General features: G+C 42.3%; 6 protein-coding genes and 1 pseudogene across 17 annotated transcripts; 2 read left to right on the forward strand and 5 right to left on the reverse strand.

The window, feature by feature from the left end:
- Positions 1-5,083: 5,083 nt before the first annotated feature.
- Positions 5,084-17,199, forward strand: anxa5a (annexin A5a). The gene is made up of 13 exons (XM_072663184.1): positions 5,084-5,157; positions 5,365-5,404; positions 8,238-8,379; positions 8,955-9,049; positions 10,357-10,470; positions 10,793-10,883; positions 11,807-11,886; positions 12,967-13,017; positions 14,932-15,025; positions 15,361-15,456; positions 15,643-15,701; positions 15,868-15,990; positions 17,140-17,199. The coding sequence occupies exons 1-13, from the start codon at positions 5,084-5,086 to the stop codon at positions 17,197-17,199; spliced, it is 1,119 nt and encodes a 372-aa protein (XP_072519285.1).
- Positions 17,200-26,484: 9,285 nt separating this feature from the next.
- Positions 26,485-28,684, reverse strand: LOC140541133 (fibroblast growth factor-binding protein 1-like). Its single transcript, XM_072663668.1, has one exon. The coding sequence runs from the start codon at positions 28,449-28,451 to the stop codon at positions 27,792-27,794; it is 660 nt and encodes a 219-aa protein (XP_072519769.1). The 5' UTR covers positions 28,452-28,684; the 3' UTR covers positions 26,485-27,791.
- Positions 28,685-32,009: 3,325 nt separating this feature from the next.
- fgfbp2a (fibroblast growth factor binding protein 2a) lies at positions 32,010-32,819 on the reverse strand. The gene has a single exon (XM_072664057.1). The coding sequence runs from the start codon at positions 32,817-32,819 to the stop codon at positions 32,010-32,012; it is 810 nt and encodes a 269-aa protein (XP_072520158.1).
- A 2,089-nt stretch (positions 32,820-34,908) lies between these two features.
- Positions 34,909-114,681, reverse strand: prom1a (prominin 1a). 8 transcript variants are annotated; one of them, XM_072664184.1, is made up of 28 exons: positions 114,138-114,681; positions 75,870-75,928; positions 73,674-73,700; positions 70,355-70,560; positions 58,206-58,326; positions 57,180-57,243; positions 56,962-57,051; positions 55,065-55,288; positions 54,512-54,586; positions 54,026-54,089; positions 53,752-53,911; positions 52,879-53,031; positions 52,657-52,780; positions 52,244-52,347; positions 51,894-51,978; positions 49,252-49,398; positions 48,634-48,705; positions 48,249-48,341; positions 47,487-47,504; positions 45,801-45,854; positions 45,622-45,702; positions 45,454-45,522; positions 45,146-45,235; positions 43,497-43,612; positions 42,344-42,367; positions 39,400-39,512; positions 38,734-38,768; positions 34,909-37,329 (listed from the first exon to the last, which is right to left on the reverse strand). In XM_072664184.1, exons 1-26 carry the CDS (start codon positions 114,337-114,339, stop codon positions 39,443-39,445), a joined length of 2,592 nt encoding a protein of 863 aa, XP_072520285.1. In that variant the 5' UTR covers positions 114,340-114,681; the 3' UTR covers positions 34,909-37,329; positions 38,734-38,768; positions 39,400-39,442. The 8 variants fall into 8 exon arrangements, with proteins under 8 accessions (XP_072520285.1, XP_072520288.1, XP_072520286.1 ...); XM_072664187.1 differs by lacking the exon at positions 73,674-73,700; XM_072664185.1 differs by lacking the exon at positions 47,487-47,504.
- Positions 114,682-120,040: 5,359 nt separating this feature from the next.
- Positions 120,041-146,300, reverse strand: tapt1a (transmembrane anterior posterior transformation 1a). 4 transcript variants are annotated; one of them, XM_072663527.1, is made up of 15 exons: positions 146,102-146,300; positions 139,862-140,010; positions 137,344-137,462; positions 135,744-135,776; positions 130,331-130,493; positions 128,362-128,497; positions 128,173-128,270; positions 127,215-127,284; positions 126,430-126,510; positions 125,652-125,761; positions 125,345-125,404; positions 124,908-124,976; positions 124,485-124,561; positions 123,881-124,044; positions 120,041-123,010 (listed from the first exon to the last, which is right to left on the reverse strand). In XM_072663527.1, the coding sequence occupies exons 1-15, from the start codon at positions 146,283-146,285 to the stop codon at positions 122,763-122,765; spliced, it is 1,761 nt and encodes a 586-aa protein (XP_072519628.1). In that variant the 5' UTR covers positions 146,286-146,300; the 3' UTR covers positions 120,041-122,762. The 4 variants fall into 4 exon arrangements, with proteins under 4 accessions (XP_072519628.1, XP_072519627.1, XP_072519630.1 ...); XM_072663526.1 differs by having other exon boundaries at positions 120,041-123,034; XM_072663529.1 differs by lacking the exon at positions 135,744-135,776.
- Positions 146,301-147,922: 1,622 nt separating this feature from the next.
- Positions 147,923-238,538, reverse strand: ldb2a (LIM domain binding 2a). 2 transcript variants are annotated; one of them, XM_072663002.1, is made up of 9 exons: positions 238,303-238,538; positions 214,430-214,532; positions 182,129-182,301; positions 176,602-176,724; positions 172,166-172,249; positions 167,510-167,633; positions 162,780-162,833; positions 161,893-162,026; positions 147,923-151,811 (listed from the first exon to the last, which is right to left on the reverse strand). In XM_072663002.1, the coding sequence occupies exons 1-9, from the start codon at positions 238,432-238,434 to the stop codon at positions 151,581-151,583; spliced, it is 1,158 nt and encodes a 385-aa protein (XP_072519103.1). In that variant the 5' UTR covers positions 238,435-238,538; the 3' UTR covers positions 147,923-151,580. The 2 variants fall into 2 exon arrangements, with proteins under 2 accessions (XP_072519103.1, XP_072519102.1); XM_072663001.1 differs by having other exon boundaries at positions 161,887-162,026.
- LOC140541506 (uncharacterized) lies at positions 203,226-210,026 on the forward strand (annotated as a pseudogene).
- Positions 238,539-247,967: the final 9,429 nt, after the last annotated feature.

The following is a 247,967-nucleotide window of genomic DNA, read 5'->3' on the forward strand; positions in this document are numbered from 1 at the left end:
TCTCACTTATTAATTAGTTGCATTCATTATTCATAATTTCATCAAAAACGAGCGCCAAAGGCCTTTATGTTGAATGTTTTTTCATAACAGGCAGTGGGGCGGAGCTCTTTTATGTGTGTGTATTGTATTTGTGTGTGTTTTCGGGGGGCTGAGGTGAGAAAGAGAGAGTGAATGTGTCCAAACGCCGCACTGTGAATTGGCTGCAACAGTTTAGATAACAAATCTGTGTGTGCGTGAAAGAGTGTGATTGATCAATTTAACAACCAGAACCAAACTGGAAATTCAGAATCACCACGCAGTGACCACAGTTCTGTTTAAATACAACACAGGAGTCGGGCCTTAATGCAAAAAAGGTAAATCAGTTCACGGCTTTACAAAATATTGGCTTATGTCTTCAGTTTTAATTTAATGTAATTTAATGTAATTTAATTTAATTTAATTTAATGTAATTTAATTTAATTTAATTTAATTTAATGTTTAATTAAAACAACATATATACATATTTAGTATATGTAATATAAAGAATATATTAGTAATAAATATGTACTTTAAATACTTTTTAGGGCATTTTATAAGCAAATATATATATATATATATATATATATATATATATATATATATATATATATATATATATATATATATATATATGTGTGTGTGTGTGTGTGTGTGTATCTGTGCGTGTGTATGTGTATGTATAGAAAGACCAAATATCCTCCAGTCATTATTTAAAGTGAAAACATATTCTGTTATAACTAATACTTTAATGTTTCAGAAATATACATAATCTATTTTTAGTAATAATTAGAATAATATAACAACAAATGCAGAGATAAATACAGAGAGCACATTAATATGCAAAGATCTGAATAAACAAAAAAAAATACAGTATTTTTTTCTCTTTCAAAACAAATAAAGGTGCCAAAAGGGGGGTTTTGAGTGAAAGGAGTTTATTGGAGCACTTTATTGGACCCTATTTAGCTGAGGGTTTTTACAGCGTTACTCCAGCAAACCTTTGCACCCTTGTACCCTTCATTTACCATATACCACTACCATCATACCCCATGAGCCTGCTCTCATCAAACTGTAGAACTCAAATACATCCAGCTCACTTTATTTTTCACTCCTCTCCTGTGTCTTATTTGATTATATTTGAGCTCTAATTAGAAGCAATAGTTCAACAATACATGCTGTTGTTGCTCATGATGAAGGGAAGCAAGTATTCAACAGTGTGACTGATGCCATGTGAATGATACTGAGATCATTCACTTTCATTCACTGTTAGCAACATTAGCATTATTGAGTAAAGCATTCCTCAAATTGATTCGAGGTTTATCTCAGTGCTCTGTGCTTACTTAGATCAGTACCATCAGCGCTTTATAGTCCTCATCTCAATCAGTGGACCCATTAAACAAGCTTCACTGTATATATTTGTTTAATATTACTGTATTATGCTTTTAGAAAGGTGTGTATTGTAGAGTTATATGCATGTCAGTGTCCCCATAACTTAATGGGACATGTATTTTGCTGCTGTATAAGCCTTAAATGTTGTATAAACCTCAGATTCTCTATAAAAGCCCCTCAGCATCACAAAACACCCACTATACAACCAACCCTCAGTGTGAGGACTTTCATGCAGCCAAACCTAATCTTAACAATCAAGCTTAGTCTGCCTCCACTGGCGTACCCATCACTCCTGATGAGGTTCTTCTATTGTATTTATTATAATGGTTCCCAAAGGAGAGGTCCAGAAATGTGCTGGGAGGGGCCCAGCAAATGAATTGTGACTATTAATCACAAGCTGCTGAATGAGAGGCATGGCTGAGTGTTATTTCAGCCCTGGCTGATAGAGGCTTGATGAATAACAGAGCAGATATTGATGAGTGGTCAGTGCTGTAGAGGAAGAAAAATGCTGACCAGCATCAAACCTGATGTCCTGAAGTTTACACTGAGCCTGAAGTTTGATCGCAGGAAAGTTCCAAAGAGCTCCCTCCTGGCTTAATCTGACACTAGAGGGGGCCTATGTAGCCTTTGGGCCATTGGGTTAATCATACTTCACTGTACCTTTACATTAGTACCACAGATTTTAATACCTTTAACTCTGGTCATCATCCTCCCCAATCACACAGGCACACAGTAGAAGTGTCTAGTGTCTAGACAGCCACCCAAACCCATTTAATATAAATAACAGAAATATGGCATTGATTTAAAAATGTAATCAAACCATCTGTTTACCTAAAATTAAAGGAAGTTTCTGTGTGATTGACTTAATAACTTTCTGTATTTAACATGTTTAACATTTTTAGCCATTTGACTCCATTCTCTCCCAATACTGAGGACTCTTGTGCGCCCTCTAGTGGTTTGCAGTCATGTTTTTGTTTTTTTCAGAGCTAGCCTCCACATGGAGACAATGAATATAGCTAAATATTATATAAATTATACTTTTTTTTTTTTTTAATTTTATACTTTATTGTTTAATTTACTTTTATTTTAGAGAGTAGAAGAATGCATTATATTTCAAAAATCATGGACACCTACCAGCATCTTACTGTGTTTCTACAGCAAACAGGTTTTGGACTAGGGAGGGTCTCTACTAGCATTACTGCTGTTAATAGTAATACTACACAGCATCAGATTCATATAAAATATATACATACAACAATGTGCACAACACAGAAATATTATATGTACATATGGTTAATAATGCTCGTCTTTCTGAACACAGAATGGCAGAAACACTGGTGCCATAGACTGTAATGCCCCTTAACATTAATATATCCATGTTTATATCCATATATAACCATCCTTAATTAAACAGTCAGCACTTAGCAGACGTGTCTAGTGTCTAGACAGCCACCCAAAACTCATTTAATATAAGATAATAGAAATACAGCAAGTTTACATTGATTTAAAAATGTCATGAAAGCATCTATGTTCCTAAAATTAAGTCTCTTGTGCGCCCTCTAGTGTTTTGCAGCCTTGTTTGTCATTTAATAAGAGGTAGCTTAATGGAGCAAATGGAGCAAAATATTAATATATATATATATTTTTACATATATATAAATATTTACATTCAATTTTTTTACATTTTAATTTTGGGAGGTAGAAGAATATGTATATGTATTCTATATATATATATATGTATATATTTATATTTATATAATATATAATGTATATATTTATATTTCTACAGCAAACAGGTTGTAGACTAGGGAAGGTCTCTTTTTCTTTAGTGCACAACATCATGTATATAACAGTGTACTAAATACAGAAATATTGCTAGGGATATATTTATATATATATATATATATATATATAAAAACAAAAAAATAAGATGGCTGTATTAATTCAATATAATGTTCCATCTCTTTTTCAAAGGCAACAAAAACTGATATTTTGCCTAATATATATATTGAATACATAGCATAAGCAACAGATTTATCATATATAGCATTGCTCCGACTGTTTGGCTTGTGAGCCGATGATCTCATAAGCTGGACAAGTACACCACATTACACTAATGAGAGTCCTTGGGCGAAACTCCCAGCACTATATTTGCCCATCTGTGTAACATGATTAAGCCAAATGCTGTAAATGTAAAATAGCCATGTTTTTTCCCATTAAAATAATTTTAATAGATAATAGATCTCCATTCGTTTTAGACTATCCACACCAGAGATTCTCTGAAAGAAACAGGCCTCCATTAACACTGGCTCTAAAGGAAACATGCTTTGTCCCTTTCTGCTGTGTTGAGAATGAATGGGGTCTAACTGAATGCTATCTGAGGCCGAAGCCTCGTAAACTCAGCTTACACACAGCGTCCAAACCTAAGTGATGATAACATCTCTGTTTGGACTTATAGAAGAGACACCCGTTGACTAAATTAAGACACCAGTGATTTAATCCCTATTCCCTATTCCACCATTAGCAGATACGGCCTTGCGTTTCAGAGCCGAGTTAGAGTCAGCTGGATGAAGCTGAAGTGCCACAGTATTAGCAGCGACAGCACAGCAGCTCTGCATTCAAAGACACTCTAGTCTAAGAGGTGTGTGTTAATACTCACTCAGGCCGTTGTGTCCACAGCCATCTGCAATTCAATCTCCCTGGGTCACACATGCTTAACCACAACATCTTCACAGATACCCTATTATGTGTTCCTTATCTTGCTTATTGGCCCTGCAGGCACCATGCTGGCCTGCCCACTGCAGAACTGGGCTCAAATGAAGCTGGTGGAGGAATCTGATGACAGTCTTCTGCCTTCGCTCCCATTTCCTCAACAGTGCTCTGCTCGGCTTTGTGTTTTTGCACCAAGCTGTACCATTGAAGCCCACTTATGTTTTATTTATTTATGTCATTGCAAGAAAATCGCTAGTCTATGTACCATAGATGTGCTTAAAGGAACAGTTTATTAGCTAAAAACCTTATGTAATAAATGTCCAAATGTTTGTGGACACCCCTATAAATGAATGCATTCAGCGCTTTAAGTTGCACCCATTGATGACATAGAGGTGCGAATACACACACAGCCTGTCTAGTCCCTGTAGAGAACCTTTGGCAATGGAATAAGCAAATAAAGGGCAGATAAACATCATGAACCTATTGGCACCATGCCACCTAATGCCAGGCGTGGGGGTATAAAGCCCCCCAGCATTGAGCTGTGGAAGCAGATATGGAGCAGTGGAAGAACTGTGTTCTCTGGAATGATGGATGGTGCTCCATCCAATACTTTTGGGATGAGCTGGGGACGAGGTGGGGTGGTGATGATCATCCAGCATCCTGACCTCACTAACGCTCTTGAATGCAATCAAATCCTCACAGCAATGCTCTTACAAAATCCAGTAGAAATCCTTCATCCCTGGACATTAAATCCAACCAAAGCTGGATAAACTCACTTTTAATACCCTTCATTTTGGAAGAAGCAGTTAATAAGCAGGTGTCCCTATACTTTTGTCAATATAGCTTTTTCTCCTCTGGGAAGGATTTGCACTAGATGTTGGAACATTGCTGTGAGGAAAGGGTTCAGACATCACTGCAGCTCATCACACAGTCTTCAGTCTTAATGAGACGCTTGACGTCATCCCAAATGGGCGTGGCTCCGAGTAGCGAGGAAAAGCCCTGTGGTGCTCGGCTCTCGCGCACAGGTGAGGGCACTGACAAGTGAGCCAGCGCACCGACAGGTATCTGTGTGTTTGAGGGGCAGGTGGGAAACTCGTAGCGTGACTTACTTTAAGTGAAACCAGATAAATGACGTTTATGGATTAATAAGTTGACGCTGCACGGGCCGCTGATTAATTGGAAGGTGTCGTGTGATTGATGTGCTAATGCACGCGACTAACACTGCTGTTTCTCATTGTTTTACTGTAGCACGCGGACCGGAGCTGAGAGCAGCCTTACAGCGACTATGGTAAGATCAGCTTCTACACACTAGCACGAGAGACAGCACCCAATAAACCATCTAACATACAGTACTGATGTTTAAACTTCTAGACAGACAGACAGACAGACAGATAGACAGACAGACAGACAGACAGACAGACAGATAGATAGATAGATAGATAGATAGACAGACAGACAGACAGACAGACAGATAGACAGATAGATAGATAGATAGACAGACAGGTAGATAAATACACACATAGGTATACAGACAGACAGACAGATAGATACTGTAATTTGAAGTTTTAGATAGATGGTAGAAGTAGATAAACAGACAGACAGGCAGACATATAGATGGATAGACAGACAGATAGATAGATAGATAGATAGATAGATAGATAGATAGATAGACAGACAGATAGATAAATATATTAATATATATATAGATAAACAGACAGACAGACAGGCAGATATATAGATATATAGATAGACAGACAGACAGACAGGCAGACAGATAGATAGATAGACAGACAGACAGACAGGCAGATATATAGATAGATAGATAGATAGATAGACAGATAGACAGAAAGACAGACAGATAGACAGAAAGACAGACAGATAAATGGATAGATAGACAGACAGATGGATAGATGGATAGACAGATAAATGGATAGATAGACAGACAGATGGATAGATAAGTAAATAGATGTTTGAATAGATAGATATACATGTAGACAGTGTGTTCATATTAGATCATATTAGATACATCAAATACGAATACTGTCTAATAACTAAAAATCTGACATTTGAGATTTGATCTCTATGTTTGAAAAATTATCTGTACTAAATATACATTTTATTATAGGTTGTTAAGCTATAACAGTACAGCTAATGAGTCATATTTTGTTTTGCACAGATCTAAAACTACATATTTGTAATATTTGTATTGACAGTTATCTAGTGTTCCAGTGAAGCTGTGACTTTGTGCAGGACTCATTTCTACATGTTTATATATACTTTAATGATTTGATGTTGTTGAGAACATTGAACCCACACTTTTTAACAGTAGACAGATAGAAAATGAGAGATAATCAGAGAGGCAGAGAGAGAAGCCGAGACATGAAATTAGTTTAGAGGGGTTTAAATCTGAACTCAAGTAAATTAGATTTAGATCACTGAAACAGTGCAAACAGTCTCCAGTTTCACCATGATTTGCATATAGTTCACTTACTATCTAATTATTCAAAGTTCATTTTTAAAAGTAGACTACACTGAACACAAAATATGAAAAGGAACCTTTTATTGATGTATGCAAAAGTTTGGGCACCCCTGGCCAAATGACACATTTAATATTTTTATTGAGTAGCAAAAAAAATCTAAATAATCAGTGTGATTAGATAGAATTATAGACAGTAAAACAAAAGTATCTTTTATTGTTACATTTTAAAAGAACCAGAAAATGTTATGTAAATTTTATTAACATTTTTTTAAATTTTATGTAAAAAACATTATATATGTTATTTAGCATTGTTTCACCATCTTGCTGAGTCATGATTTATTACACCTCTACTATTCTGCTTCTCAAAAATACAGAGAAAAGCACAAGGTGAACAAAAGTATTCGGACATCTGCTCATTCATTGTTTCTTACAAAATCAAAGGTTTAAAAAATGAGTTTATTCTGCTTCTGTTGGAGTAACTGTCTCCACTGTCCAGTGATGAAGGCTTTCTACTAGATTTTGGAGGAGCATTTTTGTGGGGATTTGGTTGGATTCAGTGACAAGAGCCTTACTGATGTCAGGATGTTGAGTGGTCACCACTCCACCTTATCCCCAACTCCCAGCTCATCCCAAAAGTACTGGATGGAGAACCATCCATCATTCCAGAGAACACAGATTCACTGCTTCACAGCTCAATGCTAGGGGGCTTTATACCCCTCTAACCCATGTCTGGCAATAGGCAGCATGGTGCCAATAGGTTTAATCCATTTTATTTGCAGTGCTTCTCTACAGGAACTGCAACACTTTTTTATTTTCAGCATTTTGTGCAACTGGATACTTACTCATCTGATACTTTTCCAGCTCACTTGTCCTTCTTTATGTGGTGATTGCAGCAGCATTAGTGTATTTAATGTGAATTAATAAAGGTGTCTTATTTAAATAGAGATGGTGCCGTTAGATAGTTTGCGATTTCTCTGATGTAGCTCAGTCTTGCTCGCTGGAGGTAACAGATCTGTGCTGGCCTGGAAAAAGCTGTCATGGAGTTTCAGGTTGATGGTTGATTGGATTACAGTAGATCGGATGCGGAGTGGTCAGACCGTGGTACAGCACAGATCAAGTCAGCAGCTTGGCGTCAGCCTCACTGAGATAAAGAAACACACCTATCATTTAATCTCTGCATCTACAAGGATTAGCCATGCTCGGCCTGTCACATCAGTTACGTTGGGCCTTTAACTGGCCTGTAGGCTCGGATACACCGAGCAGTCGGTAGGGTGGCAGGCTTACGAAATGTGAAGCCGTTCTTATTTACATGTAGTGAGGTTCTATGAGAACGCAGACTGAGGGGCTACCGAGTGTCACAGAGGTCAAGGCAATGATCCCTGGTGATGCCACAGCCATCCGCCATGTGATTGGAGAGCACTAAACCATTCAGAGAGGAAAAAAGTCTAAATCACTGATTTCCGGCCTTCCTTCTGAAGATCTCTTTACAGTCCTCACCTCCAACTCAAATCTAAGCATCAAGCACTTCTCAAGGCTCAGAGAGCTCAGATGAGCAGGCAAGGTTGAATAGGGTTTAGGCTAAAGTCTGCAAGAGAAGAGTAAATCTCCAAGAACAGGGTTGGCAACTCTTGTACTGTTACAGATTACAGTGACTCATTCATTCCTTACTTCTTTGTCCCATGTATGTTCTGTCCTACAGGCGAGCAGAGGCAGTGTGAAACCCTTCGTGAAATTCAACGCTAAGCAGGATGCCGACCTCTTACGCAAAGCCATGAAAGGGATCGGTCAGTAAGCACCAGTTGTTCTAGTCAAACAAACAATATGACCTGTAACTGTTTTCTAGTTTGTTGCAAATACATCCACAGTTTCAATAAGAAGTGAATGCATTGGAAACCCCCGGATTTCTCCATTGATTACCTGGATTTCTGTTTTACTAAAATTAGGTCTGATGATTATGGTAGTCAAACACAAACACAATCTGAAAACTGAACTAAAAAACACAATCATTTCTACTGTTAATTTCTTTTATTTAGCACATTGCATAAACATCCACAGTGCAGGCTAGAAAAAGTAAGTGAACTCTTGAATTGAATAACTTGTAGATTCCAACTGGATACTAACTGGATAGATCACCTGTACAGTGCATCCAGACATGCATAGGTTGTTATCAACAGTATTTTGGGGCTTGCCTGCAGTTCTCTACAGATCTCGACCCTTGGCTGAAATTTTGAATTTTGAAAATTTCACTCACACTTATGATGACCAAAACGATTAATTTTCCCAAGGAAATCTGCTCTCAGTGTGTCTTGAATTGGTCCAGGCCTTCTTTAAGCTCTGTGTATGTGGTTTCTCATTGCAGGCACTGATGAAGATGCCATCCTCATGCTCTTAACTTCTCGCAGCAATGACCAAAGACAAGAGATCAAAGCTGCCTATAAGAAAGCTCACGGCAAGGTGAGACACAGTCACATCCCAGCTTGAGTGTCAGGACAAATGCAGTCCTTTCATTTATGCAATGCTAAACTTAATGGGCCCTATTTTAGCTATCTTTTGGTGAGCCATCAGCCACGCACTGCAGCTTGATTAGGGGGGTCAGTATGTCTTACCTAGCGTAACCACAGGAAAAGTTTGACTTGCGCAGCTTGAAACACGTAAAAGGCATGCGCTAAGTCGCTTAATTAATCATGGGTGTGTTTTGGGAATGGGTGTGTTCACTTTATTCACTTTAACATGAATTAATTTCTTCTAATCCTAAACCAAATCTTAACCCTAACTCTACCTTAAATCTCAACCCAAAGCCAAAAACTAACCCGTACCCCTCCCAATCCTCCCAAACCTCCTCCCTTTCCCCCCTTTCCCCCCTTTCCTCCTACCGAAACCCTTACCTTACCCTCCCTCCTCATTTACCCAACCCTAAGTTCCGTTTCCATTCATTTTTGTTTATGGGATCACTTAAAAGACTCCATAAGACATTACTCACCTGTTGGGTCCACCTTCAGGGTCCCATCTAGGCCCCATGTGTAGTGTACTTGATGGGGCCCCTGCTTAACCCCTCCTGGTCCCATCACTGACCCTGGTGGGCATCCATAAGTGGGGCCAACATGGAACCTGAGGACAACACCTTCTGGTTCCCAGTTGGACCAACCATACCCCACATAGACCCCACATGGACAAGTTAGCTGGGTCATTCTAAACCTAACCCTACACTCTTAAAAATAAAGATACTAGAAAGGGCTATATGTGTGAAGAACCTTACCAATTTGAAGGGTCTTCATTCTCACAGCTTTAAAAATGTTTCCTAATGAACCAAAAGGGGTTCTTCTATGGCATAGATCAAAGACCCATTTGTAGCACCTTTTGTTTTTAGAGAGAACATTATTGATTAATACTGTTAATCGCTGTTAATCAACTGAGCTTCTCCAGAGAGTTTGTTAACAATCTGACAGGCTATTGCATTTGTGTTAATGATTTGTTCTCATTGGAATCAAGTAAATTCGCTGCATCCCCCCTTTTCAGTGTACGAGCTTCTATATGTCTACACACACTCTGTGTATTTAAAATAGCTCCGATTGCCAAAGAACATGATGAATGGCAAATGAAGTCAATTTCAGGCCTCTTGCTCTGTCCATGTTAGTGACTGATGGTGTAGATGAAATTTCCATTATCGCAGCTGTCGGCCAAGAACCAATTCCCTAATCAGTCAATAATTTTAAATAATCCAGAAGCTCTACATCTCTTTCTCTCCTTCTCTTTCTCTGTAGGACCTAGTGAAGGATCTAAAGTCGGAGCTGGGAGGGAAGCTGGAGGATCTGATCGTGGCTCTAATGTCTCCTCCTCGTGTTTATGATGCATATGAAATTCACAAGGCCATCAAGGTACCATCAAACACCTTCATCTACGCAAAATAAAGGAGCCATAAAGGGTTCTTTGGAGTGATTCCATAGAGGAGCCACTAAAGAATGGGCCTTTAAATGGACTCGCTGTTGTAAATGAGATGTGCAGGAACCAGTACAGCATGTTTAAAGCCCATAAAATAGAATAAAATGGTTGAAAATATTCTGCATGATGCCTGATATCACTCGAAATGACCCTGTTTACATCTCAGTAATGGCAATACTGCGAAATTTAGGACTGTTGGTGGGATTCCCCAGCACATCCCCCTTTTATGTCTCTGTAAATGTATCTCCTGTAACACAGGGAGCAGGCACCAATGATAAGATTCTGATTGAAATCCTGGCCTCCAGGACTCCCGAGCAGATGAAGGAGATCGTCAAGGCATACAAGAAAGGTAATCATTACTCGGCCAGTGGAAAATAAGCCAGGCTGATCCTGTTACTAACCCAGCTCCAGTTTCTTTTAAATGAGCTTGAGCTATGGTAAAAGCTTTGAGCTATCATTTGATGGACTGTAATGTCACATTTTGCTCAAGTGTACATCAATATCAAATGAAGGTCTAGCGTCATAAACTGGAAGCTGTTCACACCATGACCGATGCCTGCACCACTACTTAAAAAGAACCAGTAGAATCCATAGGTACTGGCCATTTCCAACATACACTGTATGTTCAAATGTTTGTGGACACCCCTTCTAACGAATGCATTCATCTACCAGTACTGACACAGATGGACACACACTCACACATACAGCTTGTCTAGTCCCTGTAGAGAAGTATTGCCAATAGAATAGGACTCCACGCCTAATGCCAGATGTGGGCTATAGAGGGGTATAAAGCCCCCCAGCATTGAGCTGTGGAGCAGTGGAGGAGCTGTTCTCTGGAATGATGGACGGTGCTTCATCTAATAATTTGGGGATAAGTTGGGGAGTTGAGCATGAGGTGGGGTGGTGATCATCATCCAACATTCTGACCTTACTAATGCCCTTGTCACTAAATGCTATCAAATCCTCACAGCAATGCTCCTCCTAAATCTAGCCTTTTTTTCCTGGACAGTAGAGACAGTTACTCCAACAAAAGCAGGATGAACTTGTTTTGATAGCCTTGATTTTGGAAAAATGAGCAGGTGTCCCAATATTTTTGTCCTTATATTGTAGATCGTGCTTGTTTGTTATCTTTGTCAGATACTGAAAAAGGAGAAGCTCTGAAAACAATGGAATATATGTCAGGGAACGCATGCTCTTAAGCCGTAGTCTACAGACCATTGTGTGATCTAAGTGTCAGTAGTCATCTTTCCTCGTCTCATGTTTCTTACCTAGAGCATGGAGGCAAGCTGGAGAAAGACATCATGGGAGACACCTCTGGACATTACCAGAGGATGCTGATTATCCTTCTGCAGGTAAAGGGTGGGGATCACAGTGAGTTGCAGTACACTCTTCTATATACTACTGAACAGGGTTCTTTGATTTGTAAGCAATAATAGAACCCTTTTCATTGCAATAGAGAACCATTTTGAAGGATTATGCATTTTATTGGTGCATTAACTTACCATGGTTCTCTTAAGACCTTTTACCTTTGCTAAAGATCCATTTAGTGGATTAATATGATGCAAATAATTTACTACACAGTAATGAATTCTAGTTAACTATTCACTGATAGGCAGTCTTATTTGCTCATAGATCACAGATAGACCACTGGTAGACCACCCCACCTCCTAATTACTATGTTTTTTCTGCAATTGGTAAATAAATAATACATTGCTAATGCTATATAATATAATAAAAAGCTATATAATGAATTAGTTAGTACAGCTCATGGAAAGAGGCTACTTCGCTCAGTGGCGTGGAGAGAAAAGCAATATAGGGGGGCAATGTAGATGTTTCACCACTCTTTTAATTGTATCATGGTCAAAAATAAAGTGTAGCACTGAATTGCATAATAAATAAATAAATAAATAAATAAATATCTACCAAAACAGTATTAATTTTGCTACACAGGCAGTTGGCGAACTTGTCTGTGATCCAAGAGGTCAAGAGTCTGACCCCAACTCTTGACCACAGTATTTATCCCAAAGTTGTGTAACACTTTGATGTAGGCCAAAAGGACAGACAGAAATATAGAAAGGACTTCTGCAAAACGAACCAGTACGTGAGACCAGAAGGTCACATCTGAAGGTGACTGTATCCAGATATAGTCCGAATGGAAAGTTGGGGGACGATAGCTGAAGCCACGGAAACAGCGAGAGATGTTTTCTCTGGGTCTTGATAACATGAGCAGCCATGATGTCACCCCTAAGTGATTAAAACTACTCTTAAGGTGGTGGTAGAGTGAGGATTAAATGCACCAGAGTCATACGCTAGGGTAACTCGAGATCAGAGGTTGCCAGGTTGGGGAAAACTCATCAGGCCTGTCTCAGGAAATAGTAGGCTCTGCTGATGATGTGTTGTCCTTGATTATGTACTTCTGTTTCTCCATGCAGGGAGAGAGGGAGGAGGGAGTGGATGAAAGCAGAGTGGAGAAAGACGCCAAGGTAAACTGACCAGGCCACAGGTTCATTTCTGTTCGTGTCTCATAGTGAGTGTAATGAGTACGATCACAAGGGTAAGGAGAGCTAAATCTAGCCAAGCGCTGTTACTTTGGGAAATACTGAATAAATGTGGTACCCGGGGCTTTTACTTTGGTAAACAGTAGATTCAGTTGGTAACCAACGCATTTGCTTTTGTAAACAGTTTGATAAATATAAATAATAAATATGTAATAAATATGATAACCCTCACCACTGTTTAATCCAGCAAGTTGCTTTTACCCAAATAAATAAATTCTGATATCCTTAAAACTGGACAAATCCCAGATATTACTCAGCTATTTGGAATTAGGGGACTATTTGTGAGAATTTTTCAGATATTTCAGTTAAAGCAACTTTTAAAAGTCTTTTAGTTTTTTGACATTTGATAATAGATAGTGATTGGCATACTTTAAATTATTTTTTAAATTAATCTGTGCTGGTTCAGTATTATACAGTGGGTTTGTGTGTTCAATACAACCTGAGTAAAACTCGCACCTTTACTACTGGCCCTTTACTAACCCCCCTCACTCACTATCAGTGTGTAGTCGTCCCCCCCGAGCTACATTCTCTTAGATACGCAGTTATATTTTATACAAAGGTTGGCTGCCTGGCCTCAGTGTTGAGTGTGACGCTGTCTGAATACTGCTGTGCTCACTCTTGCATTACCACAAGATTATGCTATCAGTGCTTAATCTTAAAAATATGAAACCCTTGACTCTTACTTTTGCCAATATTTGTATAGATATAATCATTACTTGTGTAAACAGTTGGATAAATGTGTGACCGGAGGTTTACCTTAGTAAATAGACAAATTTGACATTAGATAAATATAATAGAAATGCCTTTACTTTTGAAAGTAGTTGCATTAATAAGATACTCTAACCCATGCTTTGGTAAACAGTTGGATTAGTATTATACCTAATGAATACATTACCAGTGTCACTACTTTAGTAAGTAGTTAGATAAATATGTCTCTTACTTTTGCCAATATTTGGATAGATATAATAACATGTAGTTATACACATAGTTGGATAAACATGGGACCAGAGGTTTTCCTTAGTTAATAAACAAATTTGACATTCATGACCCTCTGACATTTGTAAATATTTGGATAATTTGGGAAAATGTTGGTAAACAGTTGGATAAATGTGCTACCAGTGTCCTTATGTTTGTAAACAGTTAGATAAATATAATAGAAATGCCTTTACTTTTCCAAATAGTTGCATTAATATGGTACCCTGAACCCATGCTTTGGTAAACAGATGGATAAGTATTATACTCAATACCAGTGTCTTTACTTCAGTAAGTGGTTAGATAAATATGACACACTTGACTCTTACTTTGTGAATATTTGGGTAATTGGATAAATGTGGTATCATTGTTTTTGCTTTTGTTCACTGTTGGATGAATATGATACCAGTGCCTTTACTTTAGTAAATAGCTGCATAAATATGATTCCCTGAACCCATATTTTGGTAAACAGTTAGATAATTGTTAAACCCATCATTAATTGGTCATTAATCTAATAAACAAGTTGATAAAAGTATCATCAGCACTTTTTTATACATTATACAATACATTTTAGCTACATTTTTAGCAGTTACACCTAACATAGGTGCATCATCCATCACTTGAAGAAGACCACTACAGACCACCAACGTTCACTGTATTTGTATTATATGTATTATTTGAATGTGGGTCACATGTGATGGTGAGAAACAGTGGCACTGGGTTTGTCTCAGTCTCATTATTTCTTTATCCTGTGGTAGAACAAAGAGGTGCCAAGTTTAGGGTGAACTCACAGGAGTAATGTGAGACCCGGGTGTAAGTTTCAGTCTTAAGACACTTTTATGTGTTTGTTTGTCGATCGTGTTTCAGGAGTTGTTTACTGCCGGTGCAGAGAAGTTCGGCACAGATGAAGACAAGTTCGTCAACATCCTCGGCAACAGGAGCGCCGAGCATCTGAGGAAAGGTACTCAGATACAGTAGAATGGAGCTGCTTTGCTTCTGCGAGACCTGGTATACTTGTCATAATTGATAAAACCATGACTTGTCTTGACTGGTCTCAAGCAGAAAACCGTGAGGGAGAATGGCATTGTGTGTTTACTGGTGTTGACTTTTCTTTTATTGAAATTAATTGGATGTAAAACATTTAAATGTGACAAATTTGCAAAATAGAAGACAATCCGAAGGGGCAAATACTTTGTCACAGCACTGTACATAGAGAGCATGATATTGAAACATGTGGGGGAGCCTAGGCCCAATGTTACAATATTTATATCATATTTTTATTTAATTTCTCTCTAGTTTTTGAGGCGTATAAGAAGCTGGCTGGCTGTGACATCGAAGAAAGCATTGAGGGGGAGTGCACTGGCAACCTGGAGGAAGTGCTGTTAGCAGTGGGTAAGAAAAGGAAAGACGGGAGGATATAATTAAATCTCTCGACAAACACAGAAGATACGTTTATTAGCGTAGCAGTAACAGATCACAGAGGCAAACATTTACCTATTCTGTCTCAGCGCCTCAGATGAATCACTTTACTCTGTACTGAAATGAACTGTGGGTAATGGGTGCTTTGTCTCTCCTCAGTGAAATGTGCGAAAAGCGTTCCGGGCTATTTTGCTGAAAGTCTGCGCGAGTCTATGAGGGTATGAATAACCAATGTTAATGAGATCCCATTTTAGTGAGTGGCAATAAACTGGAACTGCACTGAACACTGTAGATTGTTGTAGATTGTTATTTAAACCACTCCTGGATCGCCAATAAAATGACAAGTTATTTTATGTCTCTGTTTGTTTGTTTGTGTTTGCCCAGCGTGCCGGCACTGACGACGAGACGCTGATCAGGATCATGGTGTCCAGGAGTGAGGAGGACATGCTGGACATCAGAGCCAAATACAAGAAGATGTATGGAGAATCCCTGTACCGCACCATTCAGGCAGGTGTAACACAAACACACACTCACACACAAGTCCAGTAATCCACTGACTGACTAGCACCCCAAATGTTGTCAATCAACCAAAACATGTTTGCTTATTTAGTTTTACACTGAAGCTACGGAGCTAATATAGCTAACAAGCATATTAACACTGTGCTAATTGCAGGCCCTGTCATATATTGTCCGCAAACCATACTGAATTAATGCTCCTTTGAGTGACAGTTCTGTATCTCTCAGCTTGTCCAGAAATGCATGCAAGTATGTCCTTCTTGAGTGGTGGCTTAAAGCGTGAATTCCATTTCCTGACTGTAGGGGGAGCCAGAAAAGCAGCATTATGCAATTATTGTTTAATGCTGCTTTAATTTATCTCAAACAGACTTGCTTATGTGGTATCAGAAAACCATGTGACGCACCGTTATATACAATTGCAAACTGTAGAGCTAAGCTGCCTCAGTGGGATTCTAGTAAAGTGTTTGCACTAAGCTAACAACATAACATTTTAGATGTAGATTAAATAATAAAATAATAGAATTGGCAGTTAGTGGTCTCCTCCAAGCGTGTTTATTTGACCAAGGACGTCGCATTACCAGCAGTTCGAACAGAAGTGATTGGCTGGTTTCCTGTTCTTTAGAGAAAGACCATGCTAGTCTGTAGACTTCCAGCACTGGTAGCACTGTGATGGGAGAATCCTAGCTAATGGATGGGAATTGGAAAGGACTACAGTTTGGTAAAGGGGACAAAACTTGTAGAATGCTCAATGCTCTAACCAATGGGAGAGCTTGTTTGCCTGGGTTTACCTACCTACAATATCACAGAAAATATAACTGGATTATTTCCCTTTATATATTCCCTATTTTGTTTCCAAGTAAAACTTAGCAATGAAATAAAACTCAGCTGAAAATCATAGATGCAGATTTGTAGATACATAGACAAAGTCTATGAAGTCTTTATAAACCATATGTTCACACAACAGCCATTGGGATTCCCATTGGTTCTCTATAGAAATGGACAAATTGTATGTCACATAGTCGCATGCTTCCTAAAGTAATTTTATAGATTATAAAAGCAGTATTTCATGACAGTTAGAGCTGTGTGTGTGTGTGTGTGTGGTGTATATATCTGAGTATATATTTTTCTCTTCATCTTTAGGACGACACTGATGGAGATTATGGAAAGGCCCTGCTCTACCTCTGTGGCGGAGATGATTAATTGTTACCTTTATTTATTCTCTGATTGGTTTGTCTTTTCCAGCTTATGATTGATATTATTATACCCTACCCTGATACATACTGCATTCCTGCTCCCAGGAAAGTTATTTTATATGTTTTATACTAGTGTCTATGTAGTATACTACTGTCTGTTTATACTAGTATACTAGTGTCACTTGTGTACCATCATACATGTAGTTTACAGCCAGAGCAAGCTAAGCATTCAAACTACTTAAACACACCTGCCTTTTATTTACATCTCACACAGTCAGTAGGAGAGGTGGGTAGTGTAGTCTGGGCCCATACTTAGTAATGAGGTATTGGTAGTATTGTTATCAATGAAATATTGAATAAAGTAGAAGTATGTCTTAGAAAATGTAATTAATTAGATGTGCAAGAATCTGGGAATCCCAAGTGGAGCAACTGTCTAAGCACCGCCACTATGATTAGGAGACGCCAGGTTTGGTGACGCCACATGCTGGGAGTCCCAGAGCATAATTGGCCTCATTGCTAACCTGTGCAAACGTTGCATTAACAGCAGTTCGAACAGAAGCGAAGAAGTTCCTCAGAGGAAGGACATGCTAGCCTGTAGTCTTTCAGCACTGGTAGCATTGTGTGATAGTAGTAGATACCCCAGGGAGTAATGATTCTGATTGGATTATTTTACAATGGGAATTTTAAAAAAACTTGTGTTTTAAAAAAAGAGTGTGATAAGACTAGTACTGAAATACTTACAAAGTCTGAACACACTGAATAAAACGGAGCTAAAAAATCATAGAAGCAGAATTGTAGACCCTTGTGTTTATGTATGTTGTCTTTAAAAATCATTTGTTCACACAAGAGCCTTAAAGATCCCCATTGGTTGTCTATAAAATTGGATCTGTATCACCCAGAATGCTTCAGTGTGTGGTGTGATGTTATATTTATTGCCTTGGAATTAAAATTTTTTTCACTCATTGTGTTTTTGATTTTTTGTTGACATTCTGTTTTCAGAAGACACCATGCACTGGTAATGGCACTGGCTTACCAGTAGGTGGCATAGTTGAATTGACAGGTCCTGTTTGGGGACATGATAAAAGCTCACTTTCGTCACTTACTTACACACCATTTCCACCAGTACTTTATAAAACGTCTCCAACATTTATCTCACTTAAAAGTACCACAGATGAAATGCTCTTTTTACGCTCTTAGAAATAACGGTGCTTCAAAAGAAGGTTCTTCAAGCAATGCCTTAAAAGAACCACTGGTGGTTCCATAAAGAATGAAATGTGGAGGGTCTGAGCTCAGACTACACTAAACACACACTCAAATAATGTAGGAATTTTACCTTATATTGGGATAATTCACCCTGTAATATAAATACATATTGTGTATTTATGCAAAGGTGCACAACAACACACACAAGACATGACTATGGGGTAAATTAAGGTAAAGGTAATTAATTAAAGGTAAAGGTGTAAGTATCTGTCACTGTATCTGTGGTAGTAAACACACACATACACACTAGTGAACTGGGGGCAGTGATCACACACACTCAGAGCAGTGGGCAGCCAACTCCAGCACCCGGGGAGCAGAGAGGGTGAAGGGCCTTGCTCAAGGGCCCAACAGTGTCAGCTTACCGAGCCCCGGGTATCGAACCCACAACCCTGTCAGGAGCTCTAACTGCTGAGCCACCACTGCCCCCATATATAATTACATCATAATTACATCAGAATTATGTAATGTGGCTGATGCTGTTATCCAGAGTGGCGTACATGTGTTGAGCAGGTTGCAGAATGGAGTGTTGGAAGCCTTGTTCGTGTACTCCTATTGGTGTAGCGTGGTGCACTTGCCTGGCTGAGGAATTTAACCCTAGTCTGCTGCGGGAAAAGCCCTGTTACTACTTACTACTTTAAAAACCAGATGAACCATGAGAACAAATCATGTCTTCAACAAAAATTTAGATAAAGATAAAGGTAAACTAGTGAACTAGGGGCAGTGAGCAGCCAACTCCAGCGCCCGGGGAGAAGAGAGGGTGAAGGGCCTTGTTCAAGGGCCCAACGGTGGCAGCTTGTTGAGCCCGGGTATCAAACCTGCAACCCTGTCATCAATAGCCCGGAGCTCCAACCGCTGAGCCACTACTGCCCCTGGATTAGGAGGAGGCATCCTGAGTAGACCTGGGAGAAGATTTTCATAATTTGAGAGCATCAACACTAAATCAACGACCACTCATAGAGGTCATATTAAACCTGGGAACATGGAGATGGACTGGATTAGTTGATGGAATGGTACTGTAAGAGGTGTACAGAGGAGCCACTGCCAGGTTATTAGGAACCAGACTGTATGTAGAGAACTTTATAGTTTGAAGAAGAGCCTTGTAATGAACACCTTCAATCAGCTTCTCAGTATGGCCTGGTTTCTAACTGTACAGTTGTTCAGTACAAAGGTCGCTCCATTGTTCTTCTCCAGTTTCTCTATATGGCCCGAATCCTAATTGTGCAGTCGTTTAATGCAAGGTTCTTATTCAAAAAGTGTCTTCCATATGGACTCTTAAGCATGGTGGCAATATGGTTGGTTTTCTTGGAGCAGGTGAGGATCCTAGCAGCACCATTCTGTGCACACTGTACTCTGCCGAGGGTTTTTCTTTTGACAAGGAGGTCAGACTAAAGAACATTACAATAGTCTAACCTGGATTTTACTGGAGTTTCTACATCTGATAGGACTGGTGATTTTTTTTGTTGTTCTGCTGAAGTAAATATGCATTTGGGCAGGTGTTGAACTGAAGGTGTGTGTATTTCTCAAAGCCTAAATCCTAAACCCTAAACCCTTACAATAGCATTCTTTTCACAAAATCCTCTCTAGAGAACCTCACGGTTCTATTTTTTTCCTCAAAAATAGGGCCAGTTCCTCAGCCAATCAGAACGCAGCAGAGCAGGGTAGGACATCAGGCCACCTCAGTCCACTCGGAAACAATACGGCAATCTCCACCCACCTGGAACCACCAGGAAGTGAAGAATTCCTAGAGCTCAACATGTGAGAGCGATGGGAGAGGGAGGTGGGGGTTGTGGGTTGAATCAGCCCAGATTAGATATGAGGTTTTGACTTGTGTAGAGCATCCAAGGATGGTCAAACTCAAAATCTAAAGCACCAGATCAGCTAATATGCCTTTGATTTGCCACTTTGTCACCTTGGGGGCACGTTATGAACACTGCTACTTGCTTTTCTTTGGAGTTAAAAAAAACAATGGAGTCTTACTATCAGGACACCCAACGGGTGATATGCTGTATTCCCAACTGACTGAACATGCTCAGTTGTTTCATTGAGCAGGGAGGAGTGCCTGCTGCTGTCTGACCCGTAAAACACTGCCAAAGGCCTTTGAAACTAGACTGGGCTTTACCTGTGATGAAAGAAATGTGGGATGGTGTTTTGATAGGAAATAGGGGTGTGTGGCCCATGAATGAACACACTAGCAGTACAACCAGTGAAAGAAGGGTTAGTTGTTTATAACAAAGCATGTGAGTGACGTGTGGCCTTAATGCTGCCTTGATATCACTGGCAGTTGAATAATGACTTTATTTCAGTCTTATCCCAGCAGTTATGCAGCCTTGGGCACACACATTTACCACGCTGGCATTCATCACTCCCGTTCTCTCCCAGCCAATCACACTGCACTTCAGTATTTCAGTTCATAACACACCCTACTGTACTGTGTGTGTGTGTGTGTGTGTGAAATGAGCAGCTCCCTTCGAAAGCCTTGAGAGTGGGCTACAAAGCAAGACCGCCTTGGAGACCAGTCTGGGTAGAAGTCTATGCAGTAACCGGTGGTTCAGAGTTTCATACTGGAAATGTAGAGATGCTGGTGCAAATCCAAGATTATTAGGAGATTTAAACTGCTGGTGTTTATTTTTCTCTGCTATTTAATACATTATAATATATTTTTATTATGTTAATACTGTTATTATGAGCTCCACTACTTGGACACATTATTATGCTACTTTTAGATTGCTGCTACTTCCTTTTTACTCCTCTGCTTTTTCCATTTTTCCTATTTAGGTCTACCCTCTTTTATTCTATATTTTTTATTATTATTATTTTATTTATTTAATAATTGCTCTTTGGGCGTAACCAACCCATGTACCACATGTGATGCGAATGACAATAAAGTCTCCTTGAATCCTTGAATCCCTACTAAGACCTGAGTAGACTGATAAATCACTGTGCTGATCAGTTATTTATCTCATTGTTACTGAGCTCTACTAAAGTCTGAGTAGACTGATAAATCACTGTGCTGATCAGTTATTCATCTCAGTGTTACTGAGCTCTACTAAAGCCTGAGTAGACTGATAAATCAATGTGCTGATCAGTTATTTATCTCAGTGTTACTGAGCTCTACTAAAGCCTGAGTAGACTGATAAATCACTGTGCTGATCAGTTATTCATCTCAGTGTTACTGAGCTCTACTAAAGCCTGAGTAGACTGATAAATCACTGTGCTGATCAGTTATTCATCTCAGTGTTACTGAGCTCTACTAAAGCCTGAGTAGACTGATAAATCAATGTGCTGATCAGTTATTTATCTCAGTGTTACTGAGCTCTACTAAAGCCTGAGTAGACTGATAAATCACTGTGCTGATCAGTTATTCATCTCAGTGTTACTGAGCTCTACTAAAGCCTGAGTAGACTGATAAATCACTGTGCTGATCAGTTATTTATCTCATTGTTACTGAGCTCTACTAAAGCCTGAGTAGACTGATAAATCAATGTGCTGATCAGTTATTTATCTCAGTGTTACTGAGCTCTACTAAAGCCTGAGTAGACTGATAAATCACTGTGCTGATCAGTTATTTATCTCAGTGTTACTGAGCTCTACTAAAGCCTGAGTAGACTGATAAATCACTGTGCTGATCAGTTATTTATCTTAGTGTTACTGAGCTCTACTAAAGTCTGAGTAGACTGATAAATCACTGTGCTGAGCAGTTATTTATCTCAGTGTTACTGAGCTCTACTAAAGTCTGAGTAGACTGATAAATCACTGTGCTGATCAGTTATTTATCTCAGTGTTACTGAGCTCTACTAAAGTCTGAGTAGACTGATAAATCAATGTGCTGATCAGTTATTTATCTCAGTGTTACTGAGCTCTACTAAAGCCTGAGTAGACTGATAAATCACTGTGCTGATCAGTTATTTATTTATTTATTTAGTGTTAATCTCAGCTCTACTAAAGCTCCACATATTCTGCCCTACTGTATGTAAATATCATAAATTTAATATGAGCTGCTTTTAGTGTTCATAATTAGACAAAAGCTGGGATGGGATGCCAAAATAAAATCCATAAGCACATACATTCTGGTTTTATATCTGGTTTTAACAGGTTGGGTCCTACACATAGTGGATAGTTATGTGCCTATGGGAAAACGCCTCTTTTTTCCACTATGAACTACATTCCTAACATTATGTTTTTTATCCTCCAGTCCTTGTATAACAGCTATGGGGCCAATGAGCCTTCACAGCCTGTTAGCATGCCTTCGAATGATTCCTCAGTATTATATAAGGTAGCGTCATAGTTCACAAACAACTGACCAGATCTGGAAAGTGTTGACCGATTGTTTTTCTCAGAAAGGAGCAGCTACAACATGTGTGTCTGTATGTGTGTGTGTGTGTGTGTGCTTTCATTTCATAATCACAGGCTGTTTTTACATGTATAGTCCTCCTTAAAAACCCACAAGTGGCTATTTGTCATACTAGAGTGAAACTTATTTCCCCATGTTCAAAACAATTCTTACTGCACTGAGAGGACATATAAAACCCTCTGTGTGGTTCCCTGTGTTTTGGTCAGTGGACTGAAATAAAAACTAGAGGAAAAACACATTCCTTCTGGACAAAAGCAAATATGTGACGGCCATTAGAATGGGCCAGGGAAGACTAGATCTTCAGATAATTTGTAGTTTCTGTTATCTCAATAATTTAATCCCAGATAATTTGGTTTCTGTAGACTGCAAATTCTGATATATTTTTAATTTTAATATATTTCTGATTTTGATTAAAAGAAATGTTATAAAATTAACCTGGGTCAATCTCACAAATTCACAGCCGTCAACAATAGTAGGACGTTTTCTCTCTCTCTCTCTCTCTCTCTCTCTATATATATATATATATATATATATATATATATATATATATATATATATATATATACAAACATATTTGTTCATTCATTCCAAGTTATACATTTTTCAGCTTCAGGAAGAAGTGTCTTTGGTTGGGGTGAAAAATGTTCAGACGCAGATTTAGACGCCCATAAAACCCAGTTATTTTGCCTCAGAATGAAACATGCTGCTGGGCCTGTTTTACTAGCTGGATTACAGCTCTGTGACGGCCCACAGCTGCATAGCCTAGCCTAGCCTAGCAAGAATTACAAAACAGTGTAATGTTTTTTTTGTAATTATTACAGAATAATATTGCTGCGCTTTCTGCAGTGAGAGATAAAGATCTGTCCCAGCCAGTTTCGGCAGTGACGTCAGAATTATAAGGACTCTGCCTCTGGTTTAGCGTTTAGCCGATACTCGCTGCACTTTCGCTGAGAAGAGCTTTCCACAGCTGGGCTTCTCTGAATGCTGCTTTCCCCAAAACAGCACTTTCAATAAGTAGCACTTGCAAATGCAACACTTTCCTGGAAGGGTTCCTCTGCAAACTAAGGTTAGCTTCTAGCCTAGCAACTGCTAGATTCTCTGGCTTTAGCTGCTTAGCCTGAATTTGAGGTTTTGCTCTGTGAACCGTCGCACAGGCAAAGCGTCTGATAGTGATGTGCATCCCGAGGACAGACTGTCTCAGAAAACTGTCTGCAAGGATAAGAACCCAGTTTCTATGTTCATCTCTCTCATATCCATATTCATACACACATTATTACACACACACTCACACACATACACACAAATGTATGACCTGTTCTTAGTCCTCTTTTATGCCTGAGGCAAACTGAGGCTTACTTCTGTTCCTGAAAATTGCCCCAAAACAGGCCATAGCTCATGTTGTTTCTTTAGCTGAGAAGAAGGGTAATGTACTGGAAGATAAAAGTACATAAATACCACATTAGAGTAAATTCCCGCTGCTACTGAGCTGTGGTTTCTTCTTCAGCTCACCCACTCCAGTTCTTTGCCTTTTAATCTCTCTTGATCCTCGTATATTGTAGTAGGAGTGCCCTGCGGCATGAGGAGTTTTACTCCACCATTAAAGACATTAGTAATGTGATTTAAGAGCTTCAGAACAAACGCAATACTGTGGGTGTATTAAAAAGGGCTGTACCCCGCAGTGTAAGCGTACTAAAGCAAATGTGCTAGAAATGAGCAACAACAGCAGTTTAGTCGAAAATGAAATAAATAAGGAAAACCTTGTGTAAGAGAGAAATCACGAAATCATTCCTTATGGAGAGCAAGAAGTCAAGAGGTCAAGAGGTCAAAATGAGGCCCAGTCTGACTTAGGGCTGCACAATATATCATTGTGCAACAATGTCTTAAGCAATGTTAAATTATTATTTTTTAAATGTTTTTGCTGCTTAATTCAATTCAATTGTATTGTCATTATACTACTACAGGCTTGTGCAGTTCAATGAAAACACCAGCAAAGACAATAAATACAATAAATACACATGTGTGCATGAGGTCTGGGTGAATGCAAAAGGACAATTCACACGGATCTAATTTCCATGACAGATCTACCAGAGGCAGATTAAATCTGTATAGTGTCATTTACTTTACTCCAATATTGGACTTACAAGGTGCATTATTAATATCATGATATTCCAGGTCATTGACTTTACCAGTGAAATCTGGTAAATTTACTATCACAATATTGCAGAAACACAAAAATACTGCCATGTCAGTTTTTCCTGTACCATGCAGCCCTAATCTGACTTGAAATGTGGTAGGTGTGTGCAGTTGACCTCTGAAGTAACTGGATGAATTAAAATAGAATAATAAGATTCTGAAAAATATTACCTTGTGGCAGCATACCCTTGCTGAGCACTTTATTAGGAACACTGTACTCACACTGGGTAGAAGCCTCAATTCTTAATGACATGGATTCCACAAGAGACGTTGGAAACATTCCTTTGAGATTCTGGATCATGTTGACATGATTGCATCACACTTCCATGCTGAGAATTTCTCATCCTACCACATCCCAGAGGATTCAGGTCGGGTGACTGGAAAGGCAGAACACTGAGGAACAGTGAACCCATTTGGGAGGTTATGAAACCAGTTTGAGAAGACTTTGTGACATGGTGCATCATCATGCTGGAAGTCTGCATTAGAAGATTAGAAGTAAGCTGTGAATGAAGGGATGCACATGGCCAGCAACTATGTAGTAGGCTAGTAGGCTGCGGGATGTAAGCGATGATTGATTGGTATTAAGAAACCATTCCGTGCACCATTACACCACCACCTCCACCAGCCTGGTCTGTTGGCTCAAGGCAGGTTGCATCCATGGATTCAAGATGTTGGCACCAAAGCAAAAAACCAGGCCAAGTTTCTCCAGTCTTCAACTGTTCATCTTTGGTGAGCCTGTGCCCACAGAAGCGGGCTAAACTGTTGCCATGGAGGGATTCATATGGTCAGCAGCAATACTCAAGTCAAGCTGCCTTAGAATTTAATAAGCCGAAAAACAGGAAGAAACGTAATGGTTTAAAGACAAGTTTCAGGAACAGCTGTGATGAATGTGAGATGTGAGATGTGCAAATCTTTACCTCTGATTCTACACTCACCATGCACTTTATTAGGAACACCTCCTCATTCAAGTTGTGGTGTAATGGTGTGGGAATGTTTTCTTGGCACACTTTGGGCCTGTTGAACCTGCTCTATAGTAATTACATAGAAATATGGCTGCAGTAATCTTAGTGTGGTGTTTACAGAGATTAATAGTATCAGCACTCTTTCTGATGAATGAGTGAGGAATGTAATAAACCTCTCAAGCACATGTCTGACTGTTTATACTGTTCTCTTCAACAAAAGAGAGGAGGAAGCTGCAAGGTTTGTACTAGTAGTCTGGAGAGCTGAATAAACAGGGCTACATGAAGACCTAAATCCTGAGGTTTTTTGTACATTAATCAGTGCCGTTTTACAGAGTCCATCCTGTATGACAACGGTAATCTAACTTCAGACTCGATACTCTTATTTAAAGTCAAAAAATCTTCTGAGGACTGTTTCTTCATTGTTTTGTGCAAAAAAAGATAGAAGTAGAGATTATTATTAGTATTATTACTTTAATTTCATACATATTTCATACAATTGATTAAAACATCAGCAAAATATAAAACACAAACGTTCCCTTGCAAAAAAACAAAACAAAACAAAAAAACAGTCGGCCATAGATCACTAACTGTTCATTCAGACAGTGATCTTTAAAAAGTATGTGGACACTTTAACCATTTAACCTGTAGAAAAGTTCCATGAGGTTCTTTAGGGCACTTCACAAAATGGCTCATAAAATGTGTTGAAAAAACTTCCAGTGTACAAAAGCTACTATAAAGAACAGGGGTGGGACATTCTGGACGTCAGGAGCTGAACTTGTATTCATTGATGGGATCATGAACTCAAACTGCAAACTGGCTCTTATATCTAACCTAAACGCATAAACAAAGGCAAAGGCACCCATATTCACCATTAATGTTGGACACAGATGAAATTATTATTTAACCCATTAGTTCAGTGAACACACACATACACACTAGTGATCAAACACATACAGTGGACAGTGAGCACATGTGGCCGGAGCGGTGGGCAGCCATCACTGCAGCACCTGCAGCAACAACCCAGCCCACAATGGTATCTCAGGGGTTAGAGCATCCAGCAAACCTCAGGCATAGCATTGATGGGTTCCCACTTGGAATCCAGCCATCAACATGCCGATGTTTTCCCACGTTTGGTGACTGTGGTTTTAAACCAACTCTGTAATCAAGCCCTGCTTTCACAGGCAATGTGCATCATTAAGCACAGCATCATCCTGCTCTACAGTTTCTGCAGAATGTGAGTGAGCTGAGCTGCGCTAGTTTACAGCATAGGCTACAATGGTAGAAGGAGAGCAAATTTAAAAAGTGTGATTTTTTAACCAATGCCCCCGAGGCATCTACTCCTGTAAAAGTGCTGTAAAAGGTAACACTCAGGTGGGCTATAGTAGGGTCTCTAGGACTTAATTCTACTGGCCCAAATAGGCTGTTACCAGGTGCCACCTACAAACTGCCATGATGGTTTAACCCCTTAAAAAGCCTAGGGAATACCCCCAACAAGATTGTACAGAAGTCCATATAGTTAGAGTAATACGTTTTAGTGTGTGAAGGTCTTTCTGTGTTAAGGTGTCAAAGCTGTTTAAGCGTAATTCATTGATAATAACAAACTAATAGCATATATTTTGTTAGATGTCGATATTTTGAGCGAGACAGATGGGGCGGTGCCTCTGGGTACTGAAATATCTAATAAAAAAGTAACAATGTATACATACAGGATATATTAGACACTCATGTATTCCTAAATATGAACAGAATATTTTGTAATATCATCATTTCCAACACATTTGAGGTGAGTTAGATCTTTAAGAATTATAAAACGGCTTACAATAGTCACACTCAGCAGTCCTCATTCTCAAACATAGCAAAGAAGAAGGTGCAGACTGAAGACCATGAGCTACTGCAGTGCTCCTTGGCCAGTTTGTGTCGATCAGAGAGTCCGTTGCACTCCTTCTTTTCGGGCTGGGGTGGAAGCTGGGCCCTGGCTGGATGCTGGGCCTTGGCTGGGGTCTTAAGGCTGAAATGCGCCTCCTTGCTTGCGGTTTTGCACACAGCGGCCTTGAGCAGCACTTTGGGGTCCCGGCACAGTTTCTTCTGCTTCTTCATGGAGCGAGCGATCTGCTTCCAGAACAAGCCAGAGCTGGACTCATACTGAGGACACACTCCTGGATTTCCTATGTACTCACAGTGGAAGCTCTCGTTTCCCTTGGTGCAGTTGATGCTAAGAACAAGTGCGCTGTCCCCCGTGGCCACCCAAGTGCACTGCATCTTGTCTTTAGTGGAAAACCGGCCTTTTGGTACAGCATGTCCACTGGAGCCTTTGGACTTCTTCTCATGTCCACGGTGGCTGTGTACGGTTGGTTTTGGAGAGACGGCGTCCTGCTTCGCTCGTCCTCGTCCCTTCCTCTCCTGCTGTCCCTTTCTGCCCTCAGCCTGCAGAAAGTTCTGCACCGCGCAGGCCAAGAGGAGCATCAGGCACGTGGCTTTTAAGCAGAGCATTCCTTAGGAATGGTTTCAGAAAGCCTTCAAAGAAGAGCTGAGATCCTGAGAAGGTATGGTCAGCTTTTCATCAGCTCAAATGGAAGAAGTCTTGTTGTGCTGTACTCCTTCTGTAGTTGAAATCCAACCAAAATATGACTCGGATAAGCAGCCTTAAGTAAGCATTCCTAGCCTGCAGCATGGAGCTGGAATGTGGGCTGCGAGTTCCTAACACCTGAGGTCCTCGTGCATGGTCTTTATAGTGCTCCTTCCGGGCACACACCTTTATTTGAGCCTTATGACTCACACACACGTACACCGCCTACATGCACACACAAAAAAACTTGTAATCCTACCTTTGTGGGGTGTTTCCATTATTGCTGCTGTGCTACAACTGACCCAACCCTAAGCCTAACCTCAGGAACCCTATTTTGTAACATCAGTGTCTCCACAATTTAGAAAATGTCATGTTTTACAAGCACCTTTCATCTTGATAAGATCTAGTCTCCAGAAAGAGCTATATACATGGTCATACTCGCACACAAAATCACCCACCCACCTACACAGACCAAACCATTGGATAATCTCTTAAAGGAATGCTGATTTCAGAGGCAGGAAACTTGATTTGGCTTGTCTGCAGAGATTATTAACAGCAATTTTGTGTATGTGGGCCCACTCCAACTACACAGTGGTTCAGTAGAGTGACACGTTTATTCTTTGTGTTGTGCCTCAGAAATAGTAGATCCCTGATCTTCAAAAAGATGACATGAGGAACTTGACTGCCAAGTGTATTTTGGAGTTTTTACGGGCCTACATTTCAGCTTTTACTGCTTGGGCAATTAGTGCCACTCACACTGTTCTTTCATACTGTTCTTCTGCTTCCAGAGTAGAAGTAGAAGTAGAAGTAGTCCAAAAGTATTTACATTTAAACAAATCATCAATACCTTTTATTTATGCTAAGGCCATGTCCCATATAAATATCAGTGAATATGGGATGGGATGGAACAGAGGGATAGGCAAATAAACTGGGAAACGACATGGACTTATGTGTTTGGGGTGTCACATAATCCTAGTTACCCATACATTCATCTTAAATTCGACCATATAGCTTATCTGACACCCAGGGTAAGTCCATTAATGGGGTTAAACTGTACATTCTGTACATTCTGTCCACATGGGACTTTGGGGACCTTTATGCAATTAAACTGCCCAAAAAGCCAATGCCTTTTGTGAGGAGGTAGTTTGGATGGATCTCCTGCATAAAATTAGAATTAGGTGCACCACATCAGCTGCAGATGATTAGAACATCATTAGAGAGGATTGTGGAGGAGCCTTTTTTATTTAAACCTCGTTATGACCATGGCCAGATCCAAAGAGCTCTCTGAGGCCTTCAGAAAGAAGGTTGTAGATGCAGAAGAAATTCTGGGAAGGAATTTAAAAAGATGTCAGAATAATTAGAAACCAGTCGTTACACTGTCCACTAAATCATTTACAAGTGGAACAACTGTCAACATGGACACGTAATATCCTCTAATTACACTCCGGTGGGGTTTTTACGAATTATTACGACTTTTGTTACAAATTGATACAAATAGTTGATTCATGGAAAATGAAAATTATATTGATATGAGTTTGATTACTCCAGGGGTGCTGGCAAGGATTTTGGGCCCCATGAAAATGTATTGCACTGGGCCCCAATCGCATATATATATTCTGTATATTCTATATTCTACCAAAATACACGGTTAATATATTTTTAGGGCCCTGAGTATTTTTGGAAGAATTGTTAGCGATGTGGGGCCGCATGTAATATCTTTTTTATTGGGCCCCCCTGCCTGTCATTCACAGGCCCTTAAAATTGCCCCTACTTTCCCCCCATAAGGTGCCCAATGTGACTCTAACTCTCTCAAGAAAAAAATAGTAAAAGTAAAAGGACAAAAAATCCCTCAAAATCAGCAGTAATAAAGTACAGTACTGAAGTATTTCACACAGTGTCTTATAGTGGGTATGTCACACACTCACTCTCTCTCTAATTTAAACACACCAGCACCCTCTGCTGTACAGTCTACTCCAAAAATAGAGGCAAAGCTATGGACAATATATATAAACAAACATTTATTCATCATATATTTAGACATTCATACACTACATACAGTTACACAGTTATCAGCTTATCAGTTAACAGTTAACAGCTGAGTATTCTCTAATCTAGTACATGAAGTACATGATTGCTATCTGTTCCAAGAGTCCATTCATTCACCTATTCCCAGAATCCCCTGGATAGGTGTATGTAGCTGTACATCCATAAATTCAGAGATGTATTTAGGTCTCCTTATACAATGCCCATATACTGTTTAGTACAAGTGAAGCTGATGAAGCTCCTGTTCTTACTCTACATGTAAACCTTTTATTTGATGCTCTCCAATAGGTGGAGATGGAAAATTCAGGTCCAGAAAGTAAAAATCCACCCCAGGAATTTGTTCCAACTGCCTGGGCAGTTTAGCTGGACCTGAATTTTCCATCTCTACCTTAAGGTGGACGACATACCATGTGAAATCATGCTCAGTCCATTTATGATCTGTAATTTTATATAACTGACATTACTGACAGTACAGTAAAGGAGGATATTCACCACTAAACACTTTTCAATACCCCTCCACTCTCCCATTCAGACATCTTCCACTTAATGTCAGATCCTTCCATTACACATAACAAGACCAGGCAGCCTCTTTGGGGTTTTACGCCTCATTTATCCAGCAGGACTGATCTGCAGAAGACAAAACAAAAATGAAGAAATGATTCAGAATAGTGAAAAGTGAAGGTTCAGAGCCTCTTAAAGACATTCCTCTCAGAAGGTCATCTCAATATTTAGCAATGATTGCATATACACTATATAGACAAAAGTATTGGGACACCTACAGGTACTTTTGTGACATCCCATTACTATGAAGTTGGTCCTCCTTTACAGCTCTTACAGCAGCAGGTCTGGAGCTCTGCAGTTACTGAGTCCGCAGCAGAGCGTTGGAGACTTTTCTGCACTCTGCTCTGAGCTCAGCACTTGGCCCTGACCTCTCTCTGTAACTTTACGTGGTCTGCTGTGAGTGGCTGTGGTTCCTAAATGCTCCCACTGTTCAATAATACCACTCACAGTTGATGGTGGAAGATCTAGGAAAGAAGAAATTTCTCCAGCTGACTTGCTGCAAAACTGCTAAGCTGGGCTCTTTCGAACCACCCATTCTTTCACTACTGTGTGGAAAGGCAGACTGCATTACTAAGGTGCTTGACTTTATACACCTGTGGCAATTGGACAGAATAAAACACTTCAATTCAGTGAATAAGAGGTGTGTCCCAATACTTTTGTCCATAAGCATGTGGGTTTGTTGCTGATTTTGGACAGTAATTAAAATGGTGATATTTCTTTTGGAGACATTGTGACCTGAGCTCTGAAACCTGAGTTGTAATATTTCCCACAACGCACCACTTGCACTATACCATTCTGAGCCATTCTAACATTTAAAGAAATTTAATATCAACATCAATGTAATCAAGAAAGTGAATCATGTCAGAGTATACCTTTCCTCAGTATGTAAACCAGCCAATTACATAGGCACAGGCGGACTGTAGGGAGGGCCAGCAGTGCTGCTGCGCCAGCCTCTTCGCTTTGCTTATGGGAGCTGGTGCTGGTCCTGTCGCTGTTGTTGGTGGTGCCGTTGTTGTTGGTGTACTCATCTTCCGCCTCACCACCTTCACTGGCCTTCTTGGTCTGTTCCCTGGTTTGGAAGATCCCGCGTTTCTCTGGTCTGTTCTGGCTTGCCCTGACCTCCCTGGCTGAGCTCTGGACGGTTTGGATGGTCTTACCTGTTCCGGCCTGGCTTGATCAGACGTTGGGTAGTCAGGCCTAACCTCCCAAGGGTTGGTCTCCTGCCTGGTTGTTGGTGTTTCCATCGCGTCTGACTGGACTGGTCCATCACTAGGCACATCATAGGATGTGGAAGAAGTGGCGAAGACCATTTGAGCCTCATCAGAAGCTTTCCTGCACATGAAGGACTTGAGCACACTCTTCCCCTGGCAGGCGTTCCTCAGCTTGCGCAGGTCCCACATGATCTGCGTGAAGAAGTGGCGTGGGTTGTTGTTGTAGGCACGGCAAATGTGCGGCCTGCCCTGGTACTCGCACCAGTAGGACCTGCCCTGGGACTGGCAGGAGATGCGCAGCTTGGTCAGCTCGCCCTGTCCCGTAACCATCATAGAGCACTGATCCTTGGCTTTGGTGGCAAACTGGATGGGCTCTTCCCACATGCTTCTTCTCTGTTCTTCTTCTTCTTCATAGCTCTCAACCAGGGATGCCCAGAAGCAGCAGGACAGCATGAGTGCACTGGCCAGGGTTCGCATGTTGAAAGCTGTGCAGCTGAAGGCTGAGAATGAGTGCGGCAAGAGCACTTCCTCTGCTATTTATGGTCCCTGCTAACAAAGCAGGCTTTTTGGGTAAAAAAAAAAGTGCCTACCCTGTTGGCATGGTCATCTGGGGACTGTCAGTAAGAAACAGGCACACATATGATACCAATTGAGAGCATCGTGCATGGACGCCTGGCCAAACATTAAGCGCACACCAATGCAAGCCTGGAACTTGTGGTACTCGTGACACAACTAGCAGGGGAACACCGCAGCTATATATGTGCTTTCTGTCCTGATTCAGAGAACCGTAACTTATTCAGAATGAATTCTATAACAGTTCAGATGAATGGAATCTCTTTACGAGCGACCTGATTTCAAAAATACGTTGTTGACAATATGCCTGGAGCACAGGGCCCCATTTTTATAAGGCCCGACCGCCAAACACTATGCGTTTAAGACTTCGGTTGTGCAGCCTGAAGTTCAGCAACTCTCTTCAGTGTTTAAGAGCTGAAGAAATGTCAACAATAACAGGAGTCACTTCGGACAGAAACAGGCGCTGATGTTGATTGTGAGAGTTCATGTGTACAGAAATGGTGTGTTTGTGTGTAAATGGGACTAGGGTCTGGTAAGGAAAGCACTTGTGGGCCCTTAGCTCTCTACGGCCACTCAAAGGAGTCCTACTTTGGGCCCTAGACCAAGCCAGGGGCCAAAGGTTTCTGTTAGCACAATCACAGGAACCTAGAATCCCTGGATTACTGTTTAGAGTATTTTGAATATCAGTAGTGAGCAGCGATTGTTCGTATTACCATAAGTAATAAGCTATTCTTCTACCAAATGTACAACATAGTCCATTATACAAACACAGATAAGCCATAACATTAAAACCTCTAAAATGAGATTGCCTCCCACTTTTATGCCCAAACGGCAAGGGCTGCAGACAGCAGCTTGTGTGGATGTGAGCAGCGTGTGAAAACAGCTTAATTCTACTGTAACTGACCGTAGTTTGGCTTTGGGTCACATCACCCAACCCCAGAGGTGTCAGGTAACTAAGTACAAACACTTTGTTACCTTACTTATGTAAAACTTTGGTTATTTATACTTTACTGGAGTAATTATTTACTTCTACTTCTTACATTTTCACAGTTATCTGAACTTTCTACTCCTAAAATTAGCCTTGTTACTCCTATTTAATTTCCATTTGTTTTTTTATTTTGGCTCATCATCAAACAAACAAACAGACAAACAAACAAACAAACAAAAAAAACCCTGTCCAGATACATCTCTCCATCCGGAAAGTGTAAACTTGATTGTGGTTGGATGAGAAGTATAAACAGACACCATTCTGACTCCCTATTGGTTTATAAGAGATCCATCACACCTGCACACGTCCCGTCACTCTCCAGCGAGCTCACAGCAGACGTCTGTAGTCTAGTATGAAGACTGTGTCCGTGGCAGAGACTCAAGAGACCTGCAGTGAAACGTCCCGACTAAGCCCCACATTTACATTCCAATAAAGCTTATTGATCACACGCCTCTGAAGTCTGACTTTCTGCAGCTTTACAAAACTTCTAGACAACGACTCCTCATATTCTCCTCCATGAAGCTCATGTTAATGCTCAGTAGAGCACAGAGACGCTCCTTTAATAGAGCTGATATTACTGAAATGCTTCATTTTCAATGGGCAGATCTGCAGCTGAAACAGGAGCCTAGTGCAGCCCAACATTTTTAACATCAACATTTTAATAGATCATTCTCCTCATTATGGCTTTTAGAGAAATGGGTTTCTGGGGAGGGAGGGGGGGGGGGGTAGTGCTATAGACCCCTGTGGCATGGCCTAAGCTTTCGGCCTTTGTTTTCCTTCCATTACTTTTACTTTTCTACTTTAAGTCGTTCTGAAACCAGTACTTTTACACTTTTACTGGAGTAAAAAGCTTAAGTTAAAACTTCAACTTCCATAGAAATCTTTTTAAACCCTAGTATCTCCACTCACTTCTACTTGAGTAATGACTGTAAATACTTTTGACACCATTGTGCAAACCCTGATGCAGTGTGATGGACAAAACTAAAAACACAAACACAGGAGAAATGAACTCAGTTCAATTTTATTCACAATATTTTACTGTTCAGCCAGCCTAACCACTTAGACTTCAAAAACCAGCCCCCACGACTGCTAAATGCCACGGACCATCAGCCGAATGTCTTTGAGCAAACTTAACGGTACCACCAGGCGCACTACTGCTGCAGCTGGTGGGGAGGAACAGCGCATGATACACCAAGACCACAGGCAACAGCAGAATGGAAACAGAGTGCCTCAGGGAACCGAACTGAAGAAGAGTAAAAATCAGGTAGACCATTTTATCCTGCATAACACTGTCATATAGTCGTCAAGTGATGATTTAACACATGATGAGGCTTGATGATAAAAACACCTAGCACCTGATATTATTATTAACAACAGACTGAAATATTATCAAAGGTCTAGCAATGAACTACAGATATTTGGTGATGTAACTGATGAGAATATGCCATGACAGTATTACGTAGGCGTGGTTATAGTCTTCAAGTAAAAAAAAGGTTTACGATCTTTTGTAAATTTGCTCCTGGCTTCTCATTTATTCCAATAACCATACAAATATATATATATATATATATTTAAAGACATATTACATTCACCTGTTTGATAGTTTGTCAGTGAAAGTAATTTTAAATATCTAATGACAATATTTGTAATCTGCAAACAAAAAAAGAAAAAAAAAACCCACTAAGACCTGAGACCTACATCAAAAAATAGATTTTGGCGTCAAAGAGCAGGTTCTTCTTGGGAGAGTTACAGTATACGACTACGCCTACAGTGATCCAAACTCTCAAGCTGACGAAGTTGATGAGTTTGCTGTTAGTATTATAAGAAGGGTAGCGTAAAAAATGGCTAAATGTAAACTAAATTACACCACAACTGCCGACAAGCCTATTCGCCCAATCCGTTAAAGAGGTTCCTGCTTAAAAGTTCAAATCGTGTCTCCTCTCGCTAGCTTTACCTGGAATATCCTCCTTCATTTTCACAGGTACCATAGACTGAAGAGAAACATGGGATCCCACCTTATATCATATAAGAATAAAGTGTGTGTAATGACTGTGTAGTAACACATTAACAACCAGTGTAATAACAGTGTACCTACTGGTGATGTATTCACTGCTACGGATGCATTACAGTGGTACAATTGTGATTACACAATTACACACGTGCATCTTTGTAACAGGAAAAGCAGCTATTACTATAAATAGAACTAGCCCTTATCTTATTATACATGCACAAATCATATACACTTTTGGACAAAAGTATTGGGACACTGCTTTATACTGGGACTGCTTATACAGTCTTCCTTCCAAAATCAAGGGTGTTAAAGAGAGCTGATCCTGCTTTTGTTGGAGTAACTGTCTGTACTGTCCAGGGAAGAAGGCTTTCTAGTAGAATTTGGAGGAGCACTGCTGTAAGAATTTGATTGCATTCAGTGAGAGTGTTAACAAGATCAGGATGTTGGATGATCACCACTACACCTCATGCCCAACGTATTCATCCATTATCCCAGAGATTTATACCCCTCTAGCCCATGCCTAGCATAAAGTACAGCACCAATAGGTTCATAATTATTTGCTCCAGAGGGTAATAATCTATATGTACTACTGTAATCCATATGTAACAGTGAATACATTTCCCCTACTTACACAGTTGGATTATTCATGTGTAACTACACAGTAGTAAATACACAGTAAATACAAAGTGGGACCAAAAACTGTAAAGGCAAAAACTCATTTAGCCTCAGAGTGGCTTAATGAACCCACGTTGCATTATCATCATAGTACTAGCGCATGTGCAAGCACTTGTAGCGTATATTCATAGACAATACAGCGGATGTTGCATTCAATGTTGGTGGCTCACAGGCCATGGGCCTTCGATGGCATGGTCTTTTAAAAATGTGGTCTGCAGATTCACGTTTACTGCCTCACACACTTGTAAAAACTCCCCCGTCTCTCAGACAGGCCCCAAACGAAAACGCTCAAATTCCAGACAGTGTACTTTCAAAATAAAAATAAGAAAGCAGACTAAAAAAATGGAGACAAGAAGAAAAGAAAGTGTTTTGAGAGAAATGCAGCAGTTGAAATGTTATGTCTGCCCCAAAGTGACCTCTCAATGACTGTAAACAAAGACACATACAGTAGCTAAACGTTGAGGCCTCCCTGACTCAGTGACTGATAAAACAGTGCTGTGACAATGCAGCAATCTCTTGACGTGAAAAGTGAAAAGGCCTCAGAGAAAAACGTCCATGAGGCAAGGGTCATTGTAGCGAGACAACGTGACGAAAAGAGTGTAATAGTTCAGTCAATAGGTGAATATACAGTGTAACGTGAAGATGGACTCCATTTCTTGGCCCTGTAGCTAGCTAGGCATCCTCTTCTGATGCCCTTCCCCCTCTGAACTGGGCCTGCTGTTCGTCCGGTGGGCAGTAGTCTGAAATAAAGGAGAATATCAGAGTAAATGCATTATAAAGCTTAAAATCTTGAATAAAATCAAGGCTAAAAGTGATTCCAGATAAACGCACAATGAAAAAAGTGAAGCACTGAATTTACATAATCATTTCCATATGAAGTTTTGCGCATTATGAATTATTCTTCATCCAGTGCCAAACAGTTTTATTGTATGCAGGAATGCCACAATAGGCTGGAATCATAAAACTATGTCATACAACTATAAAACATAATAAGCGGCACAGTATTCAAGTCCTATTCATGAAGTTATGCCTGCGGTTTTTAGCGTGCTACTCTCTTTTCATTGCCAAAGCATTTCTACACGTTTCCTCTGCATAAGCCAATCAAAATCAACATGTTAATGGGCTATTGCATGTCAATGAAAACCTTGCCTCTTTTTATTTATTTATTTTTATTTATAAATGTTTATTGACCTTTACCCCATATTTCAATTTGGTATCGCCAATTAACGCACCCATTCATAACTCCCCCTCGCACACGTCTCCTCCAACACATGCAAAATCAGCCACCTTTTCGAACCGTCACCAGTGCAGCATTGCCAGGCAGCTGACATTCTAATAGGAAAGCGGCAGGTCCCCATCTCTACCGCACCAGCTAACAGATGCCTGTGCCAGCCAACATTGCTTTTAGAGTGATGAGGGGAGCAGCTGGAGACCAAGAGAGAGCACAACTGGTGTAGATCTCTCAGGGGTGGGATGATGGCACTTCCTCCCTACAGCAGAGTACAAAGCTGGGGAGCTGCACTTTCCTCAGAGTGGCTTCACAAGTTGTCACCCTCCTAGTGTATTGCTGGTGATCAGGGGCGTTGGGAAATTAGTCCCACAGAGAATTTCCCCACTGTGGGACTAATAAAGGATCATCTTATCTTAAACTAGGGGTAAGGCCAATTTTGCAGATTAAAAAAAGGGTAAAGCGAAAAATAAAGGATATAAATTAAAAAAAAAAAAGTTACTAATAAACACATTATTTTACTTTCTTAATTAATTAATTAATTAATGAAAATTCTGAAGTTTTAAAAGTTTGATGGACCACATGGAAAAAAATAAAGCTGGAGGGCTGATTAGTGTTGCTAAGATATTCATAATTATTCAAATATATCAAACATATTACATATTCATTAAATTAAATTTAAATTGGATGAAAATAATTTTTTTTTATAAATTAAATTAAAAAAGTTAAAAGATCTTTATTTAGTTGAATAAATTTGGTTGAATGGATGAACCACTTTTTACAGTGTACACACTGACCAGTGGGACACCTATTACACAGTCTAAGAGAGATGCTGCAGTTCACTTAAAACAGGTCTGCGAGTTTACACTGGTACCAGTACATTTTGCTTTTCACAGCCAAAATAAGAAGCACTTACAGTCCAGAGAGTTTCAGTTCCATATCCCAATAGAGCTGGAGGGAAAACAGGGGAACACAGAGGAGGAATGAGTGACATGACTTGAAGGAGGTGCAATAAAAGGTCAAGCAGTGAGTGTGCTGAGAAACGAACATGAGCTGGTTAGAAAAGGTGAAGCAACAAAACAAACTGGAAGCTGTTAAACATGTTTGAGGTCAAACATCGGCAGGTGATGACCAACTGGTCAGAAATGCACACAGTACAAACCTTCATTTAGACAGACAGGCAATAAAATGTAGAGATGGCAAACGCTAAACATGGCACCAGACAAGAAGCTCTGAACCCAACTGATCTACACGTACAGAATTTCCATATAAATAAGATACATTCATGCGATGCCAAAATTAATTCATTATAATGTCATATATTTCATTTGAACTTTACATTACGTTCACATTTGAATCCACAACATTCAGTGCATTCCCTTTTCCCAGTGAGACAACAAAGTCAACAGTCAAGCAATCAAACATCACGTCTACAGACAATCAAACGTTAAACAGCAGGACGGTCAGTGACTATTTACACAAAGCGTGCTGCATCAGTGACCATAATTAACAGGGGAGGTCAGGTCAGCTGGCAAGACGGAAAGACAGTGGCCTTCTCCTTTCATCCAGTGACCGTCAGTACCTTTCTGGAGTATTGAGAAAAACCCAAAAGCTCCTCCTTGGTGTCACCAGTCGGCATGGCGTGGGGGCGCAGAGGCCCGTGGGAAGCGAGTCATAGTGTCATAGGTTGGGATGCTTGGGGCACAAAGGAAGAGATGGTCAGCACCAGGCCAGCATGTGTTCAACTCCCTTTCCCCACTCCTTTCTCCAACTGACCTTTCTCCCACTCTCATATCCCCCATACCCCAGTGTGCTAAAGGGGCAGGACGCGGGCTTTCCAATGCCACAAAGGGCGTGCCAACAATGCTTGTGTTCAGACTTTAGAGGTTCACATGCTGCCTGCAACTAGATTTGTTTAAAAAGAAAGGTTAAAACTTTTTTTTACTGCATCTAAAACCCTGTAAAACTGTTTTCTGTAAATTAAAAACCCAACTGTTATTTTAAGTATTATGCTAACAACAATGAATTACATTTATTTCTTATTTTTTTGCAGAAAATATTCTTTATAAAATTTCTGCAATATTTGTCTGCTTTCTTAATTTATGGTCGCATTTATGTAAAATTACAAGTTAAAGTTTTTCTTTGTAATTTTAGGGTCAATTTTATTTACTTTATATTCATGTGTACACTGCAAAAATAGTTAAATGACTGGCAGCAAGGTCTGATAAACAAAAACAATAGTTCAGTGGAAAAAAAAGACATTTTCAGAAAAATAATCTAATCTATCCAGATTTGTTTTACTGCTGTCACTTTATTTAAAGTGTTTGATTCTAATAATTTAGGACAACTCCATAAGAAACTGTAAATGTATCGTTTTTCTACTGAATTTGACTAATTTTGCATTTTTGTCACATGTTGGGATAAGAAGGTGGATAACAACATTCATTCTGACTGTGATGAATGAATGTTGTTATCCACCTTCTTATCCCGACATGTTTATCTAAACTGCAAAAAAAGGTAAAAATGACAAAAATGCAAAATTAGTCAAATTCACTTCTGTTCATTTATTTTTTTTGTAAGAAAATTTTAAGAATATTAAATCCTGAACCCAGTATCATTAATTCAGTCAAATCTTGGACTGAGTGTATCGCTACGCCCCTAAAACATGTGAACACTAAATAAACTTTGGGTCACTGCCATCATAGCTTAATGAATTAATGATGAAGGCTAAGGCCAGAATTACGCTAGCACACTGACCCCCTGAATGCTGACCCATAGCCAGATTAGTAGAAGGCCTCTTTCATTCTGATCTCTGTGTCACTTTGGCAACGCGTCCTGCCCTCAATTACACAACCACATTTGAAGATGTCCTGAACAGGGGAGACTCTGACGGGCATGCAGTTAGTTAGTGACGAAGACCTGGCCGGTGAGATACCACCACTAACAACAGTGGAGTTAGTCTGGTCAGAGTCACATGCAAAGAAACATGCAATGCACAACAAAACAGACAAAAAATAAATGAACAAATTGTTATGATTAGGGGTGTAAAGCTACGTGTATCTGTACCCAAGAATCACGGTACGGACATCGCGGTTCGGTGCATGCAGTCGTACACAGTACACATAGCCTACAGCTCTCTGTGAATACTGAAGAATGTAAGGCGGAAACAAATTTCACAAGCATGAGTTTCACCTGGAAAACGCCAAAGCACCCCTAGAGCCGTTTTTTTTATGGAGAGCCTGGTCACGTCCCATTTCCCCCGGTTTATCAAAAAACAACAGTGTTTTAACACAAAACGTGAGCTAGTCCTCAATGAATGAGGTGAATGGAGCAAAACGGCTAAAAACGCAATGTTAAAAAAGTCGAACAATGATAAAGGTCAAGTAAAGTGACGTATTTTACTAAAAAAGGCCCCAATTTTTATGTGTTTATTTATCCATAGCAAAGCAGGGTTTTGGGCAATACAGACGGTAATAAGTGGGTCTTAGCATGAAGACATTGGGAACCATTGCTCTGTAGCTGTAAGCCGTTAGCAAGATAGCAACATCAACAAGCTTAGGTGGAGCTGACCGGGGTCTGAAATGAGGATAAAAATATAAGAAATTACAGAAACTTACAAAATACCGAACTTGTGCCGAACCGCGAGAATTAAACTGTAGTGTGAACCGAACCGTGATTTCTGTGTACACCCCTACTTATGACTGCAGTGAGTCTGCGGTCATAATTTTTTTTTTTTTTTTTTGGCACATGCAGTGTTAGTACGAGGTCAACAGCTTTCGGCAGCGGTGTGCACTGCTGTCGATCTAGCTGTTATGACCAAAAATTGGAAAAAGTGGGCGACTCCCACATGTCTGTTCAATGAAAGGGCAAGTTTTCCCTCAAGCATGCATTGCACCTCCTACAGTATCTCATTAAAACTTAAACCACCCCGAACCTTGCATGCAGGTCATTAGAATTGGATGCACTCAGTGCAAGGGGGTTTGGTTCTTTTTACCTGGCCATTACAGGGTTTTGGATACCTTGTAAATGTTCATTATAATAACCATTATTACCAATTTCCATACTGAAACAAAACATTAAATACAAACAAATCATAAACAAAACATGGCATGAGACAAATGGCATGCGATTGGGCAACTGGGGTTTTGGGCTTAGTCTCGTTAGCATAAACGTTAGCATGTTCACTTTAAGTATAAAATTTTTTAAGTACAAAGCGTGATAGTTGCTCACAAAATGTAACAAATGTACAGAAATCACGTGTGGAGGTGATGATTTTAACAGCCCTTTATGTTAAACAAGGGAGCTTTTCTTTTTTTTTTATTTCTTTTTTTTTTTAAAGACAACACACAAAAGAGACAAGCAAGACCCTTCACCGGAAAAGCATTCCAAGGCTAAAAGCTTAAACCAGCACCAGATATTTAGCAGAGAGAGATTTCTGTACAAAACAGGTTGAGATATCCCATTAAGAATGAGTTTCTCGAGAAAAGAGAAGAGCAGAAGGGAAGTGGAGAAATAAAACAGCTTACGTTTTCATGGGAATTGTCTCAATGCTAAAAAGATACAAGACAAGCAAGAACATTAAATAAACCGGCCGTGATGGGAAACGCACCAGAGAGCTTTGTGTACAGTGACATCGCTTAGATGCCAAAACCTAATGTCTCCGGTCAAGACACTTGGTGAGTTGTCTAGAGCAATGCTTCATTACTGTAAGTGCATGTGAATGACAGAACAACACTACAAAGAAAACACTGAATATATACAATATATTTATATAGATAGTTGTCTTAAAGTGCAAAGTGCTGGACTGAAAGAAATAATAATAATAATAATAATAATAATAATAATAATAATAATAAAAAAACAGACAAAGATGGAAATAGCAAGAATTGGTTATCATAATGTGAAATGCCAAGTCCCTGAGACAGAAGAACTGGAAAGATTGAGGGCAGAAGAGGGAAAAGAAGAAGAACAACAAACAGAAAGAGAAATAAGAGTCTGGTTACTATTCTACTATTCTACCATTTTCTATCAAAAAGCAAAAAAAAAAACTGATGAGTGGCGATTTGCATTTCAGTGCCACTGCAGGGACGCTTTAATGTCTAAACGCCTTGCTTTGAGGACTAGCCTGTGTCAGCTAATTTTCTACATTAAAGAGTAAAACTACATGTATTCCAATGAGTTTACTCTCCATCCTCACAACCAATTTTTGAGACCTGTAAAGAATTTGCGGCCTTGACCAACAGCGTTACTCCCTTGGCTGTGCTAAAATGGGGATACCACTCTGTAAATAATGTCAATTCAGGCCAACTTAAAATAAGTGTATTTTGAGTTAACTCAACTTTTAGTTTAGTCAGAAGTTCTCCTAACTCTTTTTCGCAGCTGAACCTGATTCAATATTGTGTAAAATGGTCAGTCTGTGGCTCCGCCTCTCAATCTGTTTACTGTTTATTCCCATCCCATCTTAGATCTCCCCCTATCACATGGAGGGGGGGGGGCGGTTCTTATTCTCAGACTCCTGACCATGCTGGGCTGTGGTGTTGATGGGATTCGAACTTCTGATCTGTGCCCATTTTGCTGATCTGTGACTGCGGCTTAACAGGTTACTAGTCATGTATTTACAGTATGTGATGCACTGCCGTCACTGTAGTTGGTGTGAAACAGACTGAAAGGGGTACTCACTCGTCATAGACGTCCTCCGTGTCCATTCTGCGGTAGAACTTGGCCAGCCTTACAGACAGGATAATGCTGGGGAGCAAAAACAGAGTGGAGCACCCCAGGCCGAACCAGAAAGTGTTCTGCAATCCACACACAAAAAACAACATCAACATCAATGTGTCAGTAGATACAGTGCATATAACCTGATGTAAAAATGAATCCCAGGTAGAACTACCTGTTAACCCCAGCATTGCATCCCAGGTAGAACCACCTATTAATCCCAGAAACTAAACAAAAATGCATGGACAAGGCTATGGAGAAGGTAGAACTACCTGAACCTACAGGTACATCTGCAGGTAGCCTGTACACGTGTAAATGATTGATGAAGAGAGCTTGGTTTCTGCTGAAAAGATCTGGTGATGGCTTCTCTAATCTCTACTGACGTACACAGCTATCATCTAAGGGCACGGAAGGTCCTTTTCTCAGGTCACTGGAGTGTGTTTACATATTTTTCCTGATAACAACTGCACAGCTAGCTACAGCTAGAGGACCTTGGAAACGCTGCCCTGACTCAGCATCCTCGCTCAAAAAGAACAAATATGGAATGTTTGGCTGATTGTTATTTTCTTTCTATCTAGCTGTTGATATTGTACACTCTACCAAACTGTCACTGGGTGGTACCCTCAAAGGTCTTCGGTAACTTCAGTAGTATTAAGGAATATACAGTAATTGGGCCGCAGTCTTTTTTAGTTCTGAAAGGTACAAATAAGATGGCCTCTTGTAGATGGTTCTTTAAAACAATGTGTACTTTTACAGTACCTGTGCAGTACATGTGTACATGTGTTCTATGGAAATGATAGAGCCCAAACTCCTTTACATTGGTTAAGGGTGAAAACATGAAAAAATAGGCAAGCTTAGTTTTGCAGGACTGCCACTGGCTGCTACTGAGTGCAGTGTAAAGCTCCACACAATCAACTAATTGTCCATGGCATATTGTGAAAGGTCAAACACAGTAACCCCCAAATCCCCTCTCTAAATCATACACAGAGCTGCTGAGCTCACCCACACACTCTCACAAACCCAGAGCAGCAGATTATCCTCCTGCCTTTCCTGGGTCCTATGTGCCATATACGCTATTTGTCCAAAGGTTTGTGGACGCACTTCTAATAAATCCATTCAGCTACTTTACGTTAGTCCTACTGCTGACACAGATGTGCAAACACACACAAACACAGCTTGTCTAGTCCCTGTGTAGAAGTACTGTCCATAAAACTTTGGGACAGATTAACATGAGCCTGTTGGCACCATGCTGCCTAATGCCAGGCGTGGGCTAGAGGGGTATAAAGCCCCCCCAGCATTGAGCTGTGGAGCAGTGGAAGAACTGTGTTCTCTGGAATGATGTATGGTGGTGCTCCGTCCAATACTTTTGGATGAGTTGGGGTCGTGATCATCCAACATCCTGACCTCACTAATGCTCTTCTGTCACTAAAATGCAATCAAATCCTTACAGCAATGATCCAAAATGTAGTAGAAAGCATTCCCTGGACAGTAGAGACAGTTACTTCAACAAATTAGGGTCTGTTATTTTTTTAAAACCCCTGATTTCAGAAGAAACCGTGAATGAGCAGGTGTCCCAGTGCTTCATGTAGTATACGTGGGGATGGGGGTCTCACCATTGAGTCCATGAGGAAGCTGCAAGCCAGAATATCTGCAGTGTCTATGATGTTACTGAGAGGCTTGCAGGTGGCCACCTCCATTTCCAGCTGTGGAAGAGCAGAAAGTAGTTGGAACAGCAACTCTTCATTTTTCAGCTATTGATCCTTATGCAGAAGCTATTATGATTTTTTTAATGTAGCATATCCTGTGGAGTGCCACAGGGTTCTATCTTAGGGCCTATAAAACTGATGTTATTATGAAAGTAATATAGTATTAAAAGTGAAGAAGTGTGTCGTATTAAACGGTAGTATTTTGCGATACTCACAGATGTCTTGATCCAGTCTAGATACTGTTTGAAGTATCCAATGAGGGTCTGCTTGTATTTCTCAGTTTCCTGCAGACAGCATACAACACCGATCAATCTTTCTTTACTGTAGACACTTAACAGGCTAACACTGCACTTAAAGAGGTATGAACTGGCTTAATACAATACCTGATTAACAATAAATGATGCATTCTGGGAGATGAGGTACTGTGCAGCATCGATGGCTGCAAGCACTTCTGAAACTTTGTTCTGAAAAGTACAATGAAAGTTGTGGGATACGTCCTTGAATCAGTGTAGCTGTACCAAGCTGAAAGCTGTGTGGACTCTTGATTATTTAAGGTACTTACTGATAGATCAGATGCCGTCCTCTCCAGAAACCTGATGCTCTGGTTCAGAGTGTTCTTTAATAAAGAGAAATAAAAATACAACAGAGGCACGTCACAAATGATCTACACAACTGAGATTATATGGATATGACTGTACATTTCTGAAGCCCATGCCATGTTTACACTGGTAGTAGCATCATAACTATGTACATAAAAGATGCAAATAATAAAATCATCTCATAACAGGCTTAAGATGGTTATGCATGCAGTAGGACAATATTCACAAGAGCACAAGCAGAATCTTCCATGCACCCAACTCAAGTAAATATACTGGCAAACTGAACAAACCTTGCTGACAAACAGTGCAACTCTTAATTCAGCGTTCTTATTATTTCTGTATCTGAACATCAGGCTTTTGTATGATATTCAGAGTACTACATAACCTGGCCATCATTCAGAATCACATTTTTGATAAAATAGTAACACCACGGTCAAGCAAAAGCACACAAGAGCACATCATAGTAATATGGTATGGAAATACACTACCAGTCAAAAGTTTGGACACATTCATAAAATCCCTCACATTCACAATATGGACAAAGGTATTGGGACACCCCTCTTAATAATTGAATTTTGGTGTTTTATTCAGTCCTACTGTGCCACAGTAACAGCTCTGCAGTCGGCCTTTCTTACACATATTAGTGAAAGAAGAGCTAAAGAGCTCACTGAACTCCAGTGTGGTTCTGTATGTAATAGGAGACACCGCTGCACCAACAAGTCAGCTCGTGAAATTTCCTCCTTCCTAGATCTTCCTCCATCAGCTGTGAGTGGTGTTATTATTGAACAGTGGAAGCGTTTAGGAGGAACCACAGCGAGCAGCTCAGCCACCGAGGGTCAGTCAGACCACGTAAAGTTACAGAGCTGGGTCAGGGCCGAGCGCTAAGCTAAGAGCACAGTGCAGAAAAGTCTCCAACTCTCAATGCTCACTCAATACATGCAGAGCTCCAGATCTGCTGCTGTTAGAGCTGCAAAGAGGGACCAGCTCTATGTTAATAATGCCTATGGATTTAGAATTGAATGGCATGGGAAACACCTGTAGGTGAAACGTGTAAGTGTCCCAATACATTTGTCTGTATAGTCTACGTATAACTTTTTCAGTACTGTTGGGGGCTCCACATGAAACTATTTGAGAGAATGGACAGAGTTTGTAAAAGGTGCAGCATGGCAAAGAGAAGAATTCAGGCTACCATGTCCAATGCTGGGCATCAGCTAAAGGGGTATACAGCACCTCCCCAGCCCAGGGCTGAGGAGCACTGAAACTGCTCATCCAACATCAGCATCTGACCTCACTAATGCTCTCAAGGCTGAATGTGATCGAATCCCCACAGAAGTGTTCTAACCTCATGTGTAAAGCCTTCTCAGAAGAGCAGAAGCTGCTACTAACTCAAAAACAGGCAGGGACAAACTCATTATAGAAGGTGTCCACAGACTTTGGACGCATGATGTAGGTTTTGGTTTTAATAAGTTTATGATGTACCACGTTATCATTTTAATTACTGATCAAATGGTGTGAGGTGTGTCGTTATTATTTTACTGTTCTTTTTAAATGAAAATAATAATACAAAAGGAAAACACTGGATAAGTGGACGTGTCCAAACTTTAAACTGGTGCAGTGTGTTCATCCGGACATGCAAGCTTACAGCTTACCCTTGCTCTAACATATTTCTTGGAATTGAAGTTGAATGATTTAAGGAAAATTGAGAGAGAAAGAGGTAAGAGACACTCTTATAACAAGAGATATACTGACAGGCAGGAGTTTAAAAAGATTGCTATGTAAATTATGAAGTGTCCAATAAAAAACATGCATCTCCCATCGTTTGAGGCCTGTAGCTGTTCTTAACCCTGTGTAATAATCCTGAGTGCATGGACTAATAGAAATGCTCTGCATTACTTGGAATAACCTCTTGTAAATGGTTGTAAAGTCACCATTTTGGAAACACATGTTTTTTACAGGACAGAAAAAAACCTTGCATCTCCAAAAAATATACACCGTAAATGAAAGGAAAAGACCTTCCTAACTTTCAAAGGAAGCACTGAGCATTTTTATTGGTGCATTTATTCTTATTTTAATAGAATGAACGCAAAGAACAGGTGATTCTTATAAATTAAAACGCATTTTAAAGAGATCCTATAAAAGTAAAAATATTTACCAAAACAGAGATACAACGTTTTGTTCTGACAGCAAAAATATACTCAATTTAACACAGTATATGATACATCTCTCATGTTTTACATCAGTAGACTCTATTGATCACTGTTCTCTGCTAATTATCAATCCTACTCTAAACATGGTTGCAAAATCTTTACATTGTTACAGCATTGTCATTGTTGTGCAAAAACCATGTATCTCCAGTTTTACCCATTCTCCACAATCCAGTATTTAAGCACAAAGCTGAAGGAACTGATTACCATAGATTGCTGGAGCGAGAGAACCTGATTGGAGTAGATCTGTCGGAGTGTGTTGGCGTGGCCCTTTATTGAAGTCTGTAATGATCCTCTAGACTGGGAAACGCAGGACAGTTAGTACACACTTCTCAGTGGATACATGCCTCGACTGCTGAATTCTTTCCATACATAATACACATATAATAGGTAACCAACATCTAAAGGGAACCTTGTCCTCATCTCTGAGCTGGCTGTTGACACAGAAAAGGGTAAATGAACGCCAGTGGCTTTAATTTACCCTTTTCTGTGCCAACAGCCAGCTCAGAGATGAGCGGTCGAAGCTCAGCAGCCTCCTATTGAGGCCTCCTCTGACTAAAAAGGGCACAGTCGGCCAGTAAACAGGACATACCAGTTGGTCAGCTTGAGCATCAAGGCTGTTGGCAAAAGACAGCAAATCAACACGGGTCACTCCTTTATTGAGCTGCAAGTGGGAAGACATGAGCACATGCTGTAAGGAAGGTAATTAGCCTGGATTCACTGCACAACAGTCCTCTACAAGATTTCCCAACCCTGTCCTGCACATTTGAGCGGGGACCCCCCAGGGACTCTCACTAGGACTTCCCAATCACTTGCAATGCTCCAGACACTAGAAGGGTGAGGACAAGTTCCTGCATAGGAAGTCAGCCACTGCTTTTTTGCGATATTTCAGCCAACAGGCGATCAGCTGTGCCGGCCAGCATCACAAGTAACCCAAGATAGGCGATTGTGCTCTCCCAGGCTCTGGCTGCTGATGGCAATTTCGAACTTATGATCCTCGAGCCATAGTTTCAGCTTCTTAGTCTGCTGAGGTTTGTTAATTAAGCTGATTAGCTGGACCAGGTGTGTTTGGAGAAGGGTAGACACTGTCAAAATGTGCAGGGCAGGGTACGATCTACAGTTCTGCAGGGTGTGGCAGAATAACCATAATATGGTAGCTTGTCCATACTGAGCAGCCCTAGTGGGCATGCAAGAACATGTGAGCGAGTACCTCCTCAAGATATGCAGCAAAGTTGATCTCTCCAATCCCAGTTTCAGTGAAGCTGATGAGGTTCTCTTTGCCTTCAGAGTCCAGCAGGATGATGGACCTCAGATCAATCCTCACGCTCTCAAACTTCTTGGACACGTCCTTAGTGTACTAACAAAGGAGAGGAAGAGACCACAGCAGTGTCATTAAGCAGTCTACATTGAGCGGTCTATCAGAATAAGCTTATTGCTGTAAAAGTGCTGCTTCGTCTTTCAACAGACCCCTCCATGCTTTGCCTACAAACGTGTTCTTCCATAGTTACTGTTGTTTGGCTGGATGAGCTTTACAGGAAATGAGCAAAATCTCAATCAAACCTAATGAGAAATTACAGCTGTTTTTGTGTAGTGTTGCTCAGTGATACTTCCACGGCTACATGTGTTTCTGTAGCTAACTGAAACCAGGCAGACTGGAAGCAATGACGACACATTCTGCACCATGCAAATTTGACATGAATAATTCAATCCCAAGCTGAGTTCTGATTGGTTAATTACTACATGCCATTATTAGAACGGAAATAATTGTGACTAATAATAGTCTAAGAGGATTTCGACCTACTTTGGGAATTTGTCCAGGGGGTGGTGGTGGTGGGGGGGGGGTGTCATCTACATACCCTGGAGAGAGCAAAGTCAATTGTACTCTCTAGGGGCCCCAGCTGCCGATGGCTAGCATCATGACCGGGATTCGAACCTGCGATCCTCTGATCATAGTGACAGCTTTAGCGGCTATTTTAGGGTGTGAAAGGGGTGCTTCAGAGAATTGTTCCGTACCACTCTGCTCTGTATCGGCAAGATATAATGAAGCAGTGATTTTAAAAATTAATTGTTTGTTAAATTGTGCTTTTTGAATTTGAATTACTGCCAATAAACCCACCCGTTCGTTGCCTCCCCTAGCCCTAGCAATGCTCACAACACTAGAGGGGCAAGGACTTAACACATGTCTCCTCTTATACCTGCAAACTTGGATCTAGAGGACCTCCTACACACATTATCAAGTGGTCTGAATGTGTAAATTGTGTGAAAAACCAATGGACACTCATCGTCTGCCTCTCGTCATGTCTTAACAGGTGGTCAGAAACTCTTCTTCTGCCTCTCATAGTTCATATACTGTTTTATTCAGACATTCCACTATTTGTGCTGAGACTGCTCTGAACATTTTGATATATCTGGATATCATCCTATATGCAAGTGCCTTTAAAGGCCAATTTAAGAAGATTCAAAAATCGAGAAAATGCCCTTAAAGCCTCCAGAGGGTTAAAGAGCATCACACGATGCAGAAGAGAAAATAAAGGCCCTTGTGAGTTTCCAGAGCCAAGCTGAGGCTCCTTCACAATAGAATCTATCAAAACAGATGTCTGGGTATCCATTATGTGGTTTATGAGAGTTATAAACGCTCAAGAAAACAAATCTATAGCTCCATATCCGTTCCCAACAACTGCACTTTTCAAGCCAAGAGTACATGATTAAGGGTCTATTATGAGTGCAACACCGAGCCAAGTGGAGCAGTGTGAAGCATGGCGTGACTGCCATTAGAAAGGGCACTCAGCGATGCCTGCTTAAGGAAACAACTCATTTGCATCCCTTTATGCTGCATGCCCTGGCCAGCTCTCCCCATTAACGGCAGAAGAAGTTGCTAAGCTTGCCAGCTGGCTGCAGGCACCCAGGATGAAGAAAAGGGAAATCAAGGGGATTCGTGTGCTTGGGAGTTAGGTAAGACTGGCATGGGTTCAATTCGTACAGCACGGAGGGGTTGAGTGGAGGCTAATTCTGCCAGTCGTGGCTCTGGCCTTGCTCAGTGTCAGAGCTGGTGCTGTTTTCTTATGCTGACTGTGCACCATATCTAATGATCTAAGGCTTACGAGCAGTGAAATTGGATTATCCACAATTTCCGACAAAAGCAAGTACAATAAACACGGCTGCTGGTAATTTGCCTCCTGTCATATTTCTTCATATAGCTGCTGATTTACATGAACGGGCTGTTCTGTGTGTGATTATTAAAAAAAAAAAAAAAAGTATTGGGACACCTGCTCATTTATTGTTTCTTCCAAGGGTATTAAAACGAGTTTATCCTGATTTTGTTGGAGGAACTCTCTCAGCTGTCCAGGGAAGAAGGCTTTCTGCTAGATTTCAGAGCACTCCTGTGAAGATTTGATTGTAATTAGCAACAAGAGTGAGGTCAGGATGTTGGATGATCACCACCCCACCTCATCATCCCCAACTCATCCGAAAAGTACTGGATGGAGCACCAACCATCATTCCAGAGAACACACTGCTTCCACTGCTTCACAGCTCAATGCTGGGGGTCTTTATACCCCTCTGACCTGGCATTAGGCAGCATGGTGCCAATAGGTTTGTGTGTATCTGCTCCAGAGAGTCCTATTCAATTGGCAGTACTTCTCTACATGGACTAGACAAACTGTGTGTGTGTGTACGTGCATTTGCACATCTGTGTCAATAATGGTTTCTTTTATAATTTGTTTATTTAATAATGATTAATGAAGGAAAACTTTGAGCACCACTTCCACTGATAAAGCACTTTCAGAGTGCTCTAATGTAATTAAATTAATACTGTGTAAGATGTAGCACAATCTAATCCATTAATCTACTCACCACACTGGTGTTCAGCAAGGTTGAGACGTTGAACACCTTATCCAGGTGAAGGGCAGAATAAATCCCTCTATTCTCCTTGCAGTTACTGGAAGAGAAGGAGAGAACGGAGGGTGTGAGGGTTGAAAGGACAAAATTTAATGTCTGATTAACTTCTACGTTAGCGTCCACAGTTCTATCACTGGATCTGTTTTTCTTAGTCAAATCCTTGCCTGCTGCCCATTTTTTGCTCTTTGCTGCCCTCTGCTGGACTGCATGGGGTCCCTCTAACTTAAGCAAATATCACTGTAACTGAGCCATGCTGTCCGTATGCAATCAGAGATCAGCAGTGTTTCATCTAAACGTGCATTCACCTGTAGAGGTTTTCCACTGTGAGGTCCATTTCAGGATCATTATACAGGTAGCCAGGGATGAAGTTCCTCCATGCAGGGTTCACCAGGTGTGGAGTGTCCAGCACCTAAACAACAGCTCAGAAGTTTAGGACATTTCCAGTGACACCTGAGAAAATCCTTAAAGACACGAACTTCTTCACTCCATCATTGATTGGTGTGGCACTTGGTCTTGCACCGTCTTATCCACCCAAAAATGAAGGTACAGTTCATATACATCTGCCAAACATCAGCTCATAGCATACTGTATGCACATCTGTTCAGTTCTTATTGACTGCCAGTGTTACGGTCAGGAGCGTCAGCATCCTCATGCTGATTTGAGCAGCACACTAAGGAAACACTGTAACAGAATACATGTGGGTTTAGTGCAGTCTTGCCTTGAACAGCTGTCTGGAGTTGAAAGGCTCACACACCAGCTTCTCCAGATTACCCCCCACCAAAAACGTGGCTGTGACCACTCCCATGAGCACCCAGGAGAACAGAAAGCTGAAGCCCACCCCGCTGAGAGACACAGGAGAAAGGCAGTGAGTGTAAATAACAGCGGATATCGCAGGCACAATTCATAACCCTCGGACCAAAACAAAAAAAGCTGCACTCACGCCATGAGCAGATTCCCTCCAGTGTTAGACACACAGCCACGGGTAGTTGGAGAGGCATGGCGGTCAAATCCAAGGATTCCACACAGCAGGCCGAGGAAATTGAAGGCTAGGATGAGCACCACCATGCAGCAGAGAGCAATGCAACAGATCCATCTGCAGATGTTACATTACAGAGAAGGGTAGAAGGAGAGCAATTCAGCTTCAACAGACACAAACTTGCACGTTTTACACTGATAACCCAATGAACACCTACCGTCTTATTTGAGATACACTATATGGACAAAAGGATTGGGACACCTGCTCATTCACTGCTTCTATGATCAAATCAAGGGTATCAAACCAGCTTTTGGTGGAGTAACTGTATCTACTGTGCAGGGAAGAAGGCCTTCTTCAAGATTTTGTAGCATTGCTGTGAGGACCTGATTGCACCACATCATTCCCAACTCCTCAACTCATCCCAAAAGAATCGGATGGGGCTCTATTGGGGGGCAGGGGTTTAACCCCATTAGGCATGGTGCCAATAGTTCATCATAATCTGCTCCAGAGAGTCCTATTCTATTGGCAGTACATGTATACAGGGCCTACACAACCTGTGTGCGTGTGCATTTGCACATCTTTGTTAATAACGGCGTCAAATGCAGCGACCACTGGCCTTGCCGGACTCAGCATTGAAAACTCCCCATCACCTATACAAGGACTAGAAGCTGTGTGTGCGCATTTGCACATCTGTGTCAGCAATTTCTGCAACTTAAAGTATCTGAATGCATCTTTAGAAAGGATGTCCACAAACATTTGGACATAGTGTACTTTCACAGACTTCATGGCTTTGCACCATTTAGGTCTTAGGTTTAAAATCCACTGTAGCTCCGATACCTGTAGAAGTCCACCTGGTCGATCTCGGGGTAGATGTCCTCAATATGCGAGTGTGTGTGAGAGATCAAAACAGTGAAGTTGTTCAAGGAGCTCTGGACTGGGAACAGCTTGGAAAAACTGGTGATGTTGTTGCCAATGCCATCCAACAAGTCTCGGACTCCTAAAAACAGGCAGAGGAGAGTTTTCTATATTACCTGACAGGGGTTACATACAGTACAACATCATTATGTGGAGGAACGGGGGTGGGGGGTGGGGTTCTGCTCATGGGCCTCACCGTCAGCTTCATTCCTGGTCTGGTCTGTGACCATAGTTGGGGTATCATTAAAAGCCAAAAGCCCCTGCAGAAATATTTAGAGAAAGTGTGAGTGAAAGAACCTGACCGAAAAAAAGGCATGACCTAGATATCTTCACTGTTAGGTAAAAACCTTGTATCTCAAACTCATTTTGGAGCATTTTTATTGGTCCGTTCCTCATGGAATTCTGATACAATGCAAAAAGAAAAAACTGCTGCCAGATTTACATCACGTCAGAACTTGAAAAATAAGGTAACCACAACAATATACATTTACATTTAAGGCATTCAGCAGATGCTCTTATCCGAGTGCTCTGCTATTTACCCAAGGATAACCTCTGAATAGGCTAAAAATTCAAATATATCTCTAAGTTAGTAGTTAGACACTACTAAACAAGTCAAAAAGGTGACCATAGTACTCCAGTACTATACATCACCTAAAGTAACAAACTGATTTAGTGAATTTACCTTCTGAACACTAAGGCTGAGGTCAGTCTTCAGGACTTCATTGACTTTGGTCAGCTGGTCAGTCACGTTGGAAAGCTGAAAGAGAAAAATATCATACTCTCTTATATTATTGGATATTTTTATGGAGCTCGTGAATGGAAAGAGTCAGGGCATCTAGGAGAAACCTGGAGGAACCGAGCTCTGTTCTTCAGACTAGCTCAGAAGATCTCAACTACTTTCTTTCTTCAGAATGAGAAGCTCTTGTTTCTCCTTTTTACTGGATTTATGTTCACCTGCATCTGTTCTGATGAGATCTGGAGCTTCTACAGTAAAACTCTCTCACTGCTGAGAGACATGATGAGGCCTAAAACCTCTGAGGTTCAAAACCGCAGAGGTTTTAGGCGTCATCATTTCTCTCAACAGTGAGAGAGTTTTTACTGTTGAATCTCCAGATCTCATCAGTTCTGCATGTTTACACACGAACATCCTCTTTTTTCCATTTAAACAGACTGGGCATTCAGGTATAGAGTAGTCCTCTTACAAAGAGAGGGAGGAGAGAGAAGGTGAGTCGTACCCTGGAGTAGTTGGCGCTAATCTCGAGCTGGGCGAGGGAGCTGCGGATATTTTGGCAGATGTCCGCTGTGACTGAGGGGGCATCTGCACAGGCTGGGTCGTTGAGAGCGCTGCTGAGGCCTGCTCGCACCACGCTCAAGTTAAACTGCAGCTTCCCTGTGCCCTCCTGTAGAGTCTCCAACGTCACACTCACGTTCTCCAGAGCCTCCTTGGTGTCCCGCATCACTGTGAGGGTGATACACGTACAGCTACTTAAACTGAACCTTCTATTGTTTCTTTCTTAAATTAATTAAAAACATTAAAAATCATCAACATGCAGCAACGTGGGAGATCAGGGGTGATGCTATTGGACCGCACAGATTGATTTCAAGTATACTTTACTCAAAAGGCTAACACTGCTAACACTGTATTATTACTAGGGCGGACCAGTAGTGTGACCTGACCAGTATAACGCTAACCAGGTTATAATAGGTAATGCTACTGGTTCCTACTAGCTTTCATTCATAATTAGCAGTGTTAGCATTCGGGGTTGGCTTTTCCACAAGCACACAACTCAATAAACATCTTGAGGAAAGGACATGGGCGGGTTCCACTGGGTAAAGGTATTACTCAGGGAAGATAAGAGTCAGGCTGAGGGGAAAAAAGAAAGGAACCAAGCATGTTCACTGGGATGAGGAACATAGGGAGAACCACTCAGGGTTTAGCAATGGTTACCTTTCATGGCTTTCTCCACTTTGACTAATTGGCCAAAGACAAGAGAGAATTTTAAGACACAGGTGAACTAACGAGAAAAAAAATCTTTTGGCTTTATCATTATTTATCATCCACAGTATTTTATTGTAGGACTGCGATTAAAAAAAAAAGAGATAAATTTAACCCTTCAGACGTCACTGGAACATAAATTGTGGTGAAGGACCCATGTCCAACATTTCCATTTTATTATCAGGAAGACAACGGTGTTCTCTTTGGTACACAAAAAAAGACATAATTCATTTTAAAAGACCAATTTCCAATATTTATTAATTCCTTAGAACCAACCAGGCTATTTTGGTTACTGTGGCTTTAAGACTGATATGCAAATGTGTTGATTTTTGTGACTTGACAAAACAAAACAAAAAAAAGCTATTTTTTGCAGATTATTTTTCAGGTATGGACTACAGTATGAACTGAGGTGTAAACGACACATGAAAAAAAAAGTCCTTTCATTATATGAACTTATAAGATATTATATTATAATTATATAACTTATAGCTCACTGTTAGACAAATTTTTTTTTACAAAAAAGTTAATTAAAAATGAATAGATATTTGGCAAGGAATCACTGATCACTTGGCTCTTGGGTCGCATCTTTCAGCATATCACACACAGTGACTGAGCCAGCACGAGTGAATGCTGATTTACCAATGACCTGGGGCTTCTGTCTGCAATCTTCATAAACAGTAAGAGACCCCAGAAAACACCTAAACTATGTAGTGTTTACCGGACATAAATCAGTATATTAACCATTTAAATTTTCATTTCAATTAAAAGTGTCATTTAATTATTTAATATTATAGAACACAATAATACAATATAATGATATAACGTGTAGCTCACTGTAACAACAAGAACAAAACAGAAACTCAGTCAAAAGTATGGGTTTTATCTGACACCACGTATTTGTTTGTATGTAGCTGTAAAATAGCTGTAGAAAACCCATCCTTTACATTGTTAGTTTTCTTGCAGATTGACACTGGAATTATTACACAATAAATGTTAATATATACAGAAGTGCAGACCTGAACCTGCAGATAAAGAATCTGAATAAACATGTGAAAGCTAATAATTAAAATGGTAATAATAACCTTATAAGCCATCTAAGGGTTAAAATTAAACGAGGGTGAGAGAAACCTCCATACCTCCAGCCATGTTCAGCACGGCGTCCAGGGCAGGCCGTACCTCTTTCCCGAGCTCGTCGTGTATCTTTCCACCCAACAACACACCTACATCTACACACAGTCACACATACAAGAAGTCACAAGAAGCTAAAGAAACCACAGATACTCTTAATTCTTCTGGTCACGGTTTGTAGGAAACTGTAAAAAATAAAAATAAAATAAAAACACAACATACTTACTGTCTAGGTCACAGAGCACTTGTTCCTTGGCCGTTCCATACTGAGCTATTAGATAGTCGATTTGCTGTGAGAAGATGATAACAAGAAGGTCAAGATACACCAATCAGCCATAACATTAATACCACCTGTCTAATACTAAGTAGATCCCCCTTGTGGCGCCAGAACAGATCTGACCAATCAAGGCATGGACTCCACAAGATCCCTAAGGACGTCCTGTGGTATCTGGCACCAAGACGTTAGGTTAGTAGCAGATACTGTAAGTCCTGGAAGTTGTGAGGTGGAGCCTCCATGGATCACATCAAAGAGACTTCACCGATGGTCTTTTCTTGAACCACTTTTGGTTGGTACTGATCATAGTAACTAGGAACATCCCCCCTGAAGACCTGTTTGACATTTTGGAGAGGTTCTGACCCTCCACTGGTCTTGCGATCACAGTTTTGGGCCTCAGATTCTTACACTCAACCATTTTTCCACCCTCAAGAGCTGACTGTTCACTCGCTGTCTAATATATCCCACTTCTTGACAGATGTCACTGTAGATGAAGATAATCAAGATGATGTTTTTCCCTTCATCCGTCACTAATGGTACTAATGTTATGGCTAATCGGTGTAGACTATATGTCCAAAAGTTCACTAATATAGTGTTTCTTCTGAAATGATTAATTTAAAGTTATTAATAGGGAGTTTGTCACACTAGATGTAGGGTTTAACATGAAGTTCTAAGGTGGGATGATCAGTTCTGGAAACTCCAACTCATCCCAAAGATATTGGAAGGAGCTCCATCACTCCAGAGAACGCAGTTCTACAGCTCTACAACCCCAAACAGGAGGGCTTTGTACGCTTTAGGCTGATGCTTAGCCCTGGGCTTCTCCAGACCATTGCAATTTATTGTAAATGCCACTGAATACCATTGGTTCCGTTCACGCATTAGAATAGGTGTCTTAGGATACTTTTGGACATAAAGTGTATCCATCAAATCATAGCTAATCAAGGTTGTGTGCTGAAAGTTAAAGCGCTGAGCGTTTACCGTGGGCGTATCATTGGCGAAGGTGTGTAAATCCCTCAGGTTACTGTTCACCAGCCTCCTCATGGTCTTCAGCTGAGAACTCAGGTGTTGATTGGCTGCGTATGCACACAGGACTCCAGCCCTGTAACCAAGGCATGAGAAAAGACAACAGTAAACATTAGCAATCCCCAACTTACAACCATGCATGAAGTTCTCCAGAGGAGCCATTATGACTGTAATAAGTCATTAGAGCGGTAATGACCTGGAGCATCAGTAGGAGGCAGCACTCGTGCACCACTAAAACTCTGCACTGATTTTCCCACACATCACTCCATTAGCATGGACTAAAATTCCAACGTTCCTACACTCCTGTGGTCCCCCGTAGACATTCTGTGTATATGATGATCCACAAAATTCACAGTAATGATGCAGTTTGTGGAGAGAGAGGAACATCTCACAAAGTCAGCAGAGCACTTCACACTGACTCATTTGTGAAGATCTTAATTTACAATCCCACAAATGAAACCAGAGCAGCTTCAAGAGAAAAGACTGCTCTCGTATAATCCTCAACTCACTCAACTCAAGTATTCTCAATGTCTGAGTACAGGAGGACACATTTATAGCGCTGCCCCAGGATGCGGTGGGAGGCGTGGGTATGAAAAACCAAGCAGAGAACAGGTTCTGATGCACCGCTGATCAGGTTGGATTTCCATCGCTGTGCTTTGGACTGAAGCAAAAGCTGTAGCTTATGTAACAAACGTGAAGAAGCCAGCGAGCGCTTAGCGAGAACTGCGTCAGCCACATGAATCATTCCCAGCGCTAGAGGGACGCGACGCTATAATTGGCTCCTTTTAGGAGGAATCGGGTTAAATAAATGAACGCCAAGAATGAATCAGTGTTTTCACACGTTGATGTACGAGCAGATCAGCCTCAGTTTCAAGGGGCTTTGGTCATATGACTGTGCTTTCTGGCTGAGGAGGAAGTGAGCAACCAAGCCTTCCGCTCCAGACCACGACTTGAGGAACGGCCATGATCGGTCCACTCTGCTCAATTCAGACAACAGGATTTCATAGTTCCTCTGAAAAGACTGAAGACCTGAGTCAGCTACATCATCTACAGTGCTGTACAGTCACTGTATAGATTTGTTCCCCTGATTTTCACCTGATTAGATAAACTAGCTGCTGGATGGTAAATGGTGGTCAAGGCCTGCACCAATGAAACGAGCTGCAGGACTGTTGTTACAATTGCTGTGGATAAAAAAATAACTCATAATTACTAAGTTATTAATATGTAGATGAAAACAAAACCAACGTTAAGTTTCCAAATGATTCAAGCCAGTCCTAGCAGGCCGTGCCTTTCTGTTACAGCCCTCTCTGATGTCTGGAGATGATCCCTGGTGCACGATCATCCTGTCTTTTTTGGAAAATGACACCCTACAGGCCAAAAGCACTCAAAATGGCCACCTCGCCACAAAGGGGCTTTGTTATCCCCGCTCCCTCCCACTCACGTCTGCACTCCTCCTTCCCGGTCTCTGTCCGCCAGTAAACATGCTATCTGCTCGGCCCAGTGGGGTCAGGAGAATCAAGGCAGACGAAGAACAAAGTGGCATTGAAGATGACGGAGCCGGTTCCACCGCTGACTTCGCTCAGCAGACAGAACTTGCAAATGCGTGCTCAGAGTCACCTTAAATTAGTCAGGAGACGCAACCCGAGAGAAATACGAGAGCTGCCAAAAGGAAGAGATGTGCGAACCGGTCCTCACAGAATCAAGCACAGAATCTCAGCAGCTTTCACTTTCTAACTCGCCTGAAACGGTTTTGAGACAACACCGGCACACAGGCGTGACGGCACCAAAATAAACGTGGAAACAAGAAGTGACACCTTATTAAGATGATACTGCCAGGGCAGGAGAATAATTATCTGCTGTCTTTTTTTGTACATAGCAGCTTATGTAGTGTTTCAGGAGGGGGAAATATATCAGAGGAACGTCAATTTGAAAGTAAAACATCCTCAGTAAGAAGCCTAGAGGAAAGACGGGTGCACATATATTCGCATATATTAAACCTTGCCAGCTCTTCTCTTGATACTTTGCATATGCTTCTGGTGATGCTGCATATTCCTGCTCTTACCCTTAAGAAGAAAAGTCTCTGTTTTTGAGCAAAAGGCAAAGATCTAAACTTTCCTTGCCTCAATGATCAATGTTGTTAATTTAATGTAGCTAATTAGTGGATATTTGCCAACAAACCTAAAAAAAATGCATGTCTAAATCATCACATACTTGCCACAAGCTACACTATATGGACTAAAGTATTGGGACATCAGAATCAGATTTATTGGCTACTTGGTCCAGTGGCCTATACCCAACCATTTCCTCACTGGTCAAGCCAAAGTGACCAAAAACCTTAACTGTAAAAACATAATTTTAAAGTTTACAAGAATAGTGGAGGTCAAGTTGAGGTCTGTGGGAGCAAGAAAACGTTTACTCGTAAGATTGATGGAATCAACGAGGTCTCCTCGCCATAAGATTTAGCAACAGAAGTTTTCAAAGGAACATCTAAACAAGCCTGATGCATTTCAGGAAACAATTCCAGTGGACTGATGAAGTTACAACAGAATGTTTAGAATCTTGCCAGCTTTGCCAGCAGCAGCCAGAATCCAAAAGGGGCACAATTGGCCATGCTCTGTCCGGATAGGCGTCTGTTAGCTGGTGTGATAGAGCTGGGGACCCGATGTTGCATCAGCAACAGGTCGAAAAGAAGCGCTGGCTGGCTTCGCATGTACATGATCTAACACTGTTCTCACTCTTCCACACTGCAGTACCAGACATACTCAGAGATAAATACAGCGAGGACAACAAGCACCAGTTGACGTGAAGGCCCCCTCTCACCTCAACCACATCCTGTTCCAAAGTAACACCAAACATCTCACAGCCCCCTTAATTCTGTACATGTAGAGACGAGATGCAAAAGTTCATCAATTTAAAGGTTCTCTATTACAAACATGGTTCCTTACGGAACCAAAAGTGGGTCTCCTATGTTATCACCATGTTAAGCACCTGAAGCACCTTTAGCTTAAAGCGATGTCTTAACTGAGCCCCTACATTTAGACTGAGGGGAGAACTGTACAAATCTGATTTTGGCCAGACCATCATATCATCATGATACGAAGCTTTTTCAGGTCTGCTGGTCCAGGCGCACTGGAGAATGTCGCACAGGTTGGCAGGAACGAAAAAGTCTCCTTTCTCCTGCACAATGTCCCGCTTTATCCCGCGGCCTGGGGCAAGTGCCCAGTGCCGTAGCCTCCTTGCTCCAAGTTGCCTCTCTAGTGGGTTACGGCTCTGGGTGGGGGTGAGAACCCCATTAACTGCCTCTCTAAACATGGGCTGACCCACTGGCTCCGGTTTCACCCAACAATATGCCTGTTCCAGATCTACCTGCTGGCTTCCCCACGGCACGGTCGTAACGTGATCGGCACACAACGGAGAAGCCCAGCAACTGTCCCAGACAAAGGCCACCACTGTGGATGGGACTGAGAGAGGCACACAAGGCGGGGGGTTGGGGGTGGGCTTTGATCATTTTGCGCATGCATCGCTGATCCACCTTTATTAAGCAGCCTGAAGCAACAGCAGACACTGGCAGTTTGCTGAGCTTGTAAGAACTGTTTGCTTCCGTTAAAGCGGGCAGAAGGTGGATAAACGGGACCTGAGGTTTCTTTCTATTCCAAAGGAAACAGAAGTGTTTGTTCTGCTCCGTGGCTTTATGCTGGGTGTGTTTGTGGAGCTCGGAACATCAAGCCCCATGTGTGAGGAGAGAAAGTAGGCCAGAGCAGGCTGGTAATTGAAGTGTAAGACAATAATTTCCCTTTTCTATTCACATGCAAGACAGAAGGAGGACACAACACACGCTTAACAGGGCACACAGAAAGTGCATTTTAGCCCCCTTCTTCAGCCTCCTCCAGCCTCCTCGCTTTGCACTGGGGATAGAAAAGGGCATCCATCATTAAACACTGAATTTGCTCACTTTGTTAAACAAGCCGGACCACCATTGGCCGCATAGAACGGTCAATAGCATTTCAACAGTGGGAAGTCTGGGAATAAAATATCTGCTTTTAATTTGAAAAAGGTTCTGTGGTATAAAATGACCTCCATTAGGTTTCCTGTAGCATTTCATGTGACCCTGCCTGGTAAAGGACTCAAGCCTTGCCCTCAGAGCCTTCATTTTTACTAGCTTGCAGATTAGAAGGGTACACTTGTGACTAGCACCACAGAAATGTGCAATGCTGCGAAAGGCTGAGGATTAGGCCTATTTATCAATGAGTGTACTTGCCCAAGTACTGCCTGTGCCCAAGGTGCCCAAACTTATGCTTCAGGCCCAGTTCTTTTATTAATATTATTTGAGGACAGAACACCTTTGGCCAGGGTATCCACATTTTTGCATGCCACTGTATGGTGCGAAAGCATGTGGGGATGGGGAGGATGGTGCTGGGGAACACAGGGATATTTGAGATGTTGGGGACAGAATTTCACCCCCCTGCAGTTCTCTGCTATGATGCACTCTGACAGATATACGTCTTGGTACAGGCCCATAATTACTTACCCACAACTGAACACTGAATATAAGGATATCTGATGCTGATTTTTACTCACCCAATCACACATCCAGTCGTGCTTCCATTTAGTCACACATTCAGAAAAAGCAGTCAATTCTAGAGGGCCTGAGTTGAGTATCTTATGATGCACATGTACACACACACACACACTCACAGACACACAAAGAAAGGGACTAATAAGAGACAGAGACCCAAAGGCAGAGTCAGATTAGGACACACTGTCAGTGCACTATACCCTCAGTCTCTCTCTCTCTTTCTCTCTCTTTCTTCTTTACACACATTTCAATGTCTGGATGAACCTCAGGCACTAGGCACCTTCCATTACTGAAGAACCCAAACGCTACCGTCCCATCGTGACCTGCTTGACCTAGCTTACGGTGTATGGTAACCTTACCAAGCATATCATCTGCAATACACTTGGAGACTTAGAGCGCCATGCTGTCCTTATACTGGGATTCGCCGTGGTTGGTCTTTGGTTGGATTGGTTCATTTAACCTGCTTCCCACACGACAACACTGCAGAAAACACAGCAATACCTGAGTATCCCAGTCATCCCAGTCCCACACATTTTTATTTAAGCTCCCTTTTTATGCTAAAACAGCGCAGAAACGTTTCGTATTGCCTCTGATAATTTAACCACCCCGTCACATAACCCAAGAACAAAGTTTCTGACATAAAAGTCTCGAGACTGGAGCTATTCTGTAGATTCTTACTGGGATTTTCCATTCCACCTTAAACTGGGCCAATTCCAAAACCCCCAAACTGTTACATCAGACTCTCGCCTAATATTACAGAGAAATTTCTAGGCTAATGAACAGAGAAAGTTCTTGGGCAAGACGCTGACGGGAGATTATACTGTTGTTGATACTGGAGAGCAGCACATCGCCTCCACACTCTGGAATACAGGTTGCCACAGAAAGCAGGCCTTGTGTCCGCAGAAGTAGAGCTTAACCGGCAAACGGGGGTCAGTGCTAGGCTAAAAGTTAACACTAGCCGAGTGGCTTTTCTCAGCTAGTGCAGCTTCCTCGAAAACAAACTGGACTACCTCAGCTGAACCAAACTGGAGGTCAACACACACAATCAGAGGGGAAGCACTGACTAATTTTTACCAGTAAGACTTGAGAAAGCCAAACCCAGGGGAGAGTGTAGGGGCAAGGCTAAAAGCTACCCGGCTAGAAGCTCCTCAGCTTGCTGACAGCACATTGCACTGAGAGGACACTACAAGCAGCCAATGAAGGCAGATCTAACCATTGTGTTTATTTTCCAGAGCTCTACGTTAAAGCAAATCCAGTGTGTTTTTTTCTGAGGTCAAATAACAGGGTGGTAAATAAGACTTATTATATAGACATGTTCTGGCAGAGGCCTTGAACTATAAATAGCCCTGCCACTGTATAGAAAGGTGGGGAAGATGTCAGGCTGTGTAGGTAGTGTGGAAAATGCATGTACTGTAACGTCCAGTGGACTCTAACTAGAGCTGAAGGGCACAGGGAGCAAGCTCAGGCCAACTGACTGTTCTACAGACACCGACACACAAACTGACAAGAGAACTTCCCTGCAGGCCAAAACTAACATGTATAGAAATATGTAAGCGTGCACACAGGTAAAGAAAGGCAGCCATAACATTACTACCACCTGCCTAGTATTGACTGGGTGTCTCTTGTGCTGCTCTGACCATTTGAGACATGGACTTCACAAGACCTCTGAAGGCCTCCTGTGGTATCTGGCACCAAGACGTTCCATGGATCACATCAATGAGCCTAAGGTGTTCATGACCCTGTCGCTGGTTCACTGGATGTCCCTCCTTGGATCACTTCTGGTAGGTACTGACCACTGCATATCAGGAATACCTCACAAGACCTGCCTGGTGTTTTGACCCTGCAGTTGTCTAGCAATCAAAGTTTGGCCCTGGTCAAAGTGTCTCATATTCTTATGCTTGCCCATTTTTTTCTGCTTTTAACACCTCATCACATTCAAGAACTGACCACTTTAGATGAAGATCACAGCAGACATCCAAAAGTTTGTAGACACGTGCCTATACCAACACTTCTTTCAGATTCGAGGGTATTACTACAGATTGCCCCCGCTTTGCTGCAGTAACAGTTTCTAGTCTTCTGGGAAGGCTTTACACTAGATGTTGGAACACTGCTGCTGTGATGATTTGATTGCATTCAGCCACACAAGCATTAGTGAGGTCATGAAGCCATGCTGGGTTGGTTGGATGGAGCGCCATCACTTATTGGGAATGCAGTTCCACTGCTCCACAGCCCAATGCTGGGGTCGCTTTGAACCTTTCAAACTATTGTATTGGATATTGTGACCTTAGGCTCCAATTGGTCATGACATTTTTAATGGCGACAACAATGGTGTGTCTGGTTATGTTTGGCCATATCAATGTATCTTCAGAGCTAGTCAGAACACCACATATTGGGTTCCAGCCCACAGCAGTCTCATGAATCCACCAGCAGCAGAAATGATTTAACTTAATAAAGCATTGATGGGCCAAAGCAGGTCTTAGAATAGAACTACATATAAATGATTACTGCATTACAAAAGTTAATTTCCCCTTTATTTGTAGATCAGATGTCTTCATGGCCCTCAGCCCACCTGGAGTAGCCCCTAGGCTGTATATTCTTTATAGTGTCACCTCTAGTTGACTTAAATATACAGAAATTCAAATACATGCACATTGTGTAATTCCATTTAAATAGAACAGTAAAAAGACAGTAATAGACTATACTAGACTTGCGTGTCAACAAATAAGCATCATTACATTACTGCCCCATTTAACTGCCCCCTCTCTCTCCCTCTCTCTGGATGATATTTGGGTTAATTTATTCCGCAGTGGACCCTGGCTGACAGGTTGGTGCTTCCAGCTGAGCTGCAAGGATGACCGAGGGAGTGAGGGCCAAAAGAGGTCTGTTTTGCCCAAGGCAGAACACTGTCAATGGGTCATGCTTAACAGCCTGGGTCCCTGCGCTGCAGCCATGGCTAATTAACAGGCAGCTGGGCAAGGGACAATGTTTAACATTAGGGTAGGGACCTCTAGGTACCTTCAGAAGTACAGATATACCCCATCCGAGGAGTAAGGCACACAGTAAAAGCCTGTGTGTCCATGCAATCCTTTACACGTATGCCAGTGAATACCAATTGGTGAAACTTTGGGACATTTTTTTCAGCTCCTAGTGGTAGACCTGCTGTAGAGATAAACCCAGAGAGGAACGTTTAAGCACCAGGTTCCTAAGTATCAACAACGGTGATGTGAGGAGCGTCTATACTGTCAGAATAGGAATATTTAGGAAATACAGCTGCAGTCAAAAGGATTCAACTCCCACAGCAAATTAGGCTTTTTAACCAAACGTACAAACTCTCAGCTATTTGTAATGAACCAATCAAACAAGAGCAATTTAAATATCTCACCACAACTAATCTAACAAGTGCTTTCTTCAAATTCAACAGAAAATGCCACTTTTAAAGACAACTGCAGTCAAAACAAGCGTTATGACCTGCTTCAAACGACCTGCACAGCCAGACACCAGCTTCTGGCAGCGTTCCTGAGAAATCTTAGCCCATTCCTCATGGACAGTGTCGCCCAGGTCACTAATATTCTTGGCTGCAACCGCCTTCAAATTCCACCAGATTTCCTATGGGGTTAAAGTCAGGCGACTGCAACGGCCACTCCAAAATCTTCCAAGATTTCTTCTGAAACAAAGCCTTTGAGGTATGCTTGGGTCATTGTCCTGTTGGAAAGTCCAATGAGACCCAAACTTCAGCGTCCTCACAGAAGGCACGGTGTTTTCTCCATGGATTTCCAGATACTTGATTGAATCCATCTTGGCCTCCACACACTGCAGGTTTTCAGTGCCAGAGGCAGCAAAGCATCCCCAGAACATCTCCGAGCCACCACCACCACCACCACTAACAGCATTATCCAATTGGAAGGAAACTATGACGTAAAGCTGGTTTGGTCTATATATCGAACCAATGCCTAAAGTAAAAAACACCTAAAGAGCAAAGACCAACAGTTTTAAACTATCCAAAAGGCCTTTTTTTTTAACAGAATTGTATATACATGCCAATGTTGTGCATTCTACAATGTTTAGTACAGCAAACATTTGGCATTTGGAGTGTGTGTGTAATCCAGCTAGTTCTTGATTTGCTGATATGTATGCCAACATGACATTTCCCCTCCAAAACTTCATCACATGTCTAGATCACTGCTAGCCTCGAAAGTCCTGCAACACGACACAGTAAACAGCGGCTGTGACTTTATTCAAATGAATGCATTAAGCACATAACACAAAACCAAATTACACCCCCATCGCTTGTGGCCGGCTTCCGAATAATGGATTAAATGAGGGAAGCATGCAGAGAGTCTCTGGTGAGAGCATTTCGCCAAGATGAACCCTGATACTTCATGCTGCGTTGGAAGAAAAGGCTAAAAATAAAAGCATCGGTGCCTAAAGCCTCTTGTGATGTCTGACCATCAGACCATCGCGTGTCACCGTGTGCTGACAGTGTCCCTGACAAACGCTCCTTTTCCTTTTCCGAGCGCAATGGCGCTAATAAGACATAATTTGCGGCGGCTAATTGGGCCGCATCTTTAATTATTTAGCTTGTATGAAGCTGCCCCGCTATTCCGAAGGATAGCTGCAGAGTCGGTCCTGCCCCAGAGTGTGAGAAAATAGGCAGGGGAAGGAGAATGAGGACACGAGAAAGAAAGAAGTGCACCCATGGGATAAAGGAACAGACAGGCGAGGGAACAAACGGATAAAAGACAGGTGGAAAAAAAAAAGGGCAGAGCAGGCATGGCTCAGCAAAACAAACCAAACAAAGCTCAGGAAGCCCTTTAATGTTGAGGCAAAAACAGACACTATTTCTGCCTTTTAATCTACCGTTCTCTATTAATAACGTCATTTCTCAAAGCTACTCTCCCAATTATTTATTTTGATATATAAAAAAACTTGCAAAAACACAGTCATAAAAAGCCCTACCTGTTCTTTAATGATGTCAAGAAAATGTTGACATGCTTTAAGGAGAAAACTCGATGATGACAGCCATGACTGAACGTCTTTAGAATTAAAATACAGAATTTTTATTTGCCAAATGTCAGAGTGCAGAAATTCAGTTCATTTCAAAGAATTTGCTTATTTTCTCTTCTTTTACTCTGTTGTCTTAATTCTCAAGATCTCTTGACTGATGACTTACAGCAATATTGACTTAAAAACAGCAAGAGCGACCTGCTGGACATCCCTGGAACTACTGGACGTCACCATGATCTTGCCACCTCCTCCGAGAACTTGCTGGTCACTCCATCTGCAGAAGCATGAAGCCTTGGTGTAGCCATAGATTACCAGTCATTGTTCATCATTCTCGGTCATGCAGATTTCTCCTTTACAACATCCGGACAATTCCACATTTCCTTTCTAGAGAATTCACCCAGTGCTTGTTCAGTCTTTCGTGATTTCAAGACTTGACACCTGCAACTCACTCCTGGCTGGTCTTCCTCTGTGCACCATCAAAAAAAACCCTGATGCTGGCCTACAAAGCCACGAATGGACCAGCCCCATCGTTCTTGATGGCAATGGTCAAGAACTCCTCGAGCTTCAAGCATGGCTCGGCTTGACCCGCCATCTTATAAAATCCACGGAAGAAAAGCATCCAGGCTTTTTTCTGGCCTGGTTCCTAAGTGGTGGAACAAACTTCCCCTGGGTGTCTGAACGACAGAGCCACTTAGTGTCTTTAAATGCAGACAGAAGATCCAGCTCTTTCAAGAGTACTTAAATCAGCACTGACTTTTGTATTTGGCAGCGTCTAGCTTGAGGTATCTTTTGGATCCTAGCCAATACAAACTAGCTAAGGGTATTTTCTGAGTAAACAGTGAAGCACTTTTGTAAGTCACTCTTAAGCATTTGCCAAATGATGTAAATGTCAATGTAAAACAGTGAAAACTGAGCTCTTTGCAGCGGTAAACAGTACACTGTAGTAGACAGGTAGTGGTCACACAAATGTCTCCTCAACGGTTTGCATGAGATCCTCTTTATATCCATTTGAATCAGGTGACACATGTAGGAGAATGTAGTGTTAAGAGCCCTGTCCAGGGACACTTGTTGGTGTAGTGTTTGCCTGGCCTGGGAATCAAACTCCAGATTGCTGTGGGGAATGCAGTGTTGTTACCCACTATGCTATACACTATGTGTGACGGGGTTGTTACGAATCGCTAACTTGCAACATGCAAATGCGCAAATAGAGTGGTAGTGCCACATTTCAGAAACGTTACACTGCAAAACAGGCCGGTAATCTTTAATTCCGAATGCGCCACTATGTTCCTGTGGTGCTATTTGCTCTTAACTTCATGCTGAACCTGGGCTAGGGTTTATGAATCTGGCCCATTGTCTCTAAACGCGTCACTGAAGATATATCACATCAGACAGGATTACGTCTGAAAAGAAATCAATTCTTTCAAGTGGGTTAAGCCCCTTCTTGGACCTCCTTGAAGCCAAATGCTCATCCATGACCATCCACCAAATGGACTACGCACATAACAATGGCCTTTTCAGCTCTGCTGTGTTGCTCCTGGAACATTTTCAGTCTCCACTGCTGAGAACTAGCAGGTGCTTGACATTCTCTAACCGTTGCTGAGTCTCATTTTGCCTCGCTGTAATGTAGCCCTGATGAGGAGAGCGCACCGGGTAGCCTCTCTGTCCCCGCCACTGTAATAGCTTCATTAGAGCTGGAGTGCCTTGGTGCCTCCTGGCTCTAGAGATTTAATATATGTGAGGCGGTTGGGCTCCTCATCTCCAGGCAGCCTGGACGGGGCTGTGGAATCTCTAATAAAGAAGCACCCAGTTGAAGCCATAAAGCAAAACATCAAACACACACCATTCTGAATTCTGCCTCTGCCCCCGAGCCCACCACTAGAGCATTTGAACTCAGAAGAGCGGTGAGGCTTCAACTATACTGGAACATTAGTACAGTAGCGCCACTGAGCTGGACTACATCACTGTAGGATAAGGGTCTCTGAAGCTTCACATTGAAGGGGAAGGCCTTTTGAGGTTCTCTGTGAACCATGGGTACGATATTTCCCCAGGTGCCCCAGGTGATTGGTAATGTAATGCTAAGTGAGTGCTATGGAGTTGGTTCTAGGTGGTTGCTACAGTATACCAGGCATACAGCATACCAGGTATACCAGGCAGATGCTAGTGTAGCCGCTAAAGTACTTCAGGTGTTTGCTAAAGTGTCTCTTGGTTGCTACTCGGAGGGGTTTCTAGGTACTTTAGGTGGTTAACTAAGGTTTTCCCAATGGACGCATGGGTATCAAACCCATCCCGATGGCTTTTATTTATCTCAATGATTAGAAATGTAGAAACATCAGTGGAATTCATCTGGTCTTTTCGTTTTAATAAAGAAAACAGGACCTTAAGGACAGGAACACAAGTCCCTCCAGACTATTTGGACTAGTCCATCCCCACTTTCTCTGGTTTCTGTCTTAGCAATGTAAAAAAAAGAAAAAGAAGGACACACAGACACACACACACACACACACACACACACACACACTCTTACGTGATGACGAAGGTGGTGGTGAGGAGGAGCGTGGTGAGGAGTCCTCTCTGGCAGTCTGCGTTCTTCCTCTGTCTCTGGTGCATCTCCCCACCGCAGTTATCGCAGCAGCGGCACATGCAGAATAGCAGGCCCACCAGTGGCAGCAGGACCACGAACAGCAGCCCCAGCACAGTGCACACCACAAAGCCGATCTCATAGTAAATCACCTGCGCACACACACCACGCAGAGCAGCCAAACACAAGGAAAGTTACACAGAATGTTTACATTACAGGTAATTATTACGGTTAGCGTACATTTAGAACACGTCCTCCATCGCTACATGTGACTGTGAGGGGTGAAGGAGGTACCTGCTGGAGGTAATGTTAGGTGTAGTACTGACACAACTAATGAGAGAGGAAGGGGGAGTTTTAGGGGTCAGTCAAACAAAAGAGGAACCAAAGGGATCAATGCTGTTTGATATTGTTCTGATTAGGGTTGTTTTTATTTATGGGCCAATAAATAAAACTATAAACGATAATTAATTGTTGTGGCTGATTCTAATAATCAGTACAGTGAGTTTTTTGTTAAGTGTTTGCTATGGTAACAGAGGTGGTTGCTAGGTTTTTGCTAGGAAGTTGCTATGATATTTAAAGTGGTTTCTAAGGTGTCTCAGGTGGTTGTTAATGTTTGTGATATGGTGTTGCTAAATCGTCATCGTGGCTGCTATGGTGTACCAGGTGGTTGCTAGGGTGGTTGCTAAGATATTTCCAGTGGTTCCAAAGATGGCGCTAAGACGGTTTTCTGGCAGTTGCTGGTGTGGCTTCTAAGGCAGTTGTTAGAGTATTGCCAATATATTGAGAATTGGGACAATTTAGCCCATAAAAACAGTAATAATAATAATAATAATAATAATAAACTTAATGACAAATAAGTGTATCGGACACCAATACAATTCTAGCGTTCTTTAGCAACTGTTCTGTATAGAACCATGACAACAAAATGAACCATCCGAAAGCCTATAAGGTTCTTTGTCTTCCTAAGGTTTCTGGTTTGGTTTAATAGAACCTACAGTCAGAATTGGTGAGAAAAATGGCACACCACAGAACCTGCTCACAGAACCTGCTCAGATTCTCTGGATGCCCACTGCCCTCAGGACTATGGTGTCCGAAAGCTGGCTTGCAGTCAACAAACTTATTAGGAGCCGTTTTCTCAGACATTCATTAATCCTAGTCTCGGAATTGAACTTCAGCACCAATGGTGGATCTCCATTACAAACTTATTTTAGTCCAGAACTGGCTTTGGGGTCTGGGGAACCTTCCACACGGACACCTACTGGATAATAATGAGAGACTATGATCCATGCTGTTTTTCAACACTGCTATATGGATTTGACTGAATTCACCAATATGATCATAAGTGAGGTCCGGTACTGATGTCGGAAGATTAGTTGTGGATCACAAACGCCACTCTGTCTCAATCCAGAGGTACTGTCTGGAGCTCAATCAATCCAAAGAACACAGCTCCACTGGTGCACAGGCCAATGTTGAGGAGACAGTTGGCATTAGTCGTGGTGACTTTAGGCTCACGTGTATCAGCTTCAGAGTGTCCCATTCTATTGACCTTCTTTACGGATATTATACTGTACAGGTTGTGTGCGTACGTTTGAACACCTGGACCAATAGTTAGATGCCCCTTAATGCAGCTGAATTCACAGAACTTTTCTGAATAGCAATTATTATTAATGATTATAATTACATAATTATCATACCTCTTCCATTAATTAGAATGAATTTAGTGAGTGACTTCACGATCCACCCAAGTGGCCAACGACTTGTTAGCCACTAATTTTCAAAAGGCCATCAAGGACACCAGGTCTTCGCACCTTTGAGAACACATGATACTCTCAAGCTCTTAAACTTCAAACTCGTCCTCCAATCATAAAGCCAAATCTGTAGCGCTCACATGCAACCCACAATCCAGTCCCTGGCTGCAGGGTATTACCTGAGCCTTTCAGCTCTCATCAGCACAGACAGGCTTTAGTCTGGCTGTGAGCTTGACTGGGTGGGATTACAGCGAGAAGTGCTGAGGGAACTCAATGCAGTGATTGAGCTGTCGCCTCTGAAATCCGCTGTAACTCAACAGATCTGGTGGTCGTTTCTTTTTTCGGGTCATGGCTGAGCTAAAAATAGCAAATGGCTCAAGAAAGGTTGAATGGTATTCATGATGACCCGGGCATTTGGTACTTGCGTCACGGTTACTAGCAGCTAAATGACCCAAGTGAATTTACATAGTTATTAAATTAACGTGTATTCTAGACTAAAACACACAAAACTCACATTTGTAATGTGTCAGATGTTTAGTCTGTGGCTCCTCCCCCTCAATTTGTTTATGGTTTAATCCCATATGCAGGTTAAAACCATCTCCATCACATGACATCCCCAGACACTGAGCCTTTGCTGGGGTTTGAACTGATGATCTCCTTACACTTGATGAGCAGCAGTTAGACTGTAGGGCCGGTCTATTCCAGTGTTGTTCAACCTAATCTTAAGTCATCAACCACCTTCAAACCTTCAACCTGATTGTTCTGTACTTGCTTTCCTGTTATTTATGTTTGTTTATGTCCTATCTAGGACTCCACCTACACTTTATTGACAAAAGTATTGGGACACAAGTATTGGTATCTTTCAGTCACATTTCCACAAGTATATAAAATCAAGCACACGGACAGGCTGCTTTTACACACATCAGTGAAAGAATGGGTGGTCCTAAAGAGCTCACTGAACCCCAGCGTGGTTCTGTATGTAACAGGAGCCGCTGCTGCAACTGGTGAAAGTCCGCTGGTGAAATTTCTTCCCTATATCTTCCACCATCAGCTGTTAGTGACATTTTTGAACATTGGAAGCATTAAGAAACCACAGAGAGCAGCATAGCCACCAAGTGTCCGACCACAAAGTTACAGAGCAGTGTGCTGAGTTCAGACAAAGCGGGGCTGCAAAGGGGGGGGGGGCAACTCCATATTAATGCCTATAGATTTAAAAGCTCCTTTAGGTGTAATGCCTAGGTGTCCCAATACTTTTGTCCATGTAGTCATAGCACCTGCCCTTTGGCAACTAAAGGGTAAACAGCTACATTAAAGTAAACTACAGGTAAACACACTGAAATGACCATGGTAATGTCCATGGCAATCTGCTACAGAAACCTTCAACCAAAGGCCTGAATGGGAAAACAGCATGGAGAGGAGCTACAGGACAGGCTGTGTGGACTGAGGAAGGAGGCGGGGTTATAAGTTAGGGTCGGCTGAAGGAGACGATAAGGTAACCGACTCAGTGCACACTTTACCTGCAGTGTCAGAACAATGTTCTCTGGCTGGGGGGGTAGCCAGATGATGAGAAGCATGCAGAAAAAGCAAAAGAGACAAAAAGAACACAGGGGGGAAAAAGAGCACAACAGATGGTCAGAAAAAAGCAACAGGCAAATAAAAGGCAAACAAAGCACTTAAGAAGTAGGAACTAGTCATATTCCTCCTCTGCTGGGCTCACAACCAACGATCTGGTAAGATCTAATCAGATGTGGCTGGCATATTCAGCACTCCTCATTCTTAAGTGTGTCAAGGCAACAGCAACAGAACCACAGAGAATGGGTGGGTGGTTATGGAGGACTCACAACACCTCTCACAACTCCGTAACAACGCAGAATTGAGTAGTTTATCAAATATTAGGTCAAATAATATATCAAATATTTCATTTAATGATAGATAATTACTATAACTATATAAATAAAAAGGTATAGGAAAGATCAACAAAACCAGATTATTACCAATATTATTATTAATTGGTCTTTGTTGTAGTAATGTATTAATATATTTCCCAGCTGGAAAATAAGTCAATAAAAAAAAAACCCTGCTGACCCAAGTTGGTCAAGTCCTGGATGATCAGCACACCAGTGTTGAAAACACAGCCAGTGCTGGTTTATGCTGGTCTGTTACTGACGAGGGGCTGGTTGACCAATACGTGTTTAAAACGTATGCTGGCTTTCTTTTGGCCCAAAATCTCTCATATTATCCAGTATCAGAGTTGGGCGCTATTCACTTTTTTCATATTGTCTCACAGAATACCGCAGTACATATCATTACCGCTGGCAGGGATGGGGGCCCTTAATCGCATCCTGCCTTATTTTAGTCGGTAAATGATGAAATATAACGTAAAGTTAGCTCACAGGGTGACAAACTAAGGGGGTGAAGGAAGGTAACAAATCAGCTACTTCTCGGACTCTGTGGTTAGGCCTTATCTTCTTTTCCTCTACTGAGGCCTAGCCAGCTGATAGATGATACAGTGAGTCGATGGTCAAGTGGCCTTGCGATTGCGGGCCAGCACATCTTGAAGACCAGGTGTGAGTTTCCTGTTTACCAGAATTGATGGCAAGGAAAGAAACTCATATGGTTATATGTTAACACTCTTATGTTTATTCATATCGTAACTATGTGTAACCAGTGAAACAGCTCCTCACTGGGGGAAGCATAACCTCTTTAAATTTTGGTCGGACTCGTCAATATATATATATATATATATATATATATATATATATATATATATATATATATATATATATATATATATATATATACACACACACACACACACACAGATTTATATATTCTCAGAATTTTACCCATTTTCTCCCCAATTTGGAATGCCAATTACCCAACCGTACATTAACAACCCCCCCCCCCTCCCCAACACCCACCCTGGAGAGAGCAAGGCCAATCTCGGGGCCTCGGTTCCTGATGGCTAGCAGCATGGGATTCGAAGCAGCAATCCTCTGATTTGAAGTGATTTTCTGGACCATCCGGGGCCCCAAAACAGAGCCTTTTGAAAACGTTCTTCAATTTTTACATTAGTGATGTTAAGCTTGTTCTTGTTAAACTGAGTTACTGCAAACAGCTGAAAGCTTTGGGTATGATTGGGGAGATTGGGGACAGTCCAAGCTTAGTATTTGTTAGCGACTTTAGCCTATCATCTCCTGATCTTAACTAAAGAAGCATGCATCTCATGAGATGCCAAGATGTACATAACATATCGTCTAACCACACTACAGTGAAATACTCAGCAGCACGTTCAGCATGTCATTCCACCGCTGGCCTTAAAGAGCCCATGTTTGTCATGTTTGCTTCATTAACAGGGGGGGTGGGGGGGGGGGGGGGGGGGGGTTCTGCAACACCTCTCAGCTCCTCCTCAAAAGAAGACCACAACTTCAAAAGGAGAGATGCTGATTAATTAAAGCCTACGATTAAACTATAACACATGGCTCCTTCCTGGGCTCGGAATGGGAGCTGATGCCAGAACCAATTAGCGGCTCTTCTGCCACAGTCATATAATGGGGGGGGAAAGGCTCTTCTCTCCTCTCCTCGGCTTTCACAAGCAATTACCGCCCCGCAGGAGAACAGATTTGGGGGGACAAGGTCTTCTCAGCTTAACTCTGTTGAAGGATCACCAGGAGTCACCTGTGCGGTCACAAGCACGCTTGACACCCTCTTACCTTCTGGTACTCGGACTTGATGGCTCCGAATTTATCCTTCGCCACCCGGATGACGAGATCTGCAACGACAGGAAGGGAAAAAAAAAAATCAAACACAAGAGACGGTGTGAGGAGGCTGCAGAAGGTTACGTAACCCGCTTCATCGGCTAGCGCGAAAACAGCAACAATGTGTCCACTGTGGCCAGGCCTACTCCTTCACTGAGCGCCCTGAGCTGCTCCCACAGCCACAACAGAGCGGCCTTGAAAATATGGGCTTGTTTTCATACAGAAAGGTTTCGCACAGCCCGCCGGGGGTGCTGGCCCAGATGTTTTGCAATCGTTAGCTTAGCCTGTGAACTCCGAGACATATGCTGTGATTGATATGGACTCCAAACCACTACTGCACACATGGGAAAATCAGAAGTACTAGATACTAGAACCTTGTACGACTAGCAAGCTCCCTAAAATACCTCACATAAAACCAGCTAGCTTTGTCAAATGTGGTCGTTAGGTTGCTCTGGCAGTTGAATCGTATAGCTTGAGTAGCTGGTGTAATAGTGGTTACTATTTTATAACAAAACTATCATTATAAAGCACTTAGAAATGGTTACAATACGTTTATTAATGGTTATTATTCAGTTCCAACATTAGTAAGAAGTTAAAACTAAGGGTGCAACAATCTGATGGTGTATTGGCCCGAGACTGGCCAAATTGGACATAGGGGGAAAAAATAAAATAATTATTTATTTTTTTAAATTATTAATTAAAATTCTTTTAAAATCTAAACTATAACCCTAAACAAATGCAAACATTATAACAAGCAGCAATACTTATCCTATCCAACCATATTTTTACAAGCAACAACTCCAACAGCAGTTTGTACAAATATTTAAATGCGTACATGCGTGACTGTCTCTTATAAATTAGATTTTTTAATCTATAAATAATTTTTAGGCGTCAAACTTCTAAAAACATTACTCAAAATTGTTCTAGAAGAGGATAAAAGATGGTACTGGATAGCTATCGGAATCAGCAGATACTCAAGGTTACAGTCTCGGTATTGGCATCTGACATGAAAAAGTGGTACCGTGCCGCCCCAAGTTATAACACATTAATGAAAATGGGCATCATCTGATCAGCAAATATGAATAAATATGATAAATACTTCAGATAAATATGAAGTGATGGACTGTGTTCACATTCTAAGCTCTAAGCAAGATTACTGACCTTCACTTTTTCAGCACTGTTGATGTTAAAGTCTGTAATTCATTAGAAATGTTGCAGTTTTCTATCCTATAACAACTTTTTTGGTGTTTATAAATGTTATGAACTCATTGATATATAAACATAGACCATCTGAGATGGTTGAAAATTCTAATGAACATTTTCTAGTTTTATCATTATATCATTATTGCATAATAATATAAGCAAAAAAAAAAAACAAACAAAAAAAAAAAAAACACATTGGACTTAATGGTGATTTCAGACCCACATATAAGAGAAGTATAATATCTAGATTTTGTAACCCTTCGTGATTAAATATCATATTTGTCTACACTAATATGGCTAGAATTCGTCTTGGCTTAGTCCCAATTTCTTTCCAATATTATTTTCCAACCAACCCTGGGGCATCCCTAAAGGTGAATGCAGCCCTTAATAATTTATGTAGCATGTAATAATTTCCCAATAATGTAAAAAACAAACAAACAAACAAAAAACAGCAATGTAATTAAATTGTGCACTTGATCAAACATATAATACATCTTATTTATGTGTAATATTTCTAATAATGCAATCTGGGGTCTTGACTGTTACTGTAACACCATTTTACAAAAAATGCAACACTTACATTTTTGTCTGATTGTTTATAATGATTATTTCATTAGCTGATTATATCATTAGGTTTAATAACATTTATGACAACATTTTTTTGGGAAATTCCTAAAATATTAAGTGCTACAGTAACTTTGGAACGTTAGACATTCCTAATGTGTGATAAGGGTCTTCAGGACTGTATTAAGCAAATGTAAGCTGTATGATCATCCCTACCACTGTATTTTAGCTCCTATTGTATATAAAAGTTAATGTTTATATATTTTTATATTATGGTTTTGGATCAGGGAAATCATTCTGGAAGGGAAATCATTGGACTAGTGCATCATCCTTAAGTTTGTACACTACCTGTTGTGATACTTAGTGGCACCACCCCAATAATATTTACTGCACATTGGCAGAACAGCAGCATTAATACAATGGCACTGAAACTCCACCCTACATACACCACAGTGTAGCTTCAGCCTTCGTCCCAGTGCCAGCACACAGTGCTCCTGTACGCTCATGTACACTCCCGTACAGCGACTGCCTTGGTTGACAACTGACGTGGAAATTCATGTTGGATGTGCTACGGATCACTGCTTACCCTGCCACATGTTACAGTGCGCTTCATCCCCTCCGCACACTGCGCGCACATCTGGGCCAGTCGACTGAGTTAATCACAACTGTGGCTCTCTTGGCTGCGGGAGTCATGTCTGCTCACCGTGAGTGACTGAACTCATTATTAGACTAATCTGCCAGATGAAAGCATAACGAATGGCCAGCCTGAACACAACCGACGCATGAGCAAGCAGCGTGAAGAGCAAAGAATGAAAGGACTGGCCATCCTTACTAAACACGGTGCTCAGAGCGTTCTCAGCTCAATTCCAGCTCCTCCATTACCATTCCTCCAACAGAGTCACAGCCACCATGCAGGCGGAGGCCTTCTCCAGCTGTCTGAGCCGGAGTGCTAGCATCCAGGCTACGTACAGTGTCCTCGGCAGGCATTCTTCGTTTAACTGTGTCTTTAACAAAGAAAAATAAGCAAGATTGTTTTGCTTTTTCAGATTGAGGAGAGAGTTACACTAACGCTAACTTAGTTGTATTTATTAGCTTGTAGATCAAGGGCTAGGCTAGCAGATCGAGGAAGGATGCTAATGCTAACTTAGTTGTATTTATCTGCCTGTAGATCAAGGGCTAGGCTAGCAGATCGAGGAAGGATGCTAATGCTAACTTTGTTGTATTTATTAGCTTGTAGATCAAGGGCTAGGCTAGCAGATCGAGGAAAGATGCTAATGCTAACTTTGTTGTATTTATTAGCTTGTAGATCAGGGGCTAGGCTAGCAGCTCGAGGAAGGATGCTAATGCTAACTTTGTTGTATTTATTAGCTTGTAGATAAAGGGCTAGGCTAGCAGATCGAGGAAGGATGCTAATGCTAACTTTGTTGTATTTATTAGCTTGTAGATCAAGGGCTAGGCTAGCAGATCGAGGAAGGATGCTAATGCTAACTTTGTTGTATTTATTAGCTTGTAGATCAGGGGCTAGGCTAGCAGGTAGGATTGCTAGCAGATGGAGGTAAGATGCTGATGCTAACGTTGTTGTATTGTATATGGTCACAAAATTTCTATTTCCAAAATAGCAACTTTCAGTGGATGTTAATATATATAATGATGGCAAGCAGCAGGACCTCAATTTCAGGGTCAATTTTAGTTTCCCGCTGAATCGTTCCTCAACTCAACTTTTGTATTTGTAGGTTCCACGGGTAGCTAAATGGGGTGGGTCGGGTTCTGCTCCCCATGCCTGCATTTCCATCCCTTCTAATCGTCTGTTAGAGTTAGGAATTTTCCTTTATTGGTGCACGTGAACCCCTTCTTCCATAGCAAACATCTCAAAAGGTGTAGTCTGTTCCAGAGGAACCCCTTTTTTTCCATAGTAAACATCTAAAGAGATGTAGTCGGTTATTCATAGTAAATATCTCAAAGGGTGTAGTCGGTTCTAGGGGAACCCCTTTTTCCATAGTAGGAACCCCTTTTTCCATAGCAAACATCTCAAAAGGTGTAGTCGGTTCCTCTGGAACCCCTTTTTCCATAGTACACATCTCAAAAGATGTAGTCAGTTCCAGAGGAACCCCTTTTTCCATAGTAAATATCTCAAAGGGTGTAGTCGGTTCCTCTGGAACCCCTTTATCCATAGTAAATATCTCAAAGGGTGTAGTCGGTTCCTCTGGAACCCCTTTATTCATAGTAAATATCTCAAAGGGTGTAGTCAGTTCCTCTGGAACCCCTTTATCCATAGTAAATATCTCAAAAGGTGTAGTCGGTTCCTCTGGAACCCCTTTATTCATAGTAAATATCTCAAAGGGTGTAGTCGGTTCTAGGGGAACCCCTTTTTCCATAGTAGGAACCCCTTTTTCCATAGTAAACATCTAAAGAGATGTAGTCGGTTCCAGAGGAACTAACTCTGTCCGTCAGACGCTTAGGCCTAATGGCAAGGCAAACGATGCAGAGGCCGTGATCCACAGCAGGAATCTCCCCTCCACTTGGTGCAATGCAGGGGTTTTCAATCCAAACGGAGAAGCGCTGGGGGAGAAAGAAATGCTAATGCGCAACGCCGCTAACAAGTGCGTTTTTGACAGGCACATGTTCTTTCTTCTTCCTCTTTTATGCTCTTTCAGAGATGTTCGCTTTATTATTCAACAGCGGCAGCGCTGCCTTGTGAAAAAGGGGTCGCTCAAGGCTCTGCTTTCAACCAATTAGGCATTTCTATTCATCATAACCGTGCCTACACATTACAGGGAGACAAATGGCTTTTTCTCCGGCTTCGGGACGGGACCCAAAAAGGCGCTAAGGGTGGTCCCACTCGACTAGGGCCTTCCATGACAATTGCTGCCATTTTCACTCCCAGAAGAGGGTGGATACACTAATGAGTAATGATAGTGGCGATGAGTAGCAACTCCTATAAGGATGTTGTTGTTTTTTTTGCCACAGCGTTCCTTAATCTTTTCTACTTAGCATGACCTCAATGCAGAGTAATTAACATAGCAGTTTTACACCGAGGGATTGCACCTCTTTTACATCATTCCGGGGAAGAAAAGAGCAGTGACGTGATTACAAAGGCTGTTAGAGAGAGGACAGGCGCGATGGATGCAGCACCGACGGGTTGATGAGAGCCTTCTCTTGCATGAAATTTACCAAAGACTTTAGAAAGTGCACTCCAAACGAGGACAAAGCATGAAATATGAATGCTTGATGAAAGCAGAATGATGTATTTGTGGTAGGAGGTGATTTCTCTTACGGCTCCTTGCATCAGAATAAGTCAAATTGGAAGGTTAAGGTAGTAGTTTTAATCTGCTGCACCAAAAACTTTCACCATTGGTCAGTTACGTCTAGAGATGCACCGGTTGCAATTGTTGTTTTTTTTTAAACACATGATCGTCAAATTCTGATTTTGGCTGATTCGATTTTCTTTCTTTCTACAAATTGTAATAAATGACAGCAAACAAACATTTCTGTTCTAGTTTTGATTAATACTAGAAAATATTTACTATTAAATACACATTTAAAATGTATGTTAATAAAAAACTTGAGAAATCTTAAGATAAAAACCAAGAATTCTTTATGTAATATTTACTATGAAATACATATTAAAATGTATTTTTAATTAAAAAAATAAACTTACGATGAATCTTAAGACAAACACCAAGAATTATTATTTAATAATTACTTTTAAATACATATTAAAATTATTAATTATTATTATTATTATTTTTTAAGAATAAAGTATGAGGAATTTTAAAACAAACACCAACACATCCCAAAAATATTGGCTGGAGCACTATCCTTCATCTCAAAGAACACTGTTCTTCCCACTGCTCCACTGCTCAATGCTGGGGGGCTTTATACCCCTCTAGCCCACACCTGGCATTAGGCAGCATGGTGCCAATAGGTGAATGTTTAGTCCTATTCTATTGGCAGTACTTCTCTACAATGTGTATGTTTTTGCAAACCTGTGTCAGCAATGGTGCTTAACTTAAAATAGCTAAATGCATTGATTAAAATGGGTTGTCCACAAACATTTGGACATGTAGTTTAAAAACTTTGGGGGGGGGGGGGGGGTGTTTGAGGGGGAGCGCCGGTGTGAGAGAGGCTGCATCGTGTTTAATGAGTCATATCGTCCAAGCTGTCTCACCTCTGGTAAACTCAGACTGTCGACACAGTGAGAGGCAAAGTGAGGAGAAGTGAAGAACTCTGGAAGGTCGACAGAAGTGAAAGAGAGTGGGTGAGCTGATTAAAAGAGAAAGGTGAGGAGAAGCTTGTCACTCCATATCCTTCACATATTGATCTAGCTTCTAGCTCCATCTCCCTCACTCTCTCTATTTCTCTCTCTCTCTGTGGTCAGGCCAGGTTGGTTCACAGGCTAAGGTGCAAAATCTTGTGGATACAGAACTGTACAGCAAGCATTTAAGTTGTACATTTAGAATTTCTGAAATTCATATTCTGGTAAAACAGACAAACCAAAATCCCAACATGGCTGCCAAGAACCTGTGTGAAAGTCTAGCTGAGTTGACAGGGTTAGGGTGGTGCACTATTCTACTGTGCAGGATGGACCGCACGATCATAAACGTATTGATGAGTCATAAATTCGTAAAAGCAAAGGAGCCTATTGAGTCATATTGTCCAAATATAGTTACAGTTCTTCTATGGCGATTCATTTTGGTTTCATAAAGAACCGTGTTGGTAACAAAGACGTGAGAGTGGTCCTTCTTAACAGAGTATCAGGACACGTCAACAGCAGATCAGTTAAGTAGCAGCAGTGAAGCATCTGAATGAGCATCTGAATGAGAACTTCCTGAAGATGTTCTGCTGATGCTTTACTGAAATTCAGTAGATTTACTGATGATCTGCTTCATCAAGTAGACTTAATATCTCACTTCCATTAAGCAGAACCTAACCCAGCCTTACCCAGACCCTAACCCTCACCCTGGTCCTAATCTCAACCTTAACCTGAAACCAAACCCAGCCTTACCCAGACCCTAACCCTCACCCTGGTCCTAATCTCAACCTTAACCTGAAACCTAACCCAGCCTTACCCAGACCCTAACCCTTACCCTGGTCCTAATCTCAACCTTAACCTGAAACCTAAGCCAGCCTTACCCAGACCCTAACCCTCACCCTGGTCCTAATCTCAACCTTAACCTGAAACCTAACCCAGCCAGCCTTACCCAGACCCTAACCCTCACCCTGGTCCTAATCTCAACCCAAAACTCAACTACGCCTTACCCAGAACCCAACATTAACCCTGGTCTTAATCCTAATCTTCACCTCAATCCCACCCAACATCTAATCCTAACCTCAGACCAAAATCTAACCCTGGTCCTAATCTTATCTTTAACCTAAAACCTAATCCTAAACCTTATCCTGGCTCTAGTCCTATCCTTAACCTTACATCCTAATCCCAGTCCTAATCTTAACCCTAACCCTCATCCTGGCCCCAGTCCTAACCCTAACCTCAACCTAAAACCTAATCCTAAACCTTATCCATGCATCCTAATACTGGTCCCAACTTCAACTAAAACCTAGTCCTAAACCTAACCTCAACCTAAAACATAATTCTAAACATTAACATTCCATCCTAATCCTGGTTTCAATCTTAACCTCAACCTAAAACCTAATCCTAACCTTCATCCTGGCCCTAGTCCTAACCCTAACCTCAACCTAAAACCTAATCCTAAACCTTATCCATGCATCCTAATACTGGTCCCAACTTCAACTAAAACCTAGTCCTAAACCTAACCTCAACCTAAAACATAATTCTAAACATTAACATTCCATCCTAATCCTGGTTTCAATCTTAACCTCAACCTAAACCTAATCCTAACCTTCATCCTGGCCCTAGTCCTAACCCTAACCTCAACCTAAAACCTAATCCTAACCCTCATCCTGGCCCCTTAAACCCAGTCTAATCCAGTTAGTCTCCAGTTCCAGACTGGTGTCTGCAGTAGCAGGTCTGCAGCAGCTGGTGGAGGATGCTGAGATGGTCTGTAACAGAGCTGTTAGATGATCAGTGATTTCTACAGATCTGAACCTGGACTCTTCAGATGAAGTGAAGAACAGCTGAATTCAGTAAAGGTCTTCAGTAAAGGTCTCTTGATGATCTCCTGAATGTTCAGATGTTGCTTCATCACAGAGATGTAGAGTTGAGAGGGTGAGCATTTCACCTAAAAAGTTCCTCTCCAAATAAAGGGCCCCCAGTGATTCTTCTACAGCGTCACTTTATTTTTATGAATGTAGCTGCGATCCCGTCACTAAACGTCTTGTGAGAACAACACCTGGGTCAACTTTGAAGCATGGGGGTGGACCGGTCATGCTTTGGGGTCGTGTTGCTGTTGCAGTAGCACTGACAGTACCGCACCGCACCATCGCCAGGAATGGGGGAAAAACCCAAATGATGAGATTAACAGGATACAAAAAGCTGAGAATTGTACTAAAGGAGGCGATCCTCAGCCCTGACTCTGCAGGGTTTCACAATGACGGATTAGCTACAGGAGCTGCGTTTTGGACAAGGGTGCTAAAACCTTATCACAGACTGTATACGTGCACTATATTTATACACTGTATATTAATTTTAATAACACACTAAATTCAATGGTCAGCTTAGAACCATGAGGTCAGAGAGTGGCACACTGGCACACAGACTTTCACAAAGACAAAACAAGCTCTGCTGCCTGTTGCTCTGTCCTGTCCTCTTTTCCCATGCTCCTCTGTGAATACACCGCCTAGAGCCCTGCTCACTCACACACTCCCACACACACACACACACACACACACACACACACACACACACACACACACACACACGGACAGATTCTGTCTAATTCTCTCCTTGTCTCTTACGAACTCGCTCTTGTGTTGCTGAGTCTCTCTCTCTCTTTCTCTCTCTCTCTCTGACCTGGTTTGATTGCATGTGCTCCCATTCATGGAGCAGGAAGTAAACAGACCCCGGGGCTCAGCAGTAAACAAAAGAGGTTGAAGGGCCCAGTGACTCAGGGTTGGCTGCTATGCTAACACACAGGCGCACACACACATACACACCTTTGTGACAACACACAGTGGGAGTTGGTGTCATTCTCACAGTTTCTCAGCAGCTTAAGCTCACCTCGAGCAAGTTTCTCTTTTTCCTTCAAACAATGCATTCGGGACCACGTCCAAAAACCCCATCAGGATCACCAGAGAACAGCGAGCTTACGCAAAATATTAAATATCATAGACCTGCAACAATAAGCCCACCTTGTCTGTGTCTGCGCTGGATTCAATAAACAGGAAATCCCCCCCCAAGAGTTTACGGCCTTGTTTTATGACTGTCGCAAATTGGTGCAGCCTTCAAAGACACAATGGCATCATCCGTAAGAAAGCATGCTCCAGTTTTTACCCTCCCAACACAGGAGTGGAAAGAAGTAAGCTTTACAATTGGATTTTTTCCCCCCATTCTTCCCGACACCCGTGCAGTATTGCCAATGCTACGGCAACAGCAACACATCCCCAAAGCATGACAGATCCTCCCCAAGCTTACGCAAATATGGCCTGAAGCATCTCCCAAAGAAAGCAAGCTCCAGCCTTAACCCTCCCAACACTGCTAACAAGACTAATACTGCGTTTGACTAGAGCTCACATGGAATATCCGATCTCCAACGAGGAAAAGTCCAAGAAAACACCTCTACAGCTGGGAATTCCTAGAGTGAAAATTCCAAGCTTAGCATATCTTATCTAAATGATCTGGTTGTGAATATTTGTGTTGTAACACATTGAACAATCAGTATCAGCTGATACTTATAATTTAGGCCCTTGGAGATCTGGGGACTGAGACATCAAGTTAGTGGCTCCAAAATCTATCCTCAGCAAACCACAAACACGGCCTACTCCTTTTCTGTATGCCAGTGTCTTGGGAGTTGGGATGGAGAAAAACGATTCTAAAAAAGGTCTCTTGGAACCGGTTTGAGAATCACTGCTGGACCTTTGGGACCAGCGTAAGAACAACTTTCTGGAATGTCTAGAGGTCTTTTGGGACCAGTTAGAGAATCACTGCTGGACCATTTGGAGGTCCTATGGAGCCAGTTTAGGAACGAGCTCCCAAGACAGCTTACTCCTTTGCTGTGTGTTGAGAGTTGGGTTGGAGCAAAACTCTGGACAGAACTATGGTCCCCTGGAACCAGTTTGTGAACCACTGCTGGATCTTTAGGACCAATGTGAGAACCACTGCTGGACCATCTGAGTGCCTCTTGGGACAAGTTTGAGAACCACTGCTGGACCATTTAAAGAAACATTAAAATAAGTTTTGAGACCCACTACTGAACCATCTTGATATCCATTGGGACCAGTTTGAGAACCATTGCTGGACCATCTGAATTCCTAGAACCAATGATAGAATATCCAGCTTTCTCTTGAGACCAGTTCAAGAACCATTGCTGGAACATCTGAATTCCCCTTGGGACCAGTTCTAGAGCCAATGCTAGAATACCCAGCGGCCCCTTGAGACCAGTTCAAGAACCATTGCTGGAACATCTGAATTCCCCTTGGGACCAGTTCTAGAGCCAATGCTAGAATATCCAGCGGCCCCTTGAGACCAGTTTGAGAACCATTGCTGGAACATCTGGAGATCCCTAGGCACCAGTTCAAGAACCACTACTGGACCATCTAAATGCCCATTAGGACCAGTTCTAGAACCACTGCTGGTCCATCTTAAGATCCTTTTGGACCAGTTTGGGAACCACTACTTTATAAAACCCAAAAGCAGTTCTTTTAAGGATGAGAAGGACGGGGTAATTATGTAATGGTGTAATTACATTTGATAAGTGCAGCAAAATAAAAATAAGCCCTGATCTCTAGGGGTGAACTACTTACAGCGTTGAGAATTTAAGCTTGAAACTCCAGTGAGAGATTGGTGGATGGTTTCCAGCTCAGCTGAATGATATGTTTTTGAGTTGTGGTGATGAGGTTCTCATTGGCAAGCAGCAGGCTGATACTGACATTGTGTTCCATTTTAAAGCTCCCGGAGGGCAACCCACTGAGAGAGCAGAGTGAGCTGCTATGGTGATATAAAGCTTGACTTGTGTATGTGTGTGTGTATATGTGTGTGTAGGATGTTTGTGAGGGTGCCTGCTGCTTGCTGGAGATGGTGGAGGGAGGTTGTGTTAGGGTGGGAGAAGTTGGTGTGTATATCCTGCTCTCCTGAACGAGATACGTGCCAGTGATTTGACAGGAGTGAATGCACGGGAGGTGTGTATGTGTGCGAGTGTGTGTGAGCGCATTAGTGCTCATGCAGGGGAATATGTGACTGCTTTGCCGCTCTGTCACTAAGCTCCGGGGATCACCATTATGCTTACTGTACCATCACTGAGCTGTCAGCTCTCACTTTATCTGTCTCTGATCAAATCATCGTGGGGTATTAACGCATCGCATAATTTGTCAATTAAGCCGCCACATTACTGGCTGCACTGCTGAGCCTATCAGAGTCTATCAGCACACACCCCCCCCTGAAAAACACTCCTTTAGCCTGGCTACACAGTAGCCTGTGTTTAAGCCACACATTGCAAATGATGAACAGCCAAGTTTTCAGTTGAGCACCCACCACAGAGTGCCAGACATCACAGCTGACCAATTAAGATCAAGGACGCCTTCTCAGTCACCCTTCTAACATGAAGGAAGAGAAAGTTTTGACACTTGCCTAGGAGACAGGGGAAAACCTTTGCAGACAAAGGTGTGAAGCCACTTGGCTGAACATCCAAGACACAATATCGTTCGCTCTGGTGCCAGACTTGGAAACATCTGAGCTGGCAGTGCGTCTAGGAAACTTCCAGTCATGATGTAATCACACCAACAGCGTGCCTGGGAAACATCCTGCCAGAATGTGGTCACTCTGATGGCGTGCCTGGGAAACATCCGAGACATGTAGAGTTGCTGCGGCATCAGGCACGGGACGGGAAAATCTGAGCCACGATGTAGAGTCACTCTGGCGGCAGGCGGTGTAGGAACATCAGAGCCACGATGTAGAGTCACTCTGGCGGCAGGCAGAGGAACATCTGAGCTACGATGTAGAGTCACTCTGGCGGCAGGAGGCGTAGGAACATCAGAGCCACGATGTAGAGTCACTCTAGCGGCAGGGACAGGAACATCGGAGCCACGATGTAGAGTCACTCTGGCGGCAGGCGGTGTAGGAACATCAGAGCCACGATGTAGAGTCACTCTGGCGGCAGGCAGAGGAACATCTGAGCTACGATGTAGAGTCACTCTGGCGGCAGGCGGCGTAGGAACATCAGAGCCATGATGTAGAGTCACTCTAGCGGCAGGGACAGGAACATCTTAGCCACGATGTAGAGTCACTCTGGCGGCAGGCAGAGGAACATCTGAGCTACGATGTAGAGTCACTCTGGCGGCAGGAGGCGTAGGAACATCAGAGCCACGATGTAGAGTCACTCTAGCGGCAGGGACAGGAACATCGGAGCCACGATGTAGAGTCACTCTGGCGGCAGGCGGTGTAGGAACATCAGAGCCACGATGTAGAGTCACTCTGGCGGCAGGCAGAGGAACATCTGAGCTACGATGTAGAGTCACTCTGGCGGCAGGCGGCGTAGGAACATCAGAGCCATGATGTAGAGTCACTCTAGCGGCAGGGACAGGAACATCTTAGCCACGATGTAGAGTCACTCTGGCAGCAGGCATAGGAACATCTGAGCCTTGATTATAGAATCACTCTGAAAGCAGATCTGTGAAACACCCAAGCCAAAATGTAGGGTCCCTCTGGCAACAGGCATGGGAACATTTGAGCCGTGATGCAGAGTCATTGTGGAGGTGGACCCTGAAAACACCAGAGAGTTGCTCCCAACCTGGGCTGCGATGTAGAAAAATTTGTCATGACTGTTTGACTATATCTGCGAGAAGTTAAAAACTGCACAGGTTTGGCTGTGCTGTTCCTTGAAATTCAGTCATACCTTATCCTTTACCAGTCATCCATCCATCTTCTCACCTTCCTCTTCGCCCTTCCTCCCTGCAGGGTGCGATCTGTCACTCACATTTTAAACCCACCATCAGAATGAGTAACTACATCTTCTCCACTGTGGGAGAAAAGGAGGGCAAGTGATGGAGAAATAAGGAACGACCATTTTTACTGCAGCAACCCCCCTTTCCAAAACAGCACACCCTGCCTCCATTATTAATTTTTCATGACATGATCTCCCAAAAGTGGCTGCGGAGATATGCAGCCGTGAATGCACTAGTAAGCCACATCACCTCATATTATTATCGCACCAGGGATGTTGTACTCAACTAGGTTTTCCACATAAAGCTGCTTTATGCATGCAGAACATCCACAAAGGGAAAAAGGGTGAGGACTAGCTTGAGCTATAAATGTGCTAGAAGATTTGGGCAATGGCCAGTGATCATAACATGATAATTGTTTATGTATGATATGATATTATTGCACTTGGAAACATGGTCACCAAAATGCCAAGTGGTTGTTATGGTATACCAAGTGGTTGCTAGATGGTGTTTGATAGAGTGTAGCCATGTAGTTGCTATGGCATTTGGGGTGGTTGCTAGGGTGTTGCCACGCAGTTGCTTTGGCATTTTAGGTGGTTTCCAAGATGTCCTAGGTGGATGTAAGAGGCTGCTAAACAGGTGCTATGGTGTTGCTGGGTGGTAGACATGGTATGTCAAGTGGTCAATTACTAGGGTGGTTGTGAAGGCTTTGCTGAGTAGATGCTAAGGTGTTGCTAAGGTGTTCCTAGGTGGTGGCTATATTATATCAAGTGGTTGCTGGGGTGGTGTCCATGAGCAGGTGCTGCTAAATGTGTTACTGGGGTGACACAAAGCTGGTGCTACGGTGTTTCTAAGGTGTCCTAGATGGGCGCTATGGTATATAGCATGGTATCTGATAAGGCAAGAAACTAGGATAGCTATGATCAGAACGGTGCCACCTACGTGACACGCATTTGCCATAACAGTGAGAACGCAGCTGAACACTGAATCATCCATCCCTCTCCTCGACTCCATATATCTGTCAGTACGCCGGTGGCAGTCCCCTGGGCATCAGTGTAAAACACCGAGATTAGCAGAGCTGCCTAATTGATTGGATTGAATGGCTGGGCCATTAGCCACGCTGTGTAATTGATTTGAATGAATGTCTGAGACACAGTGGAGAGACTGGCACTTTGGTAAAAGCTCCCCATGAGGAAAGACAAATACAACAAGGCAAACAGCCAGCATTATAAAATATATAACCCATATCTCAATGGAAAAAACAAGCATTTCTTAATGTAGCAGAACAGGAAACAGGGGCGTATAAATGATCATTTGCAATGACGCGTCCAATCACTCACTCTGACGGTCTTTGTGCACCGATATATCATTTCAGGGTCATGTTATATGGACTGACTGTTGGGGTATCTTTGGAAAAACAGCACTGCTGAGTATTGATACACACTTGTTACTTGTCATACGTATTGCTCTCACCAAGACAAATTCCTTGTATGGGTAACATACTTGGTGAAATAAAGAGATTCTGATTCTGATTCTGATTCTGATATCAATAAGGTGTCATGGCATCAACAAGCACGCAAATCTTTCAGTTTCGTTAGCCAGGCACTTCGGATATTTATGCTTGTGCTTGAAGGAATTCATGCAAATTCAATCAGAGCTTGCAATTTTGACCAGTCTATAAAAAACAACAACAACAACAACAAACCAGTCTTTGGTCATGCTATAATAAGCATGCTGTCAAATACCCTGAGGAAACAATGAACAAGTAAGTGTCCCAATACTTTTGTCAATATAGTGTTTTTTCATTTTATTAGTTTTATCTACCGTACTTTACAACATGTACCAATGAATGCTGAACGGCTAATTCATCTGACTCTTTATTTCTACATTATATTGACTTTAACATGGTACTGCAGTACCGGTTCCCCCTGCTAAACTGCTCAAGTGCACAAATTACAAAGAAATAAAAAAAAAAAAAGAAAAAAAGAAATGAAAAAAGTATGACATGAAGGTCGACGTTCTAAGGCTTACCAAGTTTGGCAAAGTTTATGGGGCCCGAAGAAGGACCGTATTTACACTTATTGGTGTGTAAGCTGACCTAACCATCGATTTTCCACAGCACAAACTACCGTCATTATTTATTATTCTCTGGTCTGTATTGTGTTGTGTTGTCTGTCCGCACTTGTTTGTTTGTGTTGCACTTGTGTCTTGTATGCACTGTGTCTATGTTGCACCATGGTCCTGGAGGAACGTTGTTTCGTTTCACTGTGTACTCTGTATGTAGTTGAAATGACAATAAAACCCACTTGACTTGACTTGACTTGACTTGAAATGCTGCACATTAGAAATCGCAAGGCCGCAAGTCATGAACTCCAAAGCAGAACCAAGCTGTAAGGAGTTCTCTCCAAAGGCTCAACAGAAGACCAAGTTACGTTACTTTTTGATTGCAAATAAACAGATACAGCCAGCTGCTTCTCAAACACGTACTTCAGTAGAACATAGCCAAGTCTGTGCGGCTCAAGGACATGATTTCCCCAAGAGCTTTGCTACCATTGAAGTAGTTTCGGATTCAGCAGCGAAGGTGGAGGCCTTGATCCAATTACATATCCCACCACATTTCTACACTCGAACCCCACGACTGAAGTACCAGCTTTCAGATCCCAGATTGCTGAATCATGAACAGGTGTTTTCTGAAGATCTGCGTGTGAATGTGAGGGGAACTGTGCCTGTGGTGGTCGGAGGTTTACCGAGTCTCAAACTTGTGGGTTGGAGGACAGAAAGTTCAGAGGCAGATTTGCTGGAGTCGTGGGCTGAGCATCACTGCGGCACGTCTGCAGAGTCACCGCAACACCTCCAACAGACGCTCCTATTATTACCACGACTTAAAGAAAAGCTACAGACATCCGAGGGACACGCGGGAATAACGGGATTACTCCGCTGAAGCGGCGCGTATTGGACAGATCCGTTTCGATGGCGGGGTTCAGCTCTGCTCACGTATGTAGATCCTCCTCGCTGTGCCAGAAGCCTCGGGGAGACACGCAGCTCCTGCGTGGAGCTCGCACTGCCAGCTGTCGCTACAAACAAAGCTATCTGCACCCAGCAACCAGTGCGAGATACAACAGCTAGCTAAAGCTGCTGCCACTGCTGCGTGTGTGTGTGTGTGTGTGTGTGTGTGTATGGGGAGATTGAGCCGAGGCCCAATTAACTCTTTCAGAGAGTTTAGGGCAGATCCAGGCTGAGCAGTACTCAAGGAATGATGGTCCCGGCAAAATCCGGTAAAGTCCACAACTGGGAGATTACTGGATGCCCAGTAACTGAACCCCAGTGCAGTTTTGCACTCAGTGGAGGTCAGTGTGTGAAAAGACCTTTTGGAGCATTTCTATTGGTCCATTCATCAGGAAATTGGGACACAACGTACAGAACATCTGCCAGATTCACATAGGTCAAAAAGTGAAAAAAGTTTCTTTGCCCAGCAGTAATGACATGCAGATACACTATATGGACAAAAGTATTGGGACAGCTGTTGATTCATTGTTAATACTGAAACCAAAGGTATTTTCAATTTAATTTTAAATGTTTTTGTTGGAATAATTGTCTCGAACTGTCTAGCAAAAGCTTTCTACTAGATATTGGGGGAATATGTTGGCAGTGTAGCTAATTTTAGGCAAGTTTTCCAAACATAAATAAATAAATAAAATAAAACAAACAAACAAAGAAATAAAAGCATTGATATTGGCATTTACACACAGTACTGGTACCGGCGATAAAGAGCACAGATACCATGAAGGTTACTGAGGCTTTACCTTTTTGTTTGTATACTTTAATATAAAAGCAAACATTTAAACAACAATTAAAAGTCAGTCATAAGCAGTTATTACCATAAACAGAGATTTATTGGGACTTTTACATTACAGCACTGTTTGTTTTCTAAAACCAAAAGTTGAGTTTAAAAATTGCCACTTTTTTCACTGCTAAACTTGGTTTCACTTGGTGAAGCTTACCAAGATTATGCTTCCATCATTTTTATTTTTTATAGCTCTGAACCTTTTTAAATGTGTAGTTTTAAATGCTGCTCTTTCCAGCTTTTTATAGCTTATTTGGTAGAAACTCTATAAATATCAGGTTTTATAGCCATTCATTGAGTGTATAAGTAATTTTGGTATCAGTACTCTGTATCGGCTAATACTTCAACACACACACACATACATTATACACATACACATACACATACATACATATATATATATATATATATATATATATATATATATATATATATATATATGCAAAAATGCAATATATCGTCTGGCTTACAGTATCGCAATAAATTGCAATATATATTTCTTTACTATACATATTAATTGTTAATCCCTGTATCATAATGTGCAACGTATCACCAGGCCCTTGCCAAACCCCAGGCCTAGTTCCCTCAAAGCAAAATGAGCCCATATCATACTTAAGCATCTACCATCATTGTAGGGCTGGACAATGCTTTATAAAAATATAATAATAATCTGTGATCTGCACTGCAATAGTAAACAATACAGCTGAATTATCACCAGATTTCACCAGAAGTTACCAAAAGTCAATGATCCAACATGTTATTATATTAATAAAGCATACAAAGAAAAATTAACGGCACTGATGGGATATAAACTGCCTCTGCTAGATAGGTCATGGGCAGTGAAAAAGTTCGGTGAGTATTACGTGACTATTGCGATACAGCCCTAGACCACCAGTTTAATTTAATTCTACTACGGTTAGTCCTTTCTTTTATTTTATTGATTTATTTAATTAATTAATTAAATGCTACGCCCTCAGGGATTTTCCCACAGGATACCAGAACTCGGCTTGAGAGCTCGAGAGAAATGACCAGCATCAGTACCCGAACAATCTGAACAATAACAACCTGCTCGAACACACACAGGGGAAAGCAGGCTCGGCAGTAACCATGCAACCAGTTACCAAGGTGAGGGGAATGCTTCTCCCTCGCACGAACAGAGAGAGGGAGAGAGAGAGAGAGAGAGGGTGAGCGAGATAAAGAGAGGGGATAAATAGAGGAGAAGGACGATGTAGGGAAATAGAGAAGTGCAATCTTCTCTTTCGCGTGAGCAGTACTAATAAAAACGGCATTAAGTGCTCGAGTAGGTTTTAACCCACAGCTAGAGACGAGCGTATTCAACAGAGCAGCGGGCTGCTTAAATACAACTCATAGTGGAACTCTAAGCTTAATATCTGGATGGGAGTCTGAAAGCGTTTCGGCTGGAGTCTTTTGTGTTTCTGAAATAAAAAGATAATGATGTGTGTCACACTACAGGTCAGTGTGAGGAGAGAAGAAAAAAAGCTAGACACTGAGAGTAACTTTGCGGAATATGCACACAATGAGTAGCAGAAACGACCCGCCAACATCCCAACATCACGTTCCTGAACTGGTTCATTCTGTTCCTTTTCCATAGTACACAGATCCAGAAGGCCTGAAATAATCACAGGAGCATTGGTCAAGATTCCAGAAATACGACTTCTTTCAATTTGTCTTTCATTTCCGTCCATAAACACAAAAAATCTTTTTATCAGAGAGACTTATTGTCTGATCATGCTACACTTCATGACATCTGATTCTCGTATTCTGCTGACAAACTGTAAATAACATTTTAAAGACCTCAGCAATGCGAAAAGTGTGCTTTGCCGCAAAATTCCAACACTATAAAAGGTGCTGCAGTTACATTCTAGCGTCTACCTGTAGCTTCTGCACCATTTAAGGTGGAACGGAAAATTCCTGCAAGAAGCTGGCCAAAAAAAGTACATCACCAATTGGCGTAGCTTGCATATGATGGCAGAAATGTTCAGTCTGAAACGTTTGACACCTAAAAACACATAGGTAATTTAGACAATTCATACTGTTGGGATGATGTTTAATGGACCAATCAGTCTGAAGTGTACACAGGTTCAACACATGTTCCTTCAGTGCCTTTGGTGCAAAGCAGAAGCTGTATACAATCATATATGGTGGTGATAACGGGACAGAATCAGGTTGTTCTGCTGCCTCAAGACAATTTGCTGTTACTGAGCAAGCCACAAACTCTGTTCTGTATCAGTCCAGAAGCTGAAGCAGAAACAAAATTGGGTTATGCAGCAAGACAATGATCCAGAAATGCAATTCACATCTGAATGGCTGAGAAAGAAAGAAAGAAACAAGCAAAAAAAATTCACCCTCATCACATGTAATGTTCCCAACGCTGCAAGGGTGAGGACCGACACATGCCTTCTATATATGTGCAAGCTCTAAACAGCGACCCATGCTACATCACTGGGCAAGCAACACACTCTGAGAAAAACATCGGGAACCCACCCCTGATGCATCGCCTAGCATCATCACACTGATGTGAAGTTGGTAAGAGAGAGAGAGAGAGAGACCCCCCCATCAACCTATCTGGAGAGAACAAGGCCAGTTGTGCTCCCTCGGGCTCCGGCTGCTGATGGCCAGGGATTCAAACCAGCGATCCTCAGCTCACAGTGGCAGAGCCTAGGCCACTGGTCCTCTCAGAGCCTTGAATAAAACTTTGGAGCCCTGGCTCTAAACAAGCAGTTCATCAAGCATAGCCGTGGGTCCTGAAGGACCATTTCTGATCTAGAACAGCTATGGATGATCGTGTCTCGGTTTCAGTTTTGTTCCTTAAAACAATTCGGTATCCTGGAGGAAACGGGCAAATCCAAACCACTTAATACCATAGCCTTACACATTTCACATCCCTCTAACTTCCAAAACAGCAATGCCACACTACATCTCCCATGGGGTGGATGTGATTCCTCCAATTATGATACAGCTCCTTACAGCTACTTCCCCCCCACTGATTAATTTAGCATTCGCCAGCTTGTTTGGTTCATTCCATTGATTCTCCTCACCCTCTCTTCAGGACTCCCTGGGGACAGCATCTGCATAATTTTCCGGCTCCCCTTCCTTTTTCTCTTATATAATTATCGTTGCAGGCCTTGTGGGCGATGGGAAGCACAAGAAAACACACTCGTTCATGAAAGGTCACCCCCAGCAATAAGGGCATCCGTTCCTATTGTCCCCTTTCCTCCCTGTATCCCAGTAGCCTTTCCAAAAGGCAGGGGACAACATATGTATCTAGCAGAGCAGCACGGTTTTCTTCTGAGAGGCCTTTGTGCAGGCTTCTACAGCAGCCTAGTATGTATGCTCACTAAAAAAAGGTTCTACAAAGGGTTCTACAAAGGGTTCTTTAAGTGATGCCAGAGAACAACACTTATATAGAAGAGCTGTGTGTATGAAGAACTTTTTTAAAGGTTTAAAGAAGTGGATGTGAAGGTTCTTTACCCATTCAAAGGTTCTTCACACACACATCTCTTTTACAAAATGACATACACTGAACCAGAAGAACATTTGTAGAACCTTTACTTTTACTGCAAGTCTTTTCAACTTGGACATACTGTAAAGTAAGGTTTTAACAGTAAGATTTTACTGCATATAATCCTAAATCATATCCATTATGTTAGCTCTCCATACTAAAGCAAAAATAGCACCTTGCGTAATTAAGGTGGTAGTAACTTCAGGCTCCTGCACAAGGGTGATAGAGCTTTAAATGCATGCGGGATGCGTGACGAGACTCAGACATTGAGAAGAGTTGGTACAGCGCAGTGAGTGTCTTGTTGGATGTGTGGGAAATGGGTCACAAAGCAGAAACAGTTAACAATTGGCTAAAAGGAGCAATTGCATTTGAGTGTGGCTAAAGACCAGAGTGTAGGGAAGTAGCTGAATCTGCAGGTGTATGGAAGCTTACGGTCATACGGGTCTACCAGCAGTGGCAAAAATCCCAGCCTACAGGAAACTCTCCTCGTTCTTGAGCAAAAGTGAGCAAAGGCCTCTTGCGTGCCACCCTGCTCCATATGTAAATGGTCAGCAATTCTTACCTGGAAGCGAAGTGATTTCATTCACAAGCTTCGGCCACAATTCTGACGAGAGTTTCTGCCACTGCTGGTAGACCCGTATGACCGTAAGCTTCCATACACCTGCAGATTCAGCTACTTCCTTCACACTATGGTCTTTTTCCCGCCCAAATACAATCACTCCTTTTAGCCAATCATTAACTGCAGTCAGTATCTGCTTTAAGACCCATTTCCACACATCCAACAACAAAACACTCACTGCATTGTACTGTACTCTTCTCAACTTTGAATCCAGTCACTCACACCCCTCAGGTGTTTATAGTCCGATCATCCTCAAGCCGGAAGTTAAGACCACCCTAAACATGCAAGTGACTAATTTCTGGTCTGGGAAGCTTACACGCCCAAAAGTTGCTCTCTCACTGGGCCACTGAGGGTACACTGCACTCTTGATGCTCCACATTTCAGTGCTCCATGCTTGCAAGCATTAAACTGGTCCACAAAGTAGTGCTAACACTAGTATTAGCAGGAAATCTGTGCACATACGGATCTGCTACAGTATACAGTAAAATATGATGTATTTTATTCCTTATTAAAATCAAATCAATCAATCACAATGCAATCTACAGGCTGACCTACTATAAACTATGTGGCCTACATAGCTGCTGAATTTAAATCAAACATCTTTTATTTTTAGGTCCACATACAAGGTGAATGAAGTGGGTGGCTGAAACTGTGTTAGTTATCAAATGTGATTATTTTTGTGTACCCACAGCTTCCACAGCTCAGCTGAAGCTGCTCTGAGGCCAAATCAACAGAGAAGCATCATGAATTTTCCTGAAAGGAGAGCGAGAACACAGTCAGAAGCGTTTAAAGCCTAAAGCCTTAAAGAGCTTCCAATTCATCATAATAAGCTGCTCGAGTAAACAGGAGTTAGGCAAGAACCACGACTACTTTCACTTTACTTTTAGTTACTCTACACCCATGAAAGATCGTGCCGCTAACTGCAGTATGTAACTTTGGAGAGGTGGGCAGGACAACGCTTGCGAGAACGGTCATTTCCTTTGGATCTCTCAGCTCGTCCAGAAAAACGCGTCCTTTAAGGATGGCCCAAAAAGTGTGAACTACACCTCATGACTGTAGGGGGAGCCCAGGAGCAAGACATGCTGATTTTCATTGATAGGACAAGATAGTCCAGGACTAGGCTTAATCCCTGTCTTGGAAACCAACCGCATATGTTTAAACATAGTCTAAATTTTACATAGCCAGATTATTATCATACTTATTCTATACTTTTCTATAAATATGAATAGAACCTTTACGCTATATTGCATAATTACAAAAGTTTTACTGCGACTTCTATGCACCGTTACACCCCCATTAGCGATGGTCCTGGAATGGAATTTAATCTAATATAATTAATTGCAATAATTAACAGTAGTGTATAGGTAGTACATATCTTCAGATGGCATCCTTATATGCAAATGTCTTATACTGTATACTTATACTATACAGGAGTTAAACTATATATATATATATTATAGTATCCAAATGGTGTGACATAAGAAGGCCTGCCTGTGATCTACTATACAATAACCTTGTCTAAAATCTGTGTTTAAATGACCCCCCCCCCCAAAATGACTTAACCCAACCCCCATTCTTCCAGTTTTCATTCTATACATTTCATCTGAACTTCACTGCAGTGGTAAGGACACATTGCATGAGGGAGGCCACTTTCGCGTGATGGTCTGAGATCTGCTGGAAGTGAAAACTGGGTTCACAGAGGAGAGATTGGAGCTTATTGGAGAGATGTGATATTGATGTTCTCCACTGGGACACTCCTCTGACGTTAGCGATATCCATGTGCCTCTCAGCAAGGTTTGCTGACGCTATAAACAGACCATATTCAGTTGGGAATGATGGTGAGTCACAATCTGACATTAAAATTAATTGCAATCTGCCACAAGAAATACCAATTTAGGCAGGAACGGAATCCCAAGTGGTCTGCGCCGGCGCTGTCGGCCCACCGCCTTCTTGATCAAGGGAACAGGCGCAAGTGTTTTTAGTGCAAATCTGAGGTTAGGTTCTCCTCAAAGCACAGATACACAATAGGGACAAAAGTATTCGGACACCTGCTCCTTCTTTTTTTCTTGCGAAATCAAGGGTGTTTAAAAACCATTTTTCATTTGCAGGAGTGACTGTCTCTACTGTGCAGGGAAAAAGACTTTTGGAGCATTGCAGAAATGCAGAAATAGATATTATAAAATTATTGTAATGACATGCAAAAAAAAAAAATGCTATAAACTAGGCTAAGTAGCACCCTGAGAGACATGATGAAATGACCGAGTGTAGGGTGTGTGTGTGTGTGTGTATAGCTGAAGGGGGATGTGAATCTGCATTTACAACTGACTGGGTTGCATCTGCGTTTACAGCTGACCGCCGACTCGCTCGCGGCAGCCGACGCAGCACGTGCCTCCTAAACAGAGGGGGAAAAAGACCAGAACGAGCGGGATAGGGGAAAAACAAGCCCTCCACAAGCTCCCCATTCAGCAGCCTGGTCCAAATCCTCTTCTGTATCTCATCATCTCCGTCTACCCCAAGTGTACGATCAGGGGATCAGCTAAACCGCAGCATCCCCCACCCCACACCTACTCCGAGTCGACCCTGAGGAGATGTGTCCATGTCTAGAGAGCCTTCATCTTCAATCCCTCTCTCTGAAACCCTCTCAAACCTCCTCAGCATGCGGGGAACCCCCACCCTCGGCCCTGTGGCATTACTGAATTACCTGGATCTGGCCCAACGCACTCCGTTTCTTAATGCCAGGCCCTTATCTTAAGGCCACTTCGCAGCGCCGCTGACGGTGCGCTGGATGAAACCCCATTAGGCGGATTTACGGCTGCAGGTCGACTGAAAAGATCAAGCTTTGAGAACAGCTCTGTTCAGAGGGTCTGAGGAGCCTTTAAAGTCATCTAAACCACAAACTATTCTTTTGGCAAACCTTTTTGGCGGATCAGCGTATCTATCTATATATATATATAAAATAAAAACTGAACATTTTTATTAAAAGTGCAGTAGAACTAATAAAGACTCTGCATCTCTCTGAACAAGAGGACAGTCAGCTTTCTGATAACCCCACTCTGTTTCTATGGTAACAGAGGATCCACTGTACATTAATACAAAATACAGATTCCTTCAGTTGGGGCTTTGACCCAGCGCTAGTGGACGATGATGGCATGATGAGTGAATTTTCTATATTTACATGTATATAGTATATCCCCGCTTAGAAACCTGGGCTTAGAGCACAGGGTCAGTCATGCTACAGCACCCCTGGAACAGAGAGGGTCAAGGGCCACGTTATTAAGTATCTTTACTGTCTAGTACAACAAAACCCACCCCTCGCTTAGAAATCTGGGGTCAGAGCACAGGGTCAGCCAGGCTACAGTATGGTGCCTTGGAGCGGAGAGGGTTAAGTGCCATGCTCAAAGGCCCAACAGCACCAGCATAGTGAATGCAGGTACCACACCCACTACTAAAACCCCACTACTATTAGACTCGGGAGGAGCGTTGCTGTGAGGATTTGATTGCATTTAGTGACAAGAGCATTAGTGAGGTCAGGATGTTGGATGATGACCACCATCCCACTCCATCACCCCCAACTCCCCAACTCATCCCAGAAGTATTGAATGGAGTTTCACTATCCATCATTCCAGAGAACACTCCAGAGTTCTTCCACTGCTCCACAGCTCAATGCTGGGGGGCTTTTCACCCCTCTAGCCCACACCTGGCATTAGGCAGCATGGAGCCAATAGGTTGATGATGATCTGCTCTGCTATATTTGGACATATGATGCATGTTTTTAAATATTTTCTTAACCTTCTGACGGCCTCATATGGTCTTATACTGTCAAAGGGCAGAAGGTCACCTTCGAAAATGGTCAGTTTCACTCAACAGCTGAAAATGAAAAATGTGGTGTTGTGTTTATGATAAGCTGGAAATGCAGAATGAAAGAAAGTACAGGGAACTACGGAGCGTCTTAAAGCACCTGTCTACTCATCTTCAGGATTCTCATCTCTTATCTGCAGCTGCTGTGATGGATTTTCTCTGAACTGGCAGAGGGGGAAATGATGTTGGTTTTTTCTGTAGAGAGATTCTCAGACTATTTCTTTTCCATCGCTTAGATTTGAGAATTTTACCACTGTGGGACTAATAAAGGATTATCTTATCTTATTTTATTTAAGACAGGCGGGACTAAATCTGGCCCATCTGATGTCGGATTGACCAAAGAACCCGTCACGAGAATTTACCGGAGGCAGAATTACGGTGGCAAACTTTTGGTGTTGTTAATTTCTAATGTCATATCAGTCAGATCCAGTAAAGACATGAATCAGAGGCATGAAGGGTCGCCATGTTATTAAAACATGAAGAAATAATAACACTATAAATATTATTATAACAAAATACCACCAGATTCATGACCTGACCTTGTCTGCACAGTAGGCTAGCATGCTAGGCAAGATTTGGACTATAACAACACTGGCACCCCTACTGACAGTCCGACTGTTTAAGCTGCTATGCTGCATGTGGAGTTGTGTGATTGGTTATTATTATTATTTATTTTTTTTTGCAATGCCTGCATGGCTAATAACCTTCCCCTATGAGAACGGCTTCTTGTTTGCCGGTGTACTGATGACTGCTCCACATGGAAAATAAGGAAAAGAGCTAAACTGATGGACCAAGGCCCTCCCATTGCTGAAATGCTCTGCCGCTGTGTTGCTTGCTGCTTGCCGCCAAATCGCATCAACAGAAAGTGCGTAATTCCAAAGGAAACGACGGCTCGCTTGCCGCGCTGTCACCTACTAGTGTCAACACATGGTAAGACTTTCTTTTAGAACATTTTAGAACTTCATGTTTTTTTGGAGAACTGCATTTGACTCACAAACCGCTCTTAAAACCCACTTACGCAGTTTTCACGCAGATCCCGACATTTTCTTACTTTTCTTTACTGGGATTTGTTCAGTTCACGAGGACGGTGGGATCCATCCCACTGAACAATTCAGCACTTTAAAAACCCATCGTGAATCTGACGTAGACTTCTCACCACAACCTTTTCCCCCTTTATTTTAAGAGTTATTTAAAAAAAACTCTCACGAAGATAGTTAGTGAATGAGGCCCATTCGCCATAACTTTTTCTCAATAAGGAAAGCCAATGTGAATCCGGCCTCTCGACGATTTAAAAACCCACACACAGTAGAGTTGGGTTGCATAATAAAGTGGGTGGGGGGGAGCTGTATGGTGTGCGATGGTTGGCGGTTTTTCCACTGGACCCTCTCACTCGCTCTGAGCCCAGGCCTTTGTTTCATTCTTGGGTGAAATCCAACCCACACAGGAGGGAAAGCAAGCGTGCTCGTGCGCCTGCTCGTGTGCGTATGTGCGAGGGACAGATCGGCTAGCTCTGCTAAAAATAAGCATTTCATTCAGAGGCAGGGCTGCAGTCACTCTCTGCTTTCAACCCAACGAAACACCTGAAGGCTTTTCTGTCTGATGTCCCATAATGCCGTGCTGAAGTTAGCAGGCTGGGGGGGGGGGTTGTTAGGGTGTTCGGCAGTTTTTTAAAATGTAAATGTGACACAAAAGCCAGAAGAGCGCCACATTCATGACAGTCTAAATCTGCGCTTCTCTCCAGAAGAGGCTTAACTGCGCTGGCAAGGCCTCGCTGATGGGGAAAAGTACAGCTCATCAAAGCTATTTTTAGAACACACCAAATAAAGAGGTATAATCGTATGATTTAAAAATTACAGATGTGATATGATCTAGTGATGGGGTGAAGATTGAGCTCTCTCAGGCTTTAACTTAACTCAACACTTTAAGAACTTGTACGCAACATTATTCTTGGATAACCCCCCCCCCCCACCACCCCCACCACCCCAAGGTCCATTCAGGACATTTGTGCAGGTGTCCGTACCAAAACCAGCCTAATTCTCCTCTATATTACTTTTTTTTTTTTTTTTTTTAAACCCTACTTTATGCCTTTATATTAGGGCTGCACCGATACCACTATTTCCTCCAATACCGACACCAGATTTTCAAGTATCTGCCGATACAGAGTACCGATACAGACCCATACCACCTCTGGCTTAAAAACTCAATATATGGCTATAAATCCTGACATTTATACTGTTCCACTTTTATAGGCTGTGCTTAGAGCTGGGCAATATGACGACATTTTATCATATCGTGATAAATTTTGTAAGTGTGATAACAACATGCTTTTCTAAGCATAATCTCAAGGAGATCGTTGGTGCTTAATAAACACTGAACGCTGCAGGTTTCATTACTAACAGACTGGTTAAATTAGACGAACCGCAGCAGACTTTGAATAAGAATCACTGTGTTCAGTACGGGAGAGGATCTGAATAACAGTTTTTAAGAATCTGTTGCTATTGATGTATTTACATGCATCATGATAAAAAGTGTGATACAGTATTTTTACCATATTGCCCAGCCCTAGCTGCACTTTTTTTATATCTTATCCAAAATAAGATAACAGTGTTAACTGGTTGAGGAACAGCACATTTAAAAGGTTTTAGAGCTGTGAAAAAAAATTGCCACAATGCAGAAACACGAGCAGGTAGGGAAGCATAATCTTGATGTTTAAATTCCACTGAAATTCACATTTTAGAGCAAAAAAAAACCTAACACCCAGTTTAGAAACAGAAAAAGTGCTTCTGAAGTAATTTTACTTTCAGGTACACGACCTAAGAAAGGGACTAAACTTCAGTGTGTTTCCTTTAAACAAGCTGCTGAAACTCAACCTTTGGTTTCAGAACCAAACAAACAGCACCTGGACACAGAAAGGTGGTAACACCTAAACAGTAAGAATGGAAAGAACTACTTATGACAGGCATTTATTGGTTGTTTAAACACTTGGATCAGCTGTACAGGCCGTGTTCCAGCTAATTGAGGCTCTAATCATACTAGAGAGTCTCGAGGGAATGGTCTGAAGAGCGTTTTCCATGGTTTTCAGGCTCATTCAGGTTTCCTAGATTTGTCCTTTAGTCGAACTCAGCGTTGCTAAACCTGCAACTATGGTGGGCTTGTTTTTCCCCCACCTGTTTTCAGAGCATGACATTTCCAATCAGTGAGCAAATGGGGGAATGAGCTCATTAGGCCATGTACTAAGACCAGGAAGACAGTCGTCATTTTAAGACACCGTCAACAATTTTATACTGCCCAAGCCCAGCAGGCTCTGAAGTCACTGCTACAAGACTGATGTCTAAAGTCTGCTTTTTTTTTTTAGTTGAGACTGAAACTACCAGGGTAATGTAGCTATAATGGGTATAGGTATGCTCTTAGTATAGTTTATATATATATATATATAACAGTAGTAGCAATCGTCCTGACGTGGGTATTTTACAGTGTGGTAAGCCAATGTGGTTTGAGTCAGGTGTATGATAAGAAGCAAGTGATTTGCATTCAGTTCTGCTAGAATTCGAACATTGCCAGACTGTTTTTGTGCTGCACTGCATGGTTTAAAATAATAAAGAGAAACTGCATGATGTAGGGGGTAACCCCCACCCTTCCACCCCCGCCCCCGAACGATCAATTTTTCATACGAATAAGTTCAGCCTGCACTCCCAGCTGCGAAAAAGTCTAAAGGAGCGTCTTTGCTCATCAGCATCCAGACACCCTGCCGATCCACCAGAAGCTGCATAATCATGCCGACACCAACTAGCGCTTTCGTCAGACACAAGTTAAAGATTAACTACAGCTGTGTGAAGCCACCGAGCATCTTTCCATGATTTGTTGCTTGGGAAGCACTTTAAAATGCACAGCCACTGTTGATCAATGTGTGAAAGCCTCAGTAAACACCAGTCACTCATATACCCATATACTCGTACCAGTGCAATACACACTGCCTTACTGGGAAAAGTCCACATCCCAGTAGTACCTGGGGTCCACACCTGTGGTGATTCCTTTTCTACTATGATGAAGGGGAGGGTTGATGATTGGCCGGCTGACACATTGTTGTGTACAGCAACAGATGAGCTACAGTCAGTACAGTCATATTAACCTATAACCGGTGGTCCTTCCATGTACATCCTTCATCCTGTTCCTCAATGACCCGGACTCCACGTCTCAGACAGTTCGTAATCTTTTTAAAGTGGTCTTGCTAACCGCCTGCCAACAAGGGCAACAGTTAATGCATATCAAAGGTGTGTGTGTGTGTGTGTGTGTGTGTGAGTGTTGAGGGGGAGATTTAGGGCAGCTCAAAGCACCAGAGCTTAATCATGTCTAGAGCAGAGTAAGTGAAGAGTAGTGTCCAGCTCAGAGATAAGAGAGAGAGAGAGAGAGGGGGAGAGAGAGACACTATGTGCTGTAAATGACTCTTCGGAGACTGCTCAGTACTAATGGCTCGATCAGAGAGGGGCAGAACTCAGGGCCCTGACACACCAAGTGGGCTTCAAAGAACCAGCACCAAACAAGGCTGAGTTATAATCGTCTTCTTCAAGAATTTAGAACACACAGCACAGCGACCACCGACCTTCTGCCCCAAAGCCTGCTTCTCGAATCTTTAGGCCACGATCTTCTTGCCCGTTTCGTCCTGGTCAGGGTGGCGGTGGGTCTAGAACCTACCCGGAATCCATCACAGGGTACTGCACACACCCTTAATTCACACACTCATAACTCACAACCCACAGGAAACCCACAAAGACACAGGGAGAACACAGAACAGAGTGAGAATTGAACCCACAACCCCATGCCCCTGGATTTGTTTATCAATTAGGAACAGAGAAGGTTGTGGGTTCGATACCCGGGCTTGGCAAGGTGCCACTGTTGCCCTTATGAGCGAGGCCCTTCACCCTCTCTGCTCCCCGGGCACTGCACAATGGCTGTCCGCCGCTCCGGGCACGTGGGCTCACGGTCACAGTGTGTGTTTTACTGGTGGGTGTGTGTGTGTGTGTGTGTGTGTGTGTGTGTGTGTGTGTTCACTGCATGGATGGGTTGAAGGCAGAAGCCAAATTCCATCTGTGTCCAAAACTAATGGTGAATACAGTTGTCTTGTCTTGGTTGTCTGGCATGCCTCACACTCCTCCTGCCCCCCGGCTCTAACCTCATTAGTAGATCATGTAACATGGACCACATCATCGTTTTTCATTAAAATCTTGGGGGGTATTCAATCTTGAACTCAGTATCAGTTAAAAAACATGTATATGAACGTGTGGAAACAGCTGTGTGTAGAAGCTTGTTCCTCCACATGAACATGAAGAGGAGTGAGGTTATTCCGCGAACGCGGCAGGAGGCCTGTGGGCTCTCTGCTAGCATCATGTCCAGTTGAGGATGATGCCCCGGGAGGTCCTGGAGTGCACATGCCTGCTGCGGGCTTTACAGTCATGCCAAAGACATGAGAGCATGCGACAGCACATATAGCGACGCTGATCAAAATATGTCAGGCTAATGCTGGCCTCCTTCTCCAGCCTGTGGAGCGGAAGGGATTTAAAAATGGCTAAATGTACAGCATTCAGTCTCTGTTAGGCAACACGACGGCCAAATTGCATAAGATATCTACCCCCTTGTTGAGCTTACTGGAAGTCAGTGTGTCACAATTTGCATCTGAATACAGCATTTCTGGCTATTTTTAAAGCCACCTCTCCATTCAGTGTGAACAGTAGCGTAGGAGTTAGGCTGCTGTGCTCAATCATTGTGAAAGCATAGTAAAAAAAAAGGCTAATCTCTATGCTTACATTACCACCCAGCTAGCTAACATGTCCATGTGGGTCTGTATGGGTAGCCCAACTGGGAACCAGAGAGTTGTGTCCCAACGCCACACATGTGTTAGAGGGGTATAAAGCCCCCCAGCATTGAGCTGTGGAAGAACTGTGTTCTCTTGAATGATGGATGGTGCTCCAGCCAATATTTTAGGGATGAGTTGGGGATGAAGCGGGGTGGTGAACATCCAACATCCTGACCTCACTAATGCAATCAAATCCCCACAGCGACGCTCTTCCAAAATCTAGTAGAAGGTCTTCTTCTCTGGACAGTAGAGACGAAACTTCAGAAGAAACAATGAATGAGCAGCCGTCTCAATATTTTTGTCCATGTAGTGTAGATAGCCTGAGAATGCTCGGCCAGTTATTTACCACCCTGTTATTTTGCTTCAAAGTGAAACAAGCTGGTTTTCTTTTTGAAAATAGGGCACAGCTAGCACCTGCTCGCTTTACTGGCTCCCCCCCAGGCCTTGCAGCTTTTTCTCGCAGTCATCACTTGTGTTTCTCCTCCGGGCCGTTGCGTAGACACCTGCAGCGGTGCTTCATCCAGTCCACCCCTTTCAGAATGGGGCTTCACCTGGATTGATAGCCTTTTTAGCCTTGCTTCCATATTTTCCTGAAGTAGCCATTCCGTTTAGCCTGGAAAAAGGCTTTTGCTTGTTTCGTGTAAATATAAAGAGTCCAGACTGCATAACAGCTCTTAGGCCTTGGAATGGGCCTGGTTTGCTTTTTTAACTTTTCATCCATTTTCTCCCTAATCTGGACCGCCAATTACCCAACCCGTCCGTACTCCACCCCTCCTAAACGGACTAGTTAGAGGGCACGCCCCCTCCAACGGCTGCGCAATCAAGCCTAATTTTCGAACCGCCGCCGATGCAACATCACCGGGCTACCAACATGCCTGGAGGCAAGAGCCGCATGCCCGGCTTTGACGCGCTAGCCCGCAGACGCCAGCGACGGCCAGCACCGCAGCGAAGCTATGTGGAGAGGGAGTGCCAGCTACCCACCCTGGCGAGAGCACCCGGCCTCGGCGTGCCCAGGATTCGAACCAGCGATCCTCTGATCATAGTGACAGCCCCCTAGTCCGGCCCTGGCCCATTTTCATGGGTACATGTACCAAGCTCTCATTATTCTAGTATGCCAAGGATTCGGAGTTCTGGAGTCGGCCCAGAGCTTGCTAACTAAATTGCTAAATAGAAAACGCATGTAAAAAGTAATGATATATAAAAAGACATACAGAAATATACCGTGGTAAGATTCTTGCTTGCATCTTCAAGCCCTACAGCAGGCATTAGCTCAGAGGCGTCATCCATTCCAGTGGAAGAAAGGAAATGCAAGTTCTACACTTGTCTTCGTCCGTTCTCTTTTTCAGCTGCTATTTTTAGACGGTCACCTTCGAAATGGTTAGGAGCACAAAAAAAGCACAAAAAAAAGCACCCTTGAAGAATATCGGACATGAGCACCAATGACAGCACTTGGCTGAGAGTGGAAAGAGGAGAAGGAGGGTAAAAAAAAAAAACAACAAAAAAAAAAACAGACAGAGCAAGACAATGTGCAGCTCAAGCAGTTCTGCAACGTGGCACTGTGGTCTCCGGAGACGGTGAGGAGTAAAGGAGGTCGAAGTGCACTGCATGCCCACAGACATGCCGCACGGGCTGCCATCTGTGACGAGTCCTAGCGCTCGGCTAACGCTGCCCAGCTGGCACCCCCTCCCTGCGCCCAACACACAACCAACACAGGCCTGCAGTCAGAGTAGCTAACTTCGCCCCCATTAGCATACTGGCAGGACTTCAGACTGGGTGGTGTATGAGAACCGTCCTACTGTGAACCCTGTAACCCAGGTTTGGTGTAAGTACCCACTGAGGCATGCTTGATAGAAACTGACAAAATGAGAGAAAAAGAGATTAATTATAGAAAATAATGTAAAATCATGGTTTACAGTCTAGTTAACGGTTACTGTGAGTGCAAATCTAACCAAAACCACCCCAAATTAAAGCCAAATCAGACGACCTGTTGGTGTCTGTGTGCTTTATAGTGGTCAGCTAAAGCTGCAGGACTCAGACGGGTGGGATAATGTAGATAACACTTAATAGAAGCTTATCAGCCAATTAGTGCTGTTTAACTACACGCCTAAATCAGCACACACTTTCCCCAAAGCCCACTTTCTAAAAGAGGTGAAACTACAGAATTACAATGCCCTGTATCTGTTAACATGTATTCTGGGATGTGTTTACAGGGTTTCCAATTGTCAGACTCAAGACACGAGTAGGCCCGTCACAATACCTATTCTATTTGATGAGATATTGTTCCAGAAATAAGCGCATTAATAACATTAATGTCATTATAAGACCAATTTAATGCCACTGAAATAATGATAATAGCACAATAATGCAATTATACCCATTTATAGCGCAGTGTACTATTAATTATTAAGAATATTCAGATTTAAATCAAATTAAATAAAAGAAAAATTAAATAAATATGAAACCCATTTTTAAACAATGTCTACATATTGGCTCATTCATGCAAATGGGACGCCTTCATTAAGTAAACAATGGGCAATATCGAGGTCAGCAAGAATGATTTAGGTCATATCCATATACTGCAATTAGCATGACAGGCCTACACACGAGACATAACCAGCATGATTATTAGCTCCTCCATGGAACTGGCCTATACTCCCCACTTGTTCGATGAGCCTTGGGTGTCCGTTAGGGCTTTATGATATTGGGGAAAAAATGACATTGCAATATTTTTGTTTTCTGCGATACATATTGAGATATCAAGAAAATAATAAAAACAATAATAAAAAAAATACAGGAATTTTCACCAGAGGTCAATGATCCAATGTTTCACGATATTAATAAAACCTGTATATCCAAGATTGGAGTAAAATAAATGATATTGGTCAGATAGAACCTGCCTCAGACATGGAAACTATGAACAGTAGAATCAAGTAGCAAAATAAAAATGCTTAAATTTGTCTCACGTGACATTGCACATCCTGCGATGGGATTACTGAGCATGCCCACACTGCGATGCTGAAATAAAAGTAAATACCCTGGATAAGTAGAAAGTGGGGTGGTCCCATGCTACATATCTTAGAGTAAGATCTTTAGATCATGTCTGGTACATGAACATGACCTTAATCATTTTAGCGGACCACGATATTGCTCAGTATGTTTAATTAATAAGGTCGGCCCATTAGCGTGAATGAGCCAATGTGTTGAATAAAAAAAAAAAATAATAATAATAATAAATTTTTTACATCAGAATATTATTACTAATATAAAGTTCCATGCGATAGGTGATAATCCAATATGCTGGGTTTGGTGACATGTTAGATTTGTTTTTTCCAAACAGTTTAAACTCTTCCATGTCATTGATGCCTAAGTAAAACTACACTGATCAGATGTACTGTATGTAGGCCAGCCAAAGAAATCTGATCATATTCTCAATGATATTGTCCTGTTGCCAAGGCAACTGTTTATTGGAGACATTCCTGGGCTTTTCTCCTTCAATTCAGTGCTATTGTTCAGAACAGGTTTTCTGCCCATCTGTACGTCTCTCAGTCACTGTAAGCAACAGCAGGGGCCAGACCAGCCAAAGTGGACAATCGGAGCAGGACTAAAGAAAGCCACATGGCAACGCCGAACAGCCAGTGGGCCGAAAAGACGGCAGGATTCATTCGCTTCCCAAGCCCGCCTGATGGGTGGTGCGGTCATGCTGTATATGATGGAGTGCACTGGAAACTGCCGGGAGCTGGATTGGAGGACAATAAGAGTTACATCAAAGTGACTAATGCAGTGTCACTAGTCATGGGAAGTGATGTCCAAGAGCAGTGGAAGAGCAGTGGATGAATGTATGGTCATGAAAATAGGAGCAGTGAAGACAAGGTGGTGTTCTGTTATCTGGTTCTGGTTTGTCTCCATGTGTCTCAATACAGACCCTGTGCATTACATCATCGGGCCCTGTTCACACTGCAGCGTAAACTAGATGGGGTTCATTGAGGTTCCAACGCACTGGGTTTGGTAATGCTGCATCACACTGGGTTTGGTGAGGTTCTAACATGTTGGGTTCATTGAGGTTCCAACGCACTGGGTTTGGTGAGATTCCAACGCACTGGGTTTGGTGAGGTTCAAACATGTTGGGTTTGGTGAGGTTCAAATATGTTGGGTTCATTGAGGTTCCAACGCACTGGGTTTGGTGAGATTCTAACATGTTGGGTTCATTGAGGTTCCAACGCACTGGGTTTGGTGAGGTTCTAACATGTTGGGTTCATTGAGGTTCCAACGCACTGGGTTTGGTGAGGTTCTAACATGTTGGGTTCATTGAGGTTCCAACGCACTGGGTTTGGTAATGCTGCATCACACTGGGTTTGGTGAGGTTCTAACATGTTGGGTTCATTGAGGTTCCAACGCACTGGGTTTGGTGAGATTCCAACGCACTGGGTTTGGTGAGGTTCAAACGTGTTGGGTTTGGTGAGGTTCCAAAAAGATGGGTTTGGTGAGGTTCCAAAAAGATGGGTTTGGTGATGCTGTATCACACTGGGTTTGGTGAGGTTCCAACATGTTGGGTTTGGTAAGGTTCCAGCAAGCCGGGTTCATTGAGGTCCCAACAAGATGAGTTTGATGATGCTGTATCACACTGGGTTTGGTGAGATTCTAAAAATATGGGTTTGGTGACGTTCCAATGCACTGGGTTTGGTGAGGTTCCAACGCACTGGGTTCGGTGAGGCTCCAACACCTTGGTCCTGTTGATGTTCTAACACACTGGGTGTGGGAACATTCAAACACACTGGTTTGGTGATGTTCTAACATGTGGTTTGCAAAATACCAGAGAAGACTGTTTACCATGCTTGAACATCCACAACTTCTTGCCCCTCTCGGATTTTCCTTTGGAAATATCGGCGTGGGTAAACAAAACCACAACCCACAACTGTGAATTTTGGGACAGGCCCAGAATCTCAAAGCAGCAAGCTGGACTTTCAGTCTCCATCTGAGGGCTTTGCTGTCCTAATTAATTTGCCAAAAGGCTGCATCTGCGGCTACTTTGGATCAGAACGCTGGAAAGGAAAACAGTTTGCATGCTTTCAGCCACAGTTCCAGTGACAGGACTGTGGGGGTGGGTTGGAGGTGGAGGGGTCCTTCATTAGGTGCCCAGAAAAGTATGCGTGAGCTGAAACAGGAAAAATAAAGTAGAAAAAAATATGAAGAAGAGAAGAAAGATGGTGAGAAAGAGAAAGTAAACACACATAGGACAGTTTATGGCTCAGAATTACCAATCAAACTTCCCACAGGTGCATCCCCCTAATAACATGCAGGCCATTCTTTCGCTTGTTCCTACAGAGTGGAGTGCACCTGGCTGTAGCAGGCTGGAAAATACAAGTGCATCAGCATATGGCATTGCAGATTAGTGGATTAGCTCATTACAGGGTGAGTCACAAGGCCACAAGCCCTAATCCCCAACATATCCTATTGATGAGCAGAGGAATAAGGCGGTCTAAGAACTGTGCTACTTGTCAGTCTCCACACATTTGTTTCTCTGGCCTCCAGCGGAGTTCTGAGAAAGTATGCAGATATTCCCCAATTGAGAATCTTGTTTAGGAGTAAAAGCCTAACATGAAAGTCCTTGGCTTACTTCTACTAGACAACTCAATGACCTGGACGCCTGAAAATCCAGACTGCACCCAGAAACTACAGTAAAGTGCTTTTGAGGGCCATTACTGTGGAGCCTCTACAGAGTACTCTTACAGAGAGCTCTGAGGAGTGCTACAGCGAGAGACTTCGCAAAACACGAGTAGCGTGGTGGTGAATATCACGCTAAAGAAATGTTGGTGTCCAAATTTAGCTTCTTTAGTTTAGCACTGGAGCTACAAGGCTAGCGTTGCTAACAAACACCAGAAGTCAATAGTCCCATGAATAAGCTCCCCGTACAAAAGAAATACAGTCACCTTGTGTGTTTAAGGTGGTAGTAACTTGAGGCTCTTGCAGATGGAGCTGCCTGAGGATGGTCGGGCTATAAATACCTGCGACAGGACTCAGACATTGAGAAGAGTGCAGTACAGTGAAGTGTCTGGGGAAATATGGGTCCCAAAGCAGATGTTAATGATTGGCTGAAAGGAGACCATAGTGTAAAAAAAAAAAAAAGGGGCTGAATCTACAGGCGTTTGGAAGCATACGGTCATACGGGTCTACCAGCAGTGGCAGAAATCCTCAAAATTGTGGCTGAAAGACAAAACTGATGGACAGGGGTAGCAGACGTGTGTCCTACATGCCACCGCCTTCTCCATCTGTCAACCAACTTCAACAAAAGCTCCATGGTGTTTGCCAGGAACTTCTTGTAACTTCCCCTTCACCCAGTTATCTACGCCATCCCGTAAACAATGGGGTCTGGTTCCTGTGTTCCTTATTTGTACTGTGCAGGAAACAGCAGCTTCCAGCTTAACGCTTAAACAGCAGCTCCCCCAGCTCTGGTGTCAAAGTACACGGTCGTCAGGGACTGTAGCGGTATGAACACTGTGCACTGCAGATGGTGCATGCGTCCCGCATCCGGGCTAGGGTTGAACCAGCCTTCACTCTAGAGGTATCCGCAGAACTGGGAGCATCGTTAGTGGTGGAGGAGACCTAGCTAGCAGGTGAAATAAACTGGCTTCACACAGAAGGTTCAGGTTTTGTTAATGCTTACAGGTCTCAGTACGTCTTACTGTGTACCCAAACCACATTCGGAATGAGTGGAAAACTGTGTAAATCAGCATTAGATTACACTAAAGTAGTCTAACCAACAAAACCACACCCCACCGGTACAACACACATCTGTCGCAGTGCTTTCTCTACTGGACCAGTCTCAAGGCTGCAGGACCACCTGTTGATCACAGGTACAATGGGATAATATAGTTCAGGCAGGACACAAGAACCATGTGTACCAGGACTGCTGCTGTAGAAAGCGAACAGATCCCACTACTTTTACTGAATTTTATCACGAGATATATATATATATATAAATAAATAAGGGACAGGATTTAGCGCAGTACCAATAATGACCAAAGCATTTAAAGCACTGTTCAAACAAGACAGCATGTACACAGCAATGGGGGAATGCAAGCAACCTTCAAAAGTGACCAATGACTGATTTTACCCATAAGCCCATTTGCCTTTGCATGCTGAGCTCAATAAAACACCAACACAAGCCCAGATTGCCATGCATGTAAACAACACTGCAGAATCGTTGCTGAACCACCTTTAAAATCCTCAGTGATGATGGGAACCAAAGGTTGCCATGACTACAACACAAATACAGCCATTTTACTTATTATCCAAACCCTCCAGTGAACTTTCAAGTGCCAATCGCTTTATTGATAATGTTAATGATGCTAAAACAAAACAAAACAAATATATATATATATATATATATATATATATGTTTTCTTTTGGGACTATTTTGCCCCACAACACCCTGCACGTACCCCTCCACTCTAAAAGTATGCATGCAGAAAAATATTTTGAAACTATTGCAAACGAATCTCTTGAGTATAAGGAGACATATGCATAACAACTTAGAGCAAAACAACATCTGTGAGGTTGCTTACAGAGGCATCAAACTTTCCGGACGTCTGGTTCCATTCACCACCGCTTCTTTTCCTGCAGCACAGGTAAGCGCTCTGAACGGGGGGTGAGCTGTGAGCGCGCAGTTCAGCATTGCTACAGCCTAGAAGTCACGAGACTTATACAGGTGTGTGTTGCAGCACCTGTCCGGACCACCCCCATGCAGGTCTTACCTTCAGGGAACGGGTTTGGCTGGACCACGTGCAGGAAGGCGTGCACCATGTTGAAGAGGAGCCCGATGGGTCCCGGTTCGTAATGGGCTACCGTGTCGTAGACTCCTCCGGGCACGAGGCCGAAGTCCAGCGGCGCGCGGGGCTCCGTGTGCGGGAGCAGGAGCAGCGCGAGCGCGAGAGCGAGCGCCGCTCTCCACAGCATCGCGACCACCGGAGAAACACGACCACTGCGCGAGAGGCCTAACGGAGTAATATGAACGGTATCGGTGGTCTTAGTCTTAGTGGAGCTGACTACAGGAGCAACAGCCAGGCGCGAGGAAGACCGAGAACTACCATCTCTCTCTCTCTCTCTCTCTCTCTCTCTCTCTCTCTCTCTCTCTGTGTCTCTCTACTGCTCTCTGCCCCTCATTCTCTCTCTGTCTGTCTGTGAGTGAAGAGGAGGAAGAGGAGGTTCTCCTCTTCTCCACGCGCTCTTCGTGTGTGTGTGCGCACGCACGGCTCCCTCTCCAAGCTCAGCTCTCTCGCGCTCTCTCCACGGCGTTGTTGTTCTTTACCCACCTGTATTCCAACAGGCCACGCCCCGCGCGCTGAGATTGGCCTGCGTGGTTGCTAGGATTGGCTAAAAGAAGGATTCCAGCCAATCCCAGCAGGGAGAAGGTGGATTTTCTAGAAAACAGGTGGGGAAGAAAGTGGAGGTGAGAAGTGCACCACCTGCTGGAGAACACAGGCCTGAGGTTTACAGACTTCGATGTCTGCAACTTTCTTCTTTAATGTAAAAGTTACACCCCAGAAAACCAAAGCAAGGAAACACACATTGTATTACAATCTGACGCTGTTTGCACTTTTTATGTATAATTTATAGTTTGATTTATTAAATGTACATTAAAGGCAGAAGTTCTTACCCAGAGCGACTTACAGAAGTGCTTCACTGTTCACAGAAAATACCCTTAGCTAGTCTGATCCTGAAGATCCCTCTAAGCTTAGATGCTACTAAATACAGAAGTCAGTATGGAGACGAATACTCTACACACTCCACACTCTGCATAAGTCCTCTCAGAAGAGGAGGAGGGTCTTCAGTCTGGGTTTGAAGACAGCGAGCGTTGGACTCTGCTGTTCGGACACCCAGGGGAAGCTCGGTCCACCACTTCGGTGCAGGACAGAGAAAAGCCTGGACGCTTCAGGCCGAGCCGTACTTGAAGCTTTGTAGGCCAGTGTCACGGTTTTGAAGGTCACGGTTTTCATTAATTAATTAATGTAATTAAAATCAAATCAAATCAAATCAGCCATACATGAAATAAGTCATACATGTCATACATACTAGTAGTGAAATGCTTTGACAACTGTCCATCACATGAAACTATAAGATGTGTGTGTGTGTGTATATATATATATATATATATATATATATATACACACACATATACATACACACACACATATACATCTTACTATATATGTTTTTTCTATATATATTATTTTTAATTGTATCATTATATATGTGTATATATATATATATATATATATATATATATATATATATATATATATATATATATTCTATTCTTCATATTTTTTTTATTCTATAGTTTCATGTGATCGGTCAGTTGTCAAAGCATTTCACTACTAGTATATATGACTTATTTCATGCATAAAGTATGTGTATGTGTGTGTGTGCATACAGTGAGTCCAAGAAGTATTTGATCCCTTGCTGATTTTCTTCGTTGGCCCACTAATAAAGACATGATCATTCTATACTTTTAATGGTAGATGTATTCTTACATGGAGAGACAGAATATTAAAAAGAAAATCCAGAAAATAAATCTAAGGAATATATATTAATTGATTTGTATTTCATGGAGTGAAATAAGTATTTGATCCCTTAGTATTCATTAGCAGTTCTGGCTTTTACAGACCAGTTAGACACTCCCAATCAACTTGTTACCTGACCTGAAGCCACCTGTTCTCACTAATCACTTGTGTGAAAAACACCTGTCCACAGAATCAGACAGATCACACAGATTTCAAGTCTCCAACATGGGTAAAACCAAAGAGCTGTCACAGGACCTCAGAGTCAGAATTGTTGACCTTCACAAAGCTGGAATGGGCTACAAAAAGATTAGTAAGGTGTTGGATGTGAAAGTAACAACTATTGGTGCAATTATCAGAAAGTTTAAAGAGTATAACATGACAATCAACAGACCTCGGCCCGGTGCTCCAAAGAAGATTTCGCCTCGTGGGGTGGCAATGATGCTGAGAACAGTCAGAAATCGTCCTGCAACCACTCGGCAGGAGTTAGCAAATGACCTGAAGGCAGCTGGGACCACAGTTTGCAAGGAAACAATTGGCAACACTTTGCGCAACAATGGATTCACATCCTGCAGTGCCCGAAAGGTACCCCTGCTGAAGAGAGCACATGTGGAGGCGCGCCTCAAGTATGCCAATGATCATTTGAAAGATGAACCAAGTTATTGGGAGAAGGTTTTGTGGTCAGACGAGACCAAAATTGAACTTTTTGGCCTCAACTCCACCCGCCATGTGTGGAGGAAGAAAAATGCTGCCTATGACCCCAAGAACACTGTGCCCACCGTCAAGCATGGAGGTGGAAGCATAATGTTTTGGGGGTGTTTCTCTGCCAAGGGTACAGGGCTACTTCACCGCATCACTGGGAAGATGGATGGAGCCATGTACCGCACAATCCTGAGGGACAACCTCCTCCCCTCTGCCAGGGATCTGAAAATGGGCCGTGGTTGGGTCTTCCAACATGATAACGACCCTAAACATACAGCAAAGGCAACAAAGGATTGGCTCAAGAAAAATCACATTAAGGTCATGGAGTGGCCCAGCCAGTCGCCAGACCTCAATCCGATCGAAAATCTATGGAGGGAGCTGAAGGTCAGAGTTGCCAAGCGACAGCCCACCAACCTTCATGATTTAGAGAGGATCTGCAAAGAAGAGTGGGCCAAAATTCCCCCTGGTGTGTGTGCTAAACTTGTGGTTAACTACAACAAACGTCTCACCGCTGTGCTTGCAAACAAAGGCTTTGCCACTAAGTATTGAGTGTGTTTGGCAAGAGGGATCAAATACTTATTTTCCTCATTGAAATACAAATTAATTAAAATATATTCTTTAAAATTATATTCTGGATTTTTGTCTTGATATTCTGTCTCTCCATGTTAGAATATATCTACCATTAAAAGTGCAGAAGGATAGTGTCTTTATTAGTGGGCAAACAAAGAAAATCAGCAAGGGATCAAATACTTCTTGGACTCACTGTATATATATATATATATATATATATATATATATACACACACACACACACACACACACACACACACATATATATATATATATATATAAAGATACAATTAAAGATAATATATATAGAAAAAACTAAGCTGGAGATCATAAAGAATGTACAGAACACTGTATATAAATCTCTCTATATAATAATATATATATATATAATAATATAATATCTAGATATAGACAGTATACAGACAGTAAAGAGGTCCAGGTTCATGTAGTAAACACTTTACATTTCTAGCAACTGTAACTCAGCTGGGCCTGCATGCTGTACAGACACACAGCCCCTCGGTGGGTGTGGAGGAACTGGAAAGCAGGAATTCCCATGGCTAATATCTGTTGGGACAGTGGATTAAAGGGGGCTATAAAGAATGCCAGTGAGGCAAAATGTTTTGTGGGCCTGGGTCAACTCAGCCCTAAGCCAAAAAAACAGCACCAACCCTCGGACACTGTTTAACTGATGCCAGATAACGGCCAACTCTATTCCTAGCAAGGCTGATGATTGCTGAAGTACTGAATGATTTCAGCAATCCATACGGAGTATAAGTGCTGGCAAATTTCAAGTAACACAAACCCATATCATTAAAAAATATATAATAATTTATATATAAATATATAATGTTTATTTTTATTTATTTTCATTGGTCCACAGCACATGGTTTCAGATGTCCTGGTCTTCCAGGTGTTCTTTGCCACACTTCAGCCTTGCCCTGATATATTTGGACAGTAAGGGTTTGCTCCTTGCACACCTCCCATGGAAATCAGTCATTTGGTCTCTTTCTGCTGGACATGCCATGCTAGCAGTGGTTTCACTCGTAAATCATTTTTTACTAAAGCTAGCTTAAGCATTTTTTGTCTGGCTGTGGGCAGCATGGGGTGAGAAGGTCACTGGCGATCTGAGGGACGAGCTACTGACAGGCTGACAGTGGTCGAAGACGAGGACATAGAAACCACAGGCTGCCTTCAGTCGAGCGTTAAAAGCAGTCTGTGGGGAGGATATGCTATGATAACAGTTACAGTGCCGAGTCGAAAGCTGACCAAACCGGATACAGACTTTATTTAATTCATTAATTTGACTATTTATTTAATTATTTATCTATCTATCTATCTATCTTGCTAGTTTGCGTTCCTGGTCATAGTACGCACAATGTATCAGATCATATCTCCCCTAAAACACATAATTGTTGTTTTCCCATAATCGTCAACCAAGAAGGGTCACATTACTGTGCACCAGTGGGTGTGGCAGAATACTGTTAACCAATAACATCATATTTTCAGCTCCCCCTTCCACCAACGGAGGCATGGGAAAGTTTGGGCACCCCGGATCTAAATTGTGAGCGAACAGTTAAGTGAGTAGAAAATAAATTGACCTCCAAAAGTCAACATTTTGAGCAACATTAGTGAATCATTTCTAAAATTATAAAATTTTACAATGAAAAAGCAAAGGAGCACGAAAAGATGTGAGCTCTTAGTTGACTTTTACCAAAGGTCTCAGACCTTCATTAATATTTTTTAAAACAATAATGTTCACAGCCATTGTCAGGGAAGTCCAGGTGATGCAAATTTTAAAGCTTTTTAAAAATACTTCTCAAATCCTTCCCCAACAATCGGCAGCCATGCGTTCCTTTAAGCAGCTGATGCTCACGTTAGCCAGTGGTGGCTCAGCGGTTAGAGCTCCGGGCTATTGATGACCGGGTTGTGGGTTTGATTCCCGGTCTCGGCAAGCTGCCACTGTTAGGCCCTTGAGCAAGGCCCTTCGCTCTCTCTGCTCCCCTGGGCCCTGGAGTTGGCCTGTCACTCTGGGTGTGTGTGTGTGCTCACTGCCCCTAGTTCACTAGTATGTGTTCACTACCACAGATGGGTAAAATGTGAAGGACACATTTTGCTGTACGCAGTTCAGTGACAGATATGGGCACATTTACCTTTAATTAAGAAATGGCAGTAACGAGAGAGGTCTGGACTTTGAAAATTCCCCAAACAACTGAAACTGAGAACTGAGAGATTCTTCATTGCTACAAAAAGTGTTTACAAGCTGCGGTACTCACCAAAGAGGGATCCTGATCATGCAGGGTGCCTAAACGTCTGCTTCGGGCCCTTTTTCCTTTCAGACTAATACCAGTGGAAAATTCTCAGCTAGCTCAAGAACCCTGATCAACTACATTTTGGGGTGTAAGGAAGTGCAAATGTGATTTTTCCACTGTCGCTGAAGGCCAGTAGTCCCCAAACCCCCCCCCCAGTCCTTGTGGATTTCAAGACAGTCCACATTTCTGCTCTCTGTGTATTCTGAATTAGATGGGGGTAAATAAATCTGCAGTGTCAGCGGGTCGCTGAAGACTGCTTCAGGAACTGCTATCTCTAGGCCTCATTCATATACTGGGTGCTCTTGGTAGTTTGCTGGTAATGACTGTACTTGACGGCTACACTGTACCTCCCTTCCCTCGTCACCGACCTCGAGCAAACTGTTTGTTGAAAACCGTGGGGTCTGCTCTACAGGGTCTTCCTCACAAATTCCCTTCCCCCATTCCTCAAGCAGGACGAGACAGAGAGAGAGATTGACAGAGAAGCACAGGTCAGGAAAGGAACCAATTAAACTGGGATACATTACAAAATACATTTATTAGCCATCCTAAAAACAGGGCTTTTACACACAGTTAACTCTTTTAGTCTTTAACCTGAACACATGAGATTACTGAGACACGTCCCTGCACTGCTGGTAGAATGGCATCTTCAACAGAAACAGACATTAGAGCATGAAGGTAGTGCTGTGATTCACGGTCAGTCAGGACCAGTACAATCTCACCACAACACTGATAAGAACTTAATTTTTGTAGGAATGTTTAGGATGGGTCACACCAGGTGGTTCTGAATATCTAAAAAAGCTCCAACAGCGTCCAAGGTGAGAGCATTTCCTCTCTTAGTTAAGTAAAATATTGTCTCAAGCAACAGCAAAATATTCAGAATAAATTATTAAATTAATCCATAGTTAGGAATTAATCTGTATAGAATTAGTTATTCTTTATATTTTACTTTAATAAACTGTTTTATTGCCTGTTTTATTTAAAAAAATATTATATTATGTACATCAGAAGCCCTGTCTTAAATGAATCAGCAGTTATTATAACAAACAATATTGTAGTGTAATTTTGGTCACTTCCCCCCCCCAAAACAATGTACAAACACAAAACGCTTTAAAGGGGAATTCCACCAATATTTTCAACATTTCTAAATGATTAAATTGTTGTAATTTAGAAACAAAACAAAACAATATTAATTCAGAATGGTTTGATGTGAAATGTGCCATCAGAGTAGGGCTGGGCGATATGGCCAAAATATTTTAATCGCGATACACGTTATTAATCACGGTATTTAGTGATTATTATTCACAATGTGCTGCACTTCATTCAGTTAAACCAGGCTAACACTGTTTGTAGTGAAACAATATCCTCGACATGCTTAGAAGAGCATACTGCGCATCACAATGACAAAAATTATCACAATACAAAATATCGTCATATTGCCCAGCTCTACATCAGAGGTACTGCATGCTTTGGAAACACTACCCTAAAGGTTATTAAATAAGATGAGTTTTACTACAGTTTTAGTTGTCAGACACGTATACATTTTTAAAAAATAAATGCAGGGTGCAGGTGAATGGTGTTATTAGGCAAGACAGACCCTAAAGAAAATCTATTTTACTGAGATTTACCACTGTCTTAATAAAGTACTGTATTGTAGACCTTTAAACCCAATGGTCATTTTGGATACTAAAATAAAGCATCTGCATAAAGTATCTGTATCTTCAATTTCACACCAAAACACTCTGACTTTATTTTCAATAACTGAATCATGCAGAATTTGATGGATGGTAAAATTCCCCTTTAAAAAACACCAAAACAAACCACTGTGAAATTCCTCCATATTGAACCAGAGCAGCAAAATTCAACTTCAAATACAGAGCTCTGCTCGTTCCCTCAGCGAGTGACGGATGTAAACATGTGAGAGAGTGAGTGAGTGAGTGAATGAGTGGCTTGTACATGTTAAACCAAGCACCTAGGCTACTAGAAACTTCTACTGTACATCTTAAGACAAGGCGGTTCATCTGGTGGTAAATCAGTGCAAAGTTTTGCCGGCTGGTTCGGCTGCGCTCTCTTGGCAGAGGTTTAGAGAGAAGCTAAAAAGATTCCCTACTAAGAATATATTGTTTTGTGATTATGATGATCCTAATACAATACAGGTACTTCAATGCATATTAATTCCAATAATGCACTTCGAATGTCAGACAGTTTAGTCTGAAAACTGCATTATGGACTAACCTGTTTGGCACACTAAGCAGAATTGCCCAATAAAACTTGGCTAAATGTTACAATAAAGTGAATATCACTCAACACCAGTATTGAAGGTATGGAATGTTATTTACACGATAAGGATGAGTAAGGAAGACTCGCCGTGGTGTCTGTGGCCTTTCCACTGTGGTTAAAGCAGAACTGGAAGTTACCTCCAATTTGGGCAAAGCATGCGGCCAGCCATGTGACCAGCACCGACCTAGAATGGTGTGTGACTGACTGGACGTTTTGCTTTGTGTACCTTTTGAATATGACTAAATACACTAAATACACTATCATATAGCAGCTGTCAGGCAAAAACCTTGTATCTTCAAAATAGGAAATAGGAGGAAAAAACCTTCTTAACTTTCAATGGAAGTCAATGTAAAATATGTTAGTCCAAGTCATTTTGTAACATTAATATTGGTCTAGTTTTTATTAAATTTGGCCACAATGTATAGAACAACTATACCAGAAAAAAAGGCCAGATTGAAATGATGTCAGAAATTGAGATACAAAGTTTTTACATAACAGCAACAGAAGAGTTGGTCTACAATGTGAGTCAAATCATTTAAACTCATTTTAAAACGTAGTCTATCTATAGCTCTACAACTCTTGAATATACAAGAATTGTCCCTCCTCAAATGTTGAGAGGACACAATTTACTTTTAAAAAGCCCCTTTTTTCACATTACGGCAAGCTCCTAATAGAGCATACCCATTGCACTGAGGTGCTGTTTCTCTCTCTCTCTTTCGATTCAAAGTCCAAAACTGAGAGAGGACCCTGACGTCCATCCTAAAACGACCAGTTCTGGAAACCATGTCGTGTGATCCGCCAGGCAAACGTATTCTCCATGTCCCAGGAATGCTCATCATCACTGTCCGTTTCCCATTGTCCCTGGTAAATACTCACAGCTGCCAAACTGTTGAGCCTCTGAACTCTGAGATGCTGACTTTGTGGATTAAAAGTCACCCTGGCTCTTGTTCCCAGGCAGCGGTCAAAGTATTCGGTTCCCGCATAGCGTGAAGCGGTCAATCTCCAGCAGGTCTTTCTTTGGAGCTCTGTGTTTGAGTTCGGGAGAAGGAGACATCTCACTGCTGCCCTCCGCTGGTTTAGACGGGCTCTCTGGAGGAGGCTCGCTGGTCTCCTTGGTCACGGGAGGCGGGTCTGGGAGGAGCGGCCTTGATGTTTGGGGGGAGGGTTGCTTGGTGATGAAAGGGGCCGGCCGGTGCACCTTTGGCTCACCTGAGAACAAGTCGAAAGAAACTTCTGAAAATAGAAAGATTGGTGCTGGGTTGGAGGAAATGGAATATAAAGTAAATGTGATGTTTAATGTTTAACTTTTATTGAAACTTTTATTGAAAAGGTTTGTGTTATTTGAGTTTTTTAAGGCTAATGTTAATGTATCACAGTGATGTAATTTCATAGTAATATTATTTATTTAATATTATTTATATTACCCATTCCTCTTAGCAATAAGAGATTAAAAAGGAAAATGTAAAAAGGAGAAACAAGAGCTTTCTGAAGAAAGTAGTGAGATCTTGTCAGTGAGCTAGTCTGAAGAACAGAGCTCAGTTCCTCCAGGTTTCTCCTGGATGCCCCTCAGTCCAGCCAGCACAGTGTGGAGGATGTGTTGAACTCCATCAGCAGCAGCAGCAGCAGCAGCAGCAGCAGCAGCAGCAGCAGCTCACCTGATTTACCATCATTAAGCCCTGATTTACCACCAAACCAGGTGTTGATCTGAGGAGAACTCTAAATAATACTAGACTCCATGAGGAGATGGAGATGTTCTAATGATGAACACAGTGACAAAAAAACACAATATCTTGTATCTGTTATTAGCATTTATTTGAATATTAGTATTAGAATATTAATATTACTGTGCTTTTTTAATCTAATTCTCACAGGTGTCTAAACCTGTTGCACAGTGCTGTACGTCTCCAAAAGAACAGCATTAGTTAAGTGTGGTGCACCTAAAACACTCTCTATAGATTACCTTTACAGGCAGTCTGGCAGAACATGCTCCTGCTACAATTTTGACTGACAATTTTGAACAGCAGTTCATAGCCAGTGTGGAAAGCGCTGCCAACTCAGTAGGAGACACGTAACCCTTACCTGGAAATGGGGGAGATGTGGTCTTGCTAGGTTTGCTGGGGGTCTTTTTTGGAGTGGTAGCGCTGGATCCATCAAACAGCTTCCCTTCCATGTTGGCCTCCTTGACGTATTGACAGGATTTTCCCAGCAGAACTATACTGTTCAACACTTTCAGTGTAATCATTCTGTAGACCAAATGAGAAAAGCCTTGTCATGCCATCATCATATTATCATCAACTGGGCTCGCGTTTAATTTGACATTGTGAACGTTAGATTTCTGAATTGATGGCTAATTATCAGACCTCGTTTATTAGTAAAGTCTCAATTATAGACAAACACAATCTAAATAAGCTAATACCACATCTTTTATCCAGCACATCAAGTCAATATCTACAGTGCAGGCTAAAAAAAAGTAAGTGGACCTCTTTGTTAATGACTTCTCCAAGAAAAAACTGGCAAACAGGTTAAAAATGTGACTGCTTTTCCCATCACATACAATCTCACAAAGCCTGGTTACTGCCTTTGTGAACTTGTCTTAATGTAAAAAAGGAAATGGTGCATGGTGGTAGCATTCTGAACAGCTAAAATGGTAAGGATGTGATTTGCGTGTGTGCGAGAGATTTACCCTAGGTAAAAAAGCAGCAGGCAGACAGATGAGAGGGCTCCCTGGATCTTCACTGAGCTCATCACCACTCGGATCAGCTGAGAGAGAGAAAAAAATATATATCAAAAAAGATTGATAATGTTAAAAAGACAGATAAGGCAGATACTGATGGCTAGAAAGATATAGGAAGGGAGTCTGATTAATACAGGGCAAGATTGCATAATCACACATATGTGCATAACCCTACTGATAGCATGTGTGAGTCAGCACAGGCTTAACAAATCTGTTATGCCAAAGCCTGAAACTGTCAGGCATGTTGCCATAAGCCCACATCAACTTTAAAACCCTCTGCCATCTGTTTCCTTAAATCAATAACACAGTGGTGCGAGACAACCACAGGCACAGCTCAAATAAGACTAGAAACACTGCAAAGAAGTGGCTCACCAGAACAGCCAGAGGCAGAGGGATGAAGCCCATTCTTCTGGCCACAGAATCACTGTAGTCTGTGTAGGCCTGTTCATAGCAAACCAAAAGACATGAGGATTAGGATTAGTTGTGGTTGTAGTAATGATAATAATAGTGATAATAATCATATACCTTATTCATATAGCACCTTTCATACATCAAAGCCAGTTTGTCGCAATAAAAAACATTGAATCTCCAAAATGATGACTTTACAGGAGAAGGCAAAAATGGGATTAACTTCTAATGGAAGTCGATGTAAAATAAAGAGTTCATTGCAAAAAATTAAGAGTATTTCTATTGGGCCAACCATCCAGAATTATTTACACGGTGGACACAGAGCAGCTATACGGTTCAAACCTTCAAAACGAACAAAGATGGAGACCCATTGTTTTCAGTGCACCCAAGCTCTCACTTACATTCTGCTGCCGACTGCTGACGAGCTCAAAGGCCAAGCTGGCTTTATATTCCCGGTACACCTACAGACACAAAACACAGGAAAAATGGCCAAATATGTCAGGTTATTACCATATTCCCCACAAAGTGAGCTTTAAGCAGAATATTAGAGCCTGGATGATAACAACCCCCCATCCCCACAGACGCTGAGATTAAGCTTGTGTTAAATGAGACCCAGATCTCAAATTTCAACAGCTCAGCTCCACAGTGGGGAATCTCTGCAGGCTTTAAGTCTTCACACTGTGCTCGTTTCCCCCCGGGAGTGCTCACGTCTGCAGTGATGTCATTGAACTTGGTGATGAACGCGTGCTTCACGACGTCCACCGCCATCTCTGACGCCACCACCATGAAGACGTCTGGCAGCAGCACCCACAGGTGATCTAAAAATCAATCAACACCAGCATTACGTTTCAGGGGGCAGGTAATCAAGAGTTAATATCTCTAATGGAGGAGATACAACATGCTGTCAGGAATAGTTTCCACACATGCGAGTACCAGTCAAAAGTTTGTGGACAGTTTGTGGTGCTCTCCCAATGTTTCCTTCAAAATTGAGACCTCAAGGAGGTGTTCTCCTCTCTGCCTCAGTAACTGACTACTCTTTTGGGGTGGCTTAGCATTAGATTTTGCATTCAGCCACGAGAGAATTAGTGAAGTACTGACCATCACACCACAGAGCAGGTATTATTTGTGTACTGGTCATTCTCAGCACTGCAGTGACACTGACTGACATGGTGGTGGTGTGTTAGTAGTGTGTGTTAGAAAAAACTAATATTCAAAATGAATGAACCAATAGAAATCCTGAAATATCTACTTTTTACACTGAAGGTTTTTTCCTTTGCTATAAAGTTGCCATTTTGGAGATACAAGGTCTCCTTTGTGCGACAGTGACGATATGTAAATAAGTGTGCCAAACTTGTGACTGTTACTGCAGTCATTAAGAATTAATATGATTATTCTACTTGCTAGTTTTATGGTAAAAACATCAGGTCTACATGTTCTGTATGGTCTCGGTCTGAGAGATCAAACCCGAGGCTTGTAGAAACCAGACCTGAGTTCCAGGAGAACTGCTCCATGTTTCTCAGACACACGATGAGCAGCAGAATGTAGTTAGTGAAGCGCTCCTTAATGTCTGCAGGCCAAAGAGCAGCAAGAATCCAGCATCAGCAACACGACAGCATCCTCTAACTCAAACCAACCCACCCAACCATCCAACCAAAGAAACAAGCAGAGAAACATGCCAGGCACAAAAACTACATCAAATCTTAAAGACAAGGCTGTCTGTGGTCTTGCTGATGTCTTGATGTCATTTCTGAATGGGCTGTTCAATGACTTGTTTTTAGGACAGTGGTTTAAAATATGAATATAAAAATGTATATAAAAATACAAACACTGAGGAGGATCCACCCTGAGGTGCAGCCACTGAGAAAGAGTGTGAGGGTGAGCATGAATGTAGAATAGACACTGATTACACCACAGCTCATCTATGCCCCTCATTCAAGAAAGGCTGAATCTTTCAACCAACTTTCGGGAGCCGGAGAGGCCTGGCATTCAGGCTGCACAGCCTGTCAGCAGCTCCGTGTGCGTTATCAGGGAAAGCCTGAAAGCTCCGATTAGCATTTCAAAAGGACCTCCATACTAAAGCGCAGGATCACAGCTTTACCTCGCCTGATATCAAAGCAGCTGTCGGCTGCCGAGGTGACAGACAGTCTTACAGATTCAACTTTCTTTGGACATCTGAGTAGAATACCGCTTGTGATATGTGATTATGTATTCAAGACATCGATTAAAGAGTAAGACACTATAGCATCTGCGCAGTGGCTGGAGCGGACTTACCGCTATTAGACATCTGAAACAGGTTATTCTTCTCAAACTTCTTGAAGACGCTTCCTTTGATCTCCACAAACTGTAAGAAAGGAGAAGGAAAATACACAGGCACAGGTAAACAATAGAAGTGTGACGGCCCACAGTCATGGTTTGGGCATAACTGCTCAGGGTGGGTTCGGCAACAACAGGAAAAAAGCATAATGCGTAAGACTAGGGTTCTTTGCTTTCTTTTCCATTCTCATTTCAGACACCAACCAGCTTAAACTGAGCTTAGCATGGCATGTTTCCAAGACCCACCTGTGCTAATGCTAAAAAGTTAGCAATGCATTGCATGGCATAACCATTTTTGGTTCTATAAAGAACCATGTATGTCTAAGAGATCTGCAAGTGTAAACCTTTAAATTTACACTCACACACATCTCGAATACAAAAACATGTTTTTTTATGGATCCAAAAGTGGTTCCTCTATGGCATCGCTCAAAGAACCACTTAACGCACCTTTATTTTTTGAAGTGTGTCTCCATGTTTACTCAGTATGCTGTTCTTTCACTTAACTACTAAGTATTCTGTATACTAAGCATCTGATCACCCCTACTATCTCCATTTGCTTTACTGCTGTGTTACTGGGAAATAACCAGTCACTGCAGACAAGCAGCACATTTTCAGAACTCTTAACAATAAAGGTTTTAAGTGTTGCTTGAGCGATTTCAAAGAAGAACCATTTTTGGTTCCATGAAGCCCCATTTTATTATCCAATTTTTCGACCATTTGGGCCCCCAATTACCCAACCCAGACACTAGTGTGGGCAGACCAACACACGCCCTCTCCGACACGTGTGCAGTCAAGCTGCTCATTTTTCAAAACCAACGCGTTGGGAGGGAAGCGCCGCATACACCTAAATGGTTACAACCTAAAGTGTCTAGTAATAAATGTGTGTGTGTGTGTGTGTGTGTGTGTGTGCGCTCACATTGTTGGACATCATGATGGTGAGCAGAGACTTGTTGTGGGAGTTGAAGGCTACGTTCAGCGTAGACGCCTGCACCATGATGAGGATGGCATGCAGGACTGAGATACAGGTATGCTCAGGAAAAGCGCCGCTTCTGCTCATTAACATTAACAGCGACCAAAATGGCTAAACTCAGTTTGAAAAGGATACAGACATAGAAGACAGCCATAATGAAATGAGGGATGACCCCGATGTGAGCTCTCTTCCTGGACTTTGGCTCTGTGGCAGTCCAATACAGAGCATCCAGGATGTCCTGTCCGAAGGAGGAGAACAGACGGTCCGCCACCTAAAATAAGTAAACAAATAAAAACTACGCATATATTTATTTATTATATTATTTAAGACACAGTAAAGACACAGTTAAGGCAGTTTATTTGTGAAAAAGTATATAAATATATAAAGAAAATAATTAAAGCATTATTAAATCAATCTTTTTGGCTATACCAAGGATTCAGATAATTACCCAACGTGTACGTAAGGCTTTGTTTTGTACGTCCAAATATTTTCCAATATACCAGGAATAAGACCGGGGCAGTGGTGGCTCAGCAGTTGGAGCACTGGGCTATTGATGACAGGGTTGTAGGTTTGATACCTGGGCTTGGCAAGTGGCACTTGAGCAAGGCCCTTAACACTCTCTGCTCCCTGAGTGCAGCAGTGATGGCTGGCCAACGCTCCGAGCCCTGTGCTCACTGTCCACTGTGTGTGTTTGCTGCTGCACCTATGGTTTAAAGGCGGAGGCCAAATTCCACCAGTGCCCAACACTAACAGTGAATACGGGGGGACCTTGGTGTCTTGGCCTCTAACCAGGTTAGAACTTAAATTGGAGTGACTGGCTCACCTGACATACCACTAAGCTTCTGGCCACTCTCCTTCATATACTAGATAAATCATATTAAATACATACACACATGATTTCACTGAATAAATCATGAAACTTAAGCAGGTGTATGTAAATAAACTGACACGCTAGGACCTCAGTACACAAGTTACCAGCTTGTCACGTCACTGAATGCAACAAATGCAGCTGCTTCCTTGCAGATAAGACTCAGCTGAAGGGTGAGGATTTAACAGACATCAGACACTGAACAGAAACTGCTTTTTAAAGCTGAGTGTTAAAAAAAAAGTCAAATGTAAAAGACTGACGATATATTCCACCAACACCCAGCTGAACATTACTGATATTCCTCCTACAAGTTCCTCCTACAAATTCGAAGCTGTTGCGCCTTGGCCAAAACTATCCACCCCTACTGCTCTCATCTGAGACAATGTTTCTTCACAGCAGGTCAGATATTAAGTGCGCTTGTCTACTTCCATTAACACAGACATCCTGTATTCCGTGACTAACAAGAAACTGCTCTGCTTGATCCGATGACAGCAGCTCCTGGCATGATGGTCTCATGGCCGTAGCCCACTTTAACGCAGCAGACACCCCTAGGCTGCCTATCGTCACCTTGTCTGAAACTTAGTTTAATCTGATAACAGAAAAGTAACCCCAGGGTACACCATGCCATAAAAAAAGTTGGATCTTAATTTTGTATGGAAATAATGAGGTCGGAGCATCTTTTGAGGATCAGGTGCAATGCTGTAAAAAAGTGACGTACAATGACGTTCAACTTATTAAAAGAGTGTATGGTGCAGTCTTGAAACTGGAGAGGTTTGTCTAGCGGCCATGCCCAAAAATCTCATTTTGAGAGCCCCCATATTATAATTAGATGGCATCTTAAAAACATTGCTCGTCATTTGTGCTCTACTGGCTCCCTAATGGTGCATAGTGCTTGAGACTCTGAGAATTTCACTGTTATGGTGTGTTTATTTGAAGCCCCAACGTGTCAGATTGACCACCAACATCATTTCTAATTTTTTGACCAAGGAATTAGTCAATCACGGCCTGATGTGCAATGGGTGGGGCCAATTCCATTTAGAAAAACGTCATTTGAGGACTTCTGGAAGTCCTACATACGTCACTGACCATGAATACGGGTGGTAGTCTGACCAGGATTCAGGCAGTTGGGTATGACAACTGCCCCCACTTTGCCATTCACAACCACTGTCCTTGGCCTCACTGTCCTTGGCCTCATGCATGCTGTACATGATGACGTCCGGTTTAACTAATGCATACCTCCAGCATGTTGTAGATAATGTAGAGCTTGATGACAGACTGCCCCCGGATTAAATGGTACATCATGGCATAATCCACATAGTGCATCATGAAGTAACACATCACCATGATCAGACCTTTCAGCAGGTCACACACCTGGGCGGGCTGCAGGAACCGAGAAACGCTGAGAAAACACAGACACACAGACACACATTTTAGCAGACAATATGCATTGAGGAACATTTACTACTCATACTTCCATTTAATCTAGAAATCTAAAAAAAAAAAAATGTTCTTCCACACCAACTGAACAGCAGTAGATATGGATGCGTACGTGAGCGGCAGTTTGGCCACAGCCCTTGCTTACTTTCAGAAGGAGAAATGGTACACAAACAGCACAAAACACAACACTCATGCAAATGTCAAACCAAAGGCCTCTGTACTCAAATGGGCAGCCTAGCAAAGTCACAGACAAAACAAAGGGATGTGAAACATTTCTGTTTCAAGGGATTTCTGATCCAGCTCCACTAGATTCAGAGATCATTCGGCACAAGTTTCGTCTCACTGCTATTTAGGGACCTGAAATTTCAATCAGCCCCTGGCGTTCAACACATAAAAATTAGAATTGGCTGTTATTCTCACTTCAGGTAACACATACTAGATGAGTTGCCTCAAGTCTCTCTTTCAAAAAAAGAGCCACTTCACAATTTGTACTAATACTATTTTAGGGAATAATGTTCTAAGAAATAGATCTAAAGAGTCACATATTTTAGAACTTTGTCTATTTTTGCTAATGAATCTTGATTCACCAAATAAATCCCTAATAGTATTCAAATCTATCAATAATAAGAGACTTTTACATGTTTATTACTGTTTTAGACTTAGACATTCTATGAAATAGATCTAAAAAGAGTCACATATTTCAATTTATTAATCTTGATTCACAAAAGAAATCCCTAATAGAACTCAAGTCTTTCCAAACAGAACCACTTCTTTTTTGTTTTTATTATTTTAGGCTTAGAAGGCCTATAAAATAGATCAAAAGATTCACTACAGGTTTTGCTTATATTTTTAGCAATGAATCCAGAGTTACAAAAAACTTTATCTTAAATAGCTCAAAAAAGAGCCACTTCCCAATTTAAATGACTATTTTAGGCAACAACGTTCTAAAAATTAGATCGAAAGAGTCACATTTCAGACTTTCAATCATTTTTTACTAATGAATCTTGATTCACCAAAGAGCCACTCATCATTTATCATTATTATTTTTAGGCTTTAAATGTTCTAAGACATAGATCAAAAGATTCCCATTTCAGAATTGTGCATCTATTTTTACCAACAAAGAGCCACTTTTAAATGGTTTTAAACTGTTGTAGGCTTTGAAATTCTATGGAATAGATCTAAAAACTGTCATATTCAGAATTTCTTCTTTTTTCTCCTTAATCCTTTTTTATTAATCTTGATTCACAAAATAAATCCCTTACAGAACTCAAGTCTCTCAAAACAAAAGAGACACTTCTCAATTGTTATTTTTATTTTAGGCTTTAATGGCCTATAAAACAGATAAAAGTTTCACATTTTTCAGAATTTTGCTGATATTTTTACCAATGAATAAACATAAATAAATAAAAAAAAAACTTCTATACTTTGGATCTCCCAAAAAAGAGTCACTTCTCATTTAGTGTTATCATTATTTAAGACTATTTTCTTTAGGATTACATTTCAGGAATCGCCATTTTTAGTAATGAGTGTCAAATCACCCAAAAAATCCTGATCGCTAAAAATTCCCACCTGGATAGAAGGTTTGATACTGATGAATTTTAAATGCAAGCTTTTCTCAGCAGATTAAAGATGGTACTAGCAAGATGTTATTGATTTTAAACTGTCTAGCAGTCATGGCCAAAAACTCCTTGTGAGACCCCGCATCCATTAGAATTAGACACCATTCGGAAAACAATGCCCTTCGTTTGTGCTCTACTGTCTCCATAATGGCGCTTAGTGCTTGGACCCCGATGATTGCCACTTGTAGCTTGATGGTGTTAACAGAATGTTTGATTACTGGTGCAGAGCTTTAACCGCATGCTTCTCACAGCAGGTAACAGATGGTAAGAAGCGTGCACACACGCGCCCACACACACACACACACACACACGAAAGCTTTGCGTTTGAGATAAAAAAAAAAGAATCAAAGCCAGAACAAAATGTGTAGAAAATATATATGTATATGTATGTATATATGTATATGTATAGATTGTGAACACTAGACAGTGGAAAATAATACTATACTATAATTCCACGGCCCTTTCTTGAGCAAAGAGAGTATTTTCTACAAAGAACGAAACAGAAAGTTCTGTACATATACAACTATAAGCGAACCCCAACAAACTTGTAACAGTCGTACATATTTTACCATTCACATTACAGCTACCATCCACCAGTGGCGCTGTTTTGCCAAATAAGAAGAACTCATTACTAATGTTAAGTAGTGTTTGAGTATGACGTATGAAGTTTACAGCTAACACAGACAAAAAAAAAAGTCAAGTGTGAGTAGACTTATATTTCCACTATACATACACAGAGTCGCTCGATTACGAGCGTGGTTACGATGGACATTAGGACAAGCTACTCGTGTCTGAAAAAACACAAGTGCAGCGAGGTTGGCATCAGGAGAACTTGCAGTGTCGAATGCCGGCATAGCAGCATTTCATCACTTCCTGTTAGTAGAAAACAGGTAAGGTAATGTAGCAGCCTTGCACCATCGGGATTAGTAGACGGTCGAGATCTTATTGTATTAGCAGTTGGGACGCAGCCACAGTTTTGCTACAGCTACATTTGTGCCGCTTTTCTCAGTTATGGAGCTTCTAAAAAAGTTAGGGTAAGGGTTAAGTTAAGTTTAGGTTAAGGTCAGAATTAGGTTCAGGTGTAGTAGGTTAAGTTTAGGTTCAGGCTAGAATTAGGTTTAGGTGTAGTAGGTTAAGTTGAGGTGTAGGTTAAGTTAAGAATTAGGTTGAGGTTAGAAATAGGTTCAGGTGTAGTAGGTTAAGTTTAGGTGTAGGTCAAGGTAAGAATTAGGTTGAGGTTAGAATTAGGTTCAGGTATAGTAGGTTAAGTTGAGGTGTAGGTTAAGTTAAGAATTAGGTTGAGGTTAGAAATAGGTTCAGGTGTAGTAGGTTAGGTTTAGGTGTAGGTTAGAATTAGATTTAGGTTGAGGTTTAGTTTCAGATAATAAAATTTCACTGCTTGTTTGTATCATTCTCTGTTCAGATGGTTTGATTTCTGGGTCTCTGGGTTGCGTCAGTAATTAGTGATTAGTAATTAGTTCGAGATTGGATCTATATCTAGTACATATTGTACGAATCCTGAAATGGTCTTTTTGTCGCTTATGTACAAATTCTTCTTGAGAGCAGGCTGTGTCATAAATTTGACAGGATTTACATTACGCATGAGCTGTGAAACATTAGTTAATCTATAAGGTACTATCCACTGTCTATATATAAAACATCTCCAACACTATATATTTTAGAGCCTTTAATACTATACGGATTTATAAAACATCTGGTTCTCATAAAATGCCATACATCAGCTGGACACTTCCCGGGTCTTAGAAATCATATATCAGGGGCTTGAAGTGGCTCAGTGGTCTAAAGCAGGCGGGGCTTGTGAGTTCTAATCCGGAGCCATGCCGCTTTGCCATCAGCGGTCGAAGTCTGAGAGAGCACAACTGATTACACTCTCTACGGGTGGGCAGATTGCTCCCTCTCCAACCCCATCAGGGGATGTTGGCCAGCACAGGTGTCCATTAGCTGGTGGAGCCGGGTACCTAGAGCCTAGTAACACTAACGAGTCACATGACATTTTGGAGAGAAAATGACAAGCAGTGTTCAACTTGGACATTTAGGGGTGTACTCACTTTCGTTGCCGGTGGTTTAGGCATTAATGGCTGTATATTGAGTTATTTTGAGGGAAGAATAAATTTACACTGTATAAGCAGTGTCATTTTGTCAGTGTTGTCCCATGAAAAGATATACTTAAATATCTGCAGAAATGTGAGGGGTGTACTCACTTTTGTGATACACTGTATACCGTAAAAAGAAATCATATCAAACGTGGAGACATTAGAAAGAAGATGCACAAATCAAGGCTGATATGGAGCTACTGGTGTACTGTGTCTATTCCAACTTCTCAAACATGAGCAAGAGGAAATCACACCCCACTGAGCAGGTGAAAGCTTGTTCGTGATGTGGGTTTATGGAGCATAATGTGCAACATGACTGCAACATGCATTATTTGCTGAGGCACATTTCATAAACATCCAGTTCCTGAGCTTAGCTGTGTTTGCAGTGTAAACAAACCACAGAAAGCACGCTGCTTCTGAAGGCTGCTGTATGTGCTGAAACCAGAGTGGAAGCTCAGAAGATAAACAGACCTGTTCGCTGATTTCAATCTTACAGGGTCATAATATTTTATTTCCCTGCTCCTGAATTAGGGAATAAAATACACTATGAAATGTTGTGGGCTACCAGGACTGTATACAGGCAAGTGAAAAAATGAGGACATCCCATGAAAACCTTTGTTTGTGGTGATATAACTAAACAAATACAACTCAAGAAAATGTCTTTAAACATGTAATTAATAGAAATGTAATTTTCTTGTGAGGAAAACCTTAGAACCCCATGTTTATTACTACTTTTACTACTGTGTCAAATTAAAATCACCTGCAGATGATTAGAACATCATTAGAGAGGATTCTGGAGGAGCCCGTCTTATTTAAACCTCAGACATTAAGTCTGGTCTGCTCTTGATTGGTAAAGTGAGTGTTATCGCCATGGCCAGATCCAAAGAGCTCTCGGAGACCTTCAGAATGAAGGTTATAGATGCAGCGGGTTTCACAGTCCGCTAAGCCATTTACAAGTGGATACAACTGACCAACATGGCCAAGTCAGGCTGTCCTAGCAAGTTTAGCCCAAGAGCAGAACCACAAGTTGAGCAAAGACGTCTCCAACAACCCTAGGTTTATATCACAGGACCTACAGGTAGCTCCTACCACAGGTGATGTCAAAGTACAGCATCTACCATCAGAAAAGGGAAAAACTGCACAAGTTTGATTTTCATGGGAGGTGTGCAAGGAGGAAAGCCCAAAACCATCAGGGTGCTGAGGTGGACAGTCCGAATTCAGACAGCAGAAATCCTCTCCAGGATCTTATTCCAACTGCTTTCCTTCTCCAATTAGCTTTAAACATCAGCAGACCTGTCTAGACAGTTGGAAAACAATTCTGCAGGAGGGGATTTTTACTTTGGGGAACTGGAGTTGGGGTTTTTCACCTCTGAAGTCAGCTAATGCTGAAGCACAAGACACTAGCAAACACATGGGTCAGTCACAGCATGACGGATGGGATGAACTTCAGGTCACCACCGGTGAGTTACGGTTGCCTACCTGCTCCTTCTGCAGTACGGGCAAATATGTGCCCTGACAGGGTTGAGGAAGAAGGCAAAGGGAAAGAAGATGATATTAGAGCTTTAAAGGAACAAGATCAGGGTGATGAGGCTGAAAGAACACCACTGGTAGTTCAGTGGATATTAAAGCAATGGTTCAGTCAAAAAACAATGTTCTCCTTACGGCAAAGCATCTTTAGTGGGTAAACACTGCTTCTTTAGTTCAGCACTGGGACTAAGGGGCTAATATGGCTGAAAGAGGAGCAATGATGATCTTTCATTGATATTGTTAACATTATGAACAAGCTTTTCTGCGCAAATCTTGGATACAGTTAATACTTTAAAAGATACTGACCAACTGCAAGATATTAAAATCGGCATCGCATTAAACGGACATTGCATACATACATGTGTACATATAGCGATTAGGATTGCAGTGGTATACTGGTTTTAGGTATACTATGGTATGACAAATTGATGGTTATCTTATTGTGTAGGTGTGCTTAATATTGGTATTGTTTTTTAATACAACCGAACAGAGATTCCCATACATTTTTTTAACTACCAAAAAACAAATTTACAATGGTTTTTATCCAGTTTTTAATCAGTAAATTAATCATTCACGAAAATAATATAATCATTATTTGGATACAAAATTGTTCAAAAGAGCTCCACCTTATGTGCAGCTTTCCAATTTATTTGTTTTATTAAAACATAATAATTAAAAATTTAAAAAATAATAATCTCAATTTTATCTAAATATTATCAAACAACCTTGTTTTCCTTTCGGGTCCTTGTGTCTGATAAAAAAAATAATAATAATGATGAAATACTGTATAAAGTGATACTGTAAAATCGTAATGGTCATCATACCACTAACAGTTTGCATTGTTGAAAACCTTAATTGCGATATAAAAAACCCCCAAGAATTTTCATCAGAAGATATCAGTGATCCAACCTGTTATGATATTATTAATGCACTCTGTGTATCTAAGACTGTTGTGGAAAATGAGAACTGTGGGAATTTTTTTGTATCAAACAGCAAAAAAAGCATGACCTCATTTGCCGCATGTTGCATTGCACCTCATGCAATGACTTCTGGTCATGTGCATATTACAATGACTATGCTGAAACGATAGTGTGTACAGCCCTAATAATCAGTATAATTGGATCTACTGTAGCACATTGTTAAATAATTCAGCCCCATAATTAACGAAGGTTTACAGCCACCCTTTAGCCTTGTGTATCCTGCAGGTCTAAATTATCACATACGTGCCTCCAACTGTGTGGAGATGCTAAATTAGGGACTCAAACAGATTTCCTGGAACAGCTAAAACAGTGTGAGCTTGAAGCGGTTTGAGGCAAGTGTGTGATCATTTAGCAGTGGAGGAGGCACAATGCTAATTAATGGGATACAAGCCCTTACGTTTGCAATCAGATTTATAGGGAAATAGGATGGATCGTACATTGATTTTTTTAAAGGAACCATCACTTTAATGTCAGAATGGTACAGTATGAGGACCATGGTGGGAAACTGCAAAATGTGCATCAGTGTTTTGGGAAATAGGTCTGTGGATGCGTTTGTGCACCCTGTGTTTTACCTGAGGCCACAGCAGGGTATGGTCAGCAATCTCAGGAAGGCCAGCAGGGTTCGGAGGGGCAGCAACGTAAACACGTAGAGGAATGCATCCAGGCACAGGAAGAGGCCAAACATCATCAGCTGCATAACACAACAGCACAGAGAGCAGAGGGTGAGATCAGGGCGTTCACATATAATCAGGCTGACTCACATGTCTAGCCACTTTCTCTTTAAGCAGTGAGCTGCGATCTAAATGATTCAGCTCCACTGCGAATTGGGTTTATTAGCATAAAAGGTACAAAATTCCTCAAAAACGTTCTGAAAATTGCTGAAGAAGAACTGGAAAATAAAGACAAGAAGGTTTTATCTTCTTCGCATGGTTCGCAAGCAAGCAAGTCCTCTCTATTCAAAACAATGCCATTATCTCGATGGCTTAGCTTAGCAAAAAACAACAACAACAACAACAAAAAAGGGGCTAAACAGCAGAATCAGAGAGGTGGTCACTATGGTAACCAGGTAAGTGTGAGCTGAGTGTTAGTGGGTGCGCAGTTGTTTGACGTCATGGCCAACGCCCCGAACATCATCAGACAGGCACAAACACCCCGAATTTGACCAAACATTTCCGTAGCACACCAACACTTGTGTTCGTTCGTGTTCGTCCGGTTGGATGAAGATCAATGCTGGGGGCTTTATACCCTGCTCATGGCAGTACTTCTCTAACTAATAGCTGAATGCATTCATTAGAAGACTTGTCCAAAAACATTTGGACATATAGTGTACGTTTATCACCATCACATTAAAAAAATATGATGATAAAAAAATGATATTTAGCCCCTAATAACCACAGTCTCTGCTGTACCAGTGAACCTCTGGGCCTATGCTGGTTTGAACGCTGTGTTCATTATAGACTGTACTGCCTGTTATGGGCCCCAGCGAAGCCCACAGTAAGAGAGTGTATTGACTGAACTTGGATCAGACGCTCAGAGCCCTCTCCAGTCTCAGCCTGGGTCTTAGAGGAGTCTTTGTGGGCACATACCCCAGGTCTCAGCACACACACACATACATACATACACACACAAATCAACTCAGGAAACAGGAACAGACCCTGTGTGTGTGTGTGTGTGTGTGAGACCCCAAATTAGAAGAGGAATATTGCAGTGTATGAGGGAGTGTTTGAGGGAGGGCTCTCATATACACCTTTTAGAATTACCTTCAGTAACACACAACGCTACAGGAGACAAATACACAGCCTGCTGCACAAGACACTTTTTTTTCAATAGTTTTGAAACGGTTTTGGGCAAATACAAACTTCCAAAACCCAATCCAATCCAAATCCAATTTTTTTGTTGTTGTTGCTAATTTTTCATAATTTTACTATAATCAGGTTCCACTAATCAATGCAAAGAACCCCAGTCCGTTCTCTCTGCAGTGTGTAATGCAGCTTCACACTTAAACCACTGTGAATGAAATTCGGTGGCATTCCCCTTTAGATCACCACATGGCTCAGCTGCTCCATCTAGTGGCAATAGTCTCACTGCATTCAAGTCATCAAATGTTATTAACCTACTGTGTAAAGGTTATACAGAGGATCACACATGTTGTTTAAGGAAAAAGAACAACAGTCAGCCATAACATTAAAACCACTGGGGGATGAAACCCACTCGAATGATTTTTTTCATTCTAAGCTTCCAGAGACTGTAACTGGAACCAGGTACAAGATTCTCCAAAACTTGAGTCGTGTTTTTCTCTGAGAATTCAGTCGTCAGTTTTTTAGTTGGAATATTTTATTTCTTCATCTTTATCTTTCTATTTTACTGCTTATTATGAATTATTATATTTTTACTAATGTATTGTCACATTTAACTAATTGATTTTTTAAATTGTAATCATTTGTTTATTAGATTTTTTTGTTATTAATTAATTTATTTTGTTTGCATTTTTGACCATCAATAATTTTTTTTTGTATTTTATCTCAACTTCTTTGTTTGTAAATTGTAAACCCAAGCTTAAATAAAAAATGATGATGATGATGATGATGATCATTATCAATAATATTGATTGAGGGTTGGATAGATTAGGCAGCAAGTGATCAGTCAGTTCTTGAAGTTGATGATGTAAAAAGCAGGAAAAATGGACAAGCATAAGAATCTGAGAAACTCTGACAAGAACCAAACTGTGATGTTCGAGACAACTGGGTCAGAACATCTCCAAAAAACATCAGGCAGGTCTTGTAAGGCTCACTGTGGGCTAGACAGTCTGGCCTGATCCCACATAAGTATTGGTGCTGTAGAAGTTAATGCTGGCTATATTTTGTGGCGTCCACAAGGCCCAAAGAGGACCCACGCCATATTTAATTTAATGTTACGGCTGATCAGTGCATGTCTAGCTGATCTCGAATGGCCTTTTCAAAACCTTTGTGAACGATGCAATGAATTCAGCGCTGTGCGCCGTGTGTTCTCTCAGACCACATCCTGAAGGGCAGAGTGAGAGAGAGCATTGATTCGCTGTGGTGTGAGAGAGTGTGTGTTTGTGGGGCCTACCTTCTCCAGCTCCTTGGGGATTCTCATGCATGTGTAGACTCTCTCTCTCTGCTCTGTGTACTTTGCCTCGTTGTGCTCCAGGAAGTAGCCCCGGGTCAGCTCCGCACACATAAACCTCAGCAGGGACGGCTCGTCTGCATCCTCCGCCTCTGCGAAACACGGTCAAGCTCAGCACCATCCGAACACAGAGCTTTTAATAACATTAGATTTCATCATCTACTGGTTTTAAATAGATTTCGAAATATGACACTGAACACGATACATATTGAACTGGTGGAACAACACTGGGTGGCCATAAGTATGTGGACACCTGAGAATGGACATTAATGGAAAGTTTCTCTAGCTTGCTGCTCTAACAGCATCCATGCCAGCATCCACAATAAGAACCAAAGTCAGTCAAGACATTAAAAATTAAGTTTTTATTTTTATGCTGACCAATCAGATCAAAGATAATGTGCTTCTTTCCTGCATTGGAACTCGTTAACTCATTAATGTCCAACTAATTTATGAAATTTATAATAAGGAGAACGCCACAAAATCTAAAGTGATAATTAGTCTAAAGTGATGAAGTTTGGTATAATTATACTTTGGATAAACCCTGACCAGTATACATTTTAATTCATTTGGGTACACAACATTTTTTTATACTTTTATTTACAATAAAATTTGGATTGTATGTTGTAGAAAACAAAATCAATACTACAACAAAATGTTGTAAAAAAATTAATTAAACATGATAAACTAGACATACAGTGAGTTTTTGTATAGATTTAATTTCACATCAAAAGTTCTGTCAACTCAATGGAATGCAAAAAAGCAAAATTATGGATACTGGTATATCTATAGTAATTTCCTGTCCAGTTAACAGCCTTTAAAATTATTATTATTATTTTTTTTTAAGATACAAGACTTTTATTTTATGTACAAGAACTAACAGAAATAGTTATGATCCATAGGAGTGTCTTGCTATGGTAACCTTAACATGTCTACTATTAAAGGTTTTGGCCTCTGTTAGGCTATCCTACCTCAGCAACATCCCTTCTAATTACTTGGTCAAACATACAGGCCAGGCTTGGCTGGTCTGCTAATTCAATCTGACCTCACCAGCTGCTGAGATGACGGACAAACAGGCAACTGTAGTTTAATGTCATTTCACCTCAACAGCATCTACTGAGGAGTGTGTAGCGAGTTTCCTTTATTTTCAGAGAGGTCTGGCCACTGTGTTCACAGATTTAGGCTGCTGACGTTTAGTAAAATCATGGGTTGGTAAAACTAATAGCTACTAAAAGCTACTATGCAATAGACGTCGACTGCCAATGATTCTTCTGAAATCAGGGGTATTAATAGGGGGGTTGTCTCCCATTTGCAGCAGTAAAGGCCTCTCCTCATATGGAGCATCTTTACGCTATAGGTTGGAACATTGCTGTTAGGATTCAACTGCATCCAGCCACAAGTCCAAACACCTTTCCATCCAGCCTTTCTTCTAAAATCAACAGTATAAACAGGGGGTTGGTCTCTCATCTGCTTGCCATAACAGCCTCTACTTTTTTGGGAAGGCTTTACACTTGATGTTGGAACATTGCTGTTAGGTTTCAACTGCATCCAGCCACAAGAGCAGAAGTAAAGTGAGGTACTGATGTTCCAACGCATAATGACCTCAGGCTCTTATGCAGCAATTCTGGAGTGTCTTGTTCCCTTGGCCAATGTTTTTCAATGGTGTGATCGATGTTGCATAAACAGCTGCTGAGCTGGCAGTCGAACATTTCAATTAGCATTAGCAAGCTTGACATGTTAGCATTAGCTTGTCTTGCAAAGTTAGCTTTGAGAAAAGCTGACAGATGTTAATAAATAAAAGCAAGCTGCTAAACGCTGAAGCAGCTGCTGAATGTCTTGTCTATTTTAAGGCTGCTAGGTTTCGCTAAAAATGCTGTTGGGGTATACAGCTCAGCGTTCAGATGCTGTGGCATTTATCTGGCGCTTTTTTTTTTATTACTCAAATTCCTCAAATAGTTGGAAGATTTGCACCAGAGTAACGTTATGAAAAGCTGACCGACTTTAGGAAACAGTAAAAGCCAGTTGCTGAATATGAACAGCGGGTGAAATAAGTATTGAACACAGCATCATTTCAAAAGCTGTGCTATTGACATGAAATTCACGTCAGACGTCAATAATAACCCATTCAACACACACATGCAGAGAAATCAAACCATAGATGTCTCTGCATAGATAGAAACCATAAATTAAGTGTGTAATGATGAGAAATGACATCATTATCATATCAAGTACTGAACACATGAAGAAAGTCATCAGAAAACAATCCTGCCATTTAGTTACTACTGGAGTAACTTTTTCTATTGTGTAAATATTCAGTATAATGTGTAAATATTCAATATTTCTATTGTGTAAATATTCAGTATAATGTGTAAATATTCAATATTTCTATTGTGTAAATATTCAGTATAATGCGTAAATATTCAATATTTCTATTGTGTAAATATTCAGTATTTCTATTGTGTAAATATTCAGTATAATGCGTAAATATTCAATATTTCTATTGTGTAAATATTCAGTATAATGTGTAAATATTCAGTATTTCTATTGTGTAAATATTCAGTATAATGTGTAAATATTCAATATTTCTATTGTGTAAATATTCAGTATAATGTGTAAATATTCAGTATTTCTATTGTGTAAATATTCAGTATGTGTAAATATTCAATATTTCTATTGTGTAAATATTTAGTATAATGTGTAAATATTCAGTATTTCTATTGTGTAAATATTCAGTATGTGTAAATATTCAGTATTTCTATTGTGTAAATATTCAGTATTTCTATTGTGTAAATATTCAGTATAATGTGTAAATATTCAATATTTCTATTGTGTAAATATTCAGTATAATGTGTAAATATTCAGTATTTCTATTGTGTAAATATTTAGTATAATGTGTAAATATTCAGTATTTCTATTTGTAAATTTGTATTCTATTACACCTGTGTAATGTGATGTGACAATAAAAGTGATTTGATTTGGGTGCAAATTAATATCCGCTGCTTCAACTGATGGACTAGAAAAAAGTTAGGTCTCATTACCAAGGTACCACACAAGAAACATCTCATTAAGGGGAAAAGCAGTGAGCTCTCTCGAGACCTTCGCAACCCTACTGCTGCAAAACATACTGATGGCAGTGGTTACAGAAGAATTTCTTAACTACTGATGGTTCCAGGGAGCAACTCTGGGGCTGTAATCCGGAAGTGGATTTCACCATAAACCGGACACGACCAGGAGCTCCCTGCAAGATTTCAGACAGAGGAGTGAAAAGACTTAGCAGAAGAGCTGTCCAAGGGTCAAGGACCACCCATGGACAGCTACAGAAAGACCTGCAATCATTAAGTAATGCAAAAAAGTTCAGCTCAACAAAATCTGGACAAGCCTGTGAGACACTGGGAGAATGCAGTCTGGTCAGAGGAGACCAAAATTGAACTCTTTGGATTCACACCATGTTTGGAGGTCAAAAGGCACCATCCCAACAGCGACGTTTGGAGGTGGGAGGATCATGGTGTGGGGCTGTTGTTCAACATTCTTGATTCAAATTTGCTGCCGTCTACCAGGACGATGAAGATGAAGCGAGGGTGGACATTTCAGCAAGGCCATGATCTCAAACACACAGCCAAGGAAACTCTCGATTGATTTCAGAGATAGAAAACGGTCCAGCCAATCACCTGACCTGAATCCAATTGAAAATCTATGGCTCAGAAATCAAAGCTCAGAGTTCACAGAAGGAGCCCACAGGACCTTCGGGATTTGAAGAGTGTTTGTGTAGAAGAATGAGCCAAAATGCTGATTGGCTCACACCTGACCAATGCGGTTATCACCAACAAAGGCTTTCGTACGAAGTATTAAATACATTTCAGTTTACATTTCCTGTGTCACTTAATGAACATCTATGGTTAGACCTGTTTTGCATGTGTGGATTGGATGGGTTGGTGAGAATTTCATGTCAATGAAGCAGGCGGGTGCTGGAGTTGGCTGCCCACCGCTCTGGGTGTGTGTGTGTGTGTGTGTACTCACTGCCCCTAACACGTGTGTGTGTGTGTGAGTGTGTGTTCACTACCAGATGAGGACACATTTCGCGGACACAAATACGTGCACCTTTACCTTCACCTTTGTAAGCGGCTGCTGAATGTCACTCCCAGTCCCAAGCTGCTAAATAAAAAGCTCAGTGTTCAGATGCTGTGGCACGTATTTGACACTTGAATAATACGACATTAGGCACCTGAGAAAGGCTACGAAAGCAGACAGACAGTCAGACAGACAGTCAGACAGACAGTCAGACAGACAGTCAGACAGACAGTCAGTCAGACAGAGTCAAGACAGACAGTCAGTCAGACAGACAGACAGACAGACAGACAGTCAGACAGACAGACAGACAGACAGACAGACAGTCAGACAGTCAGACAGACAGTCAGTCAGACAGAGTCAAGACAGACAGTCAGTCAGACAGACAGACAGACAGACAGACAGTCAGACAGACAGACAGACAGACAGTCAGACAGACAGACAGTCAGTCAGACAGAGTCAAGACAGACAGTCAGTCAGACAGTCAGACAGACAGACAGTCAGACAGACAGACAGTCAGTCAGACAGACAGACAGTCAGACAGTCAGTCAGACAGACAGTCAGTCAGACAGACAGATAGTCAGTCAGACAGACAGATAGTCAAGACAGACAGTCAGACAGACAGTCAGACAGATAGTCAGACAGACAGTCAGACAGTCAGACAGACAGTCAGTCAGACAGAGTCAAGACAGACAGTCAGTCAGACAGACAGACAGACAGACAGACAGTCAGACAGACAGACAGACAGACAGACAGACAGTCAGACAGACAGACAGACAGACAGACAGTCAGACAGACAGACAGTCAGTCAGACAGAGTCAAGACAGACAGTCAGTCAGACAGACAGACAGACAGACAGTCAGACAGACAGACAGTCAGTCAGACAGACAGACAGTCAGACAGTCAGTCAGACAGACAGTCAGTCAGACAGACAGTCAGTCAGACAGACAGACAGATAGTCAAGACAGACAGTCAGACAGACAGTCAGACAGATAGTCAGACAGACAGTCAGACAGATAGTCAGACAGACAGACAGACAGACAGTCAGACAGAGACAGTCAGACAGTCAAACAGTCAGACAGAGACAGTCAGACAGTCAAGACAGTCAGTCAGTCAGTCAGACAGACAGACAGTCAGACAGACAGTCAGTCAGACAGACAGTCAGTCAGACAGACAGTCAGTCAGACAGTCAGTCAGTCAGTCAGACAGACAGTCAGACAGACAGATAGTCAGACAGACAGTCAGTCAGACAGTCAGTCAGTCAGTCAGACAGACAGTCAGTCAGACAGACAGTCAGTCAGACAGACAGTCAGTCAGACAGACAGTCAGTCAGTCAGACAGTCAGTCAGACAGTCAGTCAGACAGACAGTGAGACAGACAGACAGCAGTATTTAGCAGCTTGCTTTGACAAACCTAGGCAAGCTGCTAAATACTGAATCCTCAAACAGCTGCTGAATGTCACTCACACGTTTTAGGCTGCACATTTTGGGCCAGTAACCCTCCTTGAGTGAAGATATGAAGCTAAATGACACGTATCTGACACTCTTTAGTCTAAATATTCAACATATTATAGGATATTTGACATTTGACGATAGTAGGGCTGTGTTGACAGTAACGTCAGCTAGCTAGCTAACCACATCCACTGCTGGGTGACTGGCGTAACGTCTGTAGCTAGCATTCACCTCACGAAAACCGTGTCCTTTCTCTTATTTCTACCCTGAAACTAAACTCCGACACTATTTGAGGAAAGTTTAGTATCTGTTGTGGTTTTTACTGGACAGTTTAAGTTTGGGTTTGGCTGCTACGATAAGCCAGAGGCAGGGAAAGCAGAACCCACAGCAGTCCCCGCAGCTAGCGCCAGCCAGCTAACGTAACTTACGTAGCCGTGTATCTTTCCCTCTCTGCACGTTCGGAGCATTTAAGGTGGCCGTGTTTCTAAAAAACATCGAAACATCCATGTTTTGGAGCTACTGAAGTAGGGAAGTGCTGATTAAAAATGGCAGAAAGAGCGGAAACCTCGCCGTGCGGCTGTAAAAGGCGAAGTCCGAGAAGTTGGTTGTCAGGCTGGCTGTCAGTCCGCAATAAAAGCCGCTACGCCGTTATCGTAAGCCCCGCACACACCTGAGTGCTCCTGCTGCTCCTCTTTGCCAGGCGGTCGGTCATAAAAACCCAACGTTTCTAACGTTTCTGCCGTTTCTGCTTTCCGATTCCTTGCCGCGCTGCCCCGCAGACATGCCGTGCGGCTCCTCTTGTGATCCTCTGAATCGGTTTCCTCAGACAGCCCGACACTTGCCGAGTCCGCCATCTTCACTTAGCTGCTTGCTCTATGTGGACCACAGGCGTTATTTCTTTTTACACCCGTATTCATACAAGTCACGCCTTCTGGCGCTACGATTGGCTGGCTGAATCCGTATAATGCACTCTGATTGGCCAGATCTGTCTAACGCTAGCCAATCCAAGCGCAGAACGGATGGGCTTGTTTAAAAACGGGTGGAAAACAAAAAAACGAGCGCCGCTACGTCATCACGTCACGGCGCAAGGGCATAAACAAATCGATATGATTGACATTTATTAAATTGCTGAATCTGACACAGTTATATTTGAATTAAAATACTTTATTAAGCTATTTATACATAATATCAACTGTATATCTTCATCACGGAAACATTTTAGTGAATTAATAATTTTATATAAATATGTAAAATATAAATTGGTTGTTTTATTATTTTTATTATGTTGAAATATTGAAATATATATGTATTTAAAACAGAAATAATATAAATTACATCTTAATACACATTTAAAAAAAAAAAACTTTTCAGTTTTTAGCGCAGGTAAGAATGACCACCAGATGGCGCAACAGGATTACACAGGAGAACACGTGAGCGCTGAGAGGACGTTAAACCTGGCCTTACACGTATACACAGATAATATAGCCCTAGAAAGACTACAGACCCAGGGGTCTCAAACTCCAGTGCTGGGTGGGCAGTTTGGTGATATCCCTGCTCAAACACCCCTACTAGATCTGGTGATTAGCTGATGAGCTGAATCAGCAGGGAACTCATCAGGGAACTGTGCTGGACATCGGCCCTCTAGGACCCAGGTTTAGGCTCTGACCTGTCCCTATTGCCCTACTGTAGGTACATGGGTTAAGTAGTCAAGCCCAACACTGTAATACCAGTATTAGCACTTCAGCAACGTCAGTAAACTAAAGTTTAAGTAAAAATAAAGTACAGGGCAGTGGGCCCCCAGTACCAGTACCCCATTACCTAAGCCACAAGGCCGCTACCGTGCCTCTAAGACCCCTGTGTACTGTATGTAAATGAGTCTGCGTTGTGCCTCATAGGTGGATATGTCCACTTTATGGACAAAAGTATTGGGACACCTGCTCATTCTCTGTTTTATTGGTTTTAAAAAAGTTGGAAGTCGTCCAGCGAAGATTTTCTTCTAGATTTTGGAGGTAGCATTGCTGTAAAAATTTGATTGCATTCAGCAACAAGAGCGTTAGTGAGGTCAGGATGTTGGGTGATTGATCACCACCCCACCTCATCCCTAAACTCCCCAAATCATCCCAAAAGTACAGGATGGAGCACCATCCATCATTCCAGAGAACACCGTTCTTCCACTGCTCCACAGCTCAATGCTAGGGGGCTTTTCACCCATGGCATTAGGCAGCATGGTGCCAGTAGGTTCATGTTTAGAGGGTCTTATTGTACTGGCAGTACTTCTCTGCAGGGACTAGACAAGCCGTGTGTCTTGTCGAGTTCCTGCACATTTGAACATCGGTGTCAACAATGGGCGCGACTCAAAGTAGCTGAATGGAGGGGGTGTCCACAAACTTTTGTGTATTGACATGCATTTTCCATTCAGTATGAAAACTCTCTGTCTCAAAAGAGTGGACTGCTAGGAGGCCTTTAATCAAACCACGAGCAGACGAGAACGTCCTGTAAGCACGTTTTATTGGCACACAAAATGGCAAAGCATACATACAAGACTTTGGATATGACACAAAAACACCTCTGCTAAATATTATACAAACAGTGCAGAGTTGGAATAATACAAGATCGGAACAGAAGACCTCTGTGAATTCGTCTCTTCCATGTGGTTGGTCTTGGAAATACATCAGGGCGTGAGTTCTTTTTGGGGGGGGGGGGGGGGGGGTGTAATAAAAACCATTAAAACACAAAGGAATTTTACTGACCATCATCATCATCCTTATCATCATCATCATCATCAACATCATCATCGTTTTATATCTCTTCAGTGGCCCTACACAAGCTGCACTCTCCAAAATAAAGGTGCTTCAAATGGTCCCTGATGCCACAGAAGAACCACGCTGGTTCCATTCCTAAAGCTTACAGAAGCGGGCTGGCACCGGAAGGTGGCTGCTTCGATTCCCAGACCCAGCATCCACGGCTGAGGCGCTCCCAAACAAAGGCACCTTACCCCCCCAGTTGCTGTTCCCAGTGTCTCGATGGCTATAAAGCATGCTTACGGTTCTTCAGAGCTTTAAAAGGTTCTTCGCAGTCAAACCCGATGGTGGTTATACTATAGCATCGACCAAATTAACTCTGGATCTTACACTGGTTCTTGTACACCAATTCATTTGCTGCATTGGCCAAATCGCCCACCAGTTCGGCTAAGAGCAGATGCTGGGGTTCTTCAGCAGAACACTGCACCCTCTCAGAGGGTCGCCCTGTTGCCTTCTCCCTTTTCTACAACTTCACTCATGTTGCCTCGGTTCATGCTAAAGAACCTACTATTCTTTGGTTCCAGCTGGAAATTAACTTTTCGGGTTCCGGGATCTACGTTATATTGACAAAAGTATTGGGACATCTGCTTGTTTACTGTTTCTCCTGAAATCAAGGGCATTAAGAAGGAGTTTTTCCTGCTTTTGTTGGAGTCTGTCTGCTGTCTACTGCCTAGGGAAGAAGGCTTTCTACTAGATTTTGGATCAGGAGCATTGCTGTGAGGATTTGATTGTATTCAGTGAAGAGAAGCATTAGTGAGGTCAGGATGTTGGATGCTCACCACCCCACCTCATCATCCCCAACTCATCCCAAAGGTACTGGATGGAGCTCCACCATCCATCATTCCAGAGAACACAGTTCTTCCACAGCTCAGTGCTGGGGGTCTTTTTACACCCCTCTAGCCCACGCCAACTGTGCCACATTGGTCGAAAAAAATCATCTAAGAAACCATCTGAAGCACCTTTATTTTTAGGAGCGTAGGTGACCTCAGAGTGACACCTGGCCCAAGACTGAAACCTAATAATGCCTGATTCCCTCCTTTAGGTGCAGACGGGTGAGAGCGCTGTCCTTCACATAGAAACAAAAACTCCACCAACTGAAAGTCAAACAAAACAGCTGCCGTTATGGATCAGGGTCGGTGGCCTTCAACGGGACCCAACAGAGCGGAAGGCGTCTTTATTTACACAGCCACATCCCTCCTACCAATTCTTCCAAACTGATGAACCCGAACCCGGCACGGCCTCCAACCTGGGAAATGAACAGAAACGCTTTACAGATTCTCAAAACTTCATGCAGGAGCGAGTTACAGTCCGGTCCGGGAGAAGGTCGTTAAAGGGATAAAGAGGTAAGATTTGGACGAATATGCTTGTCAATATGTGCCTTCGATCGGAGAGCGAGCCCCGACCTCATTGGTACAGTACAAGGAGATCACAGAATATTCACAACGTCCTTAAAAATAACACAGGTAGACCCAGAAAACAAAAGAACTGTTTTTTTTGGTAAAATTACAACTGTAAATTTTACACAATTGCAGGATCTTTCCTCCTCCTGGAACGCGAGCTAAAGACGAGGGACGTCTTCGTGTCGAAAGGATGCAAGGAACCGAGGAGGAACTGAAAAAAATAATGACAATAATAAAAGCTGAGAACCTAAAACCATGTAATTGTGACGTGCCGGGTCTCAGCGGCTGCCTTTTGGAGTCCAGCAGCTCTCCAATGAGACGGCGACCGGCAGCAACCTGGCTCGTCCGTGATTGGCCGTCGCCCAGCGCCGCTGGGGACTGCGGTCGCCATGGAGATGTATTGCTACCTTGGTGACCGTTTAGGGTTTGGATGCTGAACATTGGGCTGTTTTAGTTCTCCAAACCCCACATCTCAACATCTCACACATGGATGCAGGTCCCTCTGTTTCATGGCATTCAAAGCTTGTACAGTCATTTTTTCACTGTTGTTGTTTTTTTGGAGTATCCATCGCTTGCCATCCGTTGCTGGTAAAGTCCATTCGGCTTCCCGATGCGATGCGCAAAGCGTGGAGTGAAGTCTCTGATGAAAATGGATAATATCTTTGAGGGACTACAACATTGGGGTAGGAAGTGAGGTCAGAAAGGAAAAAAGACCCTTTCTCGGCCGACAAGGTGCCTGACATGGGACTGTCCCATGCATTTCCAAAAAAGGGTCCTACTCCAGAACCAAAACCAAAAGTGAGGTCCAGCATACTTTGCTAGTTGAGTTACGTTAATGTTTATTATACGTTTCCAATAAAACTCATGGAATACCTTTTACACGCCTGTGCTTAATCTAGAACGACCCAAGTTGTTGACCTTGTTTTAAGATTTAGGGCGCTAGCAGTAGTTAGCATTGTTAATCATGTTTTGAGATTTAGGGCGCTAGCAGTAGTTAGCATTGTTGACCTTGTTTTGAGATTTAGAGCGCTAGCAGTAGTTAGCATTGTTGACCTTGTTTTGAGATTTAGGGCGCTAGCAGCAGTTAGCATTGTTGACCTTGTTTTGAGATTTAGGGCGCTAGCAGTAGTTAGCATTGCTGACCTTGTTTTAAGATTTACGGCCTAAGTGGAGTGCCTAGCTCAGAAGAAACCACTGTTTATTGGCTAAATGGTCCAATAAACAATGCTGATGCTGCATGCTAACACTGCTAAGGATTAGTAATGCTAACTAGTTTTTGAGTGTGTAGTACAGATAAAATAGTCAAAATTGAGTATATGCAAAAAATCCTGATGGACTTAGAAGCGGTCGGCTTTTAAGTACGGTTTAGATGGACACTTTTGTCCCATAATGCAATGCAAAACGAATTGGGAAGCTCTGCTTACGTCTGGAAAAGTGGGAAAAATGGCAGACAACGATAGAACGCACGTTGCCATAGCAACACTTTCTCGCTTCCTGTTTGTACGAAACAGGTTAGTACGCTAATAATTTGCCTACTAATCTGCCAAACCCACACTGATAAGATTAGTATATAGTGTTTACCTTACAGTCTAAGTGTGTAGCACGCAATTGGGACACAGCCTTAATTATCACGCTAGCATGATTTAATTAGCGTAGTCCATCCCGCTAACGAACACTGTTGTCCGTATGTAGCATTTAGGAACCCCCACATCCAGTTCATACTGCATGACTCTAAAACCAGTGGAAAAGCCCAAGAACCAGTACAGGTTCTAGCACCTTCTCGGTAGAAAAAGGGGTAAAAGAAAAGAATGATTAAAAAGAATGAGAGAGAGACATAGAGAGTGAGAGAGAGAGAGAGAGAGAGAGACAGAGAGTGTGTATGAGAGAGTGCGAGCTATAGCGGCACCCTGGTGGTGCAGCGGCGTCACTGCACGCAGTCAGTGTCTCTTTACTGGGAGGGCTGGGAGGCCGTGCTCTCGGGTTTGCTGTCCTGGCCTGTGGGTGGCTTGCTGGCCCACGGGCTGTTGTTGCCGAGCGCCGGCGAGCTGGTGAAGTCGTCGTCGTCGTCGAGGCCGTTAGTGGCATCATACTGCGTGTTCTCCAGCCGCGTGATCAGACGCTCATCCTCGTCGCCAAACTCCCCGCCCATGAGAGTGGGCTCGCCCACCACCATCACATCCTGCCAATCACAGCCAGAGGTGGGCGGGGTTAGTACAGGTTTATACTGCAGCTACACTGAGAGTGCGCTTTTTCATATATTGTATATGGTATATTACTTGCGTGTGACTTTATGTTTATTAAATATTTTATTGTTTATAAATAAAAGTTTCCAATTGAATTTCCAACTTTTAATTTAAGCACTGGAATTAATGAGGACACTTTAAAAAAAATACTACACAATTAAATGGTTATTAAACAAAGTTATTCAGACGTCTAAAGAGTTCTTCAAAAAGCTACCTCACCAAAAGTTATTCCACAGAATGGTTATGAATATTAAGGTAAAGGTAAAGGTGCACATATTTGTCACTGTACAGCGAAATGTGTCCTCCGCATTTAGCCCATCTGGTAGTGAACACACACTCACACACACACACACGTGTTAGGGGCAGTGAGTACACACACACACCCAGAGCGGTGGGCAGCCAACTCCAGCGCCCGCTGTCTTGCTCAGGCTGCACTGCAGTGTCTATTCACAGGCGCGATCCCACTACTGATCGGCACAGGGGCTATATTCATGCTAATGCTTGATTTAATATGAGGTTCTTGGCCTAAAAAGTTTTTCTTTATTTATTAATTAGCAGAAAGGTACATTTAGGGTGTTGTGAGGCAAAATAGTCCCCAAAGAAATCACATTTTGGGCATTTTCCACTATATTACCATCATCAACTTTACATTTAAAACTCATAGGTAGAAATATTTAGGATCATTTGTAGTTGTAGTAAATAAAATTGCTATATTTGTGCTGTAGTTGCATGGAGACCCCTCAGAATAAGTGTTTACATCCCAACTACTGAACTATGCAGAAACACTGAACATTTAGTGGCCTTCCCCTTCAAACAAGCTTGTTTTTTTGCTACTTTGCCTTTAAGACTGATATCTATATGAATCTATATGAAATGACATCTGTTCTGATTGGTTGACCCCCTCCCTTAAAAGCTGGGCTACAGGTGTGGGCTACAGCTACTGTCGTCCAGTACTCTGTGTCACAGTAGCTGTAGCCCAAACTTGTAGCTCAGCTTTTATGCTTAGGTAAGGAGGAGGGAGGGGGTCAGCCAATCAGAACAGATGTCATTTCATATAGATTCATATAGATATCAGTCTGAATGTTCAGTGTTTCTGCATAATTCAGTGGTTAGGATGTCCAGATGAATGAGCCAATAGAAAGGCCAACAGTATAAAATCTTGACTCATTGACCTCCATTGAAAGTTACGAAGGGCAAGCAATGCTGCACAGCAGAACAGTGCACCACTGGTCTTGACTCAGCAACCTGCAGGTTCTTGGCGGTCATACAGGAGATGATGGGTGTGGATTTGCCTTTCTTACCAGCATATGAGCAGCTGTCTCTGAGAGTTTCCGTGGCCATGGCAGCTCTCATCTGGACCTCCACAGTTCCCCTGAACTGTGCCCAGAGATGCCCAAATGCTGGCATACAACTGTATCTATAATAGCTTTAGGTTACTGTTGTCTGCCTGTGCCCAAAAAAGCATCCACGCTTACGATCGCTCTATTATTTTTTTTTCAACAGGCTTTTTAGGTTATTCATATAAATATGAATATGAAACCTAAATATAATATCAAAATTAGCTGATTTTCCAGCTGTGTTTCTTTAAATGCACTACATATAACGGTTCTATACAAAGGTCTAGCGGTTCTACAGCGGTATCACAGACAGCATTATTAAAGTAAATATCTGTAGCACACTGCTATTCCTCTCTGTCTCTTTCAGTCTCTCTCTCTCCTGTTGCAACGTGGGGCTCGACTGATCAGTTAACTGGAGCACACGCATGACTGGCCATGTGTGTCCATGCACTATAGCAAAGGAACGCTGTCTGAGTCCTCGCTTCTTTCACTTACACACACACACACACACACACACACACACACACACACACACACAGATATACTTTCTTTTTATCTCTCTCTTCCTCTCTGTACCCACAGATAATCTTTTGGACTAGCTCACAATCTAGAACCGTAAAAAAATATATTTAAACATATGAAATATATGCATAATAGTCATGAACTTGGCAGACATGCATTCTCATATAAGACGGCTGCTTTTGAGAGAAAGGACCGGAGATTTCATAGGCTAACACTACTGGACATTTCCAACACTGATACCGATACATTTACAGTATGTAAACGTTAGGGCACCCTAACGGTCAAGCTGGTCGGTGCACTGTTCGACTGTGCAGCGTTGCTTGACCTCTGTACCTCTATCGCTATATATATATATATATATATATATATATAATTTTTTTGTTGTTGGTTCAAGTCATTTTTAACAGTGCTAAAAATAGTGCTTCATTTCTAAAATTGTTTGTGGTGGTGGTGGGCCATGTACCATCCCCCACCCTGTCAATTCTGTGCAAGTAACTGCAGCTAATATACAGTATACCCCCCCCCCCCGTCTCTCTTTCTATCTCTGAAAAGCTCTTTCAGCCCAGCATTGTCTCTCGCAATGTCTTCTGAAGCCTCACACACAAACCCCACCATCACTGTGCTCCCACCCCTCCTCTCCACTTCTTAATTACAGTCATTCATTAAGGTGGGCTTTTGGACTAAATAACAATATCCACATGCTGATTTGTCAATTTGCATAGCTAATTAAGTAATTAGCAGAGATGTTACCAATAAAAAAAAAAAAGAGACAGAGCGACGCTTGCCAACGAGCCTTGAATTCACCATCTGTTTTAGAACGGCAACTGTCACCCTCCGCTCTGAGTGTGAAACCAGGGGCCAATACCGCACACACGCACACACACACACAGCCCTGCATCCCACAGGTTCCAGCTGGTGGTCTGACTGAGAGCTCTAATTGCTATCAAATGGGAAGCGTGTTCTGTGTACTCATCTCATTTGCTTTAGCCTTTGGCTAAAGCCACTCACACAGCACTCCAGCCTCCAACCTGCTCTGCCTACCTGCTCCTTTACACCGCTGGTTTATTCACAGCTCTTCTGCCCCCAGGCTCGGCAGAGTCATATAAACTAAGTCCTGGAGAATGAATCAGAATCAGGGAGGCATGGAAGGGGGGCATATTGAAGGGGTTCAAAAACAAGGTACTGCACCAGCCACTTGAAGGTGAAAGTCATGCGTTCACACCATGATATTAAACTGGATTTTTTTTTTGTACTGGTCACTACACTATACGTCCAGTGTCCGGAGTCCCCTACTAATTAGTGAATGCAGCTACTGTACCAAACGTCGGACACATATTATGGACACAGGCGATCAGGTGCACACACAGTTTATAGAAAAGCATTGCCATTAGAATGGGTGCTCTGCCACTGCCAAGCACCAGCTAGAGGGGTATAAAGCCCCCGGCATTCAGCTGTGGAGCAGTGGAAGAACTGTGTTCTCTGGAATGAGGCTGACGACAATCAAATCCAACATCTAGTGCCAAGCCTTCCTAAAAGCTACCTAGTATCAAGTCTTTACGTTTTTGTTGCTGTGAGTCCTCAGGTTTTTATCAACAAAGAGCGCCACCAAGACATTAGACACAGACGTCCTGTGTAACCCTGCGTTCACACTAGCAAGTGGTTTACTTTGCCCAGTACTGTCTATGCATCACAATTTCTTCATAAAAATTGTTATTGAATATGTGTTGGATTAGTGTGAAAAATGTCCAATAAATTTTCATTGAATTACCTGTAACTTTCAATGGGATCTTTATCTTGAGAACTTTGGAAATATTCCAAAATATAAACCTTCCATGGAAATTTTGGGAATTTATTGCAATTAATAGAAAATATTTGATCACATTTGATCAAAATGTATCATTTTTTGTAAACAGCAGATATGAAAGCATGCCAATACAAATACATTTACCATGGGAATAAACAGGTAATTATGGGAGTGATTATGCTGTACATGTGATGGAGGAATGAACAGCGAATACAGGGGCTGTGTCTCAATACGCCTTCAGAGTGTAATGTGCCATGTGCCTGGGATTGAAGAGCAGCTTTGCTATTCAACTGTTTTGATATTATATCTAATTATTTTAGCCATGATTATGATTCAGTATATTTTTACCAACTATATGTAAGTTTCTCACCTTAAGCTTTGAATATTCTTCATTTTATCCCCATTAATTCCTGTTAATTCACATGGTAAATGTTCCCAACTTTGAAAATTCCCAGAATATTGCAACCTATGAATGATTACATATGCATGATCTCTTCCATGTTCAGGACCATGCTGCTGAGAATAGGAACGAAATGCCAGTAGTAGCAAAAAGTTCAGGGAGCAGAAGCTGGGGACCTCGGGTTGGTGTGGCGCAATAGATAACACCACTACCTGCCGCTGAGCTACCACACCATGTGGGAGACTGGGGTTCGATTCCCAGTCTGGGTAACTATGCTGCGCTACACCAATAAGAGTCCTTGGACAAGACTCCTAACACTACACTGACCCACCTCTGTAATACGAGTAACCTTATAAGTTGCTCTGGATAAGAGCACCTGCTAAATGTACCATAAATGTAAATGTGTCTAGGATTTGGGGGAGCCCATCGCTTAGAATATTGCATCACGGGGGAATGTCCCTTGTCCCTTCCTGCTCTGCCCGTTTCGCAAGTTGCTAAACCGTGGCTACAAATCACATGCTGCCATAGGAAATGACTGGCTGCTCTATAGTCTGCTAGTGTAAACCCACCGCAAGTTGTAAGGAACCCCCATACAATTGTATGGAACCTTCATGGATCGCATCAATGAGTCTCAGGTGCCCATAACCCCGCCACCGGTTCACTGGCTGTCTTTCCTTGGAGCACTTTTGGTAGGCACTGACCACTGCATACCAGAAAACAGCTCACAAGACCTGCCTGATTTCTGTTTTGGAGACCCTGCAGTCGTCTAGACTATCACAGATTCGCTCAGATTCTTACGCTTGCCCCCATTTTCCACCTTCCAGAACTGATTGCTGACAGATGCCGCTGTAGATTCACCAGCCAGTGGTGCTAATGTTGTGGCTGATCAGTGAATATACACACACATGATTTCAGAATCAGTTTAATAGAGAAGCTGGATGTGTTCAGTGGCCTCAGTGAGCCAAGCCTGTGAAACCCTCGCGTTCCACCATCACGTTCGATGTGTTCCGTAGCGACTGCGTGATTTTACAGTGTTCGCACTTAACCCCTTTCCCCTGAAAACACAGCTTTTCCTTCAGCCCACCTTGCAGACGCCACCACTAGGGGGCACTGTTGTAACAGCGTGGTCTTCAAGCCCTCCTGAACCACCCCCCCCCCTCTCCCCGCTCTCCCCCAGTGGTCACATGACGGTCTCATTGTGATTGAGCTCACGTAGGCCAGTGCTCAGGCAGCGTGCTACAACTGCACAGACAAAGCCAAGCGGCCACGCTACATATGTAACCAGCATGTTCCTCTCCACGGCGCGTGGCACTGCTCCACTCGTTATGTGTCTTTTTTTGCTCTGGAGGGGGGGCAAAGTGTCCAGCGACACACACACACACACACACACACACACATATATATATACACTCCCCCCACCCTAGCCCCCTCCCACCGACACACATAGACACACACACACACAGATATATATGTATGATAATGAGTGCTGGCACAGAGCCAGAGGCTCACACCAACAGTTTTCTTCTCTCAGTGTGTTTGTGTGTGCAGACAAGTGTGTCTGTGTTTGTGTGTGTGTGTGTGTGTGTGTGAGTGTGTGTGAGTGTGTGTTCTTGCGGCGCGGCCCAGACAGATACTGGACAAGCGGAAATACGCTAATATATTTTTTTTTTATTTTTTAAAGAAAAATACATAAAGAAAAAAAGTGTCTGGCAATAAACAAACAAACAAACAAACCATCTAAAACTAAACATAACCGCTTTACTACCACCTTCAGTCCACCACATCAGTCCAGAGCATTAAAAATACTAATAAATGAATGAATGAATGAATTAATAAATGAATTCAATAAATTAAAAAAAAAAAAAGGGGGGGGGGGCAAATGTGGGTTCGTCCGAGTCAAGAGCTTGAACCCGGTCCAAATCCTCACTCTAATCTCACAGTCAGCATTCGCTGAGCCTATTGTCCTCCTGACTCCGTGGGGAAAAAAGAAAAGCCAGACACTACAAATCCCATCATCCATCTGCAAACAAATGCAACCTTGCCTCTCACCACTGTTCCCTAGGTAAAAAAAAAAGAGGCAACACTTGTGGATTGAAGTGTGTGTTTGACCCCAGGCTGAGTGACTGAGCGCGACTCGCTGGGAGAAGAGGCCCGGGGATAAAAACGCCACTCGAGGATAAACACCTCGCAAGGCTGAGGTTAAACGCGCAGGGCTTTTATTGGGACAGAAAACGGCATCGGGGGGAGCGGAGAACGCTGAGGCGTGATTTCACGGTTTAAGCTCAAACTGATTCGAGGCCTTTTTACGCTCGCAGATTTCCGAAGCATTGCCCGGGAACGCACTCTTGATGACCTGATGGATCGCTGCTAAAAGTGAAAAGTCACGGCGAGTGACGGCTGTGGAGGAATTCATTCAGTGCTAACGTCACAGGATAAGCCATTCGTCGTTTTTTTAATTAGATTTTAATGTAATAAAAATTTGGAAGCTCTTTATTGTTGTGTTTACTTACTGCTAGAATACAATACTTACTATATATTTTCTAACACTGGATATGTTGACATAATGAAAAAAGAACCATGTTTTAAAAGTAACACATTTAAAAACCTCATTAAACATGGATATGTATATATAATGTCATAATAATTATCAATGCAATGCTTTATATATCAATACTAATAAATACAACACTATATCAATAACTATCAATACAATGCTCTAGTATATTCCAATATCATTAATACAATAATATATTAATATTCATCAGTACAACACTTTTAAGAACTGCTGATTTAGTGCTCTATATACGCATATATATAATATAATAAATACTTATTAATACAACACTATATCTAAAACTATCCATGCAATGTTCAATATATCAATACCAATCAATACAATAATATATCAATATCCACTGATAAAGCACTATATCAATAACTGTCAATTTACTAATACCAATCAATACAATATCAATACTAATCAATCCAACCCTACATCAGTAACTATCAATACACTGCTCCTTATATTAATACTAATCAATCCAACCCTACATCAGTAACTATCAATACACTGCTCCTTATATTAATACTAATCAATTCAACCCTACATCAATACCTATCAATACACTGCTCCTTATATTAATACTAATCAATTCAACCCTACATCAATACCTATCAATACACTGCTCCATATATTAATACTAATCAATTCAACACTATATCAGTAACTATCAATACACTGCTCCTTATATTAATACTAATCAATCCAACACTACATCAATACCTATCAATAGACTGCTCCATATATTATATCAGTAACTATCAAAGCTAGTTTCAAGTTCAAAACTCAATACAATATCAATACCAATCAATACAGCACTATATCAATAAATATCAGTGTAGTTCTCTATATATCAATACCAATCAATACAATAATATATTAATATCCACTGACAAAGAACTATATCAATAATTATCAATACATTGCTTTCTATATAAATACTAATAAACACAACACTATATCAATAACCATCAAAGCAATGTTCTATTTATCAATGCCAACCAATACAATAACATATCAATACTCATCAATACAATATCAATGCCAATCAATAGAATAACATATCAATACCATCAATACTATTTCAATACTAATCAATACAATAACATATCAATACCCATCAATGCAATAACATATCAATAATCATCAATACAATATCGATACCAATCGATACAATATCAATACCTATCAATACCCATCAATACAATAACATATCAATACCAATCAATACAATAACATATCGATACTCATCAATACCATATTAATACAGTAACATATCAATACCCATCAATACCATATCAATATCAATCAATACAATAACATATCAATACCAATCAATACAATATCAATACTCATCAATACCAATCAATATCAATACTCATCAATACCATATCAATACCAATCAATACAGCAGTGTATTGATAACTATCAGTGGAGAGCTCAGTGCTGAATGCTGGGCTGTTTGTGAAAAACTTCCCGGGCCGGTTTTCACCGCCTGCTTCCCAGTTGCACTTCATTTGCTGCCTCCATCACCCCGGAAAGATTGCGCAGCGACTCAGCTGCACTAAATCGCTGCTACTTCCTGATGCAGCTGATTGTACGCAACCTGCGCCGCCCCGCTATTACAGTAAACAAACACTTTCCCCGCCAGAAAGAGAGAAGGTGCTGTTGGCAAATCGAACTAATCTCCTATAGATCAGCTAATACAGATCTCGGAGCGCAGCAGGACGTAATGGTGAGTAATGAAGCTGTGAGTTAACAGCAAGTCTGGGCTTTTTTAAGCAGAGTTTTTAAACGGCGACGCAGCTTTTTAATTCGGCTGCTTTATTCGGCAGCGCTGATACACTGGCAGCACCGTGTCATTTTTCTCTGTTTTGAGAGAACGGCTCAGGAATTTGATTACAGTCACATCCAATGCAACTTCAAAGTTACGAGGAGCAGCGTAAACAAAGTTGAGCATAGTTTGCTTTGTGTTTGGAATAGAGATGGGCTGTTGCTCTTTTAATTAAAGGCTGCCTTCAGATTTCCTTATTATGCTCTGCATCGTTTGCATCTGCAGCATACCGTCACTGTCACGCAAAAACCTCCAAATACAATCTCCAAAACAAGCAAATAAATCTTCGTAGCTTTCAATGGACGTCAAGTCATTTTGGAGCGTTTCTATTGGTCCATTTACCGATCCCATGTAAAGAACATCAGGGAGATTCACGTTATGTCAAAAAGTGAAAAGCCGGTAAAATTAAGATACATGGACGTATTTTAGCCATCTTTAGGCGAGCCGTCAACCACACACATCACACAGCTTGATTTAAGGCGTCAGTGTGTCTTTACTATCGTACTGTAAGGCATGTAATCATGGGTGTGTTGATTTGGCCGTAACATGCAATAATAAACCAATCAGCGTGTCGCTCGCCATTCCTTTAAGAGCCAGGTGCGGTCTGACCGACTTGTGTGGAGGGGGTGTATGAGCGTCGGGCTGCACGCGCCTGTGTTGACAATTCACTGCCAAGATAGCAACGAACGTCTGACTGTTGACGAACGTCTGCCTAGGCTGTTTTCAGTCAGTGGAGCTCCTCCTGTGTTTTCCGTTGCCAAGATACACAGCAATATGCCAGAAATTGACCTAACACCCCTCATCTCAAGACCACCGCGTCCATCAGCGTAGATATATTCACAAGCAGCGCTGCTGTTTAAACTACGCAGGCGGAAGGCGTGGAAACAGACTGTTGGCGGGGTGTGAGATAGCAATGAGCATTGCTACGCGCCTTGCGCAGGGTGTAAGACAGGGCCACAAGTCATTTTGTAGCATTTCTATTGGTCCATTCATCAGTTGATACAATGCAAAGAACTTCTGGGAGATATACATTTTGTCAAATAGCGTAAATCTTCATTAGAGTGTCCACATACATTTGGACACGTAGTGTGTTTAGCCAGTGTGTACACAAAATTTTGCTGATGGAAAGTTGGATGGGCTCTGGTACGACCTTCTTTCATGCATGCATTACCTTAAGCCTCGTATTCTTAAGGTGGAACCTAATTCAGCAACTGCCCATTGACTTCTATTGCAAGGGAATTCTGGGATAAAGTGTTTTCTGCCCCTTTTTCAGCACACAAATGCAGGCTGAATTTTTTATTACAGGTACATGATTGCGCAATGCAGGGGTCCCAGACAGACCTCAAGTTGAAGGACGTTGGAGTGCCCCTTTAATATTTTGACACGAGCATCCAATATGACCTAGAACCTTCTGCTGCAGGAAGCGTCAAGTTTAAAGTAAATATTTAAATAAATATAGCTGCGGGTGGGTTGGTGGGTGGGTGGGTGTGTGTATGTACAAGTGTATAAGTGTGTGTGTGTGTGTATGTGTATAAGAGAAAATTCGATGCTTACAGGTACCTGGCTGGTCAGGTTGAAGCTGTTGGCTGGGCTCCGTTTCTTACTGCCCGCACTGTTGCCAAGGCTACTGTTGGACGCACTGCTGGCCGAGTTCTTTCTCTTTCTCCTTTTCGTGGTGGTCTGTCGAGTGGGCTCTACACACACACACACACACACAGAGTGCAGAATCACATTAAGATTGATAATACACCCCCATACACACACACACAGAACTAGTGCATGCACACACACACACACACACACACACACACAGGGGCTTTAAAGAGACACCTATAACACCAGACATAATCCCATAAATACATTCAGTAATAATACCCCCCACCCCCCTCCACACACACACACATTAGCATACACACCGGGACAGACAGACCAGCGAAATGTACTATGCTTTGTTTCTTTAGGAGGTGGAATCATTTAAGGCATTTAAACATCTCCCAGGACCTGTGCTAGGAAGAGGAACCCCCTGCCTTAATTTGCATAAATGCTCAACAATGCGCACCACTGTTTATGCAGACTCAAGCCGTCATTGGAAAACGCTGTTCATTTATTTTTAATACAAAAGAGCTCATATTTGACGTCATCTATCTGATTTAATCCATTTAATATACACTACAGGGTTAAAAGGGAGGAGGCGGGGTCCGTGGAGGGTTGCGCAGAATTGTCGTAGACAGGGGAGCAAGGTAGAGATGGAATGTATAGGTTAGGAAATAATGCAAAATTAAATTATTTCATAACTCCACTTGTTTTCTAGGAATTTTGTGGAATTTTCTAGGAATTTCTTTCTAGGAAAATTGTTTCACATGACTGTGGAACTGAATATGCCATAGTACGATGATGTTGAGCATTCAAGCCGCACACATAGACAAGATTTAGCTTCAGTACAGTACCTTTTTTGTGATTTGAGGGGAATATTTCCGTTTTGAAGTTCTGTGGATGTCCAGCTGAAAAACAGAAGATGAGTTTTTAACGTAGTGGAACCTTCACACCCAGTTTGATGCGATTTTTGCCTTCTATGCTCAGTAAACAGGGCTACAAACTCCACAGCTCTCATCAATTTCCAACCGTCCTTCTTCTCTGCTCCCTGTCTGCTTCCGTTCTCTTCAATTTCCCTCCTCCACACGAGTGCTCATTAGCAAGGGAAGCTATAGTTCAAGGTATACTTCGAGAAACCCAGAATGTTTATCGTCATTTTATAGTTCTGCAGTATATTTTAAGTCCTGCAACCATGACAACTGAGCTCTGATTGGTCAGCCAGATTTTTCACATTGTCAAATGTTTGGTACAGTCAATTAACCCCCGTCCTGTTCGCAGCCACTGCCTCTTTCCGAACCTTGAACTGCGGGGCAGCCGACACACTCTGAGGAAAGCGCCGGGTCCCCAGCTCCACCGCACCAGCTAACAAATGCCTGTGCTGGCCAACATCACTTAAGAGTGAGGAGAGAAGAGAGACCCATCTACGCACCCCGAGAGAGAACGGTCAATTGTGCTCTCTCAGATTCTGGCCACTGATGGCAAAGCAGAATTGGAACTCGTGACCCCCCGGGCCATAGTGGTAGTGAATTAGACTGCTGAGCCACTCTGAGCCCCCGGTCAGCTTGATTTTAACATATATGTACATCATGGAAAGAGCAGACAGAGAAGGCTCCAATTGAAAGCGTTACGCAGAGTCTCGGCACATGAATTTTGGACATTACTAACCCGTAAAGTGCGAACAGGCCTTAAACCTGAGATTGAGTCCAGGATTAAAATATTCCTGAATACATTCCCAACATCACCGTTTTCATAATTAAAGTTTACATAACTTTAATATCATATACTGTATGATCAGTTTTACTGCTATTCAATAAAACAACAACATTCAATATAAACCCATTAAAAGCATTTTGGCAACAACAAAAAATGATATTCAGTGATAAACATGTTAATGTAATGCAGATATCTGGATATTACTGTTATTATTATTATTATTATTCAGCTTTATAGTCATCTACAGCTCTGCTCATTCATTTTCCTTTTTTTCTCTCATTTTCTTGAACTCCCAGTTTGCTATGCTGTCAGAAAAAAAGTCTGTATGGGTACTTTCTGTTCCCCAAGGTACAAACAAAACAAATGTGCTCTGAACGATGCAGCCCTGTCCTTGAGGCACATCCATGCACTCACCTTCCCAGGAGAAAGGTGTGCTTGTGTATATTTGTGAGTTTTGCATTAATAGAATCTGTGATTCCTGGTACTAGAAAAGGATTTACTGACTCTTAATAACAGTGAAGCCCTTTCTGGTGCCATTCCTCTCATATGCATTTAAATGTTTGGGTGCTTCTGGTGAAATGACACAGTGACTTAGTGCCTTTTTAGTGACTTTCTAAGCGTGAATAAGTGAAGAAATCCTTGACAGGAAAAAAATATTCACCTCACTGCATTGCAGTAACAACAAAAACAAATTTAGACACAGTTTCAAATAATTGTCTGAATTTAACATATAATAAAACCTAAAGTAGGTGCCATAACTTTTGCATGTGCAACATTTCTTGTTTTTTAATATGTTTAATGAAGCTAACAAACCGTAATTATGATTTAGAAAGTGCAGAGACGGGTCCTCATATTTAAATTATATTTACATTATACAAAGAATCATTAATAAGACGTTTTCCTTCTATGTTACCAGATAGTGGTCATGGTATTATAAGAATTACTGCCCTTAGTAAAGAAACCTTGGAGACCCATCCCCTTTTTAAGAGTATGGTGCATATACAGTACAGTGTGCAGGGTGTGTCCATATATATATATATATATATATATATATATATATATATATATATATATATATATATATATATATAAGAGGACACTGGGGACACACACTGGATGTCGTGCCTGGCTGGGAAGCTCAAGCAGGCCTTAGCTGTATACTGAACTGAAAGGTGCTACTCAGGCTATCTACTGGTCTTTTGCTAAATGAGTAAGTGTGTGTGTATTAATGTACATTAACATACTGTAGCTGCAAAGGTTGAGAGGGATTCCCACCCTCACACACACACACTGGTCCAAAAACTCAGGCCAACTCAAAACCCCTCAGCCAACCATGACATCCTAACTACTGTGGATACCTGTGTGTCCCCAGTGTCCTCTGTTTTGACAATTCTTAACCCTTAAAAGTTGCAGATATTGTCTACTACAACAAAAACATGCCGTCGTCTCAATTAGCTTGTAGCTTATTAAGAAATTCAGGCGAAGGCCTGACTGCTGTGTGCTTGTGTAGCGTAGTGGATAACAACTCTGCCTTCTCCATTGTAAACTCAGGTTCAATTCCATGGCTGGGCAAGCACACCACCTTACACCAGTCAAGACTCCTAACACTATGCCGTCTATTCAGAAGTGCAAAATACGTTACTCTATAATTAATTTTATGATGATTATTTGAAAGAAAATCAACATTATTATCTCCTGGACTTCTAAGGGTTACAATTTTACCATATAAAAGGAATTTTACCATATAATAAAGCTAATAAGTAACCAAAACCCACCAACAAATCCCGTTTTTCTGCAGCTCATAAACAGTGTTTTGTTTTTGTTAAAGCAAAGAAAACAAAGGAAAAACGACTTTGCCGGAGTGTTTATCAGCGAGGGTGTGTGAATGACGCACTGAAAGGGCCTCGTTTCCACACACGCACCAGAAAAAAAGGACTTATCAGTGTACGAAGGCAGCCGTCCTTCCTTCCTGCCCTAAGCGTGAACGCTGCCCGCATTTCAGCAGAATGGGAGGAAAGAAGGAGCTGAGGCTAATAAAGGAAACAGCCATTACAGAGGATCCACCAGCAAACGGCTGTGGGAGAATGCGAATTGCGCTGCTTAGTGGGTTGACGACGGCCAAATAGGGCTTTGTGAGGAAAGGAGAGGAACGTTTGCCCACAAATTAGAGCTGGTTTCACTGACCGCTCCAAAAAAACACACACACACACACACACATCAGCTTCCAAGTCTGACAGTGTTACTGGGGTTTAACTTTTAGAAATGAAAGGAAATTGCTCATCACAGATGAACAATGGGACGAACAAAGAGGTGTTGATTTGTCTGTGGGTGTCTCTGTAGATGATATGAAATGATGGTAAATTCCACAGTTGCTTCAACTGAAGCAATTTTCTAGCTTCAATTTTAACAAAAAAGTTAAAAAACAAAGCTGAGCCTGGTTTTAAATATAGATGTAAGACGTCTATCTCAACCAAAGCACCCAAAATCAAACCAGTGGTAAATTCCTATGCAGCTGTACTAGGCCCCATGCAGCTGTACTAGGCCCTGTGCATCTGTACTAGGCCCTATGCAGCTGTACTAGGCCCTGTGCAACTGTACTAGGCCCCATGCAGCTGTACTAAGCACTATGCAGCTGTACTATGCTCTATGCAGCTGTACTAGTCCCTGTGCAGCTGTACTAGGCCCTATATAGCTGTACTACACTCCATGCAGCTGTACTAGTTTAATTTATTTGCATTAATACAAGTATACTTTCTATATATCTACATGGTTTGATAAAGGCATCCTTCATGCAACTGCTGCACTTTAATTTAACTTTAATTTAAGGTGGGACAGAAAAGTGAAATACGTAGGTTAGCGTAACTTAAGGTACTTAGGTTGTTTTACAGGCTTTAGTAAGATTTATTAAAGCAACCTGTTGCTAATGTTAGCTTCTCTAAAACTACAGCGAGCCTTGGAGCTGCTAGTCTGAAACTGCTGGTCTAGAACTGCAGCTGGCTCTCTGGCTCTGCAGATGGATGGTGTTGGAAAGAACGGAAAGGTACATTTACTCAGAACTGGGTTTTTATGTAGTAGTAATTCATAGGTAAAGGTGCACGTATTTGTCTATGGGTGGCACAACAGTCTAACTGCTGCTCATCACATGTGAGGAGTCCACCAGTTCAAATCCCAGCAAGGGCTCAGCGCTTTATTGTCAAAAGCCTCCCAGTTTGTGGGAGTTCGAACCTACAGATGTGAATAAACAGTAAACAGAGCCACAGACAAAACATCTTACACAGTATTTAATCAGTTTCAGCTGCAGCTCATTTCCTGATGTTTTTGAGGTACAGCTTAGTATGGATTTGTTGGCCAAACTGAAGTGCAGACGTAAAAAATGTGAATTAGGAGAACTTTAGACTAGACGAAGTTGAGTTCACTCAAAAAACGCTCTGGAATCAGTTGCTGTATCAATTTAGGTTGGCCTGACTTTTTTATTTCTTGCATTATATCGTCTAGCCCTCTTCTAGACCTAGAACCAGCTATGATTAGGTACTGATTGGACTATTATCATCCCAGCAGTGACACTGATGTGTGTAAAAACCCCTTCGATACCCCTGTGCTGGACACCCTTGTCCTAGTACAACCACCAATACTCGAATACTATTACCACGGTCCACCATCCCAATCATATCTGCCTGAGGTGGTCCTTTTCCAGTGACAGACAAAATAGAAGATGCTGACAGTGACTGTAAAGCTGAAAAATGCACCTCTTTGATGAGTGTAAGAAGAAGGCAGGTATTTCTAATAAACTGGACACTCAGCGAATTTACAGAGGGTTGAAATACTGCAAGCTGCTAATGTTCTGGACGGGTTCAGTGTCTCGGGACTTTACCTGGAGGCGCCACCATCCGCTGCCATTTCTGAAACAGGCAGGTTTTGAGACAGTCTCTGGGGCTGAGGCTGTAGGTCTTGTGTCGGGACATGAGCTCCTGCATGGGCTCCAGGATAACACACAACTATGGGACACAAATACAGAAAAAGACACAGTGAGCAAAGCTTTAGGTTATGATGCAAGTTTGTTATGAGCATATATGCTACACAGAATTTTCTGAGCTACTTTTCAACACAGGCTGAATGTATTTAAGGCAAGACTTTACTAAAGGGCAGCGTTCGGAAGACGTATTTAATATGATAAAACTCATAAAACTCATAAAGTCATGCTGCTTCGACATCAGCAGCCAGAACCTGAGAAAGCACAGCCGGCCATGCTCGCTCTGGGTGAGTAGAGGGAGCTCTCTCCCCTCATCACTCACTAATGATGGCCAGTACAGGTGTTTGTTGGCAGATGTATCAGAGTTGGGTGTCCGATGCTTATCTCAGGGTGTGTAGGCTGCCTAGCAGAGCTGCACTGGCGTCAGTTCGAAAATAGGCGATGGCTGAATTGTGTCAGAAGCCTAGTGTCGGGAGCACTGCAAGTGATAAAGGGTCCTAGTGAGTTGGTGGGTTAATTGGCTAAGCTAAATTGGGGGAAAAAATCTATATAAAAAAATATATATATATGAATAAATGAATTAATAAAATCTTTCTGAGGTGAAAACATGAGTCCGGATGACAACTGGTCACTGGAATCACTGGTAGAAATGATAATTACTGTCCAAAAATATCTATATAGGTTAACGTCAGCTGTCATGAACGCTTCATGCACTGTAGGTGCCCTGTATATTAATAAATATCACTTTTCAGAAAGTATTATCAATTTAATATCAATAAGCAAGGTTTCTTTGACAGTTTATAATAACCTAACATATAAAAGACTATTCAACCTTAATTTAAGCAAATCTGCAATTTAAAAAAAGTAACAGCACAAAAAAAAGGATTTTAAAAGAAGACGAGCTGTCCCCAAACTTTTGACAATCAGTGTAGCAGGTGGGGTAGCTCTCACACAATCACACACACACACTCACACGCCATCCTGACAGCCCCTGCATTCTGACGCTGCTGCATCCCCTCGCACTTCCACAGGTCCAGGGGAACAATCTCTGGATGCTGTCCCAGGCAGCGGGGCTATTTCCAGCCTGAATGCTAGGAAACCCCCAGGCTTCCTCAGCCAGCGCGCCGGACAGTGCGCCCCATCCGTCCCAACACAGGAAACCGGCCCGAGTGGAGCTGCTGATAACCTCCCACACACCACAGCCCCGCTGTCTCTGACCACGCTAATGAGTCACTTTTATGAGGTATTTTTACCACCACGGTCACGCTGAGAAATCAGGAGAAACCGGAGCCCACTGACAAGAGCTGAAAAAAGAGCAGTGCTGGAAAGACCTGACCTCACACTGACCATCAATTCCAGTCGATTCCAGACACGTAAAAATAATTAATTAGCCTTTAAATGCACTAACAGATACTTCATACTCGATGCTGCCGATCAGGCTGTACGTAAACTGAGTTACACTACATGTCCAAATGTTTGCGGACACCCCTTCTAATGAATCCATTCAGCTACTTTAAGTTGCACACACACATGAACCTATTGGCTCCATGCTGCCTAATGCCAGGCGTGGGCCAGAGGGGTATAAAGCCCCTCAGCATTGAACTGTGGAGTGCTAAAGCTGAGTTTTCTGGAATGATGGATGGTGGTGCTCCATCCCATACTTTTGGGATGAGATGGGGAGTCGGGGATGAAGTGAGGTGAGGTGGTGATCATTCAACATTCTGACCTCACTAACGCTCTTGTTGCTGAATGCAATCAAATCCTCACAGCAATGCGCCTAATCTAGCAGAAAGCCTTCTTCCCTGGACAGCAGAGACAGTTACTCCAACAAAAGCAGGACCAACTTTTTAATACCCTTGATTTGGTGTCCCAGGACTTTTGTCTATGTAGTGTTTATACTGTCATGCTAATGCTAACATTTTAATAAATGAATATGAAGTAAATTAGTCTCGGTTACAAATCAGCTGGAACAAATTTATAGAAAATAAATGCAAACTAATTCATTGATTAGCTAGATTTCCTGAAACTCACTGAAGGTAAATAATATAATTATGCTGTTTTCCTGATTAGACAGAAATCTTGACATAGAAAAAATCTCTATGTATCGTCATGTAAACTATGTCGTATGTGGCAGTCAGGACTCACTGCTGACAAACTGACCTCTGAGTGACCCCTAATTGCAAGTCTTTTGACCCATGCAAAAAACACTGACTAGACTGACTAGGTGGGAAGTAGGCTAATTGACAAAGATTAGACAAAAGTAACAAGAAGTAACAAAAGTAACAAAAGCCTACAAAAATCTATGAAAACCACAATGTGAGTGGCAGTCAGGATTCACTGCTAAAACCTGACCTCTAAGTGACCCCTAATTGCCAGTCTTTTGACCCATGCAAAAAACACTAGGTGGGAAGTAGGCTAATTGTCTAATGCAAAGTTTTCAAGATTAGACAAGTAACAAAAGCCTGAAAAATGTATGAAAACTATAAGGTGTGCGGCAGCCAGGACTTCCTGCTGGAAAACTGACCCCTAATTGCAGGTCTTTTGACCCATGCTAAAATCACTGACTAGCTAGCTAGGTGAGACGTAGTCTAATTGACATAGATTAGACAAGTAACAAAAGCCTACAAAAATCTATGAAAAAACTCTGATGTGAGCAACAGTCAGGACTCACTGCTGAAAGACTGACCTCTGAGAGACCCTTGATTGAAGTTCTTTTGACCCATGCAAAAAACACTGACTAGCCAGCTGGGTGGGAAGTAGGCTAATTGTCTAATGCAAAGTTTTGAAGATTAGACAAGTAATAAAGGCCTACAAAAATTTATGAAAACTATGACGTGTGCGGCAGTCAGGACTCACTGCTAAAAACTGACCTCTAAGTGACCCTTAATTGCAGTTTTTTTGACCCATGCTGATTGACTAGCCAGCTAGGTGGGATTTTCCAAAGACATTTTTACGGTGTGAAATATTGGAGCTAATTTCAGGCTCCTCAACAACACGGGGACGATCAGGCCTACAGTACGGATGCATGGGAGTTTTATAACTGGTTGAATCTTGTGTACTTAGCCTGAGATCTATATTTGAAACCAGGCGCAGCTCGTTTTTCTGCTAAGGTTGAAGCTAAAAAATATATAATAATAATAACAACAAAATCGCTTCAGTTTATGTGGTATTTATCCTACCCTATAAAAATATGAATATAAAAATGCATCATATAAATGCATATATCTTCTAAACAGACACTCACTGATAAATCACAGGTATTTTCGCCACCATTTTCCAGAGGAATAACAAGAGGATAATCTGCAAACCGAACTGACTGCACCTCAGAAACAGACCTCTCTGTCCGTCTCTCGGCTCCGAGGCTGCGTAGGCGAACATATGCAAAAGCGTGCGACTGAAACAGGGAAACCATATGCAAACTAGCCCGAGCTTCTGAATAGCTGCAGGAGCGGCAGTGGATCAGGCCGAGAGTGTTCCACTATTACCGAGCTGTGCCTAATCTAAATTTAATTCACAATTCAGCTTTGCCCCCCCTCCTCACTCCGTTTTTTCACCCTGCTTTTAGAAGCATGGTTGTGCTTTTAACGCGTGGAGTAACGTAGCAGATAGACGAGCAGTGGGGGGAAAGAGAACCAGGCTGGTAAAAAAAAAAAAAAACCCTGAAAAGGCCTTTTTCCCCTCCTCTTCTCTCCACGTACCCCCACAATAAACACGGCGGTGCGCTGGGTGAGCGAGAGCGGAGCGCGAGAGACCCACAATGCCGCGCCTCAACAGGGGGACGCTCATTAATGTTATGCTAATTTCCTCCATCCAATTAATTTTCTCTCCCCCTCTTGTTCTCCCGTTCGCAAATCGGAGCTGTCACTCACGCGAAAATCGCAAGAATAAACAAAGCTGCTGAGAAGCCGGCGAGTGAATTCTGCTGCAGGGGTGCCGGTCTTTGGGCATACACACACACACACACACACATATATATATATATATATACGCACTGACTTGTACACACTTGCGCATGCATGAGTAAAACCATTGTACACATAAATGCCACACAAAGTGCCTTCACGACTGTAAGACGCAAAAAATTGTGATTTTTAAAATGACGTATATATTTAATCATATTTAACGGAACCAGTTCTATGTACCGTGACAAATTTCGGCCTAAGTTATGACCGTTTATGATGTTTACTGGACAAACTGGTCATGGTGCACCGGAGAAAATGATATTTAAAGCTATGTATCTGGGCTGTTGGTGTGGATTTGCTGTTTCCTGAGGAATAAACACTCTGATACACTGGAAAAAACACAAATATATATTAATATGTAGTAATTTGGTAAGTGTGAGTGTGTTCGCTTAACTATTTAAGCTACGACAGAATAACGTGATTAATATAATAGAGGGTATTTTAATAATTTGACCTTCTATATTTCTATTTTACAAGAATAATAAAAAATAACACCCACTTGCAACCTAACGGTTGGCTTATCTCAGGCTTTTGCGCAGTGTCTGTGCATGTGTGTGAGTGTGTGAGCCTGCATGTGTGTGCGCGCCAGACTTACCCTGAGGTAGTTGAGGGTGAAGTTGGTGAGACCCATTCGGGTGATGTTTTTGGAGAGCTGCTCCAGAACCTGAGGGTCTTGAGCCTGAGAGCAGAGAGAAGAACCATCACAGCATTAAAACACACATCCACAGAAACACACTCACTTGCGTGCACACACACACACACACACACACACACACACACACACACACACAAGTGCATGCACTTTAAGGACAACTCGGCCGAGGGCTGCATGTGGGCTGAGGAGCTCATATGCTGCTGTATATAAGCTACACATATTTATAAGAACGCATTACACTGTAAAGCCATGATCATAACTATCCATCATGAATCATTAACAGAACGCATCATAATTATATGATCATTATGGTAACCCATAATGCATAGTAAAGCCTTATCAGGCCAATAGCTGCTAACAAAGGTATCAGGGCAGTAGCTGCTAATTAACTGGTGGCTCAGTACTGCAATGGAACAGGGCTAGCTTTTTGAGGCAACAACACTGTTAAAAGATCTTTGAGGAACTTTTGGAGGTTCTTCAGTTTGAAACCTGTGGAGGAACCTCTTAAGGTGCTTCGAGGAACCTTAAGGGAACTTTCTGCTTCTAAAAACGTTTTCCTGAAGGTTCATCAGAGCACCTTTCAACCACAGTTTCAAACTGAAGAACCTCATGGGACCTCTTTTAGGCCAAATGTCAAGGGGATTAGTTTGCCTTGGTATTTTAGGAGCTCTGAAAGCAGATAAAAATAATATATAAAGTCTATAACTTTCTAAACTATTATAAACATATAGAAAATATCTTTTCAGAAATATTGTAATGCATTTTAGGAGCTAGCAATTCAAGTTCATAAGGATTACATAAGCAATGTAATGCCTAAGGATTGGCATATAACATAGGATATGCATTATAATAAATGCATTCATAGATTTCAACAATAGACTCCACAATGTGGGACAATTTCTGGAGATGCAAGGTGTGGTTCTGACAGTGACCGTCCTGTACACACTCTGCAAGTCTTCATTTACTCTGGTCTCACTACTCTTCTCACAGTCTGAACAGCTGAAAAGCCCCAGAGTGTATAACTACACAACGATGAGAGAGAGCTGGCCCCTGAGGTTTAACTGTATTCAGGTTTTAGGCGTTGGGACTAGGCCGAGCGAGTAAAGAGTGTTTCTTTGGCTGTTCTACGGTCGCACATTCAAAGCGATTTGTATACCGGCCTGGAGAGTGTAATTAAGTAAAGTGGATGCGCACCAAATGGCATATCTGCTTTTGTTTCTTCGGTTTCTTGTTTCCTTTCAGGGATTTCAGGAGCAGCCGAAAATCGGCCCGACGGGTCCGGAGCAAAAGCTTTTGTCAAAGGGGCTGTAATGGGACAGAGGCCAATGCTTCAATTACTTTGAATATGTATTTGATTCAGGTTTTTTGGGGGCATTGTATGTGGAGTGCACTCCAACTGCTAATAAATATTGATAGAGGTGGTCGGAATTGTGATTTTTTTTACGCAGGAGCCCAGGGAGGATTAGCTCAGAGAAACCTTATAAGCTGTGTTCACACTGCCTGTCGAACTATGGCTACAAATGCATGGGACTTAATGCTTAACCTTCAGAGCTAGATAGCAGGAACAGGACAGGAGTTTAGAGAGTGACTGTGAGGAAAAGCAAGTGTCTGGATGTCTACAAAAACTGTGTAGGATTGAAGGCGACTCCTCCAATGGTATCTATACACTGGTACATACATTATTGAAGCCCCATAGAGATACTATGCTATACTAGTATACACAGGAGTCCTTCTAGACACCATATTGGCCTCTGCTTTTATCCTATCCGTGCAGTGAACACACACATACACACCAGTGAAACACACACAATGGACAATGAGCACACATGCCCGGAGCGGTGGGCAGCCATTAGTGAGGCGCCCGGGTAGCAGATAGGGTGAAGGGCCTTGCTCGAGGGTCCAACAGTGGCAGTTTGCCGAGCCCGGGTATCGAACCCACAACTGCTGAAGACCTAACACTGCTAAGACCTTTCACTCAACTCTGCGTTCTCAGATATGAGGCCTTATCCTCTAAACAGGTGTGATTTGAGCCTCAGTTATCTGGAACACGGCCTGTGCGGTGGTGTTCAGCCTGCTAGCTAACTTATCTAAGGCCTGGATATGATCATTTAAAATGATAACCTTATTATGTGTAAAAATTTCACAATTTGTGTCCCTCAGTTCTACTTACCACCCTGTTACACTAACTTGTTCTGTCTAGAAATAAAGTACTGTTGCTTTAAATGACATCACAGCGAGAAAGTTACATCATTTGAGCCTTTGGAGCAGCCAGGAACAAAATAAGATAAGATTTCTTTTACATTGTTTATTTGATTTGCTGCCTTATTAGGTTACATACGGTCAGTTGAGCAGAATTCAACCACCCCGTCACGCAGAATACTTGGGGAAAACCTAATGTCATTTTAAAGACAATTTTTTAGATTAGATTTTACATTGATTGGCATGTGTGCTAAGGGTCAGGAACTTGACCACATGAAGAACTGCAGTCATTTTAGGAGGAAAGTTACCACCCTGTATTGCTTTATTGTGATTTTTTTGGTGGAGATTGAACATATCTTACATGATGGGAATTTGCTTTTGATGAAAGCTATTCCAAAAAATAAAAAAACGTTATGCAGAATGACTCCGAAGCTGAGCTGTAGATGTTTGTCTACGGTGAGCTTTGAGAGGTGTTTACTGGAGAGTGTGTACAGGAACCGAGGTTCCATTTTCAAACGGTTCCCTCTCGTTCTTGTTAGTCCCGATCAAACAAGTTTAACTTCACTTTCACACCTCTCTTTTCTGAGTGTGTGTGTGTGCATGTGTGCGAGGGCGAGTGTGTATGAAGCGATCAAATACACTGCAGTAATATTAGCGCTGCCTTTCTGTTGCAGCGAAAACCCCCTCCTCTCCTCTCCTCTCCCTAAGCGCTCTATCCCTAAGATCTCTCTCTCTCTCTCTCTCTGTTTCTCTCTCTCTCTCTCATTCCCTCTCTCTCTCCTTCTTCCAGTATGGTTGGTATACCCAGAGGGCCCAATTTAAGAGCATGTGAATTTCACATGAACACAGTGGGCTGGTAGTGTGAGCAAACTTTCCAACATCGTGCATTTCGAAATCTACAGGGGGGCTGGAGAGAAACGTAAAAAAAAGAAAGCGAGAAAGAAAAGAAAAGCACACCCTGGCTGCTGCAACAAGCCGCTACGCCGTCCAGAATAGAAATGAGAGACTGAAAGCCGTCGCTAGAACCAGTCGGCGCAGTAAAACGGCGAGTTTGCGAGGTTTGCGGGCCAGCGTCTTCATTTCCTTCATCGCAGCGTGCTGGCGGAGTTCGTTACACTCGGCGGAATTAAGCAGATTACTCATTTGACCTTGTTATTATTCTGTTTTTCTTTCTTTGCCGTAGACAAGGCTTTCTTTCATCTGAGGCTGCCTTTGATGTCTCGAAAGAATTTTTTTTTTTAAAGAAACTTTTCACACTTTCTTACCAAAAAAAAAAAAAAAAATCAGTTCTGCCTCTAGACTCGGTCTAGCCGGAGGCATCATTTGCCTCCGAGTAAGAAGGCAGGCTATGTTCTCTATGGAATTCTGAAGGAACTTTCCTATAGACCAGCTACAGAGAAGATTCGGTAACGCGGGTGCTGTTTAGTATTGGGGGGGGGGGGCTTATAATGCCCCTGTAAAGCCCTTATTAAGCCTTAACGAGCCAGTAGCTGTTAATTAACACCACACACACACACACACACACACCAGTAAAACACACACAGTGGACAGTGAGCTCAGGGAGCAGAGAGGGTGAAGGGCCTTGCTTAAGGGCCCAAAAGTGGCAGCTTGCCAAGCCCGGGTTTCGAACCCACAACCCTGTCATTAATAGCCTGGAGCTCTAACGCTGAGCCACCACTGCCCCCACAGAGAAAATTCGGTATATAATAACGTATATAGTTTTGTTTTTTGTTTGGGGGGGGGGGGAGTTATAATGCTCTTGTAAGGCCCTTAATAAGCCAGTTGCTTCTAATAACTATATTATTACATTATATACTAGGGGTGTAACAATGCATCAGAAAATTGTGATATCTCAAGGAAGAATGCATGACGAGGATCATCGTAGAGATCTGACAGTGCATTGCGGAGACCTTCTAACATGCCTTCTAATCCTCTCTCAGGAGTCGGCCTACTTGGAGACATCAATTGCCTCAGAGTAAGAAGGCAGGCTATGTTCTCCATGGAATTCTGAAGGGAGTTTGAGTATAGCGGCATTGTAATGCCCTTATAAAGCCATTATTAAGCCTAAACAGACCAGTAGCATTTACTACAGTGAGCATTCTGGAGGGAAAACTAAGAGCGCTGGCGGTCTGCCTGTGGGGCTGATGAAGAGGAGGTGATGAAGATGTCACACTCACGTGCATGGCGAGGACGCTTCGTGGGATGAGCTCACGGTACTGTCTGATGGTGAAGTGCCACGTCTTGATCCGCATCAGGTCATCGAAGGCGAACTCCAGGATCAGACGGCCTTCTGTACACACCTGCCCAGCCATCAGCAAACACAAGGTCATGCATTAGCTTATGTTCAGTGTACCCTGATCAACCCTGATGTCAGTTTCTACCAGCAGACCCAACTGGACCCAACCCTAATCCACCCCACCTGAATGGGCTGAGCTAGATCTAGGAAAAGTTAATTACTGGCGTCACTGAAAATATTAAGGTATGTCTAGTCAGTCGCTTTGATGCTTAGGGTCTTCAGGGTTAAGGGGTTCGTATGTAGAAGTGCTGGCCCGTTTCCAGCTGTATTTTAGGGGGAGTTGAAGAAAATTCATCACTGTAAGCTTCAGTTTTCTTCTGATCACTTCAGACTTAGTTGTGCTGGAGATGAAACTGCAGCTCTCCTGTGTTCTCCAAGTCTGGCGAACCTGAGATCGGAGACGGGAGAATTCTTCAGAAGAGCTTACAAAAAAAAAAAAAAAAAAAAGGCGTAGCAGCACAAAACCGGGAGCGGGGGGCCGGGGTCGCAAAACTGCTGCCAATTAAGAAAAAAATAAAAGCAAGAAAAACATTTTGCTGTTTCGCTGAATTTAGCGCAGAGCTACTTGGAGCACCGATGTTCCGTTGCTGCGGCAACCAGGGGGAGGAGGACGGATGGAGAGGAAGAAGGGGGGAAATGGAGGGAGGGGGGGCAACAGCTGATTAGTTGGCATGGCAACGGCAAAGATGTAATCCCGCCAGAGCCACTCTAATCAATGCCCCCAGCACAGATGGTCTCTGGAGGATCAACAAGAAAAGAGGCTGCCGGCGAATGCAGCCGAGTCACATGACCACTCTCTCCGTCTCTCTCTCTCTGTCTCTCTCTCTCTGTCTCGCGTTCTCTTTCTCCCGCCATGTCTCTCTCTCGCTCTTTCTCCTTCACTTTCTTACCTTTCTTTTTTTTCCACACCAACCACACTGAAGAGAAAGCGAAAAGAAGCTCTCTCTCGCTCTCTCTCTCTCTCTCTCTCTCTCTCTTTTCCATTTTTCAATCTTTTTTCTCCTCTCTCGCCCATTCTCTCCCTCCACAACTTCTCTCTCTTCTCTATTCTACTCTCGCTCTCTCTCGCCTCTTCTCTCTCACTCTATCTCTCTCCTTTGCTTCTCCTTTTCCTTTCTCTCTCCATTCTCTTTCTCTCTCACTTCTCTCTTCTCTCTCTCCTCCTTATTCAGTCTCTCCTCTCGCTGACCAATTCTCTCTCTCTGTCCTTTATCTCGCCCTTCTCACTCCCACTATCTCTTTAACCTTTCTCTCACTCCACAGTTTCTCTCTCAAGCCATCACTTCTCTCTTTTTTGCTCCCCTCCTTTCCCACTCTCTTTCCATTTCTTTCTCTCTCTCTCATTCTGTCACTATCTCTCTCTCTCTTTCTCCTCTATTCTCTCTCTCTTCTTCTTCTCTCTCCTTTGCTCTCCCCTCTTCTGTCTCTCCTCCTCTTCTATTATGTTTCAGTTTTAGCTCTGCCCCTTGATTATCCTGTCCACCAGAGTTAAGTCTGTAGCCCCGCCCCCTCATCATTACTCTCACGTGTTTCTTGTTCGTTCTTAGAGTTTACACCACGTTCACATAGCAAGTAAAGTAGCCCAAATCCGTTTTTCTGGCTATTCAAACTGTAAAAACAGACATGTTACTTGACCACACCCACTTCTTTTGTTTGCAATTATGTTTTTTTTAAACTTTACTTTTTTAAGCCTTTAACTCTGCTGCAGCGCCCTCCTGTGGCTGTGTTCAGCCATTTCTTCTGAAATTTCTTCAAACACAGAGCGGTTATGATACATGCTCCTCTAATTTAGTTTGGACAGAGACATAACCTCTAGACTGACATAAAAAAGTCGCATGAATTCCGATCTGGCTGCTGAGACTGAGCTGAGTTGGATATGTCGGATATGAAAGTGGCCTGAAGGGGAAAATGTCTGATTCTGCTTTTTGTCGTTCGCACTGCGTCTCAAGAACATATTGTAATCGGATCACTCAAACCACATTCAGAGGTGGCCAGAGATGCACCACATTATGACCACTTATTCAGACTTACACCTAATAACCGATCCGATCACAAACGCTCACCAGAGACGCATTTAAAACGGCAGGTGTGAACGACGATCGCTTGAGATCAGAATACCCGACTTACAAGGGGTGTCCGGAAACTTTTGGACACTGTGTGCATTCTTAATACAGTTCTATGTGTCTTATTTGGGTATGATCCTTCTAATTAGCAGCTTATAAGACTCGGTACTAGATAAGTCTTATGCTTTAAGTGGTGAAGTATGTGCTTGCACAATAATCCAAAAGGCTTGAAGCATAAACTGGACAGCGTAAATCTGATACGCTGCGATGGCATTGGGTTTAAGTTGTTGAAACAGCAGGAACACTCAAGACGCAAAAGGGATAACGCAGAGAGATTACCCCTTAAAAGATGAAAGAGCAATAAGCCCCTGAGGTGAGCAACAGCCTAGCCTACACATTCAACCTAATGTAACTCTTAAAGGCCAAAGCGAACAGCAGCTAATTCTGCAGGAATGGCGTGAGCCTCACTGCTGTCATTGCTGGTTTTCGCTCAGGTGTAATTCATGTGATTTACAGGATTTTACCATAATAAACAGTTTTTTACAGTAAAAATCATTTTACTATAAAATCAACTCATCCACAATATTTACAGCAAATTATTGTAAGACAATTATGGGACATCATGGGACATTATGGGACATCATGGGACATTATGGGACAGCTCTACAAGTTACAGTAGGTCAGATACTGCTCTGTTCAGTAGCTAGCTTTAATATTATCTACTAAATAATTAAACACTTAATTACTGTGACACTAATTGAACTAGTAGCCAGTTGTAGCCACTGTAATTGTTACAGTGAAATATTTGACAACACATCAAAGACAAAAATTCATAAATTTGTATTCATGTTTTTGTCACAAAGCACCGTTTTTTAATAAGCAAAAACATGAGGAGCCACAACAGACAAAACTCCCACAACCAGCAGCTTTAGCAGCGCAGCTAGGCTAATATGAGTGGCTAACACTGGAAAAATATATAAACACATACACTACATGTCCAAATGTTTGTGGACACCCCATCTAATGAATGCATTCAGCTACTTTAAGTTGCAAACACACACAGCTTGTCTAGTCCCTGTAGATAAGAAGCGCCAATAGAGTAAGACTCGCTGGAGCAGATGAGCAACGACCAATTGGCCCCATGCCTAATGCCAGGTGTGGGCTAGAGGGGTATAAAGCCCCCCAGCATTGAGCTGTGGAGCAGTGGAAGAACTGTGTTCTCTGGAATGATGGATGATGGAGCTCCATTCAATACTTCTGGGATGAGTCGAGGAGCTGGTGTGGTGATCATCATCCAACATCCTGACCTCACTAACGCTCTTGTGGCTGAATGCAATCAAATCCTCACCGCAATGCTCTTACAAAATCTAGTAGAAAGCCTTCTTCTTCTCTGGACAGTAGAGACAGTTACTCCAACAAAAGCTGGATCAACATCTTTTTAATTTTTGGAAGAAACAATAAATGAGCAGGTGTCCCAATACTTTTGTCAAACTATACATAGTCTAAACAGAATACAGCATATACAGGTGATTTCATCTCTCTCTCTCTCTCTCTGTTCAATATTTCCAGTGTCTAATATTCAACCCATCTATGCATTCCAGCCCAGTGACTTTATGACGAGACACTTTTTTCATATTTGCTCTTGAAATATTGAAACGCTCGGGCTGAAAACATGCCTCTCGCCAAAGGAGTGGAGGGGAAAGGTTAGCGGCGTGTTTCAGACGGATGGAGCTGTAGAGTACAGCGAGTGAGGCGGCGCTTTCTGAGGCTCGGTGTATGAGACGCTTCACTGTGGGATTCCTAATGACTCTCGACAATAAACAAATATAGAATAATGGAAGTGATTAAGGCGGGGAATGATTGTGTGTGTCGTGTTGCTGTGCTTGTTTGATGTATTGCTTTGTTTACTGTGTCTCCCATACAGACACACACACACACACACACACACACACACACACACACACACTGGCGGATCTGGGAGAACAACAGCCAGTTTGTATCTTTAACACTAACACACGTCCGCCACACAGAAAGCAGCAAGCTAAACTGAGCACAAACAGACAAACACTAGAACACAACCACACAACTTCAAACACACACACACACACACACACACAGACGTCTGAACACAGGCAAGCAAATCATCAGCTTCTTCCTGGGTGAAGCTGTTTGGCATTTGCTGCTGCAGCTCTCCAGCTCTGCTCTACTGTTCATTCATTCATTGAAATATTCACTCACTTACTGATTCATTTATTCACAAATTTATTTAAATATTCTGTCAATAACATATTAATGAATTAATAAATTAAAGTGTCAATTAATCCATTCATTTGTTCAAATTTTCATTTATTCATTCGAATATTTCTTAGAATTTTCATTCAGTCATTTATGAATTAGTGCATTTACTCAAATATGCATGGATTCATTCAATGATTCATACATCCATTAATGCATTTATTCATTCAGTCAAATATGCATTTATTCATGAATCCATTAATATTAATATTAATTTATTTATTCAAATAAGCATGTATTTATTCATTAGTTTAATCATCAATTCATTAAACTACTTAATTATTTAAATATGCATTAATTCATTAATTCATTCATCCATCCATTAAAAAAATATGTACTGTTAAATATAATTAATTACAGTATTCATGTATTCATTCATTCATTCAAATATTTATTCATTCATCCATTCATTTCAATATTATTTTATTGATTATTTCGCATATACATTCATCCATTCCTTCAAATAGTCTTCAATTAATTTAAATATTCATTAACATTTGGTCATTACAATTTTAAATATTAAATGTTAATTTCTTTGACCCAAATGTTTACATTTACATTTAGTCATTTATTAAATCATCCAAATATTCATTCAGTCATCAATTCATTCATTAAGTTAAATATTCATTCATTCATCCATTCATTTAAATATTAATTTATTCTTTTATTTTCAAATACACATTCATCAATTCATTCAAATATTAACATTTTCATTACTGTTTTATTTATTTTTTTATTATATCATTAATACAAATTTATTAATCCAAATATATATTCAGCCATTAATTCATTCTTTCATACAAACATTTTTTTTATTGATTTATTAATTTGTTCAAATATTAATTAATTCATTCATTAATTCATCAATATAAACGCAGCTAAATGGGTTGTACTGAATTGGTCAACTACTTTAAATGCGACACTGTCAGTTCTTGAAATTTCCTGCCCTGCTAGACCAACAGTAAAGTCTGCTAGAGGAGGATCGCCCTGACCTCAGACACACACACCCCTCCCTTACACACACCCTTCCCACACTCTCCAATTCCTCACCTTGGTGAACATGGGCTTGCCGTGCTGGGTGACCATGGTGCACTGGTCGCAGTCCACAGTGATGCAGGAGTTGTGGAAGGACTCTTTGGAGTGTTTGAGGATGTAGTACAGGTCTGTCACTCCTCCCTCAAACACCGTGCTGAAGTAACGAGGGATGAGGGTCCGGCCAATAGCTGAGGAGACACACACACACACATAGCAGATGTATGAAGATTACTCTGGTTTAGAGTCTGTATTCTGGACCAAACAACACTCCCAGACACTTTCTGATCCAGACGGGCCGATAAATGACCACAGGATAATGCTAAACTGGCTGTATATTGCTCTCTGAAATGGCCTGAATCAGAAAGATGGGTTTTGATAAACACCAGCCAGCAGTAAGCATGAGTGGGTGTTATACAACCCCATAGCCAAAGATCATTAGAACAGGATGTGTGTGTGTGTGTGTGTAGGTGTAGGTGTGTGTGCGCACAGCATTTTCCTTTTCTTTTAAGGCTAAAGGCGTACAGTACAAGAGTGGGTGAGAGAGAGGAGGCAGCTGAGCAGTGAACTAACTAGAAGCCAAACCGCATGCTCACTGCCCAAATTCCCCTACACTGAAAATCAGGCTGACAGAGAGAGGTGCTGTCGGTCATGCTGGTCAGCCAGCACAATCAAGCTGGCCAGCTAGCTTAGTCATGCTGGTCATGATGGTCAGCCAGCTTAGTCATGCTGGGCATGACATGGTCATGCTGGTCTTGCTGGTCAGCCAGCTTAGTCATGTTGGTCAGCCAGCTTAGTCATGCTGGGCATGACATGGTCATGCTGGTCTTGCTGGTCAGCCAGCTTGGTCATGCTGGTCCTGTTGGTCAGCCAGCTTAGTTATGCTGGTCATGCTGGTCAGCCAGCTTGGTCATGGTGGTTATGCTGGTCAGCCAGCTTAGTCATGCTAGTCATGCTGGTCAGCCAGCACAGTCATGCTGGTCAGCCAGCTTAGTTATGCTAGTCATGCTGGTCAGCCAGCACAGTCATGCTGGTCAGCCAGCTTAGTCATGCTAGTCATGCTGGTCAGCCAGCACAGTCATGTTGGTCAGCCAGCTTGGTCATGGTGGTCATGCTGGTCAGCCAGCATGCTCAAGCTTGGTCATACTGGTGTTCCAGCCTGGTCAGGGCGATCATACCTGTAGACCAGCTTAACCATCAAACCCAAATGAAAACACACCCTATGCTGATTAAGAGCTAAACTGGTCAACCAGCTTGACCAGCTTGGCCAGCTTGAGATTTAATGCTACCTAAAGTGAACAGTTTACAGGCCATTAAAGAACAATATAAATGAATGACAAAAATGCGGCTGACCCTCAGAAGAAGACGAGGCTGAGGCTGGTTGCTCTCACCACTCAGCTACTGTCTCAATAACAGTAATAAAGGCCTGAAAAAACACTGATTTTGCTGCTGATGGTTTTTTTTTAGCTGTATTCTGTATTCTAAAGATAAATCTGATGGATGACTAATGCCTGAAGAGTTGCGTGAAGAGAAAGATTTAAACTGAACAACCATCTGTCAGAAATGCAGCGTTTCACAAAACTCCAACAAACAAACGATCCAGCTGCTCCATCTATGAGAGGAACCCATGCTCCTGCAGTTAAAGCACGGCCCTGGAAATCAAAATCCTCCAAAACCTTAAGCCTGCATGCATTCAAAATATTTGTACTGCACCGATGGCAAGTCGAAAGCATTAGTCTGGATTTCCAGGCAGCTGTATCTCCTGGATACGTAACACCTCTGCAGTGGAATTTGGGGAAATGCTTCAGTCATTGTGTTCTACTGAATCACAAAACGCCTGATTCCTGGAGAGGTGGGGGTTATATAAGCTCTGGCTGTACTCTGGATTCTTCTTACTGAAATCAACCCAGATCCAGATGTCTCTAAAGGACAAACGCTATTCATCATCATTTGGCCAATCAGAATCAGCAGAAATGATGTCAATAAACCTTAACACTGCCTCTGAACTGTAATGGAAAACCACATTCAGGAATGTGCTTGATATGATTTTATACAACAAGCAAAGAGCAGAGATTCACAGAGACGACAAGATCAGAGGAGAAGTGTTTCGACTGAAGGTCATTTCAAAGCTGAGGAGCTCTTCAAGATGAAATATTCCACTATATGTCCAAATATTTGTGGACACCCCTTCTAATGACTGCATTCAGCTACTCCAAGCTGCCCCCACTGCCGACACAGATGTGCAAATGCATAAACACAGCCTATCTGTGGAGAAGTACTGCCAATAGAATAGGACTCCCTGGAGCGTATTTCTAGATTAAGCTGCTGACCAAGACGGGACTGAGGGATCTGACCCGGCGCTGAGGGGTCTGACCCGGCACTGAGGGATCTGACCCGGCACTGAAGGCTATGTTTCTTCAAATTTAGCATGCTAGCATTTTTGATTACAAACATCACACACAAATCTCCCGCTGTTCATCCCTGCGTTCACTCCAGTTCAGTTGAACTCTCGTTTCATTGGCCGCCTCTTAAAAATCCCACATGATGGGCAAGCGGGAGTTTTCAGCTGGAGTTGAACATGTTGAAACTGGACGGAGGGGAAACTCTGGTCAGTGTGCTTGGTGTGTTTGAATTATGGGTGTATTTAGGAAAGGGCAGTAGCCTCAGCCACAGTGTACAACCAGAACACAGCCAGAGGCCGTTAAGCGCTACTATTCACGCTTCTGCATTAATGATGAACGCAGAAGTGTAGACACTCACTGCTCAGGTGAAGACACCTTACCGCGTGTCCTACACTCCAAACACACTGCAGGCTGAACTCGCTGTATAACCGAGTGTTTTAGAGCATCCCGGTCCACAAACTGCTCCCTCACACACTCACTCTAACTTGTGCTGTTTGGAGCTGCTTTGCTGCGTCAACTTATCATTTTAATATTGACATTGAATGGGCTGGTGGCCTGATCCAACTCTGCGTCTGAGTTCAAGCGGAAATAATCCATCTCGCAGTCAAAGTCCCACTGGAGAGAAATTACGACTCTGCCATCGGCCCTGAGGGAGCGGCGGCGGGGGAGTGGGGTGGGGGTGGGAGGGGGTTCGAGTGTAGGGACCGGGAGAGAGGGGGAAAGAGAGTGAGACAAAGAGAGACAGGGAGAAAGAGGGAGAAAGAAAGGAGGAAAGAGGTAGAGAGAGGCAGGTGCAGGGAGAGGTAGAAAGATAAAGAGAGAGAGAGAGAGAGAGAGAACTTCATTTAGTGAGGCTCCCTCAAGACAGCAGCCCCTGGTTAAAACCGTGCAGCTGAACGGAGAAAATCAAACGGCTGCAAACGGCCTGTTTCTTAAATTGGCTAAAGTGTGGCATGACTAAATCAACACATAAATACTTGGCAGGGGGAGAGAGAGATGGAGAGAGAGAGGGAGAGAGAGAGGGAGAGAGAGAGGGAGAGAAACAGGAGGAGAGAAAGGGAGGGAGGAAGGGAGGGAGGGAGGGATGGGGGAGGCCTCGGTGGGGCGCATAAACGAAGGTCTCCCCAGCGGTTAAAACACAAAGTGAGTACGGGACAGGAGCTGACTGCTAATGAGGAGGGAAGGGGGGAGGGAGGAGGAGGGGTGGGGGGTGCGAAAGGGAGGGAGAGCGAAAATAAATATGAAACGGTTATGAATGAGAAAATGGCGCAGTGAGATAGAGAGTGAAGGAGGACAGAGAGAGAGAGAGAGAGAGAGAGGGAAATAGAAAGGAGAGATAGGTGTGTGTGTATATATATATGTGTGTGTGTGTGTGTGTGTGTGTATGTGTGTGTGTGTGTGTGTGTGTATATATATATATGTGTGTGTGTGTGTGTATATATATATATATATATGTGTGTGTGTGTGTGTGTGTGTGTGTGTATATATATATATACATATGCCTACACATAAAGCACATTCAGCCACCCCTCATCCACACACACACAAGTCTTGTAAAACTAAAATTTGTATTCCCAAGGACCTCAATAACGCCTACATCTACCTGGTATTCCTAACATCCAACAATATTCAAGTACTCTACAAAATATTCATATATTAATATATTTATTTTCTTCTTCTTTACAAGGGGGTGAAAATTGTATTAATTAAGGATATGATAACAGGTAGCTAGATGGTGGCGTCGGAGGAGTAAATTCGCCACTGTGGATCAGGATGAGGCTTCCCCTTCGGGTGAGTTAATGAGCTAACACCAGCAAACTTGGGTCTCCAGAGCTAAATAATGAATATATATAAGACAAAAGTATTGGGACGCCTGCCCATTTACTGTTTTTTTTTTTTTTTTCAAAAATCAAGGGCATTTAAAAAGAGTTTATCGGGGTCCGAGTGGGTCCTTCCCGTCCTGGCATCGGGTGCATTGCTGGTGCTAGGGGGAGCTTATCCTGCTTTCATTGGAGGACTGTAGGACAGTAACTGTCTCTACTGTCCAGGGAAGAAGGCTTCCTACTAGATTTTGGAGGAGCGTTGCTGTGAGGATGTGATTGCATTCAGTGACAAAGAGCGTTAGTGAGGTCAGGATGTTTGATGATGACCACCACCCCACCTCATCCCCAACTCCCCAACTCATCCCAGAAGTATTGGATGGAGCATCATCCATCATTCCAGAGAGCACAGTTCTTCCACTGCTCCACAGCTCAATTTATGCTGGGGGGCTTTTTACCCCTCTAGCCCACATCTGGCATTAAGCATAGGTTCATGTTTATTTGCTCCAGAGAGTCCTATTCTATTGGCAGTTCTTCTCTACGGGGACTAGACAAGCTGTGTGTGTGTGCATGCATTTGCACATCTGTGTCAGCAAGGGGTGCAGCTTAAAGTAGCTGAGCGGGGGTGCAATGGATGAAAGTGAGGACCAGGGATGAGGTAGCGGAGTCTGATCGTAACTGAAGGTCCATTAGGAGGATCTGTTCAGCAGTCTGACTGTCTGATGCCCAAACGCTCTGTAGCTTGAACATTTCTGAAAACTGTCAAAGCTATTTTTTCTTTATCCCTTTAAAATCTCCACTCGGCGGGGTGGTATCTACTCCCGGTCATGTGAAGATGTGAGGGCTAAAGGAACGTTCTCCAAACAGCAAAGCAGAGTCCAGGTGGGACTGCATTTGCTACCAAGGCTGAAAAATATGCTGGAGGTGCAGAGCTGTCCTCTTGACCTTCAACAATGCCACAGCTCTCAATGGCTAAAATAGACACAACACAAAAGTCCTGGAAGGCTTGTTTCCACATGCTTTGCCTAAGGAACCTGGACCTGCAGACTGCATCCAAATCCTGATGGAGCTTGATGTTCTCAGAACTTGGCTAGTAGATGATGATAGAAAATGACTGGAGACAAAAGGAGAAGACTCTGAAATGGAGCTGGAATGACTGGTACCACCTCATAACAAGACTACCTTCATAAAGAGCTTATGAATGATAAACAATGCATGTATTAATGGTTATTAATGATTGCCTTACAAACAGTGAACCCACACTCCCCCTTTACAGCTGAAGCTCAGATGTAGCTGGTTCCTGATCTTACTGTGGGTTCTCCATCAGTCAGTGTTCTACCTGTCAGCTTCAGCAGAGATCTGTTAATAATAACTTATTGACTAATAATACTAATCTATTGGCTAATATGTGCTGAAGTTAATTAGGCTGAAATTAATTTCATAATTGATAAATTAATAAAATTAATAAAGTTCCCAATCAACAGAAGTCAAACTGGAAAAGTGCATTTCCTGAAGAAAACGCAAAATGGCGAAGCAGCCCAAGTGAATTCCACTTCCAGGGAGTTGCTAGGCTGTTCCTATGTGGTTGCTATGGTATTCCAGATAGTTTCCATGGTGTTACTAGTTACTTGCTACGGTATCCTAGGTGCTTGCTAAGGTGTTGCTGAGCTTCTACTATGGCATCTAAGGTTGGTATCGTCTGGATGGTTGCTGTTTTGTTGCAAGGTGGTTGCTATGTTACCCCAGGTGGTTGCTAAGGTGTTGGTAAGTGGTTGCTAAGTGGTTGCTATGATGTTACTAGCTGGTCGCTATGGTATTCCAGGTAGCTTTCTGTGGCGTTTATGGCTGGTTGCTGTGGTGTTAATAAGTGGTTGCTATGGTCTGTCCTGGGTGGTTGCTGTGGTGATTATAAGTGGTTGCAATGCTGTTGCAAGACGTTCCTGAGTGGTTACCCAGGTCAATGGTGAATGGTTAACTTTACAGGGTGGCATAGTGGTTAGAGCTTCGGGCTATTGACGACAGGGTTGTAGTATCTAAGGTCGTTGCTATGGTGTTGCTAAGTGGATGCTATTGGTTTCCTAGGTGGTTAGTAAGTGGTTGCTATGATATTGCAAGGGGATGCTATGGTGTTGATAAGTGGTTACTAAGGTTACTATGGTGTTGCTAAAGTGCTTGGAAGATTTGGCTGAATGGGTATTACTAGTGTGTTTGTATCCGTGTGATATCAGAAGGACGCCAAAAGTTTTGCATACCATTTTTCCTATATGCAAAAATCTGTTGCTATGACGAAGCTGTGCATCCGATCAAAAAGCTGTATACAAGCAAACATCACACAATCAGACCAAACAATTGTCTGCGTCTTTTATTTAATGATGGCCTTTGATGGTGGCGCTACCTGTCCCACATGTACATGTAGGTTAAAGAGGTGCATGCTCAGGAGTCCCTCAGTGGACACACACACCTATCCAGTCTTAAAGTACCACAGTAAAAGAATCGGCATGATACAACACCACGGCGAGAGGATCTAGACTTCACCATCACCACCATCTCCATCTCCACTTGTCTACTTGCACGGCGGCTAGTTTCTGGGACGGTAAAGACGTCCATCCTGTCCAGCAACTGCAGGTCTAGAGCTGCTGCTGGCTCTCTGGCTCTGCAGGAGGATTCGTCTCCAGGCTTCTGCCACATGCAGACAATGGCACAGTCAGTTTCAGAGAGCCTCTCTATTGGCGTCTGCAGGTCTCTCTCCCCCTCTCTCGCGCTCTCTCTCTCGCACACAGGCGAGAGCTCGTTTGCGCCTTCTGAGGGGCTTCCAGACTGATTGGCCCATCCACAGAACACGGCACTCCAGAGATCGGATTACGCAGTCACTTGTTTTGGCTAACACGCGGCGCAACATATGCCTCTCAAGTAATGTGTACCCAAACACGCAATTTACAAATAATTAACGCCGTGTTAATTAGCCACATTAATTCACGCGGCGCGCAGGTCCCAGGAAGGATGCCAGCACTCGCAGCCAAAAAGACGAAAGGGAGAAATTCGGCTTGAAGTGACGAAGGACGAGTGCAGGGAGAGAGAGAGAGAGAGAGAGAGAGATGCAGATGCACAGAGAATGAGAGAATGAATAGAAGAGAGGACACAGAAGCTGAAAGAGTAAGAAAAGAAGAGATGGAGAGAGAGAGGGGGGGCAGAGAGAGAGAGAGAGAGAGAGAGAGAGAGAGAGAGAGAGAGAGAGAGAGAGAGAGAGAGGTCTCACTGGTCCACTGTTTATTTGTTTATCACTTTTTAAATAAATACTTATTTCTAAATATTTTTAATTATTCCAGTTATTTATTCATATATTCTTGTCAAATTGCCAAAAATAATTACATTTAAATGTCCTTTATTTGCCACTATTGTTCTCATTATTGTTGCTGTTTGCTGTAACTGTTATTGTTGTAATGATTTGGCAGTATTGTACCTTTTCCAGTCATGCTAATAACACTACTTTACATTGAGAGAGAGAGAGAGAGAGAGAGATGCAGAAACACAGAGAATAAGAGAATGAATAGGAGACAAGAGGGAGCAGAAGCAGAAAGATAAGAATAAGCAGCAAAAGATGGAAAGAAAGAGAGAGAGTGAGAGAGAGAGAGAGAGAGAGAGAGAGAGAGAGAGAGAGAGGTGGGAATCTCTACCTCACCATATGTGGGTAAAACCATCATCCATCTCACTGATTATCTGTATTACATCACTGGATGCCAAGGGTTTGAGGGTGTTTCCATGTCTGTGCTACCTTCTGGCTCTCTCCTTTTAGTTAGTCAGTTATAGTGAGATCTGCCAGAGCCGCTAGCCTCTCTGAACCCTATAAATACAATCAGAACGAATTCCAGCTCTTTATCTTTTTCCAGATATATGACCCCCCACCCGTCCGGCCTGACACGGAAGGAGGTTTGACCGTCGGGCTCTCCTGCTACCTGCCACAGACCAGCTGCTCACCCTCCAGCTACTGCTACCTGCCTTGGACTAGTTACCCAACCCCAATATTGACTACACTGAAGTTTACATGACTGCTGTGGTTTTCTTCTTCTTCTTCTTATTATTATTATTATTAATATTATTAGTAATATTATTATTAATACTTGTACTACTACAAATAATAATAATAATAATAATAACATCATCATTACATTTATTATTCTTACCATCATTACTACTGAATATTATTGATAGAGAGAGAGAGAGAGAGAGAAAGTGAGAAAGCGAGAGAGGGAGGGGAGAGAAGTGTGTGTGTGTGTGTGTGTGTGTGTGTGCTGGAAGAAGAAGCTGGCCATACTTTGGTGTGATTATGCAGCCGATGCAGTGTTCTGCAGTGCATTGCATGCTGGGAAAGCAGAGGCGTGCAGAGAAGAGTATGGAGCAGAGCCGGTCCTGCTTTCACACACACACACACACACACACACACACACACACACACACACACACACACACACACTGTCATTCACCTCTTCAGCGTCACACTGTAAGTAATGATGATGAAAGAGTTGGAAATTCTCCACATAATGTTAAATATGTATGATATGATAAAAGTATCACACATTTTAAACACATTTATTTATTTATATGTTTGTTTTTTTATGTTACTAAAGCTGTTTACAAAAAGCAGATTTCCTTATGGTTTCTGTTTGATCTTATAAAGTTAATTGTGAGATTTGACCATAACTGATCAACAGAGAATCAGGATTTAACCCTTAAAACCCTGAAGGTCTGTGTGTGGCCCACAGTGCAGATCCTTGCCATCAAACCACATAAGTCTCATTTTAGTTTCACAGCAATTACTGAATCATTTATAGCAGTTTACTGAATCATGTATCTGTTAATGAATCATTTATCACAGTTAATGAATCATTTATAGTACATACTAAATCATTTACAACAGTTTACTGAATCATTCATAACACATACTGAATGTAGACAGAAGATTCTAAATCATTTATAGTACAAACTGAATCATTTACAGCAGTTTACTGAATCATTTATAGCAGTTTACTGAATGTAGACAGTAGATTCTGAATCATTTATAGTACACACTGAATTATAGTATATACAGCAGATACTGATTATTACTGATACTGTAGATAAATAGAATGTATATGATAAAAAAATAATTAATATATAAATAATTTTAGATATCAAGTTGCTCATATTTAATACTGAATCATTTATAAAAGTGCATGTATAATTTTTTTGCAAATACTGAATTAATTAAAGTAGATGCTGAATCATTCGTAAAAGTTACAGAATCATTTACATCTTGCAAAATCTCTGCAAAATTATTATACTGTACTGAATCATTCATGGTGGATAAGGAATCATTTATTTTAGACACTGAATCATTTATAGCTGATACTGAAAATCTTTACTGAATAACTGAATCATTCAAATACCGATACTACAAATTCATAAATTATATTAAAAACTAATAAGTCTAGGGTTCAAGGGGTTGCACTGCTACTTTGGTGACAAATCGAGTGTAATAGTTAGTGTTCTCCTCCAAGCGTGTTGAGCTCCAATGACATTGTGTAAAGGCCGTTCTGAAAGATGTGATTGGCTGGTGTATAACTCTGAGCAATCACATGCTAGCCTTTACCATTGTGGGAGTCCTAGCTAATATCTGGGAATATGGATAAATATTGGGGTTACAATTTGGACAGAATAATAAAAAAAGGTGGATCCATTACCTGCTAGCTTTATTAGCCTCACAGCTCACAGACCAGCAGAAGGACACTTCAGACGTCGAACAAGTATTGAGTGAATGACCACATTTAGGGGGAAGTGATAAAAACAATGAAATTGATTTAATCGAAACTACGCTTTAAACAGTTCTCCACAGTGGCGGGCCGACGCTTCCTGATCTGAGAACAGCAGAAAGGATCACAGTTCAGAAACGAAGAGCAGAGCGAAAGGCAGAACAACAAAAGACTGAGGGAAAAGAGCCCACACCCTGCCCTTCCTCATCAGTAATTAACTCTCCAGGGAACGTAACACACACACACACTAACACACACCCTCGCGAACATTCACACAAACACAAAAGCACATGAAGGCATTTTTTTTTTTTTCGCGGCTAGACGGTTGCTCCCCCTCCAGCAGGACAGTGGTCAGAGGTAAACACTGAATTTTAAACAGACGATGATGATTATCTATCAGCTGCTGCAGGAACGTCAACACTGTGTACCGTTCTGTTAATACTGACTACAACACAGTAGCAGGCATATAGACTAGCACTCACACTTCTGTTACACAGATCAGCCATAACATTAAAACCACCAGCCCAACACTGTGTAGGCCCCCTTTGAGCCAATAACAGTTCCGACCCCTCAAGGCATGGACTCTGCAAGACCTCTGAAGGTGACCTTTAGTATCTGGCACCAGAAGATCCTTGTAAGTGTTGAGGTGTTGAGGGGCCTCCATGAGCATCTGTGGGCCTTGGGCGCCCATGACCCTGTCCTTTCTTCGAGTACTTTCGGTTAGGTACTGACCACTGCATACTAGAACCCCCCCCCCGCTTGCCTGATGTTTTAGAGATGTTCTGACCCAGTTATCGAGAACATCACTGGTCTGGTTCTTGTCAAAGTGAACCAAAGTGAACATGCCAAGCTGGTAAACCTGTTTCAAGCACCATGACAATTCAAAGGATGTTTTCACAGGAAATATGAAGAATTTCTAAAATCAGACTCCATTTTTCAGGTTGATGGTCGGAGTATCTCTTCACACTGTGCTTTAGGTCACATGGGGTCTCATTATAGTGAGAGCTGAGACTGTTCTGAACATTTTGATGTAAAACATGTGGCTTTATCTTATATGCATTTAGATTTAAAGGCCAGTTGAACCCCTTAAACAGCCTATCCCCACCAGCGGGCCGAGAAGTGTTACCACTAGACTATTAGAGCTGGGCAATATGACGATATGTTATCGTATCGTGATACAGTTTGTTATCATGTTAATAATATGCTTTTCTAAGCATATAGAGGAGACTGTTAGTACTGATCAGCACTGATCAGCTGCAGGTTTCATTATTAACAGAGTGATTAGATTGGGTTAATTAGACAAAGTTCAGCAGAAAGAATCACTGTGTTCAGTACGGGAGAGGATCTGAATAGTAGTTTCGTTTAGTCGCTACTGATGTATTTAGTCAGTGATTTACATGTATCAGGATAAATATCATGTATCAGGATAAATATCATGTATTGCGAAAAAAGTGAAAAGTGAAAAATATCGTGATCTAGTATGTTTTTTACCATATCGTCACCAGTTTGTATTGAGAAATACACCTTAGTGTGTAATAAGCCTTGGAGTGTTAAGGGGTTAAGAAGATGTGCAAAAATTAAGACTGCAGGGGGTCAAATTCCTCATTCCTCTGATTACAGTCTGATTACAGACTAATGCACTTTTAAAAAAATTATCTATAATTCAAAACCTTTACATTTCTTTTCACCACCACAATTAAATTACAGCTTCACTGTGTGTCCAGTGAGGAGAACTGGACGACTGCATGCCATTCTGTAATTCTGTCACATAATGGCAGATTAATCTCACACATAATCAGATTAATCCTCAGAAGTCGCCGTTATGGCCGGCAATACAAAAGCCTGCCGTAATTTACTGTGAATGATTTCTCGCTGTGTGAACACTGCAGACTCTCCACGCCCCGTCCAGCGATACCAGGTCTAAACAACACAGGCTCTACGCAGAACCGAAAAAGGGTCTACAACAGGCATGAAGAACCATTTAACTAGCTGAAATACCATTTGGTTTTAAGTCACTGTGATTCTATGTAATACCAAAAAAGCATTATTCGACATTTAACAATAGTGGGACCCTTTTAGCACTATCTAGAACAACAGTTTCTACAGAGGTTCTATATAGAACCATCAATATGAGGTTTTCCTTGTGTATGAAGGAGCCACTGAGCCAGGCGAGGTATTCAGATGGTTCTCTGAGTTGGTTCTATATAGTACTGCAAATGGGTTCTCTGTCTTATAACAATAGTGTCAAGGTGACTGGAACCCTTTCTGGTGCCATATAGAAAAAAAACAGTTCTATAAAAATGCTCTCTAAAGAACCATCTACAAAAGGGTGTACCTTATGTATGAAGAACCATTTAACCAGATGAAGAACCATTAAACAAGGCGAGGAACCAATTAAACAGGTAAAGAACCATTTAACCAGGCGAGGAACCATTTAACCAGGTGAAGAACCATTTAACCAGGTGAAGAACCATTAAACAAGGTGAGGAACCATTTAACCAGGCGAGGAACCATTTAACCACGCAAAGAACCATTAAATAAGGCGAAGAACCATTAAACAAGGCGAAGAACCATAAAACAAGAAGATGAACCGTTTAACCAGGTGAAGAACCATTAAACAAGGCGAGGAACCTTTAAACAAGGCGAGAAACCATTAAACAAGGCGAGGAACCTTTAAACAAGGCGAGGAACCATTTAACCAGGTGAAGAACCATTTAACCAGGTGAAGAACCAGTTAAACAGGTGAAGAACCATTAAACAGGTAAAGAACCATTAAACAAGAAGATGAACCGTTTAGCCAGGTGAAGAACCATTAAACAAGGTGAAGAACCATTTCAGCATCTATATTTGAGCCGACATGGTTCTACACAGAACTGAAAGTAGGTTTTTTAACTCACAACAATACTGGAACCCTTTCTGGCGCTACACAGGACAACGGTTCTGAAAAGGTTCCATAAAGAATCCCCATGTATGGAGAACCATTTAAGCAGGAACAGAAATGATGCCGCGGTTCTCTACAGTAAGGAGGAGTGGAGAAGGAGGCGGTTTCTATAATGCTAGCAAGTGACTGCGAGGAACGAACACACACACACACAAACACACACACACACACACACACACACACACACACACATAGCATCTCTTCCACTCGTGTCCATGGAGACCTGGGCAACCTTGACCCCTCCCCTCTCCAATATAAACAACTTTTAGTCTCCTCTGCCCTTCGCTTTAGACGAAAAGGAAAAATGCTATTAGAAAGTAAATAAATAAATAAACAACAAACAAATAAATAATATACAAGTAAGTAAATAAATAAATAAATAAAACGCATACCTGGATTCTGTGGCTATTTATAAAAAAAAGACCACGAATCACAGCGAGGAGGGAAAGAAGCTTAACACACAGGCGGCAGCATTTACAGAATTACAGCCAGCATTCCTCCACTGAGACGGAAAAGGCTCATCTGCGGATATCCCGAACGTCTGACTGCAGTTACGTTTGCAGTGCCAAGGCTGGCCCCACCAGTTATTAGGTTTAGGGGGCCATTATTTTTCCCCCTGGGTGATCTGGGTTCTGAATAGATCCTTATCCTCAATAAACGGATCCTTCATTCGGAAGCTGCATGGTGTGTTCACTCCTGATGTCTTAATCTTATATGAACCCACTGGAGTGTATGAGCGTGCCATGAACGCGTCATATTTAATGTTTCTCTATGTTTCTATTAATAACTTTGTGATAACACAGTGCAGAAATACGGTTCAGGTATTCTCTGAATCTGTAAACCCCGCCCTTTCCAATGCATCACCTTACTAGATTGTACGTGACTCACATCCGGAGTTATGAGAAGCAGAAGACAGGGCGAGATACTTGTCTCTGCCTTGTCTCTGCCTCCCGTCACATCTAGCTGGTGGATCTGTGAGGTCAGACGCTGATGTAGGATGAGAGTACCTGGCTCTCAATCTCCGTTAGGGTGTTTAATGGGCAGCTGATCTGCTGTGCCAACTGACTTGTTGCATCGGTGGCATCCTGTTATACCAAGAGTGGTCCAAAAAAGGACAACCTTTGAACCAGTGACTCTGCAACAGGGTCATGGGCACCTAAGGCTCACTGGTGCTCATGGAGTTCCCACCTCACTCAACTTACAGGGCTTAAAGGATCTGCTGCTAACGTCTTGGTGTCAGATACCACAGCATGACGCCTTCAGAGGTCTTGAGGAGCCCATGCCTCGACAGGTTTGAGCTGTTGTGGAGGCACAAGAGGGGCCTACTCAACGTTAGGCAGGTTATGGCTAATGTTATGGCTGTTTGGTGTATGTTGCATTTGATTTTGGCCATGTTGGTCATGCTGGTCGACCAGTTTGGCCATGTGGGCAAATGCCGGTCATGCAGACTGCACGGCTAGGTGCTTGATTTTACACACCTGTGGCAATGGAGCTGAATGGAACATCTGGATTCAATGATTAAGAGGTGTGTCCCAATACTTTTGTCCTTTTAGCGTACTTTACCTTGTCTGTCTGTAACAGAATAACAGAGTGTCGTGGTACACACTCAGGTTTCTAACAACCCTCACAAGCGGCCTGCTCCTCGCTGTGATGCTGGATTAGCGCTGCTGGCGGAGGGAGAGCGTTTACATCTGGGTGTTAAATGTGAGGAGTCTCAGGAGTCGTGTTAAATATGCCATACTTGTTGCATTAATAAAAGAATTTACATAAAGTAAAGCTACATATCAGGAATAACAAGAACCTACAAAAAACTGCACACACACACACACACACACAACCACCGCTAGAATGTGGAATTCTGTACCCAGAATATGAAATATTCATCAGTCATAAAACTTTAATTCAATCTCTCTCTCTCTCTCTCTCTCTCTCTCTCTCTCTCTCTCTCTCTTTTCTCTACCTCCCTCTCCCTCCCTCTCCCACATCTATCTCTCCCCCCTCTTCTCCCTCTCTCTCAAACTTTTGTCAAAGCACATTGATCTGTGAAGTCAAAATATTCCGCGAGTGGTGAAAATAATTGATAGGAAAGATGGGATGAAATGATGACATCTGTGCGGTGTGTGTGTGTGTGTGTGTGTGTGGGGGGGGGGGGTTAAGTGTGTGTGTGTGTGTGTGTGTGTGCAAATGAGCGCTTCTGCATTTCCTCAGGATCCTATAGCACGTCTCTGACAGTAAACATATGTATAATAGGAGAAACAACCCTGCTGATAGATCCAGCTCAAGCCCAGTTTAAGAAGGCCTGTATGAGCAGCCCAAGTGGGAACCATAAAGAGACCCAGAGTCCCACCAGGGTCAGTGATCGGTCCAGGAGGGGTTAAACAAGGGCGCCATCTGGGTTGTACAGGGCTCAGTTTGGAAGCCTGGCTGGGTGGTAGCTGGCTTCAGATGGTTTACGCTGGTCTCTGATGGTCAAGGTGGTTGGAAAGCTGGTCATTGATTAGCCATAACATTATTACCACTGACAGGTGAGGTGAAAACAGGTGAGGAGAATATATTACACAGCACGTGAACGGTCAGTTCTTGGCGTAAGCATCTGAGCCACTTTGAGAAGAACTAGACTGTGATGTTCTAGATAACTGGGTCAGAACATCTCCAAAACATCAGGCAGGTCTGGTGGTTGTGTTCCTGGTATGCAGTGGTCAGTACCTATCAAAAGTGCTTGAAGAAAGAACAACCAGTGAACCGGCGATAGGGTCCTGCTGGACACCTAAGGCTCATTGATGTGATCCATGGAGGCTCCAATTCACCACTTACAGGACATAAAGGACCTGCTGCTAACATTAGTCCTGGTGCCAGACAACACGGGACACACAGAAGGTCTTGTGAAGCCCATGCCACAAATGGTCAGAACTATTGTGCAGGCACAAGCTACTCAGTATTGGGCAGATAGTACTAATGTTATGGCTGATCAGTGTATTTTTCAGAGCATAAAATAATAAATGAAACGGCTCTGAATGTATTTGTGTGTGTGTGTGTGTGTGTGTGTGTGTGTGTGTGTACGTGGTGGGGGGTGGGGGCAGATGAAATAAGTAAAGCAGATATATTCCTGATATTCCAAATTCATTTCAAAGACGACAGTGTGGAGGTGATTTTACACACACACACACACACACACACACACACACACACACACTCTCTCCCTCACACACACACAACACAGAGACACACACACAACACAGAGACACACAGTGCTTCTGGGTGGTTGTTTGTTTAGAGGATGAGGCAAAAGAGATGATCAGGAGGGAGGGAGAGAGAGAGAGAGAGAGAGAGAGAGAGAGAGAGATGGGAGTGAGAGAGAGAGAGAAAGAGTTAAAGAGAAAGGGGAGAGAGAGAGAAAGGGGAGTGAGAGTGAGAGAGAGAAAGAGAGAGAAAAGGGAGAGAGAGACAGAGAAAGAGCGAGAGAGAGAGAAAGGAGAGAGAGAGATCAAGAGAAAGTGAAAGAGAGAGAGAGAGAGAGAGAGAGAGAGAGAGAAAGGAGAGAGAGAGAAAGAGTTAAAGAGAAAGGGGGGAGAGAGAGAGAGAGAGAGAGAGAAAGAGAAAGGAGTGAGAGATCAAGAGAAAGTGAAAGAGAGAGAGAGAGAGAGAGAGAGAGACCTAAAAACAAAGAAAGAAAGAACAGAAATAAACTGTAACCGAATGGTAGAGAGAGAGATACTGTGTGTGTGTGTGTGTGTGTGTGTGAGTGTGTGTATGTGTGTGTGTGAGTGTGTGAGTGTGTGAGTGTGTGTATGTGTGTGTGTGAGTGTGTGAGTGTGTGTAGCAGCTTGTCTGATAGATTGTGGCTTCCTCTCTCTCCAGCAGTAATCCCTAAAGACAGCCAGAGCCAGAGAGAGAGAGAGAGAGAGAGAGAGAGAGAGAGACGCAGCCTGAGCTTCACTCACCCACAGCCACCTCACAACACGCCTGGCCTCACACCACTGCTCACACTGCACGAGTGTGTGTGTGTGTGTGTGTGTGTGTGCGCGGGGCGTGGGGGAGTTTTGTCTATTCACTAATACGTTGCTGTGATTTTCTTTGTGACTGTGGGCCGGCCTGTTTGACTGTGAAAGCTGCTTTGTGTGTATGCTTCTGTGGAGGTTTGAGTGTGTGTGTGCGTGAGTGAGTGAGTGAGTGTGTGTGTGTGAGCCTGTGTGTTTCCCATGGGCTCTGCCCGCACCCCCCCTTTCACCTCCATCCATAATTCAGTAGAGGCTGCCCTGGCCTCTCTTTCCCTCCGCTACAGTGCGTCCACTGACGGCCCCTGGACGAATACCACCACTACTGTCCACTTCAGATCCACGCAGGACACACATTACAACACACTCATTTACTAACACACTCGTTCACTAATACACTCGTTTACTAACACACTCGTTCACCAACACACTCATTTACTAACACACTCGTTCACTAACACACTCGTTTACTAACACACTCGTTCACCAACACACTCGTTCACTAACACGCTCGTTTACTAACACACTCGTTTACTAACACGCTCGTTTACTAACACACTCATTTACTAACACTCGTTTACTAACACACTCGTTCACCAACACACTCATTTACTAACACACTCGTTCACTAACACACTCGTTTACTAACACACTTGTTCACTAACACACTCGTTTACTAACACGCTCGTTTACTAACACACTCGTTCACTAACACGCTCGTTTACTAACACACTCGTTCACTAACACGCTCGTTTACTAACACACTCGTTTACTAACACACTCGTTCACTAACACACTCGTTTACTAACACACTCGTTCACTAACACACTCGTTTACATTCATGAGAAACGGCTGTAAATAAATCTGCAATCAAAACCAAAACCTGTCTATGCGAGTGTGATTCTGTGTGAATGTGATTCTGTGTGAGTGTGATTCTGTGTGAGTGTGATTCTGTGTGAATGTGATTCTGTGTGAGTGTGATTCTGTGTGAATGTGAGTCTATGAGAGGGTGATTCTGTGCGAGTGTGAGTCTATGTGAATGTGAGTCTATGCGAGTGTGATTCTGTGTGAATGTGATTCTGTGTGAATGTGATTCTGTGTGAATGTGATTCTGTGTGAATGTGAGTCTATGAGAGGGTGATTCTGTGTGAATGTGAGTCTATGAGAGGGTGATTCTGTGCGAGTGTGAGTCTATGAGAGGGTGATTCTGTGTGAATGTGAGTCTATGAGAGGGTGATTCTGTGTGAATGTGAGTCTATGAGAGGGTGATTCTGTGCGAGTGTGAGTCTATGTGAATGTGAGTCTATGTGAATGTGTTTCTCTGAAAAGATGGATGGTTTTCCTCCAGCACTTTTGGGATGAGTTGGGAAGTTGGGGATGAGATGGAGTGGTGATCATCCAACACCCTGACCTCACTAACACTCTTGTCATGAATGCAATCAAATCCTCACAGCAATGCCTTTTTAATACCCTTGATTTCGGAGGAAAGGGAAGAATAAGCAGGTGTCCCAAAACTTTTACATTTAGTGGATGTGAATGTGAGAGTATGGGAGTGTGAGGGGTCTGCTGTGTGTGTGTGTGTGTGTGTGTGGAGGCAATCAGATCATGTTGGGAACATTAACTCTGAGTGACTGGGGGGAGTTATGCGGACGCTCGTCCCCCGCTGTCGGGCCGTTATGTGGTGTTTAAGTCGCCCGTGCCTCGCGGCGGGACGCTCGCTGATGTTTATTGATACGCCTTCATCCTCGCCGCTGATAAAGAGGCTGTGTGAAATCTCACACACCCAGGTAATTCCTCCCTTTGTGCCGCGATCAATTCAGGCCGCACTCGGCGCACCTCCTTTATTCCTCCTGAGTGAATTAGGACCAAGGAGAGGAGGGTTCCTGCTGGGTCTGTTTAGATAACCTCGCACACGCACACACACTCACACACACCTGACGCCAGGCCCGCGGGGACAACACCTCACCACCGAGAGAGAGGGAGAGACAGAGAGAGAGAGAGAGAGAGACAGAGAGACAGAGAGAGAGAGAGAAAGAGAGAGAGAGAGAGACACCCACCATCACAGAGAAAACAGGAGAGGCAGAATGAGAGGTAGAGAGCGAGGGAACATTAGAGAAAGAGTGAGAGAACGAGAGAGAGTGTATTTTAGAGGTAGAGAGACAGAGGCAACATTAGAGGTAGAGAGAGAGAGAGGTAGTGAGAGAGCGAGAGAGTGAGAGATTATATTTTAGAGGTAGAGAGAGAGAGAGGTAGCGAGAGAGTGAGAGATTATATTTTAGAGGTAGAGAGAGAGAGGTAGCGAGAGAGTGAGAGATTATATTTTAGAGGTAGAGAGAGAGAGGTAGCGAGAGAGTGAGAGATAATATTTTAGAGGTAGAGAGAGAGAGAGGTAGCAAAAGAGTGAGAGATTATATTTTAGAGGTAGAGAGAAACAGAGGTAGCATTAGAGCAAGAGAGAGTGAGAGATTATATTTTAGAGGTAGAGAGAGAGAGAGAGGTAGCGAGAGAGTGAGAGATTATATTTTAGAGGTAGAGAGAGAGAGAGGTAGTGAGAGAGTGAGAGATTATATTTTAGAGGTAGAGAGAAACAGAGGTAGCATTAGAGCAAGAGAGAGTGAGAGAGTATGTTGAGGTAGAGAGAGACAGAGAGAGAGTACATTTTAGAGGTAGAGAGACAGAGGGAACATTAGAGTGAGAGAAAGTGAGAGTATATTTTAGAGCTAGAGAGAAAACATTAGAGCGCGAGAGAGAGAGAGCGCGAGAGAGTATATTTCAGCAGTAGCGAGACTGAAGGAACATTAGAGTGAGAGAGAGAGAGTATACTTTATTGGTAGAGAGACAAAGGGAAGAGAGAGAGAGAGAGAGAGCGAGAGGTAGAGAGAGTGATAGGGTGAGATAGGGATAGCGACGGAGAAAGAGCAAGAGTGGTAGAAATGTGAGAGGGTGAGAGAGAGTGTGAGAGTGTGAAAGAAAAAGCGAGACAGAGAGACAGAATGACACAGAGTGAGGGAGAGAGACATAGAGAGGTGAGAGAGTGAGAGAGAGATGTAAAGAGGGAGAGAGAGGTAGAGAGGAGGCCAGTGAGAGAGAGAGGAGGGGAGGGAGTGAGGGAGGGAGTGAGTGAGTGGGAGGGAGGGGGAGGCTGAAAAAAAGTGGGGTAGAGTAGTGAGGCTGAATTACAGACCCAAACATACACACACACACACACACACACACACACAGAAGACCTGCATGCATTTCCTAAACAGCCGATTAACAGTGTGTATGTGTGTGTGTGTGTGTGTGTGTGTGTGTGTGCAACTAAGTGATCTATGCTAAAGACCACATGTAAAAAAAAGAGAGAGAGAGAGTGTGTATGAGGCAGTTTGTGTGTGTGTGTGTGTGTGTGTGTGTGTGAGTGAGGGAGTGTGTCTGGGTGTGTTCCCGGTCAGTGCTGGAGTGTGTAAGAGGACTCGTCTCTCCTTCATTATGTATGAAACGGACGCGTGGAGCTTGATGGAGCTTGTTGACTTTCTGGAAGGTTCTGAGCTTAAAATTGCATGTTGCCCTTCATAACTCCTCATTTTTTCATGACTTCATATTTACTAAATCCAGAGCAGCCGCTCTCCCGACCAGAGAGCACAAACATACAAGCTGTGGATGCATGTAAAACACCCACCACTGCTGAGACGGAGGTCCTCCACAGTCAACACACTTCACAGCACGCTGTGTTCACACTCAGGACGACACACGTTTACTCTATACTCTGCACTATGTGAGAAAGATCAATCCCACTGTAAAAAGTGGCTCCCCCAAATGAATGCATGCGCATTGCCGAGGTAACGACACTGGGCTTGCAGACCGAAAGACACAAACACACCATCTAAAAAACACACAGCTACGCTAACAGCTTCCTCCAACATCACTACCTTGATGGTAGCACTCCAGCCACCGGCCTCGTCCAACATCACTACCTCAGCCACCGGCCTCGTCCAACATCACTACCTCTTGAGAAGCACTCCAGCCACCGGCCTCGTCCAACATCACTACCTCAGCCACCGGCCTCGTCCAACATCACTACCTCAGCCACCGGCCTCGTCCAACATCACTACCTCAGCCACCGGCCTCGTCCAACATCACTACCTCTGTGGAAGCACACCGGCCACCGGCCTCGTCCAACATCACTACCTTGATGGTAGCACTCCAGCCACCGGCCTCGTCCAACATCACTACCTCTGTGGAAGCACTCCGGCCACCGGCCTCGTCCAACATCACTACCTCGGTGGTAGCAATCCGGCCACCGGCCTCGTCTAAAATCACTACCTCGGTGGTAGCACAACGGCCACGGCCCCATGGCAATTATTTAGCTTTAGCTAGGTTAGCGTTAGCAAGAACCAGGTGTGATTATGCATCACAAACCTTACTGAGCTATTTCTGTAAAACAGCACAAATATGTCAGTGTTCCCCACCTATCGAGCAGGTCACCTTTTTACAGAGCCAGGGCTGAGTACCAACACCAGCATGTAAACCCTGAGACCCTGAGAGCTACCAGACTGCTAGAAATACATATACAGTGCCTTTAAATGTGGAGCCGATGCTTATGCAGTACTGGGCTGTCTACTCAAAAAGTAACATTTTACTTTAAACCAAAAAACATTCAATTAAAAAAGGTTTAATTAACTGTCATTTAATTAATGCTCATGTCATACAAGGCATTAATAACCTGTCAAAATAAAAGCATTTGCTTCCTCTATATGCAGATTAAATGTTCACCTCAACATTATACCACTTTCTGCCTGTTGGAGGAGCCCAGGACCAAGATATACCAATTTCTGCATAAACAAAACAGCTAACAGCGAAATTTACTGCGCCGTAACTTTAGACGCATCACTAACAGCACAAACACTTAGTGTTGCTACATGTGACCCCCCTCCCCCCGGGCAGTTTTCAGGTTCGCATGGTTTTAAATAAACCCGCTTGCTACTATCAGCTAACCCCAAACTACGGTCACTACAGGCGAGGCCTCAACCGGCGGTTCTGTGAGCCACTAAGGGACGGGCGGGCTGTTGTCTGCCATAGCCACGCTGCACACAAGCGGATCCCTTTCTGACAAATCACTGTCTACAAATGTCTCTCGCTCTCTCACTCTCTCTCTATCCATAACCCCAGACACACACACTGCGTTTTTTGGTTACTTTTAACACAAATTAGACCCAGACCCCCTCTGTATGGACCCAGACCCCCCTCCCCCCTGAACCTTTGACCCCCACCTGTCCACCCCGACACACACACACACACACACGCACACACACACATATACATACATGTAGAATTACACTCATTATGAGAGAAGGATGGGTCTTATACTGGGCAGGGATGCTGCTTTTGCCATTGTACTAGTGCTGACAGAGAGCGAGAGCAAGAGAGAGGGTGCGAGAGAGAGAGAGAGAGAGAGAGAGAGAGAGAACACAGAAAACAAACAGATCCATCCCATCTTCTCATTCCCACAGCCGTTCTTCTTTCCTGTTACCTCCCGCACACACAGACACTCTTGTTTTTATACTATGTCACGATGGGGGTCATATACACTAAATGGACAAAAAGTATTGGGACACCTGCTCATTCACGGTTTCCTTCCAAATCAAGAGTATTAAAAAAGAGTTTTGTTGCTTTTGCTTTTGTTGGAGTAACAATCTCTACAGTCCAGGGAAGAAGGCTTTCTACTAGGTTTTGGAGGAACATGCTGTGAGGATTTGACTGCATTCAGTGACAAGAGCGTTAATGTACTGGATGTATTGGATGGAGCACCATCCATCATTTCAGAGAACATTGTTCTTTCACTGCTCCACAGCTCAATGCAGGGGGCTGAAGGACCATTGCAACTTAATGTAGCTGAATGCATTGATTAGAAAGGGTGTCCACAAACATTTGGACATGTAGTGTATGTCCCACATACGCGAATAGAAAGTGCAACAGTAACACACTGTAGTTCTCATGCTGCCTATAGGACTTCTCAATACATTAACTGTCCTTCTATAACCCCATAACCTGCTAACACACACACACACACACACAAACAGCCATCAGTCATCTGAGCTGAACTGCAGCTGAGCCAGAGCCACACTGCCAATCACATTCTATCACTTCTCTCTCTCTCTCTCACTCTCTCTCTCTCTCTCTCTCTCTCTCTCTCTCTCTCTGCCTCCTACAGTCTTTCTTTTCTAATCTCCTCAAACAATACCCTCACTGCACTGGAGTGCTGTAAATCTGTCTGCCTTACAAAATATAATCGAAATACAACAAACTCCTCCCCTGTTACTCTCCAGTTCATTCCAAACGCTGCTATATCTGCTGTCATATCGTCTGTATCCCGGTAATAACTTGATTCTGCTATGCTCTATGCTAATTATTTTCAAAGGTATAATACAATAGTGATCTGGTCCCGGAAAGGCTCTGCAGACTAAGACGCTGACACTACGGCCCGTGGATTGCGATCGAATCCAGGGTCACGCTGCTTTGGCCTCAGCATCAGCAGCCGGAGACTGAGAGAGCACAACTGGCCATGCTTTCTCTGGATGGGTAGATGGTGCTCTCTCCCCTCTTCACTCCTATTGTGATGCTAGCCGACACTGGCGTATGTTGGCTGATGTATCAGAGCTGGGGGTCCGCCGGTATCGCTGTCCAGTGATGCTGCATTGGTGTCAGTTCGAAAAGAGGCGGTGGCTGACTTCGAATGTATCTGAGGAGGCATGTGCTTGCCCTCACCATCCTAGTGTCGGGAGCACTGCATGTGATAGGATGGGTTAATTAGTTTAGCCAAATTGGGAAGAAAATTGGGTAAAATTAATAAAAAAAATAACAGCTTAACAGATATATATCAGAGCTTACAGTGAGCTTTCTTTTATAGTGTGTGAAACTGCTGCTATGGGATATTGGGTAGTTGTGCTGTATCAATACTCTGATTTAAAAGATCAATAATAAGCACTCAAAGATCCAAGTGAGTGCAAACACACACTCTTCACGACCAAATCTTTACTCAGCCAATCTGTGTATTTGTTATGTGGATGTAGAAAACACAGCACCGCTACAAATCCACAGATTCTACACAATGGTCCATCGTGGAAAAGCACTTTCCCCATAGAGAGTCTTTGTCAAGCATCAGTGTTAACTATGCCCAATACCAAACATCGGCTACAGGGGTATAACCTCCAGCATTGGGCTGTGGAGCAGTGGAACCGAAGTTCTCTGGAGTGAAACAGTTACATCCAACACTTTTGGGATGAATTTGAGTGGCAGAACTAATCATTCAACATCAGCACTTGGCCTCACTCGTGGCCCTGTGTGGCTGAATGCAATCAAGTCCTCAGAGCAATGTTTCAAAATTGTGTCAAAGTCCTGCCAAGATCATTAGAAGCTCTTACTGCAGCAAAAGTACTTTACCTCCAGAATATCTTCTCACATTTAGTCAGTTACATTCTCCTGATTATAATGCCAGCACTTAGATAGCTGGGCCACTTCTGAACCCCATTTGTAATAACTGGAACAGGCAGGTGTCCACTGTCCAACTTTAGACCATAAGCTGTTAAATGTATTAGTTGAGGAACTTCAGGAACTTCTAGTATTTTTTCTATTTGAAACTGTAGAGGAACTTTTTGAGGAACCTTCAAAGAAGCCTTTTCTTCTAAAAACCTTTTCTTTAGGGTTCCTCAAAGCACCCTAGGAGGTTCCGCCATGCTTTCAAATTGAAGAACCTCCAACAATTCCTCAAGAGACTAGTACTTTTAACAGTATAGAGTGGACATCAACAAATCATCGATTTATTGGCTGAATTGAACAAGTTCCACATTTTAAGTTTTATCGTTTTCTGATAATTACAATTAAGCAAATTAACATCAATTTTTTCTTTTGTCTTATTTTTACTTTAAAAATCAATAAAAACACATTCTTTGACCTGGAGCACCCAAACTACTGAGGTTCTCCACATTTCCCTCTCATAACCTCCCTCTCATTCCTACTTAAACACCGTCCACTGAAAAGTTCTTAATTGAACTGAAAGTGTTTCTCCTGTGGCATCGTTGCAAAGTACCCCTTTATTCCGAAGCGTGTGCGCGACGGAGACGCTCTGCGGGCGCGATTATTTGGTTGTAACACATGGTTATGATCAGAGCGATTCATATTTTATGTGGATCTCCTCTTGGCTCATCTACAGCGCGCGGCGGTTGCACGGACGTTGCATCATGCGGGCAAACTTTCATCACACCGTCCCCAAAAAACAAGGCGAGCGCTTCGGATGCGATATGAATCACTCCCAAAATAATAAGCCCGTATCAAGGGCAAAAAAAGAACCCCCCAAAAATTAGCATATTGCAGTCTGGTAACGTATTTGGAAGACTTATGTTTTTATTATATTAGTCGAAACAGACTTAAACGCACTCATATATTTTGGGGTTGGGGGGAAAAAGCATGTAATTTCCCTATTTATCTGGAATAACAGGAACCCTGCGAGTGCGGAGGACGAGAAAATGGCCAGCGGCGAAGAGAGCGAGACGAGGAGAGAGAGAAAGAGAGAGAGAGAGAGAGAGAGAGAGAGAGAAAGTATGGATGGCAAAGGAGGACAAAAACAATGGGGGGATGGGTGGCTAAAAGCGAAATGAGCAGTGAGCAGAGAGAGAGAGAGAAAATAAAGGTGGAGCGAGCAGTGGAGGAAACAGAAAACAGACTGATTGGGAGAGGGAGGGAGACAGAGAGAGAGAGAGAGAGAGAGAGAGAGAGAAGGAAAAGTAATTTCGACTGGATGAGACCAGCAATGACCCTTCCATTTCAAAAGGAAAAACACAGCACCGGCGTGGTGATATCAAATTCCGCACAGCGGCCGGCGCTCCGCGGAGACGATGCCGCACTGACGCGCTTCCATCTGAATGCTGTAGGTACTTTTTGCTGCAGACGCATAAGTGATGGTTTTTGCAGCGCCACAAAAGTGAGGAGACGCGCTTGCTGAGTGGGCTCCAGGGCCGAGGGACAGCACAGAACGAGGGGCGTGCGAGGCCAGAACTAAGTGAAAAGAGAGACTAGGTAGTTGGAGAATAGAACAAACACACACTTATATATATATAGTTAGATAGTATATAGAGTTTAGAGCATTGCTGTGAGGATTTGATTGCATTTCGCAACGAGCATTAGTGAGGTCAGACTATTGGATGATCACCACCTCATCCCCAACTCCCCATGGAGCACCATCCATCATTCCAGAGAACACAGTTCCTCCCCTGCTCCACAGCTCAATGCTGGGCAGCATTAGGCAGCATGGTGCCAGTAGGTTCATGTTGATCTGCTCCAGATAGTCCTATTCTGTTGGCAGTACTTCTTTACAGTGACTAGACAATTTGCACCTCAGTCTCACCAATGAGTGCAACTAAAAGCAGCTGATTGTATTCATGAGAAGGGGTGTCCACAAACATTTGGACATATAGTGTATAAAAAAATCCTATAGAAAGTGGTGGAGGTTCTCCATCACTGTGTTCATCATTAGAACATCTCCAAAGTTCTCCTCTCTCATGGAGTCTAGTATTATTTAGTTCTCCTCTATGAGTTCTCCTCAGATCAACACCTGGTTTGGTGGTAAATCAGGGCTTAATGATGGTAAATCAGGTGAGATTCTGCTGCTGCTGATGGAGTTGAACACGTCCTCCATGCTGTGCTGGCTGGACTGGGGGCGTCCAGGAGAAACCTGGAGGAACCGAGCTCTGCTCTTCAGACTAGCTCACTGACAAGATCTTAGATACTTTCTTCAGAATGAGAAGCTCTTGTTTCTCCTTTTTCCTGGATTAATCTTCACCTGCATCTGTTCTGATGAGATCTGGAGCTTCTACAGTAAAACTCTCTCACTGCTGAGAGACATGATGAGGCCTAAAACCTCCCTCTCTCTCTCTCTCTATATATATATATATATATATATTTATTTATTAATGTATATTTGGTTGCAGTATGACAATACAGATAGAGTAGAGAGAGAAGTGAAGTTACATTAAGTAAGAGAGAGAGAGAGAGAGAGAGAGAGAGTGAGAGAGAGGGGGGGGTTAAGAAAGTGTTCAGTTCACACCTCAGCAGCCATGTAACAGCTGTATAAATGAGACGCTGTGGCTTATTGGTAATAAATGATTTGTAAACAGGTTATACACGTCTAGGCCTCTTTCTTCACCCTGATCACTGGAGTGAGTGACGAGCTGAGTGGGAAACAGTGACGGCGCAGTCGAGCTGAACCGTAATTAACAGCAATTACCCACATTCATCATATTTATTATATTTATCATATTTACCAACAGCAGAACAAAATAAAGGCAAGGATTAATAATAAACACATCTCACAGAGCTCGAGTGTGTGGGTGAGAGAGAAAATGAGAGACAGTGAGAGAGAGAGAGAGAGAGAGATACCACACACACCTCATATTTACACTACACTCTATATATACACTATACACACAATGCATGCAGCACACACACTTCATATTTACCCTACACACACTTTATATATACCCTATACACACTTCATATATATCCTACACACACTTAATATATACCCTACACACACTTTATATATACCCTATACACACTTCATATATATCCTACACACACTTTATATATACCCTACACACACTTCATATATATCCTACACACACTTCATATATATCCTACACACACTTAATATATACCCTACACACACTTTATATATACCCTATACACACTTCATATATATCCTACACACACTTTATATATACCCTACACACACTTCATATATATCCTACACACACACTTCATATATATCCTACACACACTTAATATATACCCTACACACACTTTATATATACCCTATACACACTTCATATATATCCTACACACACTTTATATACACCCTACACACACTTCATATATATCCTACACACACTTAATATATACCCTTCACACACTTTATATATACCCTACACACACTTTATATATACACTATACAACACTTAATATATACCCTATACACACTTCATATATATCCTACACACACTTTATATATACCCTACACACACTTCATATATATCCTACACACACTTAATATATACCCTTCACACACTTTATATATACCCTACACACACTTTATATATATACTATACAACACTTAATATATACCCTATACACAGCTTATATATATATCCTACGCACACTTAATATATACCCTTCACACACTTTATATATACACTATACAACACTTAATATATACCCTATACACAGCTTATATATATCCTACGCACACTCCATATATACCCTATACACACTTCATATATACCCTACACACTTTATATATACACTATACACACTTTATATATATCCTACACACACTCCCTACATACACACACCATATATACACTGCTTACTGAATAATTAGTGGGTACTCAATAATTACCAAGTACTAAATTAGGGGGTACTGAATAAATACTACTTCTTAAATACTTAGCAGTAGACACTGAATCATTAGTACGTACTGAACAGGAAGTAAGCCTGGCTTTCACAAGGTTAAAGTGAACTCAGTAAGCCCGCACTGAGCCTACGCCTGTGGAGCGCAACCCGCTCACCACCCCTTAAAAAGTAGCTTTTACTGTAACGATGTGCGACAACACCACTACAAGACATGCAAATTGACCCCCCAATAAAACGGCTGCAGTACCACCCTTAACCAGGAATGATCCGCCAACAAGCCTTTAGACACTCTAAAGAGTTGAGGTTTCTTAACTGGAAGCGAGGAAAGGCTGGAGCTGGTAGCGAACATAGTGGAGCAGCATATTTTCCGTTTGCATAATAAAAGTGTGTATTTCTGAATAAATCAGCACTACAAAGACGGGGGGGGGGGGGGGGGGGGTAAGGAGGAGGGGGGGGGCGTGAAGAAGAGTCTGGGTTTGAGTCACACTTTCCCCACAACAAGCAGCCTGTTCTGCATGACTAAGCAAAGGCACAGGACTCTGTAAGGCGGTGAGGATAGACAGCACTGCTCAAATCATCAGAGAGAGGAAGATAGAGAGAGAGAGAGAGAGAGAGAGAGAGAGAGTTCAACAGAAAAACAAAGCAAATCTGGTCAGAATATAAAGCTAAAGCTGTGTGTTTAGAACCTGCAAAGGTTCCACATGGCGTCTAGACAAGCAACTGTTTAATCCGTCACTGTTTAATGATCAGGGCTGAATAAAACCTAGGAACGACCACCCAGATGACCTACCTGTTTAGAAGGCCAATTACCCAATCCTAGTTAAGTACACCCCTTCCCCGTCACTAGCAATGCCGCCAACACAAGGAGGGTGAAGACTAACACATGTCTCCTCCGGACATGCTGAAGCTGCCTCGCTAGGTAGCTCAGCTCCCCAGCTCCGATACAACAGCTAACTATGAGTGATGTGGGGAGGATGTGCCATCAACCGACCCCTGAGAGAGCAAGGCCAACTGTGCTCTCTCTTACTCTAATACTTCTTCTTTAATAACTAATATATTCATGGTAAAATACCTTGTTTTACTATTTGTATCTACTCTAATCACGATTATTTTGGTCAGTATAAAGAATTATTTAACCTGATTATTTATTGACTTTGGAAATAGCATGCATTTATTGAAATTATTAAATTATGAGACACTCTGGTGTACTAGACACAGTTTTTTCATTAGGATTTGTTCAGTTTATTAAATGTAAGACAATTCTAATTCTAAGATATTTGGTAAAAAAGGCCCCAACTGTGCTCTCTCTGACTCTGACTGCTGATGGCAAGTAGCAAGACCTGGGATTCCAACCGGCGATCCTAGGATCATAGTGGCTTAGTCCGCTGGACCGCTTCCCTGGGAAGTTTTCCTGGGATTCTCCTGTATTTTACTCTTCTTTCCCGCTGTCCGTATAAATCCTTTAAAAAAATTTTAACCTACCTACAAAAAATGGTGGTATGGTGGGGTTTATTTACTACATTTCTCCTCCAGGACAGCAGGTGGCAGCATGGAGAATGTAGAAATCTTTTAACAAACAGCAGCCAAAAAAAGCCGGTTTCACACATTCTGTCTATTTCTGACACGCGACTCTATGGTTTTAAGGCAGAAGCAGCACAAAATGCAGTATTTGCAGCTTGCTACTTTGGAGGTTGGTGGGACGTCCCAGGGCGGAGGTGCCAGAAAATGTCCTTTTTTTTAAATGCCAATGTTGACGGGTATGCCCCAAAACTGCAGCTTCAGGACTACCATGTTACCACTTAAGCTTTTTTATGTGCGCTTATGAAATAATACATTTTGTGGAGGCGGAGCTAAAGGCCCGAAAGCCCCTAAGCTCCTCCTCCTTCCAACATAAACTCCTATAAATTCCATCTCTACCTCTTTCACACCTTCACAACAACAAGTCTTCGCAACTCACTACCACCCCGTCACCAGGGGGTCTGGCCTTCTACCACACAGCAGAAGCCATCTGAAGTCCTGAAGTCCAAAGTTCTCTGAGCTCTGCTCCCCTCTCTTACAGCCTTCTCCCACATCATCATATTCTGACTGCAACTCGCAAAATGAGTGTCTGTGGTTGTGCACAAGCCTGTAGGTCTAGCCAAAGGGCTCTGGGCAGAGTTCTTTAGAAGTGATGGGAACGGACATTTCTCCAATACTCTTGATTCTTGCACTGACCTCACAGTTAATCTGAGCAGAAAAATTAGTCAAAGGCAAACGCTGGCTAGACTCAGAACTGCACTCTGCAAAATAAAGAGCGGGTTAGAGTGAAGATCCACTCTGGATCCAAAAAGCCATGGTTCTCAAACCCCATAGGTCCCAGACACATTGCCATTGGGTCTGCAGGCCATAATAAACTTTGAAATGGGCCAAAAGTAAGATGATATGAGACATGCCACCTCATCACCAGATTCATCACTCAGTAAATCCACTAAAACAAGCTAAACTTCAAGTTCAGTGACGACTAAAACAAGTCCGGGTAAGTCAGAACATCTGGCCTCATTTACTTTTCAGTGGTTTGTTGATTAAATGAAAACCAGTAGAGATGGAACTGATACTAATTTAGTACTGAAACTATGAATATTGATCAAAAGTGACCTAATATTTCTTCTTTAATAACTAATATATTCATCGTAAAATACCTTGTTTTATTATTTATATCTAGTGCTGCTTAATTAAGGCAAAAATCATAATCACGATTATTTTGGTTAGTATAAAAAATTATTGAACCTGATTATTTATTGACTTTGGAAATAGCATGCATTTATTGAAATTGTTGAATTATAAGACATTCTGGTGAACTAGACACAGTTTTTGTCATTGGAATTTGTTTGGTTTATTAAATTCTAATGAAGATATTTGGTGAAAAAGGCCCCAATAATAGTAAACCAGAATGAGACTCATTTTTGGATGAATGAGGCCCACTGACACCAAACCAGGCCATGAAGCTGCTTTCAAAACCCCTTGATTTTACCAGCAAAACAACATAATCTCAAGCAAAAGAATGAAGAGAACAGTCTTCAGTCAGTCTGATTGTCCTTATATCTGCTGGGGTTCATGGAAGTGTTTTTACACAAGAAGGGTCTCTGGTCTCTGGCTGCAAAGTTTTCATTTGATCTGAAGGTTCTGAAACTGAATCTAAAATGAGATTTTAGACCAAATTCTCTCATTTTCAGGGGAAAGTTACTTTTATGATACACATTATTTATTGAAATATTTTATGTTCAATTACAGGGATTTGGGATTCTAAAAAACTAGATACTCAAATTATTATTGTGCCACATTTCGTTTCTCAACGATGCTATTTCCGCTCGCTATTATATATTACATATTTTATTTATTTATTAAACTTAAAATTTTCTTTAAACTTTAAATATTTTATCATTTAACTGAAAAACAAATGCATATGTATGTATATGTATATATATTATATATAAATATATGTATAGAAAAATAAAAAAATATATATATATGTGTGTGAGTGTATACATATATATGCCATAATTAAGCAGCTCTAGGTACAAATAGTAGAACAAGGTATTTTTACTATGAACATATTAGTTATTAAAAAAGAAGAATTAGGTCGCTTTCGATCAATATTCATAGTTTCAGTACTAAATTAGTATCAGTTCCGTCTCTACTGGCTTTTCATTTCATCAACAAACCATTAAAATGCAGAATAAGAACATCTAAACTACCTCCTGTGGTCCAGACCTTTTCTATATCCTCTATAATTTCAATCAACGCTTCATAAGCTATTATGGAGTAAGATAACTTCATTATCACTAAACTTCTAAGCGTCTCTTTGACGGAGGGGGTGACTGACAGCGCTGTAATGAGTGATCAGCCAGCGCAGAGCAGGTGACACTGCTTTGTGAAGATAAGCTGATGTCTTACTGTATCTCTTTGGTCCATCCTCCAGACAGAAGGAGAGGGTCAGCGTAGCGTCCTCCTCAAAAAACTCTGTAGCGAACGCGTCCCACCACAGATTGTCGCTCTCCTGGGAAAGGAAACACAGTTAATTAATGAGAGCTAATTACCCCCTTTACGACCTGCTCTTCAACAACAAAAAGTTTGAAAAGAAAAGAGAAAAAGGAGGGAAGAGAGGCCTCGGTCAAGAGCGCTCGGAAATGCTTTGATAAAGCTTGTCGATCTTCTGAATGACCTAATTAGCCACAGTTGTGGATAAAGGGAGCTGAATCAATCAGTGCACTCAGGTAAATCCCCTCCAGCTTTTATTCAGACTGACATTTCAACACTTCTAACGCTGGTTTGACCCACTGGAAATAAACATGTGATTGGTTGAAGTCCCAACCAATGGAAGGACTGGTACCACCAGTGAACCCACCTGTTCATAGCTCCCTCTAGCACCAGGGATGCTCCTCAGATACGTGTGAAGCCAGCCATGGGCTCCTTGGTGCCTCTAGGCATGTCAGCTAACAGACGCCTGTGCCGGCCAGCATCGCTTCAAGAGTGATGAGGGGAGAGAGCGCCATCTACCCACCCGGAGAGAGAGCACGGCCAGTTGTGCTCTCTCAGACTCTGGCTGCTGATGGCAAAGCGGCATGGCTTGAGATTTGAACTCGTGACCCCTGAAGGCCATAGCGGTAGTGCCTTAGACCGCTGAGCCGCTCAGAGCCCTGGAAGAGCATGCTGGAGCGTGTCTGTGTATCCAGATACCATGAGAAACAAACGTTTCCATTTCGTCAGTTCAACAATGTAACCTTTTAGTTGCCAATTGACATGACTACTCCTGTTCTAATTGCACAGTTTACATGCAAGCATGAAGGCCCTGAGGTGTCCCCACCATTTGCAGTATACTGGCCATATGTTAACCATGACCGTTTTCCCAAAGTGTCTTCATAAATCAATATTTTTACACAAGAGCTTTTGAGAACATCCCTTAGAAGTGATATATAAAAAATAGAATTTAGTCTTTTTTAAATTAAACTCAGTAACTTATTTTACAGAAAGTTATATATCTGCCCATCTATACTTTACATTTTAGAGTGCTGATTGGATTATTATTTATTATTATTTTATTATGTACAATAAATAAATAAATATGTCCTAAGTCCTAATGCCAGGCTAGAGGGGTATAAAGCCCCCCAGCTTTATAGAGCTGTGGAGCAGTGGAACTGTGATCTCTGGAATGATGGTTGGTTGGTGCTCCATCCAATACTTTTGGATGAATCTGGGAGTTGGGAATGAGGTGGGGTGATGATCATTCATGTTTTTGTCGCCGAATGCTACTCAAATGCTTCAAAATCTAGTATATATAGCAGTATATAGTGTATATAGCATTCGTCGACAAAAATGATCACCAGCCACCTCATTCCCAACTCCCAGATTTATATATATATATATATATATATATATATATATATATGAATATAGTAGATAAATAAATAAAATAATCTAGGAATATATAAACATAGTTGTAATTGAGGCTTGTAGCACTGAAAGATCTCAGCTATGTCATGTACAGCGGCCGTAATACGGAAAATACCCCCGTACTCTGCACCACTGACAGCCGCATTAACCTTATCCACTGAAACGCTGTTCTGCCACTCCATCTGCAATCATCCACTCTGCGGTTCTAATGGTTCTGTGACCCTCTCTGACTGACAGGACTTTGATTCCCGCTGACGTTGTTTTGACGGCCGCCGCCGTCTCGCTAGCATCACCCGCTGATGGGCCGCGAGCCCTCCCAGATGTCCACAATTAGCACTGTCGGCTTCGCGCAACGTCACGCAGCGCTGCGGACGACCCCTGTAGACCCCGGGATCCTGTGCTCCGCAACCTGTAAGCCCTCCTTTACACTCCAGAGGAGTCCACTCCATCTGCTGCTGGTTTAAGAAGGGGATCGATTCTCTAAGGCCCGGAGAACACAGCTTATGCTAGCGTGGCGCTAATTTTGACCCTGGCGGTTCTGTCGTGGCTGCTGGAATAAAGTGTATAGAACAGATGCGTATGGGTATTGTCGATCAGCTGACAATTGTAAAAGCAACTATTTTAGTTATTTATTACATATTTTAATGGATCATTATCATTATGATAATGTTATTACATATGAATAATTAGGCACAGTTATCCTAACTTGAGGGAACCCAAAACTCACCAGGGCCTGTAAGTGAATCAAAACCTTAAAGGACCCATAATCCAAATTTGTTAGGGTCTTTATCTACTTACGTATGAAGACCCCAATAAACCTCATATCTCCAAACTGCCAACTTTAAATAATAAAAAAAAGTCTTAACTTTCAATGCAAGTCAATGTAAAACGCTTTTATCCCAGGTCATTTTGGAGCATTTCTATTGATCCATTCATTGTAAAATTTGGTTTTCGCAGAGCAGCGACAATATGCAAATTACCTATTTTTTTTATTTTAGCTGCCTTGTTTTGAGCCTCTCTCAGCAAGCAGTCCAGACTCAAATACACCTTATAATGTCTGCATGAGAAGGTGAGGCTAAACTGCTATAGGCAGACATGCTAGCTGTGTTCCAGAGCCCAGGCAGCCCTCGGTACACAGGGCAGGTCCTCAGTATGACTGTCCCAGTACTCCTTCTTAGGAGCCAATTGGTCTCACAACTGGAACAGTCTAACCAGGATGCGTGGTGACATCACTGGAAATGTCCCGTCCTTTGCAACAGCAGCCCGAAATCTCTGTGCTTTTTAATTTCCTCACAGGAACAGAAGGCTTCACTTTCCACAATTCCTGTGGTGCTGCGCTACTGTAATCCAGCAGTAACTGTAAATACATCACATGTAATTACATTGTAACACAGTGAATAACACTACTAACATGACCACTAAAATTAAATGAACCCAAAAGGCCGAAAAGCTGAATAACGTCGAGTAGTTGTTGAATCTGAAAAGCCTGGCATGTGTCCAGTGCTGCTGATGCTGAAACAGTGGCCTTGCGCTGGTCTGGAGTGCAGAGATGTCTGCTGGACCCCCTGCTGGTGTAGAGGTCACTGAGCCAGCAGGCTCTTTACACAAGTGTTGCTAGTCAACACAGCTGGCTCTTAGCATAGGATAATCACTGGCAACACACATAGCCAGACATACACACACACACACACACACACACACACACACTCAGACACAAAAAAGCATGCACACACACAAATATGACATGGATAGCCACATCTGGCTAAACCTAAATGTAAGAACAAAGGACAATTTTGCAATGCTAATGACCAGCCAAATACTACCTGCTCTGTGGTGGTCCTATGGGGTCCTGACCATTGAAGAACAGAGAGATAGGAGGCTAACAGATGGACTACAGCCTGGAAATACAGGACTACACAGTGCTTCTTTATGGGATGTGGAGTCGGTCTAATGGGCCAGGGGTGGTCATAATATTCTGATATGACTGTGTATACGTGAGCATTTATCTGCGACCCTGTGCTGAGCCACTGACGTGGTCTTCTGCTGTTGTAGTCCATCTATCTCAAGGTTGGACATTCTGCTGGGCATTCTGAGATCCTTTTGTTGTACAGAGTGGTGGTCTGAGTTACTGTAGCCTTTCTGTCAGCTCTAACCAGTGTATTGACGAAGGTATATTCTGCATTCTGCATTCCAACATCATCAAATATGGGTTTCAAATATCTGTCATATCCGAGTATCTAATTCCAATATTTTTAAGCAATTATCAGCCATGACAAACATATTCCAAAATATCACATTAACACAGACCTAATTATCATATAAGCTCATAATACAGCCATTTAATACCTATACTTACTACATACATGTATACAACCAAATTCATGCTACATGCATGTCTGTGTGCACTGTGGAAGCGACATTCAGCAGGATATATGACCTCATCAGATAATCTCACACTCGCCCCCCCTCAACCCCCTCCACTACCTTTCTCTTCTGGCCTCTTGAGGATTGGCAAAGCTTCAGGGTCAACACCAACTTTCTCTCTCTAACTCACTCTCTCTCTCCTTTTCTCTTTGTTGGATGCTTTCAGAGGGATGGTTCTCTTCAAAACACTAGAGCCAAACGGTGCTGCTCCCTATTTTCTTTCTTTTCACCCCAAAGTGCGTCACACACTGCCCCATCCTCCACGGAACTGCCCATAAATCGCCATCTGCAACCCACCAGATTATGCTAAGCACCTTTACTTACTTCTATATATGCTAGCTCAGCTCATTTCTGGCCAGCTTCCTCTGACCAAGCTCAAGTTCCTCCATCTGGCCCTCTGGTCAAGGTTAATACCATTACGCTTTGATTATTAATGATGTTGCGGGCTGGTTGTAGGAAACCGTGAGTGTGCTTTGCGTCTATAGGAACCCTGATAGGCTAAATGTTCTGCATGGATAATTCTACCTGTTCCATAAAGCCCTCAGCAGACACTGCAAAGGGTCTTCGGCCTGCTTGTGCTGCGCTATGTCATTGCTATATTAGCCCTACGAAGGAGTTAATGGTGACATCACAGGAAACAATCCTTCTAAGTGAAACATCCTCAGCCAGAGATTCTCTGGTTGCCTGCCTAAACTAAGTCCTGCTCTGTTGGTAAGTCCTGAACCGCTGTCTGAGCTGCAGTGCTTTGCTACGCCCTTACAGCTCAATATCCCTGTTGAGGTCCATTGACATCAGCGCTTGAGCCGAGCCACTCCAGCCCAGCGTTTTTGTCAGCAGGTGTAGAGAATACTCTCTGAGAGCTCATTGATCTCGTCAGAACACACTCTTTCCAATGCTGGGGGCTGCATATACTGTATATGTATAGTTACTGTGCCGTAAAGGGTGTCCAAACTTTTGCACATGCCACATAAGTGTCTCTACTATCCAGGGAAGAAAGCTTCCTGAGAGATTTTGGAGGAGCATTGCTGTGAGGATTTGATTGCATTCAGCGACAAGAGCCTTAGCAAGGATGTCAGGATGTTGGATGATCACCACCCCACCTCATCATCCCCAACTCACCAGCTCATCCCAAAGGTTGTGGATAGAGCATCATCTGTCATTCCAGAGACAACACAGCTCCACTGCTCCACAGCTCAATGCCGGGGGGCTTTATACCCCTCTAGCCAACATCTGGCTTTAGGCAGCATGGTGCCAATAGGTTTATATTTATCTGCTCCAGAGAGTCCTATTCTATTGGCAATACTCTACAGGGACTAGACAAGCTGTGTGTGTGCATTTGTTGAATCGTTATACTATTTAATCATTCCCAAAGATGGTCTACTGGGTTCAGATCTGTTGACTGGTCAAGCCTATGGTGCATTATCATGCTGGAAGTAGCCGTTAGACGACGGGTAAACTGTGGACATGAAGGGATGCAAATGGTCAGCAACTCAAATAGTCTATGATAGTTAAGCAATGAAAACCAAGAAAACCAAGTGTGCCAAAAAAACCTTCCCCACACCGTTACACCACCACCTCCACCAACCTGGACTTTAGACGCAAGGCAGGTTGGATCCACAGATGCCCAATCCTGACTCTACCCTCTGCAGTCCGGTGCCTCAGCAATAATCAACGCTTGAACAGACCAGGCTACGTTTCTCCAGCCTTCAACTGTCCAGTGTAGGTGAGCCTGTGGTGAGCCACTGCAGCCTCAGCTTTCTGTTCTTGGCTGACAGCAGTGGAACCAGATGTGGATCTTCTGCTGTTGTAGGCCAACCACCTTAACGTTGGATGTGTTGTGTATTCACAATTGTACAGAGTGGCTCTCTGAGTTACTGTAACCTTTCTGTCAGCTCCAACCAGTCTGGACATTCTGCACTGACCTCACCGCAAGGCGTTTCAGCCGGCAGAACTGCAGAGCTGAAAGCTGCAGCTCCCTGGATGTTTCTTCTTTATAATACCATTCGGACCAACCTTTAGAGACTGTTGTGCTGAAAATCCATTAAAATCAGCAGTCCTAGAAATGCCCACACCAGACCATCTGGCACCAATAATTGTGCCAGGCTCAAAATCACTGAGACCACATTTTCTCTCCATTCTGATGGTTGATGTGAACATTACCTGTAGCTGATGGTCAGTGTCTGCAAGATGTTACATCCTCTTATTCTAAAATTGTGCTCTATTAATAGTTCCAATGGGGAGGGGGGGGGGTATGGAGATGGAAGTCCTGTCTCTTAGGTACCGTATTCATACGGTACATTTCTGGTGTTGTCCTGCAGTGTTCAATATGCAGGTACACTGTATACCACATACAACACAATGACAACTACAATCTCAGCCAATAACAGAAATGCAGGTGTCTAGGCAAGAAAATTACGAGCAAGAAATAACTACACGCCCTGCTCATCAGCACCATTTATATATACACACTTGGCTGGAGATAACATGACGAAGCTAAAGACACTGCAAACATTAATTACATTACTCTATCTTGGCACTAATTACTCTGTTATAACTTAATTGCTACCAGATTTTAATGGTCTCCGACAGCATGATCAGTATCTGGCTGGAGCTCCGAATTAAAGCATTCCATTTATCTGGGAGATAATCTACACTGTCACAATCAATGGCCAATCTGATCAGGCATTTGCACCAATTAACACTATTTAATGGCTTGGCAGCCCCCATAAACAATATCAATACCCCTCTGCAGAAGCACCAGAGGTACAGCGGCTAAGATTATGACATTTTTAAATATTAGACAATACAACACACAATGGAATTATCTAGAAAAAACACATGTTCCTCTGCAAGACGGGACACATCGATCAGCAATAGCTCCTTAACTCTTAACTTAAGATTTCTTTCCAGACGTCCTGTGGTATCCGGCACCAAGACGCTTACAGCAGATCCATCAGTGTGAATTTATGTTTATCTGCTCCTGCTATTCTATTGGCATCTATACTTCTCTACAGGGACTAGACAAGCTATGTGTGTGTGTGTGTGTGTGTGTGTGTGTGTTTGTGCGTGCATTTGCACATCTGTATCAGCAATGGGTGCATTTTTTAGAAGGGGTGTCCGCAAACTTTTGTCCACTAACACACATACTTCAGGTTGCAAATGGACTTTGGAATCAGAAGTGTCCGAGGAGACAGAGCACTAAAACAAGCCTGGCAGGGGGTTCTCCAGGACCAGGACTGGAAACCATTACTCTAAGAAATTGATCAAGAGTCCATCAGGTCCGTAACTCCGCGAAGAACCCTTGACGAGGCCCTCCAAGGGTGTGCTGTAACGTATCGTAAACATCGCCATCTATAGCCTTTGTGTGCCGACTGACTGCTGGAGAAAGCTGCAGCTGTTATGGCTCCAGAAACACAGATCAGCGCTGATAAAGATGACATATTCAACAGCGGCGGCGCCGCGAGCGCGTGGGCTATAGATCACACGTCTTTAGCTGCCGCGGGAGATGAGTGGATCACGCCTTCGCTTCTGATTGCCGCTGTCTGCCCGTCTGAGCCTGATAGTGGGCTTTGATGTACAGCTCGCTGATCACTCCTTCAGGACCCCAGGTGAACTAACACGGGCGTCTGCGCGGGTTGCCTGAAGATAAAGCCGTATTGATTGGGCCGTCTGAAGGGATTCATCAATGTGCCAATGGCGCCTCTCGACCCAGTCGCTGCACCGCCGGGGCCAAGCAGCCGGGATTTATGGGAAATCCGAGGGCTTAGAGAGACAACGGCGTCCTGTAGCCTCAGTAAATAACAATAGTGAACTGCCTTCCGGGGCACACATGCACACGCCGACACAAACAGGCAGGCCAGGTCCTCCGAATGCTCGCAGATACATGTAAGCACATCGGAGTGGAACCGTAAATCAGATCCTAATGGTTTTGGGGTCTATGTGCTACTGGGGAAAAGCTGTAATTGGTTTATTGTATCTAGTGATCTTTCCTCTGGAGCAAACTGAGCAGGCCTAGTTGTAACTCCTGGCAGTGCAAGCTCATGCATTGTCTGGTGTTCTGGTAGTGGCGTCTTAGCGAGGGCTAAATAATAGCTAATCGAACAGACCAGCATGTTGCATTTTACTCAACTGTGTCAAACCATGCTGTGTTGTACCACTGTTAAACGCCTAGCGCATTAGCTTGTGGATGGTGTGTTATCTTGGGGCTGACATCTTAACTTGGGGCTCACGTTACTGTGCCATTAAGGGCGTTTTCCCACTAGCCTTTGCTTGTACGTTTGGTCAAGTCCGAAAGCCCGCCGTTTTAAAGCACGGGAGGTTGGTTTGGGCTTCGCTTCAAGCTATCCGCCCCCGGCGGCGTGTGTGCAGAGGCGTGGTTGGTTCATTTTGTCATGTGATCGCTTCGATTTATCGCCCGGATTGCTAAAAGACCTTCTCCTTTGAGACGGCTGCTTGTGCAGGTGTTCTTGCACGGTGAAAAATGGCACGACTCCAGAAAGCGCTGCTTCCTCGCTGCTTGAGTGTTTGTATCCAAGGAAAATAAGTCCCCCCCCCCCAAACGAGCCCAGAATTGACCCTAGGACTGATATACTCCATGTTCATGACCTGTGTCCAGACTGACGGGCCTGTATTGTGCATGACGAGCTGAAACACTGTTAGTTTTGCATAGTTTTGCACTGTTAGTTTTGCATTGCTTTGCATGTAGTGACCGAATCCTTAGGGTTTAATAAAAGTCATGGGGCATAAGGGGTTAATACACAGTACAAACTGTATATACCTCAATAACGGTGCACTTTAAAATATTACATTTCTTTATATACTTTATTTTTCTGTTTTTTCAGTTGTTTTTCGGTGATATGGGCTTTTTAACACATTAACATAAGGCCGATTTTTGGACACTCCTAATTTTTTCCTTATTGATGAAAGATACTGAATTAGGACACAGCAGTATCCTATCCTATTCTATCATATCACACTGTAATTTAAATGAGCTATATCGTTACACTCCTACTACATAAATCATACAGTAAGTTTCTGGAAATGTGTTCGTGTTGATGTTTACTGTTTACAGTACTGTGTAAGGCTGTACGACTTGGGGTCATATTTTCAGCAATGAAAACGAGCACTAACAGGTTTATGACACATTCTTACAGTGTACCAGCCCTGGAATCTCTGATTCACCGATATATTCATATTAATCTCTATTAATAGAGCTGAACAGAGATGGCACAGCAGTTTTGATGGGTATCAGTTTCGTGAAGATATCACAAAGAATGACGGATCACCAAAACTACACTAAATACATTGAATTATGGCACTGCATGGTTCCCACACTGCTCGACTCTACTCAACTCAGCTCACATTTCAGTAGCTGGTAGCTGCCTGCAAGGGATACGTTTTGGTCCCTGGTCCCCGGGAATTCGGAAAAACCGAAGTAGAGTGGTGCAGATACCAAGCAGTGCTCCATACTACTAGCTCAGATATATTTACTGAGGTCGCAATGAGTACAACCAAAAAATACATGCATGTGGTGTATAATTCAGTCCTATAGGTAATGTTAATGATGGTAAAACGCCTGCAACGCCTGCATGCCGCTAGCCGTACCTTGCCACCCTGCCGGTATCTGCCAACGTATTTCTAACCTTTTTATGTTGTCTCTTTTTTATAGGAGGGCTTTAAGACCAGGGGTGGGGTCTCCAGTCCTGAAGGGCCGAATTCCTGCACAGTTTTGCATGTTCCCTTCTCAAGCGCACAAGCACACCTGATTCAACTCACCCATTATTGCCAGGTTTCAGAGGTGTGCTGGAGCCAGGAAATCAGCAAACCGTGCTGGAATCCAGCCCGCGGTTCCCCACCCGTTTTAGCGGCAGTAAACACTTCAGACGTCTGGTTCCTATCAACAACACTGCGAGCAGTTCTGGCTGGGTAAGCTTCTCTACAGTGGAGAGTTTCACAACAAACCTCCCTGACTTACACTCTGTTTACATCTTAATTATTTAGTGGTGTAGAAATGACAACGTAAAAATAGTGGAATTCCAAGTGAAGGCGATTAAAATTCACGTTATGGACAAAAGTATTGGGACACCTGCTCATTTCTTCTGAAATCAAGGGCATTAAAAAAATTATCCTGCTTTTGTTGGAGTAACTGTAAAGAGTGAGTTTCCCAAAGTCCAGAGTCCAGAGTCCAGTTTCTTAAAAGCTTTATCATATTAAGATCATCTTAACTAGTGGAGAGAGAGAGAGAAAGTTTAATGTGATGCTTGCTCTACCAATTACCGATCATCTATATACCAACAGGCTTTTAGGAAACCCGGCCCAGATCAGTGCTGGTGTAGAGCTGGGCAATATGACGATATTGTGATAATCGTGATGAATTTTGTTATCGTGATAGACAATATGTTTTTCTAAGCATATGGAAGAGACTGTTAGTGCTTAATAAACACTGACCAGCTGCAGGTTTCATTATTAACAGTGTAATTAGACTGGTTTAATTAGATGACGAGCAGCAAATAATATATATATAACACAAATAAAATATATATATAATAAGAATAAAAATCACTGTATTCAGTACAGTGAGTATCTGAATGGTAGTTTTTAAGGATGTTACTACTAATGTATTTAGGCTATGATTACATATGTCATGATAAATACCGTGTATCTGAAAAACAGCCTTTGAATATTGTGATATAGTAATTTTACCATATCACCCAGCCCTGTGCTGGTGTCAGTCGAAGCTCAAAATTTTAATATAGATGGTGGTTTAGTGGCATCACTATTCATCAACACTAACTTAAATAGACCAGTGCTAACTCCGGAGTACTAAATCCTGGAGGCTCCTGACATTCTCCATCCCTGAACCTGAAACCTAACCTGAGACTCCAGCAGAACTAAAAATACTCCTTTAAGCCAGAACTCCCTCTTCAGCAGCCGCTCCTCTGGAGCTAGTCTTTATTTTGCTGTTGTATTTCAGAGTGGTGTGTATGTGTGTGTACGCGTGTGTGTGTTTACAGTGTCCAGGTGCATTAGAAGGTTGAGCGTCCATAATGGGAATTATGCAGATGAGCGGAAACAGCAGAAAGGTTGTGTCCTTCAGGTGTCAGCATCAAGTTGGTCCACCCAGAGGACCACCGCAGCGCATGTAGTGTATATCTCAGCCTTTACATTCACATACTGAGCCCGTTAGCTGCAGATACACTAATGAGCAGAAATCTGGAACCACATTCTAGTAAAATTTTGGGTTATTCATCTACAACAATAGTGTCCACATATTTTTGGATATTTTGCTCCATTTATTAAGCTAGTAAGATATTAATTGATAAATAATACAGTGTAATTATCCTATTGCAATCATTTTGATCTGCTGATTTAAGATTTGGTCATCATTTTTGAATCTTACTAGGTGATATCCATCCTTCCTTATTTGAAAACCAGAAAATGACCAAATCCAGGTTTCAGTTTGCTTACAGGAGAGAGAAGCTGGTTAGTGTTAGCTTAGTTAGCAGGATAACAGTCTGCTTCCCACAGAAATAACTCAAGTCTGGCTGACAGAAACCCCACTTATAAACGTCTAGACGAGAGCGACTCAGATCAAGCGACTGCGGTCGGAAGGACAGTAGCAATCAGCCCATAGCAGCTGCTGCTGACCAACTGCTGAGCACAGACCATGAAAACTGGTGTGTGAGAGAGCGAAAGTCAAGCGACTGGTGTTGGGAGGAACAGAAAGAGGAAATGAGAGACCGGTTCTGAAGTGTTTGGACTCGTAGTGACTACCTAGGCCTTTGATGAGTTAGCTAGCAGGCTGAACACCACAGCACAGGCCGTGTTCCAGCTAACTGAGGCTCGAATCCCACCTGTTTAGAGGATAAAGCCTCATGTCTGAGAGCGCAGAGTCGAGTGCATGGTCTTAGCCGTGTGTTTCATTGAGTAGACTGGCTCATCAAGGTTTGCTAGCTCTGTCTTTCAGTCGAACGCAGCACAGCTAAACTTGCAACTATGGTGGGCTTGGTTTTTCCCCACCTGGTGCCCCCACAGCACCCCGACCCTGTGGCTCTCTTAAATGCACATAAGGGAATGAGCTTTTTTGGCCATGTGCTACATAAAACTAGGGTTGTCATTTTAAATAAATAAATACTGTCCATTAATATGGAGTTGGTTCCTCTATTTGCGGTTCTCACAGCAGGTTTAGAACTCGGCAGTCATGGAGTCATCAGAGTTCACTGTTTTCTCCACGAAATCAAGGGTATTATCACTGATTTTGTTGGAGTAACTGTCTCTACCTGTCTCTATCTGACAGCATTCAGCGATAAGAACTGCCCAACTCATTCCAAATCCATCACTCCAGAGAACACAGTTCTTCCACTGCTCCATAGCTTAATGCTGGGGGGCTTTATACCCCTCTTGCCCACGCCCAGCATTAGGCAGCATGGTGGTCAATATGTTCATGTTGATCTGCTCCAGAGAGTCCTATTCTATTGGCAGTACTTCTCTACAGGGACCAGGCAAGCTGTGTATATGTGCGTACATTTGCGTATTAGTGTCAGCAATGAGTGCTTAACTTAAAGCAGCCGAATGCATTCATTAGAAGGGGTGTCCACAAACTTTTGGACATGCAGTGTATTCCCGCTGTTTGTTTGTGTACTCATTTGTGAAAGCAGTGCAGTCTGGGACTAGTAAACGCTTGATTGCGATGCAGTGGGCATACTACTGAATAAATGCATTAATTGTTGCCTTTCACAACAGCCTAATTGCAGAGCCTGAAATCATGATTTCAATTAATGTGTGATTAATTGCGCAGGCCTATAATGAACTGTATTAGCTGTTCCAATAATGATAGTTATTATTAGCGGATAGAATAGCATTGCTTCTTCAATGTCAATCAAGATGTTTTGACAAAGTCCCCCAACACAGAAATCCCACCAAAAAACATAAAAGTCTTCACTCTGAAATTCTCAAAAAACAAAATTCCCAGCGTCCAACGCTGCCTGACTCAAATCAAAACCACAATTTGAGGCTGTGAGTGACGGGTGGGGAAAAAAAGCCGTCCAAAAACAGGACGTTGGTGAAAATGGGCGATCCCACTTTATCTGTTATCAGTCCAGCACTGTAGCCTGGAAGGAACTGTGGGAAAGTCGCAGGAAAAAGGTGGGACTATTGTCCTAGCATCCTGCCAGCTTCTCCACCACCTTATTGTTTCAAACAATCCTTTTTTTCTGTGGTATTTTCAATGTAATCTATCAGATAGCAGGCAGTGCCCCGTAACCCTTCTTTGTGCAATAATAAAGGGGCCTATTGACGATACCCAACTATTGTGTTGTGTTCGTACGGCGGAGAACCGGACTGCTCCGTACGTTCCGCCTCACCTCAGTGAGGCAGTAATAGCATGACAATGCGCTTCACCCAACAGATGTAATAAACACGTCAAGCCAGATCATAATATCAATCATAACCACATCATGTTTTCTCTTTGTCATTGTGACACTTGTTGACATTGTGTTATCAGATTTAGTCTCAGACATTGACTATCTGATCATGAGCGTATGTCTCAAGTTATAATGTATAAGTCTATGGAACCTGAGGGAGAGGAGGACAGCAGGGAACAAAGCAACACAGGGTAAAAAGTAGCATTAGAGATTCCAGAAGGTGGCTGTAAAAAGGCACCATTATAAAGCCTGGAAACATCTCATGGCAAGAGCTAGCCGAGCGAAAGCCGTGTGTCAGCTTCCTTCGAATAATTCGAAAAATAAAAACCTTATTAATTTTGTTATTTTATTTGTTTGTGTCCCCCAGTTCAATTTACCACCCCGTCACACTACCATGCTTTGTCAATAATAAGTCAAATAAATAACCGAAGCTGTGTTCTGCCATTCCTTTACTCTGTTTATTTGTTGCGTTTTCAAGCTCAACCCAAACACACACACACAACGTACACAAAATACGTAAGAAAAAACATCCTTATGTTTTGTAAGACTATTTTACTACAGATGAAAGGCAATGTATCGATATCAGCCGATTTTCAGTCCAAATATGCAATCACTGGTCAGCCGATATTTCTAGCCGATCCTGAGAGCTGGTCAGATCATGTATGCTCCACATTTCATGAGTTGCTGCAATCAGAGGACCATGCAGTTCCTCATTCAACTGCTGGAGGGCAATACGGACATTACGGACAGCTGCAGAAGGCCATTAAAGATTTGTAAAATGTGTAAAACTAACTCTTGGGTAAATACTTTTACCACCACTAGCCGGATTCCCCCTCGCGGAAGTCTATCACTCAGCCCAGTACAGTGATTACCAGAACAGAGCAGAGCTAGTGAAGACAGATAAAGACACTCTGAGCTCCATAATGCGGTTCTGAGCGGGAATTCGGCGAATTTTCTCGCTGCTGGTGCTCGGACAGAGTTCGACAGTTGGGGGACAATGCACAGGACCTTACAGAAGCCCTGCACAATGATGCCCTACTAAGTTAGTAGGGTCAGTGATCGGCTGACCCTGCTGAAGGTTTCAGCCTCAAAAACACTAGATGTGCTAGGACAGGAACTTGACATGAAGAAACGCAGCTATTTTAGGATGACATTTACCACCCCGTCGCATCCCAGCCCAACACGTTTTACTGTGAATATAGCTCCCATGTCTTAATAAAAATGCCAATATTTATTATTAGATTTTATGATTACGGTGGGAATTTTTGTTTTTTCACATTGTAGACAATTGCTACGTAGCAATGGCGCACGTTTCGTAGAATGACTCAGATGTTAGGGGTAAGATAAGGGCAAAGAACCTACAATGGCAGTTCTGCCGTTCAGTGCACAGCAACACGAGGTTGGGAAAGACCGTTCCCATCTTTCAGGGCTAAACAATCCACCTATTACCTGCCGTGTGCAAAATCAATTAAACATCAGGTGTTACAAATGATCATGATCTGTCGAACGACTTGCCATTCAGAGGCAACAGCAGCTATAATAGGACTGTGGAGAAGTCGCATTGATTGGTTTATCTCTGAGAGACTCTGGGAGTGAGTTGCTCTTCAGCAAAATGCATTATCGATTGGTTTCAGATTGGGATAGGGCATCATCGCCAGCCCTCCGCCGCTCTTTTACATAAACGCATCCCATTCCACAGCCATTAGCCAGAGATTCATAAAGCAGGGCTTCCATTTGTTTTCATCCTCTTGACCTCTTATGGATCTTCCTGTATGTTTCATTCGCTCTCGATCTCTCTCTCTCACACTCTCTCATTTTCCCTCCCTCCCTGTCCGTCCCTCTCCCCCTACACCTCACTCTCCCCCTTCCGTCTGCGAATATTAATGAGCGCTATGCTAATGAGCTTACGAGAGCCGGGGGTCGACAAGGCTCCTCCTCTGAATGTTAATCGGCTGGCTCATTTGCATACTCTCCAGCGCTAAGTTGCCCCGCGAACCTGTCAGCCTGCGGCGAAACATTTCATCATGCCGTCAGGTATTACAACAGGTATTACGCTCGCGAGACAGCGCGGCTCAAAACAGTCGCGCAGTGGCCGTCTTTCTCCATAACGGGGACAAATACATACTGGATATATAGGCCTACTGCTTGTTATGGAGCTCTATAGAGACAAGCAGCGAAAGGTCAGGTTTACGTTTCAGGGTTTCTAGAATGACTCGGAGTGCGAGAAGCCTTCAGACCTTCAGACACTTTGCATACATGAACCAGAACTTTCCATATGCAAAGCAGAATGACTGTTACACACTGGCTCCACGTCCGTCCTCAGAACGAACCGTTAACCCAAGCCTGAGCAATAACACGTAGAGTAGGCCTTTAGAGACCTTACATTAGATCTGACATGAACCTACATAAACATTTATAAGTCAAAATTTTTCCAATTCAGTTTTTGCCCTCTCAATCTGTTCCGAATACCTAAATGCTAAGTATTAATCGTTACCAGTTCGATCTTTGTGTGTTTATATAATTAATTACGGCTACAAAGTTGTTGAAACTCAGTTTCAGTACAGTTTTCATTAACGAGACATTCTGGACTAATCTACTTAGTTTTCATTTATTTATTTTTTTAAATGATCATTTTTATAGTGTGTTTAATATCTTATAATCCAGTCTGACTGATCTTCCTGATCATTCAGCTCCCAATTCCTTTCAAACATTGTAAGTGTAGCAGTCACTTTCTGGTCTACAGATCAGAAATAATCACTTTATTTCTATCCCATTAATACTTATATTATATAATACAGTTATATTTATAGTGTGGTGAATGCTATGCTATATTTTAGCATATTTTTAAATATGAATATGAATGATTACAAAATGCAATATTTTAAGTATATTACAAATGACACACTGTGACACAATTCAGTAAAACATGATACAATATTTGTGTATATGAAGCTTTAGCATGAACTAGTAAACTAGCATTAGCTAGTAAATCACCAAGGTAGGCTAGTTAGTTAACCCAGTTAGCTAGCTAATCTTAACCTATAGACATAGGACCCCCAAATAGTGAGCATATATCGGCCCGCTGGATAATTGTCAAGATCTAACTGTTTTTTTTTCCTAATCTGTTCCTAAACAGATTTTACATGTGCAGAGACTTTTATTTTAGAAAATAACTAAAGACAAATATTATAAACAGCTTATAGAAATACATTAATATGACTAGGTCTGATCTAACATCATTTAGCAGAAAATGTAAAAATTATACAGAATAAAAGTCTGAAATTAAGTAAAAATAAGAAACTTGGACTGTCGGTGCAAACCAAGCCATGAAAAGTGGCATTTTGTCTGGTGTCAGATTAAAAAGCAGTCTTAACATTAGCAATAAAAATGCTATATTCAAATGATGATGCCTAAAAAAACGCAGGACAACAGGCCAATTAAACATCATTTGTATAAATGATAAAAGCCCTTCACCCAGCAGACGAGGACCAGGCTGTGTTCGTTAAAGCAGTACAGTGCAGACCCGATTCTTCCCTGTTTGCCCAGCTTTATCACATAAAGCTGACCATTCCAGATGATGAATGACCACGGCGACTTCCCCCTCTTACAACCTGCACTGAATTACCACAGGCCTCATCCGCACATTACACCTCTGAGCTAATAAACAGCGTGCTGATTGCTAGAGTGATATTAGTGGTATCGCAGCCTGATTAGGCTATTGTGGCAGTTCGGCTGTTTCGGAGATCTCTCGTGAGAAGTGGCCGGGTTTTGAGGCGTCAAACCTCCGACAGGAAAAGCCCAAATCACCTGCCACCATCCTTTTCTTTCTAGACGTGTTTGTTAGAACTGACACGTCGAGTGTGCTGCTACGCTTGCGTGGTCTTCCTTTCAGAGGAGACGGAAGACGCGCCAATGCATCGTGGTCAATGACCGGGAACCGGGCAGTTTGCTTTGCATAAACACCTCAGCGACTTCATTTATTTCCGCTGGCACTTGCCAGGCTTTATTTTCGCTTTCGGCCTCAACTCCGTAAATTGTGATCGCTGTTTCTTAAAGTGATAGTCATGTATCCGTGTAGCACTAACGCACTTCCCAGCTGGATTCATCACTGCCCCTCAATGAGATATCTTATCGTGATCTATCATATGAAGAGATTTAATCGAAGCGAAAGCCGCCGCGATAACAGAGCGTGGTGGGGAAGATTAAAATGACATATTGAGCCTGTGTTTACGCTAGCCCTGCTTGGTAAGTGCCGCTTGGAAGTGGAAGTCTTCGGGGGCTTAGGCCACGGCTCATGCATTATGCATGATGTTGTGGCACTGCATCTCGGCAACACAGCCTACATCCCCTTAAAGTTACACCACCCTCGCCAGGCCGCCCCGCTGCCCAACTGCATCTGAGAGCTTCAGCTAGTTTACGGGTGCAGCAGGTTAGCGTTACAGCCGCCCATCAGCCGTTCATCACTGTGGCTTCAACAGGGAACTGCAGGAACCGAGTGATAAGCTTTTAAATTAGTCAAACCTAAAAGAACCTCATGAAATATATGAAATATATTATTTAATATTACATATTTATAGAGGCTAAACTATAATCTTAAAAAGGGGGTTCCTCCGGGGGTCTTTAGTAAAAGTAATGGTTCTGCACAGTGCCATGGCAACCGATAACCAGGCAATGCTCAAATGGTACCCCTGTAAAGCTCTCATAGAACTTTCTGTAAAGACCCTTGTGAAAATGTTTGTATACGGCACCAAAAAGTGATCAACTACTTTTAAGAGTGAAAGAACTCATTTTCAGTTCTACACAGAACCCTATTAGTGCAAATGATTTCTTGTCTTGGATATGCGGTTCTAGAGAACAAACTTATATCTATATCACTATTAACCAGGGTCTCTAAATGTGGACATTTACAAAACGGTTCTATAAAAAAAATTAAGGTTTATGGTAGAACCAAAAATTATTTCCCAGTTTGTCTCATCAAAGAAACCCTTCTGGCAGCTTCATGTTAAGAGTGTTGATCATAAAATATCTTAAAGGTCTACAGAAAATCAAGAAATTAATAACTCCAGCCTGCAGCCTTAAAAAAGAGGGTTCTCAAATTGTTCTTTAGTAAAAAATAATGGTTCTAAATTTGCCCATGTTAACTCAAACAATAATCTAAAGGCTTAAACGGTTCTTCACTATGATGGAAACCTCCTGTAGACACTTTTAAACATGAACAAACAAATGTTCAACTACTGTTATGATTGACAGAACTCATTTTCAGTACTATACAGAACCCTATTACTGCAAATGCTCCTAAAAACAAAGGTTCTTATCTTGGATATGTAGTTCTAGAGACCAAACCTGGAATATCATCATTACTCAGGCTCTCTAAACGTGGGCATTTACAAAACGGTTCTAAAAAACAAATTAAAATATCCCATTGAAAGGTTCTTGGGAGAACCATGATTTTTTTAGGGTGTCTCTCCAAAGAACACCTTTCTGGCACTTTATTCTTAGTAGTGTTTTTCGTTAAATTACCTTAAAGCTCTGCAAAAAATCAAGAAAGTAATATGGAAAACCTTTTGAAAATGTTTCTGTAAAGACTCTTTTGAAAATAGCTCTATATGTATATGTATATGTATATGGATCTAGGGGGGAAATATAGAGAGCTTCTAAATGTACACATGACATTTATTGAACACAACCTCAATTGAAAGGTTCTCAGGGGAATCAAAAGTGGTTCCTCAAAAGCATTTCTTCAGTCTTATCAAGGAACCCACTCATGGCGCCTTATTTTTAAGAGTGTTTTTATATCGTTCAAATTATGCTGCTATAAAAATCTAGACAAAAACAACCCTCAACTGTCTTTAAAAATGGTTCTTTAGGTTCTTGTATTAGGAAATGATAATAGAACCAGGACAACTGAAAGCTTAAATGGTTCTTTAGGTTCTTGTATTAGGAAATGATAATAGAACCAGGACAACTAAAAGCTTAAATGGTTCTTTAGGTTCTTGTATTAGAACTGAAAGCTTAAATGGTTCTTTAGGTTCTTGTATTAGAACTGAAAGCTTAAATGGTTCTTTAGGTTCTTGTATTAGAACTGAAAGCTTAAATGGTTCTTTAGGTTCTTGTATTAGAACTGAAAGCTTAAATGGTTCTCTGCGTGGTTAAATGGCTCTTCACCATGATGAAGAATAAATAAGTACGCTACCTGTTGTATATGATTCTTTAAAGAACCTTGTGAAAGACGCTTACTTGTAACCTTTCTGTTATTGGACAGAACCCTTTTGGCTAAGAGCGCAAAGTTCAGAACACAAGTACATGACCTTCAGATGTTCAGAGAAAAGGCAGCTGTTTGGAGGAGTTGAGGAGGACTGAGCCTTTATGTTCTACTTGGTTCTCAAACAACAGCAGCGTGTGGAGATGCAGAAAAGCTTTAAAATACAAATGCAAATCAGACACCTGACGGCCTCCAACACGCCCCACATGTTCCTACGCTTCCGAAAACAAGCTGAAGGGATTGGGAGAATGAGAATGTGTTAAGGAAGCTGGAATTCACTGATACAAACAGACAGAGCTGAGGAAATTAAGGCCCCATATGCATTCTGATGTCTGAAGCTATTCGAGGTTGTATTGCTGAGATGTAGATCATAGGAACAGATGTTGGGGTGCTTTTAGTATCAGTGCTATCCTGCTTTACACTTTCATACAGTAGTAAATCTCCACAGTTTTGGAGAAGGAAATCTGGGGGACGCTGAAAATATTATATATATTATACATATAAAATATATATAAGTGTATTTTTGCCCCCAAGGGTACAAACAATGCACATGCACCTTCAGTTTTACCAGTGGTGTCATTAGACACATTACAGTGGGGCACTAAAATCGACGGTAAAACATCTGAGCAGAACTACAAGACACAGCAAGCAAATCACGAATTTTACGAATTCGTAAATATTTAAGGTAACGATAGCTCATAGCTGTAGGTTTTGGTTAAGGCTGCTAATTACCGTATAACTCACGATATTACCGTATAACCCACCATATTACTGTATAACTCACCATATTATCATATAACCCAACATTTTACCGTATCACCCACAATATTATTGTAAAACCTACCATATTACCGTAAAACCCACCACATTACCGTATAACCCACCATATTACTGTATAACTCACCATATTATCGTAAAACCTACCATATTACCGTAAAACCCACCACATTACCGTATAACCCACCATATTACCATAAAACCCACCATATTACCATAAAACCCACCATATTACCGTATAACCCACCATATTACCGTAAAACCCACCAAATTACCGTATAATCCACCATATTTCCATATCACCCACCATATTACTGTATAACCTACCATATTACTGTATAACTCATCATATTACCGTATAGCCTACCATATTACCGTAAAACCTACCATACTAGAGCACTAAAGCAAAGACATTAATTAAACTAGCAAAGGCACCAGTTACGTTAGCACAGGCTGTATTTATGCTAGCTGATTAACAGGGGCATTGAGAACAACCAAGCCTGGGTTATTTAGCTAACATTAGCTAAAAATGCAAAGATAATTACAATATCACATGTAGTTTTGTGCTGCAAAGGAAGTATTTATGCCTCTATGTGCGACAGTAATAATATACTAATATAATAATAATACAAAATAATAATACTAACTAATATTATTATTTCTACATTTTTAATAACAATGTATTATAATAGTATTAATGTATAAAAACTAGTAACACTATTGCTAACATTACAAACACATTATTTATATTCATTATAATGATATTATTACTAACTAGTTTTATTTGTAGGAAAGCAGAGAGGTACAGCTGTGCCTCTCTAAATTCAGAGTGTGTCCCAGTAGAACAGGTAGTCTAGAATCACCCCTAAATAGAGCTAAACTAAACTAACTAGAACTTAAATTAAACAGAGCACATAGAAGAGCCTGGAGTCGGGACAGGGTGGCTGCAGCTCACATTCCCAAACATGCTCCCTAACTGAAGGTACTGAGGACCACCCCAGTGACCCCAAACAGTGCAGTGTAGCAGCCTTCTTTTCAGAGAGTGTAAGCCTACACCAAACTCTGAGCGCAGTTCAGCGGGTGTCAGACTGAGTCATGAGTAAAGTAAGGTTCTTCAAGGGTTCTTTAGGCAATAGAATAATCCCATATAGCACCGTTAATACAGAATATTTAGAATTAGGGTTTTTCTTTCATTAGAAAAGGGGACCTTCAAGGGTTCTTTAGGCAATAGAATAATCCCATATAGCACCATAAATACAGAATATTTAGAATTAGGGTTTTTCTTTCACTCTTAGAAAAGGGGACCTTCAAGGGTTCTTTAGTGAAGACTACGGCTCTATGTAGAACCATGTTTTTTTAAATGCTGCAATGGTTATTTACCTTTCTTCTAAAAACGTGAGAGGCCGGAGAACCAGTGCTTAAATTAGTTGTTTTTCTTTGTTTAAAAAAAGTGGTTTAAGTGTTTGTTCTTTGGTAAAAGCGATGGTTCTATATAGAACGACTGTTAAAGGTTCTTTAGTAAAGGCGATGCTTCTAGCACACAGAATCAAGACAACTTTGATAAACTCAAAGGCAGTGAAGAACCATGTACTAGATGTAAGGGTTCTTCTTTACCGTATTAAAAAGATTCTTTACCCTCACATATGTTTATTTAAGGAACCAACATTTAAAGAGCCTTTTGTAGAACCTTTATTTATCTTCTTTAGCTCCACTTAAAGAAACCCTGGTGTCGTGTTCTTTACAAACATGACTCTTAGCGGACCAAAATTGGTTATTTTATAGCATCACTCAAAGAACCCTTTGTAGAGTGTTTTTATTTATAGATACGGTTCTTTAGGAGAACCAAAAGGCGTTCACCTATAGCAACACTTTAATAACCCTATAAAGAGTGTTCTTATTTAAAAACATGGTTCTTTAGGAGAACCAAAAGGCGTTCATCTATAGCAACACTGAAATAAGCCTTTGTACAGTATTCTTATTTACAGACACGGTTCTTTAGGAGAACCAAAAGGGGTTCTTTCATAGCTCCTCTCAAAGAAACCTTTGTATTTTTGTTTACAAACATGGTTCTTTAGGGGAACCAAAAGAGGCTCTTATATAGCAACACTTTAATAACCTTATAAAGAGTGTTCTTATTTAAAAACATGGTTCTTTAGAGGAACCAAAATAGGTTCTTATAAAGCAACACTGAAATAACCCTATAAAGAGTGTTTGTATTTACAGACACGGTTCTTTAGAGAACCAAAAGAGGTTCTTCTATAGCACCACTTTAGTAACCCTATAAAGAGTGTTTGTATTTACAGACACGGTTCTTTAGGAGAACCAAAAGGCGTTCACCTATAGCAACACTTTAATAACCCTATAAAGAGTGTTCTTATTTAAAAACATGGTTCTTTAGGAGAACCAAAAGGCGTTCATCTATAGCAACACTGAAATAAGCCTTTGTACAGTTTTCTTATTTACAGACACGGTTCTTTAGGGAACCTAAATGTGTTCTTCCATAGCTCCTCTCAAAGAAACCTTTGTATTTTTGTTTACAAACATGGTTCTTTAGGGGAACCAAAACGGGTTCTTCTATAGCAACACTGAAATAATCCTTTGTAGCTCCTTCATTTTAAGAGCTTTTATTTACGTCATGGGCTTTAGGGAACCGAAAGTGGTTCTTGTATGTTATGCCATTGCCTAAGGAACCCTTAGTAGCACCTTCATCTGATTTCTGAGTTTTTCTGTAGTTGCACAGCTTTCAGCCTCTTACTTCAGTTCTGTAACAGAACCAAATGGACCTTTAGCTTCAGTGGAGCGTCTCAGAACCATGCCTGATTCATGAAAGCGACTCCCTGCTCAGAGTCTGTAAAGTCATGTCTGGGCTCTTCGCCACTGTTTGGTGAGACTCTGAATCTCCACGTGGGTTTTAATTGGCAACCCTGTTCTCCAGACACTCCCACTCCACTGCACTGGGAAACTGGTGCTCAATTCACCCTCCCAGTTACAGTCCTGAGACATGTCCCAAAGCGAGTCACACGGCTGCACATCTGTTTCCAGGCACCTCTTGCACAGGAGTTGCGCTGGAATTCGGGGTCACGCAGCGCGTGGCCTCGGCGTGTGCGAGGAAAGCGTGTGCATGCATACTGACTGCTGCATGCACGCGCCCAAACACTACCCCTCCGTCTGCACTAGTAAAAAAAAAGTGCATTTAAAACTGAAGGAAAAAACACACACACACACACACACACACACACACACACATATATATATATATATATATATGCACATGCTCGCGCGCGCACGCGAACACACACAGACATACGCATGCTGAGACAGGAAAGCACATCCTCACGAGCATAACTTTGCTCACATACATATACAAATACACTCACACACACTCACACACACACGCGCATCCCAAAACGCGTGTCAACATCGCAAGACTCGAGCCAAAGCAGAAGAAGCCGGAGCCGGAGCCCGCGGAGCTCGCGCCCGCGCTCGCTCACCTCAGTGCGGGACTGCAGGCGCTTGTTGAGCTCGTAGATCCGGTACTCGGGCTGCACCACGTACGGCGAGTGTCTCCGGTAGAAGGGCGCGAAGGGGGACGAGTAGAAGGGGTCGTGCGGAGGGTTGGACATGGTGTCGGGGTGCAGGGCGCGCGGCGAGCGCCTCCAGCATCCGTGCAGCGCGCGCCTGCGAAAGCTGTGGCCGGGCGGCACGCTCACAACTCTCTCCTCTCCTGTCTTCCCTCCTCTCGCTCCCTCCCCTCCCTCCTTCCCTCCACCCCTCCCTCCTCCTCTCCTTCCCGGTCCGTGCGCGAGCTCCCATTGGCCAGCACAAAGTGCTGAAAATGCTCCAAGCTTGTGCATGTTTTCATTGCCCCCCCCACGCCACCCCCCCGCCCCCCTCATCTCACTTCCCTTTAAACCTGAAGTGTGGCTGGATCTAGATCTGCTGGGGTTCCTGTTGAGGAACCAGGCTGGTCTTTGTTGATCATCTGAGATCTCCGAGGTTTCTGTACAGCACCGTGTTGGTAAAAGTTTCAGTCCCCTGAACAATGAAGCCGAGTGTTTATTTGATCAGTAAAATTATCTAATATTACAATCATCCATAAAAAGTTGTGGTTCTCCATCACTGTGGTCATTAGAACATCCCCAAGGCTCTCCTCATGCGAGTCTGGTCTTATTTATAGTTCTTATCCAGAACCTGGTTTTGGTGAATCAGTGCTTAATCCCTTATTCACAGGTTTATAAAACACCAAGCTTCTGCATTTGAAGTCTGGCAAACTTCTGCTAGCTAGATAAAAAGAACTGGGTCAGGCTTGGCTGATCATATCTAATAGATATGAGCTATTTTGTTGCCATCAGTGTTGCCAGGAGTCTAAACTAGCAACACTGACACTAAGAGAAAGAGGAAGAACCACTGAGAGGAACCAAGACTTCAAAGGAACAACACATAAAGAGCAAGATGAGGAAGAACCACTGAGAGGAACCAAGACTTCAAAGGAAAACTCATTAAGAGCATGATGAGGAACCACAGAGAGGAACCATGACTTCAAAGGAAAACTCAATAAGAGCAAGACAAGGAACCACTGAGCAGAACCAAGACTTCAAAAGGAAAACTCATTAGGAGCATGAAGAAGAACCACTGAGAGGAACCAAGACTTCAAAGGAAAAGTCATTAAGAGCATGAAGAGGAACCATTGAGAGGAACCAAGACTTCAAAGGAAAACTCATTAAGAGCATGATGAGGAACCATTGAGAGGAACCAAGACTTCAAAAGAAAAACTCATTAAGAGCATGAGGAGGAACCACAGAGAGGAACCAAGACTTCAAAGGAAAACGCATTAGGAGCATGAAGAAGAACCACTGAGAGGAACCAAGACTTCAAAGGAAAAGTCATTAAGAGCATGAGGAGGAACCATTGAGAGGAACCAAGACTTCAAAGGAAAAGTCATTAAGAGCATGATGAGGAACCATTGAGAGGAACCAAGACTTCAAAGGAAAACTCATTAAGAGCATGATGAGGAACCATTGAGAGGAACCAAGACTTCAAAAGAAAAACTCATTAAGAGCATGAGGAGGAACCACAGAGAGGAACCAAGACTTCAAAGGAAAAGTCATTAAGAGCATGAGAAGGAACCACAGAGAGGAACCAAGAGTTCAAAAAGAGAACTCATTAAGAGCACAAGGAAGAACCACTGAGAGGAACCAAGACTTCAAAGGAAAACTCATTAAGAGCATGATGAGGAACCACAGAGAGGAACCAAGACTCAAGTGGTTAATTGTCAAATCAGGCTCCTAAGTTCACTCCAAACGAAGTGACTTTAGGAAAGGCTGCAATGGTTATATACAGAAAGTTCTCTGGGCCACAGAAGAATAGTTCTGGTTCTGCAGATCCAGCAGTGGGTGGATATTTGAAAGCTGCCTTGCTTTCAGGCCATCACTGCTATCACAAGCTATTTAGCCTGTATTATCCATGTGTGTCACAAGCAAAGTCCGGGGAAACATCCTGTTAGCCACGCTGAAAGTGAAGAGAGGGATCCATCTGTCACACATTTCATTGTGTGGTACAGGACTGTTGAAGCCTAAAGTCCAGCAGCAACATGGTGCATTCCAGTACATGGTAACAGCTGCCCATATAGTTAACTACATACACTATATGTCCAAATGTTTGTGGACACTAATTAATGCATTCAGCTATTTTAAGTTGCACCCACTTACCCATTAGTACCATGCCTAATGCATGTATTGTATTCTCTAGAATGATGGTGGTGCTCAATCTAGTACTTTTGGGATTAGTTGGTGATGAGGTATGGTGGTGATCATCCAAACCATCAAATGATCTTGTCTCTGAATGCAATCAAATCCTCACAGTAATGTTCCTCTAAAATCTAGTAAAAAAAAAATTCTGGACAGCAGAGACAGGTAATACCCTTGAAGAAACATTCAAATAAGCAGGTGTCCCAATCCTTTTTTTCCAAACAATCCATTGACTAACATAACATTCTTGAAGCCTACAGTTCAGCAATGCCATATACAATGTCTGTCTATATGCCAGGACCCCATATAATCATCTACTTCTCTTGTAAGTTATTAAGAATGTGGCCACTAGTGCACTGCTTTTGAAACAATCATCAATCATCATCTCCAGCTCCTCGAGCTACTGTTCATCTTGCCTACTGAGGAACAAGCTATGTGGGCTTCGTTAAGAGCTTTTGTCAAGGTTTCAGAAGACTTGCGAGGGATATATTAGGAAGGAAAAGCCAAAGACCAAGTTTAGACTGGATCCTCTTTACCAAAAGCGCCGTAGCATTAAGAAGATTTAACCTGTAGAGTAAGAAGGGTTTTGAGAGTTCAGTGTGCCACCTCACTCAACTCTGCAAAGCTATGGGGAAACTAAGCTTACACTGAAGAGGATAACGCTTGAATCCACTGTCCACCATCATAGTTAAAAGAGTGCCAGGAAAACCTCTCTGAGAGCCTGAGAAAGAAGTCGGAGGAGGGAACAGTGAGAGAAACCAAGACTCAAAAGGACAAACTCTAGCAAAGTGAGAGGAACCAAGACTTAAAAGGACAAACTCTAGCAGAGTGAGGGGACAAAACAGTGAGAAAAACCAAGACTTAAAAGGACAAAAGTGCCACAAAATGTTAAGTGAGAGGACAAAACAGTGAGCGGAACCAAGACTCAAAAGGACAAAAGTGCCACAAAATGTTAAGTGAGAGGACAAAACAGTGAGCGGAACCAAGACTCAAAAGGACAAAAGTCCCACAAAATGTGAGGAAGACACAGTGAGCAGAACCAAGACTCAAAAGGACAAACTCTAGCAAAGTGAGAGGACAAAACTGTGAGAGGAACAAAGACTCAAAAGGACAAACTCCAGCAAAGTTTGAGGACAATACAGTGAGAGGAACCAAGACTCAAAAGGACAAAAGTCCCACAAAATGTGAGGAAGACACAGTGAGCAGAACCAAGACTCAAAAGGACAAACTCCAGCAAAGTTTGAGGACAAAACAGCGAGACGAACCAAGACTCAAAAGGACAAAAGTCCCACAAAATGTGAGGAAGACACAGTGAGCAGAACCAAGACTCAAAAGGACAAACTCCAGCAAAGTTTGAGGACAAAACAGCGAGACGAACCAAGACTCAAAAGGACAAAAGTCCCACAAAATGTGAGGAAGACACAGTGAGTGAAACCAAGACTCAAAAGACAGATCTGTAAACAATATATTCTTTTCAGAACTGTCCTTTTCAGAACGATGGGGGTTCTTCTACAACCCAAAGGAACAATAGATGCTTCTCACATTCCCATAACGGCTCTATCCGGTAGTGTGACTGCACAGGAACAAGGTCTGTCATACTGCTCTCACCTACCGGTAAGCACAAGTGCGAGGGTGCATTCACATATACACACACAACGAGAGAGAGAGTGAGCGAGGGGGATAAAGAGAGCACGAGGGAGAGAGAAGCCGAGATCCACAGTAAGTATTACTCATATTAATGTTTTTTTCCAACGTATTTCCACTCGCCTGACGGAATCCGATCACAATTGTATCAAAAGTGGACGAGATCCGTCTTTGACCACCTCAGAATGTGGCTCGGATGATCTGTTCACAATGCATGTTGAGGGTGTTTACACCTGGCTTTTCTTGCGGACAAGCAAAATCTGAGCATGATCCAATCACCAGATGTGAAAAAGAGCCCTAAGAGGAACCAAAAGCAGTGTAGTGTTAATGATGTTAATGATAGCGGTGCTGATTTTAACCTGTAGAGTAAAGGCTTAACATCCATGCTAACATAAGGAACGCATAGAAGTATGTGGGCAGTGGCGGTTACATTGTTTAAAATGGACAAATTCATGCTACTTCTTAGTACTCTCCCCTGTCACATGTAATGCCCCCGAAACTGCGAGGCCAAGCCAGTGCAAAACCAGCTAATGCAACGTCACCGGGCAACCAACTTGCTCGAAGGAAAGCACCAGAGACCCAGCTCTGATGCATCGGATAGCAGGCGTCTGTGCTGGCCACCTCACTCAACTCTCCAAAGCTCCGGAAAGCTGAGTGAGGTGAACCTAGACTAAAGAGGGTAACACTTGAATCCAGCGTTCGCCATCATAGGTGACAATGCCAGGAAAAGCTCTGTGACAGCAAGACTCAAAAGAAAAACTCCTTAAGAACATGAAGAGGAACCACTGAGAGGAACCAAGACTCAAAAAGAATGAGTGTGAAGAGGAAACGTCCCTGATAGCAAGGTTTATTATTTAGGTATTAATCCTACTGCTGAAACCTTTGTGAAGTGTTTGGTAACTGTTAGGATTAGCACATCTTCCAGATGGTTATACTTTTAAGGCCTATGAAACTGATGATGGTTATGACAGTAATGTAGTTAATAGAGTGAGGAAGTGTGGGCATGCAGGCAGGGTCTATTCTGGCCCACATACCACTTGGAATGAAGGCCCAGAGGTGGGAAAGTGTTGGTTTGAAGGTGGACGAGATGCTGCCCTCTCACACCTGTAATAGACAGCTGTATGAAACACTACAGAGAAATCGTAATGCAAATAAATGGGATAAAAAAATATATATATATATGTGTTCCAAAGAAATGCATCGGGCCCACTTCTGGGCCGTCACTCCAAGTAGGGCATCTAGGGGTATGATTCTTGCTTGAGGTGCAAGAGGTTCTGTGTTCAAATCCCGGACGAGCCCCCAGTTTATGTTACAACCTGGTCTAAACCTGGTGGCCCAGGTTTGGGCCACATTAATGTTGCTATGAGGGAGTGACGGGAACCAAGACTCAAAAGGACATGTCTCTCAGAGCGTGAGGAAGGAATGGTCATAAGAACCCAAAGTGTTGAGAAGGTGTTAACCTGTAGAGTAAGAAGGGTTTCAGAGTTCATGATGCCACCTCACTCAAGTCTGCAAAGCGTTGGGAAAAAATAAGCCTCCACTGAAGAGGATAGCGCTTGAATTCAGTGCGATAGTGGAATGTGAAGCTTCGTCCGATTCGGCGTGAGAACACGTCAAACCCATTCACGCAACTCCAACATTTTAATTAAGCATGATAAGATGCCTGTTTTGTTGAAATATCGCAGATGAAAGGTTTTAACCAACTCCGATAAATGAAAGTTGGACTCCAAATGCCTCAGGCAGAAGAGATAGGTAATTATAAAAGTTAGCGGGCGAAGAAAAAAATCTATTAATAAAACCTTAATTAAAAATTACATTATTTAATATCTCCAGATCTTTCCAATCGGCATTACTAAAAGGGTCGGCGGCTTGTTTTTTGCCAAAAGCCAGTTCGGGCGGAGTGTGAACTGAGGGTACGTTTTTTTCCCCCCGAAATGGTCTCCACACTGTTGTTCTCTGTAGGAAAAAAGAAAGGGGGAAAAATCTCTTGCTAGGACTTTCCTACAGCTGAGATTGAGCGATGTTGGGAAGGAGAGGCGGAAAGAGCCTGGGTTTGGCCTGGGTTTTAATTGGGATTGTATGTGTGTGTATATATGTGTGTGTGTGTGTGTGTGTAGGGGGAGATAGACATGCTGAGGTGCGAGAGGGGAAAATCGAAATGGGTCAGGACACATATAGACACTTCTCTGCCAGGCTCCCCGCTGTTACTATGGTAACCTACGGTGGTGCGCAGTGCACGCCGGCTCCTCGGCAGGTTTGAACCCAAACCCATGCGTGTGCACTCTTGTACACTCACATACACACACACACACTCTCACACTCCCTCGGCTTTGCACAGACATTTGCAGACAGAAATCCTGCTTGGTTCTGAATGATAGACGGTTGGAGGCGGTTCTTGAGGTGACTGTTTGAGTCTTTCTTCAGTAGGTGAAAGAGTTCTGCTCCAGTTCTGCTAGAAAACATTCGATTCTGCCTGGATTTGCTTCGGCGATCTACAGGAATGTGACTGGACCTCCATATTCCAGCAGCCGAGAAACGTTAACATCACCAGGGAAGCATATACACTCGTCACTATAATGCACACTAATGAAACAAGTCACTTTGGACCATTTCTGCTTATCAGCCAAAACATTAAAACCACCTCTGACCCCCCTTGTGCCACCAAAACAGCTCTGACCTGGCCAGGCATGCACTCCACAAGACCCCTGAAAGTGTCATGTGGTACCTGACACCAAGACATTAGCAGCAGATCTTTTAAGTCCTGTAAGTTGAGAGGGCATGACCCTGTCGCCGGTTCACCAGCAGTCCTTCCTTGGTAGGTACTGACCACTGCATACCGGGAACAGCTTGCAAAACCTGCCTGATGTTTTGGAGATGTTCTGACCCAGTTCGGACTCTAGCCATCACAGCTTGGGTCTCAAATTCTTACGCTTCCCCATTTTCCCTGCTTCCAACTTTCACCTTCAAGGACTGACCGGTCACTTGCTCACTAACACGTCCATCCCTTGACAAATGCCACTGTAACCAGATAATCAATGTTGGGATGGGCCAGGCCTTAACTCCTCCTCATCTGATACATAAATACACCCTCCACTCTCACTTTGTGTCAAACAACATCACACCTAGCTCCAGTCCATCTTCTCCCTTCTTCTCTACTGCAGTTTTTAAACATTTCTATTGGTCCATTCATTGTGAAATTCGGACACAGGGAAATTCAGCCATTGGACAGCTCCTCGGCACACTCCTCGCCCACTAACCGTCAGTTCAGCTAACAGATGCCTGTGCTGACTAGCATCACTCTGATTGATGGGGGAGAGGGAGGACTATCCTACCTCCCATAGCTTATGCTCCTTGGGATTCCTGGCCACGGATGGCTGTGGCATTATTGGGGATCAATATACACTATATACTATACACTATATGGACAAAAGTAATGGGACACCTGCTTATTCGTTGCTTTTGTCGGAGTAACTGTTTCTACTGTCCAGGAAAGAAGACTTTGTACTAGATTTTGGAGAAGGGGCATTGTGTCAGTGTGGTCAGGATGTTGGATGATCACCACCCAATCTAGTACTGAAAAGTATAGGATGGAGCACCACCATCATTCCGGAGAACACTGCTCTGCTCACTGCTCCACAGCTCAATGCTAGAGGGCTTTATACCCCTCTACAGCCTACGCCTTGCATTAGGCAGCATGCTGCCAATTTGTGCCTGTTAATCTGCTCCAGAGGGTCCTATTCTATTGGCTTTGGGTCTCTGCAGGGACTAGACAAGCTGTGTGTATGTGTGCATGTGCACATCTGTGTCAGCAACGGGTGCAACTTAAAGTGGCTGAATGCATTCATTAGAAGAGGTGTCCACAAACATTTGGACATATAGATAGTCAGAGAGAGAGAGAGAGATACAAGTTGTGTTCAAGTTTAATTGTTAGAAGGGAAACCTGCCGACTTCCCGACGACCTGCCAATGTTTCCAGACGCAGTCGTCCAGCGAGCCGGGCCAGTAAACTCACCAGGGTCAAATTAAAAGCCTGCAGAGTGCGCTGGAGAGCGGCCCACCGGAGGCCGGTGTAACACAGCAGGTGTTAATTGAACACTGCTGATCCTCTCGTGTAAACCAGCCAAGGTGAAACATCGCCGCCACTGCAAACAAACACAGCACACACAGCCAACGCACACTGCTTCCACTCTCCGGCTGAGGAGGCCTGGCTGCTCCTTTCTGCTCCTTCTCCGTCTTCTTACCTTCACCTTCCTGTCGGGAAGCAGAGTAGGGAGATTCGGGAGGCTTCGGAAGACTGAGCAATGCGTCACAGTGACCTAACGCTGCGGAGCGGGCGCAGACATGGGTGCTGGAGTGGCGATGCATGGAGCTGGTATGGGGAATCATGATGCAGGGCCTCTTACACACACACACACTCATGGGTTTGTTCGGGCACATATACACACACAGGCACACACATATGTGCACAGATACACACACACACACACACACTAATGTTTTCTGAATATGGATGAAATACAACCGTGTGCGCGGACGGGGAACTGCTAGTTTTGCTGGGGAATCTCATTAGCATCGTAATAGCTTGCAGCCTCATTTGCATATTGCCAAGAGTGATTTTTTTTTCAACTGGAAAAGAGAGAGAGAGAGAAAGAGAGAGAGAGAGGGAGGGAGGTTGGGGAGAGAGTGTGATAGGGACTAAGAGAGTGAGAGAGAGAGGGAGAGAGAAAGGGAGAGAGACAGTGAGAGAGAGGGAGAGCGTGAGAGCATGAGAGAGGGAGGAAAAAAGAAAAGCAGAAAACTTTGAAGCGCCATATTTTATTTCATTATTTAAGTTAAACAAATCCTAATTGAAAGGCGCCTTTCAATTACGTCCTCCTGCTCGTATCAGAGGAGAGTAGGACTTGTTGAGCGTTTGTGGAGGAACGTCATTTCTGTCGAGAGAAAGAAACAATATTTTGTTTTTTTATGACAAAAAATTAAAGCAAATAAAATTAGAATGTCATATTTTTGTGCTTCGGCCCATTACCTCACACCCCCTCCCGCTGGAGCGGACGTGGGGGCGAACATCACTCTGATGCATTAGGGAACTTCAGCCTTTAATGTTGATGGTCTGAAATGAAGCTCATTTACTTTCAATCGTCCCGACAGACGTTCATCATAATCCAGACTTCTCCCTCTCTCAACTCAGCGGAGTCATTTCAATAGTGGCAGCCTGGTGGGCTGGTGGGCTGGTGGGCGAGCGGGCAAGTGGGTAGGCAGGCAGATGGGCAAGCGGGTAAACGGGCACCTGTGTGTGTGCATCTCTGACAGAGCAGTCAGCTGGTCCACACCTCTCCAACACCTTTATTCATCACACTCACCACACTCTTCATCACACTCTACATCATAATCATCATCACATTCACCCACACTCTTCATCACACTCTACATCATAATCATCATCACACTCATCATCATACTCTTCATCACACTCTTCATCATAATCATCATCACACTCATCATCACACTCTTCATCACACTCTACATCATAATCATCACACTAATCATCATACTCTTCATCATACTAATCATCACACTCAACACATTCTTCATCACATTCTACATCATAATCATCACACTCATCACACTCTACATCATAATCATCACACTCATCACACTCTACATCATAATCATCACACTCATCACACTCTACATCATAATCATCACACTAATCATCATACTCTTCATCATACTAATCATCACACTCAACACATTCTTCATCACATT

The sequence above is a fragment of the Salminus brasiliensis genome, chromosome 19 (assembly GCF_030463535.1).
Source record: "Salminus brasiliensis chromosome 19, fSalBra1.hap2, whole genome shotgun sequence".
Taxonomy (NCBI): Eukaryota; Metazoa; Chordata; class Actinopteri; order Characiformes; family Bryconidae; genus Salminus; species Salminus brasiliensis.

What these genes read in the sequence shown, in the direction of transcription:
- tapt1a (XM_072663526.1), bottom strand. Translation starts at nt 146,285, where the DNA reads ATGGCGGACTCGGCAAGTGTCGGGCTGTCTGAGGAAACCGATTCAGAG. An exon ending in TTATCTACAACATGCTGGAG is followed by an intron (nt 128,498 to 130,330) that starts GTATGCATTAGT and finishes TACTTATTTTAG; the next exon opens with GTGGCGGACCGTCTGTTCTC. An exon ending in TCAATGACATCACTGCAGAC is followed by an intron (nt 125,405 to 125,651) that starts GTGAGCACTCCC and finishes TTGTGTCTGTAG; the next exon opens with GTGTACCGGGAATATAAAGC.
- prom1a (XM_072664184.1), bottom strand. Translation starts at nt 114,339, where the DNA reads ATGCTGTGGAGAGCGGCGCTCGCTCTCGCGCTCGCGCTGCTCCTGCTC. An exon ending in CATCATTTATTGTTAATCAG is followed by an intron (nt 45,523 to 45,621) that starts GTATTGTATTAA and finishes TGCTGTCTGCAG; the next exon opens with GAAACTGAGAAATACAAGCA. An exon ending in GAGACAATTCCCATGAAAAC is followed by an intron (nt 39,513 to 42,343) that starts GTAAGCTGTTTT and finishes TTGTGCCCCAAG; the next exon opens with CATCCCAACCTATGACACTA.
- fgfbp2a (XM_072664057.1), bottom strand. Translation starts at nt 32,819, where the DNA reads ATGCGAACCCTGGCCAGTGCACTCATGCTGTCCTGCTGCTTCTGGGCA.
- LOC140541133 (XM_072663668.1), bottom strand. Translation starts at nt 28,451, where the DNA reads ATGCTCTGCTTAAAAGCCACGTGCCTGATGCTCCTCTTGGCCTGCGCG.
- ldb2a (XM_072663001.1), bottom strand. Translation starts at nt 238,434, where the DNA reads ATGTCCAACCCTCCGCACGACCCCTTCTACTCGTCCCCCTTCGCGCCC. An exon ending in GCAAGCCCATGTTCACCAAG is followed by an intron (nt 176,725 to 182,128) that starts GTGAGGAATTGG and finishes ATGGCTGGGCAG; the next exon opens with GTGTGTACAGAAGGCCGTCT. An exon ending in TCACCCTCAACTACCTCAGG is followed by an intron (nt 167,634 to 172,165) that starts GTAAGTCTGGCG and finishes TGTGTCCCATAG; the next exon opens with TTGTGTGTTATCCTGGAGCC.
- anxa5a (XM_072663184.1), top strand. Translation starts at nt 5,084, where the DNA reads ATGGGCGTGGCTCCGAGTAGCGAGGAAAAGCCCTGTGGTGCTCGGCTC. An exon ending in GCAGCCTTACAGCGACTATG is followed by an intron (nt 5,405 to 8,237) that starts GTAAGATCAGCT and finishes GTACTGTTACAG; the next exon opens with ATTACAGTGACTCATTCATT. An exon ending in CGTCAAGGCATACAAGAAAG is followed by an intron (nt 10,884 to 11,806) that starts GTAATCATTACT and finishes TTTCTTACCTAG; the next exon opens with AGCATGGAGGCAAGCTGGAG.